The sequence below is a fragment of the Saccopteryx bilineata genome, chromosome 5, assembly GCF_036850765.1.
Source record: "Saccopteryx bilineata isolate mSacBil1 chromosome 5, mSacBil1_pri_phased_curated, whole genome shotgun sequence".
NCBI lineage: Eukaryota > Metazoa > Chordata > Mammalia > Chiroptera > Emballonuridae > Saccopteryx > Saccopteryx bilineata.
Genome location: NC_089494.1, coordinates 147,738,571 through 148,026,928, shown reverse-complemented (window position 1 = coordinate 148,026,928; position 288,358 = coordinate 147,738,571). Strand labels below are relative to the sequence as shown.

The 288,358-nt window shown below is 38.7% G+C and overlaps 1 protein-coding gene, 1 long non-coding RNA gene, 2 other non-coding genes and 2 pseudogenes across 9 annotated transcripts; 4 read left to right on the top strand and 2 right to left on the bottom strand.

The window, feature by feature from the left end:
- Positions 1–48,501: 48,501 nt before the first annotated feature.
- On the bottom strand, positions 48,502–48,658 carry LOC136306978 (U1 spliceosomal RNA). Its single transcript, XR_010725734.1, has one exon. It is a non-coding gene; the product is annotated as a U1 spliceosomal RNA (small nuclear RNA).
- Positions 48,659–76,560: 27,902 nt separating this feature from the next.
- On the top strand, positions 76,561–76,839 carry LOC136338599 (small nuclear ribonucleoprotein E-like; annotated as a pseudogene).
- A 12,792-nt stretch (positions 76,840–89,631) lies between these two features.
- LOC136338375 (uncharacterized) lies at positions 89,632–92,050 on the bottom strand. 2 transcript variants are annotated; one of them, XR_010731953.1, is made up of 3 exons: positions 91,786–92,050; positions 90,165–90,529; positions 89,632–89,888 (listed from the first exon to the last, which is right to left on the bottom strand). It is a non-coding gene; the product is annotated as an uncharacterized lncRNA (long non-coding RNA). The 2 variants fall into 2 exon arrangements; XR_010731954.1 differs by having other exon boundaries at positions 90,418–90,529.
- A 6-nt stretch (positions 92,051–92,056) lies between these two features.
- Positions 92,057–259,511, top strand: PRKCQ (protein kinase C theta). Of its 5 annotated transcripts, XM_066280735.1 has the most exons (20): positions 92,057–92,239; positions 150,941–151,036; positions 161,357–161,521; positions 162,509–162,635; positions 173,393–173,592; positions 179,460–179,520; positions 187,919–188,081; positions 189,300–189,331; positions 189,425–189,510; positions 202,033–202,162; positions 205,950–206,059; positions 206,772–206,889; positions 208,293–208,453; positions 211,800–211,973; positions 239,130–239,221; positions 241,286–241,348; positions 242,438–242,576; positions 247,723–247,911; positions 257,274–257,402; positions 258,190–259,510. In XM_066280735.1, the coding sequence occupies exons 4-20, from the start codon at positions 162,518–162,520 to the stop codon at positions 258,343–258,345; spliced, it is 2,121 nt and encodes a 706-aa protein (XP_066136832.1). In that variant the 5' UTR covers positions 92,057–92,239; positions 150,941–151,036; positions 161,357–161,521; positions 162,509–162,517; the 3' UTR covers positions 258,346–259,510. The 5 variants fall into 5 exon arrangements, with proteins under 5 accessions (XP_066136832.1, XP_066136830.1, XP_066136835.1 ...); XM_066280733.1 differs by lacking the exon at positions 150,941–151,036; XM_066280737.1 differs by lacking the exons at positions 92,057–92,239; positions 150,941–151,036 and adding an exon at positions 118,595–118,648.
- On the top strand, positions 178,145–178,220 carry TRNAT-AGU (transfer RNA threonine (anticodon AGU)). Its single transcript has one exon. It is a non-coding gene; the product is annotated as a tRNA-Thr (tRNA).
- Positions 259,512–284,907: 25,396 nt separating the features above from the next.
- On the top strand, positions 284,908–286,879 carry LOC136306330 (sp110 nuclear body protein pseudogene; annotated as a pseudogene).
- Positions 286,880–288,358: the final 1,479 nt, after the last annotated feature.

Sequence of the window (288,358 nt, the reverse complement as noted above, 5' to 3'; positions counted from 1 at the left end):
AGAGGCAATTTGACTTTGGGTGATGGGAATGCAGCATAATCAAATGTCAAAATAACCTGGAGATGTTCTCTCGGAACGTATGTACCCTGATTTATCAATGTCACCCCATTAAAATTAGTTTTAAAAAGTAAAAAAATAATAATAATAAAGGCCATCTATGACTAACCCACAACTAACATCATATGCAATGGGCAAAAATTAAAAGCAATCCCCTTAAGAATAGAAACAAGGCAGGGGTGCCCTCTTTCACCACTCTTATTCAGCATCGTTCCGGAAGTCCTAGCTACAGCAATCAGACAATAAGAAAAAAAAAAGGCATCAAAATTGGGAAAAAAAGTACAACTATTGTTATTTGCTGATGACATGATACTGTACATAGAAATCCCTAAAATGTCAGTCAAAAAATTACTAGACCTGATAAATGAATTCAGCAAGGTTGCAGGATATAAAATTAATATTCAGAAATCAGTGGCATTTTTATACACCAACAATAAACTGTCTGAAAGAGAAATTAAGGAACAATCCCCTTTACTATTGCAACAACAAAAAATAAGGTACCTAGGAATAAATCTAACCAAAGAGGTAAAAAACTTGTACTCAGAAAATTATAAGACATTGAAAAAATAAATCAAGGAAGATACAAACAAGTGGAAGCATATACTGTGTTTATTGATAGGAAGAATAAACATCATTAAAATGTCTATATTACCCAAAGCAATCTATAAATTCAATACAATTCCTTTTAAAATGCCAATAGCATACTTCAAAGATATAGAAAAAATATTACAAAAATTTATATGGAACCAAAAAAGAATACAAATAGCTTTAGCAATCTTGAAAATGAAGAATAAAGTGGGAGGTATCACATTTGCTGATATCAAGTTATTCTAGAAGGTCATTGTACTCAAAACTGCTTGCTACTGGCATAAGAACTGGCATACAGATCAATGGAACCAAATAGAGGACCCAGAAATAAACCCATGCCTTTAGGGTCAATTGATATTTGAGAAGGGAGGTAAGAACATACAATGGAATAAAAACAGTCTCTTTAATAAATGGTATTGGTAAAATTGGAAAGGCACATCAAAATAATGAAACTAGACCACCAATTTATACCATTCACAAAAAATAAACTCAAAGTGGATAAAAGACTTAAATGTAAATTGTGAAACCATAAACATCATGGAAGAAAACATAGTCTGTAGGCTCTCTAATATCTCTTGTAGCAATATTTTTGCAGACTTATCTCCATGGGCAAGTGAAATTAAGGACAAGATGACCAAATGGGAATATGTCAAACTAAAAAGCTTTTGCACAGCAAAAGACACCATTAACAAAATAAAAAGACAATCCACACAATGGGCAAACATATTCGCTAATATGTCTGATAAGGAGTTGACTATCAAAATTTATAGAGAACTTCTAAAACTCAACACCAGGAAGGTAACAATTCAATTTAATAATGGGCAAAAGAAAATAAACATTTCTCTAAAGAAGACATACAATAGGCAGATGAAAAAACGTTCAACATCACTAACCATCAGAGAAATGCAAATTAAAACCACAATGAGATATCACCTCACACCTGTTTGAATGGTGCTCTTTAACAAATCAACACATAATAAGTGCTGGTGAGGGTGTGAAGAAAAGAGAACTGTCCTGCACTGCTGGTGGGAATGCATACTTGTGCTGCCATTGTGGAAAACAGTATGGAGTTTCCTCAAAATTTTAAAAATGGAACTTCCTTTTGACCCAGCTATCCCACTTTTAGGAATAAATCCTAAGAATATCACTGATTTGAAAGAAGGTATGCACCCCCATGTTTATTGCAGCATTATTTAAAATAGCTAAAATCTGGAAATAGCCCAAGTGTCTGCCAGTGGATGGGTAGATTAAAAAGCTGTGGTACTTATATACAATGGAATACTACACGGCCATGAAAAAGAAGGAAATCTTTCCTTTTGCAATGGCATTGATGGACCTGGAGATTATTATGCTAAGTGAAATAAGCCAGGCAGAAAAAGACAAATATCATATGAACTCACTTATATGTGGAATATAATGAACAATGTGAACTGAGGAAAAGAATAGAGGCAGAGGTGGGGTCACGGGAACCAGAGGGTCAACAGTCAGAGGGAAGGGGGCTGTGGGGATGGGATCAGAGAAGGTGAAGGGACTAGTGAAATTATATATATATATATAACACGAAGATACAGATAACAAGACAGCAAATCCCAGAGGGAAGGGAGGAGGGAGTTAGGGGCAGGGGCAAAGAGGGTATAAATAGGGACACAGGGGTTGGAGGTAAGGATGTTATATTCAATGGGACACTTGAATCCATGTAAACACAATAAATTAAAATTAATAAAAATTTAAAAAGAAAAAAATAATACAATATCAAGAGAATCAGAAGATAATCCAGAGGCTGGGAGAAAATAATTCTAAAGACACATCTGATAAAGGAGCATTATGCAACATATACAAAGAACTCTTAAAACTGAACAATAAGAAAAAAGAACTGATTAAAGAATTGGCTAAAGATCTGAACATACACCTCATTGAAGAAGAAATACAGAAGGCAAGTAAGCATATGAAAAGTTGTTGAATGCTATATAGCACTAGGAAATTGCAAATTAAAACAATGATGATATACTACTATACTCCTATTAGTATGGCCAAAATAAAAAATTCTGTCAACACATAATGGTATCTCTGATTTCTGGTGGAAAGTAAAAATGGTGCAGGCACTTTGCAAGACAGTTGGTGGGTTCTTCTAAAATTAAACATACTCTTACCATACAAATCAGTGATGATGCTCTTTGATATTTTCCCAAAGGTCTTGAAAAGTTACATCCATGCAAAAACTTGCACATGGATACTTCCAGCAGCTTCAGTTGCAATTACCAAAACTTAAAAGCAGCCAATATGTCATAAGTTTTATAAAGATTGACTTTTTACGGCCTAGCGTGCGGAGGACCCGGGTTCGATTCCCAGCCAGGGCACACAGGAGAAGCGCCCATTTGCTTCTCCACCCCTCCGCCGCGCTTTCCTCTCTGTCTCTCTCTTCCCCTCCCGCAGCCAAGGCTGCATTGGAGCAGGGATGGCCCGGGAGCTGGGGATGGCTCTGTGGCCTCTGCCTCAGGCGCTGGAGTGGCTCTGGTCGCAACATGGCGACGCCCAGGATGGGCAGAGCATCGCCCCCTGGTGGGCAGAGCATCGCCCCTGGTGGGCAGAGCATCGCCCCTGGTGGGTGTGCTGGGTGGATCCTGGTCGGGCGCATGCGGGAGTCTGTTAGACTGTCTCTCCCTGTTTCCAGCTTCAGAAAAATGAAAAAAAAAAAAAAAAAAAAAAGATTGACTTTTACATTTAGTAAAATCTTAGTATGTTTTTTATTATGATTTGACATATCTAATTGTAAAATAGGATATGTCTTCCGTTTCTTATATTCTATGTTCTCAAATTATATTTTTCATAACAAAATAATAATTATTACCAAACAGATTTGTATGCTAAAAACTATAAAATGATGATGAAAGAAATGGAAGAATAGCTAAATTACTACAAAGATACCTCTATGGACTGGAAGATTTAATATTATAACAATAGATTCAATGCATTTTTAAATCCCAGGTGACAGGGGTTTTTTTTTCACAGAAATTAAAGATGGGGCCCTGAATAGTCAAACAATCTTGGTAAAGAATAACAAAGTTGGAAAATTCAGGCTTCCTTATGTCAAAACTTGCTATGTAGCTATAGCAGTCATGACAATGTGGTACTGACGTAAAGATAAATACAAAAATCAAATGGAACAGAATCAAGAATCTAGAAATAAGCCATTAAATTTATGGCCAGTTGATTTTCAACAAGGGTGCCAAGATAGTTCAACGATGAAAAAACAATCCATTCAATAAATTGTGCTTGGACAACTGGGTATCCACATGCCAAAGAATTAAACTGGATACCTCGGTATACCATAAAAAACAAACAAACAACGCAAAGTTCACAAAAGATCTAAATGTAAGATCTAAAGCTATAAAACTTTTAATTAAAACATAGGGGAAATCTTCATGACCTTGGATTAGGTGATGGTTTTTTTTTAGATATGAAACTTAAAGCATAAGCAACACAAGATAAATAGATAAGTTTCACTTAATCAAAATAAAAAACTATTTTGCTTCCAAAAAAAACTATTGTGCTTCAAAGGAAATCATAAAGAAAATGTCAGGACAACCCACAGAATAAGAACAAATAATTGCAAATCAGAAATTGATAAAGGTTTAATATTCTGAATATATAAAGAGTTTTTACAACTCACAAATAAAAATACAAATAACCCATTTAAAAAGTGGGCAAAAGGTCTGAATAGATACATCTTGGAAAAAGATATATTCATGTTTAATAAGCACATGGAAATATGCTCTCATAATTAGTCATTAGTAAAATGCAAATCAGAATTATTATTATATTGATATGCCACTTCACATTTGCTAAGATATCTATAATCAATAAGACAGAAAATAACACTCATTGACAAAGATGTAGAAAAATTGAACCTTTCATATGTTACTGGTAGAAATATAAAATTATACAACTGCTTTGGAAAACTCTTGTAGTTTCTCAAGAAGGTAAACATAGAACTGAGTCCACAATTTTACACCTAGATACATACCCAAGAGAATTGAAAACATAAAAACTTGTATACAATGTTCATAGAAAAATTATTAATAATAGCCAAATAATCTAAATGTCCATCAGCTGATGAATGTGTAAATGTGATATGCTGATATAGTGGAATGTGATTCAGCCATAAAAAGGAAGTACTGATAGATACTACAACAGGAATAAGCTTTGAAAACATTATGCTAAGTGAATAAAGCCAGACTCACAGGGTTACAAATTGTATGATTCCATTTATATAAAATGTCCAGAATAGGCAAATCCATAGATATAGAAAGTATATTACAGGCAGTCCCCAGGTTACAAATGAGAGATTTTATAGGTTTGTTCTTAAATTGAATTTGTATGTAACTTGAAACAGGTACATTTACCTATTAAATGCAACTTAGATGTTTGTCTTAACATAGTATTTACTTTTGCCTTTCTGTGCATATAAATCCTTAAACATTTTCAAATACAACCTTAAACGATTTTGAATGATGCAGAAGATGATGGACTTGTTGGAGAGGATGGGACTAGTGTTAGAGAGTCAGGGTTTGATTCTGCCCATTGAGTCAGTTCCTTGAAATAGGCATCATGGGAGGTTTGTACAGAGCTTTTCTTTTTCTCATCATAAATGGCCCTGTAGGATCTGAGGCCTTCCGTAACTGTACAATAAACTTTGGTGAACCTCTCATATCAGGATCAATCTAAAGAAAGGTTCTGACAGCATGACAGGGGAGAAAAAGAAAAAGAAAAATGTCATTTAGTAGCAAGAAATCTAATTCACAGAACACATGTAAGATATCTCTTGGAAAGGCCCCAAACATTTTGGGAGGAATTTGGGCAGAGGTAGAATTCTTGTAAAGAAAAGTCTGAGAATCATACTTGGTGACATTGTCTGAAAATACAGGTTTCATATATTCTGAAAACTGTTTCTATGCCTGTTTCTTTTGTATGAATGTATATTAATACAACACTTCATGAAAAGAACCCTGCTTCACACTTCTGTGTACTTCCTTTAATCATGGTAACACTTAGGAGATGCTTTAATTCAGTCAGTCATATAGCATTTATTTATTCTACCTATGTTTATGAGCCCTGTGTGCACCTTAATCTAGACACTAGAATACTCACCTAAGATTCCAAGTGAGTAAGACATAGGCTCTTGCTTTCATGGAGTGTAGACACTGGTGGAGTATGACAGGCAAAAAAAAAAAGAGTAAGTTAATAAATATACAAGATAATTTCAGCTAATTATAAGTACTTGAAAAAATAAAAGAGGCTAACATGAAAAAAAAGAATTTGGATGATCCAGACCTAACCTGAGGTACTAAACTGACATCTATATGACAGCAGCCCCATGATTTAGAAGGTGTTCCAAGTAGAGGAGATAGCAGGTGCAAATGACCTGAAAAGGCCGGCACGCCTGCTTGGGTGAAGGTGCCTGAGTAGAGGTGGAGGGCAGATCACACAGAGCCCCCTCGGTCCTGATTAAGGAAGACAATTAGTGGGTTCTCATAGGGAAGTAACATGACTAGATACCTATTTCTAAAGGCATTTCTGGCTGTTATGTAAACTAAAGCCTGTTGCAATGCATAAACAGATGCAAAAAAGAACAGGAAAGTGACTATTTCTGTAGGCCAGGCAAAAGATGTTAGTGGCTTAGACCAAAGTGGTAATAATGAGGACCAAGAGAAGTGATAGGTCAGGGATGTACTTTGTAAATGGGGTTGAAAGGACTAGCTGGTCGACTTGACACGGGAAATTTTAAAAATGAGCTGGTAAGTCAAAATCTCCAGATAACAGAGTCAGAATCTTTAGCCACAAATTAGTCACTGTCCAGAATGCCATACATTTTAAATGTCTCTCTGCAAGGTGGTTCTGGTTGGGCAAACAACAGATAAAGGAGAACCGAACACTAAACAAAACCAAGATTCTAGAAATACATGCTAAACAACATTTCTTTCTGAAAAAATTAATAGATGACATAAAATAAACTACTCATAAGAATTCTTCATAGGCTACCTTATTTCAAACTGGAAGTGACCCTTATAAAATGAATGAATAATAGCAATTTAGACACTCAGGACCTCACTTAAGAAACTCTGACCAGCAGGAACTTTGACAATGGATTGGAGAACATGAGCTTACATTGTCCCTTTATTGAAGCCAAGCCTAATTTCCTACTCTTGGAAAACATCAACCCATTTCAGAAAAGAAAGAAAGGAAGGGGAATGGGATAGAGGGGAGGAAAGATGGAACAGAGAAAGAAGGTAAAGAAGGAAAGGAAAGAAAAAGAAAAAACAAAAGAAGTAACACTAGGTGGCAGTGATTTCATGATTTACAAGATTTCAAACTGGTCAGCCTGTCAATGTCATTGCTAAGGGAGATTCTAGGCTTCAATGAAAAGCCTATGAACCCTGAGGAGACTTTTCACCACTTCTCCCTCCAAAGTTCCCATCCATGTGTATGAGTGTTGGATCATGTCCCTTGGACCTCAGAACAAATACATAAATTTCAGAATTCTTCCGTATCTTTAACAACTGCTATATCTTTTCAGACTCTTGTAAAGGTTGTGATATTAATGCACATAATTAAAACTGTTTTTTATACAAAACACCTTGATACTTTCATCAACCATTAAAATTCCAAGTCTCCAAAGAGCCTAGAACAGGGCTCTCAACCTTGGCTGCACTTTGGAATCACCTGCAGAGTTCATAAACAGTGTGGATGCTCGAGTCCCAGTGAAACTGATTTCACCAGATTCACACTATGTAGAACAAAGCTCCCAAGTGGTTCTACTCTACACCCAGGTTTAAGACACACTGTTGGAAGAACCAGAAATGGGCCAGCTACCACATTTGTTCCTAATCTAGTGCCGTCACAATGATCCTTTGGGAACCTGTATTATTTTAGCCAATACAGACTGATTTCTCAGGTTGGCTCTCTGGGAGGCTGGCAGTCCCCTTCAGGTCAGCTTACCAGCATTGACATGTGAACCCATACAGCACCAGCAGCAGTACCTGAGTCACAGCACAATGGTCATAGTGGCTCAGATTCAGACAGATGCCAGCATGACTTACTTGTTATGACATCAGGCAGTGAAATACTCTGTCTTCCTCTCTGTAAAACAGAAATAATTATCAGTAGCTCACAGGCTATTGGTAGTATTAATTAATCAATGTAAAACATCCTGGCAAAATAATTTTCAGCTAGAGTTAGAGTGGGTGCTTCTGAGATTCCAGAGACAATGATGAATTGGAATTCTATTGCAAATAAGAAACAGTTGGGTGCCTGACTAGTCAGTAATGCAGTGAATAAAACATCAGCCTGGTATGCTGAGGCCCCAGGTTTAAAACCCTGAGGTCACCAGCTTGAGCACATGTTCAGCATATTAAGCAGGGGTCACCAGCTTGAGTGTGGGATCATAGATATGACCCCATGGTTGCTGGCTTGAAGCCCAAGGTCGCTGTCTTTAGCCAATGATTGCTGGCTTGAGCCCATGGTTGCTGGCTTGAGCAAGGGGTCACTGATTCAGCTAGAACCCTCTTGTTGTTTTTTTAAAATTTTTTCATTAATTTTAATGGGATAACATTAATAAATCAGGGTACTTATGTTCAGAGAAAAGATCTCCAGGTTATTTCGACATTTAATTATGTTGCATACCCATCACCCAAAGTCAAATTGTCTTCCGTCACCTTCTATCTGGTTTTCTTTGTGCCCCTCCCTCCCCTGACCCCCTCCCTCTCCTCCCTCCACCCTGGTAACCACCACACTCTTGTCCATGTCTCTGAATCTCACTTTTATGTCCCACCTATGTATGGAATCATAGTTCTTAGTTTTTTCTGATTTACTTATTTCAATCAGAAATACTTATTTCAAACAGAAATGAGCCCCCTTGTTAAGGCACATATGAGAAAGCAATCAATGAGCAACTAAGGCAATGCAACTATGAATTAATGCTTCTCATCTCTCTTCCTTCTTGTCTGTTTGTTCCTGTCTGTCTGTCTCTCATTTTGCTTAAGAAAAAAAAATAAAAGCAGACAGGCAAATAAAACTTGAGGTAGAAATATTTGTGCTTACTGTCTGTTACAGCTACTCTCAGACCTGTGATATTCTTTGCTACCACATTTCAAACCTGCAGGGGCAAGCTAGGCAGTGGGATGGTGATTGTGTTAAGTGTTTCAACATTACCAGTTGATGTCATGGAAGTCATATTATTAATCAGGAATTTCATTAAAATCTCAGAAATTTTTATGTATACTACTACAATAGATTATTCATTCATTAACTAAACATCCAGTCTACTGCCAATTTTAAGTTGTAAGAGGTCCCCTAGAATGGGTTCCTTTCTGAAGAGAAGGATTGCTTAGTTATCGCATAGTGCAGCAAATACCACTGCTCTGACACAACAAGGAAGCGACATCAGCTGCCTGGACACCAGACCATATAACCACTGACTGCCCAGAAAGCCAAGGACAAGAGCTTCTTTTCCCACACCGTCTATTCCTGATTGTCATTTAGGAAATCAGAGGTGACATTTCCTCTGGTCATCAGAGCTGACCATCAGAGCAAAGTGGTATTTGTTTCAGACTCTGAAGCAGGGAGAGAAAAGGTCCTAAGACCTCAACAAGCAGAATCTGGAGGTTGATTGTCTCCAAGGACAAGCTAAAAAAGAATGGGAAGTCCTTTAAGGACAAAGAAGACATCAATCTCAAACAGAGTTTTGTGAAAATCACATTCCAAACAACATTACTTCATACTCATCTTCTCACAGTTTATATTTCCGATGATCTTTAGAGGAAACCTGGTCAGAGGTAAATTGTCTTCCCACTAAGGTAGCTGCTGTAAACTGAATTAAGTCCCCTCAAATCCATATGTTGAAGTTCTAACCCACAATCTGTATTTGGAGTAAGGAAGTAATTACTGTTAAATGAAGTCCTAAGAGCAGTGCCCTAATATGCAGAATTAATGTTCTTAGATAAAGAGATGCTGGAGAGCTGGCTTATATTCTCTTTAGTATGTGAGGACACAGAGAGGAGGTGGCTGTCTGCAAGAAAAAACAGAGCTCTCACCAGAAATTGAACCTTGCTGAAACATTGGTGTTGGATTTTAGGCTCCAGAACTGTGAGAAAATAAATGTCTGTTGTTTCAGCCCCATCTGTGGTATTTTATTACGGCAGTCAAAGCACACTTAAATTAACCACACCCCCATGTGTACTAGCTAGTTTCTGGAGTTCAAACATCTATAATCTTTTCCAGTAGGCTTGGAAATTGGTAGTGGGGATGCAGTCAAATTAACTAGGACAATGCAATTCCTCATCAAGCTTTTTAGTTGGGTTCTCAGATGACCCACTGCTAATGCTTTCCTTCCAGCTTCTCTGAAGTATGTTGAAGTTCAATCTTCTATAAGGATTCCAGGGTGAGGCCTGGAGTTCACTGATCATACCATGCAGAGGAGGCAATTAGCAAGGCAGCAAGCACGGCATCTCCATCATACTGTCCTGTCCTCAAAGCTGTCCCTATACACTGGTCATACATAGACCTTCTTCCATGTCTCTGTACCCCCCTAGAGGTAGGAGGACCACTAGGAACTCTTCCAAGATGACTATTTGTAACATTTCTTTAGCACTTCACCTTTACTTTCTTTGAATCTTTGATATTCAAAGTCAAGTACAAAGGATAGCAACATTGGCATCTCCTCAGTGCTGCTTAGAAATGCAGAATACCAGGCCTCACCTCAGGCCAACTGAATCAGAATCTGCATTTTAACAAATCCCAGGTGCTTTATATGCACAGGAAAGTTTGAGAGGCCCTACTACAAATGACTGATAGACGATATATTATGATTAAAAGAAGACAGTATTGGGAGACAATATGTCATAAATAAGATATGTGGTTGGTCAGATCATAGCTTCTCTGAGTCTTAATTTCTCTACATTTACAAACTGGGAGGTTGAGCTAGAAGAGCTGTATAGTGCCATCCAATTTAACACTTCTATATTCTATCCCCTAAATAAGGTCCTCAAAGACACAGTCCTTTCTTTCTATCAATAGAATCTGGTAGACAACCCAATATAATAGTTACTCAATTATTACCTGTTAATTGACTGACTTGAAATAAATTTAAAGTGTATTCACCCTGAGATTGTGACATGGCTAACCTTGTTTAAGAGGTAGCTGATAGTTGCAGTGGTTGGTGCAATGACCCAGAAAGGCCTATATGTCATAAAGAAGAAACTTCTGGTGAGCTTTGAGGCAGCAGACTCTGGCTACTTTGGCCTGTGGGGGAATTGCTTTCACTACAATGCATTGGTCCCTCCAAAATCCAGGGTCAGTCAAGCTGCCTCAGAGGTCCTGGTACTCTCCATATCCTAGAAACTGCTAGAGCAGTGACTAAAATAACTCACATATTAGTTAGAACATGAGTGTAGCAGTGTGCAACACTGACCCACTAACACTGCCTCATATGTGATAGATGTTTATGTATTTATGTTTTTGGGTTTTTTTAATTCACGGGAACCTCCAAATTCCTGACCCATCCTCTCCAGTTGTTCTTTTAACCTGGTCCTTACCAAACCCCCCTCCTTACCACCATATCTGCATGCCAGCCTCTAGGGAAGAGGAAGTGAGAAAGTGGATGGGAAGCATGGACCTTCCCTTTATAGACTCAGACATTACATATATCACTTCCACACTTAACCTTTTGGCCAGGGCTAAACCACATGGCTGCACCCAGCTGAAAGCAAAACTGGGAACTGTAGACTGTTTTGAGCAGCCATGTGCCCATCTATAAATGCTAACACTGGTGTAAATGGGGAAACTGGCCACTAAATGGCAGTTAGTGACCTCTCCCACACTGAGCATATATGAAAAACCCTAATGAAGAGCTTACAGGAACTTCAAAGGTGTATTCCTGTTTAGAAAATATTGTTTTGGGACCCTTGTTTCTCACCTAGACTAAATCTGAGTTGCAGATAATTCAAAACAAGTAAAAAGAAAACTGGTACTGTTACTAGGTTGACTTATTTTCTGGAAATATAAGATCTTTCCAGAACTTCTTTATTAATTGATATGAGTAAAATTTTCCCCCTTTCCTGTCCTTCAGACAGAAATAGTCACACCTCAGAATGACTAAGTGTTTTTGTAGTCAACTTCAGAAGATAACAGCTTCAAGGAAATGGTTGCACCATCAATATCTGAAGTGGATTTGGATGCTTCAAATACCAGGTTCATTGTTTATTTCCAGTCCCTGTAAACTTCTTAGAGGTTCAGGTGATAATCAAATAGCTGGGACTTTGGGAAATGGTATATGTGCTCAACCTTCTGTTTGTATGCCATCTACCCAATACCCATAATGAACATGAGAAGCTAGCTGCAAAAGAGTCACCAGGGAAGGTTGTTAAAACCATAGACTCTTGCCTGACCTGTGGTGGCACAGTGGAGAAAGCATCGACCTGGAGCACTGAGGTCGCTGGTTCAAAACCCTGGGCTTGCCTGGTCAAGGCACATATGGGAGTTGATGCTTCCTGCTCCTCCCTTCTCTCTCTCTCTCCTCTCTAAAATGAATAAATAAATAAAATATTTAAAAAAAAAACATAGACTCTTGGCCCCCCCTTCCCCAGGGAATCTCTAGTAAGTCTGGATTAGGTACCAGGAATCTGTATTTTTCAAAAGCTTTAAAATTTTTTAATTCCATTTTTTTAATTCAAAATTTAAATGTACTCTTATTGACCAATGTCACCCTATTAAATTTAATTTTTAAATAAAATTTTAAAAATGTAATACATAGTCAGATTTTAAGTTTACAAGCTAACCAGGGAGAGATTACTTCATGTTGTAAATAATTATATTGATAAATTAACATAAATTTAAAAAACACTATAAATTAATATTTATAATATTTGAAAATATTTTCACCAGTTATTAAAAGAATTTTTATATGTATATTAAATTATTATAACCCTTAATAACCCATCTATTAGATTACAATTATGTAGCTCTTATTATACATAAAAATTATGAAGTTGCATTATATTTTTTGTAAGAACTAAAGGAAAACCTTGAACGTTTTTGTGTTGGTCAGTGGCCCACTATTGAGAATCATGATTACAATAATAAATATTGTTATAGACAATCAGAGAATAAGGCAATTTATAAGTGGTTTATCCATTACTGTTTAACCAGGAAAATAAAAGTTCTTCAAGTATTTTCAACAATGGGAATTTACTTCAGGGAAGTGGTTACATGGATGGAGAGCTAAGGAACCAAACTGAGGCAGCAGATAACCCAGAGGTTAGCAACAACAAGAAGCCTCTACTGAGGCTGAGGACAAAGGAAGAACAGTGCCACCCGAGACTTGGGACCAGCACCCACTTACTAAAAGTTGGAACCACTTCAAGTCTTTCTGTGGGAATTGGAGTCTCAAAGGTATAGCTGTTACCAGACAGGTCACCTAAGACTGTGGAGGAAGAAAGCAATGCCCTGCCTACTCCCTCTTTCTCCCTCCATTCTCATCAATTAGCTGCAACCAATGGAAAGCAAATTGGCAGGAGAAACACATCTTGCAGAGGGCACAGACTAAGCAGAGAAGGGGCAGAGTGAGAAATAGATCTTCAGGCAACAGGTGGAGAACCAGGATACTTAGAGATGATGTGAGGATAAGTTCATTGGTGATTAGGGATGTGAAGAGAAAAAAGATGGTCCAAAACAAAACAGCTGCCAAAATTAATTATAGGTCAATAAAGAATGTTTGACTCTGTTTCACAGCAATGTATAGGTCCCTCCTGTAAAATAATGTTTAAGTTCAAAAATAGAACCATGATAATCAAGCTAGGTGACATCAGAGTAATGGTGACGTGAGAGATACTTCTGATCTATCTCCTTGAAATATCAACAAATTGAACAGCTATAATGCAGTGAAGGAGCTCCAGTTGGGCTTGCAGGCACACCTGAAAGATCCATGCACAGAATGGAGTAAAGGTGGAATGGGATGAAATGGGGGAGCAAAAGATAAAACACATTCACAATGGCCCTGGTGAGGAGACAAACCTGGAGTAATTGAATTTTTTTCTGCTAGACTACAGGTAGAAGGGAAGCTTGAGCTCTCTGAATTTTTCCTGAAGGGTACAGAGAGAGAATCTTGGAGTGACTGGGTCTCCTTTTGTCAAAAGGACTAGTGAGATAGAGGAGTAGCGGGGGAGATAAACCAAAGCAGCCAGAGCACAGAGTCACAGCCAGTGTTTCCATGGTCTGCCTGAAGTCCACACTCAGTAGAGACAGAGAAAACCAAAGTGCTGCCCCGCAGCCTCCCAGATTCCATCTCTCAGGCCCTACCTTCCTCCCTCACCTCGCATAAGTAGAATGGCAGAGACAAACCTCACAGCTAGCTCTCCAGAATCACTCTCTGCCCTGAAGAACAGAGGTGCTCCATGTCTGGTCCCCAGGTCTGTTGAGATGTTGGAAGGAGTATCCAGAAGCCTGAGATCACCATTGCTAAAGCTGTAAAACTGGAAAGCCAAAGCCATAAAGCTGAAACCATATGGCCAAGCTGTAATGCTCTCACAACACAGTCCACCCACCAACACAACTGCAGCACTGCCTGCATCACTGTGACAGCAACATCTCAGCAGAAAGCCCAGGAACTTCACAGAGCTAAAAGATGTAATACAATGACACTTACTGAAAGAAACCTCTGAAAACCAAATTTTATTTTCCTTCATTTTTCCTTTATTCATTGTTTTCTTCTTATTTTTTCTCATTTTCTTTTGAATTTTATTTTCTTTAATTTTTATATTTTTATTCTTATTTTGTAGGTGTTTTGTTTTTCATTTTTTCTTTGCTTTTGATCTTTTTATGTGGTTCTTCTTGTCATGTTTTTATTAAGTTATATATTTTACTGTATTTTTAATTTAATTTTTCTTTTCTTTTTTTGTTAAGGTTCTTAACAATACCACTCTCAAATATCATTGGGGAAGGAGAAATAGAATACCATGGTATTCTACACAAGACAGAGATACAGTTCAGAAAGAAAAAAAAATCTTCAGAAAAAAAATCTCAATCACATGGAAGCCTTGGAGTTTAATGATAGAGAATTCAAAATTGTAGTTCTAAAAATACTCAATGAGATGCAAGAGGACACAAATAGGCAACTCAGTAAGCTTAGAAAACAAATTAATTAATGAACAAAATGAATACCTCACGTAGGAGATTGAAAATATTAAAATTAAGGTAAGGAACTCAATCCACTAATTAAATACTGAGGTAGAAAGTTTAGCTAATAGAAAATCCAAATAGAGAAAAGAATCAGTGACATCAAAGACAGGCAACTAGAGATGTTACAGAGAGAAGAGGAGAGACTCATGAATTAAAAAAACTGAGATCGGGGTGGATGGCTGTCCCAAGTGCCTTTCTTTGTCTGGGTTTGGCACGAGCATTAGCTTGTGTTGATGGGTTGCCACAAGCACAGTTTTTTCTCAGCTTGGATGTCCGTGCCACAGCCTGGTTCAGACGTTTGTGCCGCAGTCAGGTTCTATTCATACCCTATGCCCACCTTAGTTCCTATATTCTCAGATCCCAGTGAAAGCAGCCCTTATTTAGGTTAGTGAGGAAGCAGTGTTTCTTCCTCCTTATTTCCTTCGGGGTTGATTATATTTTTAGTCAATTTTTCACTCAATCATACCTTTGTGTTTAGTGTGGAACTTTTGGAGGCTCCAAGGATAGATTTTTCTGTCTCTGGTTGAAGATCTTGTTGAATTTTTGGGGAGATTTATCGGTATCACTCCTTACAGTGCCATTTCTCTGATGTCATCACAATATACAAATTTAATGCAATTCTCATCAAAATTCCAGTGTCATTTTTTAAAGAAATGAAACAAAAATTCATCAGGTTTATATGGAATTATAAAAAAAAAAACCAATAGCAAAGCAATCCTAAGTAAAAAGAACAAAGCTGGGGACATTATAATACGTGACTTCAAATTATATTCTAGAGCCACAATAATCAAAACAACATGGTACTGGTAGAAAAATAGACAATCAGACTAATGCAGCAGAATAGAGAGCCCAGAAATACAACCACATATACAGTATATGGTCAAATAATTTTTGATAGAGGGGCCAACAACACACAATGGAGAAAAAAAAAAGCCTCTTCAACAAATGGTGCAGGGAAAACTGAAAAACCACATGCAAAAGAATGAAACTTGACTACAGTTTATCTCCTTGTACTAAAACTAATTCAAAATGTGTCAAAGACTTAAATATAAGACCTGAAACAATAAAGTACATAAAAGAAAACATAGGTACTAAACTCATGGACCTTGGTTACAAGGATAAGTTTTATGAATTTGACTCCAAAGGCAAGGGAAGTGAAGGCAAAGATAAATGAATAGGACCACATCAGGCTAAGAAGCTTTTGCACAGCAAGAGAAACTAACAACAAAACAAACAGAGAGCCAACTAAATGGGAGATGGTATTTTCAAACAACAGCTCAGTTAATGGCCTAATATCTAAAATATACAAAGAACTCATAAAACTCAACAACAAACAAGCAAACAGTCTAATAAAAAAATGGGAAGAGGACATGAACAGAAACTTCTCCCAGGAAGAAAAACAAATGGCCAACAAATATATGAAAAGATGCTCATCTTCATTAGCTATTAGAGAAATGCAAATCAAAACTACAATGAGATACCACCTCACAGCTGTTAGATTAGCTATTATCAACAAGACAGGTAATAACAAGTGTTGGAGAGGCTGTGGAGAAAAAGGAACCCTCATCCACTGTTCGTGGGAATGTAAAGTAGTATAACCATTATGGAGGAAAGCATGGTTGTTCCTCAAAAAACTGAAAATAAACTTCCATATGACCCAGAAATTCCTCTACTGGTTATACACTCTCAAAACTCAAAAACACTGGTACATAAAGACACATGCAGCCCCATGTTCATTGCAGCATTGTTCACAGTGGCCAAGACATGGAAACAACCAAAAAGCCCTTCAATAGATGATTGGATAAAGAAGTTGTGGTACATATATATTCTATGGAATACTACTCAGCCATAAGAAATGATGACATCAGATCATTTACAGCAACATGGATGGACCCTGATAACATTATAATAAGTGAAATAAGTAAATCAGAAAGAGCTAAGGACGGTATGCTTTCACACATAGGTGGGATAAAACTGAGATTCATGAACATAGGTAAAAGTGAAGTGGTTACCAGGGTGAGAGGATTGTGGGGAAGAGAGGTGAGGGGAGGTGTGTAAAGAGGGACAAATATATGGTGACAGAAAATGATTTGACTTAGGGTGATAGCTATACAACATAATCAACAATTCAAATGCTATGGAAATTTGTATCTAAAACCTGTGTATTCTCATTGATCAATGTCACTGTGTTAAAGTTAATTTTTTTAATAAAATTTTAAAATTAATTTTAAAAAATGGTACCACACATAGAGGTCAGGCTCTCTGTTTCTGCTATAAGTTAAACTCTCAAATCTAAAAAAAGCCTAGGAAAGTACAATATATTATGTAAGGATACAGCATATACTAAAGTAATGTTGATATCATCTTTACTACAAATTGTCCTTTGTTCATAAACATCTCATGATTGTCCAGTTTCAGGAATATAAATTAATCTGAGGTAAATTATACCTGATTTTCTTGGAATCACCTTTTAAAAGAACTTGGTTTATTATGAATAATTTTTCTTATATAAGAAACTTTCTCATTAATATCAGTATTTTTCTCTCTTATCTGTTACAGTGAATTTTAATGGACACTATCTCTGATTTATAATCAATTTTATTTTCTTATTCTTTGAGGTTTTTAGTATGCAAGAGATTATTTCAATAAATTCTGTGTTTTATGAGACTCATTTTATAGTTAAGATTTATTAGTTTTAATTCCCAAGCTTTATTTAAACGTTCAGTTTTAGAACTTTCATTTTTATTCTACTTTCAAGATTAATACCTATGATATATTAGAAATGCCAGATTCTGAATGATTGGTAGATAAAGAAAAAAACAGAAGAAGAAGAGAATGGGGAAGAAAAAAGAAAAGAACAGAACAGAAAAGAAAGGGGGAAAAGTTAACAGAGCAAGAATCTAAATTTTGTCACAATCTATTGAGTAGAGTGCATGTAAATAATAGCTACACTAAGAGTAAATTTATAATTCACTTCAAAGAAAATACTTTTAAAAGTCATTAGCTTACTCTGACTTATATTAATATATTTTTACTTTATAAATTATATTTTGCATCAGATTGTTTATATTCTGTTTTCTCTTACTATCCTTACTTGCAGTCTTTTAGTCTTACATCATTCTGTTTTCAGATTTAGTTCTAAAACTATTTCTTAAAATATTTTAATAACTACTTAACCATTAATTTCTTTAATACTTTAGATTTAGTAAGAACATAATCTTATAGATCCAACAAACTTAGGGATCCCTAGCTGGATAGAAAGAAAACAAACTTAACTGTAAACATATCATAGGAAAACTAGTAAGAAACAAAACATAAAGAAAATCTTGTAAGCAGATGGAAAGAAATGACACATTACATATGGAAAATAGGAATTATAGTAAACATTTTTGTTGTTTAAAATTTTTAACATTTTTTTAAAGCAGTTTTAAGTTCATGGCAAATGAGAAGGTTTGGAAGATTTCCAAAATACCATTTACCCCCACATATGCACAACCTCCCCAATTATAAACATTTCCCCTCAGAATGGAACATTCATGACAAAATTGATAAATTTACATTGAAATTTCATTATCAACCTGAGTCCATAGTTTATATTAGAATACATTCTTAGTGTTGTATATTCTATAAATTTGGACAAATGTATAATGGCATGTGTCCATCATTATAGTATCATACAATCATATATAGTTATTTTCACTGCCCTAAAAATCCTCTGTGTTCTACCTATCACTTCCACACCATGACCAAGTTTTTAAAAGAAACAACAAAAGACAATAGAGGGTCGTAATTAAAGCTCTGAAAAAAAATAGCTGTCAAACCAGAATACTATATCAGGGAAAAAAATTTTTTTCAAAATGAAGGCTAAATAAAGACATTGCAAATAAAGAAATCTGAGGCCCTGGCCTGTTGGCTTAGCGATAGAGCGTCGGCCTGGTGTGCAGGAGTCCTGGGTTCGATTCCCGGCCAGGGCACACAGGAGAGGCGCCCATTTGCTTCTCCACAACTCCCCCTCTCCTTTCTCTCTGTTTCTCTCTTCCCCTCCCGCAGCAAGGCTCCATTGGAGCAAAGATGGCCCGGGCGCTGGGGATGGCTCTGTGGCCTCTGCCCCAGGCACTAGAATGGCTCTGGACTCAACAGAGCGACGCCCCAAAGAGGCAAAGCATCGCCCCCTGGTGGGCATGCCGGGTGGATCCCGGTCGGGCTCATGCGGGAGTCTGACTGCCTCCCCATTTCCAGCTTCGGAAAAAAGAAAAAAAAAAAAAGAAAAAAAAGAAATCTGACATAATTGTCACCAACTGACCTGCACTAAAAGAAATGCTAAAGAAAGTTATATAGTCTGAAAAGAGGTGACACCAGATGGAATCACAGCTCTGCATGAAGTCAGGGAAAATAGCAGAAATTTTAAATATATGGGTAAATATAACTGTAAAAATGCCATATGACTGTATAAATAAAAGTAACAAAATTAACTAAATCTTTGGCTTGACTAACAACAACAACAACAAAAACAGAGAGAGAAAGGAAGAATCAAAATAAATAAAATTATAAATGGAAAGGAAGACATTACATTTGATACCACAGAAATACAAAAGATTATAAAAACTACTATGAACAATTATATGCTAAAACTTAAATAATCTAGAAGAAATGGATAAATTCCAAGAAATATGCAAACTACCAAGACAATCATAGAGAAATGGAATATTCAAATAGACCAGTTACTACTATGGAGATTAAATCAATAATCAAAATTTTTCCAACAATGAAAAGCCTATCCCAGGACCAGATGTTTTCACAGGTAAAATCTACCAAACATTTATAAAATTAATACCAATTTTTCTCAAACTCTTCCAAAGAAATTAAAGAGGAACACCCCAAATTCATTTTACAAGGCAAGCATTATACTGATATGCAAGCCAGTTAAATATACTACAACAAAAAAACAACTACAGTCCAATATCTCTGATAAATATAGATTCAAAGTCTCATCAAAATACTAGCAAACCAATTCTATTACATTAAAATGATCATTCACCATGATCAAAGTGGGATTCATTCTTGGAATGCATATTGGTATACAAAGCAATAAATATGATACATCACATTAATAGACTAAAAGATAAAAATCATTTGATCATCTCAATAGCTGCAGAAAACAATATTATAAAAATTAAAAATCTACTCATAATAAAAAATGTCAACAAATTTAAGACAAAAAAAGTATACCTCAAAATAATAAAGGTCCTGTATGACAAGCCCACAGTTAACATCATATTCAACAGTGAAAAGATAAGTGTTTTCCTGATCAGGAATAAGGCAAGATGCCCACTTGCACCATTTTTATTCAATGTAGTACTAAAAGTCCTAGCCAGAGCAATAAGACAAGAAATAAAAAGTCATTAAAATTAGAAAAAAATAAGTAAAAAACATTTCTGTTTGCAAATGACACAATTATATCTAGAAAACCCTAAAGACCACAAAAAACTATTAGAATAAACAAATTCAGTAAGTTTACAGGATACACAATCAACATTCAAAAATCAGTTGTTTTTCTAGAATCATAGGAGAATATCTTCAAAACCTATTTATTAGGACCAAGAAATGATTAACTATAAAAAATATTGATTAATTGTATTTTGTCAAAAGAAAAATTTCTTATCAAAAACATTGTTAAGAAAATGAAGGGAGGATGACGTCAGAGTAATGGCGGGGTAGGAAGCGCTACCGATAAATCTCCCCCAAAACTCAACAAGATCTTCAACCAGAAACAGAAAAACCTATACTTGGAGCTACCAGATACTTCACAATACACCCAAAGGTATGATTGAGTGAAAAATTGGCTAAATATATAACCAAACCCCAAAGGAAATAGGGAGTAAGAAATGCTCTGCCTTCCTCACTAACCTAAACAGGGCGGCTTTCTCTGGTAACTGTGAATATAGAAACTGAGGCGGGCAAAGGGGGTGAATAGATCCAGGCCGCCGCGGCACAAACGGACGAACCAGGCTGTGGCACGGAGATCCAAGCCGAGGAAAATCTGATCCTGTGGCAACCCGGGCAATACAAGCTAACACTCGCGCCAAACCCAAACAAAGAAAGACAAGCGGAGCGGCCATTTTACCCGGTCTTCTGGTCAGTGCGCAGTTAGTGGGCGAGAATTTCTTCCTAGGCCCTGAGAGTGGGTGCCCGTGTTGCCCCATGGAGAGGCAGGGTTAGAGGCCTTTCTGTGGGCCGAGGGCAGAGTCTCTGGGCAGCCCCAGCGCCCTGGGAAAACCACGCACGGGAGGGAGTGAGAACTAATTCCAACGGTGGAGATTTTCCGTGCTGGAGAGTGTTTCACTCAGAGGGAAACGCGGCCGGCCTCATATCCTGGTTTGCGTGCACAGATAAGGAGTGAGCGATTCCTCTGAGAGCCTCGGCAGTGCACGCCCGTGTTATCGCACAGAGGGGCAGAGTCAGGGGCCTTTGTGTGGGCCAAAGCGGAATCTCGAGCCGCCCCAGCACCTTGCAAAAGCCGCGCACGGGGACGGAGCGAGACTCAATTCCAATGCTGCAACTTTTCCCTGCGGTTGGGGGTTTCACTCAGAGCGTGAAACTGCTGGCAGACAGTGAGTGAGAGTTTCCTCCAAGCGCCCCGGAAGTGAGCGCCCACTTGTGTTACCGGATAGAGTGGCAGAGCCAGAGGTCTTTGAGTGGGCAGAAAGCCCGCCTGATTATGCTAGCAGCTCTGACTGACTGAGCCTTACCCAGAGCCCTGTGCTGAGTGGAAATAGAGTGGGGAGTTGCCAGCTCTTCGAGCCTCTTACTATCCAGGCAGAGGCAGCAGCAACCCCATAGCTGGATTATCAGGCTACTAATTGAGGAAGGAAAGACTAGGAGAAAGGCTCCAGGAACACGAACTCTCTCACTGTCGGAGCCTATAAATGCTAATGAGCTTCAACTGCCAACGAGACTAAAGCACAATACATGACATTGCCATAGAGACTTATCAACTGCAAACCTCTACCTGAGCGTGCCAAAGGGGCAGAACCCGGGGTACAGAGTCACCGACCAGGAAGAGGGAGAGAAAAGAAAAAGCAAGAAGATAACCTCTCAAAATCAAGAATAATCTGCAGACATTATAACCTATCCCATTTTATTATATTTGTTCATTTGTTTCTCTTATCTTCATTCTTGATACTTTTTTTTCCTCCTCCAATTTGGCCGATTAACTCTCTACCGGTCTTACTCTCTCCCCTCCTTGAACTACACTACCCATAAGTGTTACATCTCCCATTATCTTTTCTCTTCTCTTCCTTTCTCTCTATGAGGGTTGCACTCCAAAACCCTTAACTCTCTCTCTCTCTCTCCTTTCTTTTTTCTTCTTTTAGTGGTTCCCTCTTTTTTTCTCTCTCTCTCTTTCTTTTCTCCCTCTATATCAGTTTCTTCCTTTCTCCTTTACATCTCCTCTCATTCAAACCTCAATAACAAACAAATTATCTTATCTAGGACTCAAACCTATGTTTGTGGCATTTTGGGGAGTTTTTACTTCACCTTTTTAACTCACTAGCAGTGCTCCCATCCCTGGCTCTCCATATTATCTAGTTCTTGTTCCACTAAATACAATAGTAATTTTTTAATTTGTCCCCCCATTTTTCTGTTTTCCTCTTATTCCTCTCATCATAACTCTTAGACAACCAACACCTAAGAGCAAATCATTTTATTCTTGACCCAAATTTTTTCCTTATTTGCTTTTTGTGGGTCCATTAGCTCTTTTTTTTTCTATTTTCTTTTTTTTTCCTTTTTTCTTCTTTTTTTTTTTTTGCCCCTTTATTACTTTTCCCCAATTCAGGCCCTCCATCACAGGCATTGTTTGTTATAATTCACAGTCCACCACAAGATTTTCTCAAAAAAGAGGGGAGAGGAGAGGAGAGGAAAAAAGGAGGGGGGGGAATAATTTCCTTTTTTTTAACTTTTATTTTATTTTATTTTTCTTTATTTCATTATTAATTTTTTTAAAAAAAACAACTCTTTGATTTTTTATTTTTTTATTTTTAACTTTTTATTCTTTATTAAATCTCATTAATACTATCAACAAAACCACCCTCAGATGCCATTAAGGAAGAGAACATTGAATTTCATGGATACAAAAGAAAGAGAGGTAACACAGCTAGATGAGGAAAAATCTATGGAGAAAAAATTTAATATATTGGAAACCTTGGAGCTAAATGACAGAGAATTCAAGATAGAAATCCTAAAAATCCTCCGAGATATACAAGAAAACACAGAAAGGCAATTTAGGGAGCTCAGAAAACAACTCAATGAACACAAAGAATATATGTCCAAGGAAATTGAAACTATAAAAACAAATCAAACAGAGATGAAAAACTCAATTCACGAGCTGAAAAACGAAGTAACAAGCTTAGCTAATAGAACAGGTCAGATAGAAGAGAGGATTAGTGAAATAGAAGACAAGCAACTTGAGGCACAACAGAGAGAAGAAGAAAGAGACTCAAAAATTAAAAAAAATGAGATAGCCCTATAAGAATTATCTGACTCCATCAAAAAGAATAACATAAGAATAATAGGTATATCAGAGGGAGAAGAGAGAGAAAATCGAATGGAGAACATACTCAAACAAATAATAGATGAGAACTTCCCAAGCCTGTGGAAAGAACTAAAGCCTCAAGTTCAAGAAGCAAACAGAACTCCAACTTTTCTTAACCCCAACAAACCTACTCCAAGGCATATCATAATGAAATTGACACAAACCAACAGCAAAGAAAAAATTCTCAAGGCAGCCAGGGAAAAGAAGAATACAACATATAAAGGAAGGCCCATTAGATTATCATCAGATTTCTCAGCAGAAACTCTACAAGCTAGAATAGAGTGGACCCCAATATTTAAAGTCCTGAAAGAGAGGAACTTTCAGCCACGAATACTATACCCATCATCAAAGCTATCCTTCAAATACGAAGGAGAATTAAAAACATTCACAGATACAGAAAAGATGAGGGAATTTATCATCAGAAAACCCCCACTCCAGGAATTACTAAAGGGGGTTCTCCAATCAGATACAAAGAACAAAAAAAAAAAAAAACAGAGCCACAAGTAAAAGCTCCAAGAAGAACACAATAAAACCAAATTTAAACTGTGACAACAACAAAAAGAAAGAGGGGGAGAAGACGGAGATTAACAGTAGCAAAGGACGATGGAGTGCAAAAGTACTCACAAAATAGTTCGCTACAATGAACAGGGTAGGGACCCTTTTCATTACTCAAAGGTAACCACCATTGAAAAAACCACCACAGAAGCACATGAGATAAAAAAGATAGCAACAGAGGAAAGATGTATGGAATACAACCAAATAAAAACAAAAGATAGAAAAACGAAAGAGAAGGATCAAACAAGACACACAACTAACAGAAAGCAAGATATAAAATGGCAATAGGGAACTCACAAGTATCAATAATTACACTAAATGTAAATGGATTAAACTCACCAATAAAAAGGCACAGAGTAGCAGAATGGATTAAAAAAGAAAATCCAACTGTATGCTGCCTACAGGAAACTCATCTAAGTAACAAGGATAAAAACAAGTTCAAAGTGAAAGGCTGGAAAACAATACTCCAAGCAAATAACATCCAAAAAAAAGCAGGTGTAGCAATACTCATATCGGATAATGCTGACTACAAGACAGGAAAAGTACTCAGAGACAAAAATGGCCATTTCATAATGGCTAAGGGGACACTGAATCAAGAAGACATAACAATTCTTAATATATATGCACCAAACCAAGGAGCACCAAAATATATAAGACAGCTACTTATTGATCTTAAAACAAAAACTGACAAAAATACAATCATACTTGGAGACTTCAATACACCGCTGACAGCTCTAGATCAGTCATCCAAACAGAGAATCAACAAAGACATAGTGGCCTTAAACAAAACACTAGAGCACCTGGATATGATAGACATCTACAGGACATTTCATCCCAAAGTGACTGAGTATACATTTTTCTCCAGTGTACATGGATCATTCTCAAGAATTGACCATATGTTGGGCCACAGAAACAACATCAGCAAATTCAGAAAAATTGAAGTTGTACCAAGCATATTTTCTGATCATAAAGCCTTGAAACTAGAATTCAACTGCAAAAAAGAGGAAAAAAATCCCACAAAAATGTGGAAACTAAACAACATACTTTTAAAAAATGAATGGGTCAAAGAAGAAATAAGTGCAGAGATCAAAAGATTTATACAGACTAATGAAAATGACAATACGACATATCAGAATCTATGGGATGCAGCAAAAGCAGTGATAAGAGGGAAGTTCATATCACTTCAGGCATATATGAACAAACAAGAGAGAGCCGAAGTGAACCACTTAACTTCACACCTTAAGGAACTAGAAAAAGAAGAACAAAGACAACCCAAAAGCAGCCGAAGAAAGGAGATAATAAAAATCAGAGCAGAAATAAATGAATTAGAGAACAGAAAAACTATAGAAAAAATTAATAGAACAAGGAGCTGGTTCTTTGAAAAGATCAACAAAATTGACAAACCCTTGGCAAGACTTACCAAAAAAAGAGAAAGAACTCATATAAACAAAATCCAAAATGGAAGAGGAGAAATCACCACGGACACCGTAGATATACAAAGAATTATTGTAGAATACTATGAAAAACTTTATGCCACTAAATTCAAAAACCTAGAAGAAATGGATAAATTCCTAGAACAATACAACCTTCCTAGACTGAGTCAAGAAGAAGCAGAAAGCCTAAACAGACCTATCAGTAGAGAAGAAATAGAAAAAATCATTAAAAACCTCCCCAAAAATAAAAGTCCAGGCCCTGACGGCTATACCAGCGAATTTTATCAAACCTTCAAAGAAGACTTGGTTCCTATTCTACTCAAAGTCTTCCAAAAAATTGAAGAAGAAGCAATACTTCCAAACACATTTTATGAGGCCAACATAACCCTCATACCAAAACCAGGCAAGGATGGCACAAAGAAAGAAAACTACAGACCAATATCTCTAATGAATACAGATGCTAAAATACTAAACAAAATACTAGCAAATCGAATACAACAACATATTAAAAAAATAATATATCGTGATCAAGTGGGATTCATCCCAGAATCTCAAGGATGGTTCAACATACGTAAAACGGTAAACGTAATACACCATATCAACAAAACAAAGAACAAAAACCACATGATCTTATCAATAGATGCAGAAAAGGCTTTCGATAAAATACAACACAATTTTATGTTTAAGACTCTCAACAAAATGGGTATAGAAGGAAAATATCTCAACATGATAAAGGCCATATATGATAAACCATCAGCTAACATCATATTAAATGGCACTAAACTGAAGGCTTTCCCCCTTAAATCAGGAACAAGACAGGGTTGTCCACTCTCTCCACTCTTATTTAATGTGGTACTAGAGGTTCTCGCCACAGCAATCAGACAAGACAAAGAAATAAAAGGCATTTATATCGGAAAAGAAGAAGTAAAGGTATCACTTTTTGCAGATGATATGATCCTATACATCGAAAACCCCAAAGAATCCACAAAAAGACTACTAGAAACAATAAGCCAATACAGTAAGATCGCAGGATACAAAATTAACATTCAGAAGTCAATAGCCTTTCTATATGCCAACAATGAAACAACTGAGAAGGAACTCAAAAGAATAATCCCCTTCACGATTGCAACAAAAAAAATAAAATACTTAGGAATAAACATAACAAAGAATGTAAAGGACTTATATAATGAAAACTATAAACCATTGTTAAGGGAAATTGAAAAAGATATAATGAGATGGAAGAATATACCTTGTTCTTGGCTAGGAAGAATAAATATAATCAAGATGGCTATATTACCCAAAGCTATATACAAATTCAATGCAATTCCCATCAAAATTCCAATGACATTTTTTAAAGAAATAGAGCAAAAAATCATCAGATTTATATGGAACTATAAAAAACCCCGAATAGCCAAAGCAATCCTAAAGAAAAAGAATGAAGCTGGGGGCATTACAATACCTGACTTCAAACTCTATTATAGGGCCACGACAATCAAAACAGCATGGTATTGGCAGAAAAATAGACACTCAGACCAATGGAACAGAATAGAAAGTCCAGAAATAAAACCACATATATATAGTCAAATAATTTTTGATAAAGGGGCCAACAACACACAATGGAGAAAAGAAAGCCTCTTCAATAAATGGTGCTGGGAAAACTGGAAAGCCACATGCAAAAGAATGAAACTGGACTACAGTTTGTCCCCCTGTACTAAAATTAACTCAAAATGGATCAAAGATCTAAACATAAGACCTGAAACAATTAAGTACATAGAAGAAGACATAGGTACTCAACTCATGGACCTGGGTTTTAAAGAGCATTTTATGAATTTGACTCCAATGGCAAGAGAAGTGAAGGCAAAAATTAATGAATGGGACTACATCAGACTAAGAAGTTTTTGCTCAGCAAGAGAAACTGATAACAAAATAAACAGAAAGCCAACTAAATGGGAAATGATATTTTCAAACAACAGCTCAGATAAGGGCCTAATATCCAAAATATACAAAGAACTCATAAAACTCAACAACAAACAAACAAACAATCCCATAAAAAAATGGGAAGAGGATATGAACAGACACTTCTCCCAGGAAGAAATACAAATGGCCAACAGATATATGAAAAGATGCTCATCTTCTTTAGCTATTAGAGAAATGCAAATCAAAACAGCAATGAGATACCACCTCACACCTGTTCGATTAGCTATTATTAGCAAGACAGGTAATAGCAAATGTTGGAGAAGCTGTGGAGAAAAAGGAACCCTCATCCACTGTTGGTGAGAATGTAAAGTAGTACAACCATTATGGAAGAAAGTATGGTGGTTCCTCAAAAAACTGAAAATAGAACTACCTTGTGACCCAGCAATCCCTCTACTGGGTATATACCCCAAAAACTCAGAAACATTGATACGTAAAGACACATGCAGCCCCATGTTTATTGCAGCATTGTTCACAGTGGCCAGGACATGGAAACAACCAAAAAGCCCGTCAATAGATGACTGGATAAAGAAGATGTGGCACATATACACTATGGAATACTACTCAGCCATAAGAAATGATGACATCGGAACATTTACAGCAAAATTGTGGGATCTAGATAACATGATACGAAGCGAAATAAGTAAATCAGAAAAAACCAGGAACTGCATTATTCCATACATAGGTGGGACATAAAAGTGAAACTAAGAGACATTGATAAGAGTGTGGTGGTTACGGGGGGGAGGGGGGAATGGGAGAGGGAAAGGGGGAGGGGGAGGGGCACAAAGAAAACAAGATAGAAGGTGACAGAGGACAATCTGACTTTGGGTGACGGGTATGCATCATAATTGAATGACAAGATACCCTGGTCTTGTTATCTTTGAATATATGTATCCTGATTTATTGATGTCACCCCATTAAAAAAAATAAAATTATTTATTGATGTCACCCCATTAAAAAAATAAAATTATAAAAAAAATAAATAAATAAATAAATGAATGAATGAAAAAAAAAAAAAGAAAATGAAGGGAAAAGCCACAAACTGGGAAAAACTACTGGTAATAACTATATCTGGGGTGGGGGAAAGCCTGTATCCAGTTCATATTTTTTTAAATATTTTCAGGTTTATAATAAAAAGAGAAACTATTAAAAGCATGGTCAAAATAACTTGATAGACATTCCACAAGAATAAATATGTATTAATAGCTCAATTAGCAAATAAAAAAATACTCAATATGTTGTCAAAGGGAAACAAATTAAAATCACAAAGAGATATCACTACAGACCCACTAAAATGGCTTAAATTCAAAATATTGAGCAATTGGAAATTACATGTATTGCTGGTAGGAGTGTAGAATGGTATACCTGCTTTGGAAAAAATTTAGCAATTTCTTGTCATATTTTTCCCTATTACCCAACAATTCCACTCCTAACTAGGTATTTAAGAGAAATAAGAACATATGCTCATACACACAGGTAAACAAGTGTGTAAAGAAGTGTTATTAGTGTTAGTAGTAGTCCCAAACTGAAGACAACCCAACCAACTGATGAATGAATAAACCTCAAAAAGATGAAAAATTTGAGTATTCAGTCAGACAGAGGGTCCTCTCAAAAGTCTAAAGGTGTGCTTCAATCAAAGCAGAAGATCTCTGGGAAGCTTAGGGGGTACTCCTTCAGCCATTTCCTCAGTGCCTAAGACAGGAAAATGGTTATGTTGGAAACATTTGGAGGTGTGGCTTTTATCAAATGGAGTAAAATCAGTGAAATTCCCTAATAATCCACAAACTTTTTAAGAAAACTGTTATGGTATAAACACTTTCAACTTAGGCTAAAAGAGACAGACATAATGAAGAATAAAAACAGATTATGGGACTCCCAAAATTATCTAGTAGGAAACAACCTGATGAAACTACTAAACTGCAAACATGAGCTACCTTTCATGGAGAAAAATAGAGAAGGAGGAAGAAGAAGAGGAAGAGGAGGACGAGGAGGAGGAGGAGGAGGAGGAGAAGGAGAAGAAGAATAAAAGAAGAGGAGGAGGAGGAGGAGGAAGAAGAAGAAAGAAGAAGAAAGAATAAGAAAATACAGTATGATAGAACCAAAAGCCCAGAAAGATGATTCATGAGCCAGAAAGAAATATTCCCAGCCCTTGTAATCTAGTCAGAAAATTCCCACTTAGTCAACTGGATTTGGGAACTGCCTCTAATGGGTAGGTATGTTTTTTACCTTCCCTTTTTCCATTTTTTTTTGAAACACAATAATCTGCAATGGTTATTCTATTTCTGTCCCACCATTGTATGTTGGGAGCAAATAATATACAGTGTGTCCGTAAAGTCATGGTGCACTTTTGACCAGTCACAGGAATGCAACAAAAGACAATAGAAATGTGAAATCTGCACCAAATAAAGAAAAACCCTCCCAGTTTCTGTAGGATGATGTGGCAGCACGTGCATATGAGCAGATGATGTCGTAACACCGTGTATACAGCAGAGCAGCCCACGGCCATGCTAGTTGAGATGTGGATGGAACATAGGAAAGTTCAGTGTGTTCTGTGGCTCACTAAATTCAAATCTGTGACCAAAGTGCAACGTGAATATCGGTGTGTTTATAACAAAGCGCCACCACATAGGAATAACATTACTTGGTGGGATAAGCAGTTGAAGGAAACCGGCAGTTTGGTGGAGAAACCCCGTTCTAGTAGACCATCAGTCAGTGATGAGTCTGTAGAGGCTATTCGGGATAGCTACCTAATGAGCTCTAAAAAAAAATTGGTGCGTGAGCCCACATCGAACTGCACTGAATAGGTATGAAACTGGGAGAGTTTTCCTTTTATTTGGTGCAGATTTCACATTTCTATCATCTTTTGTTGCTTTCCTATGACTGGTCAAAAGTGCACCATGACTTTACAGACACATTGTATATATAGTTTCTTTAGTGTCATAAACCACAAATGCAGAGATATTGTGCCCTGGAAGTTGTACCCAGTGGATTACATCCATTAGCCTCATTCCCTGACACTGATTTCAATTTTGAATTTGAGCTGGTGAAATTAAGGTGAGATTGTGGACTGTGAATTGATGACATAATGAGATGAAACTTTTGGGAACCTTTGAAGGATGGATATATATTTTGTACTTTGAAGGGATATAAATAATGGAGAGCCAAAGAGCAGAATGTGGTAGCAGAATTTTGATGTGGTCCCCAAGATTCACTGGTGACGCATGATCCCCTCTCCTTGACTGTGAGGTTGACCTGTGAATATTAACAGAAATACTCATGATTGGGTTGTAAATCAGTTGAGCTTGAGCCCAACCAAAAGGATATCATCTTGGATGGGTCTCATGTAATCAGACAGGTTCTCATGGAGAGAATAAGCAGCAAGAGCTGCTGGCTTGGAAGGGAGAAAACAAATGGCCATGTTGGGAACTCTCTGCAGGAGCCACACACAAGGACCGGTGTGTGGGTGGACTCTGGGACCTGAGAGTGGTCCCTGATAACAGTAATGGGAAAATAGAACCTCAGACATACAACTGTAAGGAAAAGCATTTTTCCAACAATCAGTGAGCTGGAAAGAAGACTGAACGTCAGATGAGAGTAACAGGCCCTGGCAACACCTTCATTTCAGCCTGTGACCCTCAACAGAGAATCCAATTTGACTGTACCCAGACTCCTAATCCATGGGCACTGTGAGCTAATAAAGTTGTATTGTTTTAAGCTACTAAGTTTTAAGCTCCTGAGCTTGTATTGTTTTAAAATTGTATTGTTTTAAGCTACCAATAATTGTATTGTTTTAAAGTTGTACTGTTTTAAGCTACTAAGTTTTAAACTACTAAGCTAGTAATTTGTTATCTAGCATAGAAAAATAATGTGTTTTCCTGAAAGGGATGATTTTTAGGGAATAATGGAAACATTTTCTTTCTTTTCCTTGAAATCATGCAAAATATGCAACTGAGACTCAGAATGAGGTAGGGATGAGTGAAGTTATTTACCAGTATCTACTCCTTACTTAGAATGGTGAATATGCAGAGGTTGGAAGTTCTAATATTTTAAGAAAAACAGATGGATGAATAGACAAATAAAGGAGGCACAAAGCTCTGCCTAGAGTTTTACTCCTGAACGAACTAATCTGCTACTACCTGGAGTACTACAGTGTGTCCGTAAATTCATGGTGCACTTTTGACCAGTCACAGGAAAGCAACAAAAGATGATAGAAATGTGAAATCCGCACCAAATAAAAGGAAAACTCTCCCAGTTTTATACTTATTCAGTGCAGTTCGATGTGGGCTCACGCACAGATTTTTCAGGGCTCCTTAGGTAGCTATCCCATATAGCCTCTACAGACTCATCACTGACTGATGGCCTACCAGAACGGGGTTTCTCCACCAAACTGCCGATTTCCTTCAACTGCTTTATCCCACCGAGTAATGTTATTCCTATGTGGTGGCGCTTCATTATAAACACGCTGATATTCACGTTGCACTTTGGTCACAGATTCGAATTTAGCGAGCCACAGAACACACTGAACTTTCCTCTGTACCATCCACATCTCGACTGACATGGCTGTGGGCTGCTCTGCTGTATACACGGTGTTATGACATCATCTGCGCATACGCACATGCTGCCACATCATCCTACAGAAACTGGGAGGGTTTTTCTTTTATTTGGTGCAGATTTCACATTTCTATTGTCTTTTGTTGCATTCCTGTGACTGGTCAAAAGTGCACCATGACTTTACGGACACACTGTATTATGGAATTCCTCACTTCATTCTTTTCAGATTTCTCCCCAGAGGCAACGCATTATTTAACAACAGTCAGGGAGTGGAAAAGATGAAGTAATATTAATTCTTAAAGAGCATCATGACTGTGACAACTTCATTTTCTGATATACCTCCTTCAGAATACCCTTCAGGTCAAAATATTGTCCTTGAATGCCATACTTCATTTACAGGGACTACTCCTGTGGGATTATTGGTGACTTCAGATACCAATATTTTTAATTGTTCATTGAATTGAAGGCATTGAAGTTTTTGGAACCCAGTGCAACGCATCCCAAATGAGAGAGGCCTGCCTTTCTTTGATGAAATAAGAGAAGGTTAATTGTAAAAGGGGAAAAGTCAAGGAAAACAGCATAGAATGTTGCCCCAATTGCATTTTTAGGCAGATCATTTTTAGGAAAAAGGATACATGGAAGTCAAGAATCTGGCCACAGATTATTTAAAAACTACACAGTCCATATATCACCTGTGAAGTCTTCATGTAGCTCACATTCTTGTTTGGAAATTGCAAATTGAAATATTTCTGAATAAACAGTCTACAAAAATAACTTCTAAAAATGTGGGCCAGGCAAAATACATCTTCCCCAGTTCTCTTGACTTGGAGAGGACTTAAAAAAAAACAATTACTGGAAATTACTATAAGAGAACTTGATTCAAAACAACCAATTTTTTTCTTTACTTTCATTTTAGCTATATACCATAAAAGCCATGTGTGTGTGTGTGTGTGTTTCTCAGTGTGTCTCTTTACAAATATTCTGAATAGGAAAGAAAACTAACAACTTAAATTGAGATATTACAACTTTGAATTTTTTGCATTAGTCAGGTCTTGTTTAATATGATGGGTCCACTGGTGCTCCTGAGCAAAGGGACCAGCTCAGGGATGGAGTTCAGTCAAAATATCCCATTGCTCCATAGTAAGAATCCAAGCATAAGATTTGACATTACTTTATGACTCAAGATATCATAATTCAAAAAAGCAAGTGAATCTAAGGTGATGACCTTTATTTTGATAAGATCTTTAAAAGTAACAACATCTTTGTTCATTTCATTGTGTTCTTTGACTTAAAGTGTGAGTAAAGTGAAGATTTGGTGAATGACAATAAAAGGTAATATCTTTCTAGGACCAAAAGTGAAGTTATAAATCAACTCTTTGAGGTAGTATAGATGAATAAAAATGTCTGTAGAACTTCACTACATCAAAATTAGGTGAGTGGTTCATTAAACCTTCTGGGACCTGCCACTTACTATATCCAAAGACAAAGAAAATCTCAACTTAATCCATTTTAGGAGCAGACAAGGTAACAAAGATAAGTCAAAAAAATTTTCTTGATTCTGAACATAATATTTCAGCTCTTTGATAGAATACTTCTTTGATAAAAGTAGCATGGCTGGCTGAGTGAAGTGCAGCAAGGACTACCTTTTACGTTTTATGCCTCTCCCTTGCTTGCATGAAATGACATACCTTCTAGTAAGCAAGTGGCAAGTCTGCTTGCTTTAGAAAAGAATCATGACCAAGAATTTTTCAGCAAATTTCAATAGCCATGTTGGGGAATGGAATGAAGCCTTAAACTTGGAAGATGTTTATCAGCTAGGTTTTATTATGTTTTACTCAAATCTGTAAATGGTAATTACATGCCAGTTTACACTGAGCACCAACAATAACAATTACTGCTATTTTTGTCTGTTTCTTAACATACATGATTTAAAGCACTATTCTTAACATACAGGATTTTGTGAAATTCTAACAATAACCCTATGACACAGATTTCTTTTTTGTATTCCTCATTTTATATACAGAAAAAGTGGTAAGAGTGCTTGGTATCACAAGGCAGCAAGATATATAAACATACTGAACTCAAAGGTATTTGCATTAGACCAGTATTATCTTCACATTGAAAGTAATTTGGTTTTAGAAAACAAATTTAATATGTCACCCTGGCCAGTTGGCTCAGCAGCAAAGCATCTATCCAGTTTGTGGAAATTCCACTTTCGACTCCCAGTCGGGCACAGGAGAAGTAACCATACACTTCTCTATCCTTCTTCCTCTTCTCTCTGTCTCTCTCTCTCTTCCCCTCCTGCAGCCATGGCTCAAATGAAGCAAGTTGGCCCCAGGTGCTGAGAATGGCTCTATGGCCTTGCCTCAGGCACTAAAATAGCTTGGTTGCCAGCAACAGAGCAGTGGCCCTAGATGGGCAGAGCATCACTGGGTAGGAGGCTTGCTGGGAGGATCCTGGTCAGGGTGCATGAAGGAATCTGTCTCTCTGTTTCCATGCCTCTCACTTAATAATAAAAAAAAGTTTAATACATCACATTTTGCTGCTAATTTTTATCAATTTTATACTTTTCTTTATGTTAAATCTAAGTTGCCTATTTGAGAACCATAAATATAAAGATTTTATAACTCATTTATATTTACTGGTACCTAGGTTTAAATAACAACTAATTTAAATCAATAATTTATAATATATTGTTTCCTTTTATGAGATCTGCATTTTCTCAAGGTAGTGAAATATTTGAGTACATTTGATACTGTAAGAAGATAAAAACAAGAACTAATAATGCTTATCTTGGAGGAAAGAAAATTAAAGGTAAAGCAATAAGAAAACAACTTAACCAAGTGGTGGTACAGTGGATAGAGTGTTGACCTAGATCATTGAAAACCCAAGTGCAAAACTTAAGGTTGCTGACTTGAGCATGGGCTCACCAGCTTGAGCACAGGGTCACTGACTTGAGCGTGGAATCATAGACATGATCCCATGGTTGCTGGCTTGAGCTCAGAGGTCCCTGTCTTCAGTTCAAGGATGCTAACTTGAGCAAGGGGTCATGGGCTTGGCTGAAGATCCCTGGTCAAAGCACATAGGAGAAAGCAATCAATGAACAAATAAAGTGCCACAACTACAAGTTGATGCTTCTCTTCTTTCTCTCTTCCTGTCTCTCTCACTAACTTAAAAAAAAGGAAAGAAAAACAAATAAGGAAACATACCAGAAGAGTTTTCCATTATATAAAAGGCTATGTTAACGTATTTTTCTTTATGACCCCAATTATGGGTGATACCTACACACACACAAAGTTGTAGTAATGTCGAATGAGAAGTGTAGGAATTAATTTTTTTACTGTGGTCATTTCAACATAGAATTCCATGACTACTTTTGGCCTTTGGGTTTAGACTGGAAGGGTAGACCAGAAGACCTTTAAGTTCCCTTCCTGTGCTGTGATTTCATCTCTTAAAGAAAAAGCATTAAAGTTAGAAAGACAAAAGATAGACTTCATCCAGTCACTATTTCTTCAGGGCTAGATCTGTTTGTGATAAAATCTGGAAAATATGCTATATATCAAAGACTTGAGATGCATCAACCAGAAGAAGAAGAAAAAGCAAGTAGTTGTTATCCTTAAGAAAGCTTCTTAACAACTGAAACAGGAAGAAGAAAAGGAAGGATTAAACTGATAATATGTCAACAAACAAGTAGAACAGTCTCGCTTCTTGACTTAAGAAAGATGATATCTCCAGTTACCCCTCTCTTTGCTATACTTTTCGATTAAGAATCTAGCTTTCCAGAATTTTCTTTTATAACCTACCATACTTTTAAGACATACATAAAATTGGCTCATTTCTCATGCCAGAGAAGCCCTGATAGAAGAAAAATTCTTGACAGACAGACAGTAGATGAACAGAAAGGAAACATAACACTCCACTATTTTAAGAGAACTGGTAGAAATGAGAATCTCAGAAATTAAATAATCCCAGGGCACTGAAGTTGACACAGAATAAGTCAAGTTTTGTGCCCGTAGAAGTATTTGTATTTGTTTCATAGTCCAACATCCATGACTAAAAACATGGTCAACAGAAGTTACAGTAAAAAAATATGGATCAATTGAGTTTCTTCTTCCTTTTCTGCAGTACAATATTTTGTTTTACAAAATTTTGTTTTGTGGTTTCAAAATATTGTAAAATGTACATAAATTTAAAAAATACTTAAAATTATTTTTAATTGTCATAAAGAATATAAATAATATTTCTTAGAAAGCCATATTATTCAATATACCCAAATTGACTTCCAAAATAAATAAAAAAACAGCCCAGATTTTATTTTTCTTGTTTCATGTATTGTCAAAGAAAAATGACTGAAATATCCCCAAATTGTGCCTAAATGGTCATATATTTCCCTCATCTAATGATTTCATATACTTTTTTTAATAGTATGTCTCCCTTTCACCCAATTTAATACTACAGTTCACATCTCCTCAGAGTCCTCATTCTCTAATTACGTTTATTTTTTCTATTCCATTATTAACTTTGATAAAATTGATAATATATTTCTTTATTTTGTCTATTACTCATTGTCTCCTTCTGCTACAATGAGGGCTCTGCCAGGGCAAGCATGTCCACTGTTTCGTCACTAATGTATCCCATGTCCAAATCCAAGCCTGACAAAAAGAAGGCATGCAGTCCATATTAGGTGACTAAACAAATGCCAATTATCTTTTTTTTTATGTTTTGCCACTAAATTGTAAATTAGAGGACAGGAATCATTTCTACTTTGTGATAATATCCCAGCATGGAATAAGTACTAACAATGTTCAATGAATTGAGAGCAGCACTTAATGTTCAGAAGCTGGCCTGGCACTCACAAGTAATTAGATATAATCTCACAGAATATCAACCTCAAATAAGGTTACTTTGAAGCCATGATGAAATGAGATGAAGCAACTTCACAATTTTGTCTAAGCATGGACAAAAACAAGTCACAATGCCACTTACAAATAATGAACATCTTCTTCTGTTAGCCAAAAGAAGTGCCTGCTACTTCTTTACCAATTACATCTTTATTCTCATTTTAGTGTTTTTCCCTGTGTGTAGGAGTTATTGAGATACTCAATTATAGATGATATCCAATCTAGAGAAAACTGCTACCTTCTTTATACCCTCCTCAAACTCACTCTAATTCTGTAATTGGTTCTTTTCAGTACTCTCTTACTGGATATTTTCCCCATGGTGTGTGTTCTCACTCAATGTAATAAGAGATAAGCTCACTTATTTGTTAATCTGTTTTTGTGTTCCTTGTTCAAAGAGCTATATCAGCAAAAATATTGTTATGAGAAATGTCTAGAATTTTACTGCCTATGTTTTCTTCTATGATTTTTATAGTTTCACAATTTACATTTAAGTTTTTAATCCATTTTGAGTTTATTCTTGTGTATGTGGAAGTTGGTGGTCTAGTTTCATTTTTTGCATGTATCTGTCCAATTTTCCCAAAATCATTCATTGAAGAGACCATTGTATGTTTTTGCCTCCTTTGTCAAATATTAATTGACCATAAAGATGTGGGTTTATTTCTTGCTTTTTATTTACTTTCATCGTTCTATATACTTTTTCTTGTGCCAATACCATGCTGTTTTAATTACTATGGCCTTTTATATAGTTTGATATTAGGTGTGTGATACCTCCAACTTTGTTCTTTTTTCCCATGATTGCCAAAGTTATTTGGTATCTTTTGTCGTTACATATAAATTTTTGGCATGTTTACTCTAGATTCATAAGATATGTCATTGATATTTTAATAGGAGTTGTATTGAATCTATACATTGCTTTGGGTAGTATGGACATTTAATGATATCAATTTTTCCTATCCATGAACAGGATGTTTTGTTATTTTTTATTGCAACAATAAATAAGATTGTTTTCTTAATTTCACTTACTGATACTTCATTATTAGTGTATAAAAATGCTACTGATTTATAAATATTAATTTTGTATCATTTTTGCCAAGTTAATTTATTAGAACTAGTAGTTTTTGTTAGTCTTTAGGGTTTTCTATGTACAATATCATGTCATTTGTGAATAATGACAGTTTTACTTCTTCCTTTTCAAATTGAATGCCTTTTATTTTTCTTGTCTGATTGCTGTAGCTAGTACTTCCACTACTATGTTTTTTATTTAATATATCAGGGTGACATTGGTTAATAAAACCATATAGGTTTCAAGTATACAACTCAATGAAACTTATCCACATACTGCATGATATGCTTATCACCCAAGTCTCATCTCTTTCCATCCTTATTTGTCTCCTCTTTGCCCACTTTTACCTACTTTCACATCCCTTTCCCTCTGGCTATCACCATACTGTTGTTCAGTCTATGTGCCATATATATAATCCCTTCACCTATTTTTAGCCAAGCCCCAAACTGCCTCCCCTCTGACAAATGTCAGTCTATTCTATGTATCTAAGCTTCTGTTTCTATTTTTTTTAATAAGAATGATGAAAGTGGACATCCCTGTCTTGTTCCTGATCTTAAGAAAACACTTTTAGTTTTTGCTCATTGAGTATGATGTTGGCTGTGGGTTTGTCATATAAGACCTTTATTATATTGAAGTATAATCCCTCTATTCCCACTTTGCTGAGAGTTTTTTATTATAAATAAATGCTGGATTTTATCAAATACATTTTCTGCAGCTATTGAAACTAAAAAGCATTTGCACAGCAGAAGAAACCATCAACAAAATAAAAAAGAAACCTGCTGAATAGGAGAATATATTTGCCAATGATACATCTGATAAAAAGTTAATTTTAAAAAATATAAAGAATATACACAACTTAAAACCAAGATTACAAATACCCCAATTAAAAAATGGGCAAAGGACCTGAATAGATACTTCTCCAAAGAGGACATACAGGTAGACAATAGATATATGAAAAAATGCTCAACATCTCTAATCATCAGATAGATGCAAGTTAAAACCACAATGAGATACCACCTCATGCCTGTCAGAAGGATTATCAGCCTTGGCCAGATAGCTTGGTTGATTGGAGCATCATCCCCATATGCAAAGGTTATAGGTTCAATCTTTGGTCAGGGCACATACAGGAAAAGATTTTTATTTCTGTCTCCTCTTTCTCTTCTTCCCTCGCTAAGATCAATAAATAAAACTAATAAATAAATAAATACATACATCTAAAAATAAAGAATAGTTAGCATCAATAAACAACAAGTGCTGGCAAGGATGTGAAGAAGAGGGAACCCTTGTACACTGTTGGTGCGAATGTAGATTAGTAGAGCCATTGTTAAAAACACTATAGATTTTCCTTAAAAAATTAAAAATGGAACTGCCTTTTGACCCAGGAATTCCTGTTTTGGGGATATATCTGAAGAAATCTGAAACATTAATTTGGAAGAACATCTGCATTCCTATGTTCATTGCACTATTATTTACAATAGCCAAGATCTGGAAACAGCCAAAGTGCCCATTAGTAGATGAGTGTATAAACAAACTGTGGTACATTTGCACAATGTAATACTACTTGGTCATAAAAAAGAAGGAAATCACTTCCTGTGACAGCATGAATTATTAAGACAGATTATTAAGCTAAGTAAAATAAGCCAATCAGGGATAGACAAATATCATATGATCTCACTTATATGTGGAATCTCATGAAGAAAACAAACTGATGAACAAAATAGAAACAAATACACAGATACATGGAACAGACTGACAGCTGTCAGAGGGGAGAAAGGTTGAGGGACTAAATGAAAAAGGTGAAAGGATTAAGATATATATATAAATGGACATAAACAACACTGGGAAAGAGGGTGGGCATAGGTGGAGGTGGGCAAAGGGGGAAATAAATGGAGATGAAAAGAGGTTTTGATTTGGGTGATGAGTGCATGATGCAGGGTGCAGATGATATTTTGTTGAGTGGTACACTTGAAACCTGGTTTTGTGAACCAATGTCACTCCACTAAATATGATTAAAACAAAAAAAGAAAGAAGTTCAACTTATTTAACTCCTTGTGTGTTTTTGATGGCCTTTAGCTGAAGAGAATTGATAGAATAAATGAATTACTTAATTGATGCAAGTATTTTATAAATTATATGCCTAATAATTTCTTAATATCTTAAACTTTATAACTTCCCAAAGCCATAAGAAGAAAAACAACTTCATTCTCTGCTTCTCCAGTAAATGAGACACTCTCCCATCTCAAGGCAAACCTGAGGAGACTTATTTCAATGTGATATAGTCTTCTAAAAGTAAACCCATAAATCAGGGATGAGGGATGAGAAAGCTTTATGAATCATTTTTAAATTATAAAAATTATAAAATTACAATGTAGCTGGAGCTCAATTACATTATACATATGTTGTGAATTTATTCACAACCATGTGTCACCACTTACAAAAACATTATAAAAAAATAATTCTAATTACACATCTAATCTGAAGCCAGTTATTTTTTCAAGGTATTAACACATCATAGGCTGCAACAGTTCTCTGAAGTACAAAATATTAAGTATTACTATAAAATCTGTGTAAAACAAGCCTAGAGACATTACAATAAAGGGTGGAAAGGGAAGAACTAGAGGTTTTGAAGTCATTCTGGAAGAGCACAATGTGTAAGATAAACAATGTCCGGACACTAAGTTAAACACATTGAAAGCAGATGAAAGGCAATGAAAACATATTTTATCCCAATAGGAAAGAGAGTACAGAACATACCAATATTATCTGTGCAGAGCTGACTGGACATTTTAAAGGAGGATGCAGGAGTAAAGAGAGGAAACAAGCAAGGGCTGGAGTAGTCAAGGAAATAGAAATGTACAAGACAAGGAAAAGGGTTGGTCAATGTGAATAGGTCACTGGGATTGATGGACTGGAACTCAGACAAGTTAGACTCCTGCCTTCCACAAAGGCTGAGGGACAAGCATCTTGGCTTCAGGTGTTGATTAGAGCAAACAGTAAATTTTGGGGGCAGCCTTGAGCTTTGCCAGAACTTAAGGAGGGCTATGGTCATTGGAGAAACATTGAGCTATTAGAAACTATGCCAGTGTTTGCTCTAGTCTCCTAGTATGGGGGTTTGTTTGAAATTCTTTGTGCTGAGCGTCTTCAGTTTGTATTGGCAAAGATTGAGGTCTAATCAAGAAAAGGGCTCAAAGAAGGCTCCATTGGAGCAAGGATGGCCCTGGCGCTGGGGATGGCTCCTTGGCCTCTGCCCCAGGCGCTAGAGTGGCTCTGGTCACGGCAGAGCGATGCCCCAGAGGGGCAGAGCATCGCCCCCTGGTGGGCAGAGCCTCGCCCCTGGTGAGCGTGCCGGGTGAATCCCGGTCGGGCGCATGCGGGAGTCTGACTGTCTCTCCCTGTTTCCAGCTTCAGAAAAATACAAAAAAAAAAAAGGGCTCAAAGGAGCTAAGTTAAATCAAGAAAGGAGTCTTTGTCAATGGTAAGATTGACCAAGCATCCCTGAAGCTCAGCAATCCACATGGTAACTTCTACCAACATGGTAACTAGGTTACTGGTGTAGACTTCAGTAGACCTTGAAGTTGTCTCCACAACATCCACACCCCACTCTCTGCGTTTAGCATCCACACAATTTGAGTGTGTCTTGTGCAGGGTGATGGGGAGTTTGAGTGGTCTGAGCCAATCAGGAAAGTCCCTTCCCTCATAATTCAGGTGCCCAAGGTCTTAGCCAGTTGGCACCTCTCATCCCTGTAGCCTCATGGAATCACAGGTGTGAACCAATTTGTGAGAAACTCACTATTTATGCTAGATGACAGTGAGAAGCCACCAACTCTTTTCAGTAGTCATGTGGCCTAGTTATGACTTGGCCATCCTCCTACAGTGTGAGAAAGCAGCTGAGGATTAACTGATATATGGAAAAAGGCAAAGTGGAGAGAAACATCTGGGGCTAGAACCAGATCTCTGCTCAAACAGGTAAGCCTACTCTGCCCATAGCCAATAAACCTTTCTTTTTGTTTAAAATAGTCTAGGCCAGCCCTGGCCGGTTGGCTCAGCGGTAGAGCGTCGGCCTGGCGTGCGGGGGACCCAGGTTCGATTCCTGGCCAGGGCACATAGGAGAAGTGCCCATTTCCTTCTCCACCCCCCGCTCCTTCCTCTCTGTCTCTCTCTTCCCCTCCCGCAGCCAAGGCTCCATTGGAGCAAAGATGGCCTGGGCGCTGGGGATGGCTCCTTGGCCTCTGCCCCAGGCGCTAGAGTGGCTCTGGTCGCGGCAGAGTGATGCCCCGGAGGGGCAGAGCATTGCCCCCTGGTGAGCAGAGCGCCACCCCTGGTGGGCGTGCCGGGTGGATCCCGGTCGGGCGCATGCGGGAGTCTGTCTGTCTCTCCCCGTTTCCAGCTTCAGAAAAATACAACAACAAAAAAATAAATAAATAAAATAAAAAAAGAATAAAATAGTCTGGGTTTGCTTTTCTATTACTTATAATTAAAAGCATCCAAATTGAAAAGTAAATTTTAACATGACCTTTTGAAAAAGAAACAATACATACACAGACTAGAAACACAAAGAAACATTTTTCATTTTAATGATTTGGTATTTCACGTATAAGAAGAGGGAAATTCCCAAACATATTACTCCATAGAGTAAGATGGTGGGCAATTAGGGGCCTAGTAGTGATCCAAGGCATCATCCCTTGTACTCAAGGCTTTTGTTTACTGAGAACTCTTTATTATTGCCAGCAAAAATTGGTTGCTCCTAAGTATATGTTAAAATGAAATTAGTTAGTGAATAATGACCCTTTTAAAATTCATGTACCATAATGATGTCAATTTATTTGTATAGTTGGCTTAGAAAGCCATTGTATTGAACTTGGCATAAATGCGTTGACATGCAAGCACAGTTTATGTCCCTGTGCTCCTTACACCCTCATTCATTATCTTCTAATAAAACAACAAAGGTTTCCCAGAAATGCCCCAGTTAGACATAATTTTTAAGCATTCTACCATCATTTGCTAGATTAATGTGACATTATACAACCTACAGCAATGAGTCAAGACTTTGGTGAAACAGTTGAAATGAGATGTACAAATCCCTTTGTAAATTGCTTTAAATAAAAGCAAGTTCAACCCTATTGATAGACTTGAGTACTTTAAATGTCAGTATCTCTCTTTTCCTCATAGTCATTGCAGGCTCCAATGTAAGAATGGGAATTTACTTTCTGAAACTACATTGGATTCGTTTTTAGCTTTAGAGCAGTGAGCATTTGGGTTGGGTCAAGATACTACATTATATATTTGGTCTTTTCCTGGTATAGATTAGAAAAAGAATAAAAAGAAAAGACTACAAAATATACCTCACATGGTTGATAATGATTCATATCTAAAAGAATTTCAAGGGAGTCATAGTAGGTAAAATTGTAGACTCTGAGAATAAGTCACCAGGATTCGGATCTTGATTCTTCTCCTTTTTAATTGTATAGCCATAGAGAAATTATTTGACCCTATTAGGCCTAGTTTCCCCATCAGAAAAATATAATAAAACAATATTACCTATTAGAGAATGCTGTTTTGAGAACTCAGTGTTTGTACAGTGCTCAGCCACAATGGTTACTAATGGTCAATAAAAGTTATCTTACGGTTTTACAAAGAAGAAAATCGTAAATCTAATGTAAAGTGAACATTAATATAAAGATTTTTATAATTTTATTTATTCTTACTGCAGTCTTAGTAGCATTTCAGAAGAGGAAATCAGAATATTTCTGAGATTTTTCAATCTGATTCAAGTTGTCTTTCAACGTAGGACTTGATTTGGAGTGAGTAAAAATCAAGATATACCATAATACTTCAGGATTGGTGATTATAACAATGCAAGCATTTCCAGGCAAGGAGTTTGAATAGTGTTGGGGTATAAACTATTATTTGACATTTTCTAAGGAGAATCAATAGGTCTTTCATGAAATTCTTGAAATGAGCAATAAGGTTATTGCAACTTTTATCTTCCTAAGGGAGATATAACAAAATTATGTTAATGAATGATTTGAAATAATAAAGTCACACTGTTTTGGTCTTTAATATAAAATAAAATTTTAACCCAAAATTCATTTCCATAGAAACTTTTGTGTGATAAATTTTTGCAACAAATATCAATTCCAAATTTTATTTTATAAAAGGTACTGCTAAATAGCTTTGTATTTATTTAGCACTTCTTATCTCTGCATAGATGAAAAGAAAGTTAGCTTTAGATGATAATTTCTCCTCAGAGAATCCATATTTGCAGAATTAAGATGCAAGTTACCATAATGAACAATAAAGCATTACATCAAGGATTCAATATTTTCATTTAGGAGGTTCTTGAAATCTAGTTTTGGGTCACACTACTGAAACATTTTTTTTCGGGCTTTTTAATTTTATTTTTTTAGAGGTGAAGGAGAAAAGCATTAAAGAGCATGGCAACAATTCTTTGTCTTTATCAATCTTTGATCCCACCTTATTTTCTTAGCATGTAAGTAACCTCTTAACTTGACAACTTTCTTCTTAATTTTCTATTCTGTAGATTAATAGCATAATCATTCGCATTGCTAATACTTCAAATCTCTTTCCCTTTCTTCTTAGGTTACACTTACCTTGCAAAAGGTCATCCATTGATGAAACCAGCTATTGTCAATCTGGATCCATGCCCACTTACATGGACCATGCAAAATTCTTGGTCATTTTAGATAATAGTATGAAAGATTTGAAAAAGGTAAGAGTTGGCTACATCCTCACAAATCTACCACTTGTTTATAATGAAATCAAATACCACCACATATATAGACATTTTATATACAATCATTTATTAGTAAGCAAGTGGGAAAGGTGCTGTAAGTTCAGCTCTCTCACCTTTTAGAGATTTATCCACATCTTGCATAAAACTAACTTGAAGCCAACATGACATGGCAGCAACAGGATTGTTACCCTTACATTTCCATCAATTAGAAAATCTTGACCATTGTCTAAACACAAGTTCATTTACGGATATGCTTTTTTCCTGTGTTAGTAATGTCTCCAGAATATTTTAAGCCACCTATACATATCTTGAATACCACCAAATTCACCACTGAAAGCCCACTTCCAACAATTGTATTAATTTATGAGCCTCTAATTTTACAAATAAAAATGAAATCTTAACATTCATTATGTTAATTAGAGAAAGAGGTTGATGTTGGTAAGAGATGAAAAGGAGTTCAGTTTTTTGTAGTACATAGAATACAGAGTTTATTCTTGTATTACTATTTATTAGTTATGGTGTTATTTTCTAAATAAACAACTGTAAATCTACTTATGACAAACCCTGTATAATGAATTTCTGCTAAATAGTTGGATTAAACCAAAAGAGAATTTCGTTTTTCTAAATTTGGCACTATAGAGCTAATTCAAAAAAAGGTAATAAGTTTACTTTTATTAACATTACTTACAGCATAAAATTGTATTGATAATCAATAAATAGCAAAGTTTGTAAAATCATAACCCAAAGCCATTATAATGAATAAAAATATACCTTAAAATTATTTTACATAATACTTTGCAAAAATACTGTAAGTGTGGAAGGGTGGTTTTGCGGCTAAGAAATGAGAGTTCAATAACCAGCACAGTCCACTCCTGATTGCTCAGTACCCATTCATTCTGTTGTGCCTACCTGTATATTCTGGACCTTGTCTCCTCTCTAACTTCAATCCCCAACTCACAATGCTTTGGCCATTCTAACTTTCTTTCAGACCCTCAAATCCACAAAAGAGAGTCATGCCTTGGGATCATCATACTTTGCCTGGGTCACTCTCTACCTCATAGTAGTTTTTTACCTGAGTAGTTCACTTTCATTTTTAAATCTTAACTAAATTATGTCCTCCACAAAATGGGCTTCCTTAACCATACAACCAAAAGAGCAACCAACCATTCTTATATAAATTCATTATATGTTATTCATGTGACTATTTGTTATATGTCTGTTTCCGTCAGTAGAATGAGGCTCCATATTTACTTCATTCATCATTTCATATATAACACTCACACAGCTCCTGACATGAAATAATAATGCTAAATAAACATAGGCTGAATGAGTTCTGTATTGACCAACTCAGAGTATTGGCAAGAGGGTCATATTTGTCCATAGAATAATTCATTTTGGGTTGCTAAGTGTTGTATCAGTAAGTGTAAGAAACCCAGTGGGGAGGATAGCTTTCTTGCCCTCATGGTAAGCATAGCACACCAAAATCAGCCACACTAAGAATTTAAGAAGCATAGCTAATCATCTCAGGGTAGGGAAGGCTAGAAAATGGATATCTTGGAGAATTGTAAAATAGGTAAGGTAAATTCAGGTTATGGGCACTTTGCTAGCCAAGCATAGGATACTCACCTGTTCAGTTTCCCCTGAGAACCAGGTAAAAGGTTAGTTTTTATTGTAGTAACACTAGTCTAGATTAGCCATTAAGAAGATATTCAGTGAAAGCCTTGTGTCATCACTGAAACAGCTGAAACAAAGAAACTGGTAACATATCAACCCAGTAGAGGAAAAGGAAAGTTTCGGACCTGAAAGTAGAAGAGAGAGGTAAGGAAGTGCAGTTTTCTGAATCAATTTATACTTTGCCCCCCTCTTTTTTGGCCTAAAACAAATTCACTGCAAGGTTTAGTCTCCACCAACTCCCTTCACTAGATTATATGGGAAATTCATAATTTGTACCTGGGCCAGCTTCACAGGCATATTACCTACACAGTTGCACAGGATTTTGTTCTTAGAAGGGTGACCCTAATGTTCTCTTATTGCCCTCATGAAATTCAACTAATTTTTGAACAAGTGATCCTGCATTTTTATTTTGCACTAGACTCCACATATTATGAAGCCAGTCTTGTTTACAGTGTAAGTTCTGGGCCATATCATGCTAAAAGAATTGCCATATATATATGTCTTTTCCAGCCTTGGATTTCATTTGAAAAACCTTAAAAATATAAATGTGAAATTAGAAAGTGTTATGTCCAATCACCCTTTCCAGTTCCTGCAATTTTTACACCTGTGTACTTTAATGTAAGCAGCCTAACTCCTTCTTCTACCCCCTCAAATCCCTGGCCTCACACCAGCTGTAAATATAGTGAGAGTATCAGCGCATTATTACAGATTCTAGTTTTCTATTTAAAGATTTGTTTTATAAAAACAAAACTTTATATAGAAAGCATTTTCTAGTTCTCCAAGTGTTCTCACCTATTTTACATCTTTGATCACCACAATATCTGTGCAGTCGGTATAGTTCTTACAATTCCATGCAGGCAAATCAGGGTCAACTCGTCTCAACTACTTTGGTGTCTGAACAATGAGCAGTTTCATAGAAATTAAAAGTGAATGTATATGAAACTCCAAGTACGCTGTCCAGCATGTAATAGGTACTCCATATCCAGGAGCTTTTGTTGTCATGGGCACACTTTCTGGGGAATTGAGGACAAGTACCGTCCTGGTCAGAAACCCTGTCCACATGTCTTTAGTGCCGCGACACCTGGCCCTGCCAATTCCCAGAATGTATCATGTTCTCGTATAGCTTTTTGGCCCTTTCCACCTTTTGCAATGTCCAAAATTACTGCTGCCCATTTTCCATCTGGTTAACTCTACTTTTCCTTTAAGACTTATCTCATGTGGCCCTTTTTCTGAAGCCTTCCCCTTTCAGCCCTCTATTCTGTCCAATGATCCTACTTTGGACACCCATTCTCCTCTCTTATCTCTATGGTTGCACAGTGTTGTACTATAGCTGTCTGTTTCTTAGTTGGTCTCTTTTGTTGTCTTATAACCTGTAAAGCAAGACCTGTGCCTTTCATCTGTTCTTATAGTGCCTGAGTAGATACTCAATAAATATTTACTCTTTAAATGAATGAACACATAAATGAATAAAATATGGTAGAAAAAACTTAATTAATTTGCTTTTTGTGCATGTGGCCCCTGCTAACAGAACTGAGATGCAGACAAGCATTTCTACTATCCTGAAAGTAAGCCAGCACTCTGTTTTGCAACTAAAAGCAGCAGAATGCACTTCTATGACTAAAAGGTTTTCTTGAATTTCCAGGAGTCTGGCCTGTAGCCACTGGTATAGAAGTGGTAGCCTGCTGGGTCTGGGTTGGAAAAGGAGTGTCACTTGATAACAAAGATCATTTTTCTTGGCACTAGTCAAAGCAGAGGACAGAGACATCTGCATGTCCTGATGACATCACTTGGCCCTGCCTTGCACAATAGAGAAAAAAAAGCTATTAGGGAAAATTTCCAGTTTATCTAGACATAGCGGGGTCAAGGCCAAGATCTTCTACTCTTCTCCCCAGCCCTACTGATTCCAACACCAAAAACAACCTTTAGAAAACTGAATAACATTGCCTGGAAAGAGAAAAACTCTTCATCGGATCTGCAGCCATGAAATCAAGGCACTGTCCTCACACCCGGTCCCCTTCGTTTTCCTTTCCCCACCCAACTTCCACTCTGGAGAACCGCTCCCTCCAATTCGAGGGTTATCTTCCCTAGGCATTGCTTTCTAACTAAATGATACAGGCATATTGTTTTTTCTCCAGTGGAACATTGTCCTCCAGTACCACAAATCACGCAGCTAAACTTTCCCACATTTGGGGAAATCACAGGGGTCAGCACATCCAGAGTGAAATGGATAAGCCTTGCCCTTGGCAAACCATCTTCATGACCACGGTATCTCCCCTGCCAGATAAGTATCAGGCATATATTCTTAAAGCTATATAGCAACACTTTACATTTTTTAAACTTTATATGTTATATCATATAGCATGTATTCATTCACCTCTAATTTCTTTAAACTTACTGTGTCCTCTCAATATGACCCTGTAAAGTTTATCGACATGGATATTTGTAGCTTTCTTCATTCATGATGAATTCATTTGCGCAGTATCAAATTTGACAGCTGCCAGCTCAAGACGTGTTACCTGTGTTATGTGAGACTGGTGGCTGGGGAAGCAGGGGGCACATCCATACAGATCTTTGCCTATTCTCATCCCGGGGTAAGCGTGTATCTGAGATGTCACAGAGCTAGGGGTATCTGTGGTCTCTTTTATCATGTGTTGACTAGGCTGATCTCATTTCCTGAGCTTTGTTTGCTTCTTGAGTGAGTCTATAATCAGACAGTATGTTGTTGTGAAAAGAGTACTAGGGTGGAAGTCAGAAACCTAGATTCTTGCCCCAGTTCTGTAATAAGATCCTACGTGTCCTCTGGCAAGTTATTTCACCTTCCCAAGCTTCCATATGCGCACAGATTGTAACTTGATTTCCACAAGCTACACAGTCTTAGAAAAATGTGGGACATACTTATTGGGTCTAATGAGGTACAATTGTTGAACTGTGTACAGAAGGACTCAGTGGTAATCTCTGTTCCTCTACTTATTAATTGGGGATAATCCAGCATATTACTTAATTTTCCTAAATCTCCCTTACCTCTTCCCCACAAATTGAGAACATAATGATTAAATTATGCACTGTATGTAAAGCACTTCGTGCAAGACTGGCACATAAAGGGTGATCAATGTTAGTTATTAGTAAGCAGCATTATTTCTCTGCTGATAACCTTTTCTCATTCTTTTGTGTAATCTCAGTCTTTTTAAAAGTTTGCCTCATACATATTTCTCTGCGTCTTTAGAGAGTATTTTGCCAACCCCGGCTATGAATTAAGCCCGCCCACCACTGTCACCATGACGGCACTGAGATGCCCACCTGCCACAGCAGAAATTACGCTGGGTCGGGCTGCCCATACTGCATGCACCACCTTCCCCAGCACTTTTCCCAGGGTCAGAAAGATCTCTTTTTCAGTCTCATTGTTTTAATTTGCTTTTTTATTTTGATTGTGATGTTTATTTTCAACCTTCTTTTTCCAAGCACTCATGGAAGTTGGGCTGGGAAACAAGTTAGAGTGACAGAACTTTGCCTCTGAGTCTCCCAACAACTAAGTTTAGTTTGGCTTCTAAATCAGATGTATGTTCCAGGACTCCTGAGAGCCCTTCCCAAAGCCCTTCAGCTTCAGAGGCTTCTCCTCCAGTGTGTTTTAAAGACCCTTTCTTGCCTTTCCCTTGTTAGCATACTTCTCTGTGTCTTGATGGGGGGCAAACTCTCTGGCCCCTCTCTGAGGGCATACTTAGGGGTGTGGCAGAAAGAATAATTGTCCCCAAAGATGTCCACATCTTGATCTTCAGACTTGTGAACATGTCATCTTGCTGGGCAAAAGAGACCTTGCATGTGTGAATAAATTAAGAGTCTTGAGAAGGGAGACTATCCTGGATTACCAATCAGGCCCAATGTAACTGTGAGGGTTCATACAAGAGGAAAGCAGGAGATCAGTTAGAGGAGGAGATGTGAGGCTGAAAGCACATTTATGTGTGTGAGAGAGATATTTGAAGATGCTACCCTACTGGCTTTTAGCATGAAAGGAGGAGACATGAGTCTAGCAATGTAATGGCCTCTAGTAACTGGAAAAGACAAGGAACAGTCCGTCCCCAGAGCTTCAAGAAGGAATGCAGCCCTGCCAATCCCTGGATTTTAGAACTTTTGATTTCCAGAACCTTAACATGATGTCTTTGTGTTTTTTCCAACTACTAAGTTTGTGACAATTTGTTACAGCAGCAATAGGTAACTAATACAGATGAGTAGGCAAGTTGAATATGATAAATCCACCCCAGTGTTTCCATCTCCTTAAGTCTTTTGATTCCTCTTGCCTTAAACCGAAGTATTTCTGGCACCTCAAAGTCTTGAATGTGGGGTACAGCCTCCCAAGTCCACATTTCAGTCAACCCTCCAAGCAAATGTTGACAACCATTCTCAGTTATTTGAATCCAGCATCTCCAGTAGGTGCCCCTATGTGATAAATTCAGCCAAATATAAAATTATATTTTTTTCTTCCTGGTCTATGACCTTAAAACTCACTCCCCCCAGTTCTTTGATAGTTTTTGCTGATATCAATTAGCAAAATCCTGAAACTCATTAAGTGTGTGAGCCTCCACCTCAAGGTGAGGCTTCGTACTTTCTCCTGATTCTCACTGGGGAGCCCGACTCTGGAGCTGTCAGGAGTAGAGAAACTGAGAATCTGAAGGAGGTGAGAGAATAGTCCTGTGAAGAGAAGAGGCACTTTCTTGTGAGGTCATCATTCCAGGTGAGATTTTTACATGGAGTAACAGGGCAAAGGGTCTGCTCCTACTGAGGAGGAAGCTTTACTAGGGTTTGAATCTACCCAACATCTTCTTTCCAATCCTCTCTCCAAGAATTGTCCTATTTTCACACACACACACACACACACACACACGAAAGACAGGTGTGAGGTTAGAAAGTGCACAACCTCTCACAACCTCTACTGCAATTCAGCAGCCCACAAAGGCAGACCACATCTGATTTGCAGTTGCTTCAGTCTGTGGCTATAAAACGTAAGATGTTTGTGGGGCATTCACAGTTGTTCTTTGCTTCTCTGACTGTTTCTTAAAAATAGAATTTAAACTCTGAGTTTATGATGCATTTTTTCATTAGTCTTCTGGCACAAATAAAAACAGGTAACCCATATTCTGAAAGTAGGGTATCCTTGTTGTTTTTCACATCCAAACAGGTAACACTATCACTTCCCAGATTCCCCCATTTTCTTGGGGACATTGATACTAATTACCATAGGGTAACAGTTCAGTGGCCAAAAACAGACTCCATGCTAGCTGCTGTAAGAAAAAACTGTTACCACAGGCTATTAGACACATTTCCAAATCATTAAGAAGGCTTCAGAAACAAAATCTGGGCTGTGCTTCTAAGACAACTTTGAAATTACACTGCAGTGCCTGGTAGCCTCGAGAGCTGTGCTTCTGCCACGATTCGACATCAGGAGGCTGCCAACCGAGGGATAGAAGCCGTTTTCACACTTGCTGGTTCCAGAAGCAGCAGGGTTCTGCAGGGACCCATGCAAACAGAAGGCAGGCTCATTGCCCACCTCAGATTCAAGTCCCAAGCAAATGTTTCTGCTCAATAGAACTTGAATCACATCCCAAAAACGACAGCAAGGCAAGTCTAGGAGTTGTAACTTTGAACACTGCAACCTTTGCTGTAGGCAGGTAGGTGAAAAAAACAATCCACAGCATTCGCTCACGCCCCCTGAGGATTCCTAAATGAGGTATTCTTAGGTTTCATTTCTTTAGCCCTGCCAGCATGAGTTTTGTTTCAGGACTTGTGGCAGGTGACCAACCACAAAGGAATGTCCGATGAAGTCATGGATGGTTGAAACTGCTGACGATTGAGAATGCACCAACATCCGTAATTAGTGGAAACGCACCCCTGCGCCCAGCGAAAGCTGCAGCCAATTGGCAAATGCCCCGCTACCCTTCCTACTTCCCTATACCTAACCCTTAAAACGTAGCCTAAGTCTGTAGCCGGGGCTGTTCTCGCTTAAGAGACAGCCCCGCAGGTTTCCTTTCATTAAAGCCTGTTACACTGGTCTTTCCGACTCTGATTGATTCTATCAGGTACCATCGAGGTCCTGTCTGGAAGACAGTGCAGTCCCAGCAGGCTGAGCTAAACGGCTGCATTGGTGAGTTAAGTACCTGCCGGGCATCTCTTCTTGTTGGATGAGCTGGGAGTCAGAGCAGCTGTGCAAAGAAAGGCAGGACCAGTCTCCTGCAAGTGAGGAAGGCAATTCAATCTCAGCACACATGTCACTTGGCTCAGAAATATGAACTCTGAATGATGTTCCATTGTTATCTTTTGTAATTTGAATTTTTCTTCATAGTTACTTTCTTTTGTTTTTAACTTACCCAATTTTATTTCAGAAAGAGAAAGATCTCTTTACTATATTCAAGATACATAGTTAAAGCAATGCTGAGAGAGAAATGGGTGCTTACCAGATGGGAACTCCCTCTGACAAGCTTCTCAATTTAGATATCTCAGTTTATGTTGAATTTGACAAATAGGAGCCATAAATGCATTGTTTTGAGTTTCAAATTTGGATCTATATAATCAGTTAAGTGAAAGCTACCATGCTATATGAATGCTAATGAATCACTCATTTAAATAACAACAATTAAGCCATTGTTCAAGCTGCACTAGTTTGTATATGCAAATTGTGTTTTTCTCAGCTACTTGAAATTCACTGATCACAGCTGCATGGAAAACTGTCTGATTTATGAAGTTTCCATCAATCTTCACAAGACGAAGCTTGGTTATGTAGAATTAATTAGCATTTGTAAATTTAAAGATCTGAGTTTCATTTACATCTACCTTTAACTCCTAAGATTGTACAATTAATCCCTCAGGGAACTTGTAAAGACAATCACTTAATAGTAATCAAATAATAAAACATTTCAAGTGCGATGCACATTTGTGAATGGGCTTGAGAATAAGTGTGCTTCTGACAAATCAAATGTGTGGAGCCTTCTGACTCAGATAAGATCCTGAGAAGCACCCCAGCAGTACTCTCGTGACTAAGTCTGGTCTTGTTTGCTCTACACCTTTTCCCACTTTTCCAGAAGTATTTTTTAAACTGTATGCTATTTTGTACACTGAAATCATCAAGTTACCTCATAATTTTACAATAAAGCAAGAGAAAGACCATTAATTAATCATAGCAATAATGAGTGCATAGGCCAGGGGTCATGAACCTTTTTGGCTGAGAGAGCTATGAACACCACATATTTTAAAATGTAACTCCGTGAGAGCCATACAACGACCCATGTACGTTATGCATTATCCAATAAAAATTTGGTGTTGCCCCAGAGGACAGCTGTGATTGGCTCCAGCCACCTGCAACCATGAACATGAGCAGTAGGAAATGAATGGATTATAATATATGAGAATGTTTTATATTTTTAACATTTTTTTTTATTAAAGATTTGTCTGCAAGCCAGATGCAGCCATCAAAAGAGCCACATCTGGCTCACAAGCCATAGTTTCCCAACCCCTGGCATAGGCTGTTTTTAAATCTTCCACACTCCCTGCAGCCAGAAACCTTTTGCTACCTCTGCACTCATGTTTTCTTCTTAGCCTACACCAAGAAAGGCTTTTAATCACTGTAAAAAAAAATTAGAAGACTGGATAAAGAAGATGGGACACAATACACCATGGTATACTATTCAGCTAGAAGAAATGATGACATCGGATCATTTACAGCAGAATGGTGGAATCTTGATAACATTATGTGGAGTGAAATAAGTGAATCAGAGAAAAACAAGAACTGCAGGATTCCATACATTGGTGGGACATAAAAGCGAGACTAAGAGACATGAACAGGAGTGGGGTGGTTACGGGGGGAGTGGGGAGGGAAGGAGGGAGAAGGGGAGGGGGAGGGGGAGGGGTACAAAGAAAACTGGATAGAGGGTGACGGAGAACAATCTCTCCTTGGGTGATGGGTATGCAACAGAACTAAATGACAAGATAACCTGGAAATGTTTTCTTTGAATATATGTACCCTGATTTATTGATGTCACCCAATTAAAATAAAAATTTATTTATAAAAAAAAAGAAAAGAAAGGCTGGCTTAGTCTCATGTATTTGGATGTGTATTGGAGGTTTGTAAATCTTAAAAGAAAGCTATCTTTAAACCCCCAAACCAAACCATAGTAAGAAATCATTCCCTTTCTCCCCCAGTTACTCAATCTAGAAACCAAATGTGGTCTAGAAGTGAACTTGAGCATTGTAGAAATTCTGTGTGGATAATTCAGTGAAGGAAAAATATCTGGCTTTTCTCACCATTATGCAGGTCCAGCCATAAATCGTATGGTTCTTCTGGGTCTTAAGCCTTGGGTGAGGGACTTCAGACTTTTCCTAGAAAAAAAAAAGCAACATAAGAATGCATATGGCATGGTCAAGAAATAATCAGTCAACTAGTTTAGTTTAGGAGAGAGGACATTTATAAAAATAGGGGGAGAAAAATTGGAGGAGACAGGGAGAAACAAGACTATGGAGAAAGATAAAGATCAGAATACAAAATCTGGATGTTTATGCTTACAATAGCATCTTACTATTTGACTCAAATTGCTATCAATAACCCTTGAAACCTGTAGACCAGAAGTAAAAAAAAAAAATCTTAGTCGCACAGAAGAACTCAAAGAAGGAGAGAGAGCACAGTCTGCTCCGGAACCATACAATTGTTCCCCCAAATCTTGGAAAGAGTAAAAAGTTGATATGGAGACTTTAAAAAAGACTTAAACACAGAGGAGGCAGAACATAAGACTTTATAGTTTGAGCCTGAAGTCTGCCACTCGGATACCAGTGGTTTTTCTATATAAAGTCGCTGAGTTTTATAGAAATCATGACTTGTAGATTCTTACACTTACAAGATGCTTTTAAGATATTTACAAAGCTTTAAAAGCTTAACCACTTAAGATGTGAAAGATCTGAAATGATAAAACAGGTGACCAGGGATAGAGCAGGAAAAAAGGTTTTAAAATCTGCAGTAGGAGAATGGCCTCATATAGCTCTTTTAATTTTACTTATCTTTTTTTATTATTTTCTACTTGTATTCTATATTTTTAATTCTGTAAAAAATTCATTCCCTCAACAAGTACTCCTTGAATCCTCACTGTGTGTCATGGGAAGGCTATCAGTACACAGTCTTGGAGTCACAGCTCCTCTAAGCCCACACTCTGCTGTTTTCTGGCCAGGGAATTTTGGCAAATTGTGTGTGCTCTGTGGCCCTCAGTTGCTTTTTCTATAAAATGTTGAAAATGATCCCCACTTCATAGTCTGTTATAAGGGTTTGGCTTATGAAATACCTATAATAAGTGAATGATTAAAGAGGCTTAAAATTTTCAAAGTTTCATCATAGAATATTAAAAGATTTATTACTGTATGATTGAGCATTAGCTAATTTCTTAGTTATAATTTCAGCAAGTATGATAGCCTCTGCCTGTAGAAATAGCCTTGGTTAGAATTTAAATGTCTCCATTAAATCTTTACATTTCTGTAAGAAATATAAATTATAACTTATTTGTCATTTAGGGATGGATGGTCAAGTCAGTTTCCATGATTAGGTTTCACTGCTTCTCCTCTAACTCGAAAAGAAAATAACAAACAGAGAGCTATTTATTTGTTTCATATGATTCTACTCAATCTCTTGGGATGTCTGTCTTCTATTTTCTCAAGCATTTAAAAATTCTTTCAAGTAGTCACAAAATATACATTAACTTTCATCTTGCTCTTCCCATTCTGCTTTGAGTTTAATTCTTTAAGATTCAGTTATGTAAGCTTTTAGTAAATGATCATTATGATTCTATTACATCAGCAACTCAACCTAAACTTTTCTACAACTAAGCACTGAAAAATGAATGTTAATATTTAGATTTCTTTAGAGAGATATAATACAATTGATAAAAATTCCAAAAATTAGCTTAATCTTTAATGCTCATTAATAAGCCTGTTGTCTTTGATAGTATTGTAATGATGTTTCTACTGCATATAAAGAAAGCTTTGTGTAAGTTGGAAAAATACTTAAGAGTGACATTATCAGGTGTCATTTTTTACATAAGAAAAAATAATAAAAAAGCATATGAGAAACATTATGGCCTGATTTCAAGAGCTGTTTTTGTCTGGAAATGGAAAAAAAATTGCCATATTAATCCATAGTTGACATGTCTCCATCAAATAGAAAGGAAAGCAACAATACTAGCAAAATGTGATGTCAATCAGTAGCTTGAGGCATCCAACAAAAATGTTTTGACCTTTTAACGTCTTCTTCCAAGGATGCTGTGCAAGCAAGTTTTTTTTTCACAAAAGACAAAAACAGTCACTGTTCAAAACCAACATGACTAGGTTTAAAATATCAGCAACATCTGTGAATTTCTCTACAAACCCATCAGCAGAAACAGTTGGTAATTTAACAACCAAATAAGCAAAGTAAATGACTCTACAGAGAACTCTTTTATACAGGATGGGCTATGGCAGTTAATGTAATCAAACTACTCAGGCTCTCCCACTGAGTTTGCAGTTCTTCAAATGTAGTGCCAACTATTGTCGATGCTGCTATCATCACCCAGGTCTGAATGTTCCCTACTTCTGAACACCCATCTGCTATTCCATTCAAATAAGAAGTCTCCATGTTTTCCAAATACATTAGGAACTTTCGCAGATTCTTATCCTTGCTCATGCTGTTACCTCTTCCTGGAATGACTTGTGTTTACTTCTCCCCTTGGAAAAAGCCTACTCATTCTTCCAGATCTTTTCTATAACATTGTATCCCCTTGGAAGGCTTTCTACACAGCCTGCCTCCTAGAGGCAGGTTATGGAACAGTTAAGTCATTTACCTTTTTTTCCTACTAATTTTTGTCCTTAAAACCAATTTAATCCCATAATCCTCCTCTTGACCTTGTCATTACAAATAGCTGAAGACTTCCATTCCATTACCATAATCTTCTGTCTTTCTATATCACCCTTTTCTAGTATTCTCACTCCAACAATCTTTTAAACACACTCCAACATAAGACCTTCAATCTATCTCCCATACTATCTTTTCTCACCCCTCATCTGCTCCCACCCTCACTTCTTTTCTTGCCATGCTTAACTTCCTCAATAAACTTCATTATATACACTTTCTTACCTAAACTTTTAGCCCTTTTATGTATCTTTTGTTATATTGAATTCCTTTGGCTAAACCTCAACCCTGGATTTGTGAAGCAGTGCATTCTGGATATATTTTAAAGGAATAAGATGCAAGAAAGAGAGTCAAGAATTCTATGATTGTGGGCCTGAAGAATGCAAGAACAGAGTTGACAGTTTCAGTAATGGGGAGGTCTTGGAGAAAAGCAAATATGGAGAAGTAGCATTCAAAACTTAGTTTTGAACAGAAATTCACTTTAGGTGCCAAGTTGACATGTCAGTAGATGTGTGGACAATTTGGTTATTCAACTTTGAAGTTCAAGGAAAGATCTGAGATGGAGAAATAAATTTAGAATTTATTAGCATCTAGATGGCTTTAAAAAGCATGAGACTAAAAGAAATCCCTCAAAGATAAATGAGAAGAACTTATCTAAAAACTCCAAGGAATAAGCCTTGGATACCCCAACATTTTAGAGCTGGTAGAGTCAAGAAAAGATACTGAAAAAGCAAGTAATTAGAAGAAAGGAGAAGAAATTCAGGTAGGTTTGGTGTCCTGATATCCATGTGAAGAGAGGTTTCAAGAATAAAAGAGTGATCAGGTGTGTCAAATACTGATGATCCACCAAACCTCTTTAAGTTATTCCATGATAATAAGAAATACCCAAATTTCAGGGGCTTACATCAATAAAAGTTTAGCTCCCTTTATGTTACATACTGGCTGAAGGCCAGCTATAGCTCTGCTCTATTCTATTATTGGTTTAATTCCAGAATTCGAGTTGTATGCACAGCCCCCATCTAGGTAATACCATTCTCACAGCAAAGGCAAAAGAATCCACATGATACACTTAAACTTATGCTTAAATGAATTACTGATACTGCTCCCCTCTGTTCACTTAGTCAAGTGACCAAACCTAACTTTAAGAGAGCCCATGAAAGGTAGCTTAGCTATGTGCCCTAAAAGAAAAGAATATTTTGATTAATAATTGTCAGCTTCTGGAGAATGATGGCAAAAAGATGGCAGAATTAAAGTTTTCTACCTTCTTCCCCTTCTCCTTCCCCCAAGAATACCAATTTTGACACGCACCCATTGACAAGAGTAGAAGTCTACAATCTGTTGGAGAAGTTCAGCACACATTTGGCAGGTAAAAGAAAGTTTCATTTAACTGTTTCACTTCTCCCCCAAAGTGGCACAACTCAATGACAAGAGATTTCTCCCATGTGGAAAAGTGACAGCCTGTGAGAAAAGAGAAGCACCCAGCTTCTCCATAGTGTGAGATGTTGCCAAAGAGGCCCACACCTCTCCTCATCCAGAATACTGAGGTAAGATACATGACTGTGGGGTATGGGGGGCAGAGAAAACAGCAGCCAAGGCTCTAAATGTATCATAGGAATACAGATTCTACTAACCACTCCATTCCCAAATTGCTAAAGTAATCTTGAGCAAGAAGAGCAAAGCTGGAGGCATCACACAGCCTAATTCCAAACTATATCACAAAGCTATGGTAATGAAATGGTATGGTACTGGCATAAAAACAGACACATAGACCTATGGGACAGAATAGAGAGCCCAGAAATAAAATTAAGCATACCTGGTTAATTAATTTTAAACAAAGTCATCAAGAATACACAACAAGTATAGTCTCATTAATAAATGGTGATGAGAAAACTGGATATCCACATGCAAAAGAACAAAAATAGATTCTTATGCTTACATTATTTATGAAAATCAATTCAAATGGGATAAAGAGTTAAATGTAAGACCTGCTATAAAACTCCAAGAAGTAAACATAGTGGGTAAGCTTCTTGACATTGGTCTTGGAAATGATATTTTTTTGGATTTGACACCAAAAGCAAAGGCAAAAATAAAAAATTGAAATTACATCAAACTAAAAGGCTTATGCACAATAAAGGAAACCATCAACAAAATGAAAAGGCAACTTATGGAATGGGAGAAAATATTTGCAAGCCATATATTTAATAATAAATTAATATCCAAAATATATACAGAACTCTTACAACTCAGTATCAAAAAATATAAAATTTTATTTTGGACATTTTGCCAAAGAATACATAAAAATGTTTGATTAGTACATGGAAAGATGCTAAATATTACTAATCATCAGGGATTGAAATCAAAACCACAGTGAGATATCACCTCACACCTATTAGAATATCTACTATCAAAAAGATAAGAGATAACACATATTGCAAAGAATGTGGAGAAAAGAGAACTCTTGTACACTCTTGGTGACAATGTGAATTAGTACAATCATTATGAGAAGCAATATAGAGGTTCCTCAAGAAATTAAATATAGAACTACCAGATGATTGATCAATCCCACTTCTGACTATACAGGATGCAAAATATGGTTTACAGTTGTGTATACACAAAACACAGAGTTTATTTTTATATTATCATTTATTAATTATTGTGTTATTTTACATTTGAACAACTAAACCTACTTTCACACCATCCTGTATAACCAAAGGAAAAAAAAAATCACGAACTAGAAGAGGTATCTGTTCTTTTATATCCATTGCAGCATTATTCACAATAGCCAAGATATGGAAACAACCTAAACATTTGTTTATGGGTGAATGGATTTTTAAAATGTGGTATATATACATAGTGAAATATTATTCAGCTTTAGAAAGAAAACCCTGCCATTTGCGACAATATAGGTGATCTTGGAAGACACTATGCTGAGTGAAATAAGTCAAACAAACAAACAAAAAAAACCACTTTATGATCTCACTTATATGTGGATTCTAAAAAAAAAAAGAAAAGAGGCTCTGGCCAGTTTGCTCAGTGGATAGAGCATTGGCCCATCATGCAGACGTCCTGGATTCAATCCCTGGTCAGGGCACACATGAGAAGTGATCATTTGCTTTTCTTCTTCTCTTTCTCCCCCTTCTCTCTCTCTTCCCCTCTCACAGCCAGTGGCTCGATTGGTTTGAGTATTAGCCTCAGGCACTGAGGATAGTTCAGAATGTGAGCATCTGCCCCAGACAGAGTCGCGGGGTGGATCCCAGTCATGGTGCATGCTGGGAATCTGTCTCTCCATCTCCCCTCCTCTCACTTAAAAAATAAATTAATTAAATAAAATAAATTAAAAATTAAAAAAAAAAGAAAAGAAAGTCAAACTCAGAAATAGAGAGTGGAAAAGTGGTAGCCAAGAGCTGGGGGTGAGGAAAGGACAAGAGGTTGATCAAAGGATACAAAGGTTCTGTTATAAGATGAATCAGTTTTGAGCCTCTAATGCACAGCATAGTAACTATAGTTAAAAATACTGTGTTATACATTTCAAATTTGCTGAGAGAAAATCTTAAGCATTCTCACTAAAAAGAAAAGAAAAGACCGTAACTATGTAAGGTGATGGATGTATTAGTTAACTTTATTATAGAAATCATTTTACAAAGTGCCTGTACATCAAATCATCACGTTGTACACTTTATATATATGAATATTTTATTTGTCAATAATACCTCAACCAAGCTGAAAAAATAGTTGTCAGTCCCTGCTCCATCTATCCTTTTAATTATTTTAATAACTTTTTAAGCAATACTTAATTTATTGCTATATTAAAATCTATTAATTTTATATATGAATTTTATGTATAATAATCTTCTAAACTCTCAACCTTATAATTTATTGATAGAGTCTTTTCAGTTTTCTAAGCACACAACCATCTCATCTACAAATAATGACAGATTTTTCCCCCTATCCAATTCTTTCTAGGCTATTTCTTTATTTCACTGTGCTTGCTAGAACTTCTAGTATAATGTTGAAATGTGATGAAAGCAAACATTTTCTCAAGGGAGGAGGTTTTCAATGCTTAACCATTAAATTGACTCTAGTTGTTTCTTTGTTTTGTTTTCTTTTTAGATATTCTTTGTCAAATTAAAGAAGTGTTCTTCCATAAATAAGCTAAGAGTTCTATCATGGATGGATGTCAAATTATATAAATGTGACTTTTAGGTCAGAGTAATGGCGGAGTAGGAAGCGATACCGATAAATCTCCCCCAAAACTCAACAAGATCTTCAACCAGAAACAGAAAAACCTATACTTGGAGCTTCCAGATTCTTCGCAATACACCCAAAGGTATGATTGAGTGAAAAATTGGCTAAATATATAACCAAACCCCGAAGGAAATAGGGAGTAAGAAATGCTCTGCCTTCCTCACTAACCTAAACAGGGCGGCTTTCTCTGGTAACTGTGAATATAGAAACTGAGGCGGGCAAAGGGGGTGAATAGATCCAGGCCGCCGCAGCAAAAACGGCCCAACCAGGCTGTGGCTCAGAGATCCAAGCCGAGGAAAATCTGATCGTGTGGCAACCAGGGCAATACAAGCTAACACTCGCGCCAAACCCAAACAAAGAAAGACAAGCGGAGCGGCCATTTTACCCGGTCTCCTGGTCGGTGCGCAGTTAGTGGAAGAGAGATTTCTTCCTAAGCCGCGGAAGTGGGTGCCCGTGTTGCCCCACGGAGAGGCAGGGTCAGAGGCCTTTCTGTGGGCTGAGGGCAGAGTCTCTGGGCAGCCCCAGCGCCCTGGGAAAGCCACGCATGGGAGGGAGTGAGAACTACTTCCAACGGTGGAGATTTTCCGTGCTGGTGAGGGTTTTACTCAGAGGGAACCGCGGCCGGCCTCATATCCTGGTGTGCGCGCGCAGATAAGGAGTGAGCGATTCCTCCGAGTGCCTCGGCAGTGCGCGCCCGTGTTATCGCACAGAGGGGCAGAGTCAGGGGCCTTTGTGTGGGCCAAAGTGGAATCTCGGGCCGCCCCAGCGCCTTGCAAAAGCCGCACACGGGGACGGAGCGAGACTCAATTCCAACGCTGCAACTTTTCCCTGCGGTTGGGGGTTTCACTCAGAGTGTGAGACTGCTGGCCGGATATCCTGGTTGCAGACAGTGAGTGAGAGTTTCCTCCAAGCGCCCCAGAAGTGGGCGCCCGCTTGTGTTACCGGACAGAGTGGCAGAGCCAGTGGTCTTTGAGTGGGCGGAAAGCCCACCTGATTATGCTAGCAGCTCTGACTGACTGAGCCTTACCCAGAGCCCTGTGCTGAGTGGAAATAGAGTGGGGAGTTGCCAGCAATTTGAGCCTCTTACTATCCAGGCAGAGGCAGCAGCAACCCCATACCTGGACTATCAGGCTACTAATTGAGGAAGGAAAGACTAGGAGAAAGGCACCAGGAACACGGACTCTCTCACTATCGGAGCCTATAAATGCTAATGAGCCTCAACTCCCAACGAGAATAAAGCATAATACATGACATTGCCATAGAGACTTATCAACTGCAAACCTCTACCTGAGCGTGCCAAAGGGGCAGAACCCGGGGTACAGAGTCACCGACCAGGAAGAGGGGGAGAAAAGAAAAAGCAAGAAGATAACCTCTCAAAATCAAGAATAATCTGCAGACTTTATAACCTATCCCATTTTATTATATTTGTTCGTTTGTTTCTCTTATCTTCATTCTTGAGACTTTTTTTTCCTCCTCCAATTTGGCCGATTAACTCTCTACCGGTCTTACTCTCTCCTCTCCTTGAACTACACTACCCATAAGTGTTACATCTCCCATTATCATTTCTCTTCTCTTCCTTTCTCTCTATGAGGGTTGCACTCCAAAACCCTTAACTCTCTCTCTCTCTCTCCTTTCTTTTTTCTTCTTTTAGTGGTTCCCTCTTTTTTTCTCTCTCTCTCTTTCTTTTCTCCCTCTATATTAGTTTCTTCCTTTCTCCTTTACATCTCCTCTCATTCAAACCTCAATAACAAACAAATTATCTTATCTGGGACTCAAACCTATGTTTGTGGCATTTTGGGGGGTTTTTACATCACCTTTTTAACTCACTAGCAGTGCTCCCATCCCTGGCTCTCCATATTATCTAGTTCTTGTTCCACTAAATACAATAGTAAGTTTTTAATTTGTCCCCCCATTTTTCCATTTTCCTCTTGTTCCTCTCATCATAACTCTTAGAAAACCAACACCTAAAAGCAAATCATTTTATTCTTGACCCAAATTTTTTCCTTATTTGCTTTTTGTGGGTCCATACGCTCTTTTTTTTTTTCTTTTTTCTTTTTTTTTTTTTTTTGTTTTTTTTTTTTTTTTTTTTTTTCTTTCTCTCTTTTTTGCCCCTTTATTACTTTTCCCCAATTCAGGCCCTCCATCACAGGCATTGTTTGTTATAACTCACAGTCCACCACAAGATTTTCTCAAGAAAGAGGGGAGAGGAGAGGAGAGGAAAAAAAGAGGGGGGGAATAATTTCCTTTTTAAAAAAATTTTTATTTTATTTTATTTTTCTTTATTTCATTATTAATTTTTTTAAAAAAAACAACTCTTTTCGATTTGTTATTTTTTTATTTTTTTAACTTTTTATTCTTTATTAAATCTCATTAATACTATCAACAAAACCACCCTCAGATGCCATTAAGGAAGAGAAAATCGAATATCATGGATACAAAAGAAAGAGAGGTAACACAGCTAGATGAGGAAAAATCTATGGAGAAAAAATTTAATATATTGGAAACCTTGGAGCTAAATGACAGAGAATTCAAGATAGAAATCCTAAAAATCCTCCGAGATATACAAGAAAACACAGAAAGGCAATATAGGGAGCTCAGAAAACAACTCCATGAACACAAAGAATATATGTCCAAGGAAATTGAAACTATAAAAACAAATCAAACAGAGATGAAAAACTCAATTCACGAGCTGAAAAACGAAGTAACAAGCTTAGCTAATAGAACAGGTCAGATAGAAGAGAGGATTAGTGAAATAGAAGACAAGCAACTTGAGGCACAACAGAGAGAAGAAGAAAGAGACTCAAAAATTAAAAAAAATGAGATAGCCCTACAAGAATTATCTGACTCCATCAAAAAGAATAACATAAGAATAATAGGTATATCAGAGGGAGAAGAGAGAGAAAATGGAATGGAGAACATACTTAAACAAATAATTGATGAGAACTTCCCAAGCCTGTGGAAAGAACTAAAGCCTCAAGTTCAAGAAGCAAACAGAACTCCAAGTTTTCTTAACCCCAACAAACCTACTCCAAGGCATATCATAATGAAATTGACACAAACCAACATCAAAGAAAAAATTCTCAAGGCAGCCAGGGAAAAGAAGAATACAACATATAAAGGAAGGCACATTAGATTATCATCAGATTTCTCAGCAGAAACTCTACAAGCTAGAAGAGAGTGGACCCCAATATTTAAAGTCCTGAAAGATTGGAACTTTCAGCCACGAATACTATAACCATCAAAGCTATCCTTCAAATACGAAGGAGAAATAAAAACATTCACAGATACAGAAAAGATGAGGGAATTTATCATCAGAAAACCCCCACTCCAGGAATTACTAAAGGGGGTTCTCCAATCAGATACAAAGAACAAAAAAAAAAAACAGAGCCACAAGTAAAAGCTCCAAGAAGAACACAATAAAACCAAATTTAAACTGTGACAACAACAAAAAGAAAGAGGGGGAGAAGACGGAGATTAACAGTAGCAAAGGACGATGGAGTGCAAAAGTACTCACAAAATAGTTCGCTACAATGAACAGGGTAGGGACCCTTTTCATTACTCAAAGGTAACCACCATTGAAAAAACCACCACAGAAGCACATGAGATAAAAAAGATAGCAACAGAGGAAACATGTATGGAATACAACCAAATAAAAACAAAAGATAGAAAAACGAAAGAGAAGGATCAAACAAGACACAAAACTAACATAAAGCAAGATATAAAATGGCAATAGGGAACTCACAAGTATCAATAATTACACAATGTAAATGGATTAAACTCACCAATAAAAAGGCACAGAGTAGCAGAATGGATTAAAAAAGAAAATCCAACTGTATGCTGCCTACAGGAAACTCATCTAAGTAACAAGGATAAAAACAAATTCAAAGTGAAAGGCTGGAAAACAATACTCCAAGCAAATAACATCCAAAAAAAAGCAGGTGTAGCAATACTCATATCCGATAATGCTGACTACAAGACAGGAAAAGTACTTAGAGACAAAAATGGCCATTTCATAATGGCTAAGGGGACACTGAATCAAGAAGACATAACAATTCTTAATATATATGCACCAAACCAAGGAGCACCAAAATATATAAGACAGCTACTTATTGATCTTAAAACAAAAACTGACAAAAATACAATCATACTTGGAGACCTCAATACACCGCTGACGGTTCTAGATCGGTCATCCAAACAGAGAATCAACAAAGACATAGTGGCCTTAAACAAAACACTAGAGCACCTGGATATGATAGACATCTACAGGACATTTCATCCCAAAGTGACTGAGTATACATTTTTCTCCAGTGTACATGGATCATTCTCAAGAATTGACCATATGTTGGGCCACAAAAACAATATCAGCAAATTCAGAAAAATTGAAGTTGTACCAAGCATATTTTCTGATCATAAAGCCTTGAAACTAGAATTCAACTGCAAAAAAGAGGAAAAAAATCCCACAAAAATGTGGAAACTAAACAACATACTTTTAAAAAATGAATGGGTCAAAGAAGAAGTAAGTGCAGAGATCAAAAGATATATACAGACTAATGAAAATGACAATACGACATATCAGAATCTATGGGATGCAGCAAAAGCAGTGATAAGAGGGAAGTTCATATCGCTTCAGGCATATATGAACAAACAAGAGAGAGCCCAAGTGAACCACTTAACTTCCCACCTTAAGGAACTAGAAAAAGAAGAACAAAGACAACCCAAAACCAGCCGAAGAAAGGAGATAATAAAAATCAGAGCAGAAATAAATGAATTAGAGAACAGAAAAACTATAGAAAAAATTAATAGAACAAGGAGCTGGTTCTTTGAAAAGATCAACAAAATTGACAAACCCTTGGCAAGACTTACCAAGGAAAAAAGAGAAAGAACTCATATAAACAAAATCCAAAATGAAAGAGGAGAAATCACCACGGACACCGTAGCTATACAAAAAATTATTGTAGAATACTATGAAAAACTTTATGCCACTAAATTCAACAACCTAGAAGAAATGGATAAATTCCTAGAACAATACAACCTTCCTAGACTGAGTCAAGAAGAAGCAGAAAGCCTAAACAGACCTATCAGTAGAGAAGAAATAGAAAAAACCATTAAAAACCTCCCCAAAAATAAAAGTCCAGGCCCTGACGGCTATACCAGCGAATTTTTCAAACATTCAAAGAAGACTTGGTTCCTATTCTACTCAAAGTCTTCCAAAAAATTGAAGAAGAAGCAATACTTCCAAACACATTTTATGAGGCCAACATAACCCTCATACCAAAACCAGGCAAGGATGGCACAAAAAAAGAAAACTACAGACCAATATCTCTAATGAATACAGATGCTAAAATACTAAACAAAATACTAGCAAATCGAATACAACAACATATTAAAAAAATAATACATCATGATCAAGTGGGATTCATCCCAGAATCTCAAGGATGGTTCAACATACGTAAAACGGTTAATGTAATACACCATATCAACAAAACAAAGAACAAAAACCACATGATCTTATCAATAGACGCAGAAAAGGCTTTCGATAAAATACAACACAATTTTATGTTTAAGACTCTCAACAAAATGGGTATAGAAGGAAAATATCTCAACATGATAAAGGCCATATATGATAAACCATCAGCTAACATCATATTAAATGGCACTAAACTGAAGGCTTTCCCCCTTAAATCAGGAACAAGACAGGGTTGTCCACTCTCTCCACTCTTATTTAATGTGGTACTAGAGGTTCTAGCCAGAGCAATCAGACAAGACAAAGAAATAAAAGGCATCCATATCGGAAAAGAAGAAGTAAAGGTATCACTTTTTGCAGATGATATGATCCTATACATCGAAAACCCCAAAGAATCCACAAAAAGACTACTAGAAACAATAAGCCAATACAGTAAGGTCGCAGGATACAAAATTAACATACAGAAGTCAATAGCCTTTCTATATGCCAACAATGAAACAACTGAGAAGGAACTCAAAAGAATAATCCCCTTCACGATTGCAACAAAAAAAATAAAATACTTAGGAGTAAACATAACAAAGAATGTAAAGGACTTATATAATGAAAACTATAAACCATTGTTAAGGGAAATCGAAAAAGATATAATGAGATGGAAGAATATACCTTGTTCTTGGCTAGGAAGAATAAATATAATCAAGATGGCTATATTACCCAAAGCAATATACAAATTTAATGCAATTCCCATCAAAATTCCAATGACATTTTTTAAAGAAATAGAGCAAAAAATCATCAGATTTATATGGAACTATAAAAAACCCCGAATAGCCAAAGCAATCCTAAAGAAAAAGAATGAAGCTGGGGGCATAACAATACCTGACTTCAAACTCTATTATAGGGCCACGACAATCAAAACAGCATGGTATTGGCAGAAAAATAGACACTCAGACCAATGGAACAGAATAGAAAGTCCAGAAATAAAACCACATATATATAGTCAAATAATTTTTGATAAAGGGGCCAACAACACACAATGGAGAAAAGAAAGCCTCTTCAATAAATGGTGCTGGGAAAACTGGAAAGCCACATGCAAAAGAATGAAACTGGACTACAGTCTCTCCCCCTGTACAAAAATTAACTCAAAATGGATCAAAGATCTAAACATAAGACCTGAAACAATTAAGTACATAGAAGAAGACATAGGTACTCAACTCATGGACCTGGGTTTTAAAGAGCATTTTATGAATTTGACTCCAATGGCAAGAGAAGTGAAGGCAAAAATTAATGAATGGGACTACATCAGACTAAGAAGTTTTTTCTCAGCAAGGGAAACTGATAACAAAATAAACAGAAAGCCAACTAAATGGGAAATGATATTTTCAAACAACAGCTCAGATAAGGGCCTAATATCCAAAATATACAAAGAACTCATAAAACTCAACAACAAACAAACAAACAATCCAATAAAAAAATGGGAAGAGGATATGAATAGACACTTCTCCCAGGAAGAAATACAAATGGCCAACAGATATATGAAAAGATGCTCATCTTCTTTAGCTATTAGAGAAATGCAAATCAAAACGGCAATGAGATACCACCTCACACCTGTTCGATTAGCTGTTATTAGCAAGTCAGGTAATAGCAAATGTTGGAGAGGCTGTGGAGAAAAAGGAACCCTCATACACTGTTGGTGGGAATGTAAAGTAGTACAACCATTATGGAAGAAAGTATGGTGGTTCCTCAAAAAACTGAAAATAGAACTACCTTATGACCCAGCAATCCCTCTACTGGGTATATATCCCCAAAACTCAGAAACATTGATACGTAAAGACACATGCAGCCCCATGTTTATTGCAGCATTGTTCACAGTGGCCAGGACATGGAAACAACCAAAAAGCCCATCAATAGATGACTGGATAAAGAAGATGTGGCACATATACACTATGGAATACTACTCAGCCATAAGAAATGATGACTTCGGAACATTTACAGCAAAATGGTGGGATCTTGATAACATGATACGAAGCGAAATAAGTAAATCAGAAAAAAACAGGAACTGTATTATTCCATACGTAGGTGGGACATAATAGTGAAACTAAGAGACATTGATAAGAGTGTGGTGGTTACGGGGGGGAGGGGGGAATGGGAGAGGGATAGGGGGTGGGAGGGGCACAAAGAAAACAAGATAGAAGGTGACAGAGGATAATCTGACTTTGGGTGGTGGGTATGCAACATAATTGAACGACAAGATAACCTGGACTTGTTATCTTTGAATATATGTATCCTGATTTATTGATGTCACCCCATTAAAAAAATAAAATTATAAAAAAAAAAAAAATTATATAAATGTTTTTTCTGCACTCCTTAAAAGGATGGTAATTTTTCTCTTCTAACCAGTTATTGTGGTGAATTACATTGATTGACTTTGTGATGTTAAACTAATCTTGCAGTTTTAGATAAACCCAATAAATCATGATAGGTTATAGTTTTTATATATATATAATTTTATTTTTTTAATGGGGCGACATCAATAAATCAGGATACATATATTCAAAGATAACAAGTCCAGTTTATCTTGTCATTCAATTATGTTGCATACCCATCACCCAAAGTCAGATTGTATAGGTTATAGTTTTTAAATGGACTGTTTTGCTCACAATTTTCACCTATACGTAAGATTAAACTATAATTTTTCTGTATGTCTTCTTAAATTTAACAGATGAATGATAAAAAATATGTGGTATATTTAAGTATGTATATATACTGGAGTATTATTCAGCCCTGAAAAAAGAAAAATCCTGCCATATATGACAACATGAAGGAACCTAAAGGACATCATGCCAGTCACAAAAGTGAGATAACCCAGTTAAAAAAGGATGAATACGGCATGATCCCACTTGTCTGAAGAATCTAAAATAGTCAAACTCATAGAAACAGAGAGTAAAATAGTGGTCATCAGAAATTAGAGGCAGGGGAGGGAGAAAAGAGGGAGTTGATGTTCAATGAAACTTCAATTATGCACAGTGAATAAGTTTTAGAAATCTGGTGTACAACATTGTGCCTGTAGTTTACAATACTATATTTACACTTAAAAATTTGTTATGAGAATACATTTCATGTTAACTGTTCTTGCCACAATAAAAAAATTTTAAAAATAAAAAGTGGTAGCCCTGGCCAGTTGGCTCAGTAGTTGATCATCAGCTCGGCATGTGGAAATCTCTGGTTTGATTCCCAGTCTGAGCACATAAGAGAAGTGACTATCTGCTTTTCCACCCGTTCTTCTCTCTCTCTCTTTCTCTCTCTCTCTTTCTTCCTCTCTCACAGCCATGGTTCGAATGGTTCAAGCAAGTTGGCCCTGAGTGCTGAAAATGGTTCCATGGCCTCACTTCAGGTACTAAAAGAGCTCAGTTGCCAAGCAATGTAGAAACTCCCCAGAAGGGTAGAGCATCGCCATAGAGGGCTTGCAAGGTGGATCCCAGTTTGGGTACATGCCTCCCTAACTCTCACTTAATAAATTAAAAAATTAAAAATAAATAAATAAAAAGTGACACTAACATCTTAAAACACATTGGGATTATGTCTCCTATCTTTTTTCTGGTTAAAAATAGTATAAGACAAATTATTTAATTAATTTATTATTTTTAAAATATACAATATTAAGGTATAATGAATTACTTGCAGTAAATTCATATATTTTCATTGTTCAAGTCAATGACTTTTGCCCAGTGCATATCATGTAACCATCACCCAATCAAGATATAGAGAATTTCCATCTCTCCAGAAAGGTCTCTCATGTTTCTATGTAGTCAGTCATCATCCTACACTCTTGACACAGGAAACCCCTAATTTAATTTCTACCAATATAGATAAGTCTTGCACATCTTTTTCCTTCTGGTAATCACCCTACTGTTGTCTGTGGCTATGAGTTTGTTTTAGTTTTGCTTATTTCCTTCATCTTTTTTCACACAGTCATCCAACTCCTCTCCTCTCTGAAAGCTGTCAGTCTGTTCTCTGTATCTATGAGTCTGTTTCTACTTTGTTGGTTTATTTTGTTCATTAGATTTTAATATAAGTAAGATCATATGGTACTTGTCTTTCTCTGTCTGGCTTATTTCATTTAGCATAATACTCTCCAAGCCTACCAATACTGTTACAAAGGTAAGACTTCCTTCTTTTTTACCTCCAAGTCGTATTCCATTGTATAAATGTACCATGGCATTTTTATCAACTCATCTTCTGATTAGCACTTGGGCTGCTTCCAAATCTCAGCTTTGTAAATAATGCTGCAATGAACATAGAGGTGAACATATTCTTTTGAATTAGTGATTCAAGTTTTTTCATATATATTCCCAGAAGTGAAATAGCTGGGCCATAAGGCAGTGCCATTTTTAATATTTTGAAGTAACTGTATACTGCTTTTTACAGTAGCTGCATCAATCTACATTCCCACCAATAGTGTACAAGGGTTTTCTTTTCTCCACATCATCATCCACACTTGTTGTTTGACTTGCTGATAGCCATTCAACAGATGCTGGGTGATATCTCATTGTTGTTTTAATCTGAATTTGTCTAATGATTAGCAGTATTGAGAATCTTTTCATATGTCTACCGTCTGTCTGTATGTCCTCTTTCAAAAAGTGCCTATTTAAGTTCTCTATTAATTTTTAAATTGGATTATTTGGGTGACTTTTTGGTGTTGAGTTTTATAAGTTCTTTATAAATTTTAGGCATTAACCTCTTATTAGATGTATCATTGAAAAATATGTTCTATCATTCAGTGGGTTGTATTTTCATTTTCTTGATATTTCTTTTGCTTTACTAAAACTTTTTAGTTTGATGTAGTCTAATTTTATTTTTGTTGTTCTTGTTTCCCTTTCCCATGGAGATATATCAGAAAATATATGGCTAAGAAAAACATTTGAGATTTTGCTGCCTATGTTGATTCTAAGATTTTATTTGCTTTGAGTCTAACATTTGAGTCTTTAATCCATTTGGAGTTTATTCTTGTATGGTGTAAGAAGGTGGTCTACTTTCATTTTTTGCATGCATCTATACAGTTTTTCCAAAACCATTTATTGAATAGACTTTCTTTACCCTATTGTATGATCTTATCTCCTTTGTCAAATATTAATGAATCATAAAGGTGTAGTTATTTCTGGGCTTTCTATTTTGTTCCAATGATCTATGTCTCTTTTTATGACAGTTCCATGCTATGACTTTGTATTATAGAATGATTCCTCCAGCTTTGTTCTTCTTTCTCAAGATTGCTCTGGCTATTCTCAGTTTTCTGTAGTTTCATAAAAATTTTTGCAATACTTTTCTAGTTGTGTAAAATATGCCATTAGGATCTTGATAGGAATTGCACTGAATCTCTAGATTGCATTGGCTAGTATGGACATTTAAATGATGGTAAGCCTTCCTATCTATATGTTTTTATTTCTTTGTAATTTTAATTTCTTTTTTCAGTATCTTCTAATTTTTCAGGTTCAGGTCTTTTACATCCTTGGTTAAATTTATTCCTAGATATTTTTGTTGATACAATTGTAAATGGGATTGTTTCTTAGTTTCCCTTGCTGATAATTCATTATTGGTATAAATAAATGCAACTTATTACTAAATATTTATTTTGGATCCTGTTATTTTACTGAATTTATTGATCAGTTCTAGTGTTTTTGGTGGAATCTTTAAGGTTCTTTATACACAGTATCATGTCATCTGCAAGTAATAACCATTTTACTTCTTCCTTTCCAATTTGGATGCCTGTTAGTTCTTTATCTTGACTGGGTGAAGTCACTGGGACTTCCAGAACTATGTTAAGTAAAAGCAGTGAAAGCAGACATTCCTGTCTTGTTCCCGATCTTAAGGGAAATGCTTATAGTTTTGCCCATTGAGAGTATGATGCTGGCTGTAGGTTTGCCATAGATGGTCTTTATTACATTAAGTTATGTTCTTTGTATTCCCACTTTGCTGAGAGTTTTTATCATAAGTGGGTGCTGAATTTTATCAAATGTTTTCTCTGCACCTATTGATATGCTCTTGTGGTTTTTATTCTTAATTTTTATATATGGTGTATCACTTATTGATTTGAGAATATTGTACTAACCTTGCACCCCCAGAATAAATTCCATTTAATCATGGTCTATGATCTTTCCTATGTATTGCTGTATCTGGTTTGCTAATATCTTGTTGACGATTTTAGCAACTATATTCATCAGAGATATTGGCTTAAAATTTTCTTTCTTCATAGTGTCTTTATCAGGTTTTAGAATTAGGATAATACTAGCCTTATTAAATGAGCTTGGGAATCTTCTCTCCTCTTGAATTTTTGGAATAGTTTGTAAGGGTAGGAAGTAGTTCTTTCAATGTTTGCTAAATTTATTCTGTGAAGCCATCTGGTGCAAGACTTCTGTTTGTGGAGAAGTTATTGATTACTATTTTAATTTCATTGTCATCTGTCTCTTCAGATACTCTTATTCTTCTTCAGTTTTTGAAGATTGTATGTTCCCAGGAATTTATCCATTTTCTTCAGATGATCCAATTTGTTGATGTATAATTGTCCATATTTTGTTACAATCTTTTGTATATCTGTGGCAAAGTCATCAATAAAATAAAAGGACAATTTACTAAATGAGAGACAGTATCTGCTAATGATATTTCTAATAAGGGATTATTATCCAAAATTTATTTTAAAAAAACTCATACAACTCAATACCAAACAAAAAAAATCCAAGTAAAAGATGGACAGAAGACTTGACTAGACACTTCATATGGCCAATAGACATATGAAAAAATGTTCATCACTAATCACCAAAAAATTAAAATTAAAACCACAATTAGATATCACCTTATACCTGTCAGAATAGCTAGCATTAATAAGTCAACAAACAAATGTTGGTGAGGTTATGGTGAAAAGAAACCTTTGTGTACTGTTGATGGAAATGCAAATTGGTGTAGCCACTATGTAAGACAATGTGGAAGGTCTTTTAAAAATTAAAATGCCTATCACCCAGCAATTCCTTTTCTGGGTATATATTTGAAAAAACTCAATACACTAATTTGAAAATATATATGCATCCTATGTTTATTGCAGCATTATATATAATAGCCAATGGAATACTATTTGGCCATAAAAAATAAAATCTTACAATTTTCAACAACATGGATGGATCTAGAGAGTATTATATTAAGTGAAATAAGTCAAACAGAGAAAGACAACTACCATATGAATTCACTTTCATGTGGAATCTAAAAGAAAAAATAAACTAACAAAATAAAAACAGATTCATAGATATAGAGAAAAAAATGATGGTTACCAGGAGAAGGGAATTGGAGGAATGGGTCAAAAAGAGTAAAATATTAAGAAGTACAAACTGGTAGTTACCAAATAATCACAGGGGTATAAACTACAGCCTAAGGAATATAGTCAATAATGTTGTAATAACTATGTATAGTGCTAGGTGGGTACTTGAATTATTAGGGGGATCACTTTGCAAATTATGTCATTGTCTAACCACTATATTGTATACCTGAAACTAATATCAAATAATATTGAATGTCAACTATAATTGAGAAATAAAATTAAAAATAAAAAGGAAGATTCACAACTATAGCTCTAAAGTTGACCAGAGGCTAGGTAAAAGAAGCCTGGTGATACCTTTAAGACACCTAGGTGAGCACTCAGAAAGGTTGGGTTGTGTGCATTTAAAAGGAGCTCCAGAACAACAGAATTTAATCTTTTGGAATTCGTTTGGACATTGCCTTCAATGCTTCACTTGTGCCTGAGTATTCCTAAGCTTGGTGCATGTCCCAAACTCCAACTTTGGTATATACTCCCTTAAGCTACTGATGTTTCCATGACTTGATACCATTTGTCCTCTTGAACAGGTGTAATGTTTACTGACTTTTGGAAAAAAAAATTAGTCTCTGAGAGATTGGTCTTTCTTGATAGATTTTGATTCAGTCAGAACCATGAGTATGTGAAGACAGATGACTTCAGTACAGTGCAGTACCTAGTTTAAAAAGCCAGCAGTTTTTCTCTGACTCTCCCTTTCAACCCAGACTGCAGCCTGATGAAAACTGAGAAGCACTGTAGAATCAGCAGCAACACAGTTTTAAGATCCTTCACTAGCAGTTACTTTTCTGGGTAACTAAACCTTTAATTCTACGATATAATGTTTCTGAATATATCTCTTAATTATGATTGTGCACCTGTTGCAGGCAGAATACCCCTCCCAATAATGTCTATTCCCTAATTCAAGATGTAACTAAGATTGTAGATATTAAAACAAGGATATTATCCTGGATTATCTGGGTGGGTCAACTCTGACTGAAAGAGTCGTTAAAAGCAGAGAATTTTTCTCTGACTGCAGGTTGGAGATGTGGAAAAAGTGGAGTCAGAGAGATTCCAAGTGTAGATAGGACTGGGCATGCTTTTGTTATATCTTGGATGTGGGGGCGAGGACTAGCGAGAGGCTTCTAAGAGCAAGAACAGCTCCCATATGACAGCCAGTAACAAATGGGGATTCCAGTTCTACAGCTTCGAAGACCTGAATGACTCTGCCCCATCCTAAATGAGTCTGAAGTAGACTCTTCTAGAGCCACCCAGTGTCAGCCCAAAGAACCACTCTGATCTCAGCCTTAAGAAAACTCAAGCAAAAAAAACAGTGGAGTCAACTTGACTTCTGGCCTATAAACTGTGAGACAATGAATTTGTTTTGTTTAACTTTATAATAATTTGTTACAGAAGCCATAGAAAACAAATACAATGCCCTGTTTGAAAACAGTGACACCCATAAGCAGTGGCCATCTGCTTCTCTTCTCCTCCCTCTCCCCCTTCTGTCTCTCTTCTCCTCCCTCAGCCAGTGGTTTCATTGATTCAAACATAAGCCCTGGGAACTGAGGATGGCTCAGTTGGTCTGAGCATTGGTCCCAAACAGGGGTTGCCAGGTGGATTCTAGTCGGGGGAATGCAGGATTCTGTCTATCTCCCCTCCTCAAAGGAAGGAAGGAAGGAAGGAAGGAAGGAAGGAAGGAAGGAAGGAAGGAAGGAAGGAAGGAAGGAAGGAAGGAAGGAAGGAAGGAAGGAAGGAAGGAAGGAAGGAAAGAAAGAAGAAAGAAGGGAGGAAGGGAGGGGGGAGGGAGGGAGGGAGGGAGGGAGGGAGGGAGGGAGGGAGGGAGGGAGGGAGGGAGGAAGGAGGAAAGGGAAAGAAAGAAGAACAAAGAAAGAAAGAAGGAAGGAAGGAAGGAAGGAAGGAAGGAAGGAAGGAAGGAAGGAAGGAAGGAAAGAAAGAAAGAAAGAAAGAAAGAAAGAAAGAAAGAAAGAAAAGAAAAGAAATAGTGATTTCTTAACTAAACACTATGAATAAATATATTCATTGACTTATTACTGATTTTTATGGAATTCATTTAATTCCAATTTCCTGAGAAAAGATGTTCCATGTAAAGTAAAGAATTTGTTCTTTGTTTTTATTTGTAACTGTATTAAATACTTCTTATGATGTGGAAGGAATAAGTAAATACAGCTATTCAAGATCTAGATATCAGAAGTAGCTTTTTGAGGTGGCGTACAGTGTAGTGTACTATGGCATTCCATGGCCAGGGTCAAAAAGCGCAAAGGTGATGATGCAGACCATCAATCTCATGTTCAGATACTTGCAAAATAGATCTTGGATTCAGGTGTAGTTTTATGAGTAAGTGAATATGCAGATAGATGTCTGCACTATTGGTTTTGATAAGTATATGAACTTTGTTTTAGATCATACAGAAATGATTCATTCTAAAAACAAAGTTAAGGAAACAACTAGGTAAGATCGTGTTAAAAAGAGATAATATTACTCTGTTCCAAAGTGTCCCCAACTAGGCATGACTAATGAAGTGAGAAACTGTTGAACAGCAATACAGTTTATCTTTTAAGTGTCCTTTGTTGGGAGTATAGTTCATAAACATTTATTCCAGTTGTTTTGATTATTCTTATGTCATTGTTAGATGACAATAATGCTGTAGGATGGTTTTTGTTAACTAAAAAAAAGATCTAATATACAGCAATGTGTCTACAGTTAACAATATTGTATTATACACAATTTAAATTGTCAACTACACCTCAATAAAGTTGGAGAAAAAGTAAATAAATAAAAATAAAGCAGTTGCTACTTGTTTTTACTTGTAAATATATTAACTACTTCAAATGATATAAAAAGACATTAAATCTACAGCTATTCAATAAGTTTACATAAATATATAAATGAATGTATATCATATATGTAAATATAAATATATTGTGATTAGTTGCCTTTAATTAATTCACCCACTTAATAAATATTGTTTGAAGGACTACTGTGTGTGAAGTTGTTGGGGATCCATAGATAATCAAACAGAAAAAATATCCCTGCTCACATGGAGCTTATGTTCCAGAAAGCAGAAACAAACTGGGAAGGGGGATAGAGAGGGGCATGGAGAAGGAAGACACATAGGAAACAGTGTGCATGGGCGGGGTCTTGGCAGCTGCAGTTTTAAATAGAGTGATCATGGATGAGAAATTGATGTTCATACCAAGATCCAAAAGGTGGCCCTGTGCAGATGTTGAACTGAGGTTTGTCTGGCGAGTTCAGGAGAATGATGAGCTCTGTGTGGCTAGCTCTGGTAAGGAAGGTGAGTCAGAGGGAGCAGAAGCAGATCTTCAGTGAGAAGGGAGTCCCTGAAAGGCTGGGGCAGGGACGTGACACATGTGACATGAAGACCAGCTGTAGTGAACTAAGAGCGGAAGTGGGAGCACCAGTTACAAGGATACAAATGCATGTTTTATCATATACATCTGTGCTGGTGTATAAACACGTACCCACTGATAACATCTCTGTGGCAGATAAGAGCTTGACAGATGTAGAACAGCTCACTCTGCTTCTTGTTATACATATGTTGCTGTTCCCTCTAAATTTGAATCCACATGTGAAAAGCACTTGTATCTGTTCCTTTTTATGTACTAAATATCTTCATTTATTTATCATACTCTTATTTGATGGTGATCAGTAAGCAACTGGAAGAAAAAATTTAAACTACTATGTAGTTATTCTTTCTCTTGTGCATTTTTCTCTGGCAGCTTGAGCAGATGGCTTCTTGAACCAATGTGATAAATTGAGTCAAGAGTGGTTTTTCTCACTACTACATAACCCAGCCATCTGAAAGAGGACCACCAAAGTTAAAATAACTGTGTCTTGTGAAGAGAGAACTTACATAAAACTCCACGTCTTTAATAGTTTTAGATAGTTGTATTTTAAAAATCCAAAGGATGGAGGGGTGCATTTCATTCTGATTCACTGTAAAATTGATGTGCTCGCATGAATTTAGTTGATGTTTTGTAAATATTTATTGAAATATTAATTAATTTCAGATGTTGAGTAAATTCAACTCATCAGAGTCAATGACAGAACATTGAAAATAACTGCAGGCCCTGGCTGGTTCGCTCAGTGGTAGAGCATCGGCCCAGTGTGTGGAAGTCCCAGTCTCGATTACCACTCAGGGCACACAGGAGAAGTGCACATCTGCTTCTCCACCCCTCTCTTTCCCCCTCCCCCTCTCACTTCTCTCTCTGTCTCTCTCTCTCTCTTTCTTTCCTTTGATTGAAGTGAGTTGGCCCCAGGCGCTGAGGATGGCTCCATGACCTCCACCTCAGATGCTAAGAGCTCAGTTGCTGAGCAATGGAGCAACACCTCAGATGGGCAGAGCATCACCCCCTAGTGGGCTTTCCAGGTGGATCCTGGTCAGGGTGCATGCAGGAGTCTGTCTCTGCCACCCCTTCTCTCACTGAATAAAAGAAAGAAAAGAAAGAAAATAACTGTAAAGGTGAAATCTAGAGGAAGAGCTATTTTGAGCAGGCCAATTGCTTCAAGATAAGATCTGATAGGGGACATTTAGAGCTACTTTGGAAATGAGAAGAGTCACCCAGAAAAATATTTTCTGCAAATTTCCCAGAAATTGAATTAAAAGCAGAAAACAGTGGCTGTTTGAAAACAAACTGGAGGACTGAATTATTCAAGACACTGAAGCCTCCACAGTTGTGCAACCATGACTCTATCCTAGTTGTGACAACAGATGCATTTAGGCCTTATTTCCCAACAACTTTTGAAACTGTAACAATTAACAGTGTTCTTCTCAAGAAAAACGCTTCTAACATGCGTTTTCATGTTTAAAGGAACTCCCCACAATGCTCTTTCTGAGCTGCACTTTTTCTATTTTCTAGTGGAAATTATAACCACAGGTTACCTTGTTTTCTTTCCTGTGTTTGAAAACCACAAGTGTTTTAGTGAAAACATTAAAGTGAATAATGAAATGGAAGACTTTAAAATACTAGGTACCTGTCACTGGAAATGGAAATGTCTTACTTACCATCCTCTCCCTAGCAATAAGTTCTAATAAGTTGAAAATGTAACTTTTAGTTTTCTCAGCGGCATACAAATCATGTTTAATTTTCCAAAGTAAAAATAAAGTACAAATATATGTCAGACAGGTTATTTTGTACCTGGTGAATTTTTTAAATTGAAAAGAGCACTATCCATCACTTTATTTCACATTTGGGGAAACTGAGACCCAGAGAGAAGAAGGGCAACTCCCCCACATCCACGTAGCTTTGTCAACAGGGAAACCCAGACAGAAATTTGGAGTTCTATTACTCTGAAGTCCAGAAGTTTTCAACACACCACCATGCCTCTCTTCCCACAGCAGATAATATTTGAAAAGGGTGGAGGGAGATATATTGAGTGCTGACTTAGAAACCTTCACATCTTTATTTAAACTCATTCTTACCCTGAGGAAGGTAAATGGAAGTAGAAAATTGTCAACTCTGGCTGGTGGCTCAGTGGATAGAGTGATGGCCCAGCATATGGATGTCTCTTCCGGGTTCAATTCTTGGTCAGAGCACACAGAAGAAGCAACCATCTGCTTCTCCAACCCTCCCTCCCTCTTCCCCTCCCGCAGCCAGTGGCTTGATTGGTTCAAACATGGCCCAAGGCACTGAAGATAGCTCCATTGGAGCACATTAGCCTCAGGCACTGAAAATAGCTTGGTACTGGAGCATCGTCCCCAGATGAGATTGCCAGGTGGATCCCAGTTGGGGCACATGTGAGATTCTTCCTCACTATCTCTCTTCCTCTCACCTAAATAGAGGAGGAGGAGGAGGAGGAAGAGAAGAAGAAGAAGAAGAAGAAGAAGAAGAAGAAGAAGAAGAAGAAGAAGAAGTGGAGGAGGAGGAGGAGGAGATAGAAGAGGAAGAAGAAGAAGAAGAAGAAGAAGAAGAAGAAGAAGAAGAAGAAGAAGAAGAAGAAGAAGAAGAAGAAGAAAAGGGTGACATAAAATGTAGTGAGCACCTATTATATAAACATGGGGAGACTCATAATCAGAATTTCATTGCTATTGAAGATAAAGAAGAGGCTGATAGTGTTTATTTAAAGCTGAAAGTCAGAAACCAAATAAATTAATATTTACACTTTTAAAAAATATAGATTGAACATTCTCTGCATTTCTCTGACTTCCTCAGCAGCACCAAAAACACACAGGACCAAAATATGAACTGACACCAACCCACTGCAATAGAAAACATTACACCCCAGATGTGCGTGAGAGGTGAAGGCTAGGGAGAGCTGGACAGAGATTAGACAAAAGCTTGCTCTGTCCAGTCCACTTTCTTGTACCCTGTCCATTTTTGCTTTCAGTACAGTTGGTCCATTGCAGTGGCTGCTCTTTGAAAGATTCCTACTCCAGCACCTGAGCCTGGTTTGGCAGTTGTGAGAACTCAGTTTTGTTAAGGTAATCTGTATAGGATGAAAGAGTGTGCAATATCCGTCATGGAGGGTGCACCGTGCAAGATAACCAGTATTCTTCCAGCCACTCAGGACATCAAATCCCCGACTGAATCAGTTCTTCATGAGCAACGAGATTTTTGCAAAAATGATAACAAAGCAAAGTGGTGTTTTCAAAGGGATATTTATATCAAACTAAAAGAGGTTCTTTGCAGGTTAGCAATGTATCTTTCGAAATAAAAATTTTCAGCTTTGTAAGTAAAGAAGTACAATTAAGTGTGACCAGTGGTGGTACAATAGTAGAGCACTGACCTGGGATGCTGAGGTCCCAGGTTCAAAACTCAAGGTTGCCAGCTTGATCACGGGGTTGTGGTTTGAGCATGAGATGGTGGACATGATCCCATGGTCGCTGGCTTGAAGCCCAAGGTTTCTGGCTTGGCTGAAGTCTCCCCCCACCCATCCCCAGTCAAGGCACCTATGAGAAGCAATCAATGAACAACTAAAGTGCCGCAACTATGAGTTGATACTTCTCATCTCTCTTAATTCCTGTCTGTCCATCTGTCTCAAAAATAATTAATTAAGCACAACTGAACAATTCAGAAGACAAGTTCTTATCATCCAACTCTCCTTTTTAATATTCTTTATCAATCTTCAAAATCTCTATTATTAAAACCTTATTTTTAATTGGCATATACAAACTTCCCAGATGATTCTTTATTGTCTTTATTTATATCCTTTGGCAGTTACTTTTTGACATTTTAATCTAAAAGGCATGTTACCACCAAGCATAGTTGAGTGGATCAAATCTACTCCCATTTGTACTTGATGAATTCTTTATTGGATTGTATTTGGAAGTTGGCATAAAGTGCCTTTTACCCAAGGTGGGAAATAATCTTTATTTTTACTTTTTTAAATTTTTGAGATATTTACCCACTGTCTATAATGTGTAATTTGAGCTTTTCTTTACTGAATTTTTGCCTAGAACAGATATTTTGTATTATCTACCATGTACAAGGCATGGTGCTAGGGAAGCAAGAAGTGCAGAAGAACAGAGCAAGCACAAATCTCTGGCTGAGAAGATGTCAATGGGCCACCAAGCAGAGCAGGAGCAGCAGGGTGTGTTTTAGGATTGGGTCCTGAAGACACCATCTTGTCTAACTCCTTCACTCACCAAATAAGAAAAAGGGATTCAGAAAGTATTAGTGACTTGTTTGAAGTCATACTGTATCAAGCTTAATAGTTGGCATGTTGAATAGCACAAAGAAAGACAGGAGAGTGGGAGAGGCATAGAGAAATAGAGAGAGATAGAGACAGAAGAGAGTCAACACAGAAACAGAGACCCAGAAATAGAAAGACAGAGAGAGGGAGAGATTGGCATGTCTGCTATACAGCCTGCTCTCACTAAACTGCTGAGCTCTCAATTACCTGGGCCACCAGCACTGTTTCTGGCTACATAGAAAGGGCTCTAGAAATATGATAATATTACATCCCATTTTCAAATAATCTCTTTAACTGGGGTTGACCCATACAGAGAAATATCCATACCACAAAGGTGCAGCCACATGAATTTTTTTTTCAGCCAGATGAATTTTTACAAAGTGGACACATTTGTGTAACCTCCCCCTCCATCAACTGAGAAAATATCATCAACTCAATATTAACCATTTGAATGCCCTGTCCTAGACACTACGCTACCCACCTCCCCAAATGTAATAACTACTATCCTGATTTGTTACAGCATAAATTCATTTCACTCATTTTGAACTTCATAGTAATGAATCATTCAGTTTATATCATTTAGACCTGGTTTATTCACTCAACATTACAATTGTGAGGTTTGTTTATGATGTGGCAGTACTTTGCTCACTTTTATTGCCACATCATGTTCATGGATGATGAACCACAGTTTAATTCCACATTTGCAGTAGATGGACACTCAGACTGTTCTCACTGGGGTGCTTATAAGTACCATACTTCCCCATGTATAAGATGCGCCCGTTTTAAAAAATTTGGGGTCTAAAAACTGGGTGTGTCTTATACAGTGGTTGTAGAATTTTTACTTGCATTTCCTGCTTTTTTGCACTTGTTTTTGCGTTTATTGTTGAAGACAGTGATTTGTCATCAGATACAGATGAGGACAAGATAATGAATGGGAATTTTGACAGTGATGAAGAGTTCTATTAATTATATAAAGAATAAAACTAGAGTTCAATAACTTCATGTAATACACTTTTTTTCCAATTTCGGGCCCCAAACTTAATGTTCGTCTTATACATGGGAGAGTCTTATACATGGGAAAATACAGTATGTAGCACAAGTCTATTAGTGTACGTATATATATGTGTCTTTAGCTGATATACTGACAGAATGCCTGGCTCACAGAGTAGTCATATGCTCAGCTTTAGTAAATACTGCCAACCAGTTTCTAAAAGTTGTACTGATTTTCATAAGAATTCCACTTTCTTCACATTCTTTCCGTAATGTAAATAATGGACCCACTATGTCCAAGGAATTACAAAAAGAAAAATACTGTGGAATTTTTGGATTTTTCTTTCTTAACTAAGCCATAAAATAGAATGGAGATCTCCTCTATGTTTCTAAACTCCATTCCACTCAAATGAAATTGCAAGGTACAGAGAAAGTGTGAATCTGCAAAAAGTAAGTAAATACATGTACAATATTTTTTCAGATTTCTTTGTAGTGCTTTCACACTATGGAACATATGAAAAGCTGTAGTAACCTCAAGAATATACATTTAAAGATTCAGTTTATTTATTGTTTGGTATCTACAGTCTGTTTCTCACTACATTTCTAGGAAAAGTGGAAGCTTAGTAATAAAGTTGTGGCACCTTGCTGGGTTCTACACAGAGCCTTTTTTTTTTTTTTTTTCCTGTATTTTTCTGAAGCCGGAAACGGGGAGAGACAGTCAGACAGACTCCCACATGCGCCCGACCGGGATCCACCCCGCACGCCCACCAGGAGGCGACGCTCTGCCCACCAGGGGGCGATGCTCTGCCCCTCCTGGGCGTGGCTTTGCTGCGACCAGAGCCACTCTAGCGCCTCGGGCAGAGGCCGAGGAGCCATCCCCAGCGCCCTGGCCATCTTTGCTCCAGTGGAGCCTTGGCTGCGGGAGGGGAAGAGAGAGACAGAGAGGAAGGAGGGGGGGGGGGGGTGGAGAAGCAGATGGGCGCTTCTCCTGTGTGCCCTGGCCGGGAATCAAACCCGGGACTTCTGCACGCCAGGCCGACGCTCTACCACTGAGCCAACCGGCCAGGGTCTACACAGAGCCTTTTTAAGTTCTTAAGTTTTAAAGTCTTTTTAAGGTCTCTCTGGGCAGGGCAAGTCACGTGATGTAAAGATTCTCAAGCAACCACTTTCTTGTCTTTTGTTTGGAGAGAAATTTTCTTAGTGTGATTTAACTTTCCATTTCGGCAGCCCTCTCAAATTTATGTAACTCCCAACCTTATTTATTTAATCTGACAAGGCAACATCTATTGCTTTAGCCTGATCAAAGGCTTTTTCCCTCTAGCTAAAGGTGTGTGAACCAATTAGTAAACAGAGAGTTGGTGGTTTTCTTTCCAGATGATTCCAATGCGTAAGAGAAACTGTTTAAAACAAGTTACACTTGAAAAAAATTAAGTCATTCTATAAAGTTATAAGGGCAGATTCCAACAGAATCGTTATTCATTTTTAAGGAGGATTTTTGTATATAAAAGTAATTTTTGTCCTTTTGTGAAAAGGCAAAGTAGCTTCCCATTTAGAACAACCAGGACATTTCAAAAATCATACTTGTAATTTCTTTAAAAATAGAACATCAACAAATCAAGTAAAAATCAAACAATGTTTCTAAATGATGCTGTGGACTGTAAAGTAAAAATTCTGTGAGTAGGTAAATTCAGCTTCAGTCTCAAGATACGTGCTTTCAGCCACAACTATGATAAGAGAGCAAATTATTATGTTATCTTTATATTTTGAGATTATAAGGGGTTTAAATTTTTTATATACATTTTTATAGTTTTCAAATGTTCTATGATGACTACTAATTAATTTACAATCAAGGCAACAAGTAAAAGTTATTTTTAAAATAAAATCTTTCCAAAAATTATGTATAGATAAAATAATGTAAGAAAATATACCAAATGTTACTTGTCTTTGGGTTATGGAATTATGGGTAATTTTTCTTCCCCTTTTACTTTTCTCTAATTTCTAGATATGTGTGTGCATGTGTAAGTGAGTACATACAAATCAATACATAACTTTTATCATAGCAGCAATACTTTTTCAAAATATGCATGCAGGATATGACCCTTCTTTTTAGCCTCTGTAGTTGTTGGCCAGAATTTTCTAGACACACTTCTACATGGGTATGAATGAAACCCACCTGAGTTTTGGTTCTGGACCAACTGTTCATTTACTATGTGAACTTGGATGTTATTTTCTCTGGGCCTCCATGTTCTTTCTCATCTGTAGGGTGTGAATAGCACCACCCTTATTATAGAATTGTTATGAGGTTAAATAAGACAATATGAGTAAAAAAACAAACAAAAGAAAACCTGTGGTACAAATGTTCCATAAAGGGTAGCTGATCATTCAAAATACAGCATTCTCTTCGTAAGGTTTATAGAAATCAAAGAACTTTAGAGGTTTTATCTACTCAGTCTTACCTATAAAATTGTCAAACTGTAATAAGAACATCTCCCATTTTATTAGTTTTAAAACAAACAGAATAATACTTTTGTGAAACAATGCATGACATTTGTAATTTAGAAAAATAAGCATATCTTTTAATATCAAATATATCACATATCTTTGATTTTTTAGCATAATCATCTCCACCAAGTTCTAATATGAGATGTGAAAAAATTAATGTTTTTTATTATTTTTAATGATGCATAAAATAAGCTATTAATATGATTACTTTAAAATATTACATATTTTTCTTTAATCATCAGAGTACAGTACATTCATGTACTGGACAATTCAGGTTTGTGTTTGTGTGTATGTGTGCATGTGTGTGTGTGAATGTGTAAGATGTAGATAAAACATCTGCTCTACAAATGATATGCTGAATCCCAAATGTAGATTTGTTTGTGACTCTGCCTAGTGACAGCAGAAAAAGAAAGAAAGAAAATAATAGAAAATGTCAGCTTGAACCTACTTACAATGTTTAAACCAATATAAATTTAAAAAAATAGTTTCAAGGGTTGCCATTTAGGAGCTGAAAACAAACATTTCATGGGTAAGATGTTTGGGTTGAGGGGTAAAACCTGACCATACAATAGAGTACACTAACTGACTCACACAAGAGCCAGCTATGGTCAACAAGCCTCATTAGACCACTGTTCTAACCACTGAGAAAAAAAATCCCTTATATTTTTGTTTCACAAACTTTTTCTTTAAAGTGAATGGCTGAACCTATGATGCAGTCAGGAAAGCTGTACACAGAGAAGAGAGTAATGCTATTCAGTGTTTTCCTGGGCCATCGATCTATAACTCCCTTCAGAGGACTTGAAATGTTCATACCAGTGAATATAATAAATTAGCAATATGTACAACTATAAGCAAATTATGTTACCTTCCTCATTACTGACAGTTAAAACTTTCTTTTAATTAATATTTATTCTTAGAATTTTATAGCTTGAAGAAACCTGATAAAATAGCCTGTGTATTTCATCATATTGTTGTAAATTGAAAAAAAATTCCCCCCTTCATTTGTGTGTGTGTGTGTGTGTGTGTGTGAATGGCAGAATAAAATCATAAACAGTATACATGTGAAGGGAATGGATTGAAGAACAAGGGAGTAATGAGAAGCAGGTATATTTGCCTTTTCAAAAAAGAGATTGAGATACATAGTAGTTTGCTCTACAGTAATATGCCTTCATTGGTAGATTTTCAAATCCCATGGGCAATTGCACTGGCATATTATAGAACTACAATAATCAAATTTATAAATATGACAGAAGGTTTTATCTTGATTTTTTCGCCTGGATTATCAGATCAAATCTCAGATTTATTAAACCTTCCTAGGGAGGATTTCTCATCAAAATGTTCAGTCTTTCAAACTCGAGTTGCTTTTGCTTTTCCACTGGTAAAGACAATTACTAAAAAGTGGTCTGCATAGATTATGTAATCAAGAACTCTCATTTTAGATAAGATTTGTCATCCATTTGGGCCACACTCATTATGCTAATATCACAGAACTCACCAAATTCAGCATTATATCTGCCAATCTTTAGAATATTGGGCCTTCCTATTTTGTTCTGATTTAATCTAACCTTAAAACTTACAAACACACCACAAATTTCTGTTAACTTGCATCTATATTAAACAACACTGAAGTTGTTATTCACTATCTGACTCAGATACTCATGTTATAATTAGTGTCCCATTATGGACAGTGATGAGTTTTAATAATAATTAGCATCTTTAAGACTGCAGAAGCCACAAAGCAGCAATACTGTGTGCTTTTATAACACCTCTGCCTTTAAAAAAATAATAAAAGACTTCCATGCTTAATTCCATTCTTTAAAAATGTAATAATAATGATACTCAGGAAAAAACAATATACTCTAAATGTTCCACATCATTAAAGATGAAATTTTGTTTTATTTTTATGGCTATATTAGTAAGTGGGCATTTTGATACATTATAATTTACAAATTGGTTATTTATATATGTGTTAACTCTTCTTAGAATACCTTATTAATCAGTATATTCACAAATATATTCATATACAATTTCAAGAATTGGGCTATAATTTCAGCTCTTAACATTTTTCTGTGTGTATAATAGCAAAAGTCATGGATTCTGGGGTGAACAGGCTGGGAGTCAAGCTATACCCACCACTTACTGGCTTGATGAACCTGGCAAAGTCATTTGTTTGACCTCTGAGATTCAGCTGTTGCATCTATGAAATGAAGAGGATATTACCCATCGTAGGGGATTTGTTTAAGAATCAAATGAGATGATTGAAGTGTTTATCATCATGGCCCTGACACATTCTAAATGCACAATCATTATTAGCTTGCATCAGGTTCACTCATTATCTCTTTCTTAAATGAAGACATAATATTCTTTCCCTTACCTTGTCTAAGATTTTTAAATTAGCTTAAGCCTGTATAATAACAATGGAACTTTAAAAAAATATGATATTATGAACACTGTGCTTTTTTACTTCAGGGTGAGGTTTGCATTGACCTTTTACCATTCTCCCTCAAGGCTTGGAAGTTTATATCTTATTATCAATAGTAATCAAGATTTATTTATTCCCAAGGGCAGGGCCATTTCAGGTTTAGAGCTCCCTCCTGGCAATAAAATTTCTAACTTTTAATTATCATTTTTTTCCCACTTAAAGTCTAAACTGGATTTAAGAAGGAAGGGACTTCCTTTCCCTTGTCCAAACTATGTATTTAAAATACCCTTGTTTTGTCTGCACCTCTGCACCTCCTAGAAATACTTTGACAATTTCTGAATAATTTTACACTAGATTCCACATGTTTCTTGAGTCTTTGGTTAAGGTAGATCGCTGTTTTCTAATTCCATGCTGATTGTTCAGAGGATTCAGGTGCCCTTTATTTTTTTTAAAGATTTTTATTTATTCATTTTAGAGAGAAGAGAGAGAAAGAGAAGGGGGAGAAGCAGGAAGCATCACCTCCCATATGTGCCCTGACCAGGCAAGTACAGGGTTTCGAACCAGCAACCTCAGCATTCCAAGTCGACGCTCCATCCACTGTGCCACCACAGGTCAGGCTCAGGTGCCCCACTTTAAAAACAACCTCTGCTAGACCTTTGTGAAAATGAACAGACAGAGTAGCCCAACTCTTCATGAAATAGTCCCATCTGATATCCTCCGAGTGCTGACTTTCTGCAGAGAGAGGTGTCCTTATAATGTAATCCGGGTCTTAAATGATCTGTTCATTATATCCTACTTCTCCCCAAAACCATCTTTCTCGAAATTGAGGTTCACAATAAGAACATTTTCTTTTTAATTTCTATCCTAAATTCTTCATAAAAGGTCAATTCAACTTGACCTGTGATGGCACAGCGGATAAAGCATCAACCTGGAATGCTGAGGTCACCAGTTTGAAACCCTAAGTTTGCCCAGTCAAGGCACATACGAGAAGCAACAACTATGAGTTGATGCTTCCCTCTCCTTCTCTTTCTCTCTCTTCTTTCTAAAATCAATAAATAAAATCTTTTTTAAAAAAAGTTAATCCACAGAAGGGTGCAAGATATGGTCTGCTTGGGAGTTACAGTATAGTCGTCAACTAGGTCCAGAATAAGACAGTGATTTCTCAGGATCCCTTTTGCAAGTTCCAAGTTGAAGAAAAGTGGATTGTGGTGCCCCCAGGGATCAGATTCCTGGGAGTCACTTACTCCTTAGCCCAAATCCAAAGCAGGAATCATGTCCTCTGGGCTGCAGGGAACTGACACAGCTGCCCCTTGGTCTTGCTCAGCACGATTCCAGGAATCTCTGGGGCAGAAACTGAAGGAGGAAAAAAGCGCAGGACTGAAAGTGCGGGTGTGTTTAACGTAATGAGTGGAGCATTGCCACCCACATGCAGTCCCCTCCAGGAAATGTCGTTTCCTCTTCCAGGAAACAAAGGTGTGGAGAACTTCTGAGCAGCAGCCGTGTTTATAAAGTGATGCGGTAATGTCTGGTATCAAGCAGAAATGCCTTTTGGCCTGAGGAAGGAGAAGGCTGGGCAGACAGGATGCTGGGATCAAGAAATGGTCCAGACGCATCCTTAACACCTAGCATGTATCAAGAACAGATTTGGATTTTTTTTTTCTTTCAGATGAGATTCAAAGGGGAAAAAAAACTTTTTTAGACATATGATGAGTAATGTTTTAAAATATCCAGTCTTCAGATTAATGGGTTTTCAGTTGCAGGACTATACAGTTAATAAACAGAAGAAGAGCATGGGTCTCTGAGACCAGCTATTCCAAAGACAAGCCACAAACTGAGGGGCAGAGGGTCTGGTCGTGGAATGGAGGTGGTATTCAACAGTGCTTGAGGGGCTACTTCACTCTGGCTTCAGTTGAATCCTGGTTCTGGTACTTTATCAATTGTGGCATCTTAAGCAAGGCTGCATAATCTTTCTATGTTCATTATTCTCATCTGTAAAACAGAGGCGATGATGATGATGATGTAACATACACCTCATAATATTGTTATGAGGATTAGGTGAATAGTGCTACAAAGTGGTCATCATGATGACTGGTATATAAGTATTCAGTACATAATCACCATTATTTGAAATAGTTTTAAAGCCACCAACTAGTATTCACTAAATTAAAAGGTCATGTGAATTACCCTTGCACCCTATGTGTACTTAGTCTCCTTCTCAAATAGCCAATGAGAACCCCAGCAATGGGGAGTGAGTGGGTTTCCTACCTCCTAGGCACTGCAGCCGTTGGTGGTCTGCCATCTCTTCTCGATCTGATAGGCTCCATGTAAGGAGAGCTGGAGAAGAGCCAGTAGGAAGGCATCTTGAGCTAGGATGTTTCTCTTTTACAGCCTGCAGAGAGGGGCTGGCCTCTCATGGGCTTGGGCTTGGGCTTGAGGGATGGTCATTGATCCAGGTCTGCCAGCTTGTTCCCAGTCATAAGTATGTTTTTCCACCAAATTGTGAGTGCCTACTACATACCAGGCTCTGGGGATGTCAGAGGAAGCCAGCATATCTGAAGTTCCATCCACCCTCACACCTCCTGGCTAGAATCTTCCAAGAGGTGGCAGCATCTCTGTTGCATGATCCTGGCCTGAGAGTCAATTCAATGCTATTAGATATTAACAATAGGGGAGAGGAACTAATTTTTTTTCTTTTTATTTTTCTTTTTTTAATTTATTGAGAAGAAGGGAGGTAGAGACAGACTCCAGCATGCACCCTGACTGGCATCTACCAGACAAGCCCACTAGGTGGTGATGCTCTGCCCATATGGGGCCCTTCCTCTTTTGCAACTGGAGCCATCTTTTAGCACCTGAGGGAGAGAGGCCATGGAGCCATTCTCAGCTCCTGGGGCCAACTTGCTCCAATCAAGCCATGGCTGTAGGAGAGGAGGAGAAGAGAGAAAGAAGCAAGAGGTGGAGGGGTCAAGGAGCAGATGGTCACTTCTCCTATGTGCTCTGACCGGGAGTCAAAACCAGGACTTCCACACACCTGGTGGATGCTCTACCACTGCGCCAACTGGCCAGGGCCAAGAGGGACTAATCTTAATGGAATATACTTTTATCTTTAAAATATTTGTGTGTTCACTTTGCTGAGTTCACATAGATTAAAAGAAAGAGTCACCCTATCTGGCTTTCCAAGCACAGGCAGCAGTGTGAATTAATCAAGTCATCAAACTCTGGTGAGCCTAGGTTTTTTATCTTTAAATTAAAAGTTTGGAACTAGTGGGAATCTGAGGTCCTTTTTAGCTGACACTTGGTTCTTCCATGATCAGAAGCCTGCTGATCCAAGGCTTGGCTTTTTAAAAAAAATCTCTCTTTGTCTCTCTCAAAAATATTTTTAAAATGATTTCTGTTTTATTTCTCAGATTTACCTCAGATTAATCTGGCATTAGTTTGTTAAAGCAATAAAAGCAAGCACATTTAGTATCATAATTTAGAGGGAAAGTCTCTATAATAGTATTGGTAGCCAGACACATAATTTCTAACCTGAATGGGGGAAAAAATGAATTATATGAAATACGGGAAAAACCACCCTAATTAGTCTCATCACAATAGTCATTAGTATCACCGAAGCACTAAAGTCTTAAAATGACAAATGCACTGTCAGGACATTTCATTTGCAACTTCAAGGGTTGTGACGGTTAGAGAGGTCACGTTTAGACATTATAAATAAAACAGCAGTGTGCAGATAGATAATCAAAATCCTAGGTCAGACACAACCCAGGAAAAGCTATCCAAGGCACAGAATTGTACCCCAAACCTCCTCTGGCAGGTAATTGCAAAACAACAATGTTTACAAGCCCTTTATAGTGTAAACACAGACAAAACAGATGAAGTTCTTTTTTACCGGATGACCTTGATCCTTCCCACTGAAGGTTCGTTTTCACTTTTCAGTTTGGCTAGCGGTAGAATCATGTGGTGTCGTGCCCCCCCCCCCTTTAATTGCGCTTAGCCTCTGGCCAGTGCTCAGCGACCCTTCCTCAGCTCTCCGTGAGCATCGCACCCCAAGGGTGTCTCATCCCAGTCTGCTGGTTGCCACAGCGGGGCGAGAAGCACCAGTAAGGAGCGAGGCTGGAGGGAGGGGCGGGCACAGCGGGAAGAGGGGAGGTGCTGGCAGCTGTGCAAGCTGGGCGCTGGTTCCTGGGCGGGCTGGCGTCCGGAGACCCGCTCCGGCTGTCGGGGCGCGGGGTGACGAGCGCCCCCTGGCCGGCACCGCCTGCGGGCGCACCCACCGCGCCGGGTCTCCAGTGCCCGCGCCACCGCAGGGCAGTCGCGTTCGGACCCGGCAGCCCATCCAGCAGGTAGGTCCCTGCGTGCCCGCTCGTCGCCAGCTCGGGGAGGGAAGGGGATCTGTGTGCGCGGGTCCAGGGCCAGGGTCCGGTGGGCGACCCACACAGCTCCCGCGGTGACATGTTCCAGGAAGGGGAACAGGATGACAGAAATCGAAAAAGACACGAGCGCAGCAAACTTTGGGTCACTTGTTCCCCGGGGTTTCTAGCATGCGAATTGCACAGTATGCTGCGGACCTTGGCCGCAAGGAGGCCACCGGGGTTGGGGGCGCCTCCTTCTTCCTTCCTTAGTATCCTTCGTGTCCTTCGCGCGCGCGCGCGCGCGCGCGTGTGTGTGTGTGTGAGAGAGAGAGAGAGAGAGAGAGAGAGAGAGAGAGAGAGAGAGAGCGCTCTCACCTAACTAAGGTAGGAGGGAGGAAGGGAAGAGGTGAAAAGTTTTATATTCTTGGTAAACATTTGTAAGAAGAGATGTTTGAGACAGATGGCAACCTGTCACAGAGAACAACTTGTTTTCTTGGAATCAATTGCTTAGAGTGTCGGAAAGGGCTGCCAACACTCTTCTAATTAAACCAAATTTCGTTTCAGGGGCCTGGGGTAGGGTAAGGTGGGTCTCTGATGGACACAGAAATAAAAATAAAAACTCTGGTGCTTAATACTGTAAACTTGAGAGATAGTTTGTTTTTCTGCATTGAGGGTCACATGTGTAAAAAGTAGTTAAATGTCTTTATTTCAGTGAATTTTTAAGAGCCCCAGTTATAAATATGAAATGCACTGTTCATACTAAAACCTTAGGCACTTCCATGGGCATGAATAGCGAGAGACCAAAAGGCTGGCTCAATTGGGAGATTCTACTTGTTTCTGCAAGGTGTCTCTGAGCTGCCTTGTCCTTGGGGGTTGTCTGGCTTGAGTTGCTAATAAAAGATGATTCAGTAATGGCAGGGGCTGACAAGGAGGGGTGATGACATGGAGAGAAGAATGAGCATTCACTGATCCTCCTAGTCAGTAGTGAGAACCACCAACGCTGAGGAGTGTGCAGGTTCTGCGAAGTCCAGTGCCCTTTCTGAACACGAGCCTGGCAGCTCTACTGGCTGTTACACCCCTTGCATTGATTTCTAGACCGGTGACCACCACTGGCCAAGATGTTTCATAGACAAGCCCTATTTGTAAGGTCCTGGGTGCCCCCACCCCAGCACACACCAGACCTTATGAATCACCATCTTCATTTTTTCCCTAACTTATCTTTGGCAACTCATAAAATGGCAGGCTTACCCATGGATGCTTGATCTCTTTTAAAAATGCTGTATCTAGTGGGAAGAAGGGTGACATTTACTAATTTGGTTGCAAATTACTTTTGAAGTTTATGCACAGCTGTTTAAAATCCCTCAGAGATCAGTGCCATTGTTTCAGGCAGGTGTCTTCCTCAGAAGGATCTTGTTATCTCTTTCTTTTGCTGTTTGAACGTCCATATAGTTAAAGAGCCAGCATTGAAAGAGCTTCTAAAACCTTCAAAGCCTCAGGTGGAAAACTCCTCCAACTTAGCAATTAAGTCTAAATTAAGTTTTTGTTGTTTTGCGCTCAAGTTTTATTTCATATTTTAAGAGTAACCTGTTCTGCATCACCAGCCATTGTTTCAGTGATTTTCTTGTAAACTTGCAAAATGTAAACTTCCAGAGAGGACTCTTGTCACCACCCTCTGCTTTGTCATATTCACTTCCGCCCCTGTCTTGTGCTATGGTGGCTCAGGATGTCAAGGAGCCCTTGGGCCGACTTCTTCACCTTCGCTCCTACAGCTCCACCTCCCCACCACCCTTTGTTGAGTCCACTTGGAAGATACATGGGTCAACTACTGAAACTTTGGTTCCTTTTGTGGATGTTCCTCTTCTCTTTCAGGTATGCAAGAACATTGCTCAGTTAACCATAGCTCAGTCTTGTCATCTCAATGATCCCCTTCAACACCCATATTTGATTTCTCTTGTTCATGGCAAGTACTGAAGGCCCCCTTGAATAGCCTATTTGTCTTTGGTTATCTCCATTGAGGTCCCTCATTCCGTTGTAATATGTTCTCTCTCTTTTGTGGAAAAGATGGTATTCTTCTCTATAAGGAATTTGGTGTTTTACCTACAATTTCCTTTGCATCAAGTCCAGGATTTTCTTTTGAGAGTGTGGGTTTACAGTGCAAATCTGTGACTGGCATTCAGGAGTAAAGCTTCACAAATCTCCTTATAATGCAGTATTTAATGATAGGACATTTGGCTTCCTTTAAAATAGAAATTAGATCTTTAGTGCATTTCATGTTTTAGAGTTAGTAATCATGTTGTTTGCCCCTGAAGCTATTGCTGATATATTAATCTAATGTGACTGTTAGTGAGGGTATATTTGATTTCAGGTGATTTTCCTTTGATAAGGTTTCAAGCTTTTATTTCTTTTTTTCAAGTAACTTTCACAAAAAGTTTAAAATAAAAAAGTTGTTATATAATGAAAAATCTCAGTGAACACAGATGTATAATGTGATTGCATAGTTATATAATTGTATTGTCCAAAATCAAATGTTATTGAGTACAGAAATTGGTGTTGTGATGACATGCATAGCATTAAACTCATTCTTTCTGTTTCTGTTCATTACTTTGAAACTTTAATTATCTCATTTTCAAGCAGTAATGCATCTAACTTTGTTTTTTATATCTATTTTAGCTGTTAAGGCAGGACATGTTTTCTTTGAATATATGTACCCTGATTTATTGATGTCACCCCATTAAAATTAATAAAAATTTATTTATAGAAAAAAAACCTCATAGAAAAACATGATGTTGAGGCAGAAAGGTGCATTAAAAGACATTTCTTTGCAGTAATGGAAACAACTTTCATTATTTTAATATGTCAGTCATTTATACACAAATTCACAGTGTCCTGTCATCTAAAAATATCCTTGGGACAAAATGAGAATCAGAGGTTTCAAGAATTGGAGATCACACAACCCAAGCCCTGAATCATAGATTTCTGACCTGGGATTAAAGTGCCAGATATTTAAGTCACTCATTTTGGGCAGCATGCACATTTACAGGTTACTATTGGTTAATGTTAGTAACAGCTTAAGCTAATAATATTGATTATGATAATCAGAGCCAACAAAAGCAATGAAACAGTTTTATTGAGTCATAATTATTTATAATTTATGTATCAGATATTATACTCCCTACTTTATTTATATTTGACAAACATTACTATCTCATTTAGTGTTTGTAAAGCGTTTATATATTAGACATTATTATTACTATCATCATTCTCATTTTACAGATGAGGAAATTGAGGCTCAGGATAGTTAAGTCACTTGTCCACGCCTTGTAGCTGGTAAAAGGCTGTGTCAAGTTTATCTGTCCACCAAGCACTTGCCATAAACCACAGAGATGGATGACCTACCAATTCATTTTTTTATTGTAGTAAGACACATAACATTTAAGTATATTGTTTACTAGCATTAAATACTATATCCACATTGTTGTCCAATAGGCACCATCATCCATCCAACAGAATTCTTTTCATCTTGCAAAACTGCAGCTCTGCCCATTAAACAATAACTCCCAATTCCCCATTCCTCCGTCTCCTGAAAACCACCATTCTATTTTCTGTCACTATGAATTTGACTATTTCTGATACCTCATATAAGTTGAACCACACAGTATTTACCTTTTTGTGACTGGGTTACTTTACTTAGCATAATGTTCTCAAGGTTCTTCAAGGTTCACATTGTGGCATAAGTCAGAATTTCTTTCCTTTTTAAGGCTGAATAATAATCCAGTGTATATATACACCACATTTTATTTATCCATTTGTTTATCCATCCTTTGATGGATACTTGGGTTACTTCTGCATTTTGGCTATTATGAATAATGCTGCTCTGAACATGGGTGTACAAATATCTCTTCAAGTCCCTGATTTAAATTCTTTTGGCTATATAAGCAGTCCCAGGGTAATGACCAAGAAAGGTTCTGTAGGTTTGAAAATGTTTGTGTTTATATGCACAGAAAAGTAAAAATAAATACTATATTAAGACAAACACCTAAATTGTGTTTAATAGGTAAAAGTACCTGTCCCGACTTACATACAAATTCAACTTAAGAAAAACCTAAAGACCTTATCTCATTCATAACCTGGAGACTGCCTGTCTACTCAGAAATGGAATTGCTGGATTAAGTGGTTTAAACATTCTATGTTTAATGTTTTGAGGAACCATCACACTGTTTTCCATAGCAGCTAAATCATTTTAAATTCTCATCAACAGTGCACAAGGCTTCCAGTTCCTCCACATCCTCACCAACAGTTGTTATTTCCTATTTTTCTGATAGTTTCCATCCTAATGGGTGTGAGGTAGTAACCAATGAACTCTTTACCAAATAATTTGGTGCCTGATATCAGGGACCTCTGGGCTGGTGGTACTTCTGTATTCATTGCTTTTTCCCATCTTACCTTGTGCTTATATATGTTTCTCTAGTGCAGGATCAGTGAGTAATTATTACTCAAGCATTCCCTGAAGGACTAGGGAAACCCTGGGCAAGAGGGCTCCTAAAAAATAAACAAAAGGTCCCTCTAGCTAGGGTGGCCCCTACCTACATGATGTGGAAATGATTGCTTAAGAAGAAATAGTACTGATTATACAGACCAGGGATGATTCAACCAGAGGCTGACAGAGATGAAAAGGATCACTCTTTCCTCCCCCAAAGCCTTTCCCTTGCTGCTGGGAGAAGACAGGCATTGGTCATGCCATGTGAGATGAAGCACTTTCCTTTCTAAAGCTAGGTCCCTGGGACCAGAGCTGAATCCAACTGCCTAATTTTTTAGTGGCTGTACAGAGACTGATGAGTTCCATAATTCCATGATATCCGACTCCAGCCGAGTTATCAGACTTCCTGGTCAGCCCACTTCACTTTCTACAGCAGCTATTCTAGACCTTCCTCTGCCACCACCATCCTTTCACTCTCAGTACTTTGCCTTTCTTCCTACTTCACTGAGAAAATACGTTTCCAGATTAGAACAGCCGAACTCTTGAGTGCGTGATCACAGGGCTACGAATGTGGCTTTATCTCGGTCTACCTCCCCTTCATTTATAATAATTAAAAAACAAAGCCTCCCCTCTTGTCTAATGGTCATCTTCCAGTGGTGCTCTGGAATCCATTTCTTCTTCATTCTTGGGAATATCATCCTCTTGATTATCTCCTCTCTTACCTATATTTTCCTTTTCTCCCATATTACTGGCTCTATTCTCACTGCATTAGACATGCTTAAATCCCATCTTCCTTTGAAGAAAAAGACCATCTTTCCATGCCTCTCTTCAGCTACTTCCTTGTCTTTTTACAACCAAACTCCTTAAATTTTTCTCTCTGTATGCTTCTCTTTCTCCACCTGCCTTGACCACAGACACCTGGCTTTGCCTCTCCTACCTCTGGGGAAATATCACACTCAAACTTATTGCTTATTCTTGCTAAATTCTGCTCCCCTCTTACATGACTCCTCTGCAGCAGATTATGTACTGAGCATGCCTGCAATCTTGGAGCAATGTTCTCATTTGTCCTTCCTTTCTTCTCCTTTGCAAGCTCATTCTCTCCTTTCTGTCCCTGGGGCAGGTTAATGTTCCACAATTTTCTCATGCAATGTGCAACTTCATTCTTCATTGACCACCACCCAACTGTTACCTATTCAAAACCCTACTGATCTTCTTCCACAGTTTATGGGCACATCCAGTACCACAATGGACAAGCCTGAATGTAGCATCCTCCTCCTTCCTCTTTCCATAAATTTCTCCTCTCACTTTTCTATGTATCTGCTAATGGCATCATCTGTTCTTGCATAAACAGAAATCCTGATGTTTTTTCCTGACAGCTCACCTTCATGCTAAACCCAAACCAATTTATATTAGCACTACCCCCTGAATTTCTCCCTATTCCATCCACCCTTTCCTGCCCCCACTGCCTCTGCACTGTTTACAGGCCTCCACTGATTCTCCTCTACATTATTGCCAGATCTCCTAATTGGTCTGTTACTATGGATTGTTCTGCACATTGCAGTTTAAAGGATCTTTCTAGATCCCAGATCCAAGCACGTTACTCCCTTGCTTTAAGTTCTCCAACGGAACCCAATGTGCTTGAAATGAAACTGAGATGCTGTAACATGAATTAGAAGGTTCTAATTGATCTATACACTTCCCTTTCTCCTCCAGCCTCATCTCTCTAACACCACACTCATCGTGCTCCTCCAAATGCAGTCTCTTTGGGCTCCTTAGCAGTCCCATGCATCCCCTGACTCACCGACTTTCTGCCCAGACTTCTCCTTCCCTTAGCTAATTCCTACATATCATCTGTTCCCACCTTAGATTTCTTCCTCCGGAGATCTTTTCCTGATTGTCCAAAGTAGGATTTTGTTTCTTCCCAAATGTTCTTAAAGTACATATGAGATCATCTATGTAAAGTTCTTATCACCGTGTGTGGCATATAGAAACCAGTCAATAACTGTTAGCTGCCATGAGGGCAGAAGTCACATTCTCCCTTATATTCTGTTGAATCTCTAACATCTAATACCATAACAGACATATAGTAGATGTTCAATAAATATTAACGGAATAAATAAATAGGCTATAAATTTTAAAACCTGTAATATTGATAGAATTGTGTGCTGTAGGAGAAAAGAATCCTAATCTAGTCATTTAAATGTCTGTAAAAGTAGAATTATTATTATCCTGGAAAGTTGTTGCCTGTGGTTCTCTAGATAAATTATACTGAAAACTCAAAGTTGAAGAAAATGGGAAACATTTTTAATTAAGAGGCAACTTGCTACAATCACAAAACTCCATCTCCCCCTGCCTGTGGTGTGATTTTCTCCCTCCATCATTCTCAGTTTCTCATTCTGTTGACCTTTATAACGCCAGTAATAACAGGAAAAAAGAGTAAGCAAGGAAGGATCAGAAAATAAAAGGTGAGATTATAATACTCTGACATATCCTACAAGCAAAAGGATTAGGTAAAAGTAGACATTAAATGTAAATATTACTGGGAAATTAATTATACAATTCTATTAAAATTAGATATTTTAATAAAAAGAAAATAAAGCGTAAAAGTGGTAACATTTTAATGCAATGACAAAATGCTTCAAGGATTTTTCAGAACAAAACCATAATTATCTCAAAACTCATTAAAGCAGGTAAGAGTAAGAAAGGTAAAAAGTAAAAGGCTAGATTTAAGAATTTGGGTGATAAAAGCATACCCAAGACAAAATAATTGAAAGCATTCAAAGAAAAATATAATTCAAATAAAGAGTAATACATTATTTAGAGGACTCCCTTAAAGGTAAGAAAACCAAAAACATGAACCCAAAAGGGAAAAAAACATAATCTTTTAAAGGGGATTAAAAATAAATGCCAGTAATAATAAAATAAAATGGATACCAGTATGGGATCCTATCAAGAAAGCCAGAGCTAAAATAAAGTTAAAATGCTTGTACCATAAAAGCCCACACAATCCCTATGGGATTTCAGAGAGTTTTGAGAGTGCACTTTACTTCATAAATGGCATTGTGTCTTGGGGGAAATGAACTCTGAGTTCCACAGTGACACTTCCCTCCAGAGTGGTGTCAGCACAGCTCAAGTTAGAGCCACCAAACAGTTCTGCTCACCTTTGCCTGCAAATAAGGGAGACACTTCTTACCTCCTCTGTATTTCAGCCCCTAGTGGTTCTCCATCCAAAGCATCCTGCCTTTCTTTAGCAAATAAGAAAATCAGGTGGCCCCCTAAATCCTAAGTGTGTACCTCTCTTTGTTCATGAAGACACCTTCTCAACCAGAGTCCCATTTAGCAATTAGAAAAAAAATAAGGATGTCCTTTTGTGTTTTACCTTTTCCATGTAGTTTGTCATGTGTTTACCCTCCTCCATGATTTCCCATGTCTCTGAGGACTTGAGGTTTCTATTCAGCTCATAACTGAAGTACAATAATGATATTTTAATTCAATTACTGTCTCTTGGGTAAGCTAGCCTCAGGACATGAGCCAGGTCTTCTGTTTCCTTCCCTTTCTTTTGCTCTTGGCACAGAGCTCAGACTGCCGACTGAAAGAAGTCATGAAGCCTCTCAGAGTCAAGGGATATGTTTGATTTTCCTCCAGTCATCAACATGAAGGATTCTGAGTATCACATACATTTTTCAGACCTAATCATTAGTAGTAAGAGCCCTAAGCACTCCAGTTTTAATCCATATTCTTTCTCCAGGTGAGTTTTAAGGATCTGACTGAGAGTGGTATAGGGCCAAGTATATGGTTCCTCTCTGGTGCATTGACTGCAGTGTAGCTGATCTCTATTCTTTATCACCTGCTGCTTCCTTCCCTCCCAGGTTCTAAGGTGCCAGTCTCTCACCTCACTGTTCTCTGATTTTCCTATAGTAAACAAGGAAATATGGGAATTGGTACAATGGTATTAAGACTCTAACATTGATTGTTCCTTTCAGTAGAAGAGACTGGAGAGAGGCCACCGGATCTTGTGGCATCATTCCTCCTGCCATTGCCCCACTCCTCAATGGCCATGTCAGTCATTCAGAGCTATCCAACAGTGAAGGTAAAGAGAAAGGTCACAGCAATGGGAGCCAGGAAACCAAGGTTCTCATTTGGTTTTGCCATATTGACCATAGTATGAGTGAGTTGGAGGTTGGGGTCTCTTGGATCCCTCTGATCTTATTATTTTGTAGCTGTTTTTGAGGTATTCTTTTGGTATCCACATGTTCTTGGGAACCTAGTGTGGTACAGTACTGGATAAAGTTTAAGGATTCCAGGTGATAGCCCCATTGTAAGTGTTGGTGAATAGCCCATACAGATTAAAAAATATAATCAATAGTGGAATGGGTAACCCTTCACCCATAAACTGAAGTGCAGTCAACAAAACACTGAAGTCATTCAACTACACTGTCTTGATTTTTCAGAAACAATATTTCATATGATAGCAACAATAAAATATTTTTCCTCTACTGTATCGTTTGGTAATGGTAACACAAGGAATGTTATAACAAACAAGTTTCTCAAAATGCTGGTCCTCCAAAATGAACCACTAGATTTCCTCAGTGAACTTTGTTTCTGGAAGATACTGATTAATAACAGCCACATGAAATCTCTTCTCCTCTAAGATTGAGAACTGTTTTAATTCTTCTGCATTAGTTATTCAAGAAGAAAGATAAATTGGCATATATGTATTTTTCAGGACATATTCAGGCTGTACAGAAGGGGTGATAGTAACAGTAGCCATAAATAAACTCTTTCTTAAGAACTTGAATTACTCTACCCCTTACATACAACTGAGCTAATCCTAAAAAGTTTTATAAAATCGTTTTCATGTTGATAAAATAATCCAGTCAGAAACAACTTGCATAATTCCTGGTTCTGAAGCAGAGGCAGCTTAAGTATTTGCCGAAGGCACAGAACAAGGTTCTTTAACATTCCTTCCTCCATTCCAATAAAAAGAAGGATTTTACTACTGGGACTCTTTCCTAGTTCCTGAGCATTAAGATTTGTTAATATTTATAGTACACTTGAGATCTGTGACTTAAGGCTCTTTAGGAAGACATCTGAGCAATAGTAAATGCTATTTCTTCCTTATTAAAATCCAATAAATTCAACTTACTTGACCAAAAAATTGCCAATATTGCCAAACATAAGTTAGCACATAATTTTAGAAGTGAATGAAGTAAAACTCATCTGTTAACAGTTTCCCATATGTGGAGCTGGTAGAGAGAAATATCAACACATAACATATTTGAATGTTACTATTTCAATAAAAACAAAAGAAAGAAGAGCCCTTTCTCTTCAGGGAACAGACTAGTAGTATTCAGAACAGAGAGAATATATGTTTATTTAAATATGTAAAAATCAATTTTCTCCTGAAAAATATTGAGGTACTTTCTCATGGAAAATAGTCTAGACCTTTAGGTCTAAAAAGCTAAACCTAGAGAGAAATCACGCTGTTCAAATACTGTCTTATCTTGAGACAATCATACAGCGAAGAAAGTAAATTATGAAGAATCAGCAAACATTCTGCAGTTCCAAAAAGTGGAACATGTATTTATTTGGATGTTTGTGTTAAAACCACCAACAGGAAAGTTCAGACTGAACTCCAGGGAATTTTAATCCACGCTCCACATTTTCTCAGCCTTTCTGCAAGACAGAATCAGAGGATTACATTTTCTAAGAACCCCTTTTTCAAAAACTTGAGTCTAATCAGTGAAGTGTGACTTCAGCTCAAAATGAGATTTCCTAATAAGTAATTAAGGATGAAGTACGACTTAACACATATTGACAGTGAAGCAGTGTTATCACCCCAAATTGTCAAGGCTGCAGTTTATTATTTATTTGACTCAGAGTATAGCTTCGCACTGTGTAACAAAATGCCCAAAAGCTTAGCAGCTTAAAATGGCACCATTTTATTTGGTTATGATTCTATGGCTCAGGAATTTGGGCTGGCTCTTATCTTCATGACGTCACCTGGGGTCTCTCATGAGATTGCAATCAGTTCCAAGATTGGGTTCACTCACAATATGGTGCTTGGTAAGTATGGATAGAAGACTGGGACCACCCCATGTTCCCTCTTTCTCTCTATGCGACAACCTTGAGCTTCTTTTCGTGGTGGTTAGATATTAAGAGTGAGTGTTCTGAACACACAAAGGCAAAAGCTCAGATCTCTTAAGGTCTAGACTAGGAAATCACAGAGCATCACTTCTGTCATGTTCTACTGGTCAAAACATGTCATAGGCCAGCTAAATTCAGAAGGAAGGCAGTAAATGGCACCCTTTGGTGGGGCACAGCTGCATGGCATTGCAGAAGAGTGGGGAATGGTAGATGCTGTAGCAGCCATTTTGGAAACACAGTTAAGCACAAATATTTAGGCTGTTGATATGATAACAAATCCTAAAAGTGCCCTCAAGATTATTTTTTGGGATGGAGCCTGTAGTCTCACTCTTTTCACCCAGTCTTCACTCTGCTAAGAGAAGGTTCTTACTAAAACAAAAATCTCACTGCCACTCTCTACTTTGAGAACTTTTGTTGCTCCATACTACCTGCAAAATAAAATCCAAGCTCTTCACATGGCTTGGTGGGGCCTTCCCAGCCAGCTCTCACTGCTTCCCCAGCCTCCCATCTCAGAGGCCCTGAGCACCGCGTAGTTCTTACCACCTCCTGGGTAGCACAGCTCCATGTGGGGCCATGACTGGAAGTCCACTTTTTTTACGTCCTCACTTTGCTGATGCCTCAGACATCACCTCTTCTGTGAAGCTCCCTCTTCAACCCACAGCATATTGAGACACTCTCCCCTGTGAGCATGGCATCCTGTGTAGGAAGCTATTTTGGTAGTGACAGCACTCCCTCTTCTTGACCTGAAAACACCACGAGCTTCTTGGGGCAGGGATCTGTGTCTTATTTTCTCCAGTCCGCCCTTCCCTGTAGCAGAGTCCCACACACAAGCACTCAGTAAATACTTCTTAAATGTCACTTTAGTACAGGCAGATGACAGAATGGTGGAGTGCCTCGGGGAAAGACCAGAGAACCCCAAACAGGAAGAAGGCGGGTGTGAGGGAGAGCCAGAACCAAGGAGCGTGAGTCGTGTGAGGGAACCAAAGTAGTGGGTGCAAAGCTGCAAAAGTGCAAAAAGAGAATGCATTAGATACACAAATGATGAGAAACGAGCACAGTAAGTCAAACAGAAAATTCTATTAGATGAGAGAGGGAGTAAGTGTGTTTCGTGGTTAAAGAAAAATATCAGTGAGAAGATATGACTGCCTCACATCAGACCCTATCACGGAGATGTAGGAAACACACTCCCTAAGGGCACCCTGACCGAAAATTACAAGGTGGGACACTCAGAATCTAAACAAGATTACTACCTTCTTCCTCCAGGTACTATGAGGCTCTCGAGAGGTGACTGACTGCCCAATGTAAGAGGGCAGGAGATAGGCAGGGCAAACTGAAGGGCACCTGATGCTCTGGGAACAACCATAGACCTGTCACTCCTGAATCTGACATGTTGCTTATTTCACTTAGTTGTATATGTTTACTCCTGACCCTAAGTGACTGAATACCATGAAAGTGAAACTGACTGTGATGCATGTGACAGGTACAGGGGAAATGGTGTGACCAGGGAGAGGGAGGGGTGAGAGCTGAGCACCAGCAAAAACACCCACCTTAAAAGAATCCATAGCCTTCTTTTCACAACACAACTGTAAAGAAAGTAATCGTCATGAGAAAATATTTTTTCTGCTAAATAATGGAAAGAGAAACCATGGCCATGGTTCTTTTGACTCTATTGAGTATATATAAACTAAGTACTAGTAATTATAACTGATATTGGGGTTTTCTGTATACCAGGTACTACTCTGATCATTTTATATCCATTAACTCATTTCAGGTAGATCCTCTTATTGTCCTCATTTTACAGATAAGGTAGAGTAGCTTGTTTGCAGTCACAGAGCCACAAACAAAATGACAGGGCTGGAGTTTGAACATCAGCCATTTGATGTCATAGCCCATGTTCTTAACACTATCTACTAAGCCTGAATTTGGCAATATACTCTATCTACTGACTCGTTTTTTTTTAAAAAAATACTACCTGACATCAGTATTCTAAGAAGTGAGTTTTGACACTTCCCTCTTTATATTTCAATTACTGTTTGGGGCATATTTTCTTGTTTTGTTGTGCAATATATTACTGATTTTAATAACAGAGAAAATACTCGGTTCAGCTTCAGACATCAAGCCAGGAACTCTGCTTAGACCTATACTGCTTTTCTGGCTTCTACCCAGGCATTTGCCACTGGCCCTGGAGAGTGGATCTCTGTGCCCCACATAGCTTGCAAGTTCTTCTGAGATGTTTAAAAGAAGCTAGAAAGCTGCCTGGAACTCTCGAAGTTTCTGCCTCTCGGAGTAAACCGGGCAGGGAGCAGGAGACTGCCACAGGGCTTTGCTTTGGCTTCCATCACTAACTGCTTTGCTCGCAAGTTCCCGTGGAGACAGAAGCACACAGATGAGACCCACAGACAGCGGGTGCATCTGCCTGTTTGTCCTTTCTTCCTCCACCTCGAACATCTGCTTCTATCCTTCCTTCCTTCCTGCCTGTGTTTTCCCTTTCCACGAAAGTCAGATACCAGATTAATTGCAGTGTTTCCTTTCTGCCAGCTCTCTTTTAAACCCATGATACTGTAAAAGAAAAATACATTTTAAGTAAACTTGAAAAATGTATTTCAGAATCCTACATTTATTTTCAGGTCTTTTATTAACCTCAGTCTCAAGACCTCATCACACGTCCTTGAACTTTCCTTTTATATATATATTTTTTCAACAGTTCTTCCATGTCCTTAATGCTACATTTCAGTGTTTTTTCAACTGCCTCTCCACGGACCATTGCCAGTCCATAAGAAATATCATGCTGATCTGTGAAAGAGTTAACTACCCTGATGTTGTAAGATTATAGACCCAGTGACCTTAGTTGAATTATTTTATGCTCAGTGATTGTGTCATCGATGAAAATACTATTAAGGTACATATATTTGGAACTTATGGGCTTGTTTGAACAACCTTTTGCACCATTCAGAGCATTTACAAATAATGTGAAATAGACAAAAAGCATTCAAACTTATGTAGTATTCAAGCAAGAGCTTGTACTGTGTTGTACTGTTATTCACTTATGTGCAGTAAGATAAAACTTTATTCATTACATGTTTCCATTTATGGTCAGCTAGGTTATGTGCAAGCTCTAACTCCCAACCTCTTTCTCTGTAGTTCATTTTTTTTCATGCTTGCACAAATAGTGTTCAGACAGACTTACGCAGTGTTCAGTGCATCATACATGTGTCATTCAGGAAGCAAGTGCCAGCCTGCACCATCATGCACTATCATGCACAGTGTGACAAAACTTTATCTGTTGTGTATTTCCATTTCTGGTCCCCTCCCTCTCTCAATAGTACATTATTTTTCACACTTGAACAAATAGTCATGCATGTATTCGCCTGTTCAGAACATGTCCATATTGTTTACAAATAAATTATTGTGTGTTTTAGGGTCACTGTGCTATAAATTTTAAGCCCTACAAAATGGAATGAAAAAAATCAGACATTTTAACCTTCTTCAAAAGCAAGAATAATAGTCAAAAGAAAAATAGTGATGACACCAAAAGTAAACAAAGTACAAGTGCTTCAAGTTTTAAAAAAACAGTGAAAAAGAAATGTGTTGATAATTTGAAAGGTGCAACAGAAACCCAGAAAGGAAAAGGACTCTTTTTTTGGAGTATTTAAAACTTGGTTTTCACTGTAGCACCTTGTAGTAAAATATCACCATGGCCCTTTGTGTGTAATATGTTCTGAAATTCTATCAAATGATACAATGAAACCTTCCATTCTTACTATTTGCATTTGAAGCATAGTGATCTTATTGAGAAGTCACTGGATTTTTTTTGAAAGATTATACAACCACATGAAAAGTCAGAAAATTCATAAGAAAATGATGACTAGTGACAAATCACTACTTCAAGCAACTTATTAGCTGCCCTTTGAATATCAAAATGAAAAAACTTTTCTATTGGTGAAAAATCAGTAACACCTTGCATCTTATATTTCACTCAGGAAATTTGGAGTCACAAGCCATATAAAAACTTGAGGCTAGGCCCTGGCCGGTTGGCTTAGTCGTAGAGCGTTGGCCTGGCGTGTAGAGGTCCTGGGTTCGATTCCCGGCCAGGGCACACAGGAGAAGCGCCCATCTGCTTCTCCACCCCTCCCCCTCTCCTTCCTCTCTGTCTCTCTCTTCCCCTCCCGCAGCCGAGGCTCCATTGGAGCAGGAATGGCCCGGACGCTGGGGATGGCTCCTTGGCCTCTGCCCCAGGCGCTAGAGTGGCTCTGGTCAAGGCAGAGCGAATCCCCGGAGGGGCAAAGCATCGCCCCCTGGTGGGCAGAGTGTCGCCCCCTGGTGGGCGTGCCGGGTGGATCCCGGTCGGGCGCATGCGGGAGTCTGTCTGACTGTCTCTCCCCGTTTCTTGCTTCAGAAAAAAAAAACAAAAAACAAAACAACAACAAAAAAAAACTTGAGGCTATACCGCTCTCTCAGATAATACGGTTCAGAGAAGAATTGTTGATATTCAATTATATTGAAGAACAAATTATAGAGGGAATAAAGAAATCAAAATGTTTGGCCATTAAACTTGATGAATAAACTAATGTGAGTAACCATGCTATTCTTCTTTGCTTTGTGAGGTATATTGATGATAAAGACTCTAGGGCCTGACCAGGCGGTGGCGCAGTGGATAGAGCGTCAGACTGGGATGCAGAGGACCCAGGTTCGAGACCCCGAGGTCGCCAGCTTGAGCGCGAGCTCATCTGGTTTGAGCAAAGCTCACAAGCTTGGACCCAAGGTTGCTGGCTCAAGCAAGGGGTTACTCGGTCAGCTGTAGCCCCATGGTCAAGGCACATATGAGAAAGCAAGCAATGAACAGCTAAGGTGTCACAACGTGCAATGAAAAACTAATGATTGATGCTTCTCATCTCTCCGTTCCTCTCTGTCTGTCCCTGTCTATTCCTCCCTCTGACTCTCTGTCTCTGTAAAAAAAAGAAAAAAAAAAAGACTCTAGGGAAGAACTACTCTGTTATCTTGATCTACATGGTCAGGCCCACTAGTTCAGAGATATTTAATGATCTTAATGAGTACTTTCAAATGGAGGGCTTAGACTGTGGGAAGTATGTCAGAGCATGTACAGATAGTGCTATGAGCATGATTGGACATAACTCAGGGGTAGTTGTGAAAATAAAGGACTTTGCACATCAAAAAATGTTGTCCATGTACTGTTTGATTGATCAGCAGCACTTAGTTGTAAAAAAACTTTTCCCTGAATTAAACCACTGTAATGAATGACGCCATGAAGATCATTAATATTTGTAGTCGAGGTTTGAACTCCAGACTGTTCACAACAAACACTATGTGAAAGCACAAATTCACACCACTACCATCACCTTCTCTATATGGAACTGAGGGGGCGCTCAAGAGGAAGGGTTCTTTCATGCCTTTTCAAGGTGAGAGAAGTGAGTTTCTGCAAGAGCAAATTCTGCATCAGTAGAGCTTGTGTTGGATGAAGAATGGATGGCTAAGCTTGCATATATGGTGGATATATTTACCCTCTTCAACAAACTAAATATTTCTCTTCAGGGGTTTAACACAAACATTTTTACATTAAGAAATAAGACATATGCATTCAAAAAGAAACTTCTTCTTTGGGAAAGTTGATTACAGGAAGAAGATATAGAAATGTTTCCACTTTTCTAAGACTTTTTGCTTGCTGCAATATCAACTGGAAATTCATATTTAATAAAACAAGTTAACATTTAAGAGTGTTAGTTCAAAACTTTGACCATTATTACCCTGAAAATGAGGATCTCTGTAAAGGTAACCTCTGAATCAATCATCCATTCATGAAAGACATCAATTCCTGCTCCCTTAATCATTGAGAGAGAAAAAAGCCTCAATGATAAATAAATAAAGATTTATCATTGATAAAGAGAATAAACCTGATAGATTTATCTTCTGATGTCACTCTGGTATCCAAACATAAAATGCAATCATTGTCACAATTTTGCATATATTTTCGGAAGAAGAATATCCATCTTTTAGTTACAGAGCTATTAAATTTTTAATTGTATTTTCTACTACCTATTTGTATAATAAAACTTTTTCAGCCCTATCAGTAATAAAAAGTACACAGAGAAACCGAACGGATGTCGATGCAGCGCTTCACTTCTCGGAAACAGAATGCAGCCTCGATTAGCAAGTGTTCTTACAAAGAAGCACCAGCAGATTTATCAATGGCTTTACTTGAATTAAATATTACTCTCTAGAAATTTTAGTTCTATTAAAAGAAATTTTACAGTTCATCTGGTTATTTTAGAGAAATTTTATTTTATAGTATAATTAAAAGATAATGCACAAAATACTAATAATGCTTTTTATTTCTGCCTCAGCAGTCCTCAAAATAATCTCCTATTTTCACTGATCCCCAAGTGTAAAAAGGTTGAAACCCCTGCTATATTTAACAATACACTAAATAGATTAAAAATGGCAAATCTATCGTACACACACACACACACACACTGTACACATATGGACTGCTGTGAGTTGCAAAGAGCTGCTAAAAAGTGTTTAATTAAAAACGAGTGAGACAAAGAAAACTAGATAGAAGGTGACAGAGGACAATCTGACTTTGGGTGATGGGTATGCAACATAATTGAACGACAAGATAACCTGGACATGTTATCTTTGAATATATGTATCCTGATTTATTGATGTCGCCCCATTAAAAAAATAAAATTATTTTAAAAATTAAAAAAAAAGAATGTAAAAAGTTAAGAATAGTTATTTACTGGCTTTTTATTATAAATAGAATGAAGCCAGACATATCATGAAGTAGACATAAGTAGAATGATAGGGACTATTACTTTGAAAGAAGTACTAGACATAAATAGAATGATAGGGGCTATTACTTTGAAAGAAGTATTCGCAAGGACAATAAATATGGATGTTGGATTAACAACAACAACAAAAAAAAACGAATGAGAAATGCAGCCAGATTAACATTCTTTAGTAATAACTTTGAAGTTTCAACTTCAACTTTATGGGGTTGTTCTGGAAATCAGAAGAGTAATACATTGTTATACTGTGAAATAAATTGTTTTTCACTATAAGCCTGGTATAACGGTACAATTTTCCTTTTAGTCAGTATGTTCTCATACCTGTGTTTCTGATCCTTTTTATGTCTATTGTTTATTCATTATTATTAATTGACAAGTTTCTGAGGCACAAGATTTCAAAAAATTCAAAGAGATATCTTTAGTCAAGAAAACATTTCATTTGTGAGTATTTCCCAAAGAATAACTTCTAAAATCTCAAAAAATCTGTACTTTATTATTTTTGGTTGGCTTGCAAAATAACAGCAGAAATACAATAGATATTTCATATTTGAGCAAATGGACAATTCTCAGAGGTTGAGCAATTTATTGAATATATACATATTAGCCCTGAAAATGAATAAAGAGTAAAATAATAATAACCACTGAGACACAGAATGCCATGATTCATTTACTCGGGGGCAGAAACAAAGTATCTACACTTGTATAGCTTCCGTTTTAACCTGATGCTTTTGTCCCTCATGGACCCCTGATGGGCAGCTGTCCCAGGGCTAGCACTTTAGAGAATGAATGGACTCAGATATAAAGGAAAGGAAGAAACTATGCAAAACCAGAGCAGAGGAGAGGCATTTTCTCTTCTTAGAGTAGACTTCCCAGCAAAGGATAAAGTGCTACTTCCCACCTGATCTGAAAATACCCTCCATTCAGATGCCAGAGGTTCTTATTTCATTTTATTCCAGTACCTGAAATTCTGCTAACCAGAAGTTTAAGGAACACAGATCCTCTTAAAAGTGCAAGCACTGCTAATATTTTCTTCCCATGTTAGAGTGGCTTAATCAGTAACTTAACAGAAAATAAGAAATTTTATAGAGAAGGGAAAGGCCAGAGTTGATTCAGTCAGTAAATATTTATTGATCAAGCATTTTATGGATCATTGGTCAGTGACTGATCTGAGGGTTGAAAGTACAGGGGAGAAAAGAAGGCCAGCATCCGGCCCTCATACAGCAAAAAAGTAAACAGCATGTAAATAAAATACTTTAGATTATGGGAACTGCTATAAAGTGGCAGCAAAAGAAGTGAAGAACTGAAGAGACAGATTTTTGGTGCCCAGCCTGTGCTTAGAGGACTAAAGTCTCTCTTTTTGTAGAGCATGGGGAAGAGGGGAAATATCTGATATATATTCACTGCCAAAAAATCATGGTTGCTAGGGAGAAAAAAAGAGACAGTACAGGCAAGTCATTGGGTGATATAGAAAAAGCATATTCATTCTGTCCTTCCCTGGTCCCAAATAATGCATGACTCTTACCTTCACTCCTCCCTGAGGATGAGACCTGGGGCCAGGGCTCCTTTTTCACTACTATGTTTCTTTGCTAAGTACCTGGCACTTAGTAGGTGGTCAATAAACATCTGTTGCTAAGTATATGGAGTCTGACTCTTGACTATGATGATTCCTATTAGTAATTAGGATTTATACCATTTTTGTTTTTGTTTTTTTTTTAATCCTTAACTCTATATTTCCTGTTGCCAAAATGAGAAGAAGGGACCTGAGCTCAGAGGAGCTGAGCAGGGATTTCAGGTTAGTAAAGCTGGTTGGTGGTACAGTCAAGACCACATGGAAAGGTCTTGACATCCACTATGTAACTAACCCCGGCTCTAAAACAACCTTAATAAACATCAATGCTCTTCCATATCAACTTCAACCTAAACATCGTATTTTTCCTCCTATATTAAGGTGACCATATTGAATATGGGGTCCCCAAACTTTTTACACAGGGGGCCAGTTCACTGTCCCTCAGACCGTTGGAGGGCCACCACATACAGTGCTCCTCTCACTGACCACCAATGAAAGAGGTGCCCCTTTCGGAAGTGCGGCAGGGGGCCGGATAAATGGCCTCAGGGGGCCGCATGTGGCCCGTGGGCCGTAGTTTGGGGATGCCTGCTTGACCTGTGGTGGCACAGTGGATAAAGTGTCAACCTGGAAATGCTGAGGTTGCCGGTTCAAAACACTGGGCTTGCCTGGTCAAGGCACATATGGGAGTTGATGCTTCCTGCTTCTCTCTCTCTCTCTCTCTCTCTCTCTCCCCTCTCTATAATGAATAAATAAAATCTTTAAAAAAAAAGTAAAGGGGCAAAGTCCAATAAGTTACACTATTCCAGCAGAGTTCCCCTAAGAACATTATATTTCCAGGGCTCTGTGGAGTCAATCCATCAGCTTCCTTGTCCAAAGCAATTTCCTAGACCTTTATACTATACCCATGAAGTTTGCTTGCTAAACCATCAGCTTGAGTTATTTGCCTGATATCTTTTATCTCAGTTTTCTGGTTGTATTTTATCTAAGTCATCTTTACTTTAGTTGAGCTAAAGCTGTGGTTTTGCAAATTAAATCAGTTGTGGGTTTCTGCATATATCTCCTCCATGTGTTTATGAAGCTTTTTTTTTTCATTAGCATTAGATATCTGTTTTCATTTTTACAGTTGTGTGAGGGAAGATTTGTTTTGCTTCAGATTCTTTTAAACAAATTCAGGACTACTGAGAAGAACACATTTTAAAAGAAACTGAAAAACTTTTAAATGCCTTAAGCTATACCTTTAGCCATAATTGAGTTTCCTTAAAAAACATCCATAACAAAGACAGCATATGACTTTGAGTCTGGACTTTCTATACTTTAGGCAGAGAGAATCTGTTTCATTTTTTCAACTTGGAAGAGATATAAAAAGATAGTTCCGCCCTGGCCGGTTGGCTCAGCAGTAGAGCGTCGGCCTGGCGTGCGGGGGACCCGGGATTGATTCCCGGCCAGGGCACATAGGAGAAGCGCCCATTTGCTTCTCCACCCCCCCCCCTCCTCTCTGTCTCTCTCTTCCCCTCCCGCAGCCAATGCTCCATTGGAGCAAAGATGGCCCGGGCGCTGGGGATGGCTCCTTGGCCTCTGCCCCAGGCGCTAGAGTGGCTCTGGTCAAGGCAGAGCGACGCCCCAGAGGGGCAGAGCATCACCCCCTGGTGGGCAGAGTGTTGCCCCTGGTGGGCGTGCCGGGTGGATCCCGGTCGGGCGCATGCAGGAGCCTGTCTGACTGTCTCTCCCCGTTTCCAGCTTCAGGAAAAAAAAAAAAAAGTTCCTATATAAATAATATGGAGGAGAAATAGGCAGCATGCAAAGACAAGGGGGTCTATACTAATTAGGAATTCATTGTAATACTCTAGAGAAGATATCTGAAGTCCTCAAGCTAAAAGACTGAAGGTTAGAGATCAATACTAAAGAAATAACCAAATAAAATCCATTATACTTTTTGCATAATTGGATGTAAGCGTTGAAAATAAAGTACTCCCAGTTGATGCTAATATTTGTAGCTCAGAAGACTCAGTAGATGGTAATTTTTTTGACCAACACAGGAAAAAGAAGATAGGCATGAGCATTGAAGAAAAGGTAGAATTCATATTCATTTTGGTTGCACTTGAGGAGCTGGTGGAGCACCACTTGGAGAGATCTGGTATGTAGTTGAAAATATAGGAATGTTGGAAGTGCCACCAGAGGTCAAGAAAAATATATTTTTTCAAGTTATCACAAAGTAGAGGATTGTTGAAGCCATCAGCATGGATGAAATTGACCAGAAAGAAGTCAAGTCAAAACTTGGATGTATTCCATATTTATTTAGGTAAAGAAAGCTGAACCAATAGAATAGACTGAAGAGTGACCAAAGAGGTAGAAAGATAGCAGGAGGGAAGAGGGGAGTCGGCCAGGAAAAAGACCAAGAGTGAGCCAGCGGATCTGGAAGTTGGCATATCATTTCCCTGGAAGAAAGTGCGATCAGCAGAATGGTGAGTGGTGGATGCCAAAGGCAGAGCAGGTAGAAGGAAAGGCAGTAGAGCCACATCTGCAGGAGGAGCAACAAAAAAATGGCATCATCAGTGCATTTGGCTCTTCTAGATACTGCATATCATGTGTTGCTTTTAAAACATGATCCATAAAATAAGAATAAAGGGGAAAACAAGAAGGTAATAATTCTTTTTTTTTATTTATTTTTTATTCATTTTTAGAGAGGAGAGAGAGAGAGAGACAGAGAGAGAGAAGGGGGAGGAGCTGGAAGCATCAACTCCCATATGTGCCTTGACCAGATAAGCCCAGGGTTTTGAACCGGCGACCTCAGCATTTCCAGGTTGACGCTTTATCCACTGCGCCACCACAGGTCAGGCTAATTCTTACTATAATGCTTTACAGATGAAGAGATCACTCTTAACCCACCCTATTTTTTAATCCACTCTGTGATATCCACTTATAAAACATTACTATAATGCTATAAAAAGGGTAATATTACATTACCTTAAAGTAATGCAAATTAGTGGCAGCTTTTGAAACCCCTTACATTCTACTTTGATGCTTATTTAAAAGATATACATCTTTTTGAAGATAGTGTGTGTTAATTCATACAATTAATTCATACACACACACACACACACACACACACACACACAGCAAAGAATGTCTTTTCCCCCATGCAATGATAGCATTGATTTACAGTTTGGTAAATAATTTTTAGTTTTGCAGTCTGTTTCAAAGGATTATTTAATTCATCTGAATTTATACTGTATGAAATAAAAATTTTTAAAAATAGCTTGTATATGCACCATTTAGAAAGATGAGAGTTTTTACCACTAAGCTTCTGCAGACAAATAATCACACTGTTTTCACATCAATCAAGAGCGACACAAACAAATAGATCCTTTCTTTTCACGAGGAGATTCAAATCAGTTATATAATATTGGACTTGGTTATTTTTAATGGAAATAATTTTCCCCCAGTAAAAGTAAATTATAATAAGAGACTTATTGGAAGAAATGTCTGATATTACAATCACCTTTAAGTCCACCTTCCATCTTTATTTCCTTTCACTAAATACAACTTTCATTTTAATTATCCAGAGAAAGAGTTGAGAAGATTCCTACAGTGGAGATAAGTGGGATATGCTTCTTCCTAGAGCAACAGATAATGGATCTGGCCTTATGAGGTGCCTTCTAAATGGAGGGTTATAGACTGAAATGTCAGCAGCCATGGTACTTTCCTAGGCCCTGAAGCTAGCTAGCTGATGCCCTCTACATATTGCTGGCTAAGCTATCAAAACAGAGAACTGGCCCTGGCTGGTTGGCTCAGTGGTAGAGCATCGGCCTGGCGTGCAGAAGTCCCGGGTTCGATTCCCGGCCAGGGCACACAGGAGAAGCGCCCATCTGCTTCTCCACCCCTCCCCCTCTCCTTCCTCTCTGTCTCTCTCTTCCCCTCCCGCAGCCGAGGCTCCATTGGAGCAAAGATGGCCCGGGTGTTGGGAATGGCTCCTTGGCCTCTGCCCCAGGTGCTAGAGTGGCTCTGGTCGCAACAGAGCGACGCCCCGGAGGGACAAAGCATCACCCCCTGGTGGGTAGAGCATCGCCCCCTGGTGGGCGTGCCGGGTGGATCCCGGTCGGGCACATGCGGGAGTCTGTCTGACTGTCTCTCCCCGTTTCCAGCTTAAGAAAAATACAAACAAACAAACAAACAAAAAAAAAAAAAACAGGGAACGATTTTTCCTGCTCTTTTCCTTCCCCAGCCTTATCCCCCTCATTCATTTCCAGTGGTGTGAATGCCCAGCTCTGAGCCCCATGTCTCTGCTAAAGCAACTGCTACAGAGTTTTCTCTTCAGAATTATAATTCCTTCAGAAATCAGTGTGGACCTTAGCACCAACCAACCTTTGTTGCTTTGTGTGTGAGTCTTGTATCCTGAAAAGAATATATCTTTTTGAAGATAGTGTGTGTTAATTCATACAGTCTTGAGATGTGAACATTTTATAGATAAGGACATTGGACCCAGAGAAGTGAAGTAACTGCCTAAGGTCACACAGGTGAATTCAGCAGACAGGGGCTTGAACTGCCATTTAAGATGAAGGGAAGGGAGATATCTTTTTGATCAGAAGACCCTTCCCCACACAAGATGCAATTCTACACTGCTAGTTATAATACAAGTTTTAAAATTATAATCCCATTTCCTGCCTCCCAGAGATAACCGTGATTGAAGTTTTAGATGCTCAAATACTATTTATTAATGCTTTTACAGATTTAAATTTTAGAGAGCAATTTGGCAATAAGTACAAATATGAAGACATGTATACTCCAAGACTCACTTTGCACATATTCTTTTTACAAAGAAGAAAACATAGGTACTAAACTTATGGACCTTTGCCATAGGGAGCATTTTATGAATTTGACCCCAAAGCCAAGAGAAGCATAGGCAAAAATAAACAAATAGGACTATATTAAACTAAAAAGCTTCTACATAGCAAAAGAAATCAACAACAAAACAGAAAGGCAGTTAACCAAATGGGACAAATACACAGTGACGGAAAATGATTTGACTTTGGGTGATGGGGACATAATGTAATCAACCAATGAACAAATCAAATGCTATAGAGATGTTACCTAAAACTTATGTGTTCTATGGACTAATGTCACCCCATTAAATTTAACTTATAAATGAAAAAGAAAGAAAGAAAGAAAATAAACTCTAAACATGTGCCCAAAGAGACATCTATAAGAATTTTCATAACAGCATGGTTTAAAAAAGAAAAAAATAAGAATGTAAACAGAAGAACAATGTAACCTCAATAAATTCAATTTTAAAAAAGAAAGTAGTATCTCAAAGAGATATTTGCACCTATGTTCATAGCAATATTATTCCCAATAGTTAATAAGGGAAAACAATCCAAATATCCATTGATGGATGAATGGACAAACAAAATGGTGTATAAATATTCAACAGAATATTATTCAGTGTTAAAAAGGAAAGGAATTCTGATATATGCTATAACATGAATGAATTTTTAGGACATTATGTTAAGTGAAATAATTCAGTCACCAAAAAAGACAAATAAATACTGATTGATCCCACTTACACATGAAGTATCAAAAGTAGTTAAACTCATAGAAACAGAAAACAGAATGGTAGTTACCAGGGACTTTAAGGAGGCAAAAAAAATGAGGATTGTTATGTAATGGGTATAAAGTTTCAATTTTGCATAAAATGAAAAGTTATGAAAATCTGTTGCACAATATGAATATGCTTACCACTTCAAAACTCTACACTTAAAAACAGTTAAGAGGGTAAATTTTATGTTATGTGTTTGTTTTACTACAATTAAAATAACTCATACCCTGTTTCCCTGAAAATAAGACATCCCCCGAAAATAAGACCTAGTGCAATTTTTTTCAAGCTTAGAAATATAAGGTCCCCCCTGAAAATAAGACCTACACGTGTTTAGGAGCAAAAATTAATATAAGACGCTGTCTTATTTTGGGGGAAACAGAGTAGATTGTTCTACATGGAAAAAGAGTCACAAGACATTCTTGATGGAATTCAGAGTTTGGCTGGTTATGCTGATGTTTGTGATGACATGTCTACAGCATATTAATAAATGTTGATTTTATGTTCAACAATAAATGTGAATTCTTGCTCATGGAAAAATAAGATATCCCTTGAAAATAAGATGGAGAACATCTTTAGAAACAAAAATTAATATAAGACATTGTCTTATTTTGGGGGAAACACGGTAGTTATAACAAGATTTATTCTGATCTAGAGATTTTCAGATTCTTTGTTGTCACTCCAGTTATCATTTTTAAAAAATTAGGTAACTATATCTGAATTATTTATTTCAATCTCTTGCTCACACTTCCTGCTTCAATCCAGTCTTTTTTTTTTTTTTTTTTTTTTTGACAGAGACAGAGTAAGTCAGAGAGAGGGACAGATAGGGACACACAGACAGGAAGGGAGAGTGATGAAAAGCATTAATTCTTCATTGCAACATCTTAGTTGTTTGTTGATTGTTTGTTCATTGATTGTTTTCTCATATGTGCCTTGACTGGGGAGCTACAGCAGAACAAGTGACCCCTTGCTCAAGCCAGTGACCTTGGGCTCAAGCCAGCAACCTTGGGCTTTAAGCCAATGACCTTTGGTCTCAAGCCAGTGACCATGGGGTGATGTCTATGATCCCACGCTCAAGACAGTGACCCCATGCTCAAGTTGAATGAGCCTATGCTCAAGCCAGTGACCTTGGGGTTTCGAACATGGGTCTTCCATGTCCCAGTCCAACGCTCTATCCACTGCACTACTGCCTGGTCAGGCCAGTCCAGTCTTTGACATTGGCTCATACTGGAAATTCTGCCCTTCCAGAATCCCCTCTATTTCCTCTCATCTACAGAAGCCCTACCTGCAGGAATTCGGATGACTCTCACTGGAGGATGTCCAACCAAGTTCTGCATTCTACCTGATACAATCAGAAACCATACTAAGCCACTTGGATTCTTCCTATCTTTAGGACCCAGTACACTTATATATAACCTATTGTCTATTACTCATTAGTCCTAGTTTTGTGTGTTGCTTCTTAATTATTCAGAGATATTTGATCACCCCAAATAGAATTTAGGCCTTTGGAAGACAGGAGCAATAACGAATGGCTGCATATATATGCCTATAAGTAAGCTTTGCATGTAGCTGGCACACAGTAAATGTGAGTGAATGAATGAATAAATGGATAAATAAATGGATGGATCAGTATGATTTTTAAAATGTACCTGAGCTGAATGTGGTAAGAATTGAGTATAATGTCTTCTCAGAGCTACTACCTCTGGTTTCTCTATGCTTTTCTTAGATTCTTTGCATTAAGCCTTGTATTTCCTCTCAACAGCCCATCTTGCTTTATCTGAAGAAGCACTTCTACCCCATGCCTGGATGGAAAGTGAGTGAGGTGGTCCTTTCCTCCCCTCCCTTGCTCACACTGCCACCCCATTTGGACCGCCCTTTTGTTTTAATGGGTTTACTATTAATCAATACATAACAACAAACAGCAGGTAACAAAAATAATAAACATCAGGACTTGTACAACAGCATAAGAGTAATGCCTGTTATTTGATATTAGATGTCTCTGAGCTCTATTCCTCACTCCACTTACTAGCTGTGAGTCCTTTGATCAAAAAAGTGCTGATTAGCCATGAAAATTACAAAAATCAGAGCCCCAGAGATAGATTCTGGTAGAGCTGATTAGAGTATTTCTACGGAAAAAACTCACCTATCTGGTAAAATATATATAACATAAAATTTACCATCTAAACCATTTTTAAGTGCACAGTTTAGTGGGGGTTTTTTATTTTTATTTTTTTTAATAATTTTATTTTTTTAATGGGGCAACATCAATAAATCAGGATACATATATTCAAAGATCAACAAAGTCCAGGTTATCTTGTCTTTCAATTATGTTGCATACCCATCACCCAAAGTCAGATTGTCCTCTGTCATCTTCTATCTAGTTTTCTTTGTGCCCCTCACTCTCCCCCTTTCCCTCTCCCTTTCCCCCCTCCCCCCATAACCAACACACTCTTATCAATGTCTCTTGGTTTCACTTTTATGTCCCACCTACGTATGGAATAATGCAGTTCCTGTTTTTTTCTGATTTACTTATTTCACTTCGTATAATGTTATCAAGATCCCACCATTTTGCTGTAAATGATCTGTTGTCATCATTTCTTATGGCTCAGTAGTATTCCATAGTGTATATGTGCCACATCTTCTTTATCCAGTCATCTATTGATGGGCTTTTTGGTTGTTTCCATGTACTGGCCACTGTGAACAATGCTGCAATGAACATGGGGCTGCATGTGTCTTTACATATCAATGTTTCTGAGTTTTAGGGGTATATACCCAGTAGAGGGATTGCTGGGTCATAAGGTAGTTCTATTTTCAGTTTTTTGAGGAAGCACCATACTTTCTTCCATAATGGTTGTACTACTTTACATTCCCACCAATAGTGTATGAGGGTTCCTTTTTCTCCACAGCCTCTCCAACATTTGCTATTACCTGTCTCGTTAATAATAGCTAATCTAACAGGTGTGAGGTGGTTTCTCATTGCAGTTTTGATTTGCATTTCTCTAATAACTAAAGAAGATGAGCATCTTTTCATATATCTGTTGGCCATTTGTACTTCCTCCTGGGAGAAGTGTCTGTTCATGTCCTCTTCCCATTTTTTTATTGGATTGTTTGTTTGTCTGTTGTTGAGTTTTATGAGTTCTTTGTATATTTTGGATATTAGGCCCTTATCTGAGCTGTGGTTTGAAAATATCATTTCCCATTTAGTTGGCTGTCTGTTTATTTTGTTATCAGTTTCTCTTGCTGAGCAAAAACTTCTTAGTCTGATGTAGTCCCATTCATTAATTTTTGCCTTCACTTCTCTTGCCTTTGGAGTCAAATTCATAAAATGCTCTTTAAAACCCAGGTCCATGAGTTTAGTACCTATGTCTTCTTCTATGTACTTTATTGTTTCAGGTCTTATGTTAAGATCTTTAATCCATTTTGAGTTAATTTTAGTACAGGGGGACAAACTGTAGTCCAATTTCATTCTTTTGCATGTGGCTTTCCAGTTTTCCCCACACCATTTATTGAAGAGGCTTTCTCTTCTCCATTGTGTGTTGTTGGCCCCTTTATCAAAAATTATTTGACTATATATATGTGGTTTTAGTTCTGGACTTTATATTCTGTTCCATTGGTCTGAGTGTCTACTTTTCTGCCAATACCATTCTGTTTTGATTGTCGTGGCCCTATAATATAGTTTGAAGTCAGGTATTGTAATGCCTCCAGCTTCATTCTTTTTCTTTAGGATTGCTTTGGCTATTCGGGGTTTTTTATAATTCCATATAAATCTGATGATTTTTTGCTCTATTTCTTTAAAAAATGTCATTGGAATTTTGATGGGAATTGCATTAAATTTGTATATTGCTTTGGGTAATATGGCCATCTTGATTAAATTTATTCTTCCTAACCAAGAACAAGGAATATTCTTCCATCTCATTATATTTTTTTTATTTCTCTTAACAATGGTTTATAATTTTCATTATATAAGTCCTTTACATTCTTTGTTATGTTTATTCCTAAGTATTTTTTGTTGTTGTTGCAATTGTGAAGGGGATTATTCTTTTGAGTTCATTCTCAGTAGTTTCATTCTTGGCATATAGAATGGCTATTGACTTCTGTATGTTAATTTTGTATCCTGCGACCTTACTGTATTGGCTTATTGTTTCTAGTAGTCTTTTTGTGGATTCTTTGGGGTTTTCGATGTATAGGATCATATCATCTGCAAAAAGTGATACCTTTACTTCTTCTTTTCCGATATGGATGCCTTTTATTTCTTTGTCTTGTCTGATTGCTCTGGCTAGAACCTCTAGTACCACATTAAATAAGAGTGGAGAGAGTGGACAACCCTGTCTTGTTCCTGATTTAAGGGGGAAAGCCTTCAGTTTAGTGCCATTTAATATGATGTTAGCTGATGGTTTATCATATATGGCCTTTATCATGTTGAGATATTTTCCTTCTATACCCATTTTGTTGAGAGTCTTAAACATAAAATTGTGTTGTATTTTATCAAAAGCCTTTTCTGCGTCTATTGATAAGATCATGTGGTTTTTGTTCTTTGTTTTGTTGATATGGTGTATTACGTTAACCGTTTTAAGTATGTTGAACCATCCTTGAGATTCTGGGATGAATCCCACTTGATCATGATGTATTATTTTTTTAATATGTTGTTGTATTCGATTTGCTAGTATTTTGTTTAGTATTTTAGCATCTGTATTCATTAGAGATATTGGTCTGTAGTTTTCTTTTTTTGTGCCATCCTTGCCTGGTTTTGGTATGAGGGTTATGTTGGCCTCATAAAATGTGTTTGGAAGTATTGCTTCTTCTTGAATTTTTTTGAAGACTTTCAGTAGAATAGGAACCAAGTCTTCTTTGAAGGTTTGATAAAATTCGCTGGTATACCCGTCAGGGCTTGGACTTTTATTTTGGGGGAGGTTTTTAATGGTTTTTTCTATTTCTTCTCTACTAATAGGTCTGTTTAGGCTTTCTGCTTCTTCTTGACTCAGTCTAGGAAGGTTGTATTGTTCTAGGAATTTATCCATTTCTTCTAGGTTTTTGAATTTAGTGGCATAAAGTTTTTCATAGTATTCTACAATAATTTTTTGTATATCTACAGTGTCCGTGGTGATTTCTCCTCTTTCATTTTAGATTTTGTTTATATGAGTTCTTTCACTTTTTTCCTTGGTAAGTCTTGCCAAGGGTTTGTCAATTTTGTTGATCTTTTCAAAGAACCAGCTCTTTGCTCTATTAATTTTTTCTATAGTATTACTGTTCTCTATTTCATTTATTTCTGCTCTGATTTTTATTATCTCCTTTCTTCGGCTGGTTGTGGGTTGTCTTTGTTCTTCTTTTTCTAGTTCCTTAAGGTGGGAAGTTAAGTGGTTCACTTGGGCTTTCTCTCTTTTTGTTCATATATGCCTGAAGTGATATGAACTTCCCTCTTATCACTGCTTTTGCTGCATCCCATAGATTCTGCTATGTCGTATTGTCATTTTCATTAGTCTGTATATATCTTTTGGTCTCTGCACTTATTTCTTCTTTGACCCATTCATTTTTTAAAAGTATGTTGTTTAGTTTCCACATTTTTGTGGGATTTTTTTTCCTCTTTTTTGCAGTTGAATTCTAGTTTCAAGGCTTTATGATCAGAAAATATGCTTGGTACAACTTCAGTTTTTCTGAATTTGCTAATGTTGTTTTTGTGGCCCAACATATGGTCAATTCTTGAGAATGATCCATGTACACTGGAGAAAAATGTATACTCAGTCACTTTGGGATGAAATGTCCTGTAGATGTCTATCATATCCAGGTGCTCTAGTGTTTTGTTTAAGACCACTATATCTTTTTTGATTCTCTGTTTGGATGACCCATCTAGAGCCGTCAGCGGTGTATTGAGGTCTCCAAGTATGATTGTATTTTTGTCAGTTTTTGTTTTAAGATCAATAAGTAGCTGTCTTATATATTTTGGTGCTCCTTGGTTTGGTGCATATATATTAAGAATTGTTATGTCTTCTTGATTCAGTGTCCCCTTAGCCATTATGAAATGGCCATTTTTGTCTCTGAGTACTTTTCCTGTCTTGTAGTCAGCATTATCCGATATGAGTATTGCTACGCCTGCTTTTTTTGGGATGTTATTTGCTTGGAGTATTGTTTTCCAGCCTTTCACTTTGAATTTGTTTTTATCCTTGTTACTTAGATGAGTTTCCTGTAGGCAGCATACAGTTGGATTTTCCTTTTTAATCCATTCTGCTATTCTGTGTCTTTTTATTGGTGAGTTTAATCCATTTACATTTAGTGTAATTATTGATACTTGTGAGTTCCCTATTGCCATTTTATAGATTGCTTTCTGTTAGTTTTGTGTCTTGTTTGATCCTTCTCTTTCGTTTTTCTATCTCTTGTTTTTATTTGGTTGTATTCCATACATGTTTCCTCTGTTGCTATCTTTTTTATCTCATGTGCTTCTGTGGTGGTTTTTTCAATGGTGGTTACCTTTAAATAATGAAAAGGGTTCCTACCCTGTTCATTGTAGCGCACTATTTTGTGAGTACTTTGGCACTTTATCGTCCTTTGCTACTGTTAATCTCCATCCTCTCCCCCCTTTCTTTTTGTTGTTGTCACAGTTTAAATTTGGTTTTATTGTGTTCTTCTTGGAGCTTTTACTTGTGGCTCTGTTTTTTTTTTTTGTTCTTTGTATCTGATTGGAGAACCCCCTTTAGTAATTCCTGGAGTGGGGGTTTTCTGATGATAAATTCCCTCATCTTTTCTGTATCTGTGAATGTTTTTATTTCTCCTTCATATTTGAAGGATAGCTTTGATGGGTATACTATTCGTGGCTGAAAGTTCCTCTCTTTCAGGGCTTTAAATATTGGGGTCCACTCTCTTCTAGCTTGTAGAGTTTCTGCTGAGAAATCTGATGATCATCTAATGGGCCTTCCTTTATATGTTGTATTCTTCTTTCCCCTGGCTGCCTTGAGAATTTTTTCTTTGCCATTGGTTTGTGCCAATTTCATTATGATGTGCCTTGGAGTAGGTTGTTGGGATTAAGAACACTCGGAGTTCTGTTTGCTTCATGAATTTGAGGCTTTAGTTCTTTCCACAGGCTTGGGAAATTCTCATCTATTATTTGTTTGAGTATGTTCTCCATTCCATTTTCTCTCTCTTCTCCCTCTGATATACCTATTATTCTTATGTTATTCTTTCTGATGGAGTCAGATAATTCTTGTAGGGCTATCTCATTTTTTTTAATTTTTGAGTCTCTTTCTTCTTCTCTCTGTTGTGCCTCAAGTTGCTTGTCTTCTATTTCACTAATCCTCTCTTCTATCTGGCCTGTTCTATTAGCTAAGCTTGTTACCACATTTTTCAGTTTGTGAATTGAGTTTTTCATCTCTGTTTGATTTGTTTTTATAGTTTCAATTTTCTTGGACATATATTCTCTGTGTTCATTGAGTTGTTTTCTGAGCTCCCGAAATTGCCTCTTTGTGTTTTCTTGTATATCTCTGAGTATTTTTAGGATTTCTATCTTGAATTCTCTGTCATTTAGCTCCAAGGTTTCTAATATATTAAATTTTTTCTCCATAGATTTTTTTCTCATCTATCTGTGTTACCTCTCTTTCTTCTGTATCCATGATATTCGATTTTCTCTTTTTTAATGGCATCTGAGGGTGGTTTTGTTGATAGTATTAATGAGATTTAATAAAGAATAAAAAGTTAAAAAATAAAAAATTGAAAAAAGTTGTATTTTTTTAAATTAATAATGAAATAAAGAAAAATTAAGTTAAATTAAATTTTTTTAAAAAGGAAATTATTCCCCCCTCCTTTTTTCCTCTCCTCTCCTTTCCCCTCTTTCTTGAGAAAATCTTGTGGTGAACTGTGAATTATATTGTATTTAATAGAACAAACAATGCCTGTAATGGAGGGCCTGAATTGGGAAAAAGTAATAAAGGGGCAAGAAAAAATAAATAAATAAAAATAAAAAAATAATAAAAAATAAAAAAGGGGGTATGGACCCACAAAAAGCAAATCATGAAAAAATTTGGATCAAGAATAAAATGGTTTGCGTTTAGGTGTTGGTTGACTTAGAGTTATGATGAGATGAATAAGAGGGAAACAGGAAAATGGGGAGACAAAATAAAAAATTACTATTGTATTTAGTGGAACAAGAGCTTGATAAAATGGAGAGCCAGGGATGGGAGCACTGCTAGTGAGTTAAAAAAAAGTGAAGTAAAAACCCCCCAAAATGCCACAAACTTAAGTTTGAGTCCCAGATAAGATAATTTGTTCGTTATTGAGGTTTGAATGAGAGGAGACGTAAAGGAGAAAGGAAGAAACTAATATAGAGGGAGAAAAGAAAGAGAGAGAGAAAGAAAAGAGTGAACCACTAAAAGAAGAAAAAAGAAAAAAGAGGGGAGAGAGTGAGAGAGAGAGTTAAGGGTTTTGGAGTGCAACCCTCATAGAGAGAAAGGAAGAGGAAAGAAAAGATAATGGGAGATGTAACACTTATGGGTAGTGTAGTTCAAGGAGAGGAGAGAGTAAGACGGGTAGAGAGTTAAACGACCAAATTGGAGGAGGAAAAAAAAAATCAAGGATGAAGATAAGAGAAACAAACCAATAAATATAATAAAATGGGATAGGTTATAAAGTCTGCGGATTATTCTTGATTTTGATAGGTTATCTTCTTGCTTTTCTTTTCTCTCCCTCTTCCTGGTCGGTGACTCTGTACCCCGGGTTCTGCCCCTTTGGCACGCTCAGGTAGAGGTTTGCAGTTGATAAGTCTGTATGGCGATGTCATGTATTGTGCTTCAGTCTCGTTGGCAGTAGAGGCTCATTAGCATTTATAGGCTCCGACAGTGAGAGAATCCGTGTTCCTGGAGCCTCTCTCCTAGTCTTTCTATCAATTAGTAGCCTGATAATCCAGCTATTGGGTTGCTGCTGCCTCTGCCTGGATAGTTAGAGGCTCAAAGAGCTGGCAACTCCCCACTCTATTCCCACTCAGCGCAGGCCTCTGGGTAAGGCTCAGTCAGTCAGAGATGCTAGCATAATCAGGCAGGGCTTCTGCCCACTCAAAGACCTCTGGCTCTGCCACTCTGTCCGGTAACACAGGCGGGCACCCACTCCCGGGGCGCTTGGAGTAAACTCTCGCTCACTATCTGCGTGCGCAGACCAGGATGTCAGACCGGAAGTCTCGCTCTCTGAGTGAAACCCCCCGCCCGCACTGAAAAGTTCCAGTGTTGGAGTTGGCTCTCGCTCCGTCCCCGTGTGCGGCTTTTTCAAGGCGCTGGGGCAGCCTGAGATTCCGCTTTCGCCCCACACAAAGGCCCCTGACTCTGCCCCTCTGTGGGATAACACGGGCTCCCACTCTTGAGGTGCTGGGAGGAGTCTCTTGCCCACTCTTCATGCGCGCCGACCAGGATATTAGGCCAGCCGCCTCTCCCTCTGAGTGAAACCCCTCCCACACGGACAAGTTCCAGCGTTGGAATTAGTTCTCGCTCCCTTCCCGTGTGCGGCTCCCTCAGGGCGCTGAGGTGGCCCGAGATTCCGCTTTTTGGCCCACACAAAGGCCCCTGACTCTGCCCCTCTGTGGGATAACATGGGAAGGCACTGCCGAGGCACTCGGAGGAATCTCTCGCTCAGTATCTGCACGCGCAGACCAGGATATCAGACCAGCGGCCTCACCCTCTGAGTGAAACCCCCGCCCACACAGAAAAGTTCCAGCGTTGGAATTAGTTCTCTCTCCCTCCCCGTGTGTGGCTCCCCCAGGGCGCTGGGGCAGCCTGGAGGCTTTCGGCCCACACAAAGGCCTCTGACTCTGCCTCTCTGTGGGGTAACATGGGCGCGCCCTCCCGGGGATTTGGAAGGAATCTCTGGCCCACTATCTGCACTCGCTGACCAGGAGATCAGGTAAAATGGCTATCCCACTTGTCTTTCTTTGTCTGGGTTTGGTGCGAGTGTTAGCTGTATTGCCCGGGTTGTCACAGGAACAGTTTTCCTCGGCTTGGATCTCCATGCCACAGCCTGGTTCGGCCGTTTGTGCCACAGCCTGGATCTATTCACCCCCTTTGCCCGCCTTAGTTTCTATATTCTCAATTTCCAGTGAAAGCCGCCCTGTTTAGGTTAGTGAGGAAGGCGGAGTATTTCTTACTCCCTATTTTCTTCGGGGTTTGGTTATATATTTAGCCAATTTTTCACTCAATCATACCTTCGGGTGTATTGCGAAACATCTGGAGGCACCAAGGATAGGTTTTTCTGTTTCTGGTTGAAGATCTTGTTGAGTTTTGGGGGAGATTTATCGGTATCGCTTCCTACCCCACCATTACTCTGACGTCAAGAGTTTAGTGGTTTTAAATACATTCACATCATCTTTCTATGATCACCACCATCTATCTCCAGACTTTTCTGTCTTCCCAAGCAGAAACTGTGTGCCCAATAAACAATAACTCCCTTTCCCTCTCCCCCAACCTTCAGTAACAACTATGTATTCTACTTAATGCCTCTATGACTTTGAGTATTCTAGGTACATCAATAAGTATAATCATATAGTATATGTCCTTCTATGACTGGCTTATTTCACTCAGCATAATGTCCTCAAGGTTCACCATGTTATAGCATGTGTCAGGATTTTCTTTCCTTTTAGGGCTGAATACTACTCTACTTTTACCTTAGACTTCAGTTGCCTCCTCTGTAAAATGGGACGAGTAACCCATTCTTCAAAGGCTGCAGTGAGGATTTAATGAGGCCATGAAAAATGATGTCAGAATAGATACTAATTCAGTTTCCTTCTCTTCCTAAATTTCATGAACACCAGATGCAAGAAATATGCCTTTCTCATTACCCTCATTCCTGATTTGCATATTACTGAGTACACAGTAATTATCATGTTTAATTGAACAAAAAATCCTTTTATTTAGTAAATCAGAAATCCACTCCCAGGGTCTCAGCATTATAAAAGTGATCATCTGTTTCATAATTCCCAATATTCCCTCCCCTATAGATTAATAACATAAGGGAAATGTAATAATAACAGACCTGTCACTCTGGAACAGAGTTGATATAATCCACTATGCAATTAGATCTCTAGTAGATTAGATAAGGGAAACAGCTGAACAGTTATCTGATAAATTCAGATACTGATGACAGACTGAATGAAGCAAACCACAAGCAAAGTCCCGGTTTTCATTTATCTTCATTTGTAATTGTCCTTTGGCCTAAACAAATAAGAGTAATGATTGGACTTAATTATAGTTTCACGCTTTGCAGTGACCAATACATTCTGTGATCAATGCATTATTAAAATAGGCGAATTGATTCTACAGTTGACAATTTGGTTCCTTAAAGAGGCAAATCTGATGAAGAACCTTGAGTGATGTTGATTTTAATGGAAACATAAAACCATCTATGAACTTTCCAGATGGATATAGTGTCAGGAATTTAACTCAAAACTGACTTTGTGACGGTTATTTTGATCAGATTGGTTTTTTCCATTGGTAATATTTCTGCGAAAAAATTTACCTCACACTCTCTGATTCTTAAAGCACTATTTTCCCAAATCCTCTCTCTCTAGAGCTCTCCTCAAGATAGAAATTTAATATGTAAATTGTTTGCCTTGAGAATTTCTTTTTTCTTTAATAGGAAAGAGAATAGTAGGGAGTATGCTTGGGAAGAAAAGTCAAGTTTTTAAAAATCCTACATTCTAGTTCATGAATCTTGCCTATCTAAACTGAGAAAGCAATGACCTTAAGTTTATCATGTAGGAAATAAAGTCAAGTTTAGTCTATTTATTTCATTATCTCTTATGAAACTAATTAGACTGGTGAAAGTTTGTGAATACTTATTGTTTATTGGGCACTGAAAATACTATAGTAAATGTGTCATCTTCCTTTAGAAATAGGCTCTGAATGTTTTAGGAAGATGCGCTACATACTTCAGGGAGGCAACCCCATTATTGACTGGAAAATAAAGCAATGCTTTATTTGTGTTATACTAAACCCAAAAGGCAAAATAATTTGTAGGTCTTACAGAATTGGAAGTTTGTCTAAAAATAAAGAAAAGGCAAAACATATATTATACAAACAAATATTCTATCCTTCCTTTTCTTACTAAGATCTCATCTGTAATAGTTTCACATGGCCCTGCCAAAGAACGGAATAGCATAGCAATTAGGAAACAGTTGCTTTGGAGACAAAAACAGCAGACTAGAACCCTTGCAGGGAGGGGTGGAGTACAAAAGTGCCTCGGATCTTTCCATAACAATAAAATAAAAATTAACATGGCAGTGATATTTTTACTGTCTTTGCTTTGTCCCAGAATATACAAAATATTGTGACTTCTTACAAGAAAAGTTAGTTAAATTTTAGAATAGTTACATTGTTTTAATTATATTTGATTAATTCAATGTATATAAAGTAATTTAAATAGTTAAAAATAGGTTGTCTAAGGGTACCCACCTTTAAAAATGAAACTTCCTGCCAGTATAATGGAAAGGGCCTCAGATGCTGAATCTTTTTCATTTCAACTGTAAATTCATGTATAAGATGTTTAACCTCTTAGCCCAGTCTCCTCATCTGTAAAGTGGGGATGACAGTTTCTACCTTGTAAAGCTATTGTGGGCTATTTTTTAAAGATGGGTATAAAGCAATAAAGTGCTCAGTCAATAGTAACATTGTATTTCCAACTTGCATTTTCATTATAAATATCTGCAACTTAACACATTCAAATACATCCCCTTAAGACTTAAAATAGTCTTGGTATAGTATGTAGCAAAACCTTCACCAAAATCTGTTTCCCAAAAGTAAATTTCAACCTATCACTTCCTTGTGAGATTTAACATATTCCAAATTAATCACGAATGAGGGTAGACTGAAGTAATGAGTTTTCTGATTTACTGTAGTAAGATAAATGATATATACTATACTTACATTAGGGAAAATAATAACCTCCTTTGAAGCTCCATGCAACTATCTGAAAAACGTGTAACCCTCTGAGTAGAAAGGGAATTAGAGATTACTTCTCTTCCCATAACACTCTGTGGTTTCCAGTCTTGACAACTGTCTACATAAAGCATAAGTCAAAGAAGATCACTGTTAAGGGTGAGTTTATTTCATCATTGATTACAGTGTTTAAGTGTCTGGAGGTGTGTGTTTGCTTTTCTGATGTAACCACAAAATAGCGGTTAGTTTCTCTCTAATAGATAAGGGTGACAGAAGTTGCTGTTGGCTTTAAAATGATGTATGAACTCTTATTTTGGGAATGAACTTGGTATGTTTAGTCATGACAGACGAGTGCTTACTTTTCCCCCTCACCTTTTTCCACTGGCGCCCTTCCCCTTTCGGTTTTTCTCCTTCATTTGGAGATAGAGAACGGAGCGGGCTCAGTAGAAAGTGTTCGGAAGTCTGTGTCACGCTGACAATATTGCAGATGTGTGGGCTCCACCTGTGTGACTTTTTCTTCTTTTTCTTTTTTAAGTAAACACAGCAGCATGTACACACACCAAGTACTAAGCACACAGAAATAGGGGAACTGCTGGGCTGAGGAACAACTTCAAAGGACAGTGGCAGGAGCTGGCTGCCTTCCTGCCAGGCATTTAAAGGGCTTTGCTCTCCCTGGGAGGGAAAGAGTTGACTTCCTAACCCTTGACTTTTTTTAGAGCCCCACGGAAGGAACTCTGGGTAGGGAAAGAACACATTGGCAGTGGGGTTTCGCTCAAGCTTTGAGACTTTCTGAACCCAAGCAGAAAAAGAAATTTTATTAAAAAGAAAGTAATAAACCTTTAGTTTATTTGACAGAGATAATGAAAAGAATATGAACTTGATTTTAAAATACCTTACACCTTATGAATTATATCTTTTCTCAGTGACTATATCTATCTATATCTATATATCTATACCTATATCTATCTATATCTATATCTATCTATAGCTATAGTTATATCTATGAATACAATATGAATGCATATATTTAGGAATATATATATTCCTAGGAATACCTAATGAAGCTATGACGGAGGTAGCCTTTATTACCTCCATTGGTTTTAGATAAGAAATTTAAAGCACAAAGCAGAAGAATGCCTTTTACCATCAAATTTAACATTAAGCCAATCTTCTGACTTCCTAGCCTATGCACCTATGAACTAGAATCTAACATCACATGATGGGTGGTGAAGTTCACCTGCCAATTCAGATGTTGAATTCTGCTCTTGTCTTGGAGTGAGAACTGTTAACTCTGAAATTACATATTCACATCCCCAGGGCTTCTGTCAGTGCTGATGTATTCATGTTGTACTGCTTCCACTAAAATGCAAGTGTTTAAGGATAAAATACTGATAATCCATGCTCAATGAGGACTCATTGTGTGAATGTTATAATTAAACAGACCATTGATCTATTATTCCCATAATATCAGAATGCGAGGATATTTCTCCAGGATGGTAGCTTTCTGTCTGTAAATGTATTAGTGTCAGCAAAATGGTGTGCAGAGCACAACTAGCAGCCTGGAAGCCATCAGGCACTATAGGGTGTTGGCACTAAAATAGACTGGAGAGATTAACTGACTCCCTCATTTTATAGGCAAAGAAGATGAAACTCACAAAGATGAAATAATTTTCTCAGATTCACCCAGTTCCTTCTTGGGCTTTATATTGGCCTCCTCATTCTTAGTGAGAATGCAATTAGGCACAGTTAGATCCATGCACAGAGCAGGCTCCTGCTTCTGCAAGAGGATCAAGGGGCAAAAATGTGGGTGACTCTTTTCCTGGACCTTAATGTTAACCATGCAAAAATGCCCATGGCCTTGGAGTTTTAATAAGTTCATATAGAAATCAGATATTATGCAGAGGAAGGGGAAATTGTTTGAATTTTAAATATTAATACATTTTGGAGAAAAGAGTAAAGAGTAGATATTACTTTGTATGGAATGGAGGAGTCTTAGAAGTGAGTTTACTATGTAGCATCAATATAAGGATGATAATTGAAAAAAGTCCAAAGTAACAGTTTTCCAATCTTCACTTAAAGAGAGAAATATGCTTATAATATACCAGGAAATTTTTTGTATACTTGTAAAAAAAAAAAGAAATAAAAGATAAAAGGATTCAGCACAGACTTATTAGGCTTCATGCCAGACTCACCTAACTTCTATTTTTAGTACTAGTGAGAGAGCATTTTGATTTCAGTAAGATATTTAACACTATGTCTAATAACACTCCTATTAAAAACATAAAAAATAACTTGCTGGTACCTATGGATAATAACTCATTTCAAATTCAAGAAAAAGGGGTCGTTAGTAGTAGGTCATAGGAGGCTATACTTGATTCTACCCTAGTCATCAGCATCTATAGAATAAATGTCCTGAGTGAAGACTCAAAATGTCAGGCCAAATGGACAGCTGACCACACAAACCCAAAAGGGTCCAGAGCAGGTGGCATCAAAATGATCACATGATGTGAAAGCTAGGCCAATACCAACTGAGATCTAATTTTGTTAAAAGTCTTCATTTAGATACAACAGCCTAACTGGTCAGGGCAAGATGAAGAAAAGATGGCTTTAGAACGTTCTAATGAAGAGGATTCATGAGTTTTAATTAAGACTTCTGTGTGAGAAAACAGTAAACGTAGCTTCCACAAAGGCCAATTTATTCTTAGCCTGTACTGATGGATCTCCAGGGGATCACAGAACACTATCCTCTGCTGATCTGACAATATCTGGACAGTATTCATTATTCCAGACATAGTTTTAAAAACATGGACACACACAAAAAGATGCTCGACATCACTAATTATTAAGGAAATGCAAATCAAAGCAATAATGAATACACTTAACTCCCATTAGCATGGCAATTAGCAAAAAAACAAAAAATAAGTGTTGTGGAGAAATTGGAACCCTCGTGTATTTCTGGCAGGAATATAAAATGGTGTAGTTGATGTGGAAAACAGTATGATGGCTCCTCAAAAAGTTAAACATCGAATTACCATGTAATCCAGTAATTCCACTCCTAGGTTTATGCCCCAAAGAATTCAAAGTGGACTCAGATACTTGTACACCAATATTCATAGCAGTGTTATTCCGAATAGCCAAAAAAAAAATGGAAACAACCCAAGTACCCATCAACAGATGAATTATAAACAAAATACATTCTGTACATACAATGGAATATTATTAAGCCATAAAATGAATGTAATTCTTATACATGCTACAATATGGATGAACTTTGGCAACATCATGCAAAATAAACCATACACAAATGCATAAATATGTGCTTCTGCTTAGGTGAGATACCTAGACTGGTAAACTTCTTAGAGACAGAAAGTCAAATGGGGCTACCAATGGCTAGAAAGAGGAAGGGACGGAGACTTATTGCTTAATGGGTACAGAGTTTGTTTGGGAAGAGTTCTGGAAATGGATGGTGATAATAGTTGTACAACATTATGAACATATTTAATGTCACTGAACTGTACATTTTAAAATGGTTAAGATAGTACATTTTATTATATATATTATTTATACAGATAGATGATAGATAGATAGATAGATAGATAGATAGATAGATAGATAGATAGATAGATAGATAGATTTCACCATAATAAAAATGTTACTGAATATGGCTTAATTATTCTGGCAACAACAAAAAGCATAATGACAGACTTCATTGTGTCCCTGTGAAGGTGATCAAGACCAGAGGTCTAGAAACTCTGACCAAGAAAAGATAACTGAAGGAACTGAGGGAATTTGTCACCAAGAAGAAAAGGCAGAGAAGCTGTGAGCTGTCCTTGGCCTGCCGAAGGATCTCCTATGGCAGAGACTATACCCTTATTCAACTGGTTGAGAGTAACCTTGGGGACAGAATCAGGATTAATGGGGAAACTGATATCCAGGGGGGTAAATTTCAGTACAGGAAAGAGTCTCTAAACATTTAGAACTATATTTAGCATTTCCCAAAGAAACAGCTTCTATAAGATACTTCTTCCATCTCTGCTAAGAGGTCACTCTGTTACAATGCCTCCTGCCTTCAATCAGAAACCAGCGATGCTTCCTTAGCTTACCAGAGGCCCAGCAAGAAAATAACTGAAATTAGTTGCAGTCAATTGGGCCAGACTTACACACACATTTTCTGCTGCCCTCAAAGTCAACAACCCCAGACCCCAGTCGTGTCAGCCCCAGCGGTTGGACACCAGACCTCAGCACATGGGCCTTCTCTGGAGAGCAGCTACTTCTCCAGAGTCTCAGGTGAGGGGTGTCAGCCAGATCCTGGGGGAAGCTGGCAGGAGCCTTAGTCCCAGTCTTACTGCTCCTGAAGGCATGCTCACCTTCCTCCTGGAGAGCATGGGACAGGGAAGCAAAGCCTCCTCCTTCCTCTTTTCCTTCCTATCTGCCTGAAGGCCAGATGTTCTGTTTCTGTCCCTTGTCTTTTTATTCCCATTCCATCAGCAGGAAGGAGGCACTGCAGTGCAGAGGGCCCAGAGGAGGAACTGTGGGGACAGGTGGACCCTCTGTGGAAGAGGAAGCAGAAAAAGGCAGTATTGCTTCCGCCCTCCCTGACCCCAGTTAGCCAAGACAAGAAGTGTGTGGCTTCATTATTGAGAGCAACTGAGGTGAAAGTGTCTTTTGAGAGCCCTAGAGAAGCATTAGTCTAGTAAGGCCTCTCCATCATCGTCTCTGCAGTCAAGTCTAGCCACAGAAAACTCAGCAGGAACCCAAAGGTTTTTTTCACAAAGATGTCAACATAACTCACTCAGTCAGATGTAATTAACAATAATTACTAACAGAACAGGACTTAGCTTATAGGAGATCAGAGGACTGGTGTTCTTTCTGAACAGACTCAGAAAGAAAGAGAATGTTCACGGCCGAGAGTTCCCAGGTTAGCATCTGTGGCACTTGAGTTCCAGTCCCCATTCACCATAATTAGCTGTGTTACCTTGGACAAATGTCCTCACCTCTCTGAGCCTGTTTCTCTATCTATAAAAACTGGTAAGAGTATCAACTTAGAATTGTCATAAGCATATGATATTAAAATGAAGGAAACATATACGAAAGCACTTTGAATACATGTCAGATTTTGTTATTCCTCATTCTGATTTATTTCCCTAAAAGGTAAATTGAGGTACAAATTAACAAACTAGATTATTGCTTTCAATTCTTTTTAGAACAAGAGGAAATGTTAGTTTTAAAAACAAACAGAAGTAAGGAAGAAAAAGAATATCCACCTTCCCTACAACCATTCACAGATGCCTGCAGTGAAGAGCCAAGACTCCATGCCTCTCTAGCACATCCATTAGTCTATGCATCCCCATCTCACCATCACCGCGGCCACGTCCACTGCCCCTGCCCCCATGTGCTTTATCGCCTGCCTCTGTGTCACTTGAGCATGACAAGTTAATTCTGGTGATAGTCTGACCAGTGAGCCTCTAGGTTGGGAGACATTGAAGATTAAGGGTGAAATATTCCTGATGTATTGTAGAAATTTTTAGTTGTTTCAAGCAGGAAGATGTTGTGCCCCAGAGTTTGGCTTCTTTGTTCTTGTAGCCCAAGTGTACGACAGAGGTGCTAGGTACACTATGCATTTCCTTCTGCTTTTTCTTTCAGAGTCAAGACCAGTTGCAGACCCTGGGAAAACCAGTATGAATTTAAATTTCTTAAACCTCCGGAAAATATCTTTCCAGAAGATGGTTTGGTTTGTTTTGTGCTGTCAGTTTTTGGGAGGGACAGAACATGGAGGCCGGATGCCCATTTGGTTACATTGTCATATCTTCCTTTTTTTCCCCTGTGAGCAGGACAGAGAGAATTGGCTGGTCAGTCTTTAGAAGGGAGAAGGGGGAGAAACAGTAAGGGGAGGGAGAGAAGACATTTTAGGGTAAAATAATAAAATTCTGTTTTGTTAAGATAATTCTCTCTCAGTGAGAAAACTCAGTTACATTATTTGTTTCTTACTAAAGTCTTGTGAAATGTGGTATTTATTACTCTATGTTTGGCTGCTGTAACAGAGGTCCAAAATAAAAGTGACCTAAACAAGATAGCTGAGAGTCCTCACTCAAGCAGTCCAGGGCATCACCAAGATGATTGCCAAGGTTATTCAGTGCCACCACCTCCATATTGTAACTAGTGGTAGGCAGATGGGCCCAACCTGGAAGTTACACATCAGCTAGGCTCACCTGTCGTTGGCCACATCCAGATACCTGGAAATTGAAGGGAGAACTTCTAGGGACAGCTCTTAGTCTCTGTGCCTGTGGTAAGGTCTATGCCATAGGTTACCGACCTTCAAATTCCCTTTGTTGAAGAGCACATATTCCTCTTCGTCCCCTCATTCTCCCTTTTCTCACCTTCCTAGTTCACCATCTCTGGCATTACTCCCCGCTGTCCTGTGTCTCCATCCCAGCCTCACCCAGAGACTCTGTCGCCCTCATCACCTTTCCCCACTTCACCTCTGCCCTCCATGCTAAGCATCACCTGAAGGTGCATCTCCCCCACTTTTGCCTCCCACCCCGGAGCTCTTTCCCCAGGCCCTGTCCTCTCCCTGCCCTTTGCCATGGCAGCCCCTCCAGTGACCTGGAGCAGGGGGTAGGGGGTTGATCTGCTCCCATTAGTAGGAAGAAAAAAGGGATCTCCAATTCTGCTGTGGCTACACTAGAGGTGTTCTTAGAACACTAAATAGGAATTTGGGAGACATCTCCTAGTGAATCTATTGTAAATCCACTGTAGGTGGTTTTACAGTGCCATTTAGTGCTTTAAAAATGTACATATGTGGATCAACATTATGGGTAACATTTTTATGGGAAAAAAGATTATACAGGTTTCTTATCCATACCATTACTAACAGATTTGTTTCAGAATTTATATTTTGTAAAGATAATAAAATTACCTACTTTATATTATATAATATTCCCAACAAGTTGTATGTTGGTGGGGAGGGTGTTAAGGTTATGTTCAGTACAATAAATAAACCATAAAATGCCCACATGAGATTTTGCTACAAAATTAGTTTGCACTACAGAATAAAATGTTTTTCTATATTCAGAGCTTTTCGGATTTTGAAATTGCAGAGAAGGGATTATGGAACTGGCTAATTTACATTTTTTTTATTTCCTATGAAACTTAATTTTTTCCTGTGTTAGCCTATTATAATATTTCCTCTGTATAATGCCTGCTGTTAATCTTTGCCTATTCTTTATTAGGCAAATAATATTTAATTATCATGTTTATCCTTTTTATTGACATTTAAGAGTTTTTCAGATATTTGTCAAATATTTTGCTACATATTTTAAAATTATATCTTTTCGTTTGTCATTTGTCTTATACTTTGTTAATATTTAGCACAGATAAGTTTTCAGGTAAAATGGTATAAAACTATGACCCTTTATGGAACTTGTCTGTAGTATCATATTTGAGAAGTCCTTCCTAATTCCAAAAGGATATAATCATTAATCTGCATATCTAACAGTTTTCAGGGTTTAGATGTTTTATTTCAACTTTAATATCATCAATCTATCTGAATTTTATTTTGATGTTAGCTTTAATTTAGGCTTTATCCAGTGTTTACAGTCCCATTTACTAAGCAATCATTCCTTTCCCCACTGACTTTAAATACTGTTTTCATTGTAATCTTTCACAAATACTTGGATCTGTTTCAAGACATTGTGTTTTGTTCTGGTGATCTACCCAACCCTTCTGTCACCAGCACCATACTATTTCCATCACTACATCTTTATTTTAATATCAGTTAGGGTTAGGTGGAGGAAAGGATGAATAGATAGAGCACAGAGGACATGTAGGGCAGTGAAACTACTCTGTATCATACTATACTGGGGGATATGTCCTAATACATTTGTCCAAACCCATAGAATGTACAACACCAAAAGTGAACCCTAATGTCAACTATAGATATTAACATGTCCTGTATTAAAACATATGTGCCATATGGTGAGGGATGTTAATAGCTGGGGCAGCTATGCATGTGTTGGGACAAGGGTTGCATAGGAAATTTTTGTACCTTCTCATGAATTTTGCTGTGAATCTGAAACTCTAAGTCTATTTTTAAAATATACATTCAAGGAGGAATATAAAAAGATAAATAGAAAAGTAGACTACATTGCAATTTAGTAACTATTGTGATGCAAGTAGGTTGAATCAGAGTGTTTCTCAAACTCTATGAAGAACCAATTTTTTAAAAAAAATGAGAACAATTTACATATCTGTTAAGACTACCAACTTCTTTATTACCCCCATCTTTGAAAACTTATTTATAAACTGTCAGGTACTCTGTGCCCATTAGTTGTTATTTGCCACAAATATGTAATGGATGCCTCGTTAAAATGAAGATACTTATTGACACTGCCTACCTTCTGCTCTGGAGAATAATGATATTGTAGTTAAAAACGCTGTGCTGTTCCATTAAGAGATTGTTATCTTACAAGAATAGGCTAAAGTACATTTCAAACAATAGCTCTGATCACAAAATAATCTTAATAGCTCACTAAAAATTCACCAAGTAAAATCAAAGCTTGGCATTTGCAAGAGATAGATCTCTTAACCGAGTACTTTTGTTGTTTCTACCATTTTTTCTTTGAAGAAGTAGTTTTAAATCTCTTCACATTTTATAAGTATATGAGGACTGCAGAAAGCCTCCTTTGTTATATAAATAATGAGAAGTTAATGAGGTTCACTCACTAACTAAATGCCTGGTTATTGCATTTGAGGTTGATACACTCCTCAAAATTAACAAAATTAGTACATGTCACATATGTTAAGTCTGAATGAGGTAAGGGTCTGATATCTGGTGGTTTAAACAGTCTTTCAGTACAAGTACTAAAATTCAGTGCATTTGTTCAAATCATATTCCTCACTAAGTGAAGGCCACAATAGTAAAATAAAACCACAGTGGAAATATGAATAAATAAGGATCTAGGAGACTTGAGTCCTAGTAACATTGTGGCACTAATTGGATAGATAACTTTGACCATTTGCCTTAATTTTCCTGAGTCTCATTTTGCTTATGTGCTATGTCAGAGGACAGACACTTAATTACTAAGACTCCTTTCAGCTTTCAAAAACAAATAAAATGAACAAATTTACTAACTGATTTGTTCAATGATTTATTCATTAATAATTAATTTATCTATTTACTTTTTCAAAAGACATTTACTGTGAGTTAAAATATAGAGCAAGCATCCTGAATAACCAACTGAAGACTAGATGAAGAGAAGTCTTATAACCAAGGATTAACTGAAAAAGCCACATCGAGACTGGTAGGAAGGGTATGGACATGAAAAGTGCTGGCCCCACTGCCACAGGCAGTAGCTGAGCACCCAGAGAGATATCTCCACTACATGGGCCTCAACCTGATGCCAGGCTCATTGGTCCAGAGCATGAGAGCTGGCAAGAGGCACACATAGAAACTCAGATTCTGTCCCCCAAGGAGAAATAAGAGTCTGCAAGAGATACAGACACACTCTTAAAGGGCCAACATACAAAATCTTGTTTCCAGCCACCAACCCTGGGATCCAGTGGGGGTGGGTGGAGGGATGAAGTGGACTAGAGTCATATGAGAAAGACTAGGGTTTGTGGCTCTAGGTAGAGAGAACTGAAGAGTCCCTGCACTGAGTCATTCTCCCACAGCACAGATGCCATTGTTATTGAGTGGAATAGTCCCCTCTGTATGGCATCAGCCTGGAGGAAAGCATTAGCCCCTCCCTCTGGACTTCCTCTTGCCCCACCCTGCAAAGTTTGCATCCTGTCGAGGAGTAAGTTGCTTGTGCCAATATGTAGACATCTAGGCAAATTCAGAGTGTGTCAGTGACAGAGTAGTATGGCTTTTGGATGGGGGCCATTACCCTGCTTTCCCATGAACCTGACTAGTGCCTCTCCCTCATGGGAGATCTGCTAGCCCCACTCTCCTGGCTCCCAGAAGTCCCACCCACCCAAATTCTGGTGGCTCCAACCTCCTAAAGTCTGGGAAGAAGCTGGAACAGAATGAGATATGTGGGTCTGGAGTGGGGGACACTCCCCCACACTTTATCCCAGCCCTAACCAGCACCACTCTCTCACAGAAGATCCACTAGCCCCATCCTCCCAGTTCCCAGCAGATCCAAATTGCTGAGATTAGGATCCTGGCAGAATCTAGGGCAGACTGAGTTGTATGGCTCTAGAACAGGGGTCATTTAATCTCACACACCTGACTGGTACAGAGTCCTCCCTTTACACGGCCAAATCTTGGTCTACTTGGGCCTGATAAACTCTGCTAACCTCCCTCAGAACCCACTACACCACAAATATGTACAAGTACCCAGCAGGTGGTAGCTAGACTTGGTATACCCTGGGACTTTTGCTGAGTGGCTTCAGAACAAATACTGGTACCAAGTTTAAACCTATATCAATATGGTGAACACCTTTTGCCCCTACCCAGTGACTCACTGAGAACCTATCTCATCCAACCCAAGTACAGCCAGAGGCTCTTTCAGTGAATAAACCTAAAAGGCAGCTGGCAGGTGGAGGCAGGCAAAAGCAGATCTCAGGGTGCCTTGGGACTTTTGTGAAACTGCCCCTAAGACCAGTGCTGGTACAAGCCAGCTTTGGTGCACATCTTCATCCTTCTGGTGCATGCCCAGGTACAGCAGAAGTAGCCACAAACTGTGGATTGCTTTGTAGATCCAAACAGGTTTCCCAGGGCTAATTACAGACAATATCTCACATTAGCCTGTACCAGAGTCCCGTGTAAAAGGCCTGGAACCAGCACATCATGTGGCCAGCTTCAGACAACACCAGAGCAGGATCCAGTGAGCTTCACAAGCAGCATATCCAAAAGATCATCTCAACAGGAACCAGACCCTGCTGAGTCAAATTCTGTTTCATGTAATTAGCATCTGCACTGCAGCTTGTACACTATGATTGGAGTTAATCCTCATAGTCAGCAAACCTGAGGATCGATACCACACAGGAATGGGCCAATAGTGCTCAAGACTCAATTACAACAAGAGGGCCAACATAACCCACACAGGAGTCATTTCTGGATCACCCAGATCATTGATCAAGGAGACAGCACCACTGGGTCCCACAGGATACCAACTATCTAAGGCCAACCTACCCAGACTGGAAGTCATAGGAGAGCTACCTAATACATAGAAACAAGTACAAAGAGGAAGCCAAAATGGGGAGCACAGAAGAAATCACCAGAAAAAGAGCTAAATGAAATGGAGACAAGCAATTTATCAGATATAGAGTTTAAAAAATGGTTATAAGAATGCTCAAGGAACTTAGAACTAAAACAGCATGAAAAAGGACATAAAACTCTAAAAGAGAATTCGTCAGAAATGAATAATACAATATATGAAATGAAGAATACAGTAAAATGAATAGTTTGATGAAGCAAAAAACTGAATCAGTGATTTGGAAGACAAGGTAGCAGAAAACATTTAATCAGAGCAGCAAAAAGAAAAAAAATTAATGAGGATAGTTTAAGGAACCTTTGTGATAACACAAAGCATAACAACATCTGCATCATTTGGGTACCAGAAGGAGGAGACAGAAAGGAATCAAGAAACTTTTGAAGAAGTAATGACTAAAAACTTTGCTAACCTGATGAAAAAAAAAGAGACACAAGCCCAGGAAGTGCACAGAGTCCCAATAAAGATGACCTCAAAGAGGCCAATGTCAAGACACATAATAATTAAAATGGCAAAGGTTCAAGACAGAGACTCAGAAGCTGCAAGAAAAAGACAGTTAGATAACTATAAGGGTGCTCTCATAAGACTGACAGCTGATTTCTCAACAGGCCAGAAGGGATTAGCATGAAATATTCAAAGTGATGAACTGCAAGGACCTACAACTAAGACTACTTTATCCAGCAAGACTATCATTTAAAATCAAAGAGAAATAAAGAGCTTCGCAGACAAGAAAAAGCTATAGGAGTTTGTTACCACCATATCAATATTATAATAAATGTTAAAGGGTCTTCTTTAAGAAGAAAAAGAGGAAAGAAAAAAAAAACCCAGAGGATAATAGTTAAAAGAATAAAATGTCAATAAATACATATCTATCAATACTCACTTTAAATGTAAGTGGCTTAAATGCTGCAATCAAAAGACATAAGATAGATGAATGGATAAAAAAAATAAGACGCATGTTTATCCTATCTATAAGAGACACATATCAGAACAAAAGATACACAGAGACTAAAAGTTAAGGGATAAAAAAATATGTCATGCAAATGGAAATTTTAAAAAGTTGGAGTAACAATACTTATATCTGACAAAAATAGACTTTGAATCATATTTATAGTAAGAGACAAAGAAGGACGCTATATAATGATAAAGGGGAGACGCCAACAACAGGATATACCCTTGTAAACATTTATGCACCTAACAGAGGAACATCTAAATGTATATCTAAAAGCAAATCTTGATGGACATAAAGGGAGAGATTGACATCAATGCAGTCATTGTAGAGGATTTTCACACTCCATTGACATCACTGGGTAGATATTTCAGACAGAAAATCAATAAGGAAACAGTGGCCTTAAATGACACACTCGAACAGATTTATTTGATATTCAGAGCATTTCACTCAAAGCAACAGAATATTCATTCTTTTCAAGTGCACATGGAACTTTTTCTAGGATAGACCACATGTTAAGACACAAAACAAGTCTCAACAAATTTAAGAAGATAGAAATTATATCAAGCATCTTCTCTGATCATAGTGGTATCAAAGTAGAAATCAATCACAAGAAATTAACTGAAAAACACACAGATATATGGATGCTAAATAACATTTTACTAAACAATGAATGTGTTAACAATGAGATCAAGGAAAAAGTCAAAGATACCTTGAAAAAAAATGAACATGAGAACACAATAATCCAAAATCTATGGGACACAGTGAATGCAGTCCTAAGAAGGAAAAGAAGTAAATTCATAATGTTACAGGTCTACCTCAAAAAATAAGAAAAATCTTGGCCCTGGCTGGTTGGCTCAGCGGTAGAGCGTTGGCATAGCGTGCGGAGGACCCAGGTTCGATTCCTGGCCAGGGCACACAGGAGAAGCTCCCATTTGCCTCTCCACCCCTCCGCCGCGCCTTCCTCTCTCTCTCTCTTCCCCTCCCACAGCCAAGGCTCCATTGGAGCAAAGATGGCCCGGGCGCTGGGGATGGCTCTGTGGCCTCTGCCCCAGGCGCTAGAGTGGCTCTGGTCGCAACATGGCGACGCCCAGGATGGGCAGAGCATCGCCCCCTGGTGGGCAGAGCGTTGCCCCATGGTGGGCGTGCTGGGTGGATCCCGGTCAGGCGCATGCGGGAGTCTGTCTGACTGTCTCTCTGTTTCCAGCTTCAGGAAAATGCAAAAAAAAAATTATAATAATAATAAAAAAAATAAGAAAAATCTCAAACAATCTAATTTTATACATTAAGGAACTAAAAAAAGAATAACAAAGTCTAAGATGAGTAGAAAATATTAATTAATAAAGATCAGAGCAGAAATAAACAAAACAAAATCTAAAAAAATACAAAAGATCAATAAAATCAAGAATGGGATCTTTGCAAAGATAAATAAGATTAAAATACATTTAAGCCACAGAAATCTTGAGAAACAAAAACAGAGTTGGAGGAATCATGCTCCCTGATATCAAACTATACTACAAGATCAATAATCAAAACAGCATGGTATTGCCATAAAAACAGACATAGATCAATGAAACAGAATAGAGAGCCCAGAAATAAATTTATACTTTTATGGTCAATTAATAATTGACAAAAGAGAAAAATCATATAATGAAGTAAAGATAGTCTATTCAATAAATGGTGTAGGGAAAATTGGATGGATACATGCAAAAAAATGAAACTAGACTACCTTCTTACAACATATACAAGAAAAAACTCAAGATGGATTAAAGACTTAAATGTTAGACTAGAAACCATAAAAATCCCAGAAGAAAACCTAGGCAGTAAAATCTCAACATTTCTTGCAGCAATATTTTTTCTGATATATCTCATGAAGCAAGGGAAGCCAAAGAAAAAATTAACAAATGGAATTACATCAAACTAAAACATTTTTGCACAGCAGAGGAGACAATCAACAAAATTAAAAGGCAACCCACTTAGTGAGAGAAAATATTCATTAATGATACATCTGTTAAGAGGGTAATATCCAAAATTTATACAGAACTTATTGAACTCAACACTAAACAAAACAAACAATTAATTTTAAAAATGGGCAAAGGGCCTAAATAGACACTTCTTCAAAGAAGATATGCAGATGGCCTATAGACCTAGGAAAAAATGCTCAACATCACTAATCATCAGAAAAATTCAAATTAAAACCATAATGAGATACCACCTCACACCTGACAGGATAGTTATAATCCACAAATCAACCAACAACAAGTGTTGGCAGAGAGGTAGAGAAAAGGGAGCCCTCATGCCGTGCTGGTGGGGATGCACATTGGCGCAGCCACTGCGGAAAGCAGTAAGAAGTTACCTCAAAAAATTAAAAATGGAACTACCCTGTGACCCAGTGACTTTACTTTGGGAATATATCTGAAGAAGTCTGAAACACTAATTCAAAAGAATATATGCACTGCTATGTTCATTGCAGTGTAATTTACAATACTGAGACTTGGAAGCAGCTCAACTGCCCATCAGTAGATGAGTGGATGGAAAAGCTCTGGTAAATTTACATAATAGAATACTGCTCAGCTTTAAAAAAGGAGAAAATCTTACCTTTTGGGACAGCATGGATGAACCTAGAGAGTATTATACTAAATAAAATAAGCCAGTCAGGGAAAGGCAAGTACCATATGATTTCACTTATATGTGGAATCTAATGAACAATATAAACTAACAAACAAAATAGAAACAGACTCATAGATACACAGAACAGATTGACAGCTGTCAAAGGAGAGGGTGGTTGGGGGACTTAGTGATAAAAGTAAAGGGATTAAGCAAAAAACAAAAAAAGCATAGACACAGACAAGTTTGGTGATTAGCAGAAGGAAATGGTGTGAGAAGAGGTAAAAGACAGGAAAAGGTGGATAATGGTGATGAAAGGAGACTTTACTTGAGGTGATGAACACACAGTGCAATATATAGATGATGTGTTAAAGAATCAAGCACCTGAATTCATATAATTTTATTAACCAATATCACCCCAATAAAATCAGAAATAAATAAATAAAACAAAGACACTTTTTGTGAGCATTTTCTGTGTCGCTTACTGTGCTACTCATATCCCCAAATGAGAAGAGAATATGGAAAAGAGAGAGACACATTCCTTCATGTCAACTTTCCTAGTCCCTCCTCATTGTGGAACTAGAATTCATTAATTGTGCACAAGTGATGACAGCAAGGAATGGATAAGGGAAATTCTCTTGGCATAATATTTGATATATTCATTCAAAACTAGGTTTCTCAGCCTCAGCACTATTGACATATTTGCTGCAGTGGGCTGTCCTGTGCATTGTAGTTAGTTTGGCAGTATTCCTGACCACAACCAACTACATGCTAGTGGCACCCTCTCTCCCCATTTGTGACAACCACAAATGCCTCCAGACTTTGCCAAATGACTGAGAAGCAAGTGTGAGGTACCATGCTAGGTGCTGAGCAATAAAGATGAAAAGACATAGGCCTGGCCTTGTGCACATAGGGTTGACTCTAGTGCTCTGCTTCTTAAACTTTGTGGGGCAGCAAGTCAAAAGGAGGGTCTGTTAAAACTCAGATTGCTGACTACAGCATAGACAATATGGTCAATAATATAGTAACAACTACATATGGTGTCAGATGGGTACTAGACTTAACAAGGTGATCACCTTGTATAAGGTATAGAAATGTCTAATCACTATGTTGTAAAACTGAAAATAATATTATATGTCAACTGTAATTGAAAAATAAAAATAAATAAATAAAAACTCAGATTGCTGAGCCCTGCGCCTTAGTTTTCTAACTCAGTAGGTCTGGGTAGGATGAGAGGATTTGCCTTTCTAGAGAGTTCCCAGCTGATCCTGTTGCTGCTGGTCCTCCAAGAGCTGAGCTACTGGGTTCCCATCCTGTGTGGTGGTAATGTCCACTACATGTGGCCAAGAATACAGGTGTTCTCTTCTTACACAGTAAAACCAATGTTCCCTGAGAATCATAGTAATTTGTAATTTTTAAATTGAGAAATTAGATCCAAAATGGGCTATTAAACCCACAATAAAACTAAACTGTCTTAGGAAGAAAAACAGAGACTCTCATAAGCTGAAACAGTGATTTTCGACCTTTTCCACCTAATGGAACGCATAAACTAATTACTAAAATTCTGCAGCACATACAAAATATATTTTTGGCCAATCTGACAAAAAAAAATGTATAATTTTGATTTATTCACATCACCAGATAGCTGTTGTTGTGTTGGCTGATGTCATTTTTATATCTGGGAAATCTAAGGGAAAAGAGATCAATGCCTCTGACTAAATAATCAAATATTACATGTTTGTTTTCCATATATTTGAAAGAGAAAGAAAGAGAGGGGAAGGAGAGAGAGAGAGAAGCCTCAACTTGATGTTTCACTTAGTTGTTCCATTTAGTTGTGTACATGGGAGTAAATCCCACAGCCTCTGGAGCTCCAGGTTGACATTTTATCTGCTGAGCCACCTGGGCAAGGCCCTGTGTGTTTTAAAAACCCTTGCAGGACATCAGTGTGTCACTGCAGCACACTAGTTGAAAATTGCTGAGTTAGGAGGATGGCAAATGGTTGTCAGTTTTATAAATTCATTCTGAATTAACAGGTTAATAGTTAATGGACCAATCTAGCAACCTAAATAGTATCTAATCTCACAGTTCCCATGGATTCTAAGTTTCAGTTACAAACAAACAAGCTTTTACAATTCACTCATTTCTTTTTATTTTATTTCAAAATTAAATTTAATGGGGTGACATTAGTCAATCAGAGTTCATAGGTTTCATGTGAACATCTCTACATCATTTGAAGTGTTGATTATGTTGTATGCCCATCACCCAAAGTCAAATCATTTTCTGTCACCATATATTTGTCCACTCACTTCTAAATTGGGGCTATTCCTATATACAAGAGATATGGGCCACTCACTTTGACTTCAGGCACACATCCACCTTAGATTGTTGAACCCTCACTCTGCCTCTTTCTTTTCCTTCTCCTGGACTTCATTCTTGGTCACCCTGTCCCCTCATCTACAGCACTCTTCATGTGACAGGCAGTACCCAGACCAGCACTGCCTGTCATGGCAAGCACAGGGAAGATTCTGTGTATATTATTATGCACAAAACTATTAGTTCATCTATGGGCTGAACATTTCTATTTCCGCTTGCTGTGGTGATACTACTAAATACTGTATTTTCTTTGAAAAGTGTCACACACCCTTAGGAGGAAGTGGGGTATGGTGTTAGAACGGCTCTGGGAGCACAGGAGTGTTTTGTTACTGGTGTACCCAGGAGTGACAAGCCATTTTGCCATTTCTTGTTTTCTCTGACTCTAATATGAAGTCCACCCATGTTAAAAGAACGTGTCACTTTATTCACAGGATAAGAGGGCAAGAAGGTGGGCTGCAGGCTCTCAAACCCTCTTTCCATGATCCCCTCTAGACAAGACTGGTCAACCCCATTCTGAGACCCCAGGTTTATTGAGAGCAGGGACCATGCCATGTTTTTGTATACAGCACAGTGCTTTGCACATAGTAGGCAGGTTAGAAATGTTTATTGGGCAATGCTAAAAAAATAGGTGTGCGTGTTGCTTCATTCATATAGCCATTACTTTTTGTGTAGGCCACATCAAATAATCCAGTGAGCAAGTTACCATCATCAGTAGCTAATTTTCATTATGGAAAATTTCTAAGTATACTTTGGAAAAGTCCTAAGTGATAATAACAGCTACCTTTTCACCAAACACTATAGTAAGCATTTCTCATGAATTAATTCATTTAATTTTCATGACAACTCTATGAAGTGGGTCTATTATTTTCCCCAGGTTGCAGGTACAGAGAGATTAGGTCACTTGTCTAAAACTATGCATTTGTTAAAGCTGGCTTTTCTACCATAGTAGTCTCACTTATAGGCCTGTGAGCTCATTCACGTGTCCTCTGACTCTGGGTCCGAGGCCCCTTTGCACACTGCCATGTAAGGGACAGAGGACGATGGACCATGTGCCCAGGTTTGTCAGCTTCACCTCAGTCAAGGTGCCCTGTGACCAGAGCACCCTGGGCCCTGGCTCTGATTTGATGTCCCTGGTTCATGTGGTGTGCTTCTTATGCTTCTTACTAAGCACACAGCCAGCAGGAAAAAGAATTCTTCCTCTGGTATATTAGAAGGATTACAATACATATGATGTCTGATTAGGCCTACTGGAATGATAAGATGGTAGAGTCACAGAGAAAAGTCTTTTTTCCCCCGATTTGACTGAGAGGTAACTGCCAATTGAAAACTTAGTAAATTCCTGGAGTACAGTGTGATGACTTGACATACACGTGCATTATGAGATAATAACAACCAGCCTAATAACATGTCTCTCACCACATGTCGTTACTTTTCCTTTTCCTTTTTTTGTCATTTAACAATAAATTGTGACATAATGAACAGAGCTAGAAATTAAATTTGCTTCCTATACGAGGCAACATCTTTGAACTCAGTAAGTGATTATCCTGACTACAGTTAGAAAATGATCCTAAGAAATTGATTTGCTCCGACTTTATATGAAGCAGTTAGTTTTATTCTAGAGTCTGGCCACAGAAATCCTTGCTGACACCAATCAGCCATGAATGGAGAGAGCAGTCAGGTGAGATGGCACCACTGGTGACATCCTGGGAAAAATACCAAGGTCAGCAGTGTGGACCTCACTTTCAAATGAGAGCTTACATTATTCCACGAAAATTCACCTGTTTATATTACCCACTTTATACTCTTCAGATTACAGCCATGGACTAGAAAGATAGATGATTAATCCATGTGATGCTCCAAAGAGAAGCATCAACTTAGTACCTTAGGTAACTAAGCAAGTAGTAAGCACAGGGGCTGCTGAGAAAGCCTGTGCCCGGGGTTGTAACAGGTCCTTTCTAGGTAGGGCCTGGTAGAGCAGATGGAAATAACCTATGGGGACATCTCCGTGCTTTCACTTTCTCCCTGACCTAACCTTACAGGCATTTCTAACAAGAGATTGACTAGTTTGGGTGGGACTCAGCAACCAAGGCCGGGATCCAGCTTCTGCCTTTCCTAGCTATAAGGCATTCAGTAAGCTTCTTACCCCCTCAAGCCTCAGGTGTCTTATCTGTGAGATGGAGTCAGTTATACCTATCTCTCAGTTTGGGTGAGAAAAGCTAATACTTTAAGCTTGCTAAAGCTCTTTGCAAAGTTTTGTGAATTATAGGGGACCCAATAAATAATGCCTTTGGGCTATGCTTCTGCTTAAAACAAATGGAGAGACAGATCAGGAGTCAGGGAGATGGAGAAAAAGATGTCAACCTGATGAGTAATAAAGTCTAGATTGGTGGATATGACCAAAATATTTAAGCAAATAGGTTGGTCATTGAATACAGTGTCTTAGGCAGTGCTGGACAGTGGCCAGGAATAAGGTGGGTCGGCCCCACCATGCTTTTGGCATGGCAGAGGAGAGTGAAAAAACATACTCTGAAAGTCAGCAGATTCCCCCAAAAGAGAGAAAGGGGTGGCTGGGCAGGCACACTCTATTGTTCTAACACTCATCCATCGGATAAATCGCTCCTCTTCTGGTAGGGATCAGGAAAGAATGTCTGAATGAGACTGCACATAAGTGAGGTCCTTGTAAACTGAGCAAGACTGCAGGATGGCAGTTGTGAACAGGTGGAGATGGACAGAGCATCCGCAATAGAAGGAACAGTGTAAAAACAGAGCCACTGAGATGGAGAGTCGGGGGTATTCATAATCAGAGAAGTTGAGATAGGCTAAGAATCAGTAGTGCTGTGTGGAGAGGCAAGTTGAAGCCAACATAAGAAGGTTTTGAAATAACAGGTTGAAAAGTCAAGATTTAATTCAGCGAGGACAGGAACAGCTTTCCTGAGTATTTGTATACTTTGATCAGAGCTCTGCTTAAGTGGGACCATTATCATATCACATTAAAGTTAATGTCAGAATATTAATAATGGAATCCCAGGTGCTTTATTTTCTATATTTCAATATTTGTTTTACTTCTACAGTGTCATTTGGATAGGGAAGGAGAGTGTTTTATTAGTTGACTCAGGCTGCCATAACAGAATACCACAGACTGATGCTAAAAAATAGGCTTAAACAACAGAAATTTATTTTCTAACTGCTCCGGAAGCTGAGAAGTCCAAGATCAAGGTGCCCACACAGTTGGTTTCTGATGACAGCTCTCTTTCTGCCTTGTTTATGATGCCTTCTTACCGTGTCCTCACATGACATTGGGGAACACAGGGTTGTCTGGTTTCTTCTTATAAGGACACCAGTCCTATTTGATTAGGGCCCCACCCTTACAACCTCTTTTAACCTTAATCACCGCCCTGAAGTCCCATCTCCAAATACAATCACATGGCGGCTGAGGGGTCTCAACATATGACTTTAGGGGACACAATTCAGTCCATAGCAGTGGAGGGCTTTGTTAACGTTTGCAGGGAGGAGGGCAATACTAGCTCTGTGGCTAAATCCCCCTTCTTTACTACTTCTAAACGCTGGTCAAGGTTAGACTTGTTTTCTTTTGACATTACATCATATACTATAAGAATTATTTTAAACTATTACCTTCAGTTCATACTTATTTCAATTCACTTTTGAGACCATATTTGTGAATAAGAGCCTAATATTTAATGTGCCTCTTTTTATTATACTACTTGGTAAAAGTCTCAGCAATAGCATAACACACTTCCGGATTACATGATCATTCACTAATTACCTTTTCTTTCTGTGTACATTGATGGTAAGGCAAGTTTTTTTTTTATTATTACAGGTTATTTTCTATAGCAGTAGATAATTTTATTCAGTAGTCACCTTTACCTAAGAAACTTTTACATCTCATAAAGAAATGTAAAAGTTATAGACAGAGCTTAATTTGCCTGATGTTTAATTTACCAAATCTTGGCTGAACTGATACATTTAGAAACCACTGAATGCTTTTCCCCCCCCCTCACTCTCAAGTTTGCTGTTGATTCATTTGTGTTCTCTCTGCTTTATGTTAGAAGTTTTGATATTTCTGTGAGACTATCCCTCTGTCACCAAGATGTCTTCAGCTAAATTACAGCAATACAAGTGCTGTCCAGATTTTTTAAAAATAAGTAAGTATGCTTATTCTCATTTTATTTGCTGCAGAGGAAGAAATGTCTTGATCTCTTTTAGCTGATAAGAGTACATAGCAGTTCTATTGTTCTATTTCTATGGAATTCTACCCCCATGCCTTTGGCTATGTGGTGGTGATTCTTGACATCACTGTGAAAGCCTTAGGCAGGTTTGAATTGTGGAGGGTGAGTCAGTCCAGGTAAGTAGGTGAGTCAGCACCCAGGGGGTCAAGAGGCCAGAATTCTCAGTTTAGTACTTAATCTTGCATGACCTTAAGCATGCCACTGAGCGGTTACACTTGAACATTTCTCTGCATCATAGCTACCTGCTAAAGATAGATGAGATCACACATAAAGGTGAAAACATTGAGCTTATAAGAGTACAGATTCTCTACAAATTCAAAGTACATATTGTAATGGTATTTCACAGCTGGGGCAGCAAAAGCACAGAAGATTCATGGACGTACTGATAGTTCATCGCAAGTGCTGCACCAAGATGACTCCATTAGAGGATAATACATGCAATCGGAGAAATACATGTGTGGTTGATGGGAGTTCAGGGCAGAGCACAGAGGATGGTCACATCATTCAGCCCAGATATGCTTTACTCCCTTCCTGCCCTTTTTTGGTACAACTTGTGAAGTCAATAAAGTCCATTAGATTAGAAAACATAATATCAGAGTTGCAATAATAGTAATAACTAACATTTTTGAGAGTTTACAATGTGCCAGCCCTGTTCTAAGTACCTCCATGTATTTGCCCATTTCATCCTCACAGACCTTTGAGACGAGTAATACCAAATACAAAAACAGGCTTAGAGAGGTTAAATAACTCCTGTAGCTGAGCTGGGAATGGCATTGACTGCCTCTGACAATGTCTGGGACTCTTCCTTGGTATTGACTTGCTCTATAACTGTCTGCCACTAACTGGACCACAGTGCACCCCTGCAGGTAAAAGAAGTGCATAAAGATGAAGAGAGTGTGTAAAATGTCATTTTTGAAAATTGTTTCTTAACAACAATGCATTAAGCATAGGCTACATGTCAGACAGAGGAATCAGCCTGGAGGTTCATACATGATTAGCACATGGTTCCTGCTCTCAGAGCTCACAGCCTCACGTGGGGGTATCAACATGACCAGTAAATACAGTAAAGTGTACAGGGAAATATGGCCATGTGAACACCCTACCCCATGAAGCTGATGGCAACATCTAAAGAAATTTGGTAATAGAGAAAACCCACTATCACAGCTAGGGTTCAGGGCAGTAAGGCACCCACCTACATTCACTCTGTGGGGAGAGATTCTGCTAGACATAATGAGGTAAAACTACAGGGACTTTTATAATTTGAGTCACAATCCTCTTCTAAGTATATGTGGTACCCCAAGGATTAAATAAGAGAAGTCCTGGTGGAGCTCTACTATATCCCTCAAATTTGGGGACTGAGAGGAGACGAAGACAGAGAATGGGAGTGAAAGGATCCACCATACTCAGACTTTTGAAATGGTGGTGGTGAGGTAAATCAAGGTGACAGGTGCTGTCTCACAATGTCCCCAGGGACCCATGGGAGCCTAGAAAGTGGAGTAAATTCCACCAAGACATGTTGGAGGGAAGATGAGGAAGAAGGAAGGAAGAAAGGCTTCAAAGAGGAGCTAGAAATGGAACAGAAACATGAAAGATGAGGAAGTGCGGTGGACAGATGAAGGATGGAGTAAAACGCAAGGGCATTCCAGGGAGAGGGAGAAATGTTACCAAAAGCCTCTGGCTGTGAAACAGCCTGGCAGACAGAGAAATGTCAGTAGTTCCTGCACAGTCCTAAGGAAGGTCCTTTGGGCTGCAGGATGGAGCCCTGACTGGGAATGCAAGGTGACTGGGACTGCAGGGAGAGGCACAGGGTAAGCAGCTGTGATGAGTCAGCAGAGAGGATGCAGAGTTCAGCTAGGGCAACAGTAAAGGGGAAGGAGAAAAGCAATTTGCTTGTGGTACATGAGTGAAAGGGTAACATCTGAACAGAGTGGTAAGCTAAAAGTCTTGGCACCATCACTGAGCTGGCAAAATAAAGGAAGAGCAGATTTGAAAGCGAGACAACGAGTTCCGTTCCACTGAGAGTGTCCCCAGGAGCTGTCTAGGAGAACTGAATGTGAGGTTTTATTGCCCAGAAGAGATCTGTAGAGGGACATGGCACCTGAGCTCAGGAATAGCCTATCCAGTCAGTCTCATGTGCACACTGTTTGTTATAAAAGGTGAAACCACCCTGAATGACAAGTAAAGAAAAGATTTATGAAATTTACACACAGAGAGAGATTGAGGGAGGACAGCCCAACAGAGCCTATCCCATGCATGTATTTTGGTACATAAACAATTCTCTTTTCTAATATTTTTAAAATATTTTAACTTTTTATTATCACAGTTGAAATTAAGCATTGAATATTAATAGATCCTTAAAGAAAATGCATTTCCAAATTCTAATGTTACTTTTTTCTCACCTATTTGCAGCAAAATGCAAAATTTCCAAAGTGCTTAAGTATGACAGAGTAAAAGTTGTTTTTTTCTTTTTATTGAGGCACTATTTCTCTTTAGTAAATTGTGGAGGCTACTCTTAATTTCTTTAGGATTTAAAATGGATACTTTATTAGATGAATTTACAGTTTCCTAATGTATATTTTATTTTATCTATATAACTTATGGATTTGTAATTCGTGCCTTGAAATGCCAAAAGTATATTTTTTAATTTGGTTTTTAAATTATCATATGGCAAAACTGACTTTTGTGTTTGGCGTATAACTCTGTGGATTTGAGTTCAGGTTTCTCTGAGCACTACCTTAATCAGGCTGTAGAACAGTCCAGTCTTCCCCCAGACTTGCTCATGCTGTCCCCTGTCCCCTACCTGAGCCACTGGGTGCCATGATATGTTTTCTTCATATCGTTTTGTCTTTTCCAAACTATCATATCAATGCAGTCATATAGTATCTTGTCTTATTTTGCATTTCTGAAATTGCTCACAGGCTGAACACTTTTCCATACAACTAGCTGCAACTGTGTTTTCTGTATTTTGTACAGTCTGTATCATTGTCACCTACTCACTTGGGTCATAGGTAGCATTTATATAAATTCGCATATGCTTATTATTTAATAATGATGCTAACTCATGCTCTGTTGTACTTCTTATATATATTGTTCTTTAGGTCTTTGGCTTTATGTTTTGTTATTTTCTTGAAATATATAAGACCTTACCAATAGCAATATCATTTGCTCTAGTGACCTAGTCTGATGCGATATTCCTAATTCTTTTAAAAATTGTAAAAAGGTACTTATCACCACATATTTCTAGCATGGAAAAGTTAGAAGCAGTGGGAATGTGAGACTATAAGACTTTAGTAAATCACATCCTAGCTCTGTCCCTCAGTAGAAGTTCATGAAAGAATTAAACAGATGCTGACAAAAATAATGTAGTAATGTCGACAGTTTTTATGATAAAGTGTTTGATTGAAAAGCCCATTACGGAGTGACGTCACGGAAATGGCGCCGTGAGAAGCGAGTCCGACAGCTCTCCCCTAAATCACAACAAATTTATCAACTAGAAACAGAAAAATTTATCCTCGGAGCATTCCGGAGTTCCACACAAACTGAAAGCAAAAGGACTGTTATCACCTGAATCTGAGAGACGAGGGTGCGGAGGAAACTACCGCAGCGACGCTCATTCAAGCCGCCAGGGAGTGCGCCTGTGTGCTATCAATAAGACCACCCTCAGATGCCGATAAGAAAGAGGAAATCGAATATTATGGATACAAAAGAAAGAGAGGTAACACAAATAGATGTGGAAAAATCTATGGAGAAAAGACTTAACATATTGGAAGCCTTGGAGCTAAATGACAGAGAATTTAAAATAGAAATCTTAAAAATACTCAGAGATATACAAGAAAACACAGAAAGGCAATATAGGGAGATCAGAAAACAACTCAATGAACACAAAGAATATATTACCAAGGAAATTGAAACTATAAAAACAAATCAAACAGAAATGAAAAACTCAATTCACGAGCTGAAAAACGAGGTAACAAGCTTAGCTAACAGAACAGCCCAGATTGAAGATAGGATTAGTGAAATAGAAGACAAACAACTTGAGGCACAACAGAGAGAAGAAGAAAGAGACTCAAAAATAATAAAAAATGAGAAAGCCCTACAGGAATTGTCTGACTCCATCAGAAAGAATAACATAAGAATAATAGGTATATCAGAGGGAGAAGAGAAAGAAAATGGAATGGAGAATATACTCAAACAAATAATAGACGAGAACTTCCCAAGCCTGTGCAAGGAACTAAAGCCTCAAATTCAAGAAGCAAACAGAACACCAAGTTTTCTTAACCCCAACAAACCCACTCCAAGGCACATCATAATAAAGATGACACAAACCAATGACAAAGAAAAAATTCTCAAGGCAGCCAGGGAAAAGAAGAGTACAACATATAAAGGAAGGCCTATTAGATTATCATCAGATTTCTCAGCAGAAACTCTACAAGCTAGAAGAGAGTGGACCCCAATATTTAAAGCCCTGAAAGAGAGCAACTTTCAGCCAAGAATACTATACCCATCAAAGCTATCCTTCAAGTATGAAGGAGATATAAAAACATTCACAAATACAGAAAAGATGAGAGAATTTATCAACAGAAAGCCCCCACTCCAGGAAATACTAAGGGGGGTTTTCCAACCAGATTCAAAGAACAAAAGAAAACAACACCACAAGTAACAGCTCCACCAAGAACACAATAAAACCAAACTTAAACTGTGACAACAAAGGAAAAAAAGGGGGGAGAGGATGGAGATTAACAGTAGCAAAGGATGATGAAGTGCAGAAATACTTATAAGATAGGGTACTACAATGAATATGGTAGGTACCCTTTTCATTACTTAATGGTAACCACCCTTAAAAAAACCACCACAAAAACACTTGACTTAAAAAAGGTAGCAACAGAGGAAAGATGTATGGAACACAAACAAACAAAAACAAATGATACAAAAACAAAAGAGAAGAATCAAACTAGATACAAAACTAACAGAAAGCGATTTATAAAATGGCAGTAGGGAACCCACAAGTGTCAATAATTACACTAAATGTAAATGGATTAAACTCACCAATAAAAAGACACAGAGTAGCAGAATGGATTAAAAAAGAAAATCCAACTATATGCTGCCTACAAGAAACACATCTAAGCAACAAGGATAAAAACAAATTCAAAGTGAAAGGCTGGAAAACAATACTCCAAGCAAACAACACCCAAAAAAAAGCAGGTGTAGCAATACTCATATCTAATAATGCTGACTACAAGACAGAAAAAGTACTCAGAGACAAAAATGGTCATTTCATAATGATTAAGGGGAAGTTGAATCAAGAAGACATAACAATCCTTAATATATATGCACCAAACCAAGGAGCACCAAAATATATAAGACAGCTACTTATTGACCTTAAAACAAAAACTAACAAAAATACAATCATACTTGGAGACCTCAATACACCGCTGACGGCTCTAGATCGGTCATCCAAACAGAGAATCAATAAAGATATAGTGGCCTTAAACGAAATACTAGAACACCTGGATATGATAGACATCTACAGGACACTTCATCCCAAAGCGACAGAGTATACATTTTTCTCTAGTGTACATGGAACATTCTCAAGAATTGACCATATGTTGGGCCACAAAGACAATATCAGCAAATTTAGAAAAATTGAAATTGTACCAAGCATATTTTCTGATCATAAAGCCTTGAAACTAGAATTCAACTGCAAAAAAGAGGGGGAAAAACCCACAAAAATGTGGAAACTAAATAACATACTTCTAAAAAATGAATGGGTCAAAGAAGAAATAAGTGCAGAAATCAAAAGATATATACAGACTAATGAAAATGAAAATACGACATATCAGAATCTCTGGGATGCAGCAAAAGCAGTAATAAGAGGAAAGTTCATATCACTTCAGGCCTATATGAACAAACAAGAGAGAGCCGAAGTAAACCACTTAACTTCACACCTTAAGGAACTAGAAAAAGAAGAACAAAGACAACCCAAAACCAGCCGAAGAAAGGAGATAATAAAAATCAGAGCAGAAATAAATGAAATAGAGAACAGAAAAACTATAGAAAAAATCAATAAAACAAGGAGCTGGTTCTTTGAAAAGATTAACAAAATTGACAAACCCTTGGCAAGACTCACCAAGGAAAAAAGACACAGGACTCAAATAAATAAAATCCAAAATGAAAGAGGAGAGATCACCACAGACATCATAGAAATACAAAGTATTATTGTAGAATACTATGAAAAATTATATGCCACCAAATACAACAATCTAGAAGAAATGGATAAATTCCTAGAACAATACAACCTTCCTAGACTGAGTCATGAAGAAGCAGAAAGCCTAAACAGACCAATCAGCAGGGAGGAAATAGAAAAAACTATTAAAAATCTCCCCAAAAATAAAAGTCCAGGCCCAGACGGTTATACTAGTGAATTCTATCAAACATTCAAAGAAGACTTGGTTCCTATTCTACTCAAAGTCTTCCAAAAAATTGAAGAAGAAGCAATACTTCCAAACACATTTTATGAGGCCAACATAACCCTCATACCAAAACCTGGCAAGGATGGCACAAAGAAAGAAAACTACAGACCAATATCTCTAATGAATACAGATGCTAAAATACTAAACAAAATACTGGCAAACCGAATACAACAACATATTAAAAAAATAATACATCATGATCAAGTGGGATTCATCCCAGAATCTCAAGGATGGTTCAACATACGCAAAACGGTTAACGTAATACACCATATCAACAAAACAAAGAACAAAAACCACATGATCTTATCAATAGATGCAGAAAAGGCTTTTGATAAAATACAACACAATTTTATGTTTAAGACTCTCAACAAAATGGGTATAGAAGGAAAATATCTCAACATGATAAAGGCCATATATGATAAACCATCAGCCAACATCCTATTAAACGGCATAAAACTGAGAACTTTCTACCTTAAATCAGGAACAAGACAGGGTTGTCCACTCTCTCCACTCTTATTCAACGTGGTGCTAGAAGTTCTGGCCAGAGCAATCAGACAAGACAAAGAAATAAAAGGCATCCATATCGGAAAAGAAGAAGTAAAGCTATCACTTTTTGCTGATGATATGATCCTATACATCGAAAACCCGAGGGACTCCACAAAAAGATTATTAGAAACAATAAACCAATACAGTAAGGTCGCAGGATACAAAATTAACATACAAAAGTCCATAGCCTTTCTATATGCCAACAATGAAATATTAGAAAACGAACTCAAAAAAATAATCCCCTTCACGATTGCAACAAAAAAAATAAAATACCTAGGAATAAACATAACAAAGAACGTAAAGGACCTATATAATGAAAATTACAAAGCATTGTTAAGGGAAATCGAAAAAGATACAATGAGATGGAAAAATATTCCTTGTTCTTGGATAGGAAGAATAAATATAATCAAAATGGCCATATTACCCAAAGCAATATACAAATTTAATGCAATTCCCATCAAAATCCCTATGAGATTTTTTAAAGAAATGGAACAAAAAATCATCAGATTTATATGGAACTATAAAAATCCCCGAATAGCCAAAACAATCCTAAGGAAAAAGAATGAAGCTGGGGGCATTACAATACCTGACTTTAAACTATATTATAGGGCCACGATAATCAAAACAGCATGGTATTGGCAAAAAAATAGACACTCAGACCAATGGAACAGAATAGAAAGCCCAGAAATAAAACCACATATATATGGTCAAATAATCTTTGATAAAGGGGCCAACAACACACAATGGAGAAAAGAAAGCCTCTTCAACAAATGGTGTTGGGAAAACTGGAAAGCCACATGCAAAAGAATGAAACTCGACTACAGCCTGTCCCCGTGTACTAAAATTAATTCAAAATGGATCAAAGACCTAAATATAAGACCTGAAACAATAAAGTACATAGAAGAAGACATAGGTACTAAAATCATGGACCTGGGTTTTAAAGAACATTTTATGAACTTGACTCCAATGGCAAGAGAAGTGAAGGCAAAGATAAATGAATGGGACTACATCAGAATTAAAAGTTTTTGCTCAGCAAGAGAAACTGATATCAAAATAAACAGACAGCCAACTATATGGGAACTGATATTTTCAAACGACAGCTCAGATAAGGGCCTAATATCCAAAATTTACAAAGAACTCATAAAACTCAACAACAAACAAACAAACAATCCAATAAAAAAATGGGAAGAGGACATGAACAGACACTTCTCCCAGGAAGAGATACAAATGGCCAACAGATATATGAAAAGATGCTCAGCTTCATTAGTTATTAGAGAAATGCAAATCAAAACTACAATGAGATACCACCTCACTCCTGTTAGATTAGCTATTATCAACAAGACGGGTAATAGCAAATGTTGGAGAGGCTGTGGAGAAAAAGGAACCCTCATTCACTGTTGGTGGGACTGTAAAGTAGTACAACCATTATGGAGGAAAGTATGGTGGTTCCTCAAAAAACTGCAAATAGAACTACCTTATGACCCAGCAATCCCTCTACTGGGTATATACCCCAAAACCTCAGAAACATTGATACGTGAAGACACATGTAGCCCCATGTTCATTGCAGCACTGTTCACAGTGGCCAAGACATGGAAACAACCAAAAAGCCCTTCAATAGAAGACTGGATAAAGAAGATGTGGCACATATACACTATGGAATACTACTCAGCCATAAGAAATGATGACATCAGATCATTTACAGCAAAATGGTGGGATCTTGATAACATTATAAGGAGTGAAATAAGCAAATCAGAAAAAAACAAGAACTACATGATTCCATACATTGGTGGAACATAAAAATGAGACTAAGAGTCATGGACAAGAGTGTGGTGGTTACCAAGGGTGGGGGGGGAGGGAGGACATGGGAGGGAGGGAGGGAGAGAGTTAGGGGGAGGGGGAGGGGCACAGAGAACTAGATAGAGGGTGACGGAGGACAATCTGACTTTGGGCGAGGGGTTTGCAACATAATTTGATGACATGTTTTCTTTGAATATATGTACCCTGATTTATTAATGTCATCCCATTACCATTAATAAAAATTTATTAAAAAAAAAAAAAAAAAAAAGAAAAGCCCATTACAATTCCATACATACATATGAGCACAGCATGCAAATCAAAAAACACAAAACCTGTTCATTTGAAAAGACTGGAGAAAAATACATCAAAATAGTAACAGCAATTTGCTTTTATTGATGGAACTGTGTTGAGATGTTCCAACTATGTGTGTTTTCTTGTAAGGATCACTTTATTGTTAGAGAAGGGAAAATGTTCTGAGTGGCTCAGGGATAAAATGGTAACTTTTACCTCAAAAAGCACACCCCCTAAGCTGGAGGCTTTATTAAACATGTGTGGAGTTAAGCACACAAATGTCAATTCTGTTTTATAGATGTCAAAATGTCAGATCATGTCACTGGGTCTTGACCTTTAAAAAGTGAGGCAGTGGCTTGGCTCTCAAACAGATGCACGCATTAGGTCAACTGTCAAGTGCCTACGGGTGAGTGGACAGGGTAAGCGGATCTGATGGAATGGCACATAAGTCTGCTCTGCTGACGAAACTGGAGGCCAGCAGATGTATAAGAGGCATTGCAGGAGGAGACGGACTTCACTGTACTTCTCCCCCATCCACAGAGATGTTGGTTACCCTAGATGTTTCCTTCTGTTCCCAGACAGACTTTCCCAGGTACTGACACCTAATTCCGTCCTCAGCCTGGAAATAGCAGAATGACACATCCCTCACTAAAGGTCAGAGTGCTTAAAAAAAAAAAAAAGGTCAGAGTGCTTGTAATTCATGAGTCAATGATCCCTCCAGACTCAAATAAGAGTGACTGCCTTATCTTCACTTACATTGAGGAAATTCTCACAGAGTTCACACATGGTAAATATTCTCAGATGAGGAGAGTTCCTGGAGAAATATATGTAGATTTGTCCAAAAGACCTGTGTGGCCCAGGAAAGGAGGGCCTCAAAGAAGTCTTCTCCAGAGGATCTGTTATTAGCTCACCTCCTGCTGATGAGTTTTTAAACCCAGAGGGTGAACGAAGCCTCTGCTGATTCAACAGTGTGACTTACACAGAATGTGTGTTGGAGGCTGACTCCCGACAAATCACGATTCTGTAACCATCGCTTTCAGTTTAAACTGCTAAACTCTGTGGGAAATTGGGACTTTCTTAAAAACCCATGAATAATAGCAGTTGAAAGAGCCCCTTATCTGTCTCTCCCTAGTGTCAGAAAACCCAAAAGATCTGAGACGGCCAGCATTCCAGAGAACTGAAGAACTTGCATGACTCCGGCCGATTCAGGGTTCCGGGCCCAAGGTTTCCAGCGAATGTCATTGATTCTCACACCTGGAGTCTTATTACTCTGAGTAGTTCACTTCCTTTATAAAAGGTAGAAAAGAAAGCTAAGGCTTTGTTCTTGTTAACTTTGGCTTACTTAAGAAAGTTCAAGGAAATTCAGGGAGAGAAAATGGTTCAAAAACCCAGAAGCAAAAAAGTAACTTTTTCACTGAATACCAGAGGATAATGAAACCTCATGGAAAAGTGGGTTACAAAAGAAAAAAAAAAAGATGGGGTGGAGGCTAGTTGAGATAAGTGGTGGTCAGAGCAAGCAAGGAAAGAAAGTGAGAGTTCAGACTAGAATCCTAAAATGTGTAGCCAAGACTATGATGATATTTGCCTAGATCTCTAGGCAAGCATAATTATTAGTTAATTGGCTTTTATGAAGTACTTTGTTTATCCTTACACAATAAAGATGGTCAATGATTTAGGGTTTTTTAAGTAGTTCATGATGTTCAAAGGCTTATTTTATATGTATGTATATTATGCATATTCACACATATATATGACTGTGAAGAAAGTGACCTTCTTGAAATGTCTACAGTGAATAAGGATCAGCTGCTAAATGCCCAGAGCCAGTTCTACCAGACACATAAATAGCCCAAGTAAGAATTTTGTGGTGTCATGTTCAGCTGGTATGATTAAAATAGATTCGCTCTTCATAAACTCATTTTCTTATTGTCATTAGTTGTTTCCCTGGAACCTACTTGAATAATAGAAGAAATAAAACGTTGTAAAATGTTTGTTCTCTCTGCAACTACTAAATGTAACTCCATTAAATTGAGTGGACTTGCAATGCTAACTGACAAGGCTAAAGGATGCAGACTTCCAAAAAGCCTCCTCCCCTTGGCAAGTCAGTTTGTGGTTTGGGGTGAGCCCAATAATGTACTTTGCAGCAGGGGAAGTAAAAGCATTTGTTCAAGTGGATAGTTTGACACTGTGACTGTTGGTGATAAAACACTGGTTAAGTGGAATTGGAACACCAAAACTAATATATCTTCTAGCCCTCCAAACAACGTTGTCTTTTGTCTTTTTTCAGGGCGTCACCATGTCACCGTTTCTTCGAATTGGTTTGTCCAACTTTGACTGTGGGTCCTGCCAGCCATGTCAAGGAGAGGTCATTAACCCTTACTGCGCTGTGCTTGTCAAGGAATATGTTGAATCAGGTAAGCTTGAATGGATCCTCCGAGGACCGGGGAGAGAGAGGAAGATCCTGCTATGAACTACAAAGCAAGACGTTTCGGGGTATTCGAGGTCATCTGGTTCAACCTAATTTTACAGTCCATGAAACTGATGCCGTGGAAGCCAAGTCCTTTCTCAAGGGCATATGGGCTTAGTGATCACCTCTGAACTAGACCCAGGTCTTCTGCCCTGCGCTCTAGTTCACTGGACCATTTTTCCACATAAGAAAAAGGAAAGAAGGAAAGGAGAAATGGGTTTGAGGGCATTATGTGAGCAGTTAACAGGGGAAAAACCAGTGAGCTAAAGTAGAACATGGGACCTGTTTATATTGTTAAGCCTGGTTGTTTTCAATGGTTACAGATTAAATCTGAATATTTTAGAATTAGCTCTAAAGACGGCTTACTGTTTCTTTGGCTAAGCTTTGATGAATGTTACAAAGACTATGTAACTAGCTACGTATTAGAATTCACATTTCAGAAAACTTATTTTTGTGTTCACTAAGACCCTGGATCAGTAAAATAACAATGTTTTGTCAAATTTAAATGTATATAGACAGCTCATGGTGAGGGAAGAAGTATGACAGTCTTCCAAAATTCCTCTTGTGGATTTAGATCATTCAATTAAAATAATCCTAGTCTGTCTGGACTCTCTCCACGGTCACTTCAGCTGGCTCCGTTCTCCTCCCTGCCTCTGTCCTTAAGGTCCTTGCAGACTTTCTAAAGGAAAGGAAGGAGGAAGTTGACATCCCAAGGCTCCCCCAGCCCCACTCTCTTTGCTGTTCCCATACACTTGTTCCAGCACACACTCTGTAGAGCAGGATGGTGACCCACGCAGGTTTGCAGTGACAATAGGAGCCAGTGCAGTTTATTCACATGAGCAGTGTTTATGGGGTGCCTTATTTTATACAGGATGGTCCTACAAAGGCCTCAAAGTGGGTGACATTTACAGGTGCAAGGGGAACCTGATTCCGCAGGTGAGACCCTCCAGCTAGATGCTGCCAGCTCAGGATCCTGGGCCTCCCAGGCTTCCTGTCTTGGCTCTTCTCTCCCTTAAAAGGCTTGGCCTCTGGTTGACTCTATCCTTCCATCCACTGTAAGTGTGTCAAAGCTGAGGAGACCTTCTGAATTATCCTGAAATATTTCCCTTCTGACCAGATTATTCTCCTGTGCAGCTAAAAGTGAGAATGGCATTTGCTCCCAATTTAAAACCTTTCAAATGTCACAGAAATCTTTGAAGTGTAAAATGTCTGAGTTTTTCAAAGCTGCTTTGGACTTAATGGGTCTCCTGGATCCCAGTTCTCTTTACAAGCACAGGTCTCCCTGACATTTGCCTCCCAGGGGCTTTTTAAAAATCTCTTCTCCTTTTGTCCTTGCCTTTGAACTTGGTCGAATTCAACCATGTGAATCAAGACCCTCATCAGAAAAGCAGCTCACTTTGTTTTTCCAAAAGGTTAGCCTGTGGGGTTTGAAGGTTTTTGTTTTTAATTTTGTTCTTTGTTCTGGAAAGAAGTCTCTATGAACAGTATCATTCAAGGATTATATCTATAGGTTTTAAACACATTTCAACGTTGGGGATGTGAGGCTGCCTTTCCCATGGTGAGTCAACAGAACAGGGACAAGGGGGCACAGTGCTGTGGGTCTGGGAGCCTTTGCAAACCCGTGAAACTCCCTGTAAACAGTGATCCTGAGTCCGGGCCTCTTTACATGTAGGTGATTGCAAACCTAGTGAAAGAAAATGTAAAAAAAAAGCCTTGCCATGGGAACCTTTTTTGTCAGGTGTGGAGAAAGGTTCTAGCCGGAAAGAATTGTGAGAGCCAGGGCTTCAAGTCCACGGAAGTCAAATGATCATTGCTATTGCGTAGTTTGTTTTTAAGTCCAATCTCCAGTTCAGTTTCTTTTAATCAAGCAATAAAAATCTTCCACTTCTGACTCTACCCTTATCATTATCAGAGTTTGTAACTCCAATAGCCAGATTTACTGAATATTTGAAGTTACATCTTATTCAAATCCTTGTATACCTCCCAAATAATAATCTATCATATACTAATTAATACCTGTTCTGATTTAGCGTTGTGCATTGGAGTGAAAGGGCCATTACGTGTCAGAACCACTTTGTGTCCCTGCTTTAAACGAATTCTACCTTTTGTTTAACCAACATCTCTGAATTGCAAAATCTGCCACGTAATGTGCTTATTATCACAGGAAGTAAACACTCAAATACAGCTGCAGTTTTCTGTTTCTGAAATGATTAGAGAACAACTATTACAGACATCCAATCTGGATGGAAAATATGACATTACTTAAACTCCCACTTGTAAGCTCTTTCTCAATCACCTGAGGTCTCTGAGTAGGTTTCTCTTAAACTTCATTGTCCCGACCACGGTTCTTGTTAGAACCATTTCGGGGCTTTCCACCTGCCTGCCCTTCCTCACTGCAGGCCTACAGCCCGCTCCACTGAATCACTCTACAGAGAAAGGCCACTGGCTCTCGCAGTTACTTGTCAGTTTTTGCTTAGGGTGCACATTGAATGAGTCAGGTAAAATGTATCTCCATTTGAGAAAAGAGCAGGAGATAATGGCTTATTATGTTTTAAAGGTTTTGCCTCTTGTAAAGAATGCAGCCCGAGTCACTCTGCCCTACCGAATATATAGGCCTCATCCCGGAGTTTTTTTTATTTGCCTAGGTGTGCACACTCAAAGTGAAGCAACTAACAAATGGGAAAAGAGCATTGCCAGTCCAAGACACTGTCAGATTTTTGCTGTCTAAATTATACAGATTGACTTTTATGTTTTTTGTTTTTTTTTAATAAACTTTTATTAATGGTAATGGGATGACATTAATAAATCAGGGTACATATATTCAAAGAAAACATGTCTATTTTGTCATCAAATTATTTTGCAAACCCCTTGCCCAAAGTCAGATTGTCCTCTGCCACCCTCTATCTAGTTCTCTGTGCCCCTCCCCCTCCTCCTAACTCTCTCTCTCCCTCCCTCCCATGTCCTCCCTCCCCCCCCCCACCCTTGGTAACCACCACACTCTTGTCCATGTCTCTTAGTCTCATTTTTATGTTCCACCAATGTATGGAATCATGTAGTTCTTGTTTTTTTTTGATTTACTTATTTCACTCCTTATAATGTTATCAAGATCCCACCATTTTGCTGTAAATGATCTGATGTCATCATTTCTTATGGCTGAGTAGTATTCCATAGTGTATATGTGCCACATCTTCTTTATCCAGTCTTCTATTGAAGGGCTTTTTGGTTGTTTCCATGTCTTGGCCACTGTGAACAGTGCTGCAATGAACATGGGGCTACATGTGTCTTCACGTATCAATGTTTCTGAGGTTTTGGGGTATATACCCAGTAGAGGGATTGCTGGGTCATAAGGTAGTTCTATTTGCAGTTTTTTGAGGAACCACCATACTTTCCTCCATAATGCTTGTACTACTTTACAGTCCCACCAACAGTGAATGAGGGTTCCTTTTTCTCCACAGCCTCTCCAATATTTGCTATTACCCGTCTCGTTGATAATAGCTAATCTAACAGGAGTGAGGTGGTATCTCATTGTAGTTTTGATTTGCATTTCTCTAATAACTAATGAAGCTGAGCATCTTTTCATATATCTGTTGGCCATTTGTATCTCTTCCTGGGAGAAGTGTCTGTTCATGTCCTCTTCCCATTTTTTTATTGGATTGTTTGTTTGTTTGTTGTTGAGTTTTATGAGTTCTTTGTAAATTTTGGATATTAGGCCCTTATCTGAGCTGTCGTTTGAAAATATCAGTTCCCATATAGTTGGCTGTCTGTTTATTTTGATATCAGTTTCTCTTGCTGAGCAAAAACTTTTAATTCTGATGTAGTCCCATTCATTTATCTTTGCCTTCACTTCTCTTGCCATTGGAGTCAAGTTCATAAAATGTTCTTTAAAACCCAGGTCCATGATTTTAGTACCTATGTCTTCTTCTATGTACTTTATTGTTTCAGGTCTTATATTTAGGTCTTTGATCCATTTTGAATTAATTTTAGTACACGGGGACAGGCTGTAGTCGAGTTTCATTCTTTTGCATGTGGCTTTCCAGTTTTCCCAACACCATTTGTTGAAGAGGCTTTCTTTTCTCCATTGTGTGTTGTTGGCCCCTTTATCAAAGATTATTTGACCATATATATGTGGTTTTATTTCTGGGCTTTCTATTCTGTTCCATTGGTCTGAGTGTCTATTTTTCTGCCAATACCATGCTGTTTTGATTATCGTGGCCCTATAATATAGTTTAAAGTCAGGTATTGTAATGCCCCCAGCTTCATTCTTTTTCCTTAGGATTGTTTTGGCTATTCGGGGTTTTTTAAAGTTCCATATAAATCTGATGATTTTTTGTTCCATTCCTTTAAAAAATCTCATAGGGATTTTGATGGGAATTGCATTAAATTTGTATATTGCTTTGGGTAATATGGCCATTTTGATTATATTTATTCTTCCTATCCAAGAACAAGGAATATTTTTCCATCTCATTGTATCTTTTTCGATTTCCCTTAACAATGCTTTGTAATTTTCATTATATAGGTCCTTTACGTTCTTTGTTATGTTTATTCCTAGGTATTTTATTTTTTTTGTTGCAATCGTGAAGGGGATTATTTTTTTGAGTTCATTTTCTAATATTTCATTGTTGGCATATAGAAAGGCTATGGACTTTTGTATGTTAATTTTGTATCCTGCGACCTTACTGTATTGGTTTATTGTTTCTAATAATCTTTTTGTGGAGTCCCTCGGGTTTTCGATGTATAGGATCATATCATCAGCAAAAAGTGATAGCTTTACTTCTTCTTTTCCGATATGGATGCCTTTTCTTTGTCTTGTCTGATTGCTCTGGCCAGAACTTCTAGCACCACGTTGAATAAGAGTGGAGAGAGTGGACAACCCTGTCTTGTTCCTGATTTAAGGTAGAAAGTCCTCAGTTTTATGCCGTTTAATAGGATGTTGGCTGATGGTTTATCATATATGGCCTTTATCATGTTGAGATATTTTCCTTCTATACCCATTTTGTTGAGAGTCTTAAACATAAAATTGTGTTGTATTTTATCAAAAGCCTTTTCTGCATCTATTGATAAGATCATGTGGTTTTTGTTCTTTGTTTTGTTGATATGGTGTATTACGTTAACCGTTTTTGCGTATGTTGAACGATCCTTGAGATTCTGGGATGAATCCCACTTGATCATGATGTATTATTTTTTTAATATGTTGTTGTATTCGGTTTGCCAGTATTTTGTTTAGTATTTTAGCATCTGTATTCATTAGAGATATTGGTCTGTAGTTTTCTTTCTTTGTGCCATCCTTGCCAGGTTTTGGTATGAGGGTTATGTTGGCCTCATAAAATGTGTTTGGAAGTATTGCTTCTTCTTCAATTTTTTGGAAGACTTTGAGTAGAATAGGAACCAAGTCTTCTTTGAATGTTTGATAGAATTCACTAGTATAACCGTCTGGGCCTGGACTTTTATTTTTGGGGAGATTTTTAATAGTTTTTCTATTTCCTCCCTGCTGATTGGTCTGTTTAGGCTTTCTGCTTCTTCATGACTCAGTCTAGGAAGGTTGTATTGTTCTAGGAATTTATCCATTTCTTCTAGATTGTTGTATTTGGTGGCATATAATTTTTCATAGTATTCTACAATAATTCTTTGTATATCTATGATGTCTGTGGTGATCTCTCCTCTTTCATTTTGGATTTTATTTATTTGAGTCCTGTGTCTTTTTTCCTTGGTGAGTCTTGCCAAGGGTTTGTCAATTTTGTTGATCTTTTCAAAGAACCAGCTCCTTGTTTTATTGATTTTTTCTATAGTTTTTCTGTTCTCTATTTCATTTATTTCTGCTCTGATTTTTATTATCTCCTTTCTTCGGCTGGTTTTGGGTTGTCTTTGTTCTTCTTTTTCTAGTTCCTTAAGGTGTGAAGTTAAGTGGTTTACTTCGGCTCTCTCTTGTTTGTTCATATAGGCCTGAAGTGATATGAACTTTCCTCTTATTACTGCTTTTGCTGCATCCCAGAGATTCTGATATGTCGTATTTTCATTTTCATTTGTCTGTATATATCTTTTGATCTCTGTGCTTATTTCTTCTTTGACCCATTCATTTTTTAGAAGTATGTTGTTTAGTTTCCACATTTTTGTGGGTTTTTCCCCCTCTTTTTTGCAGTTGAATTCTAGTTTCAAGGCTTGATGATCAGAAAATATGCTTGGTACAATTTCAATTTTTCTAAATTTGCTGATATTGTCTTTGTGGCCCAACATATGGTCAATTCTTGAGAATGTTCCATGTACACTAGAGAAAAATGTATACTCTGTCGATTTGGGATGAAGTGTCCTGTAGATGTCTATCATATCCAGGTGTTCTAGTATTTCATTTAAGGCCACTATATCTTTATTGATTCTCTGTTTGGATGACCGATCTAGAGCCGTCAGCGGTGTATTGAGGTCTCGAAGTATGATTGTATTTTTGTTAGTTTTTGTTTTAAGGTCAATAAGTAGCTGTCTTATATATTTTGTTGCTCCTTGGTTTGGTGCATATATATTAAGGATTGTTATGTCTTCTTGATTCAACTTCCCCTTAATCATTATGAAATGACCATTTTTGTCTGAGTACTTTTTCTGTCTTGTAGTCAGCATTATTAGATATGAGTATTGCTACGCCTGCTTTTTTTTGGGTGTTGTTTGCTTGGAGTATTGTTTTCCAGCCTTTCACTTTGAATTTGTTTTTATCCTTGTTGCTTAGATGTGTTTCTTGTAGGCAGCATATCGTTGGATTTTCTTTTTTAATCCATTCTGCTACTCTGTGTCTTTTTATTGGTAAGTTTAATCCATTTACATTTAGTGTAATTATTGACACTTGTGGGTTCCCTACTGCCATTTTATAAATTGCTTTCTGTTAGTTTTGTATCTAGTTTGATTCTTCTCTTTTGTTTTTCTATCATTTGTTTTTGTTTGTTTGTGTTCCATACTTCTTTCCTCTGTTGCTACCTTTTTTAAGTCAAGTGTTTTTGTGGTGGTTTTTTTAAGGGTGGTTACCATTAAGTAATGAAAAGGGTACTACCATATTCATTGTAGTACCCTATCTTATAAGTATTTCTGCACTTCATCATCCTTTGCTACTGTTAATCTCCATCCTCTCCCCCCTTTTTTTCCTTTGTTGTCACAGTTTAAGTTTGGTTTTATTGTGTTCTTGGTGGAGCTGTTACTTGTGGTGTTGTTTTCTTTTGTTCTTTGAATCTGGTTGGAAAACCCCCTTTAGTATTTCCTGGAGTGGGGGCTTTCTGTTGATAAATTCTCTCATCTTTTCTGTATTTGTGAATGTTTTTATATCTCCTTCATACTTGAAGGATAGCTTTAATGGGTATAGTATTCTTGGCTGAAAGTTCCTCTCATTCAGGGCTTTAAATATTGGGGTCCACTCTCTTCTAGCTTGTAGAGTTTCTGCTGAGAAATCTGATGATAATCTAATAGGCCTTCCTTTATATGTTGTACTCTTCTTTTCCCTGGCTGCCTTGAGAATTTTTTCTTTGTCATTGGTTTGTGTCATCTTTATTATGATGTGCCTTGGAGTGGGTTTGTTGGGGTTAAGAAAACTCGGTGTTCTGTTTGCTTCTTGAATTTGAGGCTTTAGTTCCTTCCACAGGCTTGGGAAGTTCTCGTCTATTATTTGTTTGAGTATATTCTCCATTTCATTTTCTTTCTCTTCTCCCTCTGATATACCTATTATTCTTATGTTATTCTTTCTGATGGAGTCAGACAATTCCTGTAGGGCTTTCTCGTTTTTTATTATTTTTGAGTCTCTTTCTTCTTCTCTCTGTTGTGCCTCAAGTTGTTTGTCTTCTATTTCACTAATCCTATCTTCAATCTGGGCTGTTCTGTTAGCTAAGCTTGTTACCTCGTTTTTCAGCTCGTGAATTGAGTTTTTCATTTCTGTTTGATTTGTTTTTATAGTTTCAATTTCCTTGGTAATATATTCTTTGTGTTCATTGAGTTGTTTTCTGATCTCCCTATATTGCCTTTCTGTGTTTTCTTGTATCTCTCTGAGTATTTTTAAGATTTCTATTTTAAATTCTCTGTCATTTAGCTCCAAGGCTTCCAATATGTTAAGTCTTTTCTCCATAGATTTTTCCACATCTATTTGTGTTACCTCTCTTTCTTTTGTATCCATAATATTCGATTTCCTCTTTCTTATCGGCTTCTGAGGGTGGTCTTATTGATAGCACTAATTAGAATTAATAAAGAGTAAAAAGTAAAAAAAAAAAAAAGGGTAAAACACCCCACAAAAAAAAAAACAGTAATAATTTATTATTTCCCCCTTTTTTTTCTCTCTCTTCTCTTTCCCTCCTCTCCCCTCCTCAGGGAAATATCGTGCCTATAATGGAGGGCCTGATTTGGGGTGAAGAGTTCAAGGGGCAAAAAAAAGGGAATAGGGACCTACTAAATGCAAAAAAAAAAAAAAAAAGGAAGAAAATCTTAGACAAGCATAAGATGATTTGCTTGTAAGTGATGGTCAACTAAGAGATATAATGAGAGGGGTAAGAGGGAACCAGAAAAAAGGACCAAAAAAGAATAATAAAGAAGAAAAAATAAAAATAATAAGTAAAAATCTGTTGTATTAAGTGGAGCGAAGACTAAATACAATGGAGACCTTGGGTTGGGAGGACCCAAAATGCCACAAAAATAAACAAACAAGAAAAATAAATAAAAACAAAAGCAAAAAAGAGAAATAAAGCCAAAAAAAAGCCTTGAGTCCCAAATTAACTAATTTGTTCGTGATTGAGGATTATATGGGAGGAAAGTAAAATGAGAAAGGAAAAAATGAATTAAAGGAAAAAATAAGAAAAAGAGAAAAACGAAGGAAGAAATAAAATAGGAAGAGAAAAAAACAAAATAAAGCAAGACAAAAAAAAAAAAAGAGGAGAGAGTGAAAGTTAAGTGTTTTGGAGTATAACCTTAAAGGAGGGTGAGGATGAAGAAGAAAAATAAAATGCAACACTCATGGGTAGTGTAGTTCAAGAAAGGGGAAGCATAAGATGGGCAGAGAATAGAAGGACCGAGGTGGAGGAAATAAAGGCAAAAAGATAGAAGAAACAAACAACAACAACAACAAAAAAAAAATTAGTGGATCAAGTTGTAAAGTCTGTGGGTTTTTCTTGATTTTGAGAGGTTAACTTCTTCCTTTTTCTTTTCTCTCCCTCTTCCTGGTCGGTGACTCTGTACCCCAGGCTCTGCCCCTGTGTCACTCTTAGGTAGGGATTTGCAGTTGATGGGATTCTATGGCAATGTCATATAATTGGCTTTAGTCTTGCTGGAAGTAAAGGCTTGTTGGCGTTTGCAGGGTCCAACGATGAGAGAGTTTGCTTTCCTGGATTCTCTCTCCTAGTCCCCCCTTTCTGAATTAGCAGTCTGGTGATCCAGCTATAAGGCTGCAACTGCTTCTGCCTGGGGAGTAAGAGGCTCAAAGAGCTGGGAAATCTCCACTCTATCCCTACTCAGTGCAAGGCTTTGGGAAAGGCTCTGACAGTCAGGGCCTCCAGTGTAATCAGGCGGGGGTGGGAGTCAATTGTTGTCAAGGTGACTGTTCAGCGCCTATCATTTAGTTGGACCTCTCAACCCAGGCTTTCCACGCTTTGTAGCCTGTTTTTGCAGGGAAGAAGAGGCACTAGTCTCTGCTTACGACTAGTGTAGTATAGACCTTATTATCTGCCAAGTCCTTCTTGTTAGCGTTTATCTCTGAATATGGAGGCTCTATCAATCAGAAGTTTCCCCCGCCCCTTTAGCGAGAGGCACTAAAAAATATCACGCCTCTTGTCTTGGATCGCTGAACTGAGAGAGATCTTATCAATTAGAACCGAGGGTGCGCAGATTTTATGGGTTAAGCTAATTTCAGTGATTGGGTCGCAGCTGTGCTTCCGAAGGTATTTTAGGCTGCCTGCGCGCGCCCCTCCCCCAACGCTTGATTGTTAGCTTGAATGGCTGGGTGAGGTGCCCCGCCCACGGAGAGAATCTCTCAAGCCTCTCCCGCTCGCCCCGCCGCTGGTGGCTGGACCGCACCAGGCGCAGGATAATGGAGCCCCCTGGGTGTGCGGGCCAGCAGGGCGCCCTGGGCGTGTGGAATGCCCAAGGCACGCGCGCGAATGGGGCGCTCCGGGCACCGGTGGCCGGCGACCCCCACTCGCAGTGTGCGGGCCTCTGGGAACGTCAGCGGTGCTTAACCAGACCGGGCCGCGCGCACGGCTGCTCGCGGCGGCTCGCGCGCGGTTCCCAAGTATATGGGCTGACTCACCACAGGCGCACTTCCTTGCGGTTTGAAAGAACGTCCCTGTGGTAGATTCCTCCATACCCTCGTCTCTCAGATTCAAGTGATAACAGTCCTTTCGCTATCAGTTTGTGTGGAACTCCGGAATGCTCCGAGGATAAATTTTTCTGTTTCTAGTTGATAAATTTGTTGTGATTTAGGGGAGAGCTGTCGGACGCGCTGCTCACGGCGCCATTTCCGTGACGTCACACACCGACTTTTATGTTTTAATACATTACCTTGCATGCAGAATTATATACTGCTCACAAAAATTAGAGGATATTTTATCGCTTCATATTCATTTTGAAATATCCCCTAATTTCTGTGAGCAGTATATATCCTCGAGGGCGGGTGGAATCAGTGCCACTGCTGAATTGAATCGAAATTTTCCCCAGAGTGGACTGAAGGAGCAATGGGACCGTATTTTTCTGTTCTAGAGAATGGGCAGATGTACATCCAGAAAAAGCCAACTATGTACCCTCCTTGGGACAGCACTTTTGATGCCCACATCAACAAGGGAAGAGTAATGCAGATCATCGTGAAGGGCAAAAATGTTGACCTGATATCTGAAACCACTGTCGAGCTCTCCTCCCTGGCTGAGAGATGCAGGAAGAACAATGGGAAGACAGAAATATGGGTAAATACCTGAGCTGTGAGCCTTATTTAAATATATGTACCATTAAGTGATAAGTACTATTTTAGCTAAACACTAGCTCAAAATTTCAACATCATTCTAAAATTATGATGCAGTAGCCTTGTGTAAACAGACTTCCTACCACTTACTCATTGGTGACTTGATAATGACAATGATTCATTGTGGACTGTAGAACATATCGACATATTGATTCCTGTGTAAGGTGAGGAAGGTCTCTTAGCCTATGAACAACTGTTATTGATTCATAACTAAAACATAAGCTCAGAAATATCACAAATGATCCCTAACATGGGAACATAACTGTTATCTATTTTCAAGATACCACATAGATATCTTGATATCTTATAAGATAGATAAGATAATAGATGTGAGAGGATATAGCAACAATTTATTTAATGTTTGGTCTCCATACTTTGCCAATCCCTATAAATTTCTTTATTTAAAATATATATATTTGCTTAGCTTACTTTGTATTAAAACGTACATCATACACAATCCATGTTATAACTGTTTTGGTAGCAAATGTTTAGAAATGTTAAAGGGAAGAATAATATATGAAAGCATATTCATATATTATAAATAATATAATATAAAAAATTCTAACAAAAATGTCTGGGACTCAAAAATGAAAGTATTCATATACCAGTAAAAACTGCTTTTAAATCATCTTAACCACATAAAAGTATTTTCAAATGTTTATATCACAAAAGGAGAAAATCTTCCTTTTCTGCTTCTTATTTCCTACAACTCCACTCAAAAGATTTTCAAGTCACCGGTATCAAAATAAGAATGAGATAAGCCTAAAAATGATTTTTATGTCAGCTTTGTATGATTTTTTTTTAATTTTTCCATTGATTTGAGAGACAGAGAGAGGGGAAGGGAGAGGAAGGGAGAGAGAGAGAGAATCATCAACCCTAAGTTCCACTTAGTTTTTTGTTTTTTGTTTTTTTAGATGTGCACACATTGATTACTTCTTGTACGTGCCCTGACTGAGGATTAAACCCCTGACCTTGGTGCACCCCATGATGCTTTATCCACAAAACCACCCAGCCAGGGCTCAGTTTTGTATTTTTGACTTCAAAAAAATTCAGTACTTTTTAGGGATGTGTGTATTTATATAAATTTTTGCTTGTGTCACTAAAGCAATTTTTAAAGATTAGCATATGCCAATATATATATTTTTTTTTAATTATTTTTTTTGCAAAAGAGAGAGACAGACAGGGACAGACAGACAGGAAGGGAGAGAGATGAAAAGCATCAATTCATAGTTGCAGCACCTTACTTGTACATTAATTGCTTTCTCATATGTGCCTTGAACAGAGAACTACAGCCGAGCAAGGGAGCCTTAGCCTTACTTAAACCAGCAAACTCTAGGCTCAAACCAGCGACCATGGAGTCATGTCTATGATCCTACACTAAAGCTGGATGAGCTCACGCTCAAGCTGGTAACTTCAAGGTTTTCGAACCTGGGTCCTCAGTGTCCCAGGCCAATGCTCTATCTACTGCACCACCACCTGGTCAGGCTCCAAGGTTTTTAGTTTAAGAAACAAAACAAAACAAAAAATGGCTTCTATGATTAGATGTGTTCGGAAAATTTAGTTCAGCAATATCTTTTGAGCACTTCCCTGTTCAGTTTGGAGAAAAAAATCATGGAAACAGAACTCCTGGTTAGCTAGTTAGACAACTAGAAGAGGTGGAATAATTGAATAATAATGTCACAGATGTGTAACGTAGTATAAAAGGTTTACACAAACTAGGTGAGTGAGTGGGAGAGGCTGTGGCTAGGCCTGAAGTAGGGGAGCATTAGGCGGAGGTAGGAGAATGCAGAGATTAACTAGGGAAAGTACTCCTCAGTTTTGACCCCTTCCCATTTACTTTCTGCTTTCTGCCTCATTAAAAGTAGAAGAAGAAGAAAAAGAAGAGCCACCAAATATCTAATTTTAAAAAATAGAACCTTGTTGCTTGACCAGGTGGTGGCACAGTGGATAGAACAGGGGTCCCCAAACTTTTTACACAGGGGGCCAGTTCACTGTCCCTCAGACCACTGGAGGGCCAGACTATAAAAAAACTATGAACAAATCCCTACGCACACTGCACATATTTTATTTTAAAGTAAAAAAACAAAATGGGAACAAATACAATATTTAAAATAAAGAAAAAGTAAATTTAAATCAACAAACTGACCAGTATTTCAATGGGAACTATGCTCCTCTCACTGACCACCAATGAAAGAGGTGCCCCTTCTGGAAGTGCGGTGGGGGCAGGATAAATGACCTCAGAGGGCCGCATGCGGCCTGCGGGCCGTAGTTTGGGGACCCCTGGGATAGAACATTGGCCTGGGACACTGAGGATCCGGGTTCTCAACACTGAGGTCACCGGCTTGACTGTGGGCTCATCCATCTTAAGTGCGGGCTCACCAGATTAAGTGCGGGGTCACTGGCTTGAATGTGGGATCATTGGCATGACCTCATGGTCACTGGCTTGAGCCCAAAGGTCACTTACTGGCTTGAAGCCCAAGGTTGCTGGCATGAGTCAAAGGTTGCTGGCTTGAGCAAGAGGTCACTGACTCAGCTGGAGCCCATCAGTCAAGGCACATAAAAGAAAGCAAAACAATGAACAACTAAGGTGCCACAACTATGAGTGGATGCTTCTCATCTCTCTCCCTTCCTATTTCTCTGTCCCTGCCTGTCTGCGTGTTTGTCTGTCTCTCTCTAGCTAAAAATAAAAAAAAAAAGTAGAATACAATTTGATTTCCTTCTCAAATAAAGAATGACTGATTTTTAAATTCTTTTTTTAAGCTTCACTGATAAACAGGTTGCTCTTCTATTTATACCTCAAAGTTGCATTTTATTTCTTGCCAAGGCTTTTTCTAATTTAATTCTATTCAAATTTTTCATTTGTTTTTGCAATCTATGGATATTAAGACATAAACTTTGGTGGCTTTTAAATCCACATCTAACTTAACTAGCAACCTTTTTTACATTTTCTAGTTTGTTTTTAAAGAATTTTTTTTTCAGTGAAAGGATGGGAGGCAGAGACAGACTGCCGTATGCACTCTGACCGGGATGCACCCAGCAAGCCCACTAGGGGGCGATGCTCTGCCCATCTGGGCCGTTGCTCCATTGCAACCAGAGCCATTCCAGTGCCTGAGGTAGAGGCCATGGAGCCATCCTCTGCACCCGGGGCCAACTCTCTCCAATCAAGCCATGGCTGTGGGAGTAGAAGAGAGAGAGAGAAAGAAGTGAGAGGGGGAGGGATGGAGAAGCAGATGGGCACTTCTCCTGCGTGCCCTGACCAGGAATCGAACCCAGGATATCCATACACCATGCCGATGTTCTACCGCTAAGCTAACCAGCCAGGGCCTTTTAAAGAATATTTCTTTGTTGACTTTTATTCGTAGTGCTCAAGGGCCAAGTGGTTGTTTTGGACTTTTATTTTTCCATACTTTTATTTAAATCTGCTTTCTTAAAATTAATTTCTTTATTTTAAAAAAATTATTTCTCAAAGCTGCCTTTCACCTCCAGACACCATCATCCAATTTAAACATCCCATGGAGGCTTGCCTCCTACTCTCTCAAGGTTTTTACCATTTGTAAGGTTATCCCCTTTTCTCTCTCAGAAACATGGTGGACCACAACTTTATCTGTACACTGCTTTGCCAGCAGCTGAGAGGTTTAGTCCGTCCAACTCCACGCAGCCCTGACTGCTGATAGCTCTGTGATCACCTGGTACCAATCTTCTCCACTTCATTTGGGAACGAGCCCCTCACCTCCTGTTCTTTCAGCTCCATCTTTACACCCATCTTTGTTACATATTCCACAAACTAGAGAATAACAGTGTATATAGTTGATATCAAAAACACTTTCTTTTTATTACTCTGTTTAAGCTTACATGAGAATTTAAGTATCACGATATCAGTTTTTCAGAGATTTTTGAAGGTTTAGTGACTTGCACAAGTTTACACAGCCAAAAAGTTATTTAGCCACAACTCAAATTTAATCCTGGGTTCAATCAAATACTTCTGACTATTTCTCAGTTATTCTAGTTTACCCATGGATGTAATTATCAATAATGACCTTTAATTCATCTTTGTATTCTTTTTGGCATATTAACAATATAGTATTAAAGGGCAGTATATTAGCAATTGTGGTCAGGTGGCCTTGGATTTACCATTTTTTCCATTATGTCACATCACAAGATATCCTGCATTACTCCTTAAAATGTCACTTTGTTCTAATTCCTTCACATACTGAAATATATTATTTTATCCCTTCTCAAACTGATGGAATTAAATTTTACCTTAGATTATCCCGTGCTTTCCCAAGGACAAAGTACAGTTGTCCCTCACCATATTGCGGTTCACTTTTTGCAGTCTCACTATATTGCATATTTTTAAAAAGTATATATCTAATTTTGTATCACAGATTTTTTGCTATATCATGGAATTTTGCAGTATATGGGTATTTTAATATATTTATTATTTTAATTATTTTGAAATAAAATAAGCATTTTCTAACCTAAAAAATTGAAAACAGGCCCTGGCCGGTTGGCTCAGCGGTAGAGCGTCGGCCTAGTGTGCGGAGGACCCGGGTTCGATTCCCGGCCAGGGCACACAGGAGAAGCGTCCATTTGCTTCTCCACCCCTCCGCCACGCTTTCCTCTCTGTCTCTCTCTTCCCCTCCCGCAGCCGAGGCTCCATTGGAGCAAAAGATGGCCCGGGCGCTGGGGATGGCTCTGTGGCCTCTGCCTCAGGCGCTGGAGTGGCTCTGGTCACAACATGGCGACCCCCAGGATGGGCAGAGCACCCCCTCCTGGTGGGCAGAGCGTCGCCCCTGGTGGGCGTGCCGGGTGGATCCCGGTCGGGCGCATGCGGGAGTCTGTCTGACTGTCTCTCCCTGTTTCCAGCTTCAGAAAAATGAAAAAAAAAAAAAAATGGAAAAAAAAAATTGAAAACAATATAAAAATATATTTTAAAAATTAATTAAAACAAAAAATTAATTAGAACATATTAAAAGAATATTAAATCTAAATAAAGCCTTAAAATATATATAAATAATAAAATAAATATAAGGTCACTACTTTGCGGATTTTCACCTATCGCGGGGTGTTCTGGAACCTAACTTCCACGATAGACGAGAGACCACTGTATCTCTTTTTAGAAGAAAGAGTCCACTCCTATTTCGTACCCTGATTAGGCTAGTCACGTGTGTGGACTTTTCTTTTTTTTTTTTCCTGTATTCCTCTGAAGTTGGAAACGGGGAGGCAGTCAGACTCCCACATGTGCCCAACCGGGATCCACCCAGCATGCCCACCAGGGGGCAATGCTCTGCCTGTCTGGGGCGTCGCTCCGTTGCAACCAGAGCCATTCTAGCACTTGAGGCAGAGGCCATGGCGCCATCCTCAGCGCCTGGGCCAACTCCGCTCCAATGAAGCCTTGGCTGCAGGAGGGGAAGAGAGACAGAGAGGAAAGAGGGGAAGGAGTGGAGAAGCAGATGGGCGCTTCTCCTGTGTGCCCTGGCCGAGAATCGAACCTGGGACTCCTGCACGCCAGGCCGATGCTCTGCCACTGAGCCAACCGGCCAGGGCCCGAGACACCTTTTCTTAAAGAGTTACCTTTCCTTCCAAAGACCTAGACATAAGCCACAGTGTGAGCAAGAAAATCAAGTAGAATCTGAGAAAGGCTATGCACACAATGCTGTGCTCTTATAAGGTGTATAAGTAAAGTGAAATGGAAAAATGCTTGGATTCCACTTTGGGACTCAGCCATCACCAGACTCACCAGTTATGATTTCATTAACCTCCGCTCCTGTTTCACATTCTGATTGATATTCCTTTCCTTCTCTCAACCAGTTAGAGCTGAAACCTCAAGGCCGAATGCTAATGAACGCCAGATACTTCCTGGAAATGAGTGGCAAGTGACATTTCTTGTTCCTGTTGGGGGTTGAAAAGGGCATGTCCCTTCTCCTTTTGTCCAACTTATTGGGCTTTTGCAAAGCATAGAAAGGAATCAGGAGAAAAATGGAAGCCTAAGGACTATTCTTAAAATTTCCAGTGGTACCCAAACATTAGTTGAAAATACACTATCTGGGTTAGAGAATCATAAAAACATAAAACAGAGTATTAGTGTTTTAATTGTGTGCACTCATAAGCCTAGTGCTTCTATAGTCTGTCTTTATTTTAGTTTGGGAATTTAAAGTAAATTCAAAAGGCTCTGCTTATGTGTCACAATGTATATACACACTGTGTGTAAATGATGTGACATAAGCAGTAGAAGACAAGATAAATATAAGAAGCCAATAAATATTTTTTATAATGCTATTGGCAAATAGTAATGTCTTCAAGTTAGGCACCTCAAATCCTTTTAGTAACAAAGAAGGAAAATGCATTGCTAAAGAGTTTCAGTTCCATGTCACACACAAGCATTGGTCACAGAAGTTACGTTCATGAGTGTGTGCTTGATGCCTGTGATAGCCTATTAGTTCTTCCTGTTGCATCTATATTCTGTGGTCAAAATACTATTTAAATGAATCAGTGCTACTAATAAAATCCTAAAGATCAAAATAGAGTATGTGAACTTACAGATAATAAACTGATTTAATTATCTTCTAAATTAGTTTTGTGCCAAGAAACAAGTTTTAGTTTACAGACTTAATGGTGCTTTGGGGGTTTTTTGCTTCACATGTACAATTCCTTTGGGTCCAGATTCAAACAAATACATTGGAAAAAACATAATATGAGATGATCATGTAATATTAAACACTCCCCAGATATTTGGTGATACTATGAAAATTATTGTTAATTTTTTGTGTGTGATGATATTGTAGTTATATTTTTAAAGGTCCTTATCTTTAAGATACATACTCAAATGTTTATAGATAAAATGATACCAGCAATTTGTTTGAAATAACCCATTTGAACAGGTTGGAGGGGTTGGATAGGGTATATTAGGAGATTGACCATGGACTGGAAATTGTTAAAGCTGGGTGATAATTACTGGTAATTGATTAGAATATTTGTTCAACTTTGTATATATTTGGAATTTTCCATAATAAACCTTTGGGGGGTTTTTGTTTTTTGTTTTTTGTATTTTTCTGAAGCTGGAAATGGGGAGAGACAGTCAGACTCCCACATGCGCTCGACCGGGATCCACCCAGCACGCCCACCAGGGGCGAAGCTCTGCCCACCAGGGGGCGATGCTCTGCCCCTCCGGGGTGTCGCTCTGCCGTGACCAGAGCCACTCTAGCACCTGCGGCAGAGGCCAAGGAGCCATCCCCAGCGCCCGGGCCATCCTTGCTCCAATGGAGCCTTGGCTGCGGGAGGGGAAGAGAGAGACAGAGAGGAAGGAGGGGGGGGGCGGTGTGGAGAAGCAAATGGGCGCTTCTCCTATGTGCCCTGGCCGGGAATCGAACCTGGGTCCCCCGCACTCCAGGCCAATGCTCTACCGCTGAGCCAACCGGCCAGGGCAAACCTTTGTTTTTTTTAAAAAAGAAAAAAAGAAGAAAAACTCCTAAAGAGGAGTTTTTACAATCTGAACTTTTCTTCTTTTATCTCTGGATGCTGTAAATATATAGTACATGACATTGTACTATTTTTTGAGACAGCCAAATACTAGTGATTATAGGGCAGCTAAAAACTGGCTTTGCACAAAAAGTAAAAATCCTAGACTAAATAATTATACCAATACTGTTTAATTTCTTGAATAAGATAAACTATACATCTCCCATTTGTTCAAAATATGGCCCAATGTAAAGTGAAAAAAGTCCTCTATCAAAATGCAAGTATTCTTGGTAAATGGTTTGAAGATTCCTGCTTTCAAAAAATAATTTATGGATATTCTTTCTGTTACTATGGAACTTAAATTTTATCTTAGAATGAGAAAGCAAATTCAGGTAGGCCAAAAACAATAATATTTCAAAAACAATAAATACACAAGCCCAGGAAGTTTTTTCCTATGAATAAAATTACTTCATATTTAGTTTTTTATACTAGACCCAAGCTAAAAGTCTATCTCTAAATTTTTATATGTCAAAAATCCTAATTTTTAACAAGCAATATTATTGAATATCTCAACTGTAAAATTCTTTATTGATAACAAGAAGTATAGGATATCATTTAATTTTAAGGATGTTATTACATATAAGAAATCATTTTCAAAAGAAATGTTTTCTCAAGGATTCAGAAAACCCAAATGTGAGTTCTTACTCAGGGGCCTTAAACCCAAATTGGAGAGGTGCAGATTAAACAATTAGAGAATTAAATCCTAAACCACATAAATACTGGTTAACCAATAGGTTACCATCAGTTCAGAAATTATATAGGGCAGGCATTGAAAGAAGGGGAGAATTGAGATTTGCAAAGAAGAGGGAAAGCGTCTAGGAGAAAAACAAATGTAGGCTTGAGCAAAACTATAAATGGACAAAAGACTAAGAGAAGATCAGTCTGCATAGATCAGTGGGCCCCTGCTAAAATCAGATGAAGAACCAACGACAGATCTTGGAAAGCTCAGAAGCCAGGCAAGAGGAGTGTACACTTCAAGAAGTCACCAACAGAGAGTCACAGTTGCATTCCTGAGCAGGGCATGATATGATGGAAAGCAGTGTTTAGGGAGAATTGCTTGTGACAGAATGTAGGATAGGTTTGGAAAGGAAATAAACTGGATATAGAGAAAGCCTGTAAAATTTTATTCTTGCTGTAAAGAAGCAATGAGAATCTGGGATAGGCATGTGATTATATTAATGAAATAAGAGAGAGAATCCAAAAGAAAATAATAAGAGTAAGATTTCTTGGCAATGTAGATGAAAGGGTATGCTCATTATAAGTACATAGTTAAGGTGCTTTTATCATTTTTTAAAAATGAAAGTTGAATGAAGGAAAAATATTAATAACATTTTCTATAATAGTTGGACTAGACAGTGGTCGGCCAACCCATTAATCAACAGAGCCAAATATAAATAGTACAATTGAAATTTCTTTTGAGAGACAAATTTTTTAAACTTAAACTATATAGGTAGGTGCATTGTTATTAACTTAATTAGGGTACATGGTATTTTGTGGAAGAGCTACACTCAAGGGGCCAAAGAGCCGCATGTGGCTTGCAAGCCACAGTTTGCCAACCACTGGACTAGGAGAATGATAATAAGTGGTAAAAATGGGAGATATGAGAAGAGAAGACAAATGAGAGGGACTTAGGAATTCAATCTTGGATAACAATTAAGATGATATCATGAAACTGATACTTATGGACATAGATAAAAATGAAGTGGTTACCAGGGGAAGGGATCATAAGGGAGGGGGAAGGAGACTTCAGTGAATGGGGAGGGAGCAGGGATGGGGGTAAGAATGTAAAGAGGGAGAAATACAAGGTAATAGAAAATGATTTGACTTTGGGTGATGGGTATACAACATAATCAACAGTTCAAATGCTATAGAAATGTTCACCTGAAACCTATGTACTTTTATTAATCAATGTCACCCTGTTAAAGTTAATTTTCTAAATAAAATTTAAAGATGAAAATGAAAAAATGCTATCATGCCCTGCACCCCTTTAATGGAAGCCTCAATTCTTTTCTACTTTATAGGGAATTAAATGGCTCATTGCTCTCCACACACAACTCAGTCCATTCCTTATCTTTTGAAATTCTCATTCCTTGATTTCTATGCTGGAATCACTTTTTCTCTTCTTCTTCTACTCTCCTACCATCACTCTTGGTAGCTTCAGTGTTTGCTATTACTATCTAATATACCCACTTCCTATTTTTACACCTTTCTACACATTTCTTTACCCAGTCAATAACTTACAGTCACCATGCAGTTCTTCACATCTGTAGAATTCTCCACCCCAACAAGGACTCAGAGTCACAACTCTTTCTCTTAGAGCTCATCATCCTCTCCTGTCAATTCTGTCCTCTCTTTCTTTCAGCAGGTACTAGACTTTGCCCTGATCTCATTTCTCTTTCATGCCCATTTGTTAACCACTTGTGACATTAACTCCTAACCTAGCCTGGTGTTCATGATAAGCCCTTGCCAGTACTCTGTTCTGATGAGCACCCTCTTCTTTCAAAGATGTTCTGATCTCTAAACCATGCATTTCTCCTCTCCTGCCCTATGCCTTTGCACCATTTTTACCAGTAATGTATTCTTTTGCCCTTATTACCTTAATTAATTATTGCGTCACCTACCTGGAATCCTGGAAGTAATTTTTATAGCCTCCTTTTCCTACAACCTCCCACATTAATTCATCACCAGTTTCTGCCCATGTTGTCTACTTAGTATTTTTTAGTTTGTCCCCAGCTTACACCATCATTACCTCCTGCCAAATCCCACTCATTCTATGAGGCTGCTGGAATAAACTATGCATGCCATGCCTCTGTTCTTCTCTTTACCCCTGTCCCTGCCTACAGCCTTTTTGTGTATATAAACTATCTACAGGAAAATGTTCAAGCTGATGTGGCATCCACACATCTTCTGGATGAAATCTCTGATGTTTCTGCTTCATACTGCACACTGGCAATACACACATCCCATGACACCTTATCTCTGTACCCTTGCTCAGTCTTTTCCATCTAGAGAGAACACTTTTTGTTTTACCCACCATACCTTCCCCCGTGCACTAATAGAACTTGATTTGTCCCTCAGAATCCAACTCAGAAATCATCTCTGCTAATATCTTCCTTGTACCAACTTTCTTCTTTTTTTTCTCACCTCAACCTACCTACACCTACCTTAGCTGGTGTAGTTTTCTCACCACTGTGGTCCTATAGCATCCTGTGAATACCTCTCTTCTACATTTACTACTTTTCCTTCTGGACTCTGAATTCCTTACAGGAAAGCAATGGTTGAACTAATCTTATTTGTTTCATTAACTCCAGCACCAGGTTGCATGCTAGGTACATAGGAGGTATATTTATAAATGTTTGTTGAACTGTTCAGTTGGACTTATCCCAGCATCTAGAAATTCCTTTTATTTTCTTTTGATTTCCATACAATGGCTATTCCAAACATTTCTGTACTCCTTGGTTTCTGAGAGTATCTGATTCTTCTCATTCTTGGAGGATGGTCTGCCCCTCGTGTAATTGAAAGACTCCATCTTATGTCTATCTCTGCAGTTAGAATACAGTTACTTCTCCCTGCAGCCTCTCCCTGCTCTCTGCCTCAGAGAAAGTCCTTCCTTCTCTTGGTCTCCTGCATCTAATTCTCAGCAGTTCTTCTGTACCACCAATCATGCTTCCTCCCTAGTACCTTCGACGTTTTCTTTCTCTTCTGTTTTTCAGTTTCAAAATCATTGGAAAGACAAACTGGATTAAGCCATCTTCTTTTTCCTCAAAAAGTATCTTTTTGTTTTAGCTTTTTACCTCCATGAGTTTTTCTTTCCTCTCCTTCCCTGACACACATCTTTTAAAAGTAGTTTATAGTTATTAGTGTCTGTTTCTTCACTATTTTGTCAATTCTTAAACCCTGAGTCTGGCTTATATTTCAACCAATCTGCTAAATGACTTTTTCCAAGAGTATGAATCCTCAAAACAAATTCCTTTTTCTTAACCTTCAATTCCCTTAACATCTTTATATCACTCAATGCTGAAAAACCAAGTCTTTCTTGGCTAGCACAATGTGATACTATCCAAGTTTTCTTCTTAATTTTTCAGCTGCCTCTTTGTAGTCTCTGTTATGATTACTTTTCCTACCACTTTATGGATGTATATGTCTCCAAGTCTATTTCACAGCATCATATATGCTGTTCTCTGTATGAGTGCCATGTCACCCTGACTTCACTGTTAGCCACTCAAAGGTTACAGATAATATTTCATATTTCTTTAGAACATTCAGCATAGCAATTTTTTTAGAGCTACCCAGAAAATACTGTGGTTCTGTTTACTATACACAGTGATAGATATTATTTAATATAAAAGAAATAACCAAACATATAAAACCAAATTGCTTCAGAAAATAAACATGGTAAATACCAGAAGAATTCAAGAAATTTTTAGTTTTTATACATTTACTCTCTTATAATGACTGAAATGGTTAGAGGATAAAAGATATCACAAGAAGAAGCAAGGGAAACAATTCATTTCTAGCATATAAATATATATATACACAGAGAGAGAGAGAGTTAGGGTTCTCAAAATAATTCATCTTATCCTTTGTATTTAAAAGTAATTTTTTTTTACTTTATTTATTTTATTTTATATCCTTTCATCTGGACCAAAACAGGAATAAGTCAAACCTTACTGGCAAATATCCTACTACACCAGTCCTAAGTTATAAATAGATCTATACACTTACACCAGAACCTGTGGGGAAAAGGCAATTGCCTCAATGACCCTGAATTTAGCACCTTATTCATCAAGCCTGATTTCTTTCCAGCCCAGTTCCAAATAAAAGGACCTAACCTGCCTACCTTAAAGTATTGGTAGTCTTATGCCCTCATTAGGGAAACTATTTACATGGTTAATGGGAATGCTCTTTCCCTGGGAGTCTAGAGTTGCCATAAAACAGACCTGTGGACCACTGTAGAGAAAACTTTAGTCTTAAAATGTGTGTGGGGCTTGGATGGCCTCCCAGGAGAGAGCTCTCCATCTATGTCATCTCACCCTTCTCTGCTCAATCTGTTTCTAGCCCAGCCGCTATTAGAGATATGGACAATAAAGTACCTTAGCAGAGACATTTGCGCCAAGTGTATTGTCAAACCTCTGCCACTGCTTTGCCAGAATAGCAGTGATTTAGTTTAAACATTTTTAACTCTTTTTATTTGTGAAATACGAGCCTCTTACTCTCCATAAACTTTCATTTTTACATTTGTAAAAATAAAAGATACAATCTGTAATCCAGGAATCTTCGAGCTATTTAAAATTACAATTCTAGAAGTTATAATCATTAAATTCATTATCTTTATTTTAGTGATGATGATTATTTTTGTTTTCTTTCCCATTTACCATATTATTCTTTCTTGCATGCAATTTTTTTTTTTTTTGTATTTTTCCAAAGCTGGAAACGGGGAGAGACAGTCAGACAGACTCCCGCATGCGCCCGACCGGGATCCACCCGGCACGCCCACCAGGGGCGACGCTCTGCCCACCAGGGGGCGATGCTCTGCCCCTCCAGGGCTTCGCTCTGTCGTGACCAGAGCCACTCCAGTGCCTGGGGCAGAGGCCAAGGAGCCATCCCCAGCGCCTGGGCCATCTTTGCTCCAATGGAGCCTCGGCTGCAGGAGGGGAAGAGAGAGACAGAGAGGAAGGAGAGGGGGAAAGGTGGAAAGCAGATGGGAGCTTCTCCTGTGTGCCCTGGCCGGGAATCGAACCCGGGACCTCTGCACTCCAGGCCGATGCTCTACCACTGAGCCAACCGGCCAGGGCCTTGCATGCAATAATTTTTAGCATACTGTTTAACCATGACTGCCTTGCTGTTGTGTGTTTGCTTTAGGCCTGGGCTTCAGCCAGGGCATTACTGGTATTCTCAAAAGTCTACCAGCCTGTTGGGAAGATGTCATCTGGGCATAGGACACTGAGAGAGGGACTACCTAAAGTACCATCACCAATATCCAGAGCCCAGGCTGAACTGAATAAATGTGAATGTGATGGTTTGATGCAGGTGATAGGAAACATCCAGGATTACCAAGACATTAAAAAGAATTGCAGTGATCTTTAATTTCTGGCCCTTTCCACATTGGCCAGTGTAGTCTGTAGCTGGTACATCTGATTACTGGGGACATCAGCAACTAGAACATAAATAACTCCCCAGGTTCTTTTGCCCTCACACACAAGTCTGGCCAGCTCCCTCCAGTCTTCTGTACTTTATAACCAGATATATAGCATCTGGGACCTAAAAAAAAAAGTGCTATTTCTAAGCTGCTGTCAATAACCACATTATTCTCTAGAATTACATGCAAAATACCACTTCCTGCATTCTCTGGCTGACTCATCATTGACAGTGAATAGGAAAAGTTGATAAATACCTTGAAAGTTCTGACCTCTGGTTTTAAAAATTGAAAGATGATAACTCAGCACAGTCAAAGAATAGTGAAGGATTAAGCTAATAACCCAGCCTTGATGCTTCAATTCTGTAATAACATATCCTATGGTCAATGCTTCAATTCTGTAATAACATGTCCTATGGTCAATTCGTATTAAAAAACTGAAGGAAAGAAAGGCTTAGTACTGCACCAGACTTATTAAGTACTTGGGGTTTTGCTGGATTCAACACTTGCCTAATTCCTTGTTCATCTCTGTCCCTTCTCCATCTCCCCACCTTCCCCACCCAGCTGTGGCAGCCATTTCACAGAACTTCTCTTTGTCCCCTTTCCTCTTCTGCAGACACAAAAGACATGAGTGAGTTTGAGACTGAAGGCTTCTTTGCTTTGCATCACCGTCGAGGAGCCATCAAACAAGCCAAAGTCCATCATGTCAAGTGCCATGAGTTCACTGCCACCTTCTTCCCACAGCCCACCTTTTGCTCTGTCTGCCATGAGTTTGTCTGGTATGATAACTTGGCATTTCACTCCAAACTTTAGGCAATTCATTTTGTCACATTCTCTTAACTCACCAGACCCAGCATGCCCCACCTGAGGGGAGCATGCCAGAACAAGTACTACATGAAAAGCTTTCAGTGGCCTCATCTGAATGGAGAAGGCTTATAGGGTATGAGTCTATAAAAGATTTCATAATGTGGCTCCTATAGAACAAAGAAGCCAGCTCTATCAGGAAAGGTTTCAAGGACTTTAGTTTCTGAATAAATGGGAGGCTGTGGGATAAGAGGGGAGAGGCAGAGGAGGTAGATATCCTTATTGTAAGCACAGTTTTACAGTTGAAACTCCCACCACCTCAACAGCCCAATCTTGCTGGCACTAATGTCTACAACAGCAACAACTGTCCCATTGGAGCTCATGGGTTTAGATGATTATAGTGCTCTTGGGTGTTTTAAGAGCCCTTGAACAGAGATTGGTTCAAGCCTCAGTAGCCACATAGCAAAAGCTATGATAGAGTGGAGACTTGAAACAACTCTTTATCTCCAGTCTCAGGCTGCTCACTTCCTAGTGAGATGCTCTTCCCTTTGGAGGACTGCAGAATCCATTAATACACAACCCCAGCTTAACCAGGGTACCCAAGGTCAAATAGACTTTTGCTTTATTTTCATCAATTTGTTTTCATCTAATGACCTGAACCTCTTTCCTGTCTCATAGTGTTATTCAGGCATGATACTCAGAAAGAAGAAATGGAATGTTGTTCAGATATCTTTGCGGATCTATATTGAGCTTAGTGAGACGATGAATTTTTAAGTGTGGTACATAGAAATTTCCTACTATGATGCATTTTCAGTCAGGCATTTTAACCTCTACAACAGATAAATACATATTTATTCCGATGGCTTTAGGCGACCCCTGTGTTTTGGTCGTTCGACCCCCGCCAGGGTCGCGACCCACAGGTTGAGAACCGCTGCTCTACAAGTTTGTTTTGGAAAAGACACAAAAGAGAGAGCAATCAAGAATAGCTCCTCATTTATGTTATTATCAGACTTTTAACAAAGCAGTTTAAAATAAAAAACACATGTTAACACTCTTGGCAAATGATAGACCAAGACTGATGATAAGCAATGGTCTCATAGTAGGAAGCTATGAGATCTCATCACCTTTCAGATGTTTGTGATGCTGCTTTTGGTTCAAATATCCATATAAATCAAACCTCTGCTTTATTGCAGGGGTCTGAACAAACAGGGCTACCAGTGTCGACGTAAGTAAGAAGGATTTCTGTTGTATTACCATCATTCTTTTTTATTTGTTCCTTAACTTCTGAAAATCTTAAACTGCAATCATTTCTTTTCAGAATGCAATGCAGCAATTCACAAGAAGTGTATTGATAAAGTTATAGCCAAGTGCACAGGATCAGCTATCAATAGCCGAGAAACCATGGTATGTATTTAGATTCTACTCTTGGTCTGCAATATGATGATTTTATTCTGACATTAAATTTTACAGCCCACTCATTCTTTTTAATAATGCCTGAACTTGAATCCTTAAGCTATCAGTGATCTCCTTAAAACACTTTCTTCTTCAATAAGATATCCAAGACTAGAATGTGAATTTTAAAAATCACAAAAAGGGCCCTGGCCGGTTGGCTCAGTGGTAGAGCATCGGCCTGGCGTGTGGTAGGGTTTGATTCCCAGTCGATTCCCGGGGTTCGATTCCCAGTCAAGGCACACAGAATAAGTACCCATCTGCTTCTCCACCCCTCCCCCTCTCCTTCCTCTCTGTATCTCTTCCCCTCCCGCAGCCAAGGATCCATTGGAGCAAAGATGGCCTGGGGCTGAGGATGGCTCTGTGGCCTCTGCCTCAGGCACTAGAATGGTTCTGGTCTCAACAGAGCAATGCCCCAGATGGGCAGAACATCACCCCCTGGTGGGCATGCCAGGTGGATCCCAGTTGGGCGCATGCGGGAGTCTGTCTGACCGCCTCCCCGTTTCCAACTTCAGAAAAATACAAAAAAAAAATCACAATAAGAATTTTAGTAGTCTGACCAGGCGGTGGCATGGTGGTGCGGTGGATGGAGCATCAGACTGGGACACGGAGGACCCAGGTTTGAGACCCTGAGGTCGCCAGCTTGCGCGCGGGCTCATCTGGTTTGAGCAAGGCTCACCAGCTTGGACCTGGCTAGAGCAAGGGGTTACTCAGTCTGCTGTGGCCCCATGGTCAAGGCACATATGAGAAAACAATCAATGAACAACTAAGGTGTTGCAACGAAAAACTAATGATTGATGCTTCTCATCCCTCTCCATTCCTGTCTGTCTGTCCCTATCTATCCCTCTCGCTGACTCTTACTCTATCTCTGTAAAAAAAAATAATAATAATCTATGGTATAATAAATTTATATTTAAAAAAAAGAATTTTAGTAGCTCTGCGTTTTCCAGAAAAACATAATAGAAAGTGGCCAGAAAGCATAATTTTCATCAATTATATGAAAACAAATTCTGTGGTATATACAGCTAGGGTGACAGTTAAAGAATAGAGGCAAATGATAATAAAATACTGGTATAAATATTTACAAGGTTAGCGAGAGATGATAATAGATGTATAATTCTTATATTAAGAGGCAAATATGGCTGTTCAATCCCTGGTCAGGGCACATACAGAAACAGACCTATGTTCCTATCTCTCTTTCTCCTTTCTTTTCCCTCTATACTTAATAAATAAATAAATGAAAATAAAAAAATTTAAAAGAGGTACCATAAATATTTCCTTCAGAACTAACTTTGAGGTATGTAGTTTGAGGAAAAGTTAGATTTTACTTGTCCTGAGCTAGAGAGTCAGGCAGCCTTCCTTCTTCATTAGACAAGTGTTTACTGGGTGTCTAATACACGGAAGGTGCTCTGCTAGGTGGGTGATTAGCAAAGCACAAAACAGATGTGATCCACCCTGCCTTTATGGACTTTACCATAAAGCTGGGGAGACAGATAATTAACAACTGACTATGTACAGTTTCCATTTATATTAGGTACAATGAAAATAACTGAGTGGCTCGCTTAGACTGAAGCTCAGGGACTCTCTCGAGGGAGGGGGCACTTAAGCTCAGAGCTGAAAGGTGAAAGGAGCCAGCTGTGTGGACAGAAGAAAGAAGAAGTCCTTAGACAGACTGAAAGGCTTCATGGGTGGAAAGAATCAGCATGTTCTAGGAACTGAAATGAAGCCATGTGACTGGAACAGCAAGGGCAAGAATGGAACACGAAATTGGGGAACTTGGCAGGACGTAGATGGGGTACAGGTCTTTAGACCCTGGAAGTGAGGTTCAATTTTATTTTACTTGCCACTGGAAGTATGCTTTGTGACTGTGGTAGGGAAAATGATGGGTTGAGATGTGAAAGTAACAAACAGAAAGAATGGAGTCCCACCAGGGCAGAAATGTGGTGACAGCAGAGATGGAGCAAAGTAAGCAGATATTTTAAGTGATTTTGATATTCAAAATGACTATATTTGCCAATGGACAAGGTATGGAGAATGAAAAAGAGGGATGATGGCCAAGTTTCTGTCTTGAGCAGCAAGGTAGATAGCAGAACCATGAGAATGTGAATAAGACTGGAAGGAGAAATTAATATTTCAGTTTTGGACAAGATCAATCTGAGATACTGAAAGACATCCAAATGCAGTTACCACATAGACCAGTGGTAGTCAGCCTGGTCCCTACCGCCCACTAGAGGGCATTCCAGCTTTTATGGTGGGCAGTAGCAGAGCAACCAAAGTATAAATAAAAAGATAGATTTAACTATAGTAAGTTGTTTTATAAAGATTTATTCTGCCAAACTTAGCAAAAATCTGACATAAAGTACTTGGTAAGTAATTATTATTATTATTATTATATGCTTTAACTTGCTGTAACTCTGCTTTATAAATTTTATATAGTAAAGTTACTTCCCTGCTTTATAAATCACCATTACTGTGGAACCAGTGGGAGGTTAGAAAATTGTACTACTAACAGAGATACAAAAGTGGGCAGTAGGTATAAAAAGGTTGACTACCCTGACATAGATGATTTTATATGAGCTTGGAATTCATGTGAGCCAATGGACCAAATCTATAAATTTGAGATTGAGTATAATTGAGGTAGAATTTGAAGCTGCCAGAGTGATTACCTAATGAGAAATATGGAGAGAAAGGAGTATAGGGTTGATACTGACCCCAAAGGAATCTAAAATTAGATTTTAGGTAGAAGACAAGGAGCTTGTGATAGAGACTGAGAGAAAGGGTTCAGAGAGGGCTCTTAATATACTAAGAGTATATGAAAAGTGGGTTATGTTCAGTGCATTTAAGATGTTACAAAGAGGGCCACATGGAGATCTTTGGAGCTCTACATCAAAAAAATCTCAGAAGATACATAGAGATGGTACCCTTATTGGCCAGCACTGGAAGAGGATAACATGGAAACAACCTCTGTATTAATATGTATATTATCATGAAGCTTAACCACGAAGGAGATGTTTGAGACAGAACAGTAGCTGGAAGGAGGTGAAACACAATAGGGAAACACTCCCATAGCTAGGGAGCAATGACAGAGAGATGAAGTTGGAGAGAGGGACGACCAAAGAAATCAGTTTTGGCAAGAGGGGAAGAGGTCCAAATCACATGTGGAGACGGGATCTGATGGACCAATGAACACTTCATCAGTTGAAACAGGAAGGGTGGAGAAGATTATTGCAGATGAAGGGGGTGTGTCAATTTGAGAATGGGCAGATAAGGGAGGTTCTCTCAGACAACTTACATCCTTAATGAAGCCTGAGGATGGAGAGGAGGAAGAAGAGAAGACAGTGGCTGACTTTGAGGAGAAAGGATCTGTGAAACAATTATTTTAAGAGATGAGAAAGCAAGGGATTGGAGAAAAGCAGTTGGGTTGCCGAGCACAGTTGAAATTCCCTTTGAATTTGATGTGTCAACCTGCCCAGGTCTGTGATTTTCTTCAGCAAAGGGGCAGGTACAGAGAAAGAAAATTGACTGACTTTTTCCAAAGTAGAATTTCTTTTAAAATTTAGAGCCAGAAGAGGATAATCTCATACTAAAATGACTCTGTTAAGGTTCCAAGAGGCCAAAGTAGTTTATCTACCGTCAACCACCTGTAAGTGGCAGAGCTGGGGCTAAGATCCAGACCTCAGTCTCCCAGACCAATGATTATGTTTGCTTAAATCAAATTTCCACCTCCCAATCCACCCCCTTCTCTTTTAACTTGATGCTTCAGCTTTCCTGGAAAATCACAAATTATAAGCATGGCTGTTAACCTTTAAGGCAAATGTCCAATAGAAACAGAATGAGAGCCACAGCATAATTTTAAATTCTCAAGTAGGCACATTAAAGAAAGTAAAAAGCAACAGATGAAATTAATCTTAACATCCTATTTTATTTAACCCAATCAGTCCAAATATTATTACTTCAATATATAATCAGTACAAGAATTAATAAGATATTTTACATTTTTTTGTTCAAAATCCAGTGTGTATGTTATACTTACAGCACATCTTTTCACCACCTTGCAAATGTTCACTTGGTCCATGTAACTAAGTAGCTATCATATTGGAAAGTACAGCTCTACAATCCTTCCTAGACATACCTTGAACCATTTGGACGGTTCATGATCTAAAGTGAGAACATCATTCTGAGTGAAATAATTAAATCAGAAAAATCTAAGTACTGTATGATTTCACACATAGGTGGGATGGTGGGATATCAAACTGACACTGATTGACATAGATAAAAGTGAAGTAGTGTGGGGGAGGGAGGAGTGGGGGAGGGGAGAGGGAGTAAAGAGGGACAAATATACGGTGATGGAAAATGATCTGACTGTGGGTGATGGGTACACAACATCATCCACAGTTCAAATGCCATAGAGATGTTTACTGAAACCTATGTACTCGTTTTTTTTTTTATTAAATTTAATGCAGTGACATTGATAAATCAGGATACATATGTTGAGAGAAAATATCTCTGGATTATTTTGACATTTGATTGTGCTGTATACCCCTCCCCCAAAGTTAAATTGTCTTCTGTCACCTTCTATCTGGTTTTCTTTGTGCCCCTCCCCTCCCCTAACCCCTCTCTCCTTCTTCACCCCCTCCCCCCTCCCCCAACCTCCCACCCCTGTTGCCATCACATTCTTGTTCATGTCTCTGAGTCTCATTTTTATGTCCCTTCTATGTATGGATTCATCTTAGTTTTTGTTTGTTTTTTCTGATTTACTTATTTCACTCCGTATAATGTTGTCAAGGTCCATCCATGTTATTGTAAATGATCCTATGTCATCATTTCTTATGGCTGAGTAGTATTCCATAGTATATATGTACCAAAGCTTTTAAATCCACTCGTCCTCTGACGGACACTTGGGCTGTTTCCAGATCTTCGCTATTGTGAACAAAGCTGCCACAAACATGTGGCTGCATTTCTCATTTTCGAGCCGTTCTATGGTGTCCTTGGGGTATATTCCTAAAAGTGGGATAGCTGGGTCAAAAGGCAGTTCGATTTTCAGATTTTTGAGGAATCTCCATACTGTTTTCCACAGTGGCTGCACCAGTCTGCATTCCCACCAGCAGTGCAGGAGGGTTCCCTTTTCTCCACATCCTCGCCAGCACTTATTCTGTGTTGTTTTGTTGATAAGCGCCATTCTGACTGGTGTGAGGTGATATCTCATTGTGGTTTTAATTTGCATTTCTCTAATGATTAGTGATGTTGAGCATTTTTTCATATGCCTATTGGCCATCTGTATGTCCTCTTTGGAGAAGTGTCTATTCATCTCTTTTGCCCATTTTTGGATTGGGTTGTTTGTCTTCCTGGTGTTGAGTTTTACAGGTTCTTTATAAATTTTGGTTATTAACCCCTTATCAGACGTATTGTCAAATATGTTCTCCCATTGTGTAGTTTGTCTTTTTATTCTGTTCTTGTTGTCTTTAGCTGTGCAAAAGCTTTTTAGTTTGATATAGTCCCATTTGTTTATCCTGTCTTTTATTTCACTTCTCCATGGAGATAAATCAGCAAATATATTGCTCCGAGAGATGTCGGAGAGCTTACTGCCTATGTTTTCTTCTAAGATGCTTATGGTTTCATGGCCTACATTTAAGTCTTTTATCCATTTTGAGTTTATTTTTGTGAGTGGTGTAAGCTGGTGATCTAGTTTCATTTTTTTGCAGGTACCTGTCCAATTTTCCCAACACCATTTGTTAAAGAGGCTGTCTTTACTCCATTGTACTTCCTTACCTCCTTTGTCAAATATCAGTTGTCCATAGAACTGTGGGTTTATTTCTGGGTTCTCTGTTCTGTTCCATTGATCTATATGCCTGTTCTTATGCCAGTACCAGGCTGTTTTGAGTACAATGGCCTTGTAGTATAACTTGATATCAGAAAGTGTGATACCTCCCACTTTATTCTTCTTTTTTAAGATTGCTGAGGCTATTCGTGTCCTCTTTTGGTTCCATATAAATTTTTGGAATATGTGTTCTATATCTTTGAAGTATGTCATTGGTATTTTAATTGGTATTGCATTGAATTTATAGATTGCTTTGGGTAATATAGACATTTTAATGATGTTTATTCTTCCTAACCATGAGCACGGTATATGCTTCCACTTGTTTATATCTTCCTTGATTTCTTTTATCAATGCTTTGTAATTTTCCGAGTACAAGTCTTTAGTCTCGTTGGTTAAGTTTACTCCTAGGTACTTTATTTTTTTGGTTGTAATTGTGAAGGGGATTGTTTCCTTAATTTCTCTTTCTGACTGTTCATTGTTGGTGTATAAAAATGCTTCTGATTTCTGAGTATTGATTTTATATCCTGCCACTTTGCTGAATTTATTTATCAGGTCCAGTAGTTTTTTGACTGAGACTTTAGGGTTTTCTATATACAATATCATATCATCTGCAAATAATGATAGTTTTACTTCTTCTTTTCCAACTTGAATGCCTTTTATTTCTTCTTCTTGTCTGATTGCTATGGCTAGGACTTCCAGGACTATGTTGAATAAGAGTGGTGAAAGGGGGCACCCCTGCCTTGTTCCTGATCTTAAGGGGATTGCTTTTAATTTTTGCCCATTGAGTATGATGTTGGCTGTGGGTTTCTCATAGATGGCTTTTATCATGTTGAGGTATGTTCCCTGTATTCCCACTTTGCTGAGAGTTTTGATCATGAATGGGTGCTGGATTTTATCAAATGCTTTTTCTGCATCTATTGAAATTATCATATGGTTTTTCTCCTTCTTTTTGTTTATGTGATGAATCACATTGATTGATTTACGAATATTGTACCAGCCTTGCCTCCCCAGAATAAATCCCACTTGATCATGGTGTATGATTTTTTCCATATATTGTTGGATCCAGTTTGCTAAAATTTTGTTGAGGATTTTAGCATCTATATTCATCAGAGATATTGGCCTATAATTTTCTTTCTTTGTGTTGTCTTTGCCTGGTTTTGGAATCAGAATTATGCTCGCCTCATAAAAGGAGCTTGGAAGTCTTCCTTCCTCTTGAATTTTTTGAAATAGCTTGAGAAGGATAGGAGTTAGTTCTTCTTTGAATATTTGGTAGAATTTTGTTGTGAAGCCATCGGGCCCCGGACTTTTCTTTGTTGGGAGTTTTTTGATAACTGTTTCGATCTCATTTGGTGTAATCGGTCTGTTTAGGTTTTCTGATTCTTCCAGATTGATTTTTGGAAGATTATATGTTTCAAGGAATTTGTCCATTTCATCTAGGTTGTCTAGTTTTTTGGCATACAGTTCTTCATAGTATTTTCTTACAATATTTTGTATTTCTGTTGTTTCAGTTGTTATTTCTCCTCTCTCATTTCTAATTTTATTTATTTGAGTCCTCTCTCTCTTTTTCTTGGTGAGTCTACTTAAAGGTTCATCAATCTTGTTTACTTTTTCAAAGAACCAGCTCCTAGTTTCATTGATCCTCTGTATTGTTTCTTTAGCCTCTATGTCATTTATTTCTGCTCTGATCTTTATTATTTCCTTCCTTCTACTACATTTGGGCTTTACTTGCTGTTCTTTTTCTAATTCTCTTAGATGCAGGGTTAAGCTGTTTATTTGAGCTTTTTCTAGCTTCTGAAAGTGTGCCTGTAGTGCTATGAACTTCCCTCTCAGCACTGCTTTTGCTGTGTCCCATAAATTTTGAGTTGTTGTATGCTCATTGTCATTCATTTCTAGGAATTTTTTTATTTCTTCTTTGATCTCATTCTTAATCCATTCATTATTTAGTTTCCATGTGTTTGAGAATTTTTGAGCTTTTCTGCTGTGATTCATTTCTAGTTTCATGCCGTTGTGATCGGAGAAAGTGCTTGATATGATTTCAGTCTTCTTAAATTTGTTGAGAGCACTTTTGTGCCCTAACATGTGGTCTATCCTAGAGAATGTACCATGAGCGCTTGAAAAGAATGTATATTCTGCTGCTTTAGGGTGAAAGGATCTGAAGATATCTATTAAATCGAGTTGATCTAGTGTTTCCAATAAGTCTGCTGTTTCTTTGTTAATTTTCTTTATTGAGGATCTATCTAGTGATGTTAGTGGGGTATTGAAGTCCCCTACTATTATAGTATTGCTGTTGATCTCGCCCTTTAAATCCATCAAAGTCTGTTTTATATATTTGGGTGCTCCTATATTAGGTGCATAGATATTTATAATAGTTATATCTTCCTGTTGGATTACTCCCTTTATCATTATGTAGTGGCCTTCTTTATCTCTTACTATATCCTTTGTTTTAAAGTCCAATTTGTCTGATATAAGTATTGCTACCCCAGCTTTTTTTTCATTTCCGTTTGCATGAAATGTTTTTTTCCATCCTTTTACCTTCAATCTATGTGTGTCTTTTGTTCTAAGGTGTGTCTCTTGTAGACAACATATGTATGGGTCCTGTTTTCTTATCCACGCAGCTACCCTATGTCTTTTGATTGGATCATTTAATCCATTTACATTTAAGGTTATTATTGATATGTAGTTGTTTATTGCCATTTTATTCTTTAAAGGTGTATTCCTTTTTTTGCTATATTCTTTTCCAACTTTGATCTGTTTACAACAGGCCCCTTAACATTTCTTGCAGCGTTGGTTTGGTTGTAATGAATTCCTTGAGTTGTTTTTTGTCTGGGAAGCTTTTTATTTCTCCTTCGATTTTAAATGATAGCCTTGCTGGATAAAGTAGTCTTGGTTGTAGGTTCTTGTTCTGCATTACTTTGAATATTTCTTGCCATTCCCTTCTGACCTCAAGTGTTTCTGTTGAGAAGTCGGATGTCATCCTTATGGGGGCTCCTTTGTAGGTGATAACTTTTTTTTCTCTTGCAGCTTTTAATATTTTCTCTTTATCGCTTAGCTTTGGTATTTTAATTATGATGTGTCTTGGTGTAGGTTTCTTTGGGTTTCTCTTTAATGGAGTTCTCTGTGCTTCTTGGACTTGTGAGAGTTTCTCTTGCATTAATTTAGGGAAGTTTTCAGTTATGATATGATTGAACAAAGTCTCTATCCCTTGTTCTTTTTCTTCTTCTTCAGGTACCCCTATGATGCAGATGTTATTTCTCTTCATGTTGTCACAGAGCTCTCTAAGTGTTTCCTCTGACTTTTTGAGTCTCTTTTCTCTTTTCTTCTCTGCTTTCATGCCTTCATTCCAGTTGTCCTCCAACTCGCTGATTCGATCCTCAGCTGTATTCATCCTGTTTTTAATTCCTTCCATTGTGGTCTTCATTTCTGATATTGTATTTGTCATCTCTGACTGATTCTTTTTTAATATTTCAATATCCTTTTTTATACTTGCTATTTCTTTATTTAGGTTTTCAAACTGCCCCTCCATTGTTGTTCTAAGATCCCTAAGCATCCTTACAATCATTATTTTGAACTCTGCATCTGGAAGTTTGATTATTTCCATATCACTCAGCTCATCTCTCAAAGGTGTCTCTTGTGGTTTCATTTGGGTTGCACTCCTTTGTCTTCTCATAATGGTGTTTTATTTGTAGAGTTGGTTGAGTCTAGGCTTGGTGTTGTCTGCCTCCAGTTTTCATTTGTGTTATTTCTAGTTCTTCTTGGGTTGGTATCGGCTATTATTTGTAATCCACTTTCGGATTTGGGCAGCTTTGAAGTCTTGATTTGTTTGTTTTCTTAACAGGTGATAGTCTTGTTAACTGATATCAGCAGGGGGCTTTCTTGAAACTGTAACCAGGAATGCTGTGGGTGTAACCTGAGACGCTGAAGGTCTGTTCCACCAACTAATCTCACTGGGGGCAGGGTTTTTTCTCAGCTTCAGTAGGGGGAGGTGTATCTCAGATCTCCATGGAGACCTGAGTTACTGCCCCTCCTCCCCACTTCTTGTTTTCAGCTGTGTCTTGTTGCGCTGATTGGAGCTGGATACATGTCCGGAGATCTCTTATCCGGAAGCACTTCAGCTCTGTTTTGTGAAAGGTTCAGTCCCTCCCCCAGCTATGGCCGCCTCCAGCACGAATGAGTCAGCTTTTTTATTTTGTTTCTTGCATACCTTAGCCCCTCACAGTCTGTCCCTCTCCTTGTCCTTTCCACTTGGGAGATAAGCTGGTCTTTTCAACCCATCTTGCTCCCTGGTTGCCAGGTAAGTGGCTGTGAGCAGTAGTTTCTGCTCTTTTTCCTCTGTGAAATCCTCTCTGGGCTCTCAGCCTCCCCCTCCCCCCCTGCCGTTCCTGTAAGCAGAGGAGATTCAGGCACTCCTTACCAGGATTATTGTGGCTTCCTCTTTGCTCCTTGGTTTTTGAGTGCTGTTCTTGCAGTTCAGTGTTGGTTTTTCATGCTGATTTTTCCTAAATTGATTTGTATTCCAGTTTGGTGTTGAGAGCTGGGCGTCTGTGCGTCCGTCTACTCCGCTGCCATCTTCCTCTTTCCGAAACCTATGTACTCTTATAGATCAATGTCACCCTGTTAAAGTTAATTTTCTAAATAAAATTTTAAAAATTAATAAATAAATAAATAACATAGAAGCCTTTTAGCGTGGACATTGGCATTAATTGTTCACATTTACACAAAAATGTTAATACAAAATGAGTTGTGAAAGTTATTTTTTTTTTCTTGGCTAAAAATGGCTTAAGTAAGTGCTGGGCAACTTTTAAGCAATTCTAACCAGTAATTGTAAAGACACAATGTTGACCAGTAGCCAAAGCAGTAACATTAGCTACATCACTTTAATAAATAAGGCTTCATTACTGTGCATGTTCCCAAATGAATTGTTTAATTAAAAACTTAGGCAGAGATTCTAAATCTTAAGTACATGATTCAAAACTATACTTTCAGAGATCATTTCTATAGTTTAAGTACATGAACCTTTTTGTACTGCACAAGAATATTGGTATTCTTGACAGGATTCAAACTGCCTGATTTTTTTGTTGTTTTCATGAGATAAGTTTGATTAAAGTAGAAGATCTTAAACTCTGGAAAACTGTAAAAAAAAAATAAAAAAAGAAAGAAAGAAATCCAGACCATATCTACCACCAACATGCCTTTGCCTCTTGCCTCTCCCCATCTCATAAATCATACATTCATTTTGAGAGAGAGAGAGAGAGAGAGAGATGAGTAATAGTGAACAAGGACAGGCTTGGATTCTGACGACCAGGCTATCATGACCCAGGCTCACTCGGCTGTGTGACCTAGACATATGCCTTGCCCTCTCTGTGCTTAATTGCCTCATCTGTCAAATGAGAATACTAACAGAGGCTACTTCAAATGGGATCTTTTGAGGATTCCATGAGGTATCATGTGTAAAAGGTAATCGACATGCCATTTGTGTCCACAGTGCCCGGCAGAACCATCTGCCTCTAGCATCTCACACCTGGATAACAGGTGTGAAGTGCTGCACACTGTAGGCCCTCCTACTAATAAACCCATGGCAGTGTTTCCTCTAGAGGAGTTATTACATAACGTATTTCCAAGGTTAAAGCACTACTTCTGAGTTAAAAGAGAAAAGAAAATATTTATATTAAAATAGGAAGTGCGGCCCTGGCCAGTTGGCTCAGCGGTAGAGCATTGGCCTGGCGTGTGGGGGACCCAGGTTCAATTCCCGGCCAGGGCACATAGGAGAAGTGCCCATTTGCTTCTCCACCCCCCCCTCCTTCCTCTCTGTCTCTCTCTTCCCCTCCCGCAGCCAAGGCTCCATTGGAACAAAGATGGTCCAGGCGCTGGGGATAGCTCCTTGGCCTCTGCCCCAGGCGCTAGAGTGGCTCTGGTTGCGGCAGAACGATGCCCCGGAGGGGCAGAGCATCGCCCCCTGGTGGGCAGAGCGTTGCCCCTGGTGGGCATGCCGGGTGGATCCCGGTCAGGCGCATGCGGGAGTCTGTCTGACTGTCTCTCCCCGTTTCCAGCTTCAGAAAAATACAAAAAATAAAAAATAAATTAAAAAAATTAAAAAAATAAAAATAGGAAGTGCAAGGTTTACTTAGCTCCCATGTAAATAAGTAACTCTAGCCCCCCTCTTTCCTGAAATGTTAGCCCAACGGTGAGAATACCGCAGACTTCCACTGTCTGCAGGTTCCTTGATATGTGTACATCAGGCATTTGCCCCTCACCCTGAAAGGGCTAATGGCTATCTGAGTTCTTCAGGCAAGACTTTAAAGCTTACATTTTTTTAAATTTCTTTATAAAGATTTTATTTATTCATTATAGAGAGGAGAGAGAGAGAGAGAGAGAGAGAGAGAGAGAGAGAGAGAAGGGAGGAGGAGCAGAAAGCATCAACTCCCATATGTGCCTTGACCAGGCAAGCCCAGGGTTTTGAACCGGCAACCTCAGCGTTTCCAGGTTGACACCTTATCCACTGTGCCACCACAGGTCAGGCTTGACAAGTAACAACTGTTGTTTAAAATACACATCGCTCCAATGTTTTTATTATTCTGCTAGTCATGCTAAAGTATCTGCTAAGACATACGAAGCTGGGGGCCCAGGGACACCGACCACCGTGTGGTCTCCTCTTCTTTCAGTTCCACAAGGAGAGGTTCAAGATTGACATGCCGCATAGATTTAAAGTCTACAATTACAAGAGCCCCACCTTCTGCGAGCACTGTGGGACCCTGCTGTGGGGCCTGGCCAGACAAGGACTGAAGTGTGACGGTGAGTCTAGTGGGAAACAGGTGTGGGCCCGACAGAACCTCTGGGAGGTGGATTCACAGCTTTAATGGAGAGGATGAGGGAGAGCAGGAGGGAGGCTGGAGGTGGCTGACCTCTCCAAGCAGACTGGAGGAGCCCCCTGATTGTGAATGAAAAATACCTGAAACAATAAGCTACTCACAACCCCCACACACACACCCTACTTAGCCTTGGACCCAGATAAGTACAAAATCACTGAGGTTAAATGTCAAGTTCCTGGCCCTTTGCTTTCTGTTGTGCCTGGTCCTGGGGAGAAATGAAGGCAGCATTGCTCTGACTGACTGCTTCCCACTAGCTGACCTGCTGTCTCTCTGGGCCTGGCCCCTGACTCCAGCAGCTTCAGCTGGGTCCCTGCCACCCTCCTTTGCATCAGCCAGTGAGGTTCCTTCTGTGGTCCCATCAAGGAGCAAGCCTGGCACCTCTGCTTGGCTGATGGACAGTCCTGCACAGAAGAGTTCCATCTTCAGGTGGATAGAGTGCCTATCACCAAAGTGTGCTGCAAACTCCAGATGCCCAGGGAGAGGCCAAGTCCAGCTCTGACTCTGACCTCTCCCCCAAGGCCGCCATGGCCACAGAGCCAGAGCCTTCAGTCTTCACTGGTCAAGTTATTTGACCAACCCTGAGAGAAAGTCAAACGGGCTTTCTTGCTCTAAAACACCGTTTGCTGAGATGCTATTACACCAAGATTAGGGGGTAGGTAGGAAAACATTCCAACAAGAATGACAAAGCACTTCAGCCTTTTGAGTTGGGACGAGAAGGGATGGGAGCCAGAAAGATTCAAAACAGAAGGTTCCTGCTACAGCAGAGATCTTTTAGTTTGAATTATTAAATATAGAGGTCACTGTTCTTGGCAGCACTATTTTATTTTATGTCACTGGGTAATGCATGTCTTATCTTTTAAGTGACAGAGTTGCTGACTTAAGGTGAAAGATCACTTTCTGCAGCATCCTCTTCCCTCATCCCAATTGTGTTCACACGTCTGGAGGGTCTGGCGTGACATCTTAATGGGTCAGGTTTTTAAATCATTACCGAAGGCAAGATCCACATGTAGTCAAAATTGCCCTGAACAGCCTGACCTGTGGTGGCGCAGTGGATAAAGCGTCGACTTGGAACGCTGAGGTCGCCGGTTCGAAACCCTGCACTTGTCTGGTCAAGGCACATATGGGAGTTGATGCTTCCTGCTCCTCCCCCCCCCATTCTCCCCCCCATCTCTCCCCTCTCTAAAATGAATAAATAAAAAGGAAAACAAATTCCCCTGAACAGTCCCTGCATGGCCCACAAGTACTGTGATATGCTTTCTTCTCCATGGAAGCGCCTAGCAATTGTACAGAACTATCATTACCAGTTCACAGGCAAGGAGTAACTTCAGATATCCTAATCATACAAACAAACCTGAGTAATCAAAGCCCCAGCTGATGGCCTTCTGTTCTTACGAGGGTCTCACAGTTCACATTTTCTCTCCCTGAAACCCGGGCGCCCCACGTACCCAGGCCAAGCCAGTCCCAGCAGAGTGATCAGGCTCTGAGCTTAGAACTTCCACAAGCGTTCTTGGCACTATTTCACGGCTCATATCTCTGCTTTGTTCTATTGTTTTCTAACATTCTCTCTCCTCCATTCCACTCTCTCCTCCCTCCTGCGCTTCGGGTACCCTCCCTCTTTTCTCTGCCCTCTCTCCTCTCCCCTCTCTCCCCTTCCCCCTCCTCACCCCTGTATGTCGTTCTCTGTTCTTGCTGCCAACACCCCAAAGCCCCTGCTGTCACACCTCCATGCCCTCCTGTTTGTCACCTCCCACCCTCTTCCCTCCTCGTTGCTGTGCACTCTCTTCATCTTGCTCTCTTACAAGCCCCCTTACTAAGTAGGGCCTCCCTTCCCTGATCTGTCTGCTTTCTCTCTCCACTACACTTCCTATGAAAACAGCCATCAAAAGGGACCGTTTGCATTCACAGAGATCGAGTTATCAACTAAGAGGTTAGTAACAAAGATTTAGGACATTGTCGTAGTGGGGATGGGGCCTTTCTTCACAACTGTGCATTAGAGGCAATCTTAGATCTGGCTACAATGTTAAGGAGCAGAGCAGAACTGCCGGGTCCCTTGTGCCAAATTCTCTTTGCTTGCCTCCCTATGCTAAGGGTGCAGAATTCAGAAGGGCAGCAAGCCTTTGCAAACAGCATCTCTGTTAAGCATTGCACTTTACATAGATTTCTATACATTTATACTGGGACAAGTAATAGCTTTATACGTATTTATATAGAAAATGCTGTTTTGTTGTATTTTGTTAGAAACTATCTGAGGAAGAGTGGGCTACTTAAAACTAAGGGTGAAGGTTGCTAAAATTTCACCTAAATATTTAAGTACATATTTCATTGTAATACATAATAAAGATGAAAGAAAATTTGTATTTAGTAACCACCTATTTGATGCCAATCACTGTGCTGTTTTGTTTTGTTTTTATACACAGATAGGCTAATAATAAGCAGATAAAATTAAAACTGCATGATTTTATAGCTTCTTCTGCCCAATTTTATTTTATTTTTAACACTGCCATTTTTTTATTTTTTTTATTTATTCATTTTAGAGAGGAGAGGGAGAGACAGAGAGAGAGAAAAAGGAGAGACAGAGAGAGAGAAGGGGGGGAGGAGCTGGAAGCATCAACTCCCATATGTGCCTTGACCAGGCAAGCCCAGGGTTTCGAACCAACGACCTCAGCATTTCCAGGTCAACGCTTTATCCACTGCACCACCACAGGTCAGGCCCTGCCCAATTTTATTTTAACAATCCCTATTGATAAACCGTTACAGAATGAAGTGAGGCTTGAGATCAGAATCCTTTCAGCTGGGATTTGGACATCTTTGTGAGCTTTTTATTATTATTATTATTATTATTATTATTGGAATGGTGACATTTCACAAGCAAAATTTTAATTTTCTTAAAGTAACGATATGATATAATATTTGTCTTCACACAGACACACAGGCGTGCACACCCCCAAACCACGAAGGCTCACTTGGTCACAGTAAGTGGAGGACAGACCTTTATCTTGCTGCGTTTAGGACTAATGAATCAGAAAATCAGGAAACCTCTGTAAGATCATGGCTGTCAGAGCTAGAAGCCTATGTAGCTGGTTTAGCTCAGCTAGCCCAACTCCCCCATACTCTGGGAACGTGGTCTCCAGCCAGTTTTCCTGCTTCCACTCCCAGCCCTAAGCAGAGACACAGACCACCCCCCCACCACCTCAATTTCAATTCTGCAGACTGAGGCTCAGCCCTGGACTTCAGCCCAGAGAGCAGAGAAGCTTTTTGACACCTGTGAAAGGGGTTGCTTGGGTCTAGGGTGGGGGTCTAGCGTGGGCATGAACAACCTTCAATTCCAGCATTGCACATTACCACCAGTGACAGCCAACATCAGTCTTTTTCTCTCAGCAAATGGCACAGTCTACATGCATACTGACAGCACACTGCCTCCCCTGTCAACACAGCTCTGGTTCCATCTTTAGCGGGGATCACTGCTCGGCACCACATGAGGGGCCCCTGGTCTGTGTGTGTCTGTTTCAGGAAAGGTTGGTGGATGCCTGGTGGCATCATAAAAGCACTGCCTTAATTTACTTGTATTCAGTGTCTCCTTCTGCTGGGAAGATGGCACAGGGGTTGCCAGTTGTTCCTTCAACATGTGTGTACCTAAAGAAGATCATGGGCAAAGTCCATGGTAGTTGGTTCTGTTGCTCTGGCTCATGGTGTCGCTGTCCTCCTTTTAGCATGTGGCATGAACGTACATCACCGATGCCAGACAAAGGTGGCCAACCTATGTGGCATAAACCAGAAGCTAATGGCTGAAGCACTGGCAATGATTGAGAGTACTCAACAGGTAGGTGACAAGTTCCTGCAGTTTCAACTCAACAAGAACTACTTCTTCCCTCTGCTCTCTGATTCGCGGCAATTGTGTGGGACAATATGGAGTCTGTTTCTGAGCACTTGCTTCTCCCCATTCATATCCCTTCTTTGAGATATTTGGTTAATGCATTTGTATTATATGGATCTTTAAAGATCTTAAATTCATAAAATGAATAGGGACAGGAAAAAATAAATTCATTAAAATTATTGAGGATTCATTGCCAGTTTTATACCCATACACTAGGGCTATTTAATAGGCTAGCGGAAAACGTTTATATGCTAGAATCATTCCTAGAATGCCCTCAGAACACTGAGTCCAGGGCAACTTTTGCCTTGCCCTTTACTAGTATGCTGAATTCACATTACCCAAGTACAAACCCTCTTTAGGACTCGGCAATGCTGTTTTTCTGTCCATTGGCCTCTAATTCTTATTTTTGAAAGAATGATATGAATAGCATGGGAGAAAACAGTTAGCCCTCAGAAAAGTATGAAGGAAGGAAATATATTCTGCTGGTACATAAAACCCAACAGACTGTCACAGGATATGGAATACAAAAAGAGTGCTTAGGGGAAGAGCTTTGGTTATCTTACACATTTAGGAATCTTAAATGGCTTTCATCCCTAAGGACAGCAGGCTGAGCTGTCTCATCAGTGGTGGGAGGTCTGACTCTTTGTTTGTAATCTAGGCTCGCTGCTTAAGAGATACGGAACACATCTTCAGAGAAGGTCCAGTTGAAATTGGTCTCCCATGCTCCATAAAAGGTGAAGCAAGGCTGCCATGTGTACTGGCGTCGGGGAAACGAGGTAACTATCCTGATGCCCATGGAGTCAGTGTCAGTAATTTGTCCTGATTAACCTTATCCTGAGTCCTCTGTATATAAGTTCTCCACTTACCTGGTCTGATAGATGAGTCTTTTCCATTGAAAGATTACAAATCTAACTACCAGCTAAGAGGCTTCTACTCCTTAGAATTAAAACCAAAACACACTCCATTAGGAAATCTTTTTAAGAAGGGGAGAGGTGGGGGAGCAAATGGGATACATCTGGAGAAAACAATGGTAAATTTTTTCTTGGAATTTTAGAATGCTACTTCCTGTCACCGTTAAACAGTTTCACAGAAATTAGTCCATCATAAAGCTCAATGGTGGGACTACCACAGAAAACCATCTTATTCTGCACCTTTGAGACTGTTCTGAAACGTCTAAGAGTAGAAAGGGGAATATCAGTGCCCAAAGTTCTTAATATTTACAACATGATGGAAATTTATTCAGCCTTCTGTTTGAAGGTCAGTCATGAGAAGATATGCCGCTTGATCCTGGAACTAGAATAGTTCCAGAATACATTAGAAAATGATTATTTTCCTTGGGTTTAGGCCAGTATACAAAACGTACTGCTCACAAAAATTAGGGGATATTTCAAAATGAATATGAACCGATAAAATATCCCTTAATTTTTGTGAGCAGTGTATAAACTTAGAGGCTGAAAAAGAAATGTCATCATTCCAACCACAACAAAAAGAAATGATTATTATGTGATGTGATAGTGGTACTGTCCTCACGATGGCAATCCTACCATAATATATAAATGTAACAGGTCAACACAGTGTACATCTTAAATTAACACAATGTGAAATGTCAAATTGTATTTCAATTAAAAAAATGATGTAGAGGGAAAGAAGAAACATTCCAAAAATATTTTTAAAGAAAGGGTTGGGTTAGATGTGTAAAGGGCACCCAGGCAGAGATGTAGACCGTGTCTCAGAGATGGTCAAAGCAGGAAGCATGTTGACTTGAAGACTATGACAAATGACGTAATTTGGATCTTTAACATTTTCTCGTAAGTTGTAGACATTGATGCCACTGTGCCTGTGAACCAGACAAGCAATTAAGAATCATTTTTTCCTTAAATTTGGTTAAAATCCTTGTTTGTCCATGATTTGATATTTGTGTTGCATATTTAAGCTTTTGCAGATTGGAATGTTTGTCAACTTGAAATTTTTCCCAATCTGTTGGGTAAAGGACCCGGCCCATGCCCAATGCCAGGCTCACAGGCAGGAGGTCTCACCCTAGCACAGCAGGAGCCCCTGTCTGCATTATTGCAGATGGGCCCTAGAATGAGAAAGTAAAAAAGAATATGTGTTCTCCAGGGAACTAGAATAACCCTCCATTGCTCATTGTTTCTTTTTAACCACTGGTTGCCATTTTCAGAGCCTCAGGGAATCTCCTGGGAGTCTCCCCTGGATGAGATGGAAAAAATGTGCCATCGTCCAGAACCTGAACTGAACGCAGAAAGACCTTCTCTACATATAAAAATGAAAATTGAGGATTTTATCTTGCACAAAATGTTGGGGAAAGGAAGTTTTGGCAAGGTATGATACCATCTTATAGAATCCTGTAGATCAACTTCCAAAAATGAAATAGTGAAGCTCCTGGCCAGTAGAACTAGACTCTTGGGCTCAGAACTGTGAGTGGGTGGGCAGAACACATATTACTGAGCCTTTTTAACAGGGTACAGGTGTCTGAAAAATAGGGACCCAGGGGCTCTGAGGAACAGCAGCCTCTGCTTCCTGGGAATGGCTGTTCCCAAGCCATTTTGCTTGGAAGGTGTCCATCGCCCGAGCTTATGAATTTGATATCTTTGGGCACCTCAGAAATAAGGAAGTGCCTTGGTCTCTTCTTATTTCATACTAGTTTTTTGTTTGGTTAGTGGTTTTTGTTGTTGTTTTTGCTCCTTTCCTAAAGCTGGAGTTCTGTTTTACTTCTTATGTGATTCTCTTTTCTCTATCAAACGTCTTCAGCCATATATTAGTTGGCTAGGGCTACTGTAACAAAATACCACAGACTGGTCTGCTTCAGCAGTTTCTCACAGTTCTGAGCTAGAAGTCCCAGATCAAGGTGTCTGCAGGGTTGTGCCTCCTAAGGCCTGTCTTCTTGGCTTGTAGATGCCTCTTCTCCTTGTGCCCTCTTATGTTCGTTCTTCTGTGCATGTCTGTGTCCTAACCCCTCTTATAAGGACACTGGTCATATTGGATTAGGGTCCACCTCAATGGGACCTCCATTTAACTTCATCACCTCTGTAATGACCCTGTCTCCAAATATAGTGACACTCTTAGAACATGGGTGTTAAGACTTCAATATACAAATATTTTGGAAGGGACATAATTCAGCCCATAATACAGCTGTAGCTTGAGAGTCCTGGGGAAAGCTTCATGGAGAAATTCTTCTAAATTCTTCTTGTACACACTCGAATTATGGGCTGTCTCTGACAGTCACAAAGGAAAAGGGGGATAAGATGAGATGATTTAAGAAATTACAATCAATTATCAGTAACGGGAGAATATTTACAAACCAGTGATTGTAAAGAGGGATGACATGGAATATAGAGCTTTAGGTTATTTTTGATATTAAGGATATCTGATGTACTTAATGGCACTCTCAGTCATTTTATATCCTTGAATGTGACACCTATGGAATCTTAGCCAGAGACCACTGTTCCACAAAATCGTGCATGCAAAGCCAGCATTATGCTCATCACCTGGTCACCAGACTTTGGCTAGAAAATGTATGCGGATTATTTAATAATTAACAAACGGAAATGCAGCTTATTATTGTTACAGCTGAATAACATTTTGCTGCAACTGGAGTTTGGATTTAAACAGCAGTGCTTCACCTTTGGCAAAATCTACTTTGCCCTGCACACTGTAGCAGTTATCTGTTAATTCTTTTCATTTACTTCCACAATAACAGGAACCACAGCGTGCCCATTTGGTGTTAATCTGAGTGTAACAGGCAATTTTACAGCCAGTCTTCACTGTAATTTAACATCATTTAATGTGCAATCATAACCTGTTACCAAAAATTGAAAGTACATTATAGAGATGAAAATTACCTTTCCAGCTTCTTACTTTATGTCTGATTTGGGGATTTTTTATTGAAAAGAACCTATTACCAAAATAATACCTTTAATTGTTAATGAAATCTTTATCTTTCTTTATTCCTATGTGGATTGCTTCACTTGAACATGGTTAATAAGAAAGACATTAAGTTAGACCTACAAGCCTTAGTGACTATCCCAAGGGACAAACGAGAGCTTCAGGTATCCTCTGCTCTGTGTCCTGGCCATCAGCACCCTGGGTCCCTATCCTCGGAAAGGGCTGCACTGTGGGGCCCACAGAGAGGAGGATGAAGCACCAAAGTGCCACAGGGCAGCCACATTTCCTTTTCTCATGCCCTGGGAATACTCCAAAACTTGGTTTTTCTTTCTTTTTGCTCTATATGGGAAATATGGCTCCTCACCAAAATGGCAGCTTCTGTATTCTTGTTCTGAATCTACTCTTAGGCCTGGGAAACAAACTGCATATTTTCTAGGGCTATATACTTTATTCATTTGCCTGAATTCTCACCTAAGCTCTTTCCCCTATATTAAGCCAACTACCGCATAGCTAGGTATCTGCATTATATTATTTTAAACACAAACAAATATGTTTTCACTACTGATTTAGCATCACTGACTTCAACACTCCCTAAAAGTCCGTAAAAGAAATAAATGGCAAGTATTCTTAGTAACTTGTCATTTATAGAGCATTTTATAGTTCAAAATCGTTTTCACATGTGGTATCCCATTTGATTTTCACAGTGGTTCTGTAAGTTGAAGAATATGGTGACAGTTTTCTCTCTTACATGTTAGGAAACTGAAGCCCAGAGAGGTTAACTGGTTTACCTACATCCCCACAGCTGGCAAATGTCTGTACAATGAGACCTGAGCTGAAGTTTTCTCTCTCCAAGTGCATGTCCTCGCAACTGTTAGTCGTCTGTTGCTGCATCGTTTGTGAAGGAGAAAGTTGTAGACAGTCTCCATTAGGTGCCATCTGGTGTCCTTTCCTTTGAGACTCACAAAATCAAGTGGGAAAAAAATGAAACTTTGGAGTTAGATTTTCCACTGAGTAGGTCCATGAATTTGAGAAACTAAACTTACTCTTTGAGCTTAATATTGTTTTATTATTCCTGTCTTGCATTTTATGTTATTCCTATCTGTCTTGTGTTCTCAGCTAAGAATTAAAAGATAATAAGATCGGATAGCACAAAGAAAATACAAAGCAGAATGCCTGACATGTAGTAGGTCCCAAAAATGAGATTAATGTTCATGCCATCAGGTAGGATGGTGTGCATGCTTCAAGCATGCAAGGTGACCTCTATTCCTCATGGATTCTTTTTTGCCTCGAAACTAGGTAAAACTTGAAAGGAGAGCTCTATTCCTCATGGATTCTTTTTTGCCTCGAAACTAGGTAAAACTTGAAGAGAAGGTTTCATGCTCATCTGCAGTGATGTTTCAAGTACAGTCAGGTCCACCTATCCACTACTTGCTGCTGCTTTCATCTATATACATTTGTCTCTGTGGATTTTTATTATAAACTTATTCAGGGCCATGGGAAAACAGGGCATACTTTTTAAAATAGAATTTCTCAGGGATGGAGAATAACTCATGCAATTGCATAGTAGTTTTGGGAAACCCTTTGAAAGGTACAAAGAGAGTATGAAACTGTTGGGTGACAGCCTAAACCAGTGAAGTGCTCCATTTTGTCTGCGGAAAGGGGACAAGGAGGGTTGGAGAAGGAAGCCTTCTTTCTCACCCAACACATCGCTCTCAGACCTATCTCTGCTTTAATGAATGTGAATCCAAATTCTAAAATAAAGTTACTCTTCCCTTCCTTCTAGGTTTTCCTAGCAGAGTTCAAGAAAACCAATCAATTTTTTGCAATAAAAACCCTAAAGAAAGACGTGGTTTTGATGGACGATGATGTTGAATGCACGATGGTAGAGAAGAGAGTTCTCTCCTTGGCCTGGGAGCACCCGTTCCTAACGCACATGTTCTGTACATTCCAGACCAAGGTACAGTTTCTGCGCGCACAGCCCCTCATCAGCCTGCCCGTCGCAAGCCTGCCTGTCCCAGTGCAGTGCCCCTGATGGCTCCTTGCTTGTGAGATGTGGGGTACAGTCTCCACATTTTCCTTCTTTACCTTTCAGTCCACCTTCCATTCATCCAAACCAGTTTCTTCTCCTCTAAACACCACTGAAATATTACTAAGGTATTTTTAATGTCAGTTGTGAAAGGACTTTACTTCTGAATTTGTCTGCTTGTTTTCTTTAGAATTTGGTTTAACTTATATAACTAGGATATAGAGCAGTGTGTAACTTTTTTGACAAAGCAGTGCTTTGTAAGGAAAAAAATTTGACACCTGTTTGTTCATCTACATGTGTCTGTTTGAAGTCACAAAAGTTGGAAAGTAGACCAAATGCATGCGCACTGTTATCTTCCTCAATGAGGCCAGCAGAGGAGCTGCCTGTCACAGGGCTTTATCCGGGAGCGGAGACCCGAGCACTGAGAGAAAGTCAGTTCGTCTCATTTCTGTTGAGGGAGGATTCTCGTCCTGGTCTCCTTTTTCCTTAAAAAAAAAAAAATTAGTTGCTTTTTTTCCTAACTCAAAAGTTACTCAGAATCATTTTTAGAAAATTTGGAAAAGGCTATATACACTCTAGAAAATTATAATCCCAACCCTTGGTTGTATTCAGTATTAATACTTTGAAGTTTATCCTTCTAGATTTGCCCCGAGTAAGTTATTTTTTAAATTAAAAATAGCAACCTACTGTAAATACCAACTGTCTGTAACCTATATTTTTAATACTTTATTTCTACATTTCCTCACATCTGTGGATATCCTTCTACAGCATGACTTACCTAATTAGAACATTTCTAACTTTTTGTTCTGATTTAAATAACATCAAAATGAACATCTTTGTCGATCAATCTTTATGCATAGAATTATGATTTTCTCTTTTCATATTTATACTCCTCTTCAACCTGTCCCCATTGTACATAGCTTAGAATAAATTTTTCTATTTCAAGACTTGACAATAATGTACTAGCTTAGTGTAACTATGAGTATAGAGGGCCTCTAAGCTGTCTCCAGCTACAGAAAGAATTGGTTGGGGCCTGACCTGTGTGGCATAGTGGATCAAGGGTTGACCTGAAATGCTGAGGTCACCAGTTTGAAACCCTGGGATCACCTGGTCAAGCAATAAGAGAAACAACCATGAGTTGATGCTTCCTACTTCTCCCCCACACCCCTCTCTCTCTTTCTCTCTCTCTCTCTCTCTTTCTCTCTCTCCCTCCCTCCTAAAAAAAAAATGAAATAGAGTTGGAAAACTGGGACTCGATCAGAAAATGTGGACGGCAACCTGGGCTTTCATCCCCACTTCTCCAGCTCCCAGCAGGTACTCAGCAAATGTTCAATGAAGGAATTAATGAGTAAATATACTTAGCTAAAATAAAAAGAAACCAGGTCATGAAAGAGCACTTACTAAACATATACTGTATTCGAAGCACTGTGGAGGATATGGAAATATAATACAGTTCCTAACCTCAAGAAATTAGAGAATTTCACTCCAATAAGAGAGGCAAGAGTGCACTTCCAACAGTGTAACTAATGTTACATTGCAAATGCAGACTCTAAGCCCCAAGCTGAAAACCTAGAAACTGGAATTGAAAAGGCAGAAAGCATTTGCGGCAGTAGTCTGTGGGGGCTACAGGCAAGATGAAGGAATAATAAGAAGCTGTTTAGGAGAAACTAGACTTGTTTTCTGCAGCAGAAACATGTTTAGAATTTCTCATAATGAATAAGAGAAATTCTTCGCTAGAAATTTCCTCCTGGAAATCATAAATACTCACTGGTCTGAGATGGCACAAACCCGTTACCGAAAGGCGAAGTGTGAGATGCCACCACACTCTCCCAGTCTGCTCTGTGGACCTGATGGACACCCTGACGCTGTTTACAATCTCACTTGTCCTCTAGAAATATTATGGGGCTTGTATAAATGCTAAACGCTCTTCATACCATTCTTCCGGGGATATTATGCAATCAAGTGGAGCATGGCACATTTTTCCCACTGGGTTTTTCAGGGTATTGGTATTTTTTTTTAGTATTTATATGTATGATTGCCTTCGTATGTTATGGGGAAGGCTGTTAGGAATCCCACTTTGTAGAACACGCATATTTCCCCCTCCTTGCTTCTCTCTCAGCTCCCACTTCTTTCCCTGCCACAGGAGATGCAGCCGTAGCGCTTCACGAGAACAGGGAAGTCAGTGCGTGCTGAGAAGTGGCAGAGAATGCGCACAAATGTCAAACATGACTGGCTTCCTACTTAGATATCAAGGCGCTGAGTCCTTTTAGGAATGAGGATGGAAATAATAGAAGAAGCTTGCATTACACTTTCTGAAGGACCTTCAGTTGCTTGTAAAATGTCCTGATTTATTATTCAGATCTTGCATTCAAACAAAATAACCAATTAAATAGCAGAGGTTAATGTATAAAGTAACAACTGATATGAATGATGATTTACTCTGGGAACATTTGAAAATGGCCATTTTTTTTATTTTAATATTCATTTTTAGAGAGGAGAGAGAGAGAGACAGAGAGGGAGAAAGAGGAGAAAGAGACAGAGAGAGAGAAGGGGGGAGGAGCTGGAAGCATCAACTCCCATATGTGCCTTGACCAGGCAAGCCAGGGTTTCAAACCGGTGACCTCAGCATTTCCAGGTCGACACTTTATCCACTGCACCACCACAGGTCAGGTGAAAATGGCCATTTTGAGGGGACAGTCACCTTTACATACTAGTGAAGATGTTAAGTAAGATAAATGATTATTTACTTTTCTAGGGAATTGGGTTTTTTTGTTTTTGTTTTGTTTTTGTTTTGGGGTGTTTTTTTTGGGGGGGAGTCATTCCTTTGCTTTCTGCCTCCAAAGAGCCCACCTGTTGAATGCCAGATTATTCAGGAAAGTCTAAGGACCGGGTTCCCTTGTTATTTGTCAGGGTGTGTGCATTAAAGGCTTTTAAAGTTCATATATGAGAGCCATATGACATGTTGAAGTGTGGACATATGGTAAAGTCATTTAGGAAGATATGAAGAGTGAAAATAGCCAGGGATTGGGATGCTGAAGAACTTCAGTCCCAGCTCAACTGCCTACCAGCAGGGCTCCGGGCCGTCCTCTTTAGTGCTGACTGGATAGAGGGTTGGAATTCCTCACGGGGGGGGCACGTATGCATGTATGCTGTGTGAAAGTGCAGTGATTGGGACTACGACAGTATCAATTCCATCGGAACCTGAATCTGAATGAGGCTCAAAAGGATAAAATCTTCGAAATTAATTTGTTTTCTTGGTGCCAGATAAAAAAAAAACTTTGTACTTCCTTCAAGCTGTGCCATGAATCACTGGCATCAGAATCTAGTACAAATCACCATGATGAGAGGTTGCTGTCTTAGCAGGAGGAGAAAATGACGTTTTATTCTTTTCTTTGTTTTTTACTAACATTTATTATTTTCTAATATTTTACTTTCTGTGTCTCACGTGAAAGTTTATATGTCTTGAGTTGCATGGTCCCCTAGTGCCAACTAATTTTCACATACATACTGGACTTTAAACCCACATGTTCAGTGCCTGATCTGTTTCCATTATTTACACTATGAAAAGAGTAGAAATAGGGAAAGTCCACAATAAAATTTTATTTGTAAGAATAATTGTCATAAATGTTTAACTATACTGACAAGTAAAATAAAATGATTAGAAACAAATTCATTAATCATAAAACCTTGAAAATATATTTCACAAATTATTTTAGAAGGTGACTGTTAAATTTAATTCAACAAATTGGGGGTAGGGGGACCTACTGTTTATAAGTTCTCTGTTTCCCCAAAAGAGGCAAGACTGTAAAACTGCATAAGGATTAAATTAAAAACCTATTTCATTTTCCTAACTAATTCTAAGTTAAATAAATTTGAAAAAGTCCTACCTAACTTGGAAAATATTCTGCTTTATTGATTTTTAAGATACCATTAATAATTAGATGCTTTTCTTGATAATTTTTTTTAAACTGTACTAGCAACTATCTTCCAGTTTCAGAATTGTCTAAATGTAAAAAATAACATGTGTCGATTAGAAATGGTATTAGCTGCTAGTAATGAGGACAAAATAATAATGACTCAAATGAGATGAAAGTGTTTATCTCTTCATATAAAAGGAGTGAGTCATGTGTGGTCCAGAGCAGGAGTGACAGTTCCATGGTGTCATTCATCAGAGACCCAGGCACCATCTGCTCCCTGTTCCATCATCCACAGCCCTGGGCTTTCTTCCTCAAGAGCACTTGCTCCTCAGTCCAGAGGCTGCTGGAGCCCCGCCCTCACAAGCACATTCCAGTCAGGAAGCAGGAGGAAGAGGCAGAGGACACAACAAGCCCCATGCCAGCTCTCTTTCCTTTATTAAATCACTTTTCCAGAAGGTCCACAAGAAACTTCTGCTCACATATCTCTGACTCTTTTGTAGCTACAGGGAAAGCTGGAAAACTATCTTTCTGCTGAGCAACTTTACCACCCAGAACAAATTTTTTACTAAGAAAGGTGGGCAACTAGCCATCTCTATTCCAACATATATTTTAAAATAAAGAGAAATGTGATTAAAGAAGCCTACTTTTGTTGAGAGCTTATTTTGTACCAGATGGTTTCCTAGGAACTTTAAATATATTATAACTCATTTAATTCTGTTAACCCCAATGAAGTGATATTATTAATCCTATTTTACCCATGAGAAAACTGAGGCTAAGAATAATGATCTTTGCCTAAGACCATTCACCTGGTAACTGGAACAGTGTTCACTTTAACCATGTGCCTCTGTATATTCAGACCATGTATCTTAGTGACATGTCATCTCTGTAGTAACTAAAGGTTAACCTACAGGGAAGACAAAACACTGAGAAAAATAGTTTTTCTCTCTTTTTAATTATGCTAGAGTAAAGGAAAGAGCAACAATTTCTGTATCCAAAGTTTCTCTGATTTATCTCTCCTAACATTATGGAAAATTAAGAGGGTTTGGTTCCAAAATTAGTTTGGAAAGGAGAGGTACTGCTCATACTGCAAGAACACTGTTGTGTGTTGTTTTGTTTTGAAATAATTTCCCTTAGAAAGTAAAAGTGAACTACGGCCTACCTTTGTGAATTCTGAAAGGTCTATCTGTACTCCAGTCTGCCTTCAAGTAATTTAAAAAGTGTTACAATTTCACACCTAAAAGAAGTTCTGGATGGTATGAGAACACCTCAGGCCCCTCCAGTTGCATGTAAGGCACCGTGGTTTTGCAGGTCTCTGTAAGCTGATGCCCCAGCACCAGGTCAGGAGTCAAAATGCTAGAGTTCATTCACATTTACACTACTGCCTTGACTTCCACACTCCCAGTGTGGACCAGTTGAACCTTCTGAGTATTACTTTGAAATTTCTCTACTATGAAAAAGAAAACTTGGGTTTCACTTTCCATTTATAGAAGACACAGAGCTTGACTTCTGGGCCAACCTCACCTTCTGTTTATGAGTTTCAGGTTGTGAATTTATGCCTGACACTTTGTATGGCTTTCAACAAGTCATCTAGCATTTCCTTGTAACCTTGACGTCTTTTGGCTTCCAAAAAGATAATGTTAAAATAAAAAATAACAGCACTTGGAGATGACTTTGAATCCTTCTTGGAGAAAGAGTCATAGCCAGGGCAAGATTTTATTATTTTAAATAAAAGAAACACTCCTCAATATAGCAGTCTTTTAAAAAGTATGTCATTCTGATGTTTCCATGGCTTGAAAGCAAAAAGCCATTGAAGATTGCCAGAAGGTTCTTACTTTCAAGCATTTTATTCAGAAACTGTCTCATCTGAAGCTCTCAACAACACTTTTTAATCCATAAACCCCCCCCATTGAGGTTGAAGCGCTGGCAATGATCACAGTTTTAGCAAGAAAAAGAAAAACCACATGAACCACATCCTCCAAACACTTATCCATGAACTAAGACAAGAATTCACTTTTCTGTCAGCCGCGTTTGTAGTGACTGATAAGTCTCTTTTCCTTAAAGTACTCTGGCAGTTTCCTCATGCTGAGATCCTGGAATGGTTATTTCAGAAATTCTACATCATCTGGACATGCTTCAGATGCCCTTCCTGTGCAATTAAACTGTGATCTGGAGATGTTAGATTTACTGTAAATTTACAAAAATTGGTAAATTTACAGGTTTATCGTAAATTCATGGTATGTACCACCCCTAAGGTATTGGAGGTAATAAGCAATTAATGAGCAAGTATTCAGGTGTCCTTTGACTGTAAACACTGCCTAGTGAGTCTGAAATATCACGCCCTTTCTGCACACCTGCTTTGTAAGCTCACAGATACTTTCTCACCTTTATGTAACTTTTATTATGTTGCTTCAGAGCTCCTGTGGCCACACTGTCAGTCCATTTCTCTGTCAGCTATTCTCTCAAAGCTCCAAAAGTGCTGTCATCAGCATCCCTCCAGACAGGGGCATTTTGCATCTGCTTCGAGAGTGCTGTTACAGGGCAGTGCCCACTCCAGCTGCGAGTCTGCCTGGCTCCCTGCAAAGCTGGCTCAGAGACGCCTCCTCCATAACAGCTTTCAGGTTCACCCAGTCCTATTCAATGCCCATTATCTTTCAGGCCCTCAGGCTTCTCAGCTTACAAGACCCAGAAAGGTGGTTTTGTTCCTGTGCTTCTTGGTCTTTTCTGTGACTGCTTTCAGAGGCACTTGCTCAGTCTCTCCATGGAAATAACACTGTCCTTGATACCGACAGGCATATTTGTTCTTTTCCTTCTTTCATTCCCCTGCAGAATGCTAGATAATGTTGGGGTGGGGGTGGGGATAAAATAAAAACTATCCTTTAGTAAATCATATTGTCAGACTATAATATGACTGCCAAACTCTTCAGGTGCCAGAAAGGCTGGTCCTGGACACCCTCAGGGTAGAGGACGTTCACCCTCCACATAGCCGCTTTCACCCCTCTGTGCCCTCCAATCGCATTAGTTCCCTCTCATCCCGGACCCAGGCGCTGAACCCACTGCAGCTTTTTTTTTTTTTATAATTTTATTTTTTTAATGGGGTGACATCAATAAATCAGGATACATATATTCAAAGATAACAAGTCCAGGTTATCTTGTCGTTCAATTATGTTGCATACCCACCACCCAAAGTCAGATTGTCCTCTGTCACCTTCTATCTTGTTTTCTTTGTGCCCCTCCCCACCCCCTATCCCTCTCCCATTCCCCCCTCCCCCCCGTAACCACCACACTCTTATCAATGTCTCTTAGTTTCACTATTATGTCCCACCTACGTATGGAATAATACAGTTCCTGTTTTTTTCTGATTTACTTATTTCACTTCGTATCATGTTATCAAGATCCCACCATTTTGCTGTAAATGTTCCGATGTCATCATTTCTTATGGCTGAGTAGTATTCCATAGTGTATATGTGCCACATCTTCTTTATCCAGTCATCTATTGATGGGCTTTTTGGTTGTTTCCATGTCCTGGCCACTGTGAACAATGCTGTAATAAACATGGGGCTGCATGTGTCTTTACGTATCAGTGTTTCTGAGTTTTGGGGATATATACCCAGTAGAGGGATTGCTGGGTCATAAGGTAGTTCTATTTTCAGTTTTTTGAGGAACCACCATACTTTCTTCCATAATGGTTGTACTACTTTACATTCCCACCAACAGTGTATGAGGGTTCCTTTTTCTCCACAGCCTCTCCAACATTTGCTAATAACAGCTAATCGAACAGGTGTGAGGTGGTATCTCATTGCCATTTTGATTTGCATTTCTCTAATAGCTAAAGAAGATGAGCATCTTTTCATATATCTGTTGGCCATTTGTATTTCTTCCTGGGAGAAGTGTCTATTCATATCCTCTTCCCATTTTTTTATTGGATTGTTTTAAAGAGCATTTTATGAATTTGACTCCAATGGCAAGAGAAGTGAAGGCAAAAATTAATGAATGGGACTACATCAGACTAAGAAGTTTTTGCTCAGCAAGAGAAACTGATAACAAAATAAACAGAAAGCCAACTAAATGGGAAATGATATTTTCAAACAACAGCTCAGATAAGGGCCTAATATCCAAAATATACAAAGAACTCATAAAACTCAACAACAAACAAACCCACTGCAGCTTTTAAACTCTCTGCTCTAATCCCCAGATCCTTCTAGCTCCCATCTCTCTACAATAAAACTTCTGTCACTTCAATGGCCTTTTCTCAGCTAGAAGTCTTAGAGAAAACATTAATACTCATTGTTCCCAGCAGTAACTTCTCCTGAAATAGGGCCCTTGGGAACGCAGCTCCATATTCAACCATGAGCATGAAGCATCTGAGACGTCATGGCACACACCCTGAGGAAGGGACAAATGTGGGACTCTGGGAACATATGGGAGTTGGAATAAAGAGACTCAAGCACCAAACCAAAGAGAAGCCCCCTCTTCAGAAGTAGGAGGAAGAGGGAAAGAAAACAGCAGAAAGATCCCACAGGGAGGTATGGGGAGGACTGGTGGAGTGGGTCCACTTTTATGGAAAAGAGAATTTCAAAAAAGAAGGGACAGAATATTCAGAGTGGTGAGGAGGCCAACTGTTGACATTTAGGAAGAACAAAAAGAAGCATCTTAGTGAGAGGTGAAGAGCATATGTCAGGTGACAGTGGCATAAGGAGTGAGTGGCAGGTGGGCAGACTCGGGGGTTACGCAAATGTCTTTCAGAAAGTGTTTCAGAAGATGGAAGCATGCTACGGTCACAGGGTTTAAGGGTTTAAGAGTAATGGAGAATGCTTGAGAGAGAGGAAGGAACCAGACAACATGGAGGAATTTAGGAAGAAGATTCTGGAAGAGGAAAGGCAAACTCTGGTAAGGACAGCTGTCCCTGACAGATGAAGTGAAAGGAGGGGACTAAGTGAGAAGGAGAGGAAATCTGAGGCTGCTCACAGTGATTACAATCACCCCAATAAAGTAGGACACTGCCTCGGGCTGGAAACGGAGGAGCAGGAAAGGGACAGAGAACTTGGAAACACAAAAAGGGCTTGAAATATCAACAACAGGGGCTCCAATAAAGAGTCAGTAAGAGACACCAGCAGAAATATTGAGGTACAACAGAAGGACCCAAGTTTGAAGAGAAAGCTTGTTAGGAATTTCCCAGGGATGGAAACTGGCAAGGTAAAAACCAGCCTTCAAGACAAAGAAATTAAAACTTACTGTGTGACTTCTAAACAATTTCATTTATATTTATCCAGAATGGGAGTGAGTTCTTAAATCCTTTAAAAAAAAAAAAAAAGAAAAGCATTATTTCTCCAGGAAACTCTATTAAAAAAAACTATTTCTAGAGGAACAGTTACAAATATTTAAGTGGACACTGTCAACCAAAACAAAAACAAGTTTCTAGAAGTCATTGTTTTAAGAAAGATTTTTAAATAGTACCTGCAATGCTACCTTCTTTCTTTAAATTTCTACTTTTATAGGTCAAATAAACATAAGAATTTAGTAGAACTTCATTAGTCTCTGTATTCTTCAGTCATTATTTTTTTATATTTGTATAAATTCCATATGAGGAAGAATCTAAAGATGTTTTTCTTCCAGCCATGCACATTAGCATTACTTTGAATGTAGTGGGTAGCCTACAGCTTCTGGTTTGTTTTTAATTAATAGACTTAATTTTTTAGAGCAGATTGAAGTTATAGAAAAAGTGAATGGAAAGTATAGAGTTCCCACATAGCCTTCCACTCCCAGCCCCCATAGTTTTTCTTATTTTTAACATATTGCTTTAGAGTGATAAATTTCTTATAACTGATGAGTCAATATTGATGCACTGTTATTCATTAAAGTCTATGGTTTACATTACTGTTCACATTTGTATTGAATATTCTATAAATTTTGATAAATATATTCTGTGTATCCACCACTGCACTAAAAATTATATTGAATAGTATCTCACTGCACTAAAAATTCTGTGTTCTGCCTCTTCATACTTCCCTTCCCCAAACCCTTAGCAACCATGGATCTTTTTACTGTCTCCATAATTTTGCCTTTTCTAGAAAGTCATATAGTTGGACTCATACAAATTGTAGACTTTTCAGATTGGCTTCTGTCACTTAGTAATAAGCATGTAAGTTGCCTTTATGTCTTATGATGGCTTCAGAACTCTTTTCTTTTTATTGCCAAATAATATTCCATTGTCTGGATGTACCACAGTTTGTTTATCTATTCACCTATTGGGGGACATCTTGGTTGCTTATAGCTTCTAACTTGATTTGTTATACTAATTTGTTTTTCTTATGACAATCTCAATAGATACAGACTTTTATTAGTGTAAGAAGGGGTCATATCCCCTTATGTTGATGCTAAGGAAGTTGAGAACCAACGAAGATCAGCCTAGCCAATCACAGTCTAATGTTCTCTTCTAGATCACACTATCAATGCAAAACTATTAGTAAAGTTGAGATTTCAAAGTGCCTAAACACCAAATTCAACTCACAACTCATTATCAGAACTGGAAAATTATCCATTGTGTAAACTCATGCCCTAAATCTTAGACCCAGGCAAAAGGGGAACTCTTACTTTTGAAGCCTCCCTTTGGCCTTCCTCTAGCCATAAAGCAAGGAGTCATGGCCCCCTCAGCCCCTATTTCCATTCGTAAGCCATGCTCCACAACCCCAGAATTTCATACTCAAATAGCTTGAAACATGTGCAGACATCTTCCTATGTTCTGTTGTGAGGAGGGTACATGGTAGAAAAGGGGAGTAAGGGGGGTGGACAGAACTATTCCAGTATGGCCACTTAACTTGTGCAAGATTTGGAGGAATTCTAAATTTATCACTGGCCTTCTTGATCATTATTAAGGTATATTCCTAAAGATATACACACACAGCCTGCCCGACGGTGGCACAATGGATAGAGCATCAACTTAGGATGCTGAGGTCCCGTCTTTGAAACCCTGAGGTTGCCAGCTTAAGCACAGGCTCACCAGCTTGAGCACGGGGTCAACTGGCTTGAGCATGAGATCATTGATATGATCCCATGGTCAATGACCTGAAGTCCAAGGTCTCTGGCTCTAGCAAGGGGTCACTGGCTCGGCTTTAGCCCCGCCGGTCAAGGCACGTATGAGAGACAATCAGTGAACAACTAAAATGACACAATTATGAGTTGATGCTTTTCATCTCTCTCCCTACCTGTCTCTCTCTCTCTCAAAAAAAAAAAAAAGACATATACACACACACAACACATATACAAAGAGAGAGGAAAAACATATAGGAATATAGAACATATTTAATTTTATACTTGATGAGCTTAATCTATAACAAAAGCTTAGACATACAGTATGGGGCATCTCTTTGTGTTCTTGCTCCAGACCTTGTGCATGTTGGAACCATCCTTGAGTTCTGACTCTAGTAAAATTAAATGCTTTCCTTCCCTGTGTATAATTGTAGAATAGCAACAATGCACATAACAAAACTTAACATGAACTAATGAGTTCTTACTATATGTAGGCACAGGACTAAATACTATATGTGGATTATTTAATTTAATTTTAGGATTTTTAGATATGAATGAGCTTCCCCTTGTTTTTTAGGATCACTTTCCATTGACTGTCATAGACTACATCTCAAAGTAAAGATAAATTCTACTTTCCAATTTCCATTTTATTATACTGTAATCCTGGATGCTACAGCATTTATTACATATGCTTAATATATGATACTCTTAAAGGAAGACTGATATGGGTTCATATTTTATAATAAATATTTTTATTATAATTTTATTTTTTCTTTAGGCATTACAAATCTTCTCCTATATAAAATTTATCACATTAATTTACTAGGCTTTGAAGAAAAAAAGTAGCAAAATATGACTGCAATTATTCTTTTCCTCCTTTCCCACCCTATTTTTTTCTGTAGAGAGAGTATATATTCCTGACCTCATTTGTATAACATTTATCAAGTTCTCTGCTTATTTTCAAAATTAATTGTTATTGTTTTGATAAAATCATTAGCTAATTTCTTTTATGCTATAAAGTTCTCATTTATCCAATAACACATGCACATTTGACAATCATTGAATAGTCATCGTTGCTAAATAATTTTCTAAGCTCTTTTTTTTTCTTTCTCTTATTTAAAAAGAATGTAATCAATCTAAGGGGAAAGCAGTCTAACTTCTAAGAATAATAACTTCTGAATCCAGCTTTACATTTCCCCCTTTACTAATTCTAGAATATTCATTCACAAAATGTTCTTTTAAAGAACTATTTTATATTTTAAAAATTGATATATTTTGACAGCCCTAAGACTTAATTTTCCTAATTGATATTTGTGTATGCAAACAGACCTGTGAGAGCTACACAACTGATTTTGTTAAATCCATCACTTTAATTTTGTGTTTAATCATCTTTATTTAATATTGTGAACACAGGTTTTTATTTTAATAATGCTTTCTATTCTATATCTTTTTGTTATTTTGGGGGTTTTTTGAAACAAGTATTCTATTTGCATCGCTTTGATTAAAAGTGATGTTTAAAGTCTATAACCGCGTGACTCTACTGCCTCGTGCCTGGTTACACTCTCTTCATGTTTAAGCCTGCCAGTTTCAACCTAAGTGAGCTGAAAGAGATAGCATCTGACTTAACTCAAATGCTTAATGTAAATCTCCATGCCAACATTATTAATAGCAATACTCATTTGAATCTATCAGTGAATCAGACTTATTCCAGATGATTTTGAAACTGATATATGTCAGAGTACAAGGTCCTAGCGATTCCTTATACTTTGGGGAATTTGCTCTTCAGAAGCCTAAAACTGAATAAGAATAACCTACTCCTTTAGAAATAGTGAGAATATATGCCATATAAACAAAAGATGATAGAAAAATCAATCACTTAATATTTGTAAGTAAAATTCATAATTTTCCCTTATTATAAAACTAATTATACCAAAACATCCTTTAGAAATTGGAAAATACAGTACACAAATTAGAATTATAAAAAGAAAGTCATCTTTAGTTATATCATTCAAAGATACCCAAAGGTAGGATTTTTCAGTATTCCTTTCTTCTTCTTTTTTTTTTTTTTTTTTTTTGCATCATTTTTCTTTGCAGTGGTGATAATTTAGCAGCTCTAAACTCTTCAGGAGAGTAGGTCATTTTCACTTGAAAATCATATTCCTTAAAGCTTGCTTTTTATGTTAACATAAATCTGTTCCTGAGCCCTCTGTGCTCATGAATATGTACTTCTCAGCATGCATATCATATGTGATAACTATAGTCATAAATATAATAACAATAGCTGACACTTACAGAGCATTTACTATGTGCCAGTACATTTAATCTTCACAGCAACTTTATGAAGTAGACATTATTATTATCCCCATTTTATAGATAAGGAAAATGAGGTGGCTATTTTCAGGTAGTAAGCAACACATCAAAAGTCAAATAGATATTAACAGGATTCAAAGTTGGGCAGCTTGGTGGTGAAGTATATAAGCCTAATTGCTATAGAGGACTAATCATATCAGGAAAAACAGTTTTAAAATTCCTGAAATGGAGTCCTGTTTGTACTTCTATTATGAAGGAAAATAATCTGTTCATTAATGCAAGAAGACCCTGTGGGACAATTCAGACAGTAAATACTAACTGAGCCGGAGTTACTGTTGCAAGGTGCAAACCTCTAGAAACTCAGGTACATTATTTCTGAAACATAGTAATGAATCTATTGAAGGCAGTGAATTTTACTAATTAGAGTTTACATTAGAAATATAAACAGGCCCTAATGAATGAGTTTGCTGGTCTACAGAAAGCTTTTTCTTCCTCCCTCTCTTTTCCTTTCCCTAACTCACTCTCTCTCTCTCTCTCTCTCTCTCTCTCTCTCTCTCTCACACACACACACACATTACATTTAGATATAAAAAGTATATATATGATTATTGTTAAGTTTTTCTGATGGTATATTCCTTATTTTTTAAAAAGGCAATAAACCTGTTTCTCTAGGATATTTTCATTTATAACTCAATATAGAATAAAGAAAGTATTCCAGATTCAGAATTTTTTAAGCCTTCTAAATTACAAATATACCTAAGAAACTTCGTGTTGGTGTGACCAAATTAATGTGGGTGTATAAGTATATCAGTGGGACTTCTGAGTGAGCCCAGCATCCAGTGTGCCCACCATGTATGCTGGCCAAAACAAGCTCCAGCAGTTCCAAGATGGCTACAGAGTAGATGGATGCTACACTCACCTGCTCCTGGCACCAAACTAGATTTACATCTAAATTATAGAGCAATCAACTGAATAACCAACTGAAAGCTAGCTAAACTGGAATGGTATAACCATGGATTTACAGAAGCCACATAGAGACTGGTAAGAAAGGCAGAGATGTGGAAAGGGCTGGCCCCCATACCCACCTGCAGTGACTGAAAAAGTGGAAGGATATTTCGGCTGCAAAACTTCCCCTTCCCAGGAACGTGGGGTCGAGACCCCATGCAGACATCTCCAACCCAGAGCAACAGAGAGGGAAGAGGAGTCTGCATAGTATCTGGTGATGAAAATCAGTGGAGATTCAGTCTGCCTAGGAAAGAAAGGAATTTGCTAGAGACACAGACATCACCTTCACAGGATAATCAAGCTCTCTATTGTTATAGCACCAGCCCAGGGAGTGCACTGCCTCATCCTCCAACTACTGGTGACACGACTCTGTTGAGCTTGGGTCTTACAGGGGGTTTGCTGGTGGCACGCAGCAGGAACCTGTGGGGTGCTCTTTTTCTGGAGACGCTCTTGGTGAAGACTCAGACAATGATTGGACTGTGTAGTTTTGAAAAGGTGACCATGCTTCCCCACATGGATCATACAGCTGACACTCTCCCTCACCATCTGTTGAATCACTTGGCCTTCCCTGCCACTCTGTGGCCATACCTTGCTGAGTTCGAGCATGCAGAGGGATCAGGAGGTGGCACAGAGCTAGGGCTTTTAGAGAATGTCTCCCAAGAAGGCTTTTGTTTGGGAGTCAGTTGGTGGGTGCTGGCTTATGTGGCTACATCACAAGGAGGCCACTCCTGTCTCCCCTATGAGCTCAGCCCACACTATCCTGAGATGAGAAGGAAGTACCCATCCCCTTCCTATACACTCTTTGGATCTGCCCTCCCAAATCCTGGTGGCCTCCCCCAGCTGAGCTCAGTTCTATGTGGGTAGGGGGGAACAGGGAGAAAGGAGTGCTACTCAGAGCTAGGCCATTCAGAGTATGTCTCCTTCAGAGGCTACTGTCTGGGACCAGGAAGAAGTGCTTGGCCCCTCCTGCAGGCTCAGTCAGCACCACCTCCAATGGGAGACACTTTTGATCTGTCCTCCCAACCCCAGTGGCTCAACCCTGCTGTGCTTGCTCCTGCAGAGAGGATGGCTGATGCACCCATCCTGAACCTCCACTGTATACTCCTCCTGAGGGTGCTAGAGTTGGAGACTCTGGCAGAAACTGAATGGTTTGGTTCTGGAATAGGGGCTACTTTCCTCTCATTAATGCTTGCCTGTGTAACCCCCAAGAAGGGAATTCATGACCCCTGTCTTCCCAAACCTCAGTCATCCTACCCTACCAACCTCCTAACCTATGGAGGTATCTCGAGATTGCAGCCAGCCTGGGCCCATACTATAGTCTTTATTTGGAAGTCCCTGGGGGAAGACCAGGCAACTTCAGGGGAGGTAGAGTAGCTGACAGGTAGAGGTGGGCCTCAGAAAGCCTCAGACCTCTTATGGATCTGCCCCCAGCTCTTAGCTGGGCAAAACTGACCCTTGTACACAATTTGGCCCCTCACATGCACACCCAGGTCCAGTACACACAGGCACAAACAGTGAATAATGTGGTAGCTCCAGAGACATAGCCCAAGGTCAGTTACATAGAACATCTGACATCAACCTATAGCTGAACCCTGTCCAAGTGGACCCAAAACCAGCACAACAACCAAGGTGGGCTTCACAACTAGCCACACAAGCAGCACACCCAAAAGGGGGTTTCAGCAGGCACCAGACCCTGCTAGGAACAACTCTGCCTTGGGGTGGGAGGGTAGCCCCTGCACAGTGGCTCGCATACAGTGATTGAGGTTTATCTTATAATCAGCTTGCTTAAAGTGTTAACTCCACCCACAAAAGGGCCAACATCATTCGAAACTCAACTATAACAGAAGGTACACATAACCCACAAGAAACATTCCTGGAGCATGGAGCTTAGGTGATCTGGAAGATTGTACTACTGAGCCAAATAACACACCTTCATCATAAAGATAGCATAACAAGTTTGGGAGTCATAGCAGATCTACTTAATACAGATATAAAATGGAGAGGAAAAGAAATATGCCCCAAATGAAATAACACAGAAATCCCCAGAAAAAGAATTACATGAAATGAAGGCAACCAAAATACCAGATGCAGAGTTTAGGACAATGGTTATATGGTGCTCAAGGACTTTAGGGGAAGAACAGGTAATCTCAGTGAGAACTTACACAAAGAGGTAGTAAGCATTAAAAAGGACATAGAAACCATAAAAAATAACATCAGAAATGAAGAATATACTAAAAGGAAAGGAACTAACAGCAGATTGAATGAAGCAGAGGACTGAATCAGTGATTTGGAGGTCAAGATAATAGTAGCACCCAAGTAGAGCATTAAAAAGAAAAGGCTATGTGAAGTAACCAATGAACAAATGAAGTGAAGCAACTATGACTTGATGATTCTCATCTCTCTTCCTTCCTCTCTCTCTCTCTCAAAAAAAAAAAGAAAAGAAAAAGAGAAAAAAGAATTTAAAAAATGAGGAAAGTCTAAGGAACTTACTTCTAAGAAAACATCAAGTATAACAACATCCATATCATAGGGATACCAGGACAAAAAATGAGTAAGCAAGGGATACAGAACCTGTGTAAAGAAATAATGGCTGAAATCTTCCTTAACCTGGTGAAAGAAATAGTCACACCAAGTACAGGAAGCACAGAGAGTCCCAATCAAGATGAACCTAAAGAGGCCCACTCCAAAACACATCATAAATAAAATCACAAATGTTAAAGACAAAGAGAATCTTAAAAGTAGCAAGAAAGAGGTAGTTACAAGGGAGCTCCCATAAGGCTATCAGCTGATTTCTCAACAGAAACACTTCAGGCCAGAAAGGACCTGCATGAAATATTCAAAATAATGAAAAACAAGAAACTACAACCAAGACTACTCTATCTAGCAAGGCTATCATTTAAAATTGGCAAAATAAAGAGCTTCCCAAACAAAAACAAACAAAAAACCTAAAAGAGTTCATTACCACCAAACCAGTATTGCCAGAAATATTAAAAGGCCTACTTGAAGAAGGAAAAAAAATGAAATAGAGAGACAAAGGAACATAGGTATGTAGAATAAAATGGCAATAAATAAGTACCTATCAATAATAACCTTAAATGTAAATGGATTTAATGCTCAAATCAAAAGACATAGGTTAACTGAATGGATAAAAAAAATGACCCATATACAGGGTAGGGTAAAAGTAGGTTTTCAGTTGTATGTGAAACACAGAATTCTGTTCTTATATTATTATTTATTAATTATTGTATTATTTTTCATATGGACTGTAAACCTACTTTTGCCTCACTCTGTATGTTTTGTCTATAAGAAACCCACCTTTAAAAAAAAGGATACACACAGACCAAAAGTAAAAGGATAGAAAAAAATATTTTCTATAGATGGAAAAAAAAAAGATGGGGGTAGCAATACTTTTATCAGGCAAAATAAACTTCAAAACAAAGACCATAACAAGAGACAAAAGTCACTACATAATACTAAAAACATCAATCCAATAAGAGGATATTACCCTTATAAACCTAACATAAGAGCAACTAAATATATAGAGAAAATCTTGGTGGACCTCAAGGGAGAAGTCAATAGCAATACAGTCATTGAAAGAGATTTTAACTTCCCACTGACATCAATGGATAGATCTTCCAGACAAATAAATCAACAAGACAACAGTGACCTTAAATGACACAATGGATCAGATACATTTAATTGATATTTATAGAAAACTTTATCCCAAAACAGCAGAATGCACAGTGGTACCTTGATATACAAGTTTAATTTGTTCTGTAACTGAGCTTGGAAGTCAGTCAACTCATATATCAAACAAATTTCTCCCGTTTAAAATAACTGAAATAGATTTAATCCATTCCAGCCCTGTGAAACATCCCCAAACCATCTTAAATTATGAAAAAGACATGTTTTTAATTAAGAAACACACATGTATACTTTATCAATGCATAACAAAATATATGAAATAAAAGAAAAAAAGTGTTATTTAGTACTGTATTCTTACCTTGGAGACAGACGAGTGCGGCTAACGGAGGTGAATGGCAGTAGAGAAGGGAGGGAGGAAGGGATTTAGGCACTGTAGACACGTAAACTAAAACTGCATTTTCTTTACTTTAAACAAAACTAAAACTGCACTTTCTTTACCTAAAATGAAACCACAAAAACTTAATTGTAAGAAAATTCACTTTCTTAACTTTAAACTTAATCTAAGCTTAACATTACGTATTTTTCATTTAATCATCACCTGTTTTTGCCTTTTTGGCTGCACTTTCACTTGCAGGACTTTTGAATAAAAATCTATCCAAAGAGGTTTGCTTTTGCCTGCCTTTTAAAATGTTACACAAATGTGACAAACATGTGTCATTAAAAAGTGCTGAAGCACGACCAGTTGAAACTTTTTCTGGGTGTTTTTTTTTTCAGTGAAACTTGAAAGCCTCTCCCATATTGCCAGCATGTCTTTAATTTCACTTGTATAAATCACTTCCTCCGACTCTACCTCCTCCTCACTACTAATCTCTTGCAGAAGCTCCATATGTTCCATCATCTGTAGCTCCTTCAACTCTTCAGTTGAGAGTTCCTCCTCATGTTCCTCGACGAGCTTGTTTACATCACCCTCATCTACCTACAGACCCATCAACTTTCCAAGGGACACAATCTCCTCCAACACTTCTACCTCGGTCTCAGTCTCTGGTTCGAATTCTTCGAAGTCCCTGTCTGCAACAACACCAGGCCATAACTTTTTTCATGCCGAGTTCAAGGTTCTTTCTGTAACCTTTTGCCATGCCAAGTCAATAATGTATAAACATATCACAAAGTTGTAGTAATCTTTCAAAAACCCTCGAAGGGTTAGATTTGTATTCTCAGTCACCTCAAAGCAGCGGCGGAACAAGTGCTTTGTGTAAAGCTTTTTAAAGTTGGAAATGACCTGCTGATCCATAGGTTGCAAGATTGAAGTCGTGTTGGGTGGGAGGTAAAGGACTTTTACGAATTCGAGCTCATTGAGAATGTCATCTTCAAGATCAGGTGGGTGGGCTGGAGCATTTTCAAGGATTAGTAATGCTTTCATCGGGAGTTTATTCTCTTGAAGATATTTCTTCACTGCAGGACCAGAGACAAGATTTACCCATTCAATAAAAAACTGCCACATAACCCATTCCCTAGCATTGGTACGCCACATAACCTGCAGTTTTTCTTTAAGAATCATGTGGGTCTTAAAGGCTCGAGGATTTTTGGAATGATACACTAGCAGTGGCTTTATTTTACAGTCACTGTTAGCATTTGCACACAATGCAAGGGTCAGACGGTTCTTCATAGGTTTATGGCCTGGCAGCTTCTTCTCCTCTGCAGTGATGAAAGTCGTCCAGGGCATTTTTTTCCAAAAAAATCCTGTTTCTCACAGTTGAACACTTGTTGAGGGACGTAGCCTTCCTTTGCAATAAGCGCAGCAAAACATGCAATGTACTCCTCAACTGCCATGCCTCACCACTGAGTGGATGCCAGATCTCTTCTTGAAATTTTCAAACCAGCCCTTACTTGCCTTAAACGTATCTTCTGCTGCCTCTTTTGAGGTTGATGGTTCTTTCTTCTTCAAGTCGCCATAAATAATACGTGCCTTTTCACATATTACAGTCTCTGTCACTGTATCTCCTGCCAGTTCTTTCTCTTTAGCCACACCAGCAGAAGCTTCTCCATTTCTTCATAGATATTTATCCTTAATTGGGACAGAATTATAGTTCCTTTTGCTGGGTTTGCACTTTTTTTTTTTTTCATTTTTCTGAAGCTGGAAACAGGGAGAGACAGTCAGACAGACTCCCACATGCACCCGACCGGGATCCACCCGGCACGCCCACCAGGGGGTGATGCTCTGCCCACCAGGGGGCGATGCTCTGCCCATCCTGGGCGTCGCCATGTTGCGACCAGAGCCACTCTAGCGCCTGAGGCAGAGGCCACAGAGCCATCCCCAGCGCCCGGGCCATTTTTGCTCCAATGGAGCCTTGGCTGCAGGAGGGGAAGAGAGAGACAGAGAGGAAGGCGCGGTGGAGGGGTGGAGAAGCAAATGGGTGTTTCTCCTGTGTGCCCTGGCCGGGAATCGAACCCGGGTCCTCCGCACGCTAGGCCGACGCTCTACCGCTGAGCCAACCGGCCAGGGCCTGGGTTTGCACTTTTGATGGCATCCTTTTGTTTAAGGATGGTACAAATTGTAGATTTATTGCAGTCGTACAGCCTTGCCAGTTCAATCACTCATACACCACACTCATGTTTTTCTATTATTTCTTGCTTTACTTCTATCAACATCATTCTCTTCTTCTTCTCACCACTGTCCTTTACACTCCCTTTCTACAGCCCCATGATAGCACACAAAAAAGTTAGTAAAAAATGCAAAAATGATGCAAGAATCAGTACAGTGCACGAGATTCGACTTGATTCTGCGGGTAACACGTGAGAAAGAATGAGACACTGGTGGTGTGCTGCCGATACTGGACCCATGCGCCAACACGCAAACTAGCGGCAGCTTCCCGAATCATGACTTGTATCTTGGAATTTCACTCAGGTCTCGACAAAAATAGGGACCGAGTCACCGCTCGTATCTTAAAAAAATAAAATAAAATAAAATAAAAAATAAAAAATAAAAAAAATTGTATGTTGGTCTGCTCGTATTTCAAGGTACTACTGTACATTCTTCTCAACTGCATATAGAACATTCTCAAAGATAGACTACATGTTAGGACAAAAAATAAGTCTTAACAAATTCAAGATTAAAATAATATCAAGCAGCATCCCTGTCTACAATAGTATAAAACTAGGTATCAAGTACAATAAAAAAACTGAAAAACATTCAAACACATGAAGGCTAAATAACATGTTATTAAGCAAAATGAATAGATCAACAGTGAGCTCAAGGAAGAAATCAAAAATTACCAGGACTCAAATGAAAATGAGCACACAACAACCCAAAATCTATGGGACACAGAGAAAGCAGACCTAAGAGGGAAGTTCATAGCATTACAAGCATAACTTAAGAAGAAAAAAAAAACTCAAATAAACAGGCCCTGGCCGGTTGGCTCAGCGGTAGAGTGTCGGCCTGGCGTGCGGGGGACCCGGGTTTGATACCCGGCCAGGGCACATAGGAAAAGTGCACATTTGCTTCTCCATCCCCCCCCTCCTTCCTCTCTGTCTCTCTCTTCCCCTCCCGCAGCCAAGGCTCCATTGGAGCAAAGATGTCCCGGGCGCTGGGGATGGCTCCTTGGCCTCTGCCCCAGGTGCTGGAGTGGCTCTGGTCGCAGCAGAGCGACGCCCCGGAGGGGCAGAGCATCGCCCCCTGGTGGGCAGAGCATCACCCCTGGTGGGCGTGCCGGGTGGATCCCGGTCGGGCGTATGCAGGAATCTGTCTGACTGTCTCTCCCCGTTTCCAGCTTCAGAAAAATACAAAAAAAAACAAAACAAAACAAAACAAAAAACCTCAAATAAACAATATAACCCTACACCTGAAAGAACAAAAAACAAAGCCCAGAGTAAGTAGACACAAACTCTACCCCACCTGCTTGCTCCTTCTAAGCACACAGCCTGGGCTGCCCTGAAACCGGTTCTATGGTCCATTTCCAGAAAGGAAGTTCCTCTGTGTCCTCATGACCACATTGCTAAAGATATCCAAAAAAGCAGCTCTGACAGATTGTAATTGTCAACTAAAACTTTGTTTTGGGGGGGAAGCAATAGGTAAAGATGTAAACCTTTATGAAGGGGACCCCACCTCTATTTCTAACATTAGTTCATACTCAGTCCATCAACTGTGTGAGTAAAACTATTGAGAGTCACAAAGGTAGAGAATCCAAGGCAATGTCTTTGTTAAATTTAGATCAAATTATTTATAAGATTTGGCCTTGAAAACCATTAAAATTAGTGCATATGTTATCTGAAAAAAAATTTTTTTAGTTCTTAGACTAGCAAACTATTTAAATATTCCATTTTTGTATACAGTAATTACATCCCTTTCTTCATTTTACCAGTACAAATCACCTTTACAGCAAAATTTCATGTAGATATTTCACAAAGAAAATTAATAGAAAGGAATTTAGAGTCCCCCTAAAGTGATCCCATATTTTTATAAGAACTTAGGAGAACTAGCTATGCAGTTTTTTCAACCAAATAATGAAAGATATTTGTGGAAACTGGGAAATTCAGTACTTTGTACATGGAATTCTTTGCAAAAACACTAGGCTATTATGAATTCTTAAAACTTCAAAGTACTCTCTCTCTCTCACTATCTCACCCTTTGTCTCTCTCTCTCTTTCTATCTCTCTCTCTCTCTCTCCATATATATGTAGATAGATAGATAGATAGATAGATAGATAGATGATAGATGATTCTTGCAAGACTATAATACATACCATTTTTTAAAGCTTCCAAAAATATTGCCACAGTGCTTTGAAAACCCATTTATCTACAGAATATCAGTACTGGTTATTTGCTTCAGTTGTCAGAAAATCACAGCAAAGCTATTACTCTTCTTTTATGTTCTGGCATACAGAGCAGTGCATGCCATAGGTATATTTGTAAACTGGAGAGCTGATAGATAAATAAATGTTATGGAGTGATAAACCAAATGCTTTCTTGTTAGCCAGAGGTTCTTCAGTTTTAGTCAATGAATCACTTCTTCCAGTGGCCTTGATGTAATTGTACTGTCAAACCCCAACTAAAACTCACTTCACCAGCAGGATGGAAATATGCTCAGTGTTTTATTTTATTAATAAGATCAGTAGATGAAGGAAGACCTCTCATAGAACTCACTCGGAAGAACATGAAGGGATAGGAACACTCATTTGACAGATCAGTCCATTTGAGTTAACAACAGAGGTTGCAAGAACCCTAGTGCATTTCCTCCTGCATGAAACTGGCTAAATAAGGTGACTGTCCTATTTAAAAATTCATTTTCCAAGGAGCTACTAGGTAGGCAGAGTGGAAAAACTTACCAAATGCTTGGGTTGGTGCCAGGATCCTAAAGGCTGAGTTCTGTTCCAATGTTTCAATTCTTTTTCAAAATCAGAGACAACTCTTCTCCCAACAGGCCTGCTGGCATTCCTTCTTAAAAAAAAATAAGATGCAAGATTCAGAAACAAAATACAAAACCCAATCAAGAAATTATTCTCCTGCAACTCTTGTTGTCTACTCAAAAGAGTGCTAAACCACAATCTGTTCTAGCCCATTCTGCTTTTCAGCCCTTGGCCTATGATTGGATTAATTCAAATGTTAAATCAATCAGGACCCTTGGAGCACAGATGAATTTGCCCCCAACCAATAGCCAATCTCCATTAGCATAACCAGGAGACTACTTAAATGGGAGGAGACCCTCTGACTTCTATTTTATGACCTCCTTTTGGGTGTTATGGTGGGTCATGGACCCAGCCGTAATGCTTACCTCTTTTGAGGAAGTTTCAAAGGCAGGGCTCATCACTGTTTCTTTAATTTTACTTCAAATATGCATTGTCTCTAGACAAAGATTTTAAGAATTTTGCAAGCATAAGTCTTCTTACTAATATTTATTTTATTGTATAGGAAGTACTACTAAGCCTTTTTAGGTGCTCAATGGTCATAGTTTGTTAATTTGATCTCTTCCCCCTAGATAAAGGAGGAAAAATTAAGTGGTAAAAATCAGGGAGTCTTTAGGCTGGTAAAGGGGAATGCAGCCAGTACATCTCATTCCTCGGAAGTTGAGACTGAGGTCCAGGAATGGTGTGATTTACCTGACCACGGGCTAGTTAGTGACAGAACAGAGACAGGAGTTTCCTCTCCCAAATGCTGTGTCAACACTGTTGACAAGTTCTCAGTCTATGGCAGATTTGGAGGATCCCGTCCCCCAACACCATCACTATGTCAGTTTCACTTCCCCCAAAAATCATTAGGCTCAGTTAGAGTGTGATAGGCCTAAAGAAGAGAGGTTCATACTCATGAGATGTGGGTTCCAAACCCGGGAGACCGCGTTTCCCCTTTGCTAGCCTGATTTGCATTTTCTCTCAGCTCAAGATCAGAGCAGAAAGAACAGACTGGAAGGGATCCGAGAGTCTGTTTTCCTCTTTGTTTCAAGAGCCACAGGACTGTGACATTTCTTTCTCTGGGAAGGAGCTGCTGTAATTTTTTTTTTAATTTTCCATTTTTTGACTGGCTTTTAAATTGTTTTCTATAATTAGAACCACCAGCTATTTTGTGGATGCTCGGTGCCACCCCCGAGCCAGCCTTCCGCATATATCATCCCATGTAATACTCAACAACAACCCCAGTGAGGTGGGAAAATTATTCCTTCCATTGCACAAATAAAGAATATGAGGCTCTGGAGAGGCTAAGTAACTTCTCCAAGGCCAAGCATAGAGGAGTAAGAGCATAATATGGTCTTAACAATCACCCTGAGTCAAGTTCTTCCAGGTTTGGTCCTATGCCACCCAATCCAGAATTTCTCCAGTGGGAAGACTTTTCTTTTTCTTTTTGACAATGGACCTGCAGAGTTCCAGGTCAGTGGCAGATCACCTTCAGCTCTCAGCACTCCCTTCCCAGCCATTTGGGAAAGTTTGAGGCTATTCTATTTGTATTTGCTTTTTATGACTAGGATTTGGGGATTCAACTTTGAAAAGGTTTTTCCATCCTACAAAATGCAATACTCAAAACTCAAACCCCAGGACTGCATGGTATTGTATGTACATTTGTTTGTGCTAATTTCATCACAGAGTCATCTCATTGGGCCCAGAGTGGACCCAACAGATCTCTTGATGAGTAGATACCCGAGACTTCCAAACAGCTATCAGAACCCCCTAGAAGAGGACAAAGATTTTTGAAACAGCACCATAGAGGAATAACAAGTCTCCCTGTCCTGCCCCCTCAGTCTGCACTTCCAGGCATGGACTGCTCCTATCCCCCTTTAAAAAATCCGTGGTTAAGCTGGTATTGATGCAAATCAAAGGCTTAAACTGAAGCAAAATGTCATCATAAATACCCAAAGACAACCTCCAGTTTAATGTAAAGATGAGAACTAGAGCAGATTGTTTTAAGATATTTATTGTAGAGCCATAACATCTTTTAGGAGGATTAGGTGTGGCATCCAACATGCTATAAATGTCCATTACTAGTTAATCAATACTCACTACATCAGTGTGGTCTTCTTGGAATGCTGGTGGTAGTAAACACTGCCCGAGCCCCACGATTTCTTAGATACTCTTTAACTGCACAGTCCGTCCCCCTCTCAGGTGAGAATCCGATTTAGACCTGAGAACTGATGGAACCGCAGAACCAGGGGTGGGTACAAGGGAGTGTTGACTTTTTGCCTCAAGTAGCCTTCCCCCATTTCCTCCTAGTTCAAACTGACAATTTGTAAGTTCTGAAATTGCAGACTTCACAGGAATTTGTAAACATCCTAACACTTAAAGGGAATCTTTCTTCTGAGCACTGTTATAAATGGTTTCACTTTAAGCTTTTATACCCTTCATTCTCCTAAATACTTAGGCAATCCCACCACTGTGTGTGTACAGGCCATCGCAGTTTTGGGTAAAATGTAACAGTAGAAGCTGTTCACATGGCACTGATAACAACAGCTTGAAGGGACATGTGCTAATGACAAAGCAGGTGTGTGCCGAGGAGGCAAATAATCAATCTCAAAGTATGTTTGAAATATCGACATTTGGATTTATGTCAGCAGAGAATCTTGGCCTGCACACAAGAAAACGAGTGAGCTCCGGTGGCCTCCCATCTAAGGTCAAGTTTGGAAAAAGCAGGGTGACGCTTACCTTTACCCTATTGAGATGACTGCCGCAGTGCTGGGCTTGCTCAGTTCTGTGGAATGTGTAACAGGCCGCGTGTGTCACCGTCAGACCAGAATGCTGGGTCTACGGGCACCTGGATGCCCCGAGGCCACAGTTAGTTTCACATCAAAACTTAAAGGTTAATTCTGTTAAAAAACCACCCAGGTGAGGTTTTCACGTGCAAATTTATGCACAGACACGCCACTTGTCTCTACACTTTATAGATTACTAATTCTGTGGTTCATGAGTACTAAAAAATCAGGGTACTCAAAGTGCTGTGAGTATACTTTACTGAGGACGTAGTATCTCACATAGTAGGTGGAGCTCAGGCTTCCTGGAACCGTGGCTCCCTCTGAAACTCTGACCACACCTGCAGACCTCAGCCTTGCCTTTGATGGTTGTCACTCAAGGTACTCATCACTAATAACATGCACGGAGTTCTCTACTAGGAACAACATGCTCTTAAGCTGTGGCTTGCCACAAGCAAGGCCTGCACTGCAGAGAAATAAGGCTACACTGGATGGTAAGCTACCTGAAGGCAGGACTGGGACTCGTCTCTTTGATGGATGAAGCAGCAGTGAGCATCTCCACACTCATGCTTCCCACAGGGCCACGCCTGTAAATTATGTTCGGAACTATTTACTGAGTGTTGAATGAATGGAATGTCACTCTGCCCCTGGAGTCATAAAGTCAGAGCCCCCATTTGTGTTTCCTCTACCCTCCTACACACTGTCAATTTCAGAGGTATACTATCAGCACTCATAAGTGCCCAGCGCCATCCCAGTCGGCGGCAGGTTCAGCTGGACCCTCACTCGCACTGTGCCCCATATGAATCCTAGCATATGAGCATCCTAGTAAGTGTTCTACAGGCTCCCAGGCTTCTGGGGAGAAATGCTGCAGATCGGCTAAATTATTTTAACAATCCTATTATAAGTGATCTTGAGGCAGAATTCATTCTTGTGAAATCATCTAAATTCATTTAAAAAGTAATGTTTGTGTTCTCTTTTTAAAGGAAGCTTAATATTGGCACTGTTTCTGTTTTACCCCAGGAAAACCTCTTTTTTGTGATGGAATATCTGAATGGAGGAGACTTAATGTACCACATCCAAAGCTGCCACAAGTTTGACCTTTCAAGAGCAACGTAAGAGCCCTTTGATGGGCTTGGGGTTTTGCATTGTTTTAGTAGTTACTGTGTCCCACGGTGCCCACGAAAAGCTTTTCCCTGTGGCATGTGTTTTCCCCACCCAGTACGCTCAGGGAAACGTAACCCTGAGAATATATCACACAAGGCAACCATGCTTCCAGTTTGTGAAACTTATATTCTTGTCAGTTTTAATTTCTCAGTGTTTTGAAATCAACTATTTAGTTCCTCAGGCTTCTAAATGATCTGAGCATGGAAGCAAATGTTTGCCCTTTGAAAAGAAAGCAGTCAGATGGAGCACAGACCTTAAAGGTGGTCACAGGAAAAAGCTTCAGCCGAGACCTTTACAGGAAGGTCAACATCAAAGCCATAGAGCAGGGGTCGGGAACCTTTTTGGCTGAGAGAGCCATGAACGTCATATATTTTAAAATGTAATTCCGCCTGACCTGTGGTGGCGCAGTGGATAAAGCGTCGACCTGGAAATGCTGAGGTCGCTGGTTCGAAACCCTGGGCTTGCCTGGTCAAGGCACATATGGGAGTTGATGCTTCCAGCTCCTCCCCTTTCTCTCTCTCTCTCTGTCTCTCCTCTCTCTCTCCTCTCTAAAAATGAATAAATAAATAAATAAATTAAAATGTAATTCCATGAGAGCCATACAATGACCTGTGTACGTTATGCATTATCCAATAAAAATTTGGTGTTGTCCCGGAGGACAGCTGTGATTGGCTCCAGCCACCTGCAACCATGAACATCAGCGGTAGGAAATGAATGGATTGTAATACATGAGAATGTTTTATATTTTTAACGTTATTATTTTTTTTATTAAATATTTGTCTGTGAGCCAGATGCAGCCATCGAAAGAGCCACATCTGGCCCGCAAGCCATAGGTTCCCGACCCCTGCCATAGAGCATGTACTCCAGGGTGTGAGAATTAAGAAACTGGCAGGGGCACTGAGTCTGAGAATAAGTCTTCACCTTCTTGGGCAACCCGAAACACAGGGCAAGTAGAACAGGCTGCGTCTCCCTGGGGGCATTGCAGCTGGGACCACCTGGCACTTTTCTCCCCTGCTGCCCCTTGTGGTCCCTTTCCTAAATGGTAAAACCTCTGTGACATTTAAAAACAACAAAAAAGTGATACCAAAGGCCCATTTAAAAATGATAGGTACAGACTGGTTTTATTTCTTCAATAATCTTTCACTCTGCCCTAATGAACACTTTGAATTTGAGCTGGTTGAACGATGGACCTGTGCCCCAGGTCCTGCAGAAGCCACAGTGAAACAGCTGTTTTGTGAGATCCAACGGGACGCACCCACTCATCTCAGTGTCTCCAGGAGCCATCAGCAAACTGCCCAGAGAAAACTGTGTGGGATATCCACAGCACAGAAGCAATCGGGCTTTTTGTTTGTGCTAGATAGGATTTGCTCAGTCCAACACCCTTTCCCACTCGGTAAAGCACGAAACCATCAGACACATGCTATCTAGTGTCTTCAAGTGCTTCCCAAGGGGGAAGTGTGTGCTTTCTTGCCTGAGACCCAGCAAATAAACAGTTCTCCCTTATCCCTAGCTTTAATCCCACGAGTGATCATGCAAATTCGTTTCCTTCAGTCTGTCCCTGAAAATGAAGAGTCCCACATCACCCTTCATCTCCCCTCTCAGGCTGCATTTCTTACATGTGAACAAGCCACTTCTATTTAGAATGGCCCTGCAGACAGGTCTCAGGGCTCAAGCAGAGTTTAAAATAAAAGGGAGAACTATTTTCCCATTGTACTGTACAATCACATTTCATTTTTGTGTATATTTTATTTGAAAAAAAATGACAGCTTGAACACTGTAGTTTAAAATATAAGAATGAGCACCAGTGCAGGAGGGACTAACTTAGGAAGCCGCTCTGCTTCTTCCCCTCAGGGAGGGAACTGTCCCTTCATTAGGATGAAACAACATATGTGTGTACATGGAGAGATTGTGTGCATTAGCAAGGACTGCACAGAGCACTCCCTAGATTAAATGGGGGTTTTATTCTGTTCTGTGAAAGCATTTGTGGTAAACCCTGACTTTCCTTCCCTCAGGTTTTATGCTGCTGAAATAATTCTTGGTCTGCAGTTTCTTCATTCCAAAGGCATCGTCTACAGGTAAATTTTACCCTTTGGGGACAAATACTGAGATATCTGTATTTCCTGATCTGATTAACATATTCGTTGCACTTTTAGTGCCATTAAATGGGCACGGTGTATTTGCGGCAGAAAGTTTCACACCCAGACTTCCTGCCCATAGTGATAACACAGATGATGACTTAATAACAACCAAGTAAGAAATTCCAGTCTCAAAAGCAATACGGTTCTGATCTTATTGTGTTTTTTATTCCAGGTCTTAGTCTTAATCTTAATCTTCTCACCTCCATTCTTCTCATTCCCTTCATATACTCTGTTTCCTCTTTGCTATTTTGTTACTTTCTCGATTCTGTCTCCTGTGTCTCTTATTTTTGCCTGTATTTACTTTGGGCCACTTTGAAATGTTGACTGAATGTTCTCTTTTTGGGTGGGGGAGGAGGGGAGCTCTCCCTTGAACACTCAAATGCACAGACGAAACCCCGTGAACCTACACCTTGTAGAAGTGCACAGAACACCACGTGTACCCTCTTTTGTGAAGGAATGTCCAGAATTTCTCCATTGTATGCATCACTTCACATCCTTCTTTCATGACAGCTGTTGTACTTCAATTTTTTTACTTCTGTTCTCAAAACATAATTGACATTTGTTTAGCTTGGCTGCCTGGCTTCTGACTCACTACAGATTAAGGGGGAAAGTAAATTTATAAAAAGAAAGGAGTTAGATGGGCAGCTGGCCGACGTGCTGGAGGCCAGACCAGCAGTGCAGTGAGGGGGACAGTTGAACACCTGACATAAAGGGAATATGCAAGACCGTGAAAGGACCCAGGAGAACATGTCTGTGTGCTCTTCTGAAGCAAATGTTCACAATAGGGTCATCAATAGGGTTAAGTGACGTCCCACGCTGACTGTCGATGACAGCAGGGATGGTCAGTATGAGCTGAGGTGCTTACAGCATAGGCTGGCATTCACTCAGGGACTCTCTCCTTCTCCAGATGGTGCATACAAGGAAGGGCTGCCCTATTCAGAGCAGGAGGCCACTCTTGCATGGCAATTCTCTTTTAACAAAATTGTAATTATTAAAGTGAGATTTTTCTTTGCTTCTGTTTTTCAGGGACCTGAAGCTGGATAATATCCTGTTAGACAAAGATGGACATATCAAAATAGCGGACTTTGGAATGTGCAAGGAGAACATTTTAGGAGATGCCAAGACCAATACTTTCTGCGGGACCCCTGACTACATCGCCCCGGAGGTGGGATGTGCAGCACCCTCCCCAGCCCAGCACGCCCTGGGCCACGCACCACTGCTTCTTTCTCCCACCAAATCAGAAGATTTTTCAGTGTTTTGGTTCAGAATTTAAATTTGTTTTTCTGAGTATTTCATAATTGGGGGGTGGTACTCAGACTAATTAAGTTACCTCTCCAAATCTTGAATGACACGGCATGTCCTTCAGTCATGGCTCCTTCCCAAGCCCAGCCTTAAAATACCTTTACTCTGCTCAGAGCCACCAGAGAAAATAATGAGAAGAGTCAGGCGGACACTGAACAGGATCATAAATTACCATCTGAGTAAGTCCAGCAGGTTCATTTTAGGACCAGAGAAACCTGCACTGTGGTTTCTAAGCTGCCCCTGTGTGAGCACGGAGAGATTACGGGAGGGCACTGAGTGAGGCATTCCCTCTTCTGTGAAATGAGGATGATACTTACGTCAGGTGTTATTGCAAACATAAAATGAGAGGACCTACGAAAGTTTGTTTTATAAGGCATTGCTCTCACCTTCTGAGCCCTCAGAAGAAGGCATGCATCCATCCAACTCTGTCTTCCTCTCTCCTTATTGTGGAGTCGCTCCAGCTGCCACCCCGGGAGGCTGGATACCCTATCGTGCAGCCCTGCCCATAGCATAACACTTACCATCATTGCTCTTTTTATCTTTGAATCTCCCTGTACTCCTGAATGAGTGCTCGAAAGTCAGGGGCTGTTTCTTATGCCCTTTCTAATAACTTTCTATTTTGAAATAATTTTAGATTCACAAAAAGTTGTAAAACTAGTTCAGAAACATCACCCATATATACCCTTCACCCAGTTTACCCCAATGATTATATCTTATGTAACTATGGTGCAGTTGAACCAGGAAATGGATATTGCTACAAGGCAGTATACTTGTCATATATACCATTCGTTTTGTCACATATGTAAATTAATGTGATCTTATTTACTTTTCTATTCCGGAACCGAGTGCAGGGCTTGGCACATTAAGGTGATAATCAATAAACCTTTGGGAGAATGAATGAATAGCCGTATTAATAAATGTGTGGTGATGGTTGTTTGATAGATAGTGACGGACCTCTGATTTTCTAGGGAAAACAAATTTAGCAGCAAATCCCTGTCATTGCCAAAGTAATTGTGGCATCCAAGTCTGAGAAATATGTGGCTTTTCCCTGTGCTGATGTGGTACTTAATTTTAATTAACCTTGTTTGACTGCAGAATTGGCCTCTGGTCAACCAGAAATACAGCTTTTAACTTTTCTGTCTACAAATGCCTTATGCTACATCCTTTCCCTATCAACCCTCCTTTCCTGATTTCGTTTTCTCTACAGCTTCCAGGATTTGGCTTCAGCAACTTCTCTCTTGTAACTTCCCTTTCTCTCTCATCCTCAAACATGCTTGTCTTCACCTAATTCCATTCTTAGTCCTCTTCACTTCTTACTGTACATTCCCCATGAGCAACTGCAGTATGATAATGGTCTTAACTCTAAAGTCAGAATGGCCAGTCCAAACTACTACTTCTTGTTGTGGACCCATACATCCATCTTCTTGTTTGACATCTCCAATTAACTGTCACAGGCCATTCGACCAAAACAGGTCCCAAACTGTTTTTTTCTCTTGAGGTTTTTTTTTTTTTTTTGGTGAACTGTAGTACACATCCATCCATCCAGTCACCTAGCCAGGATACTAGGACTTATCCAAGTTTTCTCCTTCTTTCTTACCTCTCCCAAATCCAGACAGAAAAACCTTCTAAATTTAGACTTCAGAGATCTCACAGTCTAGTCTCCCCTCCTCAATCTTGTGACCAAATTAAGATTCTCCTTGATTCCTTCTCAGTTTTCAAAGCAAATCTGCTTCAATATCTCATACTTCTCCAGTTCCTCCCATTCTTACTATTGGTACCCTACTCAAGGCCCTCAGCATCTCTTTTTTTTTTTTAGAACAACACCCAAGGTATTGTTAGAGAGAAAAGAAGGAAGAGAGAAAGGGGGGGAAGATAGAGATAAGAAGGATCAACTCATAGTTGCTTCACTTTTGTTGTTTATTGATTGCTTCTCATATGTACTTTGACTAGGGGGCAGGGGGAAGGAGCTTTTGCTGAGCCACTGACCCCTTACTCATGCTATTGACCTTTGGGCTTAAGCCAGCAACCTTGAGATTATTTCACTCAGGTCAAGAAGCCTGTGTTCAAACCAGCAAACTCTGTTCTGTCCTGAACCAATGCTCTATGTACTGTGCTACCACCAGCCAGGCAGTATCTCTTGTCTCAACCCAATGATACCCTTTTACCTGGCTTTCCTCTTCATCACCATCCAACTTCCAGAACATCTGCTTTATATCTTCTCAGACTTTTTGATCTGTTTCTTCTTCCATTAAAAAAGCATCCCCAGTATATGTATATTTATTATATATGAATCTCATGCATTTTTGCCAATATAATCTGTGTGTTATAAACATGTATAAAAAGGAATATAATCAGGTTGAACTGAAAATAAAATTTTAAATAACTAAATTTTATACTTTTATTAATAGTACAAACATTAATGCTTCATTAAAATATGAGATTAAATAACCAAAATACCAGGCTTCAGAATATAATTTTCAAAACACTAATTAGGAAATCTTAACTAAGACATGTAACCTCCCTAAGTCCAATCACCCCCTTGCTGGGGACAACAGGACCTACCTAAGAAGCTCTGACAAATAAAGGACATACTGTATTGAAAACCCCAACACATATCAGCAAGCATTTGCAGACATGCTGTCTTAACAGCATGTAATTGAGTAAGAATTTACATTTTTTCCTCCTAACTTAAGGCTAAAATTGTTTATTAACATCATGTAACCTTAGAGGACTAAATTTCCGCCACAGCTGTCTCCTGTCCTCCAAATTTCTTTTCCTTTTTTCTACCTAATGAAGTTGTTTACAGAGATGTGATGCTCGAGCAGTTTCTAGTTGCTTTGGGCTCTCCCTTGTGGTGCAGCCTGGGAATTGCATGTGCACCAAGCCCCACTAAAGGCAAGTTTACCTGAACTGATAGTGCATGTCAACATGTCTTTATCATTCTCCCCAGGTATACTTTTAGATTATTCCTTAAGGCAAAGTTTATTTTTTCTAAACTTATAAGTGAACTTTAGCATTTAAATATTGAGTTAAGGATAGTGGGTAGCGTTTCTATACTGGAAGTAAGCCAGGTAGATTGCAAAATTCTGTTTGCAATTTGATCTTTATTTTCACAAATGGGAACCAGGTCATCAAGACAGATATTTATCACCAAGCCAGAAAGAGAACCTGCAGCATTTTGTATGACCTTCACAATTGTTTTGTTGTTGTTTGTCTAACAAGTCTTATGTTAGAGACACTTTCACAGTATGTCTGAACCTCACTGCAACCTTGTCTCATCTCCCATGGATAGGCCTGTGGTCGGGTCGGGGTCAGAGATGGCTGCTGCATACCTTGTTCGGCTGCATCAAAGACTTCACCAGCATCAGAACATGCAGCTTTCCTATGAAATACTAAAATGTCTAGAACTGTACTGTTATTTTTCTTTCCTAAGGCCATCAGTGCTACAATTCTACCCTTTATTCCGAAGGCCCATTTATGAAGGGAGAAATTCCAAATGAAGAATGCGATAGTAAAATGACGTGTGTGTGTATGTGTGTGTGTGTGTGTGTGCCCTCACACAGGCAATCTGAGCCTTACATTGCAGAGTAAAGGGAATGGCCATCCCAAGAGGGCCCCAGTCTTGCTTTTTAAATTTAGTATTTCAGAGTTGTATGGTTTGCCCCCAAACCATCCTGACAGCAGCATTCATGAAAGCCAACGATTTTCTATTCTTCACTTAAAAACTGTTATTGTGTTCTTACTACACTCTGATTTTAATTGTGGTAAAATATATTTACTATAAAATATACCAATTTAACCATTCTTTAAGAGTACAATCAGTAGTGTTAAGTAGATTCTCATTGTTATGCAACTAATCTCCAGAACTTTTTTATCTGCACAACTTAACTCGACACCCATTACACAACAGCTTCCCACTCCTCTTAGCCCTAGAAACCATCATTCCATTTTTGTCTCTGTGAAGTTGACTACTCTAGGTACCTCTTGCAAGTGGAATCATACAGTATTTGTCTTTTTGTGACTGGCTTATTTCACTCAGCACAATGTCCTCAAGGTTCACCCATGTATCACGTGTCAGGATTTCTTTCCTTGTTAAGATTGAATAATATTCTACTCTATGTATAGACCACACTGTTTTTATCTATTCATCCATTGATGGATTCTATATACTGTTTTAGGGGAGGTTACAGTATGGTTTGTCAGGATGAAGAGCATTGAGCAGAACAAGCTATATACTCTCAATGTTCCAACATTAACAAGGAAGTTGCTGAATGGTCCAGATACAAAGCTTTTTCTGCAAGAAAGTGAATTGATGAAAAGGTAGAAATCTATTTAAAAGTTAAATGGGATTCCATACTTTAAATCCATTTCCCTTAAAAATAGACCAGACCAGTTCTACTCAAAAGACTGCTATCAAGGAGTACATAGAGCTTAGAGATCCAATATCTGTATTTGAACAGGTTGATATACTACTCTGTCTTTTGGCATAGTCATAAAATTTGACTTTTTTAGTTGTAAGCCATGATTAGTTAGGATTTGAGGAAAGGACTTGTTCAGATGACTTCTCTGGATGCTTGATTACCCAAAGAAACTTTATGCAAAGCCTTAGGCCAGGAGAGGTAAAACGCTGAGTTTTGTTTAGAGAGTCACAGTGGAGGCACTGGGGAGCGGGGGTGAGTGTCAGTGCTCTGGCACCTGGACCTGCTGCCCAAGCCCTCACATCACAGATGGGGAATGGAGGCTAATAGCACACAGTTTTGCTAAAGGCCAGGGGGAAATGTAGAAATTGAAACCCAAAAATGTTTGCTCAAGTTTAGCTTTTGCCCACTCATTTGTATCCAGTTACTAGCTTCTTTAAAAATACAGTTTTCAGTGTGATCTTTGTTAAAACCATATACTACTGTCACCACCATCAATTATTTATTGAGTGGCCTTGAAAAAGCCCATGCAAGGTTTTCTCACATCAACCTCATTTCTGTTAATTATATATCTGCCTTTTGGTCACACAGATCTTGCTGGGTCAGAAATACAACCATTCTGTTGACTGGTGGTCCTTCGGCGTTCTCCTCTATGAAATGCTCATTGGTCAGTCACCCTTCCACGGGCAAGACGAAGAAGAGCTCTTTCACTCCATCCGCATGGACAATCCCTTTTACCCACGATGGCTTGAGAAGGAGGCTAAGGACCTTTTAGTGAAGGTAAGAAATGAAGTAAAGAAGACTTCATCAACTTAGTATTAGGTTTTCTGATCACTATTCTCATTCACTTCTAAACTCAGACTTATGCATGGTAAACAATAATTGTACTGAACAGACTTTACAGGGAATGCTCACCATCTCATCTTAACTGAGGCACCAGTGTGATAAATATTAGATAGTAACAAACCGTCATGTGCATAATTTACAAAAAAATAATCCCAGGAACAAGTTCCATGACTCTTGGATGCCCTCATATTAAGATATAATTAGCCCATTGAACAAGCACAATTTGTGACTTAATACTCAACTTTTTGTTTCCCCATAGTCCCTGTTAAATCTATTCAGTCCAGTTCATCTTCCCCTGCTCCTGGTTGAAAACTTGGGCATGACTTTTCTGCTCATTCTTTGGTCAAAGACAAACTATATATCACTCTTTTATTTATTGATTTTTTGTGTGTGTCTGAGACAGAGAGAGGGATAGATAGTGACAGACAGGAAGAGAGAGAGATGAGAAGCATCAATTCTTTGTTGCAACATCTTAGTTGTTCATTGATTGATTTCTCATATGTGCCTACAGCAGACCGAGTGACCCCTTGCTCAAGCCAGCAACCTTGGGTCCAAGCTGGTGAGCCTTGCTCAAACCAGATGAGCCCGCGCTCAAACCAGCGACCTCCGGGTTTTGAACCTGGGTTCTCCGCGTCCTAGTTCTACACTCTATCCACTGCACCACCACCTGGTCAGGCTATGTGTCACTCTTAAGCCAAAAAACACCACCTCAATTGAGAAATTAAAACTGTTCCATCCAAGACATAAGTCATCACATCACTATTAACTCTAAAGCAAAAACTTCTGTTCCCTCTCTTCTGCCCAAGTTCATGACTGACTGTGTTCACCACAGAGAAGGAAATTTGGTCATACTATTGTCTTTGTTCTCTTCCTCTCTAGCTCTAGAGTTTCTATTTCAGACCATACAGGTTAAAAGCATGGAGAGGATGGAGGAATAATACAGAGAAAGAACTGTTCTTATATGTTGGTGTCTTTGTGCTCTTTCAGTTTGGTAGGTTGTTAAAGCCAAGACTTTGGTAAGGCATTCTCATAGGGTTTTGGGAAATTCCTATCACTGTGCACATTTTTGTCTGAAGCCCTTGAGATACAGGCTATTCAGTGCATTCCCCAACCCAGCTCCTATACCAAACCCTAATTCAGCAGCACTCCATCCCACTGGGAATCTCCCTGCTTGTTACCTGCTGAGCAGAGTGTCTTAGGCAGACCAGCTTTCCTGCCAAATCCCCTACCTGTGTCCACTGGAAATATTGATGCATTTTTTACCCTAAAACTTGAAGAGAGCAGGCTCTCACCATCTTAGCAGAAATTTTGAGAATTCACCACCAATCAAGGAGTCAGACCTCCATCTGTGATAGCCCAGGATCAATTAAGAACCAGTATATAGTGCTATGGATGTAAACATGGGTCTGAGGATCAATAGCCATGAACCAGGAGCTCCCAGAGCAAACCAATGTGCAGACAGAGGTACTTGAAACCCATCATTAAATGGTTGGACTTTAGGCAGAGCCCCACTGTACCTTTTTTGAGGATGCAAAATACAATCTACAGTATCACTGTAACAAGTTGTAAAAACTGAAAATAAATCATGGCAATATAATATGCTAATTTCATGTAATAACAACTACCTATGTTGACTGAGCCATCCCACCAACTGTCCAGATCAGAGAGACCTTCCAATGTGAAGCTAACAAAACTAAAAGAAATGGACCAAGAATATAGGTGTTTTGATTTCTGGCATCTCAGTTCTCAGCTAGCTAAAAAGAAAAGGAAATCACTTAGGGTAATAATTTTTAGCCTTCTGACCAGGCAGTGGTGCAATGGATAGAGCATCGGCCTAGGACACTGAGGACCCAGGTTCAAAACCTGGAATTCACCGGCTTGAGTGTGGGCTCATCTGGCATGAGCACAGGCTCACCAGCTTGAGCATAGTATCATAGACATGACCCCACGGTCACTGGCTTGAACCCAAACATCGCTGGCTTGAAGCCCAAGGTCACTGGCTCAAGCCCAAGGTCACTGGTTTGAGCAAGGGGTCACTGGCTCAGCTGGAGCCCCCGTTCCCCATCAAGGCACCTATGAGAGAGCAATCAATGAACAACTAAGATGTCACAACAAGTTGATGCTTCTCATCCCTCTCCCTTCCTTTCTGTCCCTCTCTCTCTCTCGCTAATAATAATTATTATTATTATTATTATTATTTTAGCCTTGCTCTTTCTATATTGAAAAGGAACTACATAAAGATCTTTCAACATTAGAACCTATCAGTGAATTTTATATGTAAACTTAGAAAAAGACCAGGCCCATCTTTTTTCACTGGTCTATTTTTTTTTCACAAAGAACTCCTTGGCATGTGATTTAAAGGGCAAACACTTCTACAGCTCTCACACAACTGACAGTTTGTCTAGGGTATTAGAAATGTTGAGGCCACTTGGGGCTCTCCCTGAGGAATCAGGATGTGGAACCAGAAGTGCTGACAAAGCCCCCATGAAATACACTCCCATCCAAGGCTGGTGGTGTTTAAAAGTCTGAGCCAGTTCAACTCAACTTTCACTTTTTCTGACTGTGATTCAAACAATAATAAACTTAAAAAGCTTCCCAAACAACCAATTAAATTCACTTTTAGTGACTGAGCAAAATACATATATAAGGAAAGCTGATTTCAAAATTAACCAGTTTAAAAAAAGATAACAGTAAAAATTAGAGTAGGGGCCCTGGCCAGTGGCTCAGTGAATAGAGTGTCAGCCTGGTGTATGGATGTCTCTGGGTTTGATTTCCCATCAGGACACACAAGAAAATTAACCATCTGCTTCTTTGCCCATCTTTTTCCCCCTTCTCTCCCTCTTTTCCTCCCACAGTCAGTGGCTTGATTGGCTTGAGCATTCACCCTGCGTGCTGAGGATAGCTCGGTTGGTCTGAGCACAATGGCCTCAGATGCTAAAAATAGCTCAGTACTCAAGCATTGGGCCCCAAACATGTAAACAATTTTATTTACATGAAGTCAAGTATGAACATTATTACAGTTGCTACCTTTATTTTACATTTGGCTTTTTGAAGGGCTTAATAAGAGGTGGGTTAGTCAGCTTGGTTGATATAACAAAATACCATAGACTAGACACCTTAAATGACAAAAAATTATTTACTCACAGTTCTAGGGGCTGCAAGATCAAGTCCATAGGGTTGGTTTCCAGTGAAGACTTTCTTCCTGGCATGCAGGTCACCTTCTCCCTGTGTTCTGACACAGCAGAGCACTCTGTACTGTTTCCTCTTACAAGAACACTAATCCTATTGGAATAGATCCCACCCTTATGACCTCATTTAACTTCAATTACATCTTTACTCCAAGTATGCTCACACTAATGGTTAGTAGGGCTTCAATATGTGAGTTTTGAGCAGGCACAGTAATCCACAGTATGAGGGCTGCACTGAGAAAGCCTGAGCCAACAAATCCCATCAGGAAAAGGAAGTAAGGGAAAAGCTTGTGGGCTGTCAGAGGCCCTGGAGCTACAGTTGCAATCCACCTTCACCTGATATTGTTGCATAAAGCTGAGCAACTGAGCTCCCCAAATCCAGCCCCATTTTAGGATCTGGGAGAGCTCTTGATAGGGAGTGAGGGTGAAGGACTACCAAGGGCCTGGTAGAGTTCAACAGAAGTTAAGTCTTTGGAAAGATGCTGAGAATGATGGTTTCAAAGGAGAGGAAGACTGATTGGAGAAAAAGATTACTTCCAGTTGGAGGAGAAAAGATGAAAAGTTGTGTGTATGGACTATTACTCAACAATAAAAAGGAATTAACTTTTTTTTAACAGAAACAGAGAGAAAGTCAGAGAGAGGGATAGACAGGGACAGACAGACAGGAACAGAAAGAGATGAGAAGCATCAATCATTAGTTTTTCATTGCAACACCTTAGTTGTTCATTGATTGCTTTCTCATATGTGCCTTGACCATGGAGCTACAGCAGACCGAGTAACCCCTTGCTCAAGCCAGTGACCTTGGGTCCAAACTGGTGAGCTTTGCTCAAACCAGATGAGCCCGTACTCCACCTGGCAACCTTGGGGTCTCTGCATCCCAGTCCGATGCTCTATCCACTGCGCCACTGCCAGGTCAGACACGGATTAACTGTTATTGATATACAAAACAACTTGGATGGATCTGAAAAGCATTGTGCTAACTAAAAAAAAAGGCAATCTCAAAAGGTTTCATACTGTCTGAGTTCACATATGTAACATTCTTAAAAGGACAACGTTATAGAGATGGAAATCAGATTAGTGTTGCCAGGGGTTAGGGGTAGTGGAGGCAGAGGATTGCCTATAAAGGGCTGTCCCAAGGGAGACCTTTGCAGTGACAAGACAGTCCCATATCTTGTTTTTTGTGGTGGTTACCCAGATCTACACACATGGTAAAATGACATACTACCAAACATACTGTACCATATCATACCAATACCAGTTTTCTGGTCTTAACATTATACTATAATCATGTAAGATATAAGCATTAGAGAAAACTCAGTGAAGGTACACAGTACATCTCTGCACTACTACATTTTAACATCTTGTGACTTTACATATATGTATAGACTGAATGTGTCCCCCCTCGAATTCATATGTTAAATCCCTAATCCCTCAATATGATGATTAGGGGAAGCAAGAAGGCCTTTGGTAGGTAATTCGGTACAGATGATGTAATGGGAGTGGGACCTCCATGATGGTATTAATGCCCTTATAGAAGGAGGAAAAGTGGTCTCCCCTCCGAGTGCATGCATCACAGAAAGGTCATGTGATCACAGAGCAAGAAGGTGGCCATCTAGAAGCCAAGAAGAAAGCCCTTAGCAAAAACTGATCATGCTGGCCCCTTGATCTGGAACTTCCAGGCTCCAGAACTGTGAGAAATAAATGGTTATTGTTTAAGCCACCCAGTCAGTGATATTTTGTTATAGAAGTTCAAGCATACTAAGGCGTCATAGTTATTTCAAGATAAAAAGTTTAAAAACAAGACAAATCTAAAGCCAAATGCCAGAAAATACAAAAAAAAAAAAAATCTTCTGCAGAGTTTTAGTAACAGGAAAAGGATTTGCTGCTAGAGCAGAAAATAAATGTGGTTAAAAAGAGCAGAAACCAAGACAAGGATAAAGAAGGGGACAAAAAGGACTCGTTGGTGCAAGAGTTTTTAAATTCATATGGAAGAGTTTGGACTTATTCTTTCCCATATGAGTTAATAAAAATTCCATGTCAGCCCTGGCCGGTTGGCTCAGTGGTAGAGTGTTGGCCTGGCATGCAGGAGTCCTGAGTTCGATTCCCAGCCAGGGCACACAGGAGAAGTGCCCATCTGCTTCTCCACCTCTCCCCCTCTCCTTCCTCTCTGTCTCTCTCTTCCCCTCCCGCAGCCGAGGCTCCACTGGAGCAAAAGATGGCCCGGGCACTGGGGATGGCTCCATGCCTCTGCCCCAAGCGCTAGAGTGGCTCTGGTTGCAACAGAGCAACGCCCCAGATGGGCAGAGCATCGCCCCCTGGTGGGCGTGCCGGATAGATCCCGGTCGGGCGCATGCGGGAGTCTGTCTGACTGCCTCCCTGTTTCCAACTTCAGAAAAATAAAAAAATAAAAATAAATAAATAAAACAAAAAAAAATTCCATGTCCTTGCTCCATGGGGAAGGTAGCTCTGACCCATATTTCAGCGAAGAGCTGATAAAAATTAGTGTCTATCATGCAATTTTCTGACTATAAGACTGGCTTTCTCATTTCATCTGTGCTCTTCTTTTGATCTGTAACTTTTACCCAACAGACCCTACATCCTTGAGCTCCTTTTATTTGCAAAAGTCCAAGGTAATATTTCTGAGAAACTTTGTCAAGGGAATTTTTTTTCTTTTTTCTTTTTTTTTTTTTTTTTTTTTTTTTTTTTTTTTTATTTTTCTGAAGTTGGAAACAGGGAGGCAGTCAGACAGACTCCTGCATGCGCCCGACCGGATCCACCCGGCACGCCCACCAGGGGGCGATGCTCTGCCCATCTGGGGCGTTGCTCTGTTGCAACCAGAGCCATTCTAGCACCTGAGGCAGAGGCCATGGAGCCATCCTCAGCGCCTGGGCCAACTTTGCTCCAATGGAGCCCTGGCTGCAGGAGGGGAAGAGAGAGACAGAGAGGAAGGAGAGGGGGAGGGGTGCAAAAGCAGATGGATGCTTCTCCTGTGTGCCCTGGCTGGGAATCAAACCCCGGACTCCTGCACGCCAGGCCAATGCTCTACCACTGAGCCAACCGGCCAGGGCCGAGAGAATTATTTCTAATGTTGTAAGCCCAGGAGTAATGGTCTTTTAGTGAAGTTGAACAAAGCAGCATTTAGTGGTGTCTGTTACGGCCGCGGTGGCAGTACCAGACTGTTCCCTTCAGCCCTCATAGTACATGGATGCATGAGGCACATTGAACAATTACATGTCCAGAGAGATTGCTCTCCATCAAGAATCACCACTGGGACTCTGCAATACAGTTGAGTCTCGCCCAAGAAATGCCTCTCTCTTCTTAATTTATTCATGCAGGATGTCCTGTCCATTTGTTTGGAAAATGATGGAAAACTAATGATCTCAAACAGAAATGCCTCTCCCTTTTGTAAAAAGCTATATCAGAGGAGGGAATGAAGAGGGAGAGAAGATTCCAGTGACAGGTGCTAAGCAATGGGGGCCATCCTCAGAGCCCAGCATGGCTTTCTTGCCTGGACAGTTGAATGAAGTTAAACAAACTTCAGCTACATCCTGGCCATTTATGTAAGCAGTGTGCTATTTCCTATAAATGTAAATCACTCTTCTGACAGCTTTTATGAACAAAAGCAAGACTTTCTTCTTGAACATTTATTCCCTCAATGCAAATTTCCTCTCAATGACCTCCCATGAGGTCACCAGTCATCTTCAGGACCAGGAAGGGAGAAGGGGTGATTTGCTGTGGGACAGAAAAGATAAACACTCTTGCATGCAAAACTAAAAAGAATTTTGAGTCTCAAAATTGAATATCATATTATATTCTCATTCTACATTTTATCTTTTAAAATATTTTTTTAATTTCACAGGGATATTTAACAAGCTCAGAAGGTTCTTTGTAATAATCTTGATACAAATATCACATGTTACTAGAAAAATCTAATGGAAAACCTAGTATGGTACATGCTTGGCCTCTGACAGCATTTAATTAAAACAACGTAAGCTACTTTGGGGCCTATTCTTGAGGCACTTATATCTTTTCTCTAATCTTATTTCATCAAAATGTCCTTAAGAAGTAGAGTTCAATAATTTATTATGATTATTTCAAGGGAAGAGATATGGGGCAAGTAGTTATTCCCTCTGCTAAGAAATCAATCTCTTTTTCCATCTGGTGATACATACTAGTGTTTGAGTCTACTGAAAAAATATATTTTACTATGAACTTTATGACTTTTCTATATATTGTTCTATATGCTGAAAACAAGAGACTAATAGTAAATGAGGACTTAAGACACATAATCTGCAATAAATAACTTGGAAAGACAGCTTACCCACTTATTCAACAAGCATTTATTGACCATCTACTTTCTGCATGGCACTGTGCTAAACTCTGTAAGAAATGGAAATATAAATGGTTTCTATCCTCCAGAGCTCATACTCTAGTAGAAAAGACATATGTGTGTGTGTTTATATATATCTATAGATATACCTATAAATATATATAAATATATAGATACTTATAGCTACTTGTCTCATGGAGGGAAGACTTTCTCTGGTCAAACAGAGGAAAACTATCCAATACCGGAAGTAGGAAGGAGCTGCTTATAATTTAAGCTCTCTTACTGGCTGGACCTGTGATCTTGAGCAAATTTCTTAGCTAATGTGAGTTCCGGTTTCTTCAACTGACAATTGAGATAACAATATCTGCTTCTAGAATATGCCTTTAAAATCATAATATAGCTAAGGCATCTAGCACAACGCTTGACTCTAATCAACCATATGACAATGAATATGACTTGAAAATGAGGGAGAGCTCATGATGAGTCGAGGTGATCAAAGAAAGCTTCACAAAGAAGAAGGAAGCATAAGGTAGGTCAGGATTTAAAGATGAGGAGAAGGAAATGGGGCAGCATGTGGGGAAAGCTGTCATCTTGCAAGATGGCAATGTCATTAGGGAAGGACAGAGGTAGGAAATGCAGGTGGCATATTCCATGAGTAGACATGTCTAGATAACAGACAGGGTTACAATGAGAATCCAACATGTGTTGGCATTTGGCTACAGAAAATTTGGAATGCCTTCCCGGAGCCACAGAAAACATTAGAACTCACAGGATGGTAGACACTTTGCCTCACCCTGCATTTTACAGGTAAGAAAACTGAGACTCAGAAAACCTGCCTAAGGCCATGTGGGTAATAAGCCTCTTAGTTGACAGCCTCTTGTAACTTCCTTTGTGCATTGGTTTTCTAATGAGATGCTTTGGAACTCCAAGTTTCCATTGAGGGGCCCCAACAGTCATCATAAGGGTAAGGAAGAGGAAGTTAGGACCATGCCAATGACTGACCACTTGCCTATATACTGGGGTGGTTGCATGAGTGTTTCACTTAGACTTCTAAAAAGATTCTCCTAATTAAAAAAAAAAGAAATCTCCACTTTGTTACAGCATATTGTTTATTTTATTCTTATATTCTTTGGTAGAGTAGAGCCTTTGAAGATTTCAAGTAGTAAGGTAACATAAGTGAAGTCATGTTCTAAAGTACATAGACTGGCTATTCTTATAAAAGGTAAAAGCAAGAGATCCCTGCAATTCAGATGTGAATGGAAGTCAAGTTCTACCAGAACAACATAGAAAATACTGCATTTTACCATAGGTTCTGTTAAAGACCTACAGCCTCCTAATGACACCCTGCAACTAGCAGTTACTTTATAAATAAACTTGTAACTGATGTGAGAGAGACACTCAGGGGACCCATGACTTTTCTAAGTTTCAGGTGTGGACTCTCCTTTTCCTTACGTCTTTGACATGTTTTGTTTAACTTTGAAGAGTTTCCAGGTTTCTTTTCTTTCCTGGAAAATGTTCATTTTGACCTCATGGGGGAAAGTAATATTAAAAGAAGAAAATATCTATGTAACAGGTCAAAGATGACAAAAGATGATTTAAATCATTACTCGTCCAGTAGACTTGTGGGATTCGAGAGTGATTCTCAATAATCAGTTGCCAGGCCCTTATCTTTGTGGAGTCAAATTCATGTGACTCATACAATAAGAAATGCAACCTCCATCTGAGACTAATTAGCTCATCCCTGGAGAAGTAACTGCTGCCTTTCTGCTCCTGTTCAGCTCTTTGTGAGGGAACCTGAAAAGAGGCTGGGAGTGAGGGGAGACATTCGCCAGCACCCTTTGTTTCGGGAAATCAACTGGGAAGAGCTTGAAAGAAAGGAGATTGACCCACCATTCAAGCCTAAAGTGGTAAGGAGACACCCAGGGGCAGGGGCCATCTGGTTCCAGCCATTCTCCTTCTCCTCCCAAGCTGCCTGCCTGTCCCGGAAGGGCGGGAGGAACCTGCCTCGGTTATGCTCTTTATATAGGAGTGAGTTTTGATAATCTTAGAAAGCTGAATTGTATACCATACTAAACAGAATTTATGGAAAAGTGTTTGTTTTTACATCCTCTCTGTTTGTCATGGGCACCAAAGGGACCAGGTGATTTGAGGAGAACTTGTTCCAATCTGTATTGTCTAGGAAGACAGTCCAGGATATTTGATATTAAAATTAACATGGGTGGGGGGAGCCACCCACCATGAAGGATGTTGATAATAGAATAGAAATATATAATGTGCAGAACTTCTTTGTTCTGCTCCCAACCTCCTCCACTGCCTACCCCTGCCACCTGCCCACTGATTCCTGTAGATTAAAAGGACAGACATCAATTTGGGCTCACCACTTTTTCAAAAGTTGACAATCCTGCTTCATGTAAACTATTAGATAGACACATTAGATCCTATTTAAATGTTTACAATAGGATGACTTCATATGAATTCAGTTATACTATTGATAAACTGATTAGTCAGGATCTTCGAGATGTTCAACAAAAACTGCATATGGCCCTCTGTAAGTATTACTTCAGTTTAGTTTATCTGCAAATACTAGTGCTGTCATACACAAATTGTAGCCTTGATAGCAAAAGTCAGGGCAATTAATTAATTTAGTGGCTGATCTTCTTCTCTTTTTTTTTCTCTCTTTAAACTCCAATCAAGAAATCTCCATATGACTGCAGCAATTTTGACAAAGAATTCTTAAATGAGAAACCCCGGCTGTCATTTGCTGACAGAGCCCTGATCAACAGTATGGACCAGAACATGTTCAGAAACTTTTCCTTCATTAACCCAGGGATGGAGAAGCTGATATCCTGAATGTCCTCTCCAGAAACAGGAAGGAATTTGCCTTCTCTCTGTGAACTGGTTCAGGTTACACTCCTTGGCTTCCTTTCCAACTTGGGGAAAAAAAGAAACACTCAACAATAAAGGCTGAGGCCTTTCAGCTCCTCACTGACTTTGTATTTGTAGCAGAAACCAACTCAACTTCGCTAATGAAAATGCCTCTGGTTTCCCTTGTCATCTTTCACAGACACTCTTGAAGTTAGGTTGTTACTAACCATAGCTGTTTACTTGAAAGATGGTTCTTCACACTGTGAAAGATTTGAAAACTTAATTTCTGCTCAAAAGTATGGCTCTTCACTTGTGCACCAATTGCTGATCAATGAGATACTTGACTGGAGGAGCAAAGTGAAAACAAATTTCTCAAGACTGAAACAGCATGTTGCCTGGTGCCCTAATGGATTTCATTCAGCTGCAGACTAGTAACCACTAACCCATTTTGTTTGATGTACATCTGTGGAAATGTAAATGGTGGGGGCAGGGAACCCTGAATAGGTTTTTATGAGAATCCTTCACAATAAACATAGCTTGTAACTTGAGATTTACAAATCCATTCATTCTAATTAGCCATGAAATTCAAAAGAAAAAAGAAAATGGAAGGTGAGAAGAGCTCATGTCACTAATATGGAAGGTTTTAATAGAACAACTACTCTGGTGATCTTGTCAACATAGATATTAAATTTAGAATGCACCAAAGATAGAGTCATGGTACTCTTGACAATAAAACCTTCCCATCCATTCATGCTCAGCTGATTTCAGTACAGTGGCAGTTACTCATTAGTATCCTCACATTTTATTAACAAGAAAAGAAATGAAGTGTGTAATTCTTCCAAGAGAAAAAAATATAGTCCTTTATACTATTACGAATGAATTGATGACTCATACGTCTCTCTTTAGGCATCACTCTCAATAAAGGATCTATGCATGCTAATTGTAGCAGTCAATCTTGTTTAATTAGAATTGTAGCTATACATTTTAAAGTATCTGTGCTGTTTATATATTTTGATAAAATGTTGTGACTTAATGACAAAGAAGTGAATATGTAAACATGGAATAAAAGAAAAAAAGAAAGGTGCCTCTTAATAATTTAATTCCTATTTGCCCCCCCCCCCCAGAACTTAGTTCTGTCATGGTTATTATCAAAATGTAGCTAGCATTGAGTTGATGTTTTAAATCTGAAGAATCAATAAAAATCCCAGAGTGGGTAAGAAACTCAGGTAACCCTTAAGTCATTGGTATTATGTTCTCTCCCTTCAACACAAAGATGTCTTGAAAGAGTGGTCAACAAGTGTTGCCTCTACTTTTCCAACACCTGAATTCAGCTCTGCCCTCCAACCTCACTCTCCTGCCGCTGATTCCTTTAAGGGTGACTTTCCCACCAGACCTTGTGAGGTATTCTAGGTCCTCCTCTACCTTTCTACAGCTTTTATACCAGGAAAGACCCTCTCTTTGATCTCAGCCCCTCAAACACTCTGACACGGCCCTTTCTTCTTTCAACCCCACCACCTTTGATTACCTCCTTGGCAGGCCCCTTTACCTTCTTCTGCCTCAAATCACTTCTAACGCTGCTCCTCTCATTGCCTTCACTTTCCCTTGGTCCTCTCCTTCTACCTCCTGTCTTAACACTCACCCAATCCAGTTCATCTCAAATCCACATCTCCTTTTCTAATCTTTCTGCCAGTCTTCAAACAGGCTCCATTAACTCTTCTATGTTCTTATGATCTTTATTTCTTGTGTATTTCCTATTTCTGTTAATGGCACCATCAAAGCCCAGTCATCCAGGCTCAGATTCTCAGAGTAATGGTTGATTATCTCCTCTCTCTTTTTTATAATGAAGTCATTATGATTCTGCTTCTGCAATCTCTCCAAAATACATATTCATCTCTACTTTCTTTTCTACTAATCATGCCTGGATCCATTTCCCCATCTTTGGTGTCTCTCTCCATTTTAATTCATGTATACATCCTACATTAGAATCTTTTAGGTAAAAGTAACTTTTCCTCTACCTCCTACATTAAGTGTCTAAGGGCCTGCAAATTAAACTGACAGAAAACAGATCAGCAAGAGAAACTTGACTTTATTGGCATGTGCAGTGCATATACACGTGGGAATATTCAGTGATGATCATTCAAAGGACTGTTAGAATCGGACGCTGAAATACCTCCCTTAGCATGAAGAAGGGAAAAGAGAAAAAAGGCTTTTTTGGGGGGAAAAACAAAGAGGTCTTTTTAGGAAAAACAAATGGTATTTTAGGAGAACAAATAAGAGATAAAGTTTATGATGATGTTTGAGTGGTCTTTCCATCTTCCCCAGGGCCAGAAAACTCCCCCAGAGATAGGATTTACAGGAGGTAAATTTACTCTTGGTATCACTCCTGGGAACAGATCCTCCCCAAAGAAGGAATTTATTGTATTCCCTCATTTCTTTGAAAATTTTGCTTTTAGTCAGGTAAGATAGGTTCCAAGAAGGCTTCTTTCTTTTTTTTTTTTTTTTAATTTTTTTTATTTATTCATTTTTAGAGAGGAGAGAGAGACAGAGAGAGAGAAGGGGGGAGGGGCTGGAAGCATCAACTCCCATATGTGCCTTGACCAGGCAAGCCCAGGGTTTTGAACCGGTGACCTCAGCATTTCCAGGTCAACGCTTTATCCACTGCACCACCACAGGTCAGGCAAGAAGGCTTCTTTCTGCATCTGTTGAATCTCAAAGATTTTTAGCTTAAAACAGTCTTTATTACTTATGAAAAATAAAAGTATTATCTTCACATATCAAATGTTTTATTCTATCACACTCATGTTCAAAACCTTGTATAATCATAACTGGCTAAACTTACATGCAAGATTGCCCATTCTCTCCCTGGACAACCTCTTTCTTCACCTCTCATTTCTACCTTTCACTCATCTGTGCTCTAGGTAATCTGAATTTCTTAGCACTGCCTGTCTACAAATTGTTTCCCACCTTTAGGCCTCCTCGGTGTCAGTTTTTCTGTCCTGAATGTTCAATCCCCACATGTCCAGTATCATCCTATCTTTAGGGATCCAGTTCAATTGATGGGTCTGCCATGAAGTATCTCCCTATCTTTGCTGTTCCCAACCCAAGCTAGTATATCTATCTCTCACTTCTCTAATCTATCATCATATTGTATTTCTCTGTGTTTCTTTCATGGTACTCACCATTTTCTATCAAATTATATAAGAGTGTGTTTTGCCTTCCTTTCTAGGTTGTACACTACTGAAGGTTGAGTCCCTGCCCAGTTCATCTTTATACTTTTCACAATCCCTTTGTACGTTAGTACTCAAGAGCTTTTGGGAAATGAGTCAATAAATGAATGCACTATGTAGTGCTTGAATGGTGGCCCCTCAGAAGATATGTCTACATGGTACCTGTGAATTTGACCTTATTTGGAAAAAGGGTCTGTGTAGATGTCATTAAGTTACAGTTGATCCTAAAGATAGCCAGAATAAAACCAATTTTAATACTCTGTGTAAAGGCACATTTTTGTACTTCCTTCTAAAACATTGTAATTAGAGATCAGAAAACCAGTCAAGTCAGCATACTTTCCATTAGATATTTTTTTTGCTCTCCAATCAGAAAATCACTCAAGTATTTAATGTGTACCTACTATGTATCAAAGGTACCTGACTTATCTTCAGGATTCCTCCAAAGACCTTTGTAAATGTTCATCTCTCCTCCCTAGTTCATCTAAGATGTGTGTTACTCAAAATATCGGCCAAGGTAACTGCAGTTGACAGAAACATGATAATTTTATCCACATATTTTTCTCTGACAGTCTAAAAACTATTTTCTTTAATGGTAACAATGTTCTTTGAACAGGTCCCTAAAGTCTGTTCTTAGGGATAACCTTGCTGTTTACTTCTGGAGAGCACATTTTGCTCTGAGTTCTGACTAAGGCAAATGTATTTTTACTATATTGCAGACAAGGTACTGTATTCATCTGTAATCACAATTAGCTGTTCTAGTCTTGGTGACAACCTCCCACACTATGGAAAATACTGAACACATGAGGCTTGGTCTTCAGGAGACAGTAAGTAAGCCAACAGACTAGGAGAAGAACATGGAATAATAAAAGATTAAAGGCAGAAAAGTACATTAGAGCCAGATTTCCAGCACTGCAAATATTTGGATAAAGAGTTTTAATGTCAGTCTATAGACATAGTAGACTACTGAAATTATGCACAACAAAATCCTCAATGTTTAAGCACCAGAGGCATAAATGAAAAAAATTTTGATAAAACTAATAGAATTTTCTGTCAACCTGGAAGTAAATTTTCTAGAGTGAAGATCCAGAGTTTTCTAATATATATAAGATCATTTATCTGAGGAGGAGGACATCAGCAACAAGATATCACCTCACACCTGTTAGAATGGCTATTATCAAACAGTCAAGAAATAAGTGTTGTTTGATAGGAATGTATAGAAAAAGGAACACTGTGCACTTCTTCGTGGTAATATAAATATGTACAACTATTATGGGAAACAGTATAAAGGCTCCTCAAAAAAATTTTTAAAACTACCATATAATCCAACAATACCACTTCTGGGTATTTATCAAAAAATTGAAGACACTAATTCAAATTGATATGTGTATCCTTATGTTTATTGAAGCATTATTCACAATGGCTTAGATATGGAAACAAGCTAAATGCCCATGAAGGGATAAGTGGATGAAGAAAGTATGAGATACACACACACACACACATACACACACACACACAGAGGAATATTATTTACCCTTATAAAAAGAAATTCTACCATTTCAACAATATGGATGAACCTGGAGGATGTTACACTAAATTAAATAAGCTAAAGAAAGAGAAATACTGCACGGAGTAATGTCACAGTAATGGTGGTGTGAAAGATCCCCTTGGTCTCTCCCTTTGAAGTTTCAACAGTTTGAACAGCTATAACTCAACAAAGGATTCCCTGCTCAACACAAAGCATGCCTGAGAATCTGTGCATTGAGACATCTAAAGGTGGGCCAATGGGAAAAAGTGGGAAGCAAGGGGCAGAAGAGCTCAAAGGAGTCATGGATGTAGCCCTGAAGCCAGGAGCTCATGGCAGGGCTTAGCCCAGAGAGGGAAGAAATCCAGTTGGGTTGGATGCTTCCTCCAGCCAGAAGGAATGAAGAGATGTGATGGGTATTTTTGCAGCAGTGAGCAGTATAAGCTACAGCTGAGCCTAGAGACCTGGGAAAGACATAGGACAGGAGTACGACTATTGTTGTTGGGCAGTCACCATTCCAGACAAAGAAACAAAGCCATAGATCCCTGCTACTCCCATAGCCTCCCAGATCCCTGCCTCCATTTTGCCCTTTGTGTCAGGTTGTGCAGCACATTATCTGCAAACCCAAGAATTAGTATGACAAAACCACTTTATTCTCTGAGCAAAGGGTGCACTCTAAGACCAGTTCCAGGGTCAATGTGCAGGGGAGACCCTTTGGAGGTCTGAGGTTGCTATTACCAGGAAGGCAAAACAACCAAGAAGCTGGCCAGTTTTCCTATCCCACCCCAACCCCACACATCAAGCTATACTGATGGCAGTGTCTGGATGTAGGAGACAGTACTGGGATTTCACAGCACTAAATAAAACCTTGTGATTCAGCACCACTTACTAAAAAATTAAAAAAAATCTCTTTGTATTAATCTGCTAGAGAAATGCCATTCATATGTAGATGCATAGACAAAGAAGAAATTCATCAAATACTATGAATAACCAAGGTAGTGAGCAGCCAGAAAGAAAATAAAAAGTCTCCAGAAAACAAACTTAAAGATGTAGAAATATGTGATATAAATCTCAGAGAATTCAATATTTCAGTTCTAAGAATACTTAACAAGATTCAAGAAAATACAGACAGGCAATTTAATGCACTCAGAAAACCAGTCAATAAAAATAAAAGAAGTACTTTACCAAAAATATTGAAACTTTAAAAAAGAACCATAAAGAAGTTCTAGAAATGAAGAACTGAATAAAAGAGATCAAGAATGAAATCAAGCACAGGAAATAAAGCAAACCAAATGAAGGAAAGAATTAGTGAAATCAAAGGTAGAAATCTAGAAATTATGCAGAAGAAAGAAGAAACTTGTACATAAAAAGAAATGAAAGAATTCAACAATAAGTATCTGACTCCATCAGAAAAAGCAATATAATAACATGGATGGACCTTGATAACACTATACGGAGTGAAATAAGTAAATCGGAAAAAACTAAGAACTATATGAATCCACACATAGATGGGACGTTAAAATGAGACTCAGAGCCTGACCTGTGGTGGCGCAGTGGATAATGCGTTGACCTGGAAATGCTGAGGTCACCAATTCAAAACCCTGGGCTTGCCTGGTCAAGGCATATATAGGAGTTGATGCTTCCAGCTCCTCCCCACCTTCTCTCTCTGTCTCTCTCTCCTCTCTCTCTCTCCCTCTCTCTCTGTTTCTCTCCCTTTCTCTCTCCTCTCTAAAATGAATAAATAAAATTTAAAAAAAATTTAAAATGAGACTCAGAGACATGGACAAGAATGTGATGGTAACAGGGGGGTGTGGGGGGGATGGGGTGAGAAAGGAGAGAGAGGGGGGAGGGGGGAGGGGCACAAAGAAAACCAGATAGAAGTTGACAGAAGATAATTTGACTTTGGGTGAGGGGTATGCAGCATAATCAAATGTCAAAATAATCTGGAGATGTTTTCTCTCAACATATGTACCCTGATTTATCAATGTCACTGCATTAAAGAATAAAAGGCATACCCAAAGAAGAGAGGGAGAAGGGAACAGAGAACCCATTCAAACAAATTGTTAATGAGAATTTCCCAACCTACAAAAAGAGCTAAATCCTTGAATCTAAGAAGCAAACACATAATTAACTCCTTCCAAAGAGGCCTTCTCCAAGGTGCATTGTATTACAACTATCAAAAATTATTGACAAAGAAAGAATTCTCAAGGCAGCAAGGAAAAAAAAGTAACTTATAAAGGAAAGCCCATTGGACTTCTCAGAAGAAAGTGAAACCAAATAGTTAAACTACTGAAAAAGAGAAATTACCAGTTGAGAATAATATACCCAGCAAAGTTATCCTTTAAATATGAAGGAAAAATAAATACTTTTCCAGACATACAAAAGCTGAGGGAATTTATCACCAGGAAATCTTCATTGCAGGAAATACTCAAGAGGTTTAGTCTACCTGAAACAAAAAACAAAAGGTCACAATACTCTGAGTAAGATCACCAACATACTTACAGCATAAACAGGTATAATTTTACAGCATAAACAAGCATAATTTGTGACAACAAAAATATAAAAGGGTCAGGGGTAAAGGTATGAATTTGCAAAGCAGGATGGAGAGCAGATGCATTCAAAAGAAAAAGGACAACTGTATACATGAAACTTACTCTTTCATAAACCTAATGGACACACACACACAAAATAAATAAAACTGAAACACATAGCTTAAAATAAGAGGAAGTGGGGGGTAATCATAAACTACAACTAAACTAAAACAATGGACAGAAACAAAAATGAAAAGAACCAATGAAGGCACAGAGCTACCAGGAAAAAAAATGATAAAATGGCTATAGGAAATCCTCATATATAAGTACTCTAAATGTAAATGAACTGAATTCACCAGTAAAGAGGCACAGAGTAGTCCCTGGCCAGGTTGTTCAGTTGGCTAAATCATCATCCCAATACACCAAGGTTGCAGGTTCAATTCTGGGTCAAGGCACATACAAAAATCAACCAATGAACACATAAATAACAAATCCATAGAACAACAAATCAATGTCTCTCTATCTCTCTCCCCCACCCCCACTCTCTAAAACCAATAAAGTTTTTTAAAATTACTTAAAAATGGCCCTGGCCAGTTGGCTCAGTGGATAGAGTGTCAGCCCTGCATGTGAACGACCAGGGTGTGATCCCCAGTCAGGGCACACATGAGAAGCAACCATCTCATGGTTTCTCTTTCCCTTCCTCACCCTTTTCTGTCTCTCTTCCCCTCTCACAGCCAATGGATCAGTGCTTGAGCATCAGCCTCAGGCACTGGGGATAGCTCAGTTGGTTTGAGCACTGGCCCCAGGTCGGGTTTGCTGGGTAGATCTTGGTCAGGGCACATGTAGGAATCTGTCTCTCTATCTCCCCTTCTCTCACTTAAAAGTAAAAAGACACTGAGTAGCAGATTGGATCAAAAACAAAACCCAACCATATGCTAACTTCAAGAAATACATCTAGGCCCGTGCTGGGCCTTGGCTCAGTGGTAGAGTATTTGCCTGGTGTGGAAAAGTTCCAACTTCGATTCCCAGTCAGAGAACACAGGAAAAGCAACCATCTGCTTCTCCACCCCTCCCCCTTCTACCTATTAATATCTCTCTCTTCCTTTTCTACAGTCATGGCTCAATTGATTCAAGTATGTTGGCCCTGGGTGCTAAGGATAAATCCATGAAGCCTCTACCTCAGGCACTAAAAATAGCTCAGTTTCAGCTTAAGCCCCAGATAGGCAAAGCATCGACCCCAGACAAGGATTGCCAGGTGGATCCAAGTAGGGGCGCATGTGGGAGTCTGTCTCTCTATCTCCCCTCCTCTCACTTAAATAAAAAAAGAAAATTTTAAAAATACACAAATATGTAGAGATGAAACAATATACTACTAAAAATGACTGGGTCAAAAAAGAAATAAAAGGTGAGATCAAAAGATATAGAGACTAGAAGGAGATCTGACTTGGGGTGGCAAACACACACTACAATAAACTGATGATGTATTATAGAATTATACACCTGAACCTATATAATTTTATTAACCAATGTTACCTCAATAAATTCAATTTAAAAGAGCTATATAGATGCAAATGAGAATGACAATACAACATATCAAAGTTTCTGGGATGCAGCAAAAGCAGTAATAAGAGGAAGGTTTATATCATTACAGGCCTATCTCAAGAAACAAAAGAAATCCCAAGTAAATAACCTAATATTACATTTCAAAGAACTAGAAAAAGAACAACAAAAGCAACCCAGACTCAGCAGAATAAAAATATAATAAAAATTAGAGTAGAATGGAGTAAAATAGGGAATAAAAAGCCTATACAAAAAATTAATACAACAAAGAGCTGATTTTTTGAAAAGATTAATAAAATTGGCAAACTCCTGACTAGACTCACTAAGGAAAAAAAGAGAAAAGACTCATATAAACAAAATCACAAATGAAAGAGGAGAAATTATCACAGATATTATAGATATACAGAGGATCACACTAAAATACTATGCCACCAAATTCTATAACATAGAAGAAATGGATGTTTCTAAAAAATATACAACCTTGAAAAATCTAAATAGACTGATCAACATGGAGGAAATCGAAACAACCATCAAAAACCTCCCAAAAAATAAATGTTCAGGACTAGATGGCTTCACTAGTGAATTCTATCAAACATTGAGAGAATATATGATACCTAGCTGTGGGTCAAATAAGTTTGTAAATATGATATATATGTTTGCTCACTTATAATTTGCATTGGGTGTGGGGGACAGGCTGTAAGCCAGCAAAGTCATTATATCCTAAGGCTTAGTTTTAAGACTAAGCCTTTCCTGCCCTTTTAATACTAAGATCTTTTCAAAGCTAAGCTTTTCCCCACACCCTTGACTTGCATGATGTGGAGTGGTACACTCTTATGAGGAATCCCATTTATGCCTCAGATAAGTGACTTTGTATCAGAGACTTCATTATTTGTATATTGGTTTAAAGGTTTTGATTTCTACACTATAAAATGGGGCAGACTGGGGGCTTGCTCTCTCTCTCTCTCTGGATTCCTGAAATTAGCATTGTAGGGGAGAAGCAGCCAAGATGGCAAAGTACTGAGGGAGAAGCCAATTTGTGCAGAGTTTGTGCAGAGAGAAGGAGATGGGGAACAGAGGTAAATAAGGCTGGTGAAGTAGAAACCTTTGATTCTAGGAAACTTGGATGAGTCAGTAGCTTTGGGAGCCCTGAACAGAAAGGGAAGTGTTTTCCCATTGTGTATTTCTTACCTGCCAAGCGCAAGCTAGGATTAAAGGTAATGGTCCACCAGTTCTTGGCTCTGTTGTTTCATTACCGTCTGTCTGAATCAAATGTGAACCTGCACAGGTCAGGCGGCTGTGATGGTGGCCATGGCTACTGGCCCAAATTCTTCCAAAAAATTGAAAAGGCAAAACTTCCTAACACATTTTATGAGGTTAATATAACCTTGATACCAAAATTTGTCAAGGATAACACACACAGAAAAAATATAAACTAGTATCTCTTAGGAATACAGATGCAAAAATATTAACAAATAAAATTCAATAATAAATTTTAAAAAATAATACAGCAAAATCAAATGAGGGGCATAAGGATGATTCAACATATGCAAATTGATTAATGTACTACATCATATTAATAAAACAAAAGATTAAATCATATCATCCTATCAATAGACACATAAAAAGCACTTGATAAGATATAATATCCATTTATGATTAAAACACTCAATAAAGTGAATACAGAAGGAAAATACTTTAAGATAATAAAGCTCATATATGACAAACCCTCAGGCAATATCATACTCAATAGTGAAAAACTGAAAACTTTTCCTCTAAAATTGAGAATAAGAAAAGGATGCCCACTCTCACCACTTTGATTCAACATAGTTCTGGAACTCCTAGCCAGAGCAATCAAGCAAGAGAAAGAAATGACAGGCATCCAAATTGGGAAGAAAGAAGTAAAACTGTCATTTTTTTTGCATATGACATGATTCTGTAAATAGAAAACTCCAAAGACACCTCTAAAAATCTATTAGAAACAATAAACAAATACAATAAAGTTGCAGGATACAAAATTAATATACAAAAATCCACTGCTTTCTTATATACTAACAATGAAACCAGAAAAAAATGGGGGAAAAATCTTTCTGCAACTGCAACCAAAATAATAAAATACCTAGGAATAAACTTAACAAAAAATGTGAAGGACCTGTATACTGAAAACTATAAAACATTATTTAAAAAGATTGAAAAAAATACAATGAAATGGAAAGATATTCTGTGTTCATGGGTTAGAATTATCAACATAATGTCCATAGTAACCAAAACAATATGCATATTTAATGCAATCCTGATCAAAATCCCAATGTCAATTTTTAAAGAAACAGAACAAAAAAAAATCATCAGATTTGTTTGGAACCATAAAAGACTCTGAATAGCCAAAACAATCCTGAGAAAAAAGAACAAAGATGCTTGCTCACTAAGCAAAGCCATTAGGGTATTATGATTGCTGTTTCTATTAAATAAGGACTTATTCTCTGGAATTAAAAATATAACTAATTCATATTGTTTAGTAATAGTATAAAAATACTATATGTCAGATTTCTGACTATGAAGTCAAAGCCTTCATACCAACACATATTGAAGTTGTTATTCTTTACCCTCTTTATTTAAACCAAACTTTACTTATCTTTAAATTAATAACCAAATATACACAAATGTACATTTCTCTCCTTTAGCAATTTATTTTTTATCTTGATGTTTGGCTAACATGGGTGATATTCTCCTTGTCAAGACTGGCCTTCTTGTAATAACAACTTTTTTTTTTAAATATGACATCAGCTGTTTTTAATTTTCTGATGATTTTCCATGGAATTCTTAAAATATGTTGACACACAAGCACATATACATATTCACATGTGTGTATATTTTAAAATAGAACTACTTATTCTGAGAAATAAGATAGAAATTGAATGATTTGAATAATTAACTAAGTTTATTTCTTACTAAATAGAAAAACCTATTGTAAAAGTAATCCTAATTATTGTGAAGGTCCCATTTTACATTTAGAGATATAGTCCAGGTTGGAGACTTTCCTTCCCTCTGAATTGTAAGTGAACTTGTTTGACCCAGTTTCCAAGTTTGAGTAAAACTGGAGTCTACTCCTCAATTTTGTTACTTTAATTTCTTATAATTTTTTTATCTCTACTTCTAAATTTTCATTGGTCATATTGGGGTTTTTTTCACATTATATCTGGCCTTAAGGTGCGAGAGGAAAAATGTATTTTTTCTTTTATACTTTTAAAAAAATTCTCAGTTGGATCTCTATTATAAAGGGCAAATTAACAGGAGAAAAGCATACAGATTTATTTCATATAAGTGTTATGTGACAAGGGCGTATTCATAAAAAAAAAGAAGACACAAGAATTGGTTAAATATGAGCATTTTTAGGTCAGGTTTGATAAAGTTGTTTTTTTAATGAACATTTGTGAAGTTCCAAAGGACAACTCATGATGTTGAGTATGTGATCACCTACTAACTCACTTTCCAAAAAAACCCCCAAAAACCAAAGCATCACACTCCCTGACTTCACATTATATTACAGAGCTATGATCATCAAAACAGCATGGTATTGGCAAAAATAATAATAATAATAATAATAGACTCACAGACCAATGAAACAAAATTGAGAGCACAGAAATAAAACCACATGTGTATGGACAAATAATTTTTTTGTTTTGTTTTGTTTTGTTTTGTTTTGTTTTTTCCAGGTTATCTTGTCATTTAGTTCTGTTGCATACCCATCACCCAAAGAGAGATCATCCTCCGTCACCCTCTATCCAGTTTTCCTTGTACCCCTCCCCCTCCCCCTCCCCCTCTCCCTCCTTCCCTCCCCCCACCCCCTGTAACCACCCCACTCCTGTCCATGTCTCTTAGTATCATTTTTATGTCCCACCAATGTATGGAATCCTGCAGTTCTTGTTTTTTTCTGATTCACTTATTTCACTCCACATAATGTTATCAAGATTCCACCATTCTGCTGTAAGTGATCTGATGTCATCATTTCTTATGGCTGAATAGTATACCATGGTGTATATGTGCCCCATCTTCTTTATCCAGTCTTCTATTTTTTTTACAGTGATTAAAAGCCTTTAAGCAAACTCTTGGCCAATACAGCAAGAATCCATAAAAGAGTAGTGTCCTTAACATGTTCACCAAGTACAAGTTGGCCCCATCACCATGCCAAATTCCTGAAAAATGCAACCCAACCACAGTTCAGTCTGTTAGGAGCTGTCACAGGGAGCAGGAGTCCAGGAAAAGTCCACATCCAGAAAAAGTCCTCATGGCACTGGAATTGTTGTCACCGTTCTATACTTTGCAGCTCATGTCCAAGTCCCAATGACTGCTGCTTCTAGCTGGTAATGATTCAGGTAGACTGGAAAAGCCATTTGCAGCATGCGTGGATATGGAGCTTCTGTTCTCCTCTGCCTGGAGAGATGAGACCAGGTTGCTTTTCCCTGGAGCTCTGCGACTGTGGCCTGGTAAAGAGAACTTTGGGATACACTAAGCTGGGTGGCAAAGGTAGATTCATAATAGAAGTTGGCAAAAGGGGGAAAGAGAGCTCTAAATTAGGAGTAGGTCCCAGCCTGAAATATGAGTGGGGCATTGAGGTAGGAGGGATAAAGGAAACACTATATATTAAGCAAAGCAGCAGAAAATAGGACTATCAATACCCACAACAGAGATCTTTGAGGGAAGAATAAAAAACCTCACTATTCAGACAAAACAGTTAAGTGGTCCTTGTGCAAATGAGATCAGTTTACCTGCTTCTTGGAAGAAATACCCTAGGCTTGTCCACAGTGTCGTAGATGGGGCTGACAGCACTGGGCACCTTCAGCCTTCAGTGGCAAACTCCAGCATTCTGGGCAAGGTTAGGTCATCGGTGGCTGGAGCAAGGCTGGAAGAGACTGAACCCTCCCTTAGAGGAGCGAGGAGGAAGCCTACCTTCCAGTGTCCCTGTTTCCTCACAGCAGAGGCATGTAAGCCTGGCAGGCTTTAGCTCAATGACCTTCCTTTCCACTATTGAAGCAGGACCCAGATGGCATCCTATGAGACCCCTTTGGGGTGTTGGAGCCTTTAAGGGTGTATCCTAAAAGCTGGTAGTTCCCCTGATCTCTATTGGGCTTTTTCTGCCTCTAGGTATCTTAAAAGCCATGCTCAGAAGATCTCGCTGAGGGGTTTGAGGATCCCCATCCACCTATATAAATCTTTTCCATATATCTGGAGCTATTTGGAAAAAGACAAAACAGTGTTATTAGCTGGATCTAATAAAGAAGGTAGTAGTTTTCAGGCGAAAAAGATTTGGTGTCTCCTGTTCATCAGCATTCAAAAGAAATGTAATTTTTTTTTTTAAGTAAGAAGCATGATATGGTAGACCCATAGAAGTTCCAGGATATGACTACCCCCTTTTAAATTTTTTTAATTGACCTTAAAATGTTTGCTGAGTACACTTTAATAATACCTTAACTTTAAAGATTGTAAGCATGACAAAATACAGTAAATGCTTTTGCTCCATATGCAGGAGCATTTTCAGTTTAGCCAGTTTAGGAAATCTAATAATAGAACAATGCATACAGACAATGAGCTATAACGTGCTTAGCAGCCTCTCCTGTTCTGACAGAGGTTACTATAGATCCGGAATATGTATCCACTGTAATGTGGACATACGACTGTTTGCCAAATGAAGGTATATGAGTAACATCAATCTGCCAAAGTTGTCCTGGTAGGGGTCCTTGAGGGTTAACTCCAAATGAAGGGGCAGTATAGGACCCCTTGGACAGGATTTCCCAATCTGCCATGCTGCTTCCCGAGAAAGTTGAAACTGTTTACACCGGGCTGCAGCGTTCTGGTGATGAATAGTATGAGACTGACTTGCTCAGTCTGTCATGGTTGCTCCATATAATTTTCTTTTGGGTAGCTTGATCAACAAGGGCATTCCTAGGCCCTGGCCGGTTGCCTCAGTGGTAGAGCATTGGCCTGGTGTGCAGGACTCCCGGGTTCGATTCCCAGCCAGAGCACACAGAAGAAGCGCCCATCTACCTCTCCACCCCTCCCCCGTCTCTCCCTTCCTCTCCCGCAGCCAAGGCTCCACCAGAGCAAAGCCACCCCGGGCACTAAGGACGGCCCCATGGCCTCCGCCTCAGGTGCCAGAATGGCTCTGGTTGCAACAGAGCAACACCCCATATGGGCAGAGCATTCTCCGCCCCCCCCTTAAGCATACCAGGTGGATCCCAGTCAGGCGCATGCGGGAGTCTGTCTGACTGCCTCCCCACCTCCATCCTCAGAAAAATACAAAAAATAAATAAATAAAAGAAAAAATACAACCAAAAAAAAAGAAAAGAAAAGAAAAAAAAGAGGGGAGGGGGGCATTCCCTTGTGCTAAAGCTCCAGGGAGCATGGAGTGAGCTTGAGTATGTCCTATGAAACATGGAGCTCTATGTTGACATATGAGTCTTTGAAGAAGGAGGAACTGCTGAAATAGTTCATCAGCATTTGTCCCTAAGACAGCAGTCTTTATAGTGGAAACACCATAAGTAAATATTTGCTGTCTATATAATAGATTGAGGGGGGAATATGGCAAATGCTGAAAAGCCATGATCTTTGTGCCCCTCCCCTCCCCCAACCCATTCCCTCTCCTCCCCCCACCCTGTAACCCCAACACTGTTGTCCATGTCTCTGAGTCTCATCCTTGTGTCCCACCTATGTATGGAATCATATAGTTCTTAGTTTTCTTCTGATTTACTTCTTTCACTCAGTATAATGTTATCAAGGCCCATCCATGTTGTTGTAAAAGATCCTATGTCATCATTTCTTATGGCTCAGTAGTATTCCATAGTATATATATACCAAAGCTTTTTAATCTACTCGTCCTCTGATGGACACTTGCGCTGTTTCCAGATCTTTGCTATTGTGAACAAGGCTGCCATAAACATGGGGGTGCATTTCTTCTTTTCAAACAGTGCTATGGTGTTCTTGGGGTATATTCCTAACAGTGGTATAGCTGGGTTAAAAGGCAGTTCAATTTTTAATTTCTTGAGAAATCTCCATACTGTTTTTCACAGTGGCTGCACCAGTCTGCATTCCCACCAGCAGTGCAGGAGGGTTCCCTTTTCTCCATATCCTCGCTAACACTTATTCTGTGTTGTTTTATTGATGAGCACCATTATGACTGGTATGAGGTGATATCTCATTGTGGTTTTAATTTGCATTTCTCTAATCATTAGTGATGTTGAACATTTTTTCATATGCCTATTGGCCATCTGTGTGTCCTCTTTGGAGAAGTGTCTATTCATTTCTTTTGCCCATTTTTGGATTGGATTGTTTGTCTTCCTGGTATTAAGTTTTACAAGTTCTTTATAAATTTTGGCTATTAACCCCTTATCAGACACAATGTCAAATATATTCTCCCATTGTGTAGTTTGTCTTTTTATTCTGTTCTTATTGTCTTTAGCTGTGCAGAAACTTTTTTTTTTAATAAATTTTTATTAATGGTAATGGGATGACATTAATAAATCAGGGTACATATATTCAAAGAAAACATGTCTAGGTTATTTTGTCATCAAATTATGTTGCAAACGCCTCGCCCAAAGTCAGATTGTCCTCTGCCACCCTCCATCTAGTTCTCTGTGCCCCTCCTCCTCCCCCTAACTCTCTCCCTCCCTCCCTCCCATGTCCTCCCTCCCCCCCCACCCTTGGTAACCACCACACTCTTGTCCATGTCTCTTAGTCTCATTTTTATGTTCCACCAATGTATGGAATCATGTAGTTCTTGTTTTTTTCTGATTTACTTATTTCACTCCTTATAATGTTATCAAGATCCCACCATTTTGCTGTAAATGATCTGATGTCATCATTTCTTATGGCTGAGTAGTATTCCATAGTGTATATGTGCCACATCTTCTTTATCCAGTCTTCTATTGAAGGGCTTTTTGGTTGTTTCCATGTCTTGGCCACTGTGAACAGTGCTGCAATGAACATGGGGCTACATGTGTCTTCACGTATCAATGTTTCTGAGGTTTTGGGGTATATACCCAGTAGAGGGATTGCTGGGTCATAAGGTAGTTCTATTTGCAGTTTTTTGAGGAACCACCATACTTTCCTCCATAATGCTTGTACTACTTTACAGTCCCACCAACAGTGAATGAGGGTTCCTTTCTCTCCACAGCCTCTCCAACATTTGCTATTACCCGTCTTGTTGATAATAGCTAATCTAACAGGAGTGAGGTGGTATCTCATTGTAGTTTTGATTTGCATTTCTCTAATAACTAATGAAGCTGAGCATCTTTTCATATATCTGTTGGCCATTTGTATCTCTTCCTGGGAGAAGTGTCTGTTCATGTCCTCTTCCCATTTTTTTATTGGATTGTTTGTTTGTTTGTTGTTGAGTTTTATGAGTTCTTTGTAAATTTTGGATATTAGGCCCTTATCTGAGCTGTCGTTTGAAAATATCAGTTTCCATATAGTTGGCTGTCTGTTTATTTTGATATCAGTTTCTCTTGCTGAGCAAAAACTTTTAATTCTGATGTAGTCCCATTCATTTATCTTTGCCTTCACTTCTCTTGCCATTGGAGTCAAGTTCATAAAATGTTCTTTAAAACCCAGGTCCATGATTTTAGTACCTATGTCTTCTTCTATGCACTTTATTGTTTCAGGTCTTATATTTAGGTCTTTGATCCATTTTGAATTAATTTTAGTACACGGGGACAGGCTGTAGTTGAGTTTCATTCTTTTGCATGTGGCTTTCCAGTTTTCCCAACACCATTTGTTGAAGAGGCTTTCTTTTCTCCATTGTGTGTTGTTGGCCCCTTTATCAAAGATTATTTGACCATATATATGTGGTTTTATTTCTGGGCTTTCTATTCTGTTCCATTGGTCTGAGTGTCTATTTTTTTGCCAATACCATGCTGTTTTGATTATCGTGGCCCTATAATATAGTTTAAAGTCAGGTATTGTAATGCCCCCAGCTTCATTCTTTTTCTTTAGGATTGCTTTGGCTATTCGGAGTTTTTTATAGTTCCATATAAATCTGATGATTTTTTGTTCCATTTCTTTAAAAAATCTCATAGGGATTTTGATGGGAATTGCATTAAATTTGTATACTGCTTTGGGTAATATGGCCATTTTGATTATATTTATTCTTCCTATCCAAGAACAAGGAATATTTTTCCATCTCATTGTATCTTTTTCGATTTCCCTTAACAATGCTTTGTAATTTTCATTATATAGGTCCTTTACGTTCTTTGTTATGTTTATTCCTAGGTATTTTATTTTTTTTGTTGCAATCGTGAAGGGGATTATTTTTTTGAGTTTGTTTTCTAATATTTCATTGTCGGCATATAGAAAGGCTATGGACTTTTGTATGTTAATTTTGTATCCTGCGACCTTACTGTATTGGTTTATTGTTTCTAATAATCTTTTTGTGGAGTCCTTCGGGTTTTCAATGTATAGGATCATATCATCAGCAAAAAGTGATAGCTTTACTTCTTCTTTTCTGATATGGATGCCTTTTATTTCTTTGTCTTGTCTGATTGCTCTGGCCAGAACTTCTAGCACCACGTTGAATAAGAGTGGAGAGAGTGGACAACCCTGTCTTGTTCCTGATTTAAGGTAGAAAGTCCTCAGTTTTATGCCGTTTAATAGGATGTTGGCTGATGGTTTATCATATATGGCCTTTATCATGTTGAGATATTTTCCTTCTATACCCATTTTGTTGAGAGTCTTAAACATAAAATTGTGTTGTATTTTATCAAAAGCCTTTTCTGCATCTATTGATAAGATCATGTGGTTTTTGTTCTTTGTTTTGTTGATATGGTGTATTACGTTAACCGTTTTGCGTATGTTGAACCATCCTTGAGATTCTGGGATGAATCCCACTTGATCATGATGTATTATTTTTTTAATATGTTGTTGTATTCGGTTTGCCAGTATTTTGTTTAGTATTTTAGCATCTGTATTCATTAGAGATATTGGTCTGTAGTTTTCTTTCTTTGTGCCATCCTTGCCAGGTTTTGGTATGAGGGTTATGTTGGCCTCATAAAATGTGTTTGGAAGTATTGCTTCTTCTTCAATTTTTTGGAAGACTGAGTAGAATAGGAACCAAGTCTTCTTTGAATGTTTGATAGAATTCACTAGTATAACCGTCTGGGCCTGGACTTTTATTTTTGGGGAGATTTTTAATAGTTTTTTCTATTTCCTCCCTGCTGATTGGTCTGTTTAGGCTTTCTGCTTCTTCATGACTCAGTCTAGGAAGGTTGTATTGTTCTAGGAATTTATCCATTTCTTCTAGATTGTTGTATTTGGTGGCATATAATTTTTCATAGTATTCTACAATAATTCTTTGTATTTCTATGATGTCTGTGGTGATCTCTCCTCTTTCATTTTGGATTTTATTTATTTGAGTCCTGTGTCTTTTTTCCTTGGTGAGTCTTGCCAAGGGTATGTCAATTCTGTTGATCTTTTCAAAGAACCAGCTCCTTGTTTTATTGATTTTTTCTATAGTTTTTCTGTTCTCTATTTCATTTATTTCTGCTCTGATTTTTATTATCTCCTTTCTTCGGCTGGTTTTGGGTTGTCTTTGTTCTTCTTTTTCTAGTTCCTTAAGGTGTGAAGTTAAGTGGTTTACTTCGGCTCTCTCTTGTTTGTTCATATAGGCCTGAAGTGATATGAACTTTCCTCTTATTACTGCTTTTGCAGCATCCCAGAGATTCTGATATGTCATATTTTCATTTTCATTTGTCTGTATATATCTTTTGATCTCTGCACTTATTTCTTCTTTGACCCATTCATTTTTTAGAAGTATGTTGTTTAGTTTCCACATTTTTGTGGGTTTTTCCCCCTCTTTTTTGCAGTTGAATTCTAGTTTCAAGGCTTGATGATCAGAAAATATGCTTGGTACAATTTCAATTTTTCTAAATTTGCTGATATTGTCTTTGTGGCCCAACATATGGTCAATTCTTGAGAATGTTCCATGTACACTAGAGAAAAATGTATACTCTGTCGCTTTGGGATGAAGTGTCCTGTAGATGACTATCATATCCAGGTGTTCTAGTATTTCGTTTAAGGCCACTATATCTTTATTGATTCTCTGTTTGGATGACCGATCTAGAGCCGTCAGCGGTGTATTGAGGTCTCCAAGTATGATTGTATTTTTGTTAGTTTTTGTTTTAAGGTCAATAAGTAGCTGTCTTATATATTTTGGTGCTCCTTGGTTTGGTGCATATATATTAAGGATTGTTATGTCTTCTTGATTCAACTTCCCCTTAATCATTATGAAATGACCATTTTTGTCTCTGAGTACTTTTTCTGTCTTGTAGTCAGCATTATTAGATATGAGTATTGCTACACCTGCTTTTTTTTGGGTGTTGTTTGCTTGGAGTATTGTTTTCCAGCCTTTCTCTTTGAATTTGTTTTTATCCTTGTTGCTTAGATGTGTTTCTTGTAGGCAGCATATAGTTGGATTTTCTTTTATAATCCATTCTGCTACTCTATGTCTTTTTATTGGTAAGTTTAATCCATTTACATTTAGTGTAATTATTGACACTTGTGGGTTCCCTACTGCCATTTTATAAATTGCTTTCTGTTAGTTTTGTATCTAGTTTGATTCTTCTCTTTTGTTTTTCTATCATTTGTTTTTGTTTGTTTGTGTTCCATACTTCTTTCCTCTGTTGCTACCTTTTTTAAGTCAAGTGTTTTTGTGGTGGTTTTTTCAAGAGTGGTTACCATTAAGTAATGAAAAGGGTACCTACCATATTCATTGTAGTACCCTATCTTATAAGTATTTCTGCACTTCATTGTCCTTTGCTACTGTTAATCTCCATCCTCTCCCCCCTTTTTTTCCTTTTTGTCACAGTTTAAGTTTGGTTTTATTGTGTTCTTGGTGGAGCTGTTACTTGTGGTGTTGTTTTCTTTTGTTCTTTGAATCTGGTTGGAAAACCCCCTTAGTATTTCCTGGAGTGGGGGCTTTCTGTTGATAAATTCTCTCATCTTTTCTGTATTTGTGAATGTTTTTATATCTCCTTCATACTTGAAGGATAGCTTTGATGGGTATAGTATTCTTGGCTGAAAGTTCCTCTCTTTCAGGGCTTTAAATATTGGGGTCCACTCTCTTCTAGCTTGTAGAGTTTCTGCTGAGAAATCTGATGATAATCTAATAGGCCTTCCTTTATATGTTGTACTCTTCTTTTCCCTGGCTGCCTTGAGAATTTTTTCTTTGTCATTGGTTTGTGTCATCTTTATTATGATGTGCCTTGGAGTGGGTTTGTTGGGGTTAAGAAAACTCGGTGTTCTGTTTGCTTCTTGAATTTGAGGCTTTAGTTCCTTCCACAGGCTTGGGAAGTTCTCGTCTATTATTTGTTTGAGTATATTCTCCATTCCATTTTCTTTCTCTTCTCCCTCTGATATACCTATTATTCTTATGTTATTCTTTCTGATGGAGTCAGACAATTCCTGTAGGGCTTTCTCATTTTTTATTATTTTTGAGTCTCTTTCTTCTTCTCTCTGTTGTGCCTCAAGTTGTTTGTCTTCTATTTCACTAATCCTATCTTCAATCTGGGCTGTTCTGTTAGCTAAGCTTGTTACCTCGGTTTTCAGCTCATGAATTGAGTTTTTTATTTCTGTTTGATTTGTTTTTATAGTTTCAATTTCCTTGGTAATATATTCTTTGTGTTCATTGAGTTGTTTTCTGATCTCCCTATATTGCCTTTCTGTGTTTTCTTGTATATCTCTGAGAATTTTTAAGATTTCTATTTTAAATTCTCTGTCATTTAGCTCCAAGGCTTCCAATATGTTAAGTCTTTTCTCCATAGATTTTTCCACATCTATTTGTGTTACCTCTCTTTCTTTTGTATCCATAATATTCGATTTCCTCTTTCTTATCGGCATCTGAGGGTGGTCTTATTGATAGCACTAATTAGAATTAATAAAGAGTAAAAAGAAAAAAAAAAAGGGTAAAACACCCCACAAAAAAAAACAGTAATAATTTATTATTTCCCCCTTTTTTTCTCTCTTCTCTTTCCCTCCTCTCCCCTCCTCAGGGAAATATCGTGCCTATAATGGAGGGCCTGATTTGGGGTGAAGAGTTCAAGGGGCAAAAAAAAGGGAGTAGGGACCTACTAAATGCAAAAAAAAAAAAAAAAAAGGAAGAAAATCTTAGACAAGCATAAGATGATTTGCTTGTATGTGATGGTCAACTAAGAGATATAATGAGAGGGATAAGAGGGAACCAGAAAAAAGGACCAAAAAAGAATAATAAAGAAGAAAAAATAACAATAATAAGTAAAAATCTGTTGTATTAAGTGGAGCGAAGACTAAATACAATGGAGACCTTGGGTTGGGAGGACCCAAAATGCCACAAAAATAAACAAACAAGAAAAAAAAATAAAAACAAAAGCAAAAAAGAGAAATAAAGCCATAAAAAAGCCTTGAGTCCCAAATTAACTAATTTGTTCGTGATTGAGGATTATATGGGAGGAAAGTAAAATGAGAAAAGAAAAAACGAATAGAAAGGAAAAGATAAGAAAAAGAGAAAAACGAAGGAAGAAATAAAATAGGAAGAGAAAAAAACAAAATAAAGCAAAACAAAAAAAAAACAAAAGAGGAGAGAGTGAGAGTTAAGTGTTTTGGAGTATAACCTTAAAGGAGGGTGAGGATGAAGAAGAGAAATAAAATGTAACACTCATGGGTAGTGTAGTTCAAGAAAAGGGAAGCATAAGATGGGCAGAGAATAGAAGGACCGAGGTGGAGGAAATAAAGGCAATAAGATAGAAGAAACAAACAACAACAACAAAAAAATTAGTGGAACAAGTTTAAAGTCTGTGGATTTTTTTTGATTTTGAGAGGTTAACTTCTTCCTTTTTCTTTTCTCTCCCTCTTCCTGGTCGGTGACTCTGTACCCCAGGCTCTGCCCCTGTGTCACACTTAGGTAGGGATTTGCAGTTGATGGGATTCTATGGCAATGTCATATAATTGGCTTTAGTCTTGCTGGTAGTCAAGGCTTGTTGGCGTTTGCAGGGTACAACGATGAGAGAGTTTGCTTTCCTGGATTCTCTCTCCTAGTCCCCCCTTCCTGAATTAGCAGCCTGGTGATCCAGCTATAAGGCTGCAACTGCTTCTGCCTGGGGAGTAAGAGGCTCAAAGAGCTGGGAAATCCCCACTCTATCCCCACTCAGTGCAAGGCTTTGGGAAAGGCTCTGGCAGTCAGGGCCTCCAGTGTAATCAGGCGGGGGTGGGAGTCAATTGTTGTCAAGGTGACTGTTCAGCGCCTATCATTTAGTTGGACCTCTCAACCCAGGCTTTCCACACTTTGTAGCCTGTTTTTGCAGGGAAGAAGAGGCACTAGTCTCTGCTTACGACTAGTGTAGTATAGACCTTATTATCTGCCAAGTCCTTCTTGTTAGCGTTTATCCCTGAATATGGAGGCTCTATCAATCAGAAGTTGCCCCCGCCCTTTTAGCAAGAGGCACTTAAAAAATATCACGCCTCTTGTCTTGGATCGCTGAACTGAGAGAGATCTTATCAATTAGAACCGAGGGTGCGCAGATTTTATGGGTTAAGCTAATTTCAGTGATTGGGTCGCAGCTGTGCTTCCGAAGGTATTTTAGGCTGCCTGCGCGCGCCCCTCCCCCAACGGTTGATTGTTAGCTTGAATGGCTGGGTGAGGTGCCCCACCCACGGAGAGAATCTCCCAAGCCTCTCCCGCTCGCCCCGCCGCTGGCGGCTGGACCGCACCAGGCGCAGGATAATGGAGCCCCCTGGGTGTGCGGGCCAGCAGGGCGCCCTGGGCGCATGGAATGCCCAAGGCACACGCGCAAATGGGGCGCTCCGGGCACCGGTGGCCGGCGACCCCCACTCGCAGTGTGCGGGCCGCTGGGAACGTCAGCGGTGCTCAACCGGACCGGGCTCGCGTCGGCCGCTCGCGGCGGCTCGCGGTTCCCAAGTATATGGGCTGACTCACCGCAGGTGCACTCCCTTGCGGCTTGAATGAGCGTCGCTGCTGCGGTAGCTTCCTCCACACCTTCTTCTCTCAGATTCAAGTGATAACAGTCCTTTTGCTTTCAGTTTGTGTGGAACTCCGGAATGCTCTGAGGATAAATTTTTCTGTTTCTAGTTGATAAATTTGTTGTGATTTAGGGGAGAGCTGTCGGACGCACTTCTCACGGCGCCATTTCCGTGACATCACTCGAGTAATGCCGCAGAAACTTTTTAGTTTGATAAAGTCCCATTTGTTTATCCTGTCTTTTATTTCACTTGCCTGTGGAGACAAATCAGCAAATATATTGCTGCAATAGATGTCGGAGAGCTTACTGCCTATGTTTTCTTCTAAGATGCTTATGGTTTCACGTCTTACATTTAAGTCTTTTATCCATTTTGAGTTTATTTTTGTGAGTGGTATAAGTTGGTGGTCTAGTTTCATTTTTTTGCAGGTAGCTGTCCAATTTTCCCAACACCATTTGCTGAAGAGGCTGTCTTTACTCCATTGTATTTTCTTACCTCCTTTGTCAAATATCAATTGTCCATAGAACTGTGGGTTTATTTCTGGGTTCTCTGTTCTGTTCCATTGATCTATGTGCCTGTTCTTATGCCAGTACCATGCTGTTTTGAGTACAATGGCCTTATAATATAATTTGATATCTGGAAGTGTGATACCTCCCGCTTTATTCTTCCTTTTAAAGATTGCTGAGGCTATTCGTGTTCTCTTTTGGTTCCATATAAATTTTTGGAGTATGTGTTCTATATCTTTGAAGTTAAGTCATTGGTATTTTAATCGGTATTGCATTGAATTTATAAATTGCTTTGGGTAATATAGACATTTTAATGATGTTTATTCTTCCTAATAATGAGAATGGTATATGCCTCCACTTATTCGTATCTTCCCTGATTTCTTTTATCAATGTTTTATAATTTTCCGAGTACAAGTCTTTAATCTCTTTGGTTAGATTTATTCCTAGGTACTTTATTTGTTTGGTTGCAATGGTAAAGGGGATTGATTCCTTGATTTCTCTTTCTGACTGTTCATTATTATTGTATAAAAATGCCTCTGATTTCTGAGTATTGATTTTATATCCTGCCACCTTGCCAAATTCATTTATCAGGTCTAGTAGTTTTTTGACTGAGACTTTAGGGTTTTCTATATACAATATCATATCATCTGCAAATAATGATAGTTTTACTTCTTATTTTCCAATTCGGATGCCTTTTATTTCTTTTTCTTGTCTGATTGCTGTGGCTAGGACTTCCAGAACTATGTTGAATAAGAGTGGTGAAAGGGGGCACCCCTGCCTTGTTCCTGATCTTAAGGGGATTGCTTTTAATTTTTGCCCATTGAGTATGATGTTGGCTGTGGGTTTGTCATAGACGGCCTTTATCATGTTGAGGTATGTTCCCTGTATTCCCACTTTGCTGAGAGTTTTGATCATGAATGGGTGCTGGACTTTATCAAATGCTTTTTCTGCATCTATTGAAATTATCATGTCGTTTTTCTCCTTTCTTTTGTTTATGTGATTAATCACATTGATTGATTTGCGAATATTGTATCAGCCTTGCCTCCCAAGAATAAATCCCACTTGATCATGGTGTATGATTTTTTTTATATATTGCTGGATCCGGTTTGCTAATATTTTGTTGAGGACTTTTGCATCTAAGTTCATCAGGGATATTGGCCTATAATTTTCTTTCTTTGTGTTGTCTTTGCCCGGTTTTGGAATCAGAATTATGCTTGCCTCATAAAAGGAGTTTGGAAGTCTTCCTTCCTCTTGAATTTTTTGAAATAGCTTGAGAAGTATAGGAGTTAGTTCTTCTTTGAATATTTGGTAGAATTCAGTTGTGAAGCCATCAGGCCCAGGACTTTTCTTTTTTGGGAGTTTTTTGATAGCTGTTTCAATCTCATTTGTTGTAATTGGTCTGTTTAGGTTTTCTGATTCTTCCAGATTGATTTTTGGAAGATTATATGATTCAAGGAATTTGTCCATTTCATCCAGGTTGTCTAGTTTTTTGGCGTACAGTTCTTCATAGTATTTTCTTACAATATTTTGTATTTCTGTTGTGTCAGTTGTTATTTCTCCACTCTCGTTTCCAATTTTATTTATTTGAGTCCTCTCTCTTTTTTTCTTGGTGTGGACAAATAATTTTTGACAAAAGTATCCCAAAACACGCAATGAAGAAAAAAAAGCCTCTCCAGTAAATGGTGCTGGGGAAATTGGAAAGCCACATGGAAAAGAATGAAACTAGACTACAGTGTGTCCTCCTGTACAAAAATTAATTCAAAATGGATCAAAGGCCTAAATAAGATCTGAAACAATAAATTACATAGAAGAAAAACATAGGCACTAAACTTATGGACTTTAGTCATAAAGAACATTTTATTAATTTATCCCAAAGGCAGGGGAAATAAAGGCAAAATTAAGTGAATGGGATTATATTGAACTGAAAAGCTTCTGCACCTCAAAAGAAACTGACAACAAAACAAAAAAACAATCAACCAAATGGGAGGTGATATTTTCAAACAAAAGCTCCAACAAGGGGTTAATATCCAAAATAGTTTAAAAAACTCATACAACTCAACACCAAAAATCAGTCCAATTAAAAAATGGGCAGAGGACCTGAACAGATGCCTCTCCCAAGAAGATATACAAACAGCCAACAGATACACAAAAATATGTTCAACTTCACTAGTTATTATAAAAATGCAAATACAAACTACAGTAAGGCTCCCAATTTTTCCGGAGCCACCTCTGGCCGGCCCCTGCGCCCGGGACGGCGAAGGAGCACGATGTTCACCATGACCCCGAATTTGAAAACGACCCTTTACAATCACTTCAAGTCCCAGAAGCTGGAGTTCTCCTATGCCATATCCAAACCATTTCCCTTCTTTGAGGGCCTCCGAGACAAAACCTTCATCACCGGGAGGATGTACGCGGAGTCTCTGGAAGCCTACAGAAACATGGTCCCGATCTCGAAAGTGGTCTACAACATCCTCAGCACACTGGAGGACCAGCTAAGCCTGTCCCTTCTGTCGGTGCTGTTCAGCCAGATCAACTTGTGTGAATATCCCAACCTGGTGAAGATTTTCAAGAGCTTCAGAAAGGTTGTAGGTATCTGCGGAGGATTGGACAGAGCCGTGCCCATCCCCTTCAAAGCCCTACCCGGCGCAGCAGTGAGGAGGCCTTGCCACATCCTGTCGCTGCTGCCTGCGCCCCAGCAACCCCCACTGAGGTGCCTGACCCCTGGGCCCAGCGTCAGTGAGCTCAGAGTGGTCCCTCAGCACCACGCTAAGGCCCTGAGCGAGCCATCTGGCCTGGCTGGCCCTGCCAAGTCTCCTTCCAGAGTCACCCAGAAAGGAAGGGTCAGTCCAGTCAACCTACCATCCCACATAACTGATGAAGAAGGCTCACAACAGATAGCCAGCACTTCCCCTGCCGCTGAGCAAGTGTCCTGTGATGAGCTGACCCCACGCACAAAAGGTCAAGAAGACACTCAGGAGACGCGCCGTGCTCCCTCGGTCCACGCGTCAGTGATCAGAGATGATTCCCCTGAACCAAATGACCCAGAAGAGCCTGGGGAGGCCCCCAGCACACCTGCCACCAAGAAAGGAAAGAAAAGAAAAAGAGGTAGCTGGTCAACTCCGAAAAAGAGGAAACTGAAAAGAAACCTCCCGCGAGGAATCACCTCACCTGGGCGCGGAATCCAAGAGAAGCTCCAAGCGGTGGATCGGGTGACTCAAAGGGAAGACGACTCAACCAGGAACTCAAAGTTGGTGTCAGAGGCTCAAAAGGCAAAGACTGAACGTGCCCAAACGTCTGAATCTGAGGTCAGTGATGACGATTCAGAAATGAATGGAGCAAGGGGACCCCAGGCCCCAGCTAGTACACCACGGAGGACCACGCACGATCCCCAGGATAACAGAAGCAAGCTGTCTTCGCGGAAGTCTCCTGGAGAAAAGCAAAAAAGAAAAATATGTAGCCGGTCAAGGTCAAAACCAAGACAGGAAAAAAGGCTCCTGGAAGGAACCGCCTCACCTGGGCACAGAAGAGAAGCTCCAAGTGGTGGATCGGGCGACTCAAAAGGAAGACGACTCAACCAGGAATTCAAAGATAATGACAAGGGCTCAAAAGGCAAAGCTTGCATGTGCTGGAACATCTGGACCTGCGGCAAAGGAAAGGAAAAACGATGTCTGTTCAAATTCAACAAGAACTCTTCAGAAAAATATTCCCCAAAAGGGCATTGGTGAAAACCCTAATCCAGGCAAAGCCAAGCGTGTTCCTGTTTCCGAGAGGTCTGACAAGGGCACTGTGGATTTCCAGCCTCCTACCCTTTCCGTGACGTGTGGTGTGGAGAGAGGGATTTTATACAGGGAGAAAATGAAGAAGGGGTCCTCCGAGAAGTGCATTCAGAATCAGGAGGGGCTTTGGCTCACACCAAAAGAATTTGAAGTCAAAGGAAGAGGGGTCGGATCAAGGAACTGGAAAGAGCCTGCAACAGCTGTTGGAGAAAGGATTTTTGCTCTGTCCTCCAAGAGTAAATCCCAAGAGAGAGGTAAATAGCAAGTGAATTTCTGCCATATTCTCAGTCGCCAGTTTGCGGACTTTTCCTGTCCAAAGGCTCAGCTTTGGGTCCTTGAGTTTCCCAACCCCAGATGACCTTCACATTTAGACACTGCGTCTCAATGCTGACAGCTTTAGCACTCTGCTACACGTATGTGCCACCATTATTTTCATAGTGGATTTAAGATAAGGAAGCAAATAACTCTTTACAATAAATCTCAGGACACAAGCTATGATGTACATGTGTTGTAGACAAAGATCTGGATGTTTGGATGGTTGCAAGCCCCGGTCGTCAGAAATTGAGTGCTCTGGTTTGAAAGTAAATACGGTATTGAAATAGACAAGATTAGAAAGGGCAAGATGGTCATCCTTGATTGAACAACAAGTCATCCCAATTCCACATGCTCTTTTTCAAGAGCGCCAGGATGGAAGAATGTGTTTGAGCTTTGTCTCTGCAGAGCCTCCCTCTGGGTGAAAATGGCAGTCCACTGTCTGTACCAGCTGTTTTTTGTCAGCCTTCTTGGCTTGCTTAGATACATTTTCCAGACACAAGTCCCATTTCTGGGCTTCCCTCCAGCACAGGCCTCTCCCATCTTGCCCTAGAGGCTAACTGACCCTTGTCTGGATCCATTCAAAGTCTGTAAGACAATGGCCTCCCAATACCATTTCTTGTATAAATTATCTTCATCATGCTGCTTTGAAATATCTTGATATGTACAGGGATGCTCTTTATAATGGCAAAATATTAAGGAAGACTATAAATGTTTATCAGCACTATAAAATAACCTAAGACATCCATAGAATGGAATGGATTCATAGGTCAAGATTCATCCTCAGTCAGTGGAAAAGCCACCCATGTGTTTTGAGGTCAGGAAAGCTTTTGGAAGCTCACACTGGTAGTAATATATGTGGAAGGAGCCCAGTTTTATGTGACTGTGTAGGTCTGTGACTTAAAAAACCTGAAAGAATTGGCCATTCTGGGATGGGATTATGGGAGAAATTTGCCTTCCATATTATACATTTATGTGCCTGTGGAATTTTTATAATACTCATCTATGACTTTTGTAACCAGAAAAAGAAAACGAAAAAAAAAAAAAGATAAAAAAAAAACAAAAACCTAGAGTGAGATACTGTCTCAGACCTGTTAGAATGGCTATTATCAAGACAGGTAATAACAAGTGTTGGAAGAGGTTGTGGAGAAAAAGGAACCCTCATTCACTGCTGGTAGGAATGTAAACTGGTACAGCCACTATGGAAAACAGTGTGAAGATTCCTCAAAAAACTAAGAATAGAGTTACCATATGACCCAGCAATCTCTCTTCTGGTTATCTACCAAAAAAACTAAAAAACATTTATTCACAAAGATATATTCACTCCTATGTTCATTGCAGCATTATTCACAGTGGCCAAGACATGCAGAAAACCAAATGTCCTTCAATAAAAGATTAGATAAAGAATATGTAGTTTAGCCTGACCAGGTGGTGGCGCAGTGGATAGAGTGTCGGACTGGGATACGGAAGGACCCAGGTTCGAGACCCCGAGGTCGCCAGCTTGAGCGTGGGCTCATCTTGCTTGAGCAAAGAGCTCACCAGCTTGGACCCAAGGTTGCTGGCTCTAGCAGGG

Bases quoted from the DNA above. Each gene is read 5' to 3' on its own strand.
- PRKCQ (XM_066280738.1), top strand. From the start codon at position 162,518: ATGTCACCGTTTCTTCGAATTGGTTTGTCCAACTTTGACTGTGGGTCC. The intron at 206,890-208,292 runs GTAACTATCCTG...TGCCATTTTCAG, and splicing joins ACTGGCGTCGGGGAAACGAG to AGCCTCAGGGAATCTCCTGG. The intron at 211,974-239,129 runs GTACAGTTTCTG...GTTTTACCCCAG, and splicing joins TCTGTACATTCCAGACCAAG to GAAAACCTCTTTTTTGTGAT.